At 39.4% G+C, this 288,358-nt stretch overlaps 1 protein-coding gene across 13 annotated transcripts; it reads left to right on the top strand.

Moving 5' to 3' along the window:
* The first annotated feature begins 101,367 nt into the window (after positions 1–101,367).
* Positions 101,368–269,206, top strand: THRB (thyroid hormone receptor beta). Of its 13 annotated transcripts, none has more exons than XM_083867804.1 (10): positions 101,382–101,398; positions 144,321–144,350; positions 183,135–183,205; positions 218,630–218,694; positions 249,491–249,591; positions 253,370–253,517; positions 254,930–255,135; positions 257,832–257,978; positions 262,080–262,338; positions 263,778–269,206. In XM_083867804.1, exons 4-10 carry the CDS (start codon positions 218,688–218,690, stop codon positions 264,017–264,019), a joined length of 1,110 nt encoding a protein of 369 aa, XP_083723930.1. In that variant the 5' UTR covers positions 101,382–101,398; positions 144,321–144,350; positions 183,135–183,205; positions 218,630–218,687; the 3' UTR covers positions 264,020–269,206. The 13 variants fall into 13 exon arrangements, with proteins under 13 accessions (XP_083723932.1, XP_083723930.1, XP_083723922.1 ...); XM_083867796.1 differs by lacking the exon at positions 101,382–101,398 and adding an exon at positions 113,958–114,026; XM_083867803.1 differs by lacking the exon at positions 101,382–101,398 and adding an exon at positions 114,233–114,250.
* Positions 269,207–288,358: the final 19,152 nt, after the last annotated feature.

The following is a 288,358-nucleotide window of genomic DNA, read 5'->3' as shown; positions in this document are numbered from 1 at the left end:
ATTACCAAGTCTAACAGAGGCACAATTTTATTTAGGCTAAATCATGCCTTATGGGACACACTTAGGAGGAGGAAAGGAGGACATGGACATGCAACTGGCACTTGAGACATATTGCCAGTGCAAAGCTGCCAAAAGCACACAGCAGGGAGCATGTTTTGGCTATCCATGAGCAGAATAAGCATGCACTCCTTAACCACTGCCAGCTGGCATTTGTTTCCAAATACAGAATGCTCACTAGGCAGTTTGGAGACTGGACATACTCCTAACCTTAACTATGCTCCCATAAAAGCATGATGCTGAGATACCTCATTAACCATGCCTGTCCCTTAGCTGACTGCCAAATGAGAAAGACTGAATGACAAACAAAAAGGGTACATTTCTCCCTACGCATAAAGAAGTACTTAAAGTGTATCCTAACATACTCTAGTGCTTACAGCAAAAGAGCGATTTTAAGAGTGTTGGAAGAAAATTCTGCCAGAATCTCAAAAAGCAGAAACACTGCCACTCTCTATTGTACATAGATAGAAAAAGTGAAATCCAGAGACACAGAGTACCAAGAAAACGTGGCAATGTATAGGAAGAGTGGCTGGCACTGTGATAATAAACTGTACTATGATGTTTAATACAACCTCTAGCACTCCTCACAACAGACGCTCCCTGCTTTATGTGCTGGGGCAGATTTGTGGGTAGAAGATTAATGTCCCCCTCCATCTGTTAATGACTATATAGGTCCCCTGGGCTTTGCACCAAGGGTACTTTGCCCTTAGGATGGAACAAGAAATGGGAATTTTTGTTTGTTAGAACATGTGCTTACTATTTCCAGCAACACTAGCAATTGCTAGATGTGTATTATTTCAACTTTATCTACCAAAAACATATTTTATCACGGTAGTTCAACTGTGATTCCAAGTAGATTTTCAAAGAGATCAGTTAAAAGGAGAACAAAGCAACAGGGGGGCACTTTTCACTTTCAAAGTGCTTTCCTGACACACACAACCTGCATTGGTATTTCCCTGTAAGTGCTCTATTCATTAACTTTTCACTACAGTTTCAAAGTGACTCCACTTTTTGGATTTCTGGATTTCTTTTTCTCTGTCACTGACAGCCTGCTGTCATGGACCAAGCAACTCAGAAGGAAGAAATGTACCAGAGACTGCCATGCAAAGGAAAGGGCACTAATTAAAGTCTTCATTTCCTTCAGGGGGTTCTGTGAGTGGATTTTAACTTACCCCTGTTAACTGTACCTTTGCTCCCGAGACCCGGAGGCAAGTCAGAAGGAGCTTCACACCATCATAGTCTTCATGGACCTAAGCCAGTTCGATATCCTGGAAGAATATAGGGAAAGAATAGTTACAAAATGAAGTTCTGAAGGAATGAGGCAAGCATGGTCATCACCAGAACAATGATACTCAGAGAAAAATCGAGAAGATCTTAAAAGTATCTCCAATATCTACAAATGAGAAATCAAAACCAGAGCACTGCTTCACTAAATTCTCCAAATGTGGTGTCTCAGGTTTGTTTCGTGCTTCCTTTCTTCCTTTTCCCACCCCTATCAATTGCAACATTGACCTCAATTCCATCTCAAGGAAGAAATAATTCTCCCTGCCAAAATTCCCTGTGAGCACCAAAGGGAATTCCAGGGGCAGTCAACCATGTTTACATTAACACCAAGCAGATTTAATTAACTTCCTCCAGTTTACTCAGCTTAACTTTAGAAAAGGCTGAAACACCTTTGCAGCTGAACCATCAACACAAGAAAATTCTACCCTCTTTTTAAAAAAGGGAAACATGATTTCAGTATATATGACCTCTACCAATCCTTTTGATCCAGCTGGGCACTGTTTCTCTCAAACCATTCCTGCCCAACAAGAAAACCAGGACAAGACCATAGTCAAGAGGAGAAAAGAAAGAAAAATGGAAAAGGAACTGCTCTGTACCATCCTTCGTCTTCAGCAAAGAATTTCCTGGTCTCAAATGCTACCAGAGTAAAGAAATGGCATCTACAAAAGACAATTTTCCCCTCTGTATCAGCAGCTGTTCAAAACAATGAGTGTTGAACTAATAAAGTGTTCTGCCTGTCTAAGCCTTAGTACTCATAATATTACTCTGAAAACCATTCTCTACTGGCTTCCCAAATAAGAAAATACACTAAATCAAAGATATACATTCAATGTTGTTAAAATTAACTGTAAAACACAACCAAAAAAACCGCAGCCTGATTTGTATATATTTTTTTTCATAACAAAATCTTGTAAGAATCAACAGAGCTGCTCCCAGATTTGTCATCTGAATCTAGTGATATTTGGCCTTTTTCTTATGCTTTCTCAACAAGGCATGCATTTCACCTTTCATTTGAAAATTAAAGGAATCATCTTTCACTTTAATCTATGTACAATACAAGAAAACATTCTGAGTATGATTTAAATACACAGAGCAGGTAAAAGGGATTCAATGCTAATACTTCCCGATAAAGTCATTCTCGGGTCCTTTTGGAAGTCTGACTTTGAGTTGAAAAGGTTGAAACTCAATGCAAAAAAATAATAAAAAATATGCACTTTAGAATATTAAAGGCAAAAGCACAAGGAAGGCGAGGGACAGACCAAAGAGCTCCAGTTTCTCTTCCCTGTAGGGAGTACAAGATAGCGTATCTCTCCTGACTGATGCTTCTTTGAGCAACAGCTTGCTTTCCTTAATGTGCCTCCTCAATTGCCATCCTGTGACCTGCACAGGTAGGCAGCCCCTGGAGAGAAAAGCCACTGAAGTCTGTGCATCCTACACTGACAGCAATCATCCAAGCTTTTATACAAGCCCCGTGTACCTCTGCAGAAAGGCTGCTCTCAATCTGGCCTCCAGAGAAAATACAGCAGCCCAGACTGATAACATCTACTTACACTGCTGCTGATTAGACATAGACTTTCTGAAAAGCTGAACAGGATGAATCTTAAGCCTGAGCCACAGCTAGAATTTCTAACTCAAGTACTGGTAAAATACATTTAATGTCAATTGCAAAAAAAACCCCAAGTATATCTGTCTGGGGGAAGAGCAGGGGAGTTACTGTTGCTTATTTGTGGAGAAGGGAGGAATGTATCATGTCTGCACGCATACATAGACAGATGTATGTCTCACACATGGGCACAGGACAACAAACACAACTTGTTCTCCACTACAGAATTTTCCACTTTGAACATATAGGCATCAATATATAAAGTTCATGTTATTTCAGTGAAATACTTTTTGAATTAATAACACTGGCAGGATTGCAATTCACATAACACAGATTACTTGGTCATCACTTACTAAAGGACAAATTGAAGTCGGAAGGCCAAATCCATGGGGGTTTCTGGTGACATCACTAAGACCTCACACAGATACCCTAGACAAGTAGTGCTGTTATTTTGCCCACCTTCGCACCACATTAGTTATGAGAAATTACTCAAAAAAACAAAGTCAAACATGATGCCACAACTAACAACAGTGAGCAACTCCATCAGTGGAGATGATGGATGTGATGATCATCACATCAGGAACAAAGGACATGTGAACAATCAATCTTAGAGAGCTTGAGTAGCCGTTCCATCAGAAAAACCAACATTTTTTACCAAAGAGTAAGAGTCATTTCAAATTTCCAGGCTTGTGAAGAACTCACCAAGAGTACCCACAGCCAAGTCCAGCAAAGACTACCACTTGACATGTGTCACATTTATTTATCAGAGCTGTTCTCAACACTCAGCAGCAAGGCTTTGATTAGTAAAGGCAGCAGCGCTTTGCCCGACAGTTTAAACTTGTTCCTTTGCACGTGCTCTTTATTCATTTTTATTCTAAATTATCTTGGCCATGAGTACTATGCAAAGGGCTCTTCTGATCCCACAGACAAACAGTTCTTTCACCCTAAGAATGTAATTTAAAATACTATTTAGCATAACTTTTACAATACTTTTTTTCTCTGCAGGAAATCTTCTTACAGAATCAGAATAATTTAGGCTGAAAAGGACCCCTAGAGGCCACGTCCTCCAATTCCCAGTCAAAGCAGTGCTGATTTCAAAGTTAGAACAAGTTGTTCAGTCTTGTCCAGTCACATTTCTAAATCTCCAAGGTCAAATCTTGCAACCTCCACAGACATCAGGTCAGAGTTTAATCATTCTGATTGCTAATTCTTTTTTCCTTATGCCCAGTCAGAATTGCTCCATTTCTATATGTGACAATTGCACCTCATCCTTGCTCTGTACACCTCAAAGCAGAGCACTGCTCTCTGTTCCAAAACAGCTTATTAGGAAATGGAAGGCAACAATTCATCTTCACCTTCTAATCTCCAGGCTGGGCAAACCCAGATCCCTCAGGATATCTCAGTGTGCCGTGTACTCCACACACCAACTGAAACAAGGCGGCTGCTCCAGGTTAAAACTCTTCAAATGATTTATGAAAATGTAACTAAGCCTTTCACATACCTCACCTTGATCATACAAAACTACTTTACAGGTCCTGTGACACAGACAGGACCATTGATACCTTACTTCTTGATCCCAAAGAAAGTTTGGACGACAACCTCAGTGGAGCAGCAAGCATAAAGGATTTGACAAGATGATGCACTGAGTAGCATCTCAGACCACCTAAACATTCTGGAACAGCACTTTTTTAAGGGTACAAAGAAAAAAAAAATCAACATTTTAAAAAAGTTTAATGTAGCTATACAGTTTCCTGCAGTTGACTCCAGAAAAATAAAAGACATGTGATGTGTAACTTCCTTTGACTTTTCTTTGAACTCTAGATAGAAGCTCCTGCTTTAAAAAAGCAGGATTTTTTTAATTACTTTTACAATTTTTTAATATTTCCAAATAGCACCTAATGCTAAAATATTTGCATGTTCCAATTCCATGAGTTAGAACACCCTCTCAAAGAAAAATAGTTTCTAATCATTATTTCAAGATAAGGTGCACTGCATAACTTTGATGAAATGAGCAGCATCCACCCCTTAGCTGACCACGTTAATTCCGAAGCATTTGCAGAGAATCTAGACATAGGTCAAAACAGATACAAGAAAAAGAATATGTAAGAAAAAATCTGTTACCCTCACTGAACTACCGAGAGCACACTTCCTTGCATGGAAAGCATGCCCTCACAGGGTGTGAATCAGGTTTCATTCAGAGACCCAAGGAAGTCAGCTTTCTTTACAACTTCATAGGATGTTCCCCATATGCAAGAATGGGTTTAATAAAAATTTATTATTTATTTAGAGCTTGGCTTTGCTACATATTGCTGCCACGGGGAGAAACCTTTCATATCTGCCTAGATAAGACCTAAAACCTCTGGAATCATGACTGCCAAATACTCTAACAATCAGCAGCCCCAGACCCTAAGATTAAGCTGTGCGAGTTCAACACTTAGACACAGCAGTTCCACCCAAGAACACAACACATATTAACACTGAAAAATAGGCATGGAACTATTTATATTCAAAAACACACCTGTATACTCATTTATGCATACTGTTGGCAGAATTGTGCATGTTACACCCATACCTCATACTACACACATAACCTTCAGCAATTTAAGAACAGTAGTGAACATCAGTGTCTGCAATATTCTGCTTTCATGAGAGGAGAGCCATGGCAAACACTCCAGAGCATCACACAGTAATGGCACCTCAGTCGTGAGCCTGTTGCAACTCTGGGACAGCATGAGCACCCAGCCCCACAGTGCCCTCCTCCAATTCCCACACCAGCCTAGACACAGGGGACAAGTTGTATGAAGAAGCAAAAGAGAAACTAGTGCCCCTCTGGAGTGAGGGAGGCCCATCTCTTCCACCCAGCACAAACACACACATCAGCACAGGACTCAACTCAGCTCTCAAGTTTTACACATGACCTGGAAAGGTTTTGCCATCACTTGTCCAACAAAAAGAACAAAACCCACTCTATGTGCAAAGCTTTTTAATGTCTCCAAAACTGGCACTTTCACATCTCCAGGTTGGGGGTTTTTTCCCCCCTTCATCCTATCCTCTCCATTTAGCTTACATAGAGACCACCTCCAGACTGCCATGCTAATTAGCAACAGCTTGCACTCTGTATTAAAACTAAAAATAACCCCAAAAAATCTAGTGAAAAGAAAAACTGAATGAGCTCATATGCATTTCATAATTTTAGTAATATTGGTGTATTTTAATTATATTTAAATAATTTTAATTCTGATCTGAGTGGCAGACTAACTATAATTGCTGAAAAATAAAGCTGTAAATTAAATGTGAGATATGGTAGTCTATTGCCCTACAGACTTGCTATAAAGTGCTACAAAAATATATATGTCTGTAACCAAAACTAACAATAAGCTCACTGTGTGGGGATAAAATAAAGAGGTGAACAGTAGAGAAATGTTCAGCTGGTGTAGAAAATAAATCCAAAAGCTACAAAGTATAACTTCAACAAACTAAACAAATATTTAATAAAATTAAGGTTTTTTCACTTTCACTAACATGAGTAGCTCCTAAAAATAAGAAAAAACACATGCCTTATAGGTAAGTGTCTATTCCATAATTTTTCTATATTTCCTGTACTTTGTTTGGCTTTTTCACAATGGGCCTCATTCTGTTTCCTTATGTCTGTACTTCCTATATGTTCAGCATTCACCAATCTACCTACCTTGAACACAAACTAAACTACAGATTACAGAAAATGAGAAGTTCAATGACTCTTCCAGGCTTAAAGATTTCCCAGTACTGTAGCAAACAGAATACTGCACATTGCTTTGTGGGAGGGAAATATGATTTAACTGACATTTCATCAGTGTCTCCGGAGTCAAAGACCATCACCTATAATATTGAATACTTAATTAGAATACAACCTACAAATAAGAAAATATTGGACATAATTTTTCCCCGGTATCTTGCCTAAGCTGTAACAATAGTTTGCACTTGCAATATTCACTGCAGTAGACTCCATTATTATAATTAAGATCAGCTAAGCTGTTTTAGGGAATTTCAATAGCTACTGTCTGGTCCTAATAGATAAACAAGAGAGAGTCAATGATATTGAAAGACAACAGATTCAATGCAGATAACTTACAGAGTTCAATACCATAAAATATTACTGAAACAACAGGTTATTAAACCAGGCAAGATATTAAAGCCTTGTGCATAAAGTAACTGCTACCTGAGAAAGGTTAGAAAAACCTGCACCACAACAAAAAGCACTCTGTAATTGCTCATAACAGCTGGATGACCATAGCTGGACTTTGTACTGTATCCCACTGAGGAGTGGCAGCTTTTTTAATCGTTGTTTGTATCACCTACCAGGAGAATCCCACGCTAGGGTGCAAAGTAATGGAAAACTAATCTTTTTCTTGAAAATATCTGTACCTCTTGTGTGAAACACCAGTATTTGCACAGATCTGGTTGAACCTGCTAGCAGCTTTAATTTTACACGTTTAAATCCACACAAGTCAACAGGAACTTAGTTTATGCTACCTACCAACCACATCCATACCAACAAAAGTGTGAAAATGCATGATCCCTTTCAGGCACACCTGGCTCAAACTCCTACTGTACACACCTACAGACACTCATAGTTAGGAATTTGCTGCAATAATTCATTTACTTCTACAGAAATGCAGATATGTGAGAACACTGAGCCTTCTACACCTCGCCCACACTAGAGACCCACTACCCCCAAAACAAGCTCTATCAATAAATCCCTTTTACTACTGACAGAGACAAAATTACCTCAGCAGAAAAGGAAAAAGCAGTCCTTGGTGCTGCCACTCTTTCTACCTAGAGAGAACCCAATTTTCATGTGTAACAGAGACACTTTACCATAATGCTATTAGGGTGAATTAGCCTGAAAATGCAAAAGGACTGCAAGACCTCTGCAAGAAGATGCAAAAGAGATGCAAAGTACCCCAAAGTGCAACCATCCGCAGTGGAGCCACTTCGCATTCTTCCCAAGCAAACTTAGTCACAACATAATGACAACCCAGGTTGAGACACTCTCGTTTACTAACACTGTGACACTACTACACAAGGACAAATCCTGCAACCCTTCATCTGGCAAAGTATGTGTCGCTGGAAGCTGACCCACATAAAAAGCTGAGGATCAAACTTCTCTGATCATTAAAACAGACAGACAGATGCTGACACAACAAGCTCTTACCCAGAGCTCGGTTCATAAAGGAATGATTTAATTAATATTTTAAATCAAAACAAACCTTCTTGGTTAAAAAACAAAGCACACACTAACTCCTGATGCTCTTATTTTAAGAGCAATGGATTTTTATTCAGTTTTGCTTCCAACTCTTCCCAAATGACATAACCAGAACTACAAACAAGTGATGTCCACATAGCAACTTCTACCACAATGACACAACTGATCTAAATTTACACTGACACCACTTTACCTTAAATCAGCTTCTCCCACATGCACAGGCTTTTGCACTAGGTATCCAATTCCTTCAGTCAGCCTTAGCACAATATATAACTAACCTATGCTTGCTAAACTTCCTTATGAGAACTCTTCCAAGAAAAAGAGACTAAGAGAGTCTCAGTGAATTTCCTTTCCTTGGACTGTTGCTGTAGTGTCCTGGTGGGCATCTTTGGGATCTAGCACAGTCCTTGGACAATAATATTTTGTGTTGCTCCATTAACTACTTTGTTTTCAGAATCCACGCTATTGTTCCCCTCTCTCTTCAAAGCATAAAGTTAGACCGCGTTTATTGCCAGTAATTCAGCCCTTCATATTTTGCTACACACAGCTTGCTACTAAAAGCACATCTCAGCCAAAGACAAAATATCAACAATATCCAAACCAGCCAAATTCTGCCACAGATTCAAATGACCAAACTGTCACTCTACATCCAAACAGCAGCGTGCCACTAGAAAACACCAGAAATGCATAAAGAGCATCCTTATTCCCTTCTTGCACCAACGCCTGTGATAGGCACACACACTGCCGAGCCTTCTGGATTTGCCAACCATGGATCAGCCCTGGCGGGCGGCACAAGGGATCCAGCAGAGCCCCACACCGCCAGCCTCACTCACCCACAAGCAATCCCTGCTCCAGCCGCACAGCCACCGCGTCCCGACCACATCCTCCGGCGAGGAGAGGAGCCGCAAAACAGAAGTTTCACTGCCAAAAGGCGCGGGAGAGCGCCCTGCACGCCTGCCCGGCCGCTGCCCGAGTTGCCGGGGCACAGAAGTAGCGGGAGGCGAGGCTGGGGCACCGCGCTCTCCCTGCGCAGGAATCCCGCTCACAGGGCGCGCATCGCGGCCGCTCTGCTCTCGCACACCGAGCCCCCGGCACAGCCAGCGCCGCCCAGACACATCGCCTTGCTTTAACCACATCTGTAAACATCAAGTTTGGGGCGGGGGGGAGCTGGTGGGTTGTTTGGGGTTTTTTTCTGATTTCCCGTCAAAGCAGCCGTTCATTCAGGCCAGCGGCGCCCCGCAGGAGAGCAGCCGCACAGCGGAGGGGTGCCGGGCTGGCGGGGTCCCGAGCACAGCCCGGCGCTCCGTGCTCCCAAACCGGCCCCCGACGCGCCGCGGGCGCGCTTTTGTCTGCGGAAGAGAAGGCACGGAGCGCCCGGGCGCTGCCGCCACATCACCGCGCTCAGGGGCTGCAGCCCGAAATAGCGCCCGCGCCCCGCATCCTGCATCCCGCATCCCGCCGGGCAGCCAGCGGGAGGACGCGCCCGGTGCCTGCCCCGAGCTGACCCCGCCGAGTTGGTGCGGGGACAGCGCGGCCCCGCGCGGGGGGCACGGGCAGGCGGGGGGAGCCGCGCCAGGCGGGCACAGCCGCGAGGGCACCGCCGGCAGCCAGCGCGCCCCGCTCCCCTCCTCGCCGCTCCCCAGGCCGGACGCGGCGCGGCGGGCGAAGAACCGACCTCCCGCCACCTTCCCCTCCAGCCGCCGGCGGCCCCGCTTTACCTCGGCAGCCTCCCGCTCCCGCCGCCGCCCCGCCAGTGCCGCCGACAGCGGCGGCCCCGGACCCCCCGCCCCGCCCCGCCCCGTCCCGCCCCCTGGCGGGGCCGCGGGGGCCGGCGCGCCCCTTTGCCGCGCGGGGCCCGGGGGCGCGGGGCCGTTCCCGCCCGGGCGGGCCGGGAGCCGGGGGGCGGGGGGCGGGACACGGGACACGGGACACGGGAGCCCCGGGCGCGCTTCCCCTCGGGAGCTCCGCGGGGGCAGGTGCGGGACGGGGCACGGAGGCGCCCCAGGACTCGCCCTCCCGGTCTCCGGGCGCTGTCAGGCGCTTCCCGCCTCCAGCGCGGTCCCGCCCGGGCGGGGCAGCCGTACGCGCGTCCCCCTTTCCCCCAGCGCCGGGGACCGGGGCACGGGACGGCCTTACCCCCTCCCGCCAGCCCCTCACCCCACGAGTGCTCTGCGCTTTGACTGCTCTGCCCGCAGCCTCTGGATATAGGTTTTCTTCCATCAAACTCCCAGCGCGGTCCCCGCTTGTCACGATGTGTCTCCTCTTGCCTTCTGCAGGAGTGTTGGTCCCACGGGGAGCAGAGCATGCGGTGAGAAATCTTAAGAATTCCTGCTAGGGAAGAAATCCCGAAAGAGGGAGAAAAAGTGCGATGATGCTCAGATGGGCAATGGGCTCCAAGCCTTCCATCCCAGCAGTACAGGAACTGACTGGGCCTTCAGCATCCTCCCAGCTGCTGCTCATCCCAGCTTAGAGACTGCAAAGTCTTCAAGAGTTAAAACAGGCAAAAACACCCTCTATTCAGATTTTTGACAGCTGTAATGAGCACAGGGAAGAATTATGTAAACATTATTAAGTGTTAATAAACACATGTCAGCATTAGGCACTCTTGTGTAGAAATGTTGGTAAAAGTCACGGTGAAAGCTTTATTCATAATGTCTTTTTAACTTTATGTAGCTGGTGTAATAGGCCCTGTGCATTGCTGTTGCCTCGACGGAAAATCATTACCCCGTAATGGATGAGCCAGTTCGGAAGGAGTGCCACTGGGATACTGCACACTTTCATTCAAAGATGCTATGTATTAGAGGAAGTAGCAGGAGACCTGCCAACTTTCCCAATTTAATTATTAAACTGTCAGTTCCTGACTCGTTGTTTCAACTTCCTGAGGCAACATCTGGCCGTAATAACAAAAATAAATAAATAAAATAAAATTTGATCATTCGCTCAGCAGCATTCTCTTTGCAATGTCCTTTTTGCAGCAACTTTTATGAAAAGCTCAATATGGGGGATCCAGACCCGGCATCTCTCTGAACTACCCGAAAGCAAAGACAAGAACAGTTTCAGCTGTGATCCTCAAGGCAAAGCAGTGCAGAAGGCTATATCATATACTTGAGCCTTTTTTCAGTCAGTCTGGTGGTGTTCGTTTTAATCTTCCTAATCCTTCTTTTATTCATAAGAACATCAGCGGGCTTTTTTCGCTGCATGAATCTGCATGATATGACTTTGGGAGATAAAAAAAAATCTTTTGCTAGCCAAGAATTTTTGCATTTTCATCAAACATTGCTTCAAAAGGGTGAAGTTGGTTTCAAGAAAAAAAAAACATAAAGGATATCAGATTTAAATGCTACCAAATGTGAGCAAAACACTGAAGAGAAGTTTTAAAATATCTGAGACTGTGTCTTCACGTGTTCTCTGGATCTGTTTCATATGATGTGACAGCTTCAGCTCGTGATTCGTTGTTGCAGTGGCTTTTGGAACTGAATGCCTCTTTTTTTCATATCCTCACTCAAACACACACACGCTTACAAAAATATGTATCTATATATGTACACATGCACACGGAGAGACAAATACAGAGTGACTCAGCTCTGCATTCTACTTGCTTAATCAATTTCAAATCTTCAGTACTGTACTGTTCCCTTGCCTTATTTAAAATGCCTAAGGCCACCTTTCCCACATTGCTTGTTTCAGTGCTGGGGTACAGAGCCTTTGAAAAAGCTGGGCCAGCTACACTCCCTTCTGTGGGTCAACCTCTCCTAAAAGCTTTTTCTGTAGGTCAGGAGGTCAGCCCTTCCATTAATCACACGGCTGCTTGGGATTCAGCACTCATCCTGCACACTAGTCCTAGGGAATCCTCAGAGATCTTTTTCCTGGTGGTCACTTGGAGCCAAGGAAGGAAATCAAGATCTGGAGGCAGGGGTTGTGCAAGCCCAAACCACAGCAGGATGGTATCAGGAATGCTGTGCGGTGACCACCATTGCCCACGCACTGCACAGTGGTTTGGTCTGCCCCATGCTGTGAACAGATAGGAATTGTACAATTCTGCTGGCAAGTACTAGTCAGGCAAGTATGGCAGCAGTGCCTAATTCAGTATCTCCAAGTATAACTCTTTCCCTAGTGCTCCCAGAGAAAGCACTCCTGATTTTCTCCCTTCCATCAAGAAGTCAAGTAGACAGATGAGAAGAGTCTGAAGTCAATCTTACTGTCTTTTGGGTTTCTGTCAGACATTTAACAGTAGGTCCTTGGTTTTCTTCCTCAGATGTTTCCTTCTTATAGCTTGGAGGAACTTCTGGAACATTTTATTGATTTCTTAGCTGGTCTCCACTGGAGCTCCTCATAATTCCTTGCTTCCTAAGTCTTCCTTGGGTACTTTTTCTTTTTTATCCTCCAGTTCAAGCAGCAGAAAATCTAACTATCCTGTTAAGTAGGGCAGCCTTTCTTAAATTGTCGAAAGCATTCTGGATAATCCTTTCATACCTGTCTCCCATCTTCAAGTGAAATGACTATGCCTCTTAAGTTGTCATAGGATGGAATTGAATACTTTGTATAAATTCTATTCAAGATTCTCCTGTTTTCCCTACAGTTCATGACAGATCAGTCAGACTCTTTCTTTAGACCATAAAGAAGAAAGAAAATAGAGAGAGGGGAGAGTGTTCAAAGTGGATTTTCTGATCAAATTCTATTGAACATTTTTTCTACTGTTTGCCACTTCCCAGGCCTATGGCTCAGAATTATTTTTAGAAAAACCACCTGGGGTTAAAAAAAAAAAAAAAAAAAAAAAAAAAAAAAAAAAAAAAAACACGGAAACAAATCCTCAAAACAAAACGTTTCAAAATGCTCTGGACCAAAGCAATGTTCCCAAGACAGCAAAGACTATCCTGTGACCATATACAGCTTTGAAAACTTCTGTAGGAAGAAGAATTTCTACTATAGGAAGGAAAATTTGTACCTCTTCACGTTAAGGAGTCTATCATCAATTTCCCTACTTTTTGCTCAGGAGACCCTGTGACAACTTCTGTACTGAATATTAATTCAGAAGTAAGAGGAAACTATGCAAAAAATGGGCAAACTCTTCATGAAATGAAGGTCAAAGAACAGTTTAACACAGACAATTTCACAATCTGCTGGAGAAGGTCAATAGCATGATGGATAAGACTACAGCAGATGTATTTGTATATTTACAAATGTGAAAGCAGAAATTAGGGTCTTATTAAAAGTAGCAGCTGTTAATTGCCAGCCTCACATATAGACACATGCTTGGAGAGACTGTTAATTAACTGACTGAAAAACTGGAGGAGTTTCAGCTCTGAGTTACTGCCGTGGCCTTAAGAAGTTTGGTGAGACACTCTGATTCCCAGGTGGATCCCAAGCTGGATAAAATTTGTTGGCTGTATGGAGGCAATGATGTCTATCTGAAACAGAATTGCCTATGCATAAGGATGTGCTGATCCGCTAGGGTCAGTATCATCAACTATTAAAACAAGCTGACATAAAGAGCTCCCGGATATCTGTTTTCATATAGTCTGGAGACATCAGCTCATATAAAACTGCAAAATACTTGAGACTCAGAATCTAAAATTGCTTTCCTTAATGAAAAGCTTCCTTTACTGAAAGGAAGAAAAAATACCCTGCAGGATTTGAAACATCAGCCAGCAGACAAGAAATCCAAAATCCTACTAAGCTTGGGACACACTTACATGAACATTTGTTGCAACAGCCAGCACTTACCTGAGGACATGGTAAAAATCCCAAGGTGTTAATAATAATAACAACTCAGTCCCTAGCAATATTGTTGTTTGTTGGGGTCTTTTTTTCTGCAAGATACTGGCAGGAAGGAACATGGATTCTGTGCACAGAATTTAGGGCATTAATTTTGTGTCTGCCATGCTTACTAGGTAAGAGAGATGATACTTTACCTTTAGAGATGAAAAATAAAGCTGTGGTGCACTCAGACCATCATGCAATAATAACTGATGGTGGCAGCTGAGATTATAGGAGCATCTGCAGCTACAAATACTCAGCTGGGACTACTTTAGGCTTCTGTGTATCATCTGGTCTTCTATTATCTCCTTGGGAATTAAGCTAAGCAACACATGGGTGCCATGATTTCTGAATGCTTGATAAAGGAAGTAAAAAATAAAGCTAATGAAAAATCCAACCAGTAAAACTGATACTATAAAACCTTCTTTACTGAGCTCAGTAATGACTTAACAAGGGCATGCATAAAAGACAAAGAGCAAAGGCGTTAGAACAGCTAACCCATTTGTTACCTGAGAGTTCTCTTCAATGGTAATGAGAAGGTTGGGAGAGATAATGTGGGGCATTGTGTTTAAAGAACAGCTCTTCCAGGCTGTCCCGGGAATGGATTGGCAGGGAGTATCAGATTGCAAGTGTACTGATAAAACAATATGAAGAACATGGGAGGAGCATTTGGTGGTATTAAAAAAAAGGTTGTAAAGGTCTCTAAGGAATTAGGGTGTAAAGTTGCAGAAAGCAATGTCAATTTGTAAGAAATCATGTCACCTTGGCACATAATCAGTGACAATAAGCTGGAACCCTGATTACAGGGAAAAAGTATAGGGCAGAAAAATTGTTACAAATAGTGAGGTAAATTTGGAGATCTGGCTAAAGTGGACTTAGCTAATAAGGAAAAACTCAACTTGGATGGAGAAAGAACAAAATGTAAGTTATGGAAAGACAGAGGTCTCAAGCCATGTTTGTATTTCTGGATTTGTCCCATATACTTATGATAACGTGTAATCTCTCCAAGATTTCTGCTAGATTTTCTCTTCAGGGAAATTATGTATCTGGTAGCAGATCAGTGTTATTTGATGGTCTGAAATTAACAGTGAACCCAAGTATTGGACTGTAGAAGTGAAGTATTTCAGTCTTGCAGAGGTCCTTACGGCTCATCATGGTTGGTACAGAATTCACAGGGCACATGGATTGCTCTGCCTGCTATTCTACAAAGCACTATCAGAAAGATGTTACCAGAAGTAATGAGTAGAAATGAGTGTTGCTGCTAGTATGTAACAGCACAGTGAGCTTCAGGAGAGGATTTGGAGCCCAGCCACCAAGGGATGGAGGAGCGGGGACAGTTGCACGTATGCTGGTGAAACATCGCATCGCAGTTCGGTCCTGCAGGCTCCGTGTTCCGGCAGAGGAATCCAAATGGCTGCCATAAGTCAAAGCCTTAGACATCTTCAGACAACTATGAGCTAGTGTCTGTCCTGCAAGTAATGGAGGGGATGTACTCTGTAAATCACATCAGTGATCCAAGCTTAGAGTTCTGATCAGAGAAGAACAACAAATCTGTGTTACAAAGGTCCCTGTGTCATCTTTTTAAGTAATACCACTCAGCCCTCAACAATCCAATACTGTTCTGATAAAATTATTTTTGGATTCATGCTTCCTGAGATACTTTCCTATTTATCAAAAACTAGCAAAGACTTCTGCCCCTGCACAGGTGCCAGACGCAAAAGAATTTTATGTCAGGGACCTGGGGTAATATTTCAAAAAACAGACCAGTATACAAGTCAAATGCATTCAATAATAATAATAGTTACAATAGTGCAACCAAATAGTGGAAGACTGAATCTAGAGGAGAACATTAAAAAATTGAAGTTTTCAGCATAGCACATGCTCAACTACTGGGCCTGGCCTATAATTTACATACTCTCTATTGCTCTGTAACTGTAGTCCATCTACACTGAGAGTAACTACAATATTCATAATCTTGGTAGATGATGGGCTTCCTGGTTTTCTAGGAGTTTTTACAATATTTAAATTTGTGTTGCTCGTTAGAAATCTTGTAAAATTCAAGAGATAAACAGCTGTAATAATCACTGCAAGCCGTCACAGGGAGGTACGTATGTCAATAAATAAATATATATGTAATAATAATAATAATATTTATTTCTAGCAGCACATGTAGAAGTTCGTGTTTGCAGTGTCTTAACATATTTCTCCCTGGCCCTATATTCTGAATTTGGCCTCTAGGGCAGATATTCTGTCCTACAATTACTTCTGAAACGATATTTGTGTAGTCTAAAGTCCCAAGTAAATAGTGTGGAGTACAGTACGGAAGGGTAGTTTTAGGTGACTCATTCTAATAGTTGCTTTTTACAGTCTTTTACAAATTGGTTGCTTCATGGATGCATATATTGCACCTACCTTCCCCAGGACCTTACATGTCAGCAACAAATATCTCGTAGGAGGGAATCGAGAGAGTGGTGATTGAACCCCCATTCTATTGTTCTCCAATGTTGTCTTGGACACGTTGCAAGTGGGTAACATGGCTGAAGGAAAGATTTACAGGTGCTCAACTGATAAAGATACCACAGGTCCATTGCTGCTGCAAGTTCATTACAGGACCTGCTCCAGGTTTGTAAGCAGACACTGCTGAGCCACGGGGCACGATTCATGGACTGAAACCTAGGATTCTGATCTCCTTCTGGAGAGGTGTCTGAGGATTAGGAAAGATACCCTAGAGCATCGCATATTGTCACTCAACACCTACAGCACACCAAGTCTTTAGAGTCTCCAACTTAGAGTCAATTTTTACACAAAATATGCATTCCATCCTTTTTTTTCCAGAGGGTCACATTGAATCCTAAGTATTTCATTCTTTTCTGCTTATCTGGAAATAATTATCTCCAAAACAATGCAAACAAGTTAGCAAACAAACAAGAATACCACTAGAGTGTTTGTAATTGAGACCTTAGGCATAGTTGTTTATCTGTGGAGGATAAACCACAGCTATTTATCTACGTTAACCTTTGACTACTTTCTTAGTCACATGGAACAGCTTATTAAACAAGAAAGGGTGATGTATAGAGGTAACAGCTACTCTGAGGAGGTTTGCAAAATCATGCTGTCACTGTTTCATTCAGCCCAATGAGGTCAGAGCCTTCTAATTAAATTCAGTGAGTTCAGCCTTCAGTCTGCGCTCTCAGTTGTCATAAACACGGTTGATATTTGTTATTGTTTATGCTGTAGTACTTTTCCCAGAGCGTTTGGGTTTTGTGCATATACAGGAAGAAACAGACTTATTGCTATGGGGATAATATGTGCCTTCCTAACTCCAGAAAATATCCATCTGACCACTAGACTTGGTAAGTGCTACTGAGTTTCATCCATTGCTCATATCTGACTGTAATTTGCTGTGGAGCGTTCTGCTATAGCTTTCTATAAGGACTAATATGAAAATTGCATTGAATCATATTCAGAAATGAAAATAAAGGGGGAATGAATGAGTACCACCAGCTCCACAGGCTCAGCTGGAAGAAGCACCCCACCTCTCCCGGTTGGCAGGGCCAGTGCAGTGAGAGCTCCCTCTTCCGTTGCAGATAATTTCCATCATCGGGCATGCTGTCATTTTAACCCCAACACCTGGTTACCTGCTAGATTTTGTCACTGCCCTACTTGACTTACTTTTCCATTTTAAATTAACATTACTCTGTTCTGTTCTTTTACTGCTTGTTACTGTTTTCCTCTGTGCCATTGCTTGGGCTTTCTGTTGACTAACACAAAAATCAATACCTCTTCTACAGAAAAAAGTCTGAATAAGCTGGCTACAATAATGCAATCATCAGAGCACAATTTTAAGTGAAAAAAACCCCCAACCCAACCAAAACGAACCAAACCAAACCAAGAATGTATAATATACTCAGAAAAGCCTTCTCTATATCCAGTTATAACAAGACATCTTTGGCATTTATGGTCTTGGTGAAAGTTAGTTTAAGATGTCATCAGTTTTTGTAAACATGGAATATACTTCTTGGAATAATTAATAATACACAAGATTGGTTTTAGTTAAGGAATTTATTTACTTCTTTTATCTCAATATACTTACAAGGTGAATGTGAAACTTGTTAATATGACAAGGTTTATGCACAAGAATGAATTTTTAACACTTGGCTTTCAAATGCAATAAAAAATAATTTTAATAAGAACTATTTATATTGGACATTGTGTTACTATCTCCCAATAATCTGCCTCCTTCTGTGATGTTATGTCCTCCTCCTTTTCTCCCAGCTGATTGGTTCATCAACTTAAGTCTTTAGGGAAAGAAGACTCATTTGCTAAATGCTTTCACAGCCCATAGCACAGAAGGGTCCTGACCTGACTGGTCTTTGGCCTTAGAATATTTTACAGGAATTTGTTACTTATTATTCTTGTTTATAATATATCATGGGAGATTTACATTGTTCTCATGTTGTATTTCAGGTTATTTTTTATTCCAGTTAAATATGTCTTGGTTGCTCTCAGAATGCCAGGTTTATGATATGTCAGATTCTGCAATACAGTCGTGACGTAGATTACACAGTACAATGGTTGTGTTACATTAACCATTAAGATGTGAGGAAATAGTGCAATACTTAGAGTCTTACAATGACAGCACAAAAGACACACCATGATTTTGCTTTTGTTTGGACTTTTCTGGGTAGCAAATGTCTGAAACAAAAATCTTGGGCTTGTCTACAAGCAGTTACAGTACTACCATCAGTGCATGCCCCTGTGTGTTTGCCTTCCTTCAACTCTGACCAAGGATGAGTGAGCACCATTTTGAATACAAAGGCACTTCAATTTTCATGCTTATTCAATCCTGGGCCTCTGCTGAGACTATGCTAGTAAAAATGCCACATATAAAAATGGTTTTATGATACATGTTTGTCCTCAAAAATCCAGCTGCAATAGTAACCAATGCGGCTGATGGTAGAGCATACTTGTGTTGAGGGTGAGAGAGTTCTGTATTTTCAGGGAGATTCAAACAAAATAACGGGGACAGACACATTCTTTGAATATTTGTCCTTTTCTGTTTGAAAATTCTGGACTGTGCAACCAGCAATTTCTCTGCCTTGCCACCATGTGTTTTAAGTCTAAGCGGCCACAAAATTCTCTGACCACTCAGATGACCAAATTCCTTCCTGAGTGTAGGAGTTCAAGTCAGTGCACTGTCTTGTATTTTTACAACCATCAATTAATGAAAAATGCTGTATTTTTCTTATAATAGTATTGCCTTCTCGATTTTTGTTCTACACCAGTGAAAATATCTTCAGAGTTTCTTACATGTGATGTGCTGAGAAAAACAGTGGTAAGATTTCAGAAGTTTATATCCTTATATCCTAAATTTCCAGGCAGGGAGGCAGGCAACATGATAGTCAGGAGTCTTTCAGGAAAAAGATCTTGACTATACTAGATATTTAATGTTTCATTGCATCTAAAAAAACAAAGGACTATAAAGAACCCCTCCTCCTTTTCAAGTTTCACATTTTACAACTATTAAAGTCAAATTTAGTTCCGTTTTCTCTGCATATAAAGCTGGCACGGCTGCATTATCCTTTTTGCTGGTTCTCCTTTGCACATGAACTTTTTAATCCAGTGACTCTCTTCAATTAAACTTGTGAAAAGTCTCAAATATGTAAAGTTGTTACAAGTTCTGTGAATTTCATGACTAGATGGAGGACAGAGACTTTGCTGTTGCTGCTGCTGAGCGAAGGAAAGTCTGTTCATGTGGGATTTGGTGTTTGGTAGCACACAGACCCACCACCTCACTAACCACTCAGCAACTGCCAGCCAGTCCTTACAGACTTTTCTTCACCTGGAGGAAAAAATAAAGTGTAGAAGGGTGATGACACAGGAGAGAGCTGATGGTCTGGTGGATACCTCAGGGAGGTTTTGCAGGAGGAGAGTTAACGATCTGAAAAGAATAAGGGCAGTAAGATAAGGGAGGGGCAACTACAGATACAAAAGCAGAGGGATTTATGAAAGAGGAAAACCAGTTAGCAGAGGTGATTTTGGAGAAGATGTAGGACACTAGTTTATAGGAAGCAAAGCTGCCTTAGTACTGTTGTTACAACCTGCTTTACTGTAAATGTAATTGCTTGCAGACAATAGCAGACAATAATTGTAAATTACAAAATGTGGTGCATAAACTGTAATTTATATATAATATGAGACAATATCCTCCCTGTTAACAGGCTTGAAGTTTAATGTCTTACTAGATTATCATGCCAATAACGAAGTTTCGTTATTTAAAAGAGATACATTATGGGAAAAACAATCATAGCAGCAGTATTCAAGTACTTATCCACTCTGCAGTTTTCCCATGTTTCCAAGCTGTTAGTTGTTTTAAAAGGAACTATAATTACATTAAATACTTCCCTGTGATCAAAAACTGAAATAGCTGGCCTTTCCGTAAGGTTATTACCCTGCAGTAAACATGGGTGAGGTGTTCAGTGTAAACACCATTGAAAAAGAATACAGCCTAGTCAACATTATCTCATTAAAATGATGATTGCACAGCACAAAATACTGAATGATATTTCTCTGTTGTATAAACTATTGAAGAATAATCATTTACCCATAGGTCTACACCAGTGGTATAAATTTAGTTAGAGTACCTTGATTTTCCTTTCTCTAACTCAAGATAAATACTTTATCTCCTCAAAACTAACTAATTTTACCAATGGGACTAGATCCCTTTACCAGTAATGTGCTGGCAGCTTTAAAGAACAATACACTACATTCAGACCTAATGGACCCTGTGTATATATAGTGCTGTCACAGAAGAATACCTGACTCTAAGTTTCCTCCACCCCATCTTGCTTGTTCATTTTTTATCTAAGCAACATCATATTTAAGCTTGATTTTAGAGAAAGATTCTTGATCCAGAGGGTGGTCGGGGTCTGGAACAGGCTCACACAGGGAAGGGGTCACAGCACCAAGCCTGACAGAGTTCAAGAAATGTTTGGACAACACTCCTGGGCACATGGGGTGACTCTTGGGGTTGTCCTGTGCAGGGCCAGGAGCTAGACTTTGATGATACTTGTGGGTCCCTTCTAACTCAGGATATTCTGTGATTCTGTGATATTTGCTAAAGGAACCCAGAAGAAGAATGTATCCTTAAATGTAGGAGAGCTATGGTCAACAGCAACTAAATTTAACATCCACTGGAAATCCAAGATGCATGGGTCCTGAATAAAATAAAGAACTTCCACTCCAATGTAATTTCCAAGGCAATGTGGTCCAGCCAATGATGGTCATTTAACAGAATGTTAGAAAGAAAAGTTAGATGGGTGGGTGAGGACTTGACAAGGAGTCTAAATACATGACAGTTTTCCCCATCAAGAGGGATCCAAGAAGTTACCACAAAGCAGACAATTTTTTTCTTATTCAGAAGACAGTGGTGAATATTCATGGATATTCTTGCTGAATGCCAGCCCACAGATTCCCTCTGGAAACCAGCAGCTGTAAGAAAATAAAGGTATTCATAAAAATAGCTAAGGAAAGAACAGGAAGTTGGGCAGTTGATGGGCAGTTAATCTCAATAACAGACAGAAACAGAAATAAATCTCATGGAGGAATGGAAAGTACTTTTCCTCCCTGAACAATGGTACTAGCAATAGAAAAGATATGCAAATGAATAATAAATGTAAGACAGTGGTAAAACCAAAGATATTTGGAAGAAAGAAACACTTTCTTTAAACCTTGTGCTCATTTTTTTCTTAAGTATTTTTCATATGAGAACAATAAAAATTACATTGCTCAGACAATGCAGGTAACATTTTCCTAGAATACGGTAGTGTAGAATTTGTGTTCATATCCGTATAAGTGATTATAAACCTTTCTTTCCTCTGTCTTAAAGAAAGGCTGTTTTAAGTAAAGGAACTTGCTGTATAATAAAGAAATTTACTTTATGGTTAGACAGAAAATATATTTTATACAGGGACATCTTATGCTACGTATACCATTTTAGTTCTCAGAATAAAGTCTTGCACTGGACCTCATGCAAAATAAATTCAGAGCATTTTCTTGTCACTACAATAAGGAAGTATTTAAAATTTAGGAATAAATTCATGCATTTTGATGTATGTCTGTGGAGCTAAAGTGAGGTAGGCTTACAGCAGTCTTCAGTTAAGCTCACGTTAAATGTCCCTTTTTATCAGTGACCTTTCCTTTAGAATTTCTGTGATAACACTTGGGGATATCACATTAAGTTTCTTAGTACAAAATTGAGCACTGAACAGACTTTTAGAAAGATTATGGTGCTAGAGGGATATTTAATGGTGAAATCACTTACTGTACTACTCATTTCTGAGAGCAAAGGTCTGAAGTGAAATGAATTTGGTGATCTTTGATTAGTCCTCATTGGGCAGAGGTCCATGTCTGAAGTCAGCTATGTGTATAATTAGGTATAATTTTTACATTTGTTCAATAGAGGTTAATTGAACTATCATAATAATTGAATTCCAGTACTTCTGATTTTTTTCTGTTCCAAGTGTTCCTGTGAGATCAAAGCCAAGTATTCATCATCCAACACATTTGTAGGAAATTCCTGCTGCATTCAGTATTTGGTTTGTGGGTTAATGCAGGGCATTGGCATTTTTCAAACGTCTAAGCACAAATACAAGCATCCAAAGATTCAAGCTTCCAAAAAAAACAAGCAAAAGAAAGAACAAAATGCATGCTATGCATACATTGATTCTATACTGAAACTTCCTCATAACTTAAAGAAACAGCCAGAAGCAGATAGGTTAGCAACTGGCAAAACTGGAAAGATCTAATAATCCTACCCCTGTATTTTGCAACAATTTAACTCTACTTGTGGTAGTATTTTAGGTTCAGTTTGTATTACACATATTCAGTAAGTAAACACTTTGCATTAACATTGAGCCTGAAATAATACAGCTTTATTTTTTTTCCTACAGTCACAGGTGTGCAAACACATGACAAAAGCATATGCATGAATGCTGTGTGTATCTACTTTTCTGTGTATGCAAGCAGTTACACACATTTTACAAGGTTACTGTTCACTCATTCAGAAAACTAACAGGGGTTTTTTTTTACCGCTTCCTTATGAGAAAAAAAAATAGGAGCAGTGAAAAACAGCATCCAATTATACATTCATCTGGGATCCAACATTATTGGATTATTTTTGGCTCACTACACTTGTCAGACCTACTCTTTAATTTTTTAAGGAAACATTTTCTTTTCATTTACTGACTTTAGCATTTATGAAGAATACAGACTTTTGATATTGAAGTTCTCTGTCCAGTCAAATAGACAAGGTACTGAATAAGTTCTCTTTCACAGAACAGGAAGGAAAGGTATTGTCCATACCTATTTTACTATAAGCTTCTCAGTGAGGACTGTCCACAGAGGTGTCAGAGATAGTCAAGGAGTGCAAATTCACCAGAACTACTTCAGAAATTTAGACAGCTTATGAAAAATCATAAAAAATGAAAAAATATTCCATCGGAAAGTAAATTTTTTAAAAATTGGAAATACTGCCATATTGTCTTGGGCTTTATAAACGATAGGGTTGAATGACCCTGATCTGTCAGCTCAGTGGACTACTTCTCTCATGGTACACAGGTTTGATATTAGCAGTGTCTCACTTTGACGTAGCATGGGAGTTATGGGATTTACTGTCTCTCTGGGGAGTCCAACTGTAGTGGAAACTAGAGGTGAGGCACAAATATATCACAGTTACTATATTAAAAATTCAATTTTTTATTTCATCAATCCCCTCAAACTACTGAACTTTTTCCTGATAAATTATTTCTTTTTTTAACTAAAAGTATAAGTTTCTGAAGGAGGTTTGGCTATCAATCCATTTTACTTTTAACTACCAAATAAATTTCTGAATAAAGTTTCATTAATGACCTGTTCGACAAAGGACTGGTGTTACTACCCAAATTAATTCAAGTCTGTAAGTAATTGTCTCATAAACTTTTGGACTCAGTCAGGTTGGTGGACTGATTGCAGTGGTGTTTCTGTTTGAACAACTGAGTCAAGAACAGTGCAGAGTTTCAACAGTGCAGAAAATGTAGGACTGATCCCTATGAACACACTTAACCTTTTTTGCAACTAAATCCTATAAACCAACTTTAGTGGTGCAATGAAGTTCATTGTCTGCTAAGTCATTGTGAATCATAAAGTCCCCATTTGTGTGGTATAAATCAACATAACTATTCAACAATTAAATCTACAATGAATATATTTTTTTAAATTGCCAAGCATTATGTTTCATTTTACAAGCTTGCACATGCATTCTTTACAGCCTACTGTCGTGTAATGCTTTATAAATGATACTTGATAAACAACAGCTGTATAATCTTAGAAATATTCATCAAGAGGCACATATATCCATGGTAAATCACTTTTGACTTGTACAATGCTGGTGGCTGGCATATATTCTCCTAACTGCTTGCATGTGGAACATAATACGACATGGCACTACGCTTCTGTGAGACAAAAATACATTCAGAAAACATACTAGGGTATCAATTGCAAGCAAGAATGAAAAACGTTTGTCAAGTGCACAGTTGCAAAGTGTAAATCTCATAGTAGATGCTACATTTATGCAACACCACTATGCACGTTTTGCATAATAATGCAAAATAATGTTTATTTTTAAATCGGACTTCATTGCACTAATTTTCACAGTTTATTGGCACTGAAAAATAAAGCTTAGAGAAGATTCAGTATCAGGGATTGGCTTTGCTCTCCCATAAATTAAACCAAGCTGCAGCTCCTGTATTTCTCTCAGTTGTTAGAGTTCTACTAATTCCTTATATTATGTCATCTGTTATACACATTTCAACTTTCAGAAAAGTCCTTGCGAGGCAGAATATAAAATAAAAGAGTTCAGGTATTCTTTCAGATGCTTCTCTGTGACTTCTGCAGAGCCAGATACAGCAGTTCATGTGTCACAGTGAGTTTTAGGGAAGAAGAGATAATGACAGCAGAACATCATTCACATGCTGATGGCAACTCGGTACTGATGCTGTTACACAGCAGTGGGACTAAAGAATTGAAGTGCTCTGTGATTGCTACCTTTGGGCTCTGTGCTGAATTGAATTGCTCGTTACAGCAGCCTCTGGCTTTATTGAGACCGTGCAGTTTCTATTTAACATTTACACTATAAGGTTACAACTATTGTTCAAGAAGCACCATTTATCTTTTGTTTAGTATCTTCTGAGAAGGCCAAAGTCTGAAGTACAAGCTGTACCTACTTCACTCACGCAGAAATTTCCATGACACAAGTAATGCTTGATTTTTAAAAATCGTGGATAGGATTCTCCTCACCCAATCAAGCCAAACATACCCGAAGTAAACCCCTCAGCTATGCTTCCTCTAATACCCAATGGAGAAAACCAGACCAATTAATCCCGTCCTAAATACTACCTGAGAAAAGAGTATGAACCTCCCTGTGGAGGGTGTGCAGACTCTAGAGGCAGCCTAAAAGGCTTCCTTAGAGTAGAAATACTTTTTTTTAATAGGGTAGTGTGAAGTGAGATGAGTGCAGCCAGCTGTGCCCCTTTTAGTCTCTGTGCAGCAGCCATCCCCCCAGCACAGCTGCCTTTATCTACAGAGCACATGGGGGCTGTGTGCATGTGGCACAATTTACCCCAGCTGTGCAAGTGAGATTTCATTCAGGGAAGTAGCTTCGTTTACCTGATCTGTTGTGTCTGCCTTAAATTAAGAACTTGATCCATGAGTGATAAAATAGCTTTCATATGAGTAACATGAAGTGGTTGAAAAATCTTTTTCCAGCATAACCCTACAGGATCTGGAGCTGTTTGAGGAAGATTTTGCTTGAACAGGCTTTCTACTAGTTGTTTGTATACATGATACACACTTAGAGGAATTTACTGTCTCTGCAGTTCTGCATTTGGGTCAGTGTTAAGCCAAAACATCTCAGGTTCTTGACAGAAGTTAACAGATTCTCTTTATATCCTCTTATCTCTGCTATGTATGCAAGAAAAGGTGAAGCATATCTTTTATTTACTTATAGAGGCAGAACTTAGCAGGAGCTCTCAAGAAAGGAGGTGCTGCACTGGAGGTCTCCTGGCAGTCTAATTAAAGGATGAGCATTGGGTTGAGGGGAAAATTGCATACTTCTGAGGCAAATGGTGGAAAACTAAGGATTTTTTCTCCTTTCTCAAGTCTGAATTTTGAAATATGACTCACATAAGACAACAAATTTCTCAGCTTCATTTCTTGCTCATTAGAAGTTTTTTATTAGGAAGTGTAGAAGGTACATTTTCTTTGCCCTTTTTTTTTTTTTTTTTTTTTTTTTTTTTTTTTTTTTTTTTGCAGACTTGAGGAACTTCAACAATTTAATTTGGACTCTTATCTGTTCTGTTGGCATCTCTGGTTTTATCTGTGCATTGTGTCTATGTCTGTCTGTGAACAGATACAGGTCCTGCCATGTATTTACCCCTCCAACCTGTTTTAGGCCTTTTAAAACCTTTTTAAACAATGTGCTCATCAATAGTTTTTCTTTTTTTAAACGTTTCTGTAGAAACAAAGACTGGATCTATTAAACCAAATCCAAGAGTAGAAGAGATCTTACTGGTCTACATGTCTGCATAAATGACAGTAAGTAGTAAAAAAAGCTTAAAAGTTTCTTCAGTTAGGCACAGGCTAAATTTACATTTTGTACTTCAGCTCCCTATTAAATATCACCCTACCAACATAGGACAGAAAAGCTCTACAGTGTATACTACTACTGATTAATTCTTAACTACAGAAGACCTTGCCTTCCTGGTGACATGAAGGTTTCCAACAGAAGGCAAAGAGAGATATTTAAGAAACAAAGCATGTAGAGGCATCTTTTCCCCTTCTATTCTATTCCAGCTTTTGTTCGTTGTTTGGATTTCCTGAAACAGAGGCAACATCTGTAGAATTGTGTTTAAATTCATTAATGAACCTCTTCCCCAGGGACTCATCTAATCATTTTCTTGATTCATTTTAATTTTGGTCTCCACCCTGAAGCAACGAGTTTCACAGTTATATGATGTATAAAAAGCATTTTCTTTTGTTTGCTTTAAAACTGCTGTGATCTGAATGTGCTCCATTTCTCAACATGATGAAAAACAGTGAATAACAATTCACTACCTACACTCTTGAAATAATTTTTTGCTTCATAAATGTCTGTGATGTTTTTAACCTAAGATGTGCTGTATGTTTTTTTTCCCAAGATTGTTGCCATCTTTAACTCTGTTTAGTTCTGCTGAAAGGTTTTTGAAACAGGATAGCTGGAGTTGTATGCAGCATTGAATGTGTTACACATAAGAGTTTTATTAAGTTGTTTTCTGTTTTGCTCTCAGTTCCTTTCCTGAGAAATCCTAACACTGTACCTGGCACCAGTTATGCCATCAACTTGCAGATTATCTTATGGAATGAACCCCAGTAACCCTGGATTCTCTGTCCAGGACAGAAATACTTAATTCAGAGCCCATTCTTTTAGTAATCAAGACTGATTTACTCCAAATGCATTGTCTTGCACTTACTGATAATGGGCTTTATTTGGCGTTTTACTTCACTGTCCTTTCCAGGTAGCTCTGGAAGTCCCTGCTGTCTTACATCTCAGAAAGTCCCTCTGTCAGGTAGCACAGGAGAATGATGAACCATACAGATCCAACTACAGATATTTAGGGAACTTGCTGGTTGAGAAAGTTGACCACTTACAGCTATTCTTTGTCATCTGCCTTTGTCGTTACTAATCCATGGCAAGAGCTTCCTGTTAGTCCCATGGTAATTTATTTTGTAGAAACCTTTAATGAAGAAATATATCAAAAGCCTTTTAAAAATGCAAGTTCTCTATAGCATGTAATCCACATGCTTGTTGAGAGCTTTAAAAAATTCAAATACACTTGTAAGAAATATCTTCCCCCACTAGAACAGTGTATTATGCAATATACTTTGTTTGTCCAGATGTCTATTAATCTCAACCTATATTACAGTTTTACCATTTGCCTGTACAGAAAGCAGAGTTGCAATCTATGGATCCAAGATCTCTCTGGAGTCCTTCATAAAGATTGGTGTCACATTTCCCACCTTCTGTTCCTCTGGCAATAGGTTAGGCACCACTGTTAGTAGTTTAGTGATTTTATATTTGGGCTCTGTTATAAATCTTCAGTGAATACCATCTGTTCCTGGAGATTTCTTACTGCTCAGTGTGTCAATTTGCTCTAAAGCCTTTTCTATTGACACTTGAATTTGAGCCAGTTCCTCAGCCTTATCTCCCATAAGGAATGACTGATATCAGGACCTCATTCTCTTCTGTAATGAACACTGATGCAATAAATTAATATAGCTTTCCAGCAATAGCCTCATCTTCCTTGAATGTTCCTTTCATACCTTGATTGCCTATTGGTCCCATCTGAATCTCTGTCAGGCTTTCTGGTAATGGTATGTTTGAAAAAAGTTTTATTAATAGGTTACCTGTCTTTACTGTTACTACTTCAAATCCCTTCTGGCCTGTCATACAGCATCTCTATATTCAGCTTTCTGCCATTTGTACTCCTTTCTCTTCTTTTTGTTTGGATGCAGCTCCCAATCTTCACTTCTGACAGCTTTCTCTGCTTTAGCCTTTAACATAGGCCAGGTGATTTTTTGTTTCTAATTTACATTTTAATGATTGCATGTATTTTTTCTGTCTTTATAATTCAGAATCTCTAAATAGTCTTCCTGAAAATGTTTTACTCTGCTGATGGCTGCTTTTCATTTTTGTTTCACCATTTTTATTTCACTGTTTCACTTTTACAGATTTTGGTATTGTGGCACATTTGGGACCTTTCCCTTTCCAATAATGAGGATAATTAATGTGGTCACTATTAGGGTACTCTGTATGGGCAGATAGCTATTCCCTGGATAGCTGCTCCATAAACCAGTCATCTCTGATATCTAATAATGTTCTCTCAGAAACAAGTGTGCCTAGAAATAAATTTTTTTAGATAAATTAATTTCTTTTCAGGAAGCCTACTTTCATTTACAATAGAAAAACTGTGGGGAAAAAAAGAAGCCACCTAGATTTAGACCTTTTCTACCTAAAATTGCAATAAATTTATATGATGTGGATCATACTATCTGCTATGTAAGTATAACATCACAATTCTTATCTTGATTTTACTCTGCAATTTTTTGTTTTTCCTTAACCCAAAGTAAGTCTGATCATTTCAATGGATCTACTTTACTGATTTATACTGAGGTAGAAGTAAGATCACATCTTAAATCTGCAGATACACCTAAAAGGGATACTACAATTTGTAATAGTTGCAGAGATACACACTGTGTGGTCATTTTCAATCAAGATTTTATTCCATCTGCTTTCTTTCTTCATAATTGATTTAAATTTATGGCTTACATAATGTATTTTCCAGTGAAATTACCAGTGACACTCAAGAACTCTACAAATCTTCTGAGTAGATAACTTTCACCTTCCCTGCTAATCTGTGTACTTATGAAGGAATTTAGCCATAAATCAGCAATAACACAGCTCTTTTAGCAAAACCAAATGTCATCCATTCATTTGACTTCTGGTCCCCTCACAGCTAAAATGCCATGGGGTGATCAGGAGACCAGTGTAAGTGCTACACAACAGTGCATTTAGTTTTTCCATTTGTCATATCATGTCAACTCATATTCTTCAACTTCTTGCCACTTAAGATGTAAGCAGGAATAGCTGTCAATACAATCTGCAGAACATCTACAAACAAATTTAATCAGCTGAACACAAGGGTGACTAACAAATTCCAAAGAGAATCAAAAGTCTTCTCTGGAAGCAGAAGAGATCTCAGTGCTTTGCTTTGGAGTTTATCTGTGTCACTGCCCTGCAGTCTTGTACTAAGTGCTTTCTTCTGATATTTTGCACCAGTGGACGTGAACCTCCACCTGCATGTTTTACCAGGAACCCCATTCAGTCATAACAGGTATCAGAGTACCATGAATTTTGCGCAAGAGAAGTTTTAAACCTCATGGAATTACCAGAAAAAAATCAAATTAAAACAGTTTTAAGGAGTGCTTATAAATAATAAGAAGAAATAATTTTTAGAAAAATAGGTTCTGTGGAGTAAATAGCTGTGAATGGTAGCAACAAACGGAACTTTTCTCCAAATTAAATGGATATTTAATTCTGGTACTGTTCCTGTCATTTAGATTCTTGTGTAAGGTTGTCCTGGGTTTCAGTGTAGGATGTACACAAAGTATTCATTCTATCACCATCTTCATGAACTGTTGAAACCAGGTGGGCTAGTGTTTTCCCAGGCCTCCTGCCTTTGGGGTGTCTTCTGCTAATGGCCCATCAACGCCTGGCCCATGACTCACAGGTAACTCCCTACAGGTGTTATCTCTGTTTAATGGGCCATCAAGGACCCACTCCACAACTCATCATCTCATTGTGAGATGCTCTGTCCAGGGGGAGGAGCCAAGCATTCTCACCTGGATATAAGCTGGTATTTGGGACAGTACAAGCAGCCCTGACCCACTGGATTCCCAGACCTTTCTACAGGATCACTGCTTCAGGAAGACCATCTTGTCTGGACTGTTTCCACCATCCTGCTCAGGTTGTATTCTGACTCTGTCAGTGGTCCTTTGTGTTACTGCATTTATTTTATTTTATTTTTTACCTTTTTACCTTTTTTCTTATTAAATTATATTTCTGACTTGGAGCCTCTCACTAGTTTTGCTTTCAAATCACGACAAATGTGAAAGTTATTTTCTTATAGACCTAAGAATATTTAGTTAGCCAATGTCTAAAAACCTAAGAAGAGGTTGCTGTGGAACCTGCTTCCTGCACTAGAATTGATGTTGTTCAGAGTCATGGAGCAACTCTTATGTTTCTATGCCAAGTCAGCTCCTCTCTTTACACCAGTCTTAAATGTTCAGGAGTTGGAAGGCAAGAAGATGTTTTTCTTACTGAATATTTTGTTGCAGTAGAAAGAAATTCTTTCTGATTTGTGACAGGTACTGGCACAAAGTTCTGGCAACCCAAAGCTGATAAAAGCCAGCTCTGATTATGCCTGTTTCTTGCCATCAAATGTTGTGTGCTTCTGTCATTCCAAGTAAATCCATCCAACTCATGAATCATAATCTATCAGAGGTTGCTTTTATCTTTCAGATTCCACTGATATCTAGTCTGTACTTCTGGTTCCTGCTCTTACACCTAGTATAATGTGTGCAATTATTACTTAACTATTCAACCGCTTGCTTGGTTTTTGCATGTGTAATTCAAATTAAATTACTAAGAAATAAAAATGCTCCTGAAATTTTATTTTCACTTCTGCAAAGAAGAGTTAATTACTTTTTTATCTCTACCAAAAGTTTTGTCCAATGTCAGAAAAAGCTACAACTATTTTTACTTCTTTCTTGAATGAGGGTGTATTTCTTGGACTGTATGGTGTCTTTTTTCTTGTTTTTCTAATGAAGAGGGGGTTTGTGTTCAATTTAGATCATTACATGACATTACATTAGTGTAATTTAGCCCTGGCAGCTGGTAAAATAAGATAAAGGAAAGACAAAAATATCATATTGGTTCTTTTTAATCTTCCATAGATTCTATTGTTGCTGTTTCTTTTTTCAAGAGAGGGGAGTTGAAGACTTTGGCTCCATTTAGTTCTTATTCATTTGTTTATGCACCTTATCAAGAAGAGCTGTTTCCTAAGAAAAGTGTGACATCTTTCCTTACAGATGTTATTGACAAGAAAATGTTGAATTTCATACCTTTATTACAGCCATCCTTTACTTGACCCTCTAGGAGTGACACAGTTTCTCTCCAGTGATGCAGTCTCCTCTAGTTCTAGAATCTTAGGTTTGTGCACAGCAGTTTTGACAATATGTACAAGTGTTATGACTACTGTATTTTATCAGAGGTAGGATATTATGAGAGGAAGGGACTGCTTGTAAAAGAAATTATAGTGCACAGTGCTTTGGCTCTATATCCTGCAGGTAAACTGACTGATATTTTAATTTCCTTGGACTCTTTTGAAAGCTCTCTAAATGAAGGTTCTGAAGAAAATACATAACTTTGGTTATCATATTTTATGGTTATTACTGTGTACACATTAAATGTGAATTAATGCAATAAAACAGTACATTTCACATAAAAAATACTATGAATTTCACTGCTGTTGCTGACATGGCACATGTATCAATGTAATTATGAGTTACAAATCGTTGGTAAGAGAGGCAGTGTTACAGTTTTTGAAATTTCCCCATTTTATGAACTCAGAAAAAATGCTGCAGCTTGTATTTAATTTATCTTGTCTGGTAGGCCTTTCAAAAAAGCAATATTGATGTCAGATTTATCTTTAATTTGATGACAGTCAGAGTAAATAAGCATGTGGAATGTACTGGTGCCAATGAAAATGTTGGGGCTTGCTCCTCCCTGGATTAGTTTGATGGTGTGAAACCGTCACAGACAAGTGAACAGAAGAGCTCTGAGGCTTTTTGCCTCTGCAGGGCACTTACAGGCCTGACACATCAGGGAGTTCTCTGTTTAGGACTCATTACATTTGCTTCATCTCCTTCATCTGGGAATGTCTGGACTATGTTTGTTTTTCAGTAAATCACTGATCAAAACTGTCTTTTTAAGCATTTATGCAGAACAGTGAATCTGCAAACTCTCCTATTCTGAAGATTGCAAATAACAAAATTTGGTGTGCCCATACCTGCATATTTAAGAACTCAAATGAACAACTGAGTTATGATGGCTTAAACTACTCCCAAATACCCATACCAGAACCATCTCCTGAGCCTGCTGAAAATCTCTAGTAGAGGTTGAAGCCTGCACATTTCACTTCATGCTTCCCCTAGTGAAAACTTTGTGGATAGTCAGTTACTATGGCTCAACTGAGATATAATGTCCCAAATAGCTGGGGTAATTCAGCTGTACATCTGAGCCCATGAACAGGATATTTATTTTGTTACCATATTATTTGTCCTACCATGTCATTCGTTCATTCATTCATTCATTCATTGCCAGTTGAGAATCAATATCATTTTCCTACCTTTATGCATCACAGATCTGTCTGAATACCACTTTTATACTCTTTTACATCCTCCACAATCATATTTTATTTGTCTTGCTGATACATATAGGTGTGGAATTTCCTTCTTGTTCTAATCCTCTGGTCTTTGAAATCCCTCCCTCAGTACCCACTCTTCCAAAAAGCTTACCTATGTTAATCCATTAAAATAAGGAATGTTGTCATGACCCTAGTGTTCAGAAAAATACAGGCACCCTAGTACCTGAGGAGTACCCTAAATGAGGAGGAGGTCAGTAAATTTATTGAATGTACCTCTAGTTTCCAATAAATGAAGAGCAGCTCCTCTACATATCGTTGCTAGAGGTGAGTTACAGCACAGCAACAATAAAAATCCTGACCAAGCAGATGAGTGGCTGGTTGAAAGGGACTGTGGGAAAGGAGCAGGATTGGAAGGGAAGGCAACTCAGATTAGTAGATCTCAGCTAAAAGAAGCAAGCTGGACTGAAGTTGTTAAAACTGTGGGGAGTTGGGTTTAGACATTAGGTACCTCATTCCTTTGAATCATAGAATCATTTAGGTTGGAACAGTTCTCCAAAATTATCAACTCAAATCATTAAACTAACACTGCCAAGCCCACCACTAAACCATGTCTCAAAGTGCCAAGTCTGCATGTCTTTTAAATACCTCCAGGCAGGAATGGTGACTCAACTACTTCCCTGAGCAACCTTTTCCTATGCTTGACAACTCTGTCACTCAAGAAATTTTTCCTTATATCCAAACTAATAATTGCCCCTGGTGCAACTTGAGGCCCTTCTGTGTTGTCCTATCACTTATTACCTGAGAGAAGAGACCAACCCAAGAGACCACCTTGCTGCAACCTTCCTTCAGGCAGCTGTAGGGAGTGATAAACCCCAGCTTCTTCAGCCACTCCTCATCACTCCTCATTGTGCTGCAGACCATTTACCAGCTCCATTGCCCTCCTCTGGACACATTCTGGCACCTCAGTGTCTATATTTTAGTGAAGGGCCCAGAACTTAATAGGATTCAGGCTGAGTTCAGGAGGATGATCTTGACCTAGTCATGTAAATCTCAGTGTCCCATTTATTAATACAGCTATTATTTGTTGCGTCTTTGTAAGAATAAAATATTAGAAAGCGTTCAAACTTTAAAACAATTAGGTATTATAACAATATAAGTATTTCAAGATATTAAACATCTTCTATGAGTGTATGAGCATTTTCCTTTCCAGCTTAGAGTCCCTTGTCAACACTTTCAGTACCCACCAAAGAAACATGATGCAGATGGTCAGCCCCTGCTTGCTTCAGGCATTGGTTTGGCTGTATGTAGTCCTAAGTGCACTGTCACTGCTTAACAAATAGATCATAAACAATTACTGTAATTAATACTGAAGCTACTTCTTTGGGCTACTGATGCTTTCTGTGTCAGTTCTGCTGCATGTAATAGTGTTAATCTTTTAGGCTAAGTAGCTATTAAATTCTTTGAGTTTGGTGAGTTGTTTCCAGCAGCAGAAAAAATTAAATATCATTAGAAATTTACTTCATATTTCTATTTATCCTCAGAGAATTCATCATCAGTTCTTGCTTGTCTGAACACATTAGGAATCAGTCAAAAGGAGACTGCTCATAATCCCTAATCACCATTTCAAATTTTTCTACCCACTACCTAGTCCTGAAACGCTGTCCCTTAGCCACACTACCATGATTCCTTTGCTATCTTCTGAGCTTTCCTGCTGCCTTTGCAGTGGCACCTGACCCCAATATACTCAGTCTCTGTATTTCCACTCAGACTCCAGGGAAACTCATAAGTGCATAATTCTACAGACATTTTCTCCAGCAACAAATATAGTTTTAAAGAATCCTTCCACTATCTGCGTTTTTTCACTTGTTTTTATCCTGTTTTAGCCCCTCTACACTGTATTAAGTCCTCTCTGAATTACCAGTGCAAATGTTTATGGGATTATAGAGTATGCTTGATCACTGACATGCTCCAAGGTAATCATTCCTTTCCTTATATTTGCAAACCTTTAAAAAAATTTAAAAGCACCACAAGTGGATATTTTAATGGATTTGCCTTAGCACACAACCTTACTGCCTGACCTGGGATGGTAGAAGACAAGGAAGAGCAGAAACAAACACAAACAAAGGGTTATTTTGTCTGCTGCTGAAAAGAAAGAAAAAAAAAGCAATACCAGAACACACCCACAGCCCTCATAGCTCAGTGTTTATCTCAACCTTCTCTACTGGTTTGTGATTGGGACACAGTCTGGTCTTGTTCCAAAGTAAAGAGGAATGTGACTGTTACCTGATTTAACCTGGCTTGAAAGTAGTAATTATACTTACAGGTTCCACAAGGTTTGTGGTGGCCAAAGGATCACAGATGTTCTCTGAGAACCAGCCCACCTTTAAGAGAGCTGCATCTCGCTGCATTGGGCTGTGTTTCAGTTTTTGCTTGCACCTAAAACTAGTCGCTATCAATTAGCTATCCTGTCTTTCTTCCTAGTTTCTGTGGGAAATCTGTAAATATCATGGTGGAGGCTCAAGAAATGAAAGGGGACAATTGACTTTGATGATACACTATGTATTTTGTTACTTTCAGAACTCTTCTTTGCTGGCACACAGCCTTAGGGATGTTTTGTTATTATCGCTGTTGTCAGTTCTCAACACTAAAATTTACTGTACTTGATGTTAAAATCTCAACTCAAGGTTGTAATATCTATAAAGAAAATATTGCTTTAAAGATTAAACTCTGAAAGGGTTGTTCACATCCATGAGCAGACAGTAGAATAAATACTGAAAATCTTATCTTTTTCTATTTCTCTGAGAAGCAGGAAACAATATGAAAAACATTTATTTCTATTTGAGAGAAAATACTTTAAACAATACATAATCATTATCAGCCAATACTCAGATGGTGATAGTAGTTGTTTAGAAGATGCTTTTCATTATAACCTTTAAATGCCACAGTCCTAAGTGATGATGTACAAAGAATATTCCTTCATTTCAATATCTACCAGGAAAAAATTAAATTGCTTTTCAATATAAGCAATCTGTATGGTAGAGGGACATAGCTATACACTGGCTCACCCTGCACAGTGAGAAATAAACAGGATAACATTCTGAGTTTGAAATCATCACCTTTGGGTATGGCATTTCTTGCTGCAAACAGCCCTCAATTCATTAGTCTTTAAGTACAATGTCAATGCTTTTTCTATGATCCATCTCACTTTTTTCTCACTAGTACATCAAACATACTTTACAAAAATATTTTCCCAAATGCAGTCCTAACATATTAGTGTTCTCTTGATAGTCAGCAGCAAGATTTTGCATGAATTTTACGATTATATCCAGATATGCAACCAATAGAATTATTCAGAATCGTGTTAATAATATATTTTCTCAATTTCGGAGCTGCAAAATTCTTACGTTGTGCCACAGTAGAAGGAGCTGAGATGAAACTTTTTTTACGGGAAAGGTATTCAGTAATTGCCTTTTTAGAGTTTTGTGCATCTCCTTTTGAATTATTTCAAATTACATGTTCAATATTTGATATTGGCCATAATTCATTGAAGAGAATACTGTAGAGTCAATAAGTTTTACTACTGTTGAGACTATCCTGTATGAATTGGCCAAATCTTGTATGCAAGTGCTGATTTTTTTCATTCAAATACCTAGCAGGTAATTGCTGTAATTGATTAAATTTAAAATAAAGAGTAAATGCGAACTTAGACAAATACAATCTCCATATTTAGTCTTGTTGAGGTACTTAGATTTGTTGAAATATGGTATTTCTGCAGCAGAAATACTGCTTAGGAAGCAGGTCATTACTCTTATAAATCAGATAGTCTTCAGAATAAAATGACATATTCACAAATGAGAAGAGTGTCCCCAAACTCTGGCTGCTTACCAAAAGAAAAAGGAAATATCTGTAATATTTTATATTGCAGAATGGAGCACATGAGGAGTGGGAAAAACTAATTTCGTGAAAGTGGGTGGAAGTGACACAGGGTTTTTTTTTTTCCTTTTTTCCTTTCAAATATCTCCTTTGCATTTAACTTCCCTTTTATGCTCCTTTACACCCAGTAATCTCCAAGCTCTTTTAAATCATTAATGAATGAACCAGGCTGAACCAGGCTGAACCAGGCCTCCCACTGATTTTATAAAGCAGGAACATATAATTAGGCTAATTTACAGGAGAAAGAGATGATGTACTGTAAGGGTAAGTGACAAATCCAAGATCCCAAAGGACACCCAAACCAGAATCAGTTATAAAACCTATGCCTTTTAACAGCAAATCTGTTTTTTCACTCCATCCACTTTTGCAGAAGTTGTACGGGAATGGGTGCTAATGTAAAACACCCTCTCCTCCTACAAAGGGAGTTGTGCTCAAGCACTGGCCAACTAAAAGCACTTGTCAAATTAATAGGGTGATCAAGTTTATTCCTTCATCCCTCACCAGAAACTCAGGCATGCAGGATCCAGGCCTCAGGTCTGCATCCACAGCTGGCAGAGGGAGATGCCCCAGTGACTCTGCAAATCTAGGCCTGTTTAATATGACCCAAAAAAATCAGCTGCCAGGACTTTTAAAAAAAGATTTTACTTAATGGACATTAAGGAAAAGGAAACAAACTAACCTAAGTACAACTTAACACTTATCTTTAAGTCCACTGTGAAACCTGCCTTGAAGCGTTAAAGTGGTTTCTGTGACATAGTAAAGACCTCAGTTTTCGTCAATCCTTTATTTAAAGCTCCACTGACCTGACCACATAAAGGAAAATAATCTTCAACCTATTTTTGTGAGATGATTAAGTCTGCATGAGCTCCAAAAGCAGCCACGACTGACAGTGGAGAAGAGGGTCCTGGGATAATCAGCTGTGATGTGTTGCTTCTGTGAAGGTCATCTCTTCTTTCAATCACAGTGAATGATTGACTCAACATGAAGTTCATATTGCACGACATACTTTCAGAAATGATTCATGTTAATGGTGTATCTCAAGGGATTGATGTGCAACAGAAGCTACATCTCAAGCTTAAAAAATGATTTAGCAATATGAAAGCCTACAAACCAAAGCTCACGTAAAGACATTTGATGGTAAACATCAGAGCATAAATACAACTAAGAGTCATAAAATTGGATAGACAATAAATCTGACTGTTTAAGACCTTTTGGGGCTCAAATCATAGAATCCAACATCATTTACACAGCCATTCCTCGATTCAGCTGTGCATCTTTTCCTGAGATGAAAACAGAAGACATTTTCAGCATTCTGACAGGTTGGAGCCGCTCGATGAAGTAGCTATGTCAAAAAAGATAACAAAGTTCAATTCTGAGGAAATACAACTCCCCCAACACTAACCTCTCTCCCCACCTCAGTGTTCATGGGACACACCTTCAGCAGAGTGGCACTGGAAACCTTTATCTGGATTTGGAAGTGTGGCAATGCCACACTCTGGCTGTGGCTGGGAGGAGAGGTGACACACCTGCCTTTCTCCCCAGGAGCCACAACTCCTTGGCCTCCTTCAAGGAGGCTTTTGCATACATGGAAGTGTTTATTAGTTAATGCTGGGCACATGACACCCCATTACAGGTAAAACCAGATTATTCCAAGGTTTCTCCATCACTCTTTCTCTCTGACTCAGCTGTAAGTCAGGTGGCTGGCAGCCTGCTGGAACTATTGGTGAATGCTTAAGGAGGAGGTTATGAGGCTGGGGATCATGCAAATATCTACTCATATCAGGACAAGGTTATGCAGGAGTATTTTTTTTTATTACTATTCCAAAGCACTTTTTTTGTATTTTGTCAAATGTTGACATTGATGGGGAAAAGGATTGTCCTTGACCAAATATAAATATAGAAAACATGAAATAAGAAAAGAAAACATGACATGTCTTAGTTTTCAACTGAACTGACATTTGAGAGGGATTTCTGCTGAGGAAAGGTGGTGTTCTGTTTACAATTGTCTGAGTTTAGACAGGCATAAGCAAATAAGTTGATTTTTAAAGATCAGGTCAGTAATTTTGAAGATTATCTTAGTACATATTTGTTGTCTTTATTAATATGTTATGGTAGGTCTATATTATTTCTGTACTGGGCTCAGAAATGTAAGTTATCTTCTTCTACTGTCCAAATAATACATCTAGCACCCTGAGCTTCAGAGGAAGTTATACAAACCTCACAGCCACTGACTGCTACATGATAGCTATTACCATTTTTAAAAATCATTACTTACTACAGGTCTATATAGTCTTGATATCTATATGATTGTTCAGTCCTTTTTTATCTTACTAAATTCTTAGTCTCAAGGATTTCTAATGGTAGTGAATTTCATACCTGGAATACTGAAAAAGTGCTGAGCTTTCTCCTGCTTGCTTGCACCAAATGGCTCCTTCACTTTACAAACAATCTCAAGCTGTGGGTCCCTGAGTGCCTGCTCCAGAACACACAGTATTGCACAGACTCATGTAGAGTAAGCAGCCTCTATCATCTCCAGGGAGATCCTTTCTTTCCCCCTCAGCATCCACGTGGAGGCTGGGTGACACACAGCCCTCTGTGTCACATCTCTGTCCTTGTAGTGCCACTCCACTGCTCTCCACATTCCCCATTGCCACAACCCATTGCACAGTCCTGTGGCTGATTTGCTTTTCCAACTGCAGTTGCACATTGATTTGTGTAGACTGTCCAGGCCTCCTTTAGGTGATATAATCAGCTTAGAGCTTTCCAGGTTGAACAGATTATTTTTCTTTGCAGCTGGATTTTTATGCTCTTTGTCATCACTCTGACTTTTCACCTCTCTTATTTAAGTTTCTTTAATATTCTCTACAGTCACTCAGGTCCTGTACAGGTATACAACTTAGTCCCCTCAACAGACTTTGTTGAAATGCTATCCTTTCACCTTTCCAAGTTATTAATGAACTCATTAAACATCATGGCACATCATAAGGAACACCTGGGGCAATTAATCCACCACTGTGATGGGATCTGGTCATTTAATCTTACTTGTTTTTCATCTCTAATCAGGTCTAGACTGCAGCAATCTTTAAATCTTGTATTTAAAAGGTTCAAACTGTGTCATGACCTATCTGTTAATATATATTTATTTCATATTTATAAGTAATTCCCCTAGGACTAAGTATAATTGAAAGCCAAAATTCAAAAATCTGTCTAAAATTCTGAAGCCTACTTTGAAAAGGACCCTACCAAATGGTCAGCCTGCTGTGTTATTACCTGGTTAAGCCTTTTACACTAGTGCAGTAGGAATTGTAAGAAAAGTATTTTCTGCCGCTTAAAATATTACAGAGTTCTTATGCTGCCTTGTCCATCTACTGTTCTAATTTCTGCCTTTTTTTTTTTTTTTTTTAATATCTTAGCATTTCATTTGTTCTAACTAACTAAATGGACTGCTTCAAATCTACTGTAGAACTGAAAGGTGGATAACATGAGAACATAAATAATTCGTGGAGCAGAGACAGAAATACAGGATTCTCCTATCTCTAGAGATCAACAACACCTATATCTCTTGATTAATGATCAGAGGAACAAGAAATTTATCATAATTCCCCAGTGATCTCTGCCCTGATGTTTATCTGTCATTTTCTAATTACTTTCTTCATGTGAATATACCCAGTTCTATGAAGACAATCTTAGATTTCTAAGACTCTTACGTATAGTCAGATTGTCTTGTACTGTAGTTTTTCATACAATTTTCCCATCTAATTTTTTTGTTGTTGTACAATATAGAATACAAATGAAACTGCTGGTTTCATCTACTTTGTGAACAATGATTTTTTCCAATTTTCTATATTTTTAAATATAAACTGATACAAATTTTTCAAGTATGGGTGGACAAAAGGCAAAACAGCATCTCAGCATGGATGCATATTCTAGTTATTCTTCTACCTCCTGAGAAACTGCCCTCAGGGACAAAGGGAAGACAGGCTGAGGGAGCTGGGGTTGTTCAGCCTGGAGAAGAGAAGGCTCCAGGCAGACCTCATTGCAGCCTTTCAGTGCCTAAAGGGGACCTATGAGAAAGGTGGGTGAAAAGCTTTTTATAAGGGTCTGTTGCAATAGAACAAGAGAAATGGTTTTGAACTAAAAGAGGGTGTGTTTAGGTGGGGCATAAGGAAGGAGTTTTTTACAAAGTGTGTGGTCAAACACTGGAACAGGTTGCCCAGTGAGGTGTGGAAACCATCAGGGTTTGTTTGGATGTGGCTCTGAGCAACCTGATCTAGTTGAGGATGATCCCATTCAGTGGAGGAGGGCTGGACTAGATGACCTCTGGAAGATCCCTTCCAATCCAAATTGTTCTATGATTTTATGAATATCAGAAAATGAAACAATAAAAAAAGGAAAGGAAGGAAAATAAGAATAATAATCTTCCTAGACATCTTTATATTACCTTCTTTTAATCAGTTCTTCACCAGAATACTTTAAATTTTCTAGTTTATTGCTAACATGAAGATTCAGGGTTTTTTCCTAACTTGACCACAAAAGCCCCTGCTTGGCCTCTCTGAAATCAGAAACTTTACTTCATCTACTAGAACCTGCTTTTTTAGCAAAGAATAATATGATTTTAGTTGTATCAATCACCTCTGCTGAGCTTCAGCAGCTCTAGCAAGGTTAGCAAATATGTAGATGTAATGGGCCTGCAAAACATTTCATTTCTTTAAGACTTGGTGATTATTTTTCTTTGTCTGCTGAATTAACCAAGTTTTGATTAATGTTGGCCTGATAAGTCTTATATAATAAAAGTGAGACATTAATTTATCTTTATCATCATAAGGCTGTCTAATGTCATAAATGGCTGCAAGAGGTCTGAAAAGATTAAATAATTTTGAGAGAACCCTAACCTTTCTGATCTAAAAAAAAAAAAAAAAAAAAAAAAAGTCAGGACTACAGGACTATTTTAATTATTTCCTCTTCTTCTAGCAGATACATGAACTGCAGCTGAAATTTATGTAGTTTACTTTTTTTTTTCTGAGTTGAAATGTCCCAAAGGGGGCTTCTTTTCTTCTTGAATAGTTAAAGCGTAGTTTTCATCAATCTTTTTTCTCTTTCTGCCATTCCAGGGTACCTCTGCATGTTGTCCAATTTATACATTTCAAGGTGGAGCAGGGGAAATATGTACCAGGAAACCCCTTGCTTTGAGAGTACTCCTGAAATACCATTTGTCTCCACTGTTTACCTGGGCAGCCTAAGAACACCCCATGATCACAGCCTCTCTCAGATGAAGTCACTTTCTTTGGGTGAGTGTTTTATAAGCACAGTAATACCCACATTGTGCTACTGGTTAATTTAGTAGAAGAGTGACCCATATTTCAAATATTATTCACAGGCAACTATTCAAACCCACAGTGGGAATCTTCAAAAGCACAAATAGAGGGTAAGTCTCAAATTCTTTTTGACTTCCAGCAGGACTAAGACTCCTTGTGGCTCAGAACATCTCCCATAACCAATAAAATGCCAAGCTGAAAACATTGCACTGCAGTGAGGTTGACTTATGCTGAAGATAAGACAATGTCTCTGAGTTTATTGAAGCTATTGTTTTGGGTAGTTTTATAGCTTAACCTTCAGTAAGTGTTATGAACACCATATCCTTTAAGATTACAGGGAGAAGAAATTTATCTAAAAGATAAAATGCCTGATAAGTAATGAAAAGAAAATGCTGCTTTTGTATCAAGCTCAAGATTTAATGCATACAAATGTGAACTGCCTTGATATGCTTATTGTAGTGTCTGCACATGTTCCCAGAGGAGAAGGTGCAAAGGCAGAGGAGGTTGCCCCCTGAGCCATGCCCTGTGAGGTACCTGACCCAGGCACATGGTGGGGGTCTGGCTGTGTAGTTCCCCTTGTTTCTAAGTACACTGAAGCTGCAGCCTGTCTTAGTATCCTTTCACACATCCTTAATCGTGGTATTTCAGTTTATTGTACACTAATTAGATAGACCTGTTGGTTGAAGGAGAAGAATCAACACCCCATAATTACTTCATTGTAAAATGTAATGAGCTTTGGAACCTGACTTACTATAAAAATTGCAGCATAATAAATAGAACACAGTTTTCCAACTATAAACCAGCAGTGAATTCTGTTAGTGTATTTCTTCATGAAACATGTTTATGTGATAGTCTTCCAATTTTATGGCTGAAGTTTATCACCATAAGGTGCATTTCATGACAGCCAAATAACTACATTCAGTTAGACTTGTCACCATGTGCCTTCAGTATCAAGACACATGCTGATTGTATCAAACAGTGTTGACTGTCTTTGGCTGCAAATAGAAAAGATGATTACACTGTTCTCTTTAGATGTGATGTAATATTATTCACCTCACTAAAAACTGAAGGTCAAGGTTGTCTAAGAACATGAGAAAGATCATCAATTGAAAGCTTCATAATGTGATGATAATGCACTAAGAGAGACAGCAGTAGTTTTACATTAATATTTCTGTGATTTCTTATGCACAAGGCACTACGCAGCCTACAAACTAAGCAAGTGACTACTGGCACATTTATACAGAAATCAGAACAATTCCAGGAATTCTGATGCTACCATATTTTGCAGTCACTTATTTATCTCACAAAGGTCAGTAAAAACAGTTTACACTCTTATGTGAAATTCCAGCAAAGGATTAGTACATTATCAAAGTATTTATGTCAGAATGTCATTATCATCTCCCTGAGCCTGTGAGAAAGCTTGAGTAAAATAAGGGCCAGTGAGTGAAGGAATCTAGTGAACTAGTTTTAAGTAAAAAGAGTTTGCTCAGGATCATAGCCAAGCCTTGTAAAACCACTGGCAGCAAAATTTGTGTTGAATGTGGGTGATGGAAATGCTTGAACCTCATTCCAGTATTAAATACCTAATGCATTGCACACCATGGTACACACCGTGGAATTGGAATGGAAGTGAAAGGCTCACAGTAGCTCTAAGGGGAGACTGGTTTCTGTCAATTGCACCTCAAGCAAGCAGTGCATCACTGGAGGAGAGGCAATGGAAGGCAGCGAGTGTGGAATCACGGTGTGCCCTTCACCAGAGCCTGGTGTGGGGATGGCTGTGGCTGCCATGGCAACCCCGAGAGGAGCTCCCGCTCTTTGCCCTCAGCTGGAGACACTTGGCCCCCCGCTGCCTTGTCGCCCGTGGCCCTGTGACAGCCAGACACTCACCCCACCTCTCTGAAAACTGCGGAGATCCGGGAGAGAGAAACTGATCTGTGCTGGGTTTTCAGCTCCCCCCACCAGCATGTGAGAACAGGAAAATTCAGAAGATAAACCCAGCTTCTATATTGACATAATAGTCGTAAAGAATTAGAGCATAATCTGCTTGGAAAGGACAGTTTAGTCTAATTTAGGACTGCACACAAAAGTATTTTTATGGTAGACATTGAATGGCACTGTGAAAGCAAAGGAGGACAGGCATTTTCATCCTAAAAATGTGTCATTGTAATGCTTAACCTTAATTTCTCTCATTTAGGACCCCCAGTACAACATAACATACAATCTACCTAAATAATCTTAATCTAATAATACTGATCTGCATTCTTAACATCAACCACACCTTAGTGTATTTTAGTTTAGGGAAACATATAGAGCCTGGAATAATGACAAAAGTTGAAATGATCTTATCTAGAAAATGTTGTATTCAGGGATTAATTTTAATGAAGTTTTAATATATATTTTATTGCTTTATTTTTAATTTTTGTGTTTTGTTAAATGAGAGTTGTCCCCTTAAGAACACATTTAGAAAGAGAAACAAATCATCTTACTAAATAATTTTGATGAAATGTCACCCATGACAGTGCTGAAATTTTGGTAGATGTTTGAAAAGATCAAATAAGACACCGGCACGATCGTCCCAGGTTTTACTTTCAATAAGCAAAGGGAAGTAAAAGGAGACATCACAGAAGTTTTGAAAGAGGGAGAGGGAAAGAGAGAGAGAAAGCAAATGATACAGCAAGAAAGGTGAAATTGAAGTCATTGACAGAAGAGAAGTAAGAAGTAGAGGGATTGCCAGGTGAGTAATGAGCTAGAGCCACAAAGACATGGGTGGGTGGCTCTCAGCTAGCAGCTATTGATGCTACTCAGAGCACCTCTTGCCCCATCCCCATGCCAGGGGATCTCCACTGGGTGCCTGTTGTTTCTCACCCTTAAATTCTTAACCAAGAGGTATTCAGAAAGAGATCCCGTCTTCAGATCAGCCAACACCAAGATCTGCATGCTGACATCAGTTTCCCTGACATAGTGGTTTGAGAAATGTGAGCTCATGCAATGGCAGCTGAAGTCAGTGACTGCTGCAGTGGCTCAGCTGTCTCACCCTGTATCGTTCTCTTTTTCCCCACACCTGCCCCAGCAAGGTGCTCTGAGAGTTCAGTCTGAAGGAAAGAAGAGAACTGGAAAGCTCCAAACACATAGTGGCTTCCATATCTCCTGTCCTGCTGCATTCCTGTGTCTGGAATGGTGTTTGTCCTGTGTGTGACAAGGAGATTGTGCTGTACCTGTCTCTGTCTGGGCACTGGGACATGGTCTGTCCTTGGCAGCCCTTCAGAGAGATGCAAGCTGGATCCTTGTGTGGAGAGAGTGGCAATATCAGTCCTTTAAATAGTTACATGAGAGAGTTTGAGTTTCTCATATATGTAAACCATTATATTTAAATATAAACCATCTCTTTTTCTTATAGCAAAAGTGTTCCATGCAGGCTTTGTTTGTTCCCACAAAGGGGCCAGAGTTCAATTTTGTGTAAAATATCTGGTGATCAGATAGTGTTTGTTTCGTCTTTTTTAACTGAAAACAAAAGAAGACTGCAAGGAAATTAAAAAAAAAAAAAAAAAAAAAAAAAAAAAAAAAAAAAAAACACTACTATAAGGCTTTACTGCTAATAACCCTATGCACAATAATCAGTATTTTGTCCTTCTGATTGTCTTTTTCTATCATTTAATTTTTCAAAAGGCCTAGGTCAGACTATGCAGTCCTTATTACTGAACATGCATAACGTTGTCTTCTAAATTCCCTGTAACTATTCAAATAGCAGCTCGAAAAGACACATTGTCTATCACTCCAAAGTCTTAAAACAAAACAAAAGGCACCATATTGCCACTTTAGGGACACATTTGTTGCCTGCTGTTGCTATTATATATGTCATTTCAGTCCTGCAGTTAGCCATAAACTACATCTTTTCTTTTTCCAGAGAGAAATAAGAGATGCCTGAAGGGAAGCAAGAATGGAAAGCATCCTTAAAATGACTGATTTACAATTGGTAAGGAGATACAATATGAAAATTATAGCTTTCTGAGTGTGTCACATGCCAAGCTTGCACAATGCTCTTGCTGTAAAAGCTGCCCCACAGGCCAGTGTGATGGCTCAGAGGACAGCACAGCACATATGGGAGAGACCCCAGGTCACGGTCCCAGGACAGGCAGGAAGTTCCTCTCAGGGGATGAGCTCATGGGACACCTCTACTGCAGATGCTGCTGCAGACAACCCCCTGTACAAAAAGAGCATGCAGCCATCCACCTTTCTGCAGTACATCTGAGGGTGGAATGGAAACAATAATGAAGGCCCCAAAAAACATCAAATGAGAGGAAAAGAAAAAGGCCCCTGTGATTCAAACCAGAGGCTGTTTCAGGAAGTAAGCAGCCTCTTAGCATAAAATCCTGCCCAAGTTCTAGTGAATAAATGAAAACCAATGTGTGTTTTATGCAACTGTGAAAAGCAAACGTACAGAATGTTATTTTTAGGCTCCTAGGATTTAGGAGTCTGATGTGAGTTAATCTGCTTTAGCTCCTGTGCAGCTTGGTCTCTAACTTAGGATGTTAAATAGGATCTGTGGCTGCAGCCTCTACATTGCAGAGTGGTGTTCTAGAGTGCCTCCCTTCGCTTTATCTGCATAAAGTATAAGAGGAATATGGGCATTTTGGGGTGTAGGAGATGCATGGATATTCTTTGCCTTTTTACACTCTAAGGTGATAATGACTAGGAGAAGTGCTGATTCATTTTGTATTTTAAGCAAAAGCATGCCCATTTTGTGATTTTGAGGAGAATTTGGCCCGGTCACAGAGTAGGTATGGTGCCTGGCTCGAACACCTTCAGCAAAGTAGAGATGGATACATTGAGTCTGTATCCGAAGCTTACTCAGTTTATTTCATAATCTAGTATTTCATAAAAATCCTGCTACTTCCTACAAGCATAAACAATTCAGGATTGTGTTGGACCATCACATCTATTATTTACTAGTGCTTATCCTCTGTAATTTAAAAAACTCCTCCTCAACACCATTTGTATTTTTGCTGTCTGGATTTTAATGTCACATGGGATTCCATATTTTTCTTTCATCCTTTGTGAAAGCACTTTACTTCTTTTCTGTTTGTTACCTGATAATTTCATTCCATGCCTACTCATTCTGATCTTATCAAAACCAGAAATGATTCTTTGGCAGTGTTTTTCTCCAGTCACCCAGGACTGCAAAATCTTTACTGTAACTTTCATGCTCACCTTTAGGATTAGGTACTTTGAATGAAGCAGAATCAGCTGCATCTTTATTCATTCCAGATTTAAAATGGTTTGCAAATAATTTATGTATAGTACAGATCTCATATGTAGACTTCTTCCACTGGGCATCTGCAATTTATTCCTGGTACTTTTTAGATATTAATATTTTATTTGACATTAATCCATGAGAGGATCTTCCCTCTTACCAAGTAATAAACTCTGGTGCTCCAAATATATATAGATTTTCTTTATTTAAAAATCTGTTATTCTATAGGGAATTCCTGAACTATGGAGCTTGTTGCACCAGTGTCTTCAAGAAGCAAATTTGGTTTATTATAGCTATAAGTGAGCTACTCCACAGAGCTTTACTAATAAGTTGCACAGTGATTATCACTCTGGTGTTCTTATTTCCCCATCACATGCTGGGATGGTTGTTTAAAAGTCTTGTGAACTTGTTTTGAAAAACGATCCTTGATGCAGTAACCCGAGAATATAAAACAGGGTGACATTACAGTTCGTGTGTCTCTGGCTTTAATTTGTATTTAATAACCTAGTTTTTGTTAAGTATATTAAATTTAGTTGACTTTTAAAAGATCACCCACTGAGTTTTATGCACATGCAAATTGTATGTCTGTTTGCTATAGAATTAAGCCCTCAATTATAATGACAATAAAGATGTAGTTATAGTTTTAATAATCAATTATCAAATAAGTATCTTGATTAGTACTTGAGATTAAGTTACTGATTAAATACTCCCTTATATGGGAGCTTTGGGAACTGGTTTCCTTAAGCTGATCCTCAAATCCAAAGAAAGAATACAGAATGGATGCAGATTTATACTTTAAAAAAGAGGTACAGGAATTTGCTCTAATATTTGCAATTGTTGCCACAATAGAAAATTGCAGGTCTATATCCTGCACAGATTCCTCCCTGTATCAATGATAATTTAATCTGCACCTGATAGTCAACTGTAAATGGGGATTCAGTGTTACTTTCTGAACTGTTTGTGAGCAGTTCTATTGTTTGAGAAATTTCTTCAATTTCTCCATGGGCAAAGTGGAAATAACAGACAGGTACTACCCATAGATACTGCAAAAATGCTTGAGGGCATGAAATTTGGAACAGATAAACACAAAATACCACTGGGCTGAGACATAACTGTGATTGAAAAAAAAGCTTGGGGGATAGGAAATTAAAATAGCTGAACTATTTTTTTGGTCTTACTGCTAATTAGCTGGTGATCTTGGGTAGTGTCAGGTAGGAATTGCATATGAGACCTTCTTAATAGAGTATTAAACTGCACATCTCAGTGCTCTGTACTCTTCTCATCCCATATCTAAGCCTATAGCATGTTTTAGTGAAGTGCTTGAGAGTGAAGTTTGTTCACCATTTGACATTTTGAGCTAGTTTATTTTCAGTACGTTGTCAGAATTAAACCTCCAATGTTTTCTCATTTTTGTGTGTTGTTCAGAGCATCAATGTTTGCCTTGTTGTTTTCCCCCTAGGAAGACTGCCTTGTCTACTAATTTGAATGTTTTAGCCTTTTAATCTACATGGATTTTAATGAAAACTCTTTTGACTGTTAGTTCACAGATTTTCCTTGCATTAAAAAGAGCCTGAGGTTTTTTCCATTGAAGTCATTTTCCTAATATGGTGAGAAAATGCCAGCATCTAGAAGTAGTGACTTAAAAGGAATGAATTACAATTCAAATGAAAATAAGTCAGGATACTAATTCTGATTTTACAGAACTTTTTAAAACAGTAATGCAAAACCCCAGCAAATTGAAGAAGTCACATCAAATCTTAGACTATAGACTATATAGAAATCAAGAATACATGTAGAGATTTCAGATTCATGGAGAGAGCAGTAATTTAGAGGGCAAAACCTAGCATTTGGATTTGAGAGAGCAATGGTTTGGAAGTGGGGAGATGGAGTTACTGATTTTGGAGAGCAACAGCAGGAAGCAGTGAACAAGCGTTTCTTGTAGGTTCCTCTCATTTTAAAAAAGGCACGTCTGGCAAAGAGAGTTTGCCTTGCCTTTATTCTGAAGCTTTCAGTTTAACAGGTCCTTCCATACCTTGAACATCTTGGCACATAATTTAAATTGTACTGTCCAAAGAGGTCCCTGAAAGTCTTTCTTTCTCCCCACTAGTAGTTTGTTATCTTTCTCTGAATATAACAGTGTATGAAACACTTATATTGAGAAAATAATTGGTTAAAAATATTAGAAGTGGACAGCATCTACTTCCCAGAAAGGCATGGACTTAGTCATTCAAGCATTTGAATCTCTGTAAGAAAAACCTCACAGGTCTTAAGATACTCCCAAAGGACTGACTTATGGTTCTTCTTCTTCTCCTGATAGCACTTAGCAAGAATTATATTTTCCAAAGCCTTCTGACCTGCCCATGGCCCTCTGTTTTACTGAAAGCTCTTGCCAGTATACAGGACATATACAAGTGAACAGGGACATCACTAATTACCATTGCTTCACTTCAGGTTTCATAGATGCTGATGTCCTGGAACTTCTGCCACACTGCTGACTCAGACTTGTCCTGACAGAGGAAATCTGTCCTACTTTACTATGAAAACTTCTGCCAAAGTTTAAGGATATCCTGAATATTTGTAAAAAATGGGTGGTAAGGTGGGAATGTTTTTATGAAGGTCCACAATCACCACCAGCCTGTGGAAACAATTGAGTCTATAATAAGAGAAAGATCCATTCTAGACAATTCTCCACTTCTTTTTTATACATTTTTTATGTACATTTTATGACATTTTTTATAATTTCCATCCCCTTTTGCCACTATGATTGCTATGAAGCAATATTTCAAAATGCTACAGAGAAGGGAAAAACTAAAGATTTTCTGTCCTAAAAAAAAGGGCAGAAAGAAAACAAAATTATAATTTTGTAATACACACTTATTGTGCAAAAAAGTGTTTTTTTTCTTGTGATTGTATTTAAGATTGAGGCTACATTCTGCTTTTTTTGAAGTAACTAAGTGTCATGATATAATGAATATATCCCCCAATGTCTAGACCTCGGAACACAGAGTGGGTGCTCTCTGCTCTCTTTTAGAGCAGCCTGTACATCTTTGTTGTTTCTGCAGCATCAAATATGTATAGCAGATGCCATCTCCTGGCAATAACATTTTTGGAAAGTAGTACTAATCTTACACAGCTTACGTGCAGGAACTGATTTTTAACTATTTCTGACATAAGTTTAATGTGAAAGAAAGCTGTTATATCCTTGGAGTTTCCTAGAAAGTAGTAACAGTTCAGAGACAGTAGTTAAATATCCTGATTTTCACTTGTCAGTTCCTAACAGTCTTGTAGGAAAGAGCTCTGTTAAAAGTTTAAACACATATAATATACATTTAAATACATATTTAAAATATTTTAGAATTCTTAACATAAGAGAGGTAGGGGTTATTTTTTCTTGGACTACTTGGTACAGTTGGAAAGCACAAGCTTTGGGACTCAAGAAATGGTTTATAAACTTATCTTCAAATTTTTGTCTAATTTTATACAGAAGAAACAGGAATCAAAGTGTAATGATTTTCAAGAGACACATGTCGTGACTAGCAGAGAAATCTACTACAGTAACATGGAAAAAATAACAGAATTCAAGTGGATAAAATGCAAACCAGTCTGATTTGACTTGGACGTACTTAGAATATTTTATCACATTTCATGAATAATTATTGAATTTCAGAAGCATCTCTAAGTGGCAAACAAGTATGATAAGGCCACAGAACAAGCTCATGGAAATGAGGTTCTGGCATGCAGTGATCTGCTTTATTACACCAACAGATTGCCTGGCGCTCAGCAGAGCATCTCCACGGGGTCTGTGGCCCTGCTGCTTTCACAAAGCTGAAGCAAAAACAATAGTGGTGAATCTTACAGCTAACTGTAATCTGTGTTCATTTTGTTTTTCCAAGTCCTTTTGGACTTACTGATGTTTAAGTAAGGAACTAAGAGTAGGTGTCTCTTTGCTCTCTCTCTCAAAATAGTACGTTTGTACCATCCTGTGTTTTGTGATTTCTAATACAGACAGATTCACACAAGACACCAAGCTGGTAAAAGTGAGGAGGTCAGAAATAGGCTGCAAAGTGGTCTAAAGATGTCAGGGCCACTAGAGTTTGAGGAAAAAAAGGAACTGGTAAAAAAAGCTGACATTTTGCACCAGATCAACATTAGTACAGTTTAGGCAAGGAGAAAACTAAAAGCCATGCACATTTTAGAACAGTGAGTTTAACCTTGCTGAAGCTTCTCTCATGTATTTAATGCAACACATTGCCATTGTTTCTTCTATTGAAGGATAAGAAAGTAGGTTATTAAAAAGTGTTGATGCTCAAAGAGTGTCCTACATAATTTGCAGCCAATAAATTCCATGGCCTAGAAAATGAGCATTTTGCTGTTGTCAGACATGGAAGTTGCAGTCAAATACTGAAGAAGCAATGGTTAAAAGGCTACCTTTGACTAGACCCAGGAGTTGGGTGCCTTTCTGTATAGCAAAACTGGATGGGAAAAAAAAAAAACAACTTCTGACATCTGGGCAGTCCTACCCCTACATGTGCTTTGTTACAGGGCAGCATAAAACCCTGGTGATCCATACTTGAAGCAGGGTGAGTTTTTCCCTTTGAGAATTGTAGTAACAATCGCAACTGGCCCAAATCATGGCATGAAAACACTTGGGGTCTTTGGAGCAGACCCATCCATTTGGAATATCATATTCATGTAGAGTAAATATATCTGTGAGGTACTTCTAGACTCAGGTAATCCTGTGCATTCATGTTTATGGCAAGGAGAAAACCATGGCTCAGCTGCTGCAGATGGAATTGCTTATACTATATTTTAGTAATAAAGCCAATGAAGTGCTGCTTACCAAAATCATAACATTGGCAGTGGTTTTAGAAATTCTCAAAAATTTAGAGTGGTTTTTTTGTTGTGCTTTATTTTGCTTGATTTTTATATCATTCTGCTCAGACATTTTTTGGCAATGTTTTGCTGATGTAGCTGTGCAGGGAATAGTCTCTTAGTCAGGGGCTGGTTTTGCCATTGTCGCCTATCTGGGAGCTGAGAGCCCGTCTCTCTGGAGCATCCCAGCTTAGCTGAGCGCTTCCCACCTCTCACAGAGCTTGTGATCTTGGTAGGGCAGAGACTGTTTCCATAGCCCTAATTGCTCCCTTTGCAAGGCTCCTTGTTACAAGTGTTTTTGCGCTTACTGAGGCATGTGAATCAAACTTGTCTGTGTTTGCTTCAGCCCCATAAACAGTGCTTGTTACAATATGGGCTGTTTGCCTGATTATTCAGAAGTCTAATCATTGTAGGCTTCATTCTAGCAGCACTCACACTGAGCTTGTTTTGCAAAGCCCTCTCACGACTTCCATTATTGTTTTAGTACTGTGCAATTCTTTCACATCATACTGTTTTCAGAAAAGGAGTGTGGGGCGGGGGGAGAGGATCAGAAAAAGCCGACACCACAGAAACAGCTTCTTTGCACAGTACAGTACAGTACTGTTTTCCAAGTCATGCCCAGCCCTACTACTACTTATTTTGCTCTATGGGAAAAAGGACTATTTCCCTTTGGTAATTCTCATCTGCCCAGTCCTAAGCCTCATTATAATCTCTTTTTCCCTGCTTAAGTAATTATTCCCTGGCTCTTCATTCCAAAAGTAGAATCAAATAATAAAACCTGGAAATTGCTGTCATTGATGTAGGGAAAATATAAACCAGCCATGTTTTCCTCCTGGAGGTTTTAACTTGAAAAACTGGAGCGTAACTGTTGTCATTGTCTGAAACTTCTGTAGCGGCTGGTAATTTACATTAATTAAGTATGCAAATAGATGACATAAACAACAAATTGGCCTCAGCTTTAACAGTTTTCCTCCCACATTTTGAGACAAGCAAAGTGGTATAATGGTATGGAAGGGATCTAATTCATCCTAATTCTTATCTTCCTCTGGGAGCAGAAGGAATCCAGCTGGGCTGCTGCTGCTGGTGCTAGTAATTTTGACACATGGAGGATTTTGGTTTTAATGTAATTTCAGATAAAGGCTGCTTGACTTTTTTCTTTTCTTTTTTTTTTTTAGCAACATTTACAGCAAAACAAAATGTGATGAGTATTAGGGTGTTGCTGGTTAATCACATTACCTTAAACATGCATAATTCCTGTTTTGTAAATGGAAACAGAACTTTATCATTTTTAGGAGGCATCAAACTAGTGAAAATTATTTCTAGATAGTGTTCAAGAATTTTGGTTGCAGTTTTTACTGCTCTGAAAGGACTGTCTCGTTGGAGCTCCGGAAATTAGTATTTAAGGTTATTGATCCGTTTTCTCTCTGGCTGTGGTAGAGAATGTGTGTCAAAAAAAATTTATAACAACAATAGTCATTTATCTTTAGACATACTCTTCTTTTACAGCTAAACAAAATGAATAAAGAATGTATTCATATTCAGATATCTATGTGCATTCACCACAGTTCCACTATAGATCACTCCTTCCTTTTTGTTTCATCCATTTTTCCCTCCCAGAAGGAGGGATGCCACAACCTGCCTCAGCCCCAAAGTCCTGGCTTACTTCCCCAGCTGCCCCATATTGTCCCACAGGCCATTTGTTCTGGTCTCACGCGTTGCTCATCTTTCAGTCATGTCATGCATGCTATTTGCTAATTGCATGGTGGCTAACTAATCTGGGTCTCTCACTCATTTGGGGTGGGGGGGGCACTTCTGCTCTGCTCACAGGCCTCTGCAATATCCCTGGCAGTGTAACTCTGGGTAAAGGCCTGAGCTGTGTTTCATCAGAAGCTTAGCTTTTTTGACTAATGCATTTTCTTTGCAGATTTGTTTCGACAACTGTACAATGCTGAACACTGCTCTTGTCTTCATACTCATATGCTTTTGCTGCATATAAATAAATGGTTGTAGAACAGAACCATGCACTGGTGCTTCCATTGCTTCCTCATCTGCAGATCACTGCAAGTTTAACATATTTGAGGTGATATTTGCTTATTTTGACTGCCAGCATCATTCATGTGGTTTTGTATGGCCTCTTCTAAGTGGAAGTGAGGCACAGTTGCAATTTCTACATTCCGAGGTGAAAATGCTCCTCTGTGCTTTGCCAGTACCTTTATTCATCAGGGCACTGGCAGAAGCCAGTAGAAAGCAAACTCAGATAAAAGCATATTCAGTAGTTAAAAAATCTTCTCAGGTGTTAGCTTGGCTCCATTCACAGCCTTTTAACTTCAACTATAAGACAGAAAAGTATCATATTTCATAGAGAATGAAAAACAAAAATAAACACAGCTGTAATCCATGTTCTTTATTTGATCAAAGTATTTACACAGTTGCAAATATTCTAAGCCTTTTATTATTAAACTTTGCTATTTTGGAGGTTGATAATTTTCCTTACATAGATTTCTGCTCAACAAAATCATAATAGAATTATTTGATCCCATATGCTATCAGGACAAAATAAAGACTTCTTCAATAATTCAAGAGTTCTTCAGAGTTTTCAGGTTTCAAGATGTGAAGACAAATGCAAGTAAGTTATTTTAACACTGCTTTGGTTGTGTGAATTTTTGTAAGTTACATATGAACTTTGCAGACTCCAGCAATCCTGACACAGATTAGGGTTTTAAAAGATCAGTCCTAGAAAATTTCTCTGTGACAATTGCACAAAAATAAAGAAAGTATTCTTAAATAATCAGCTATGTTATAATTTCATGTCAAAACTGCAGACACGGTGAATTTGGCATGATTGCACTGCAGCAAGAACTACCAGAAGAGTCAGGCAGCAGCCTGGATTTCAAGAAATTAAATTTAAGCAGAGTGTCATACTCGCATTTTCTTACTCTAATCTAGGCCTGTTTGAAGTGATGACATCTGGAGAGAAAGGCCTTAACTTCTGATACTGATGAAAAATCAGTGTCAGTGAAGTGCAGACTCAAGTGATAGGGCAGGCATGAGCTTCTTCAGGGAGGCAATAGCCAAGGAGTGCCTGAATTGGGGACAGACAATTCCTAAGGCTTGCAGGCTGATCTATTTGTGGTTGTCTAGTAGGGTATAAAGGTAGGGAAGCTCTGTGAAAGATGAAAGGAACATGACCATGGACTTTTTCTTAGGTTAGATTAGGAAAATAATTGTGCATAAACCCGAAAGGTTCTATACATATGGAGATGCCATTTCTGCTTAACCTCAGACTCCTACTGCCTGGCTCTTAGTTGCATCATGGTCTATCTGGATCATCTCTCCAAGCAGTGTCCATGGGGAGCACTGCTGGAACATACATTATTGTTTGCACAGAAGGTAATGAAATACAAGTTTTGATCCAAAGTGATCTGCCCCAAATCCTACCCCTTCCAAATTCTGTGTGGTGGTGACCACAGGGCTTTGAATCATCTAGTTCTCCTAAAGGGAAACTGGCTCTGTGCCCAGTGAACCACAATGACCTCCCAAATAAGTGATGCAGTAGAAAACTCAATGTTGAACTGTACCATGCATGCTGGCCTTGCAGGCTTTACGCCATGCTAGGTCACTTCTTAAAAATAATAGATTGTGTTTTAAAAAAAAAGAAATGGAATGCATGTACATTGACAGCCATCTTCACAGGAAATATTACATCTCAATATTAAAAAAGAAAAGAAAAAGAAAAGAAAAAAAAAAAAAAAAAGGAAAAAAATTCTTTAAAGAGATCCTGTGCTTTAACCCTTCTTGTGCTTTAACTCCTTGTGAAATCTTTAAGATTGCAGTGGATTATCTGAAGTCTTTGGTGAGGTGTAATGAAATCTTTACGCTGAGGTAACTTTTTTTCCTTAATAGCATGGTGGGAGAGAATCCATTACATTTTAAATCTGTCTTTGTCTCTGTGGAGACATTTATTTTAAAGTAACATTTTAATCATGGCTACAGCCTGCAGGGAAAAAAAGAAGATACCCAGAGCTGAATAATGCATGTCCAACTACCAAAGGGGATGCTCTATTAACTCTGATTTACATATGACTGATAGTTTAAATTTGTAATATCACCATTCATATGGCATTTTGGAAAGGTGAAGACCTGGTTTAAGGCAACCATAATTCAAGGAGTAAATGAACATAGTTTAATAAACATTATTTGAAAGCATACATTGTCAAAATAAGGCTGACCTCCACCACAATCACTTTCATAATAAATCAGCTTCCAGGGTCCTTTTCCTATCACTTGGGCTCAAACATTTGCTTGGGTGTTTTTTACTGTGCCTATTTTTATGGACCCTCAGCAATCATAGGGTCAGACATAACATATATCAGCAGAGAATGTGAATTTAACAAACATCATTATAGGCGCCCATTTCTCATACCCATTTCCTTTCCAGCATCAAATAGTTCTGTTTAGTTCAGTTGGGCCACTTGTGTTCAGTTAATGGGTCTAGGAAGGGTGTTCCTCAATTTATTTTTCAGTGGTTTCTCCTGGATTTTCAGGGCTGTGTGCATCAGAGTTTGTGTATCAGTAGTGGGGTGTGCTGTAGCTGGGGAATGCCTGGTTAAAGGCTTCCCACCCCCTGGACTGGCACTGCCCCTCAGCTCCAAGCCCTGACCTGCCCACTCCTGCCTTTGAGAGTAATTGTGCCATCCAGTGCCACTTGTGCTGAGCAGAGGCACTAACAGTGCCACAGACACATATAACCTAATATCTTATTCAGAATGCTTGCACAGTAATCTCAATGAGAATACTTCCAGGATTTTTTTTATGAGGTAGAAGCAGTGAACACTGTTATAAATGCTAGCATATAACACTCTGAGACGAATAATTGCAGCACGTAGTTACTTATGTTAATACTATCACATTATCTTGTGATAGCTGTGCAATTAAATGAGTCACCACTACGCCAAAATCTCATTTGTCTCCAAGCACTCCACAAATATGCTGCATTCACTGTCTGTGATTCGGTCTGATAGCTTTTTAGTCACTGCATTCTCTTTGTGTTTGGAAAACAACAGAGTGTGGAGCCTTTGAAAAGATGAAGCATACTGTTTGAAATTTAGTAATAGAGGGATATTAATCTAATGAGTGGTTTTCCCAAAATGTATTTAAGAAGATACTTTTCTGAGTGATATTTATACAGCAATGTCTGAACCTTAAAAGAGTGTTTTAAGAACAAAAACAATGTTGTGACACAGCACTCTGCTTCCTATTTACCCTCCACTCTGACTACAGCCTGTACTCCATATTCCACTGAAGCAAATCCCATTGGCACTGTTTTAATTTTCAGATATTCCCAATAATATATGCAGAACTTTTCAGCTGAGCAATACTGGAACATACCAAGAGTGAGCTAATATTCCACTTGAAGAGTGGTCAGCTCTTGGTTTCTGGTAGGAAAAGGAACCTAGCAAACAGATAGGAAAAACTCATTGATGTTCAGGGGAGAACATTTTAGACAATAAATATGATTTGTCCCTTTTGTGTTACAGCGTTGCAGATTTTTGCTGAAGAAATTATATTGTGAATGGGGAAGAAAACTGATAGAAAAGCATTCCTTTTCCATGCACAGAGTCTCTTCTGTTTCTTCTCCTTATTAAAATTTGCAGTCTAATTTTTGTGCACTTGAAGACTCCTCTCTGGCCTGGAAACACGGCTAGGTCTAGGTGGGTAGAAATTACTCAGCTTCCACCTAAATCATTGTGGAACTAGAACATTGCCTCAATGCAAGCAAAAGCTAAGCACAGGAACAACAGCTCCTCTCCTGGTGGCTGCAGGCAGCTCAGAAACGAACTGAGGAAAAACAAAGAAAAACAGTTAAGCAGCTCTTGAGAAAATGTTCCCTGTAGCCTCAGGACACCGTTCTGTTATGGTCAGATGCTGTTAAGGTTTAAGAAAACAGAAATTGGGAGTGGTACATTTATACCCCAGAGTTTAATTGTGACCTTTTGTATTTAGGCAATATCTTTTCCCAGTCCAGGCATTAAATATAGTACAGAGAGACACTCCTCAATGTGACATCAAGTATCGTTCTTCCCCTGAAGAAATAAATGTGAATGATGAAAGCAGGAATGTGGAAATAAAAGTGTTACTTCCACACTTATAATGCCAGCTAACACTTGTTACCAAACTTGTGAAAATAACACGATTTACTGTAATAGTTTACACTTGACTAGTGAGGTATAAAATATCTTTATCTTATAGTCATATAAACTATGGTTAAATTAGGCTGAAGAGACACACAGAGCAGTGCCCACAAAAGGATTAGGAGTACAAAAGCATTAGAAATACAAGAAGCAGAACATCCTGTTCAAAATATATGTTGAATGGAATGGAAATGAAAGGAATTAAACGAAAAAGAGGATGAAGCAGGTCACCTCTTGGGCAATTCTTAATCTGAAAGAGAAGTTGATTTAGGCTGAGGCTATAAAAACCCCTTACTTCCCTGCAGCATTTTGCCTGATAGTAAAACAAGGACTCTAAATGTGAGAATGGTAAGAGATAACGTGATTTGTCTGATCACTCAGATTTTTACCAAAACAACAAAAGCTTTGATTTAAGTACTATCATTGTATTTGTATGCTCTCACCTACCTAATTATTTACATTAAATACCTGAAATTTTCAAGGCTTGTTTTGCTTTATTTTCACATCAGGATTACTCAGAAATCTGAGATGAGTGTATTCTCTATTCTTGTGTTTGAGGGAGATCCAACTTTCCTTTCCAGGTATGGGGATTAGTGGTTCAAAAATAAAAGGAACAAACCAAACAGCTGAAAACAGCCTGAGCTGAAAAAACACCTCAACTGCTTTACACTTTTCCCATTTCCCTGATGTGATAAACCTTACACTGTTAAAAGATCTGTCTTTTAAATGGAAAACCAAACAGAAAACCACAGTGCTTTGGGTTTTTTTATACGTCATGAAATATTGAACAAAAAAGAGGTCATAAGCCATTTTGTTGACTTTATAGGTCTCGTGAGACTTTTTCAGGCTCTCTTCTTGTTTGCTGCTGTACATCTGGAGTGAGAGTCACGCAGAGACAAGATGGCAGGTGTAAGTTGCTCTTGGAGATGTAATACATTTTTCTCCACAGCATGCAAGACAAACACTTCCTTTCCTGTTTCCACCAGAAGGATAAAAAAACTTTGAGCCATTCTCTCGCCCCAAAAACCAATTTTTTTTTTTTCCAGAAGTTCCAGCATGACTGGGATTTCCTCCTATAAATTGAAATGTGCAGCTTCCTTTTGTTGAATATATATATTTAAAAAAAAAAAAAAGTTACTACCATGGGAAAAAATAATTCTCATATTCTCCTAAAATATTTCTTAATGCTGTAATTGAGCATCTAAAGAAAGACTAAGACATGGGAAAATGAATGTGAGTAAGACCTAGCGTGCACTAAAATTAAAAACGTCTATGTTTATAGCAACAGCAACCAAATGACTCAGGAAACGTGGCCACGGTGAGTTTGTGAGAGGCAGAGAAGAGTTACAATCCTCTGTGACGTGAGAGCGGCTCCCACGGCCATGGCCAGCCCCGGCTCTTCCCAATTCTTGCCACCGGGTGCCGCTGCAGGAGAGAAAAAGGAAACGTTTTCCCGGCCCTTGGACAAGGAAGAGGAACTTTAATTTTCGTGATTCCGCACTCGCACCTAGCTGAAATAGTGTTTTTCCTCCTAGTACACATGCAGCCTTCTTGTATTGAACTTCTATAACATGAGTTATTAATTTTGCTGCTCTTGAAAGTTATTGGGGAGAGAAAGTAATGGTGTAAAATCTGTGTGTGACTCACATTCAGCAGAAGGGCAATGCAAGAGTTGATGGACTGAAATTATTTCATTTTGCTTAGGAAACCCCCAAGACTTCACTGTCCAATTCTGTCACGGATGAATGTGACAGTTCTGATTTCGTATTCTTTTAATTTGTTTTCAAAAGAAACCTCTCTAAATCGCAGCTGTCAGCACTGCTGATTCTCCTAAATTTTTTGCATTTTTTGCAAATATTCACCATAGTTTTCAGATAAAATCAGGGAGGGGAACTCACCAGTCCTAGCACAGCTGAACTACTCAGTGGCATTCAGGCCAGCTGGAGAGAGATTCACTCACTCTCTGCTGTCTTACCTGAGGTCTGATTGATTCTCATTTCATTGACAAGTTGGTCAAATTCCCCAAGAAACAAAGCAGGATTCTGGCAGAAACTAACAATGTGCAGATGTTATTAGAAATTGTAATTAAAAAGAAATTCCTGTGTTATGAGGATTTGCCTAGGAACCAAAAGCCAGTATCAAAGAATATGTTTCTGCTGTATACTATTAAAGTACAATGTATTATTGAAATATGCAAATCATGGCTATTAAAGAGAAATTCAAAGAAGCAGCCCAAGGAGTAGAAAGTTTGCAGGTGGCATGCCGATTGTTTAAAGATGCTGTACCAGAGACTAACAGCAAACATTTACTGCTTATCAAAAAAGACTTTAAAAGGACCACACGCACGCAGAAAGCTGGCATGACAAAACAGAAATGTGAAAGTAGTTGTTAGAAGTAACAGTCAATCTTCAAAAAGTGGAAATTGTGTTGAAATGAGGAAAACAGAAAAGAACATAAACTTTTATACTTTTAATATAAAGCTTTTATAAAGTGGTCCAAAAATATTTTGAGGAATAATTTGTGATAAGCACAAGAGTGAATAATAAAACTTGCTCTAAACACATCAGAAGCATGAATTGTGCCAGACAGTTTATAGGCATTCTATAATGTTTGGGCTATAAAAGAAGTACTTAAAGGAGAGATAAGCCCAGAGCTGAAATGCTAAATGAATTTTTCACATTAACGTTCTCCATGGACAAGCTTAGGCTGGTTTCAACAGCAAAACCTATTTTTGGGTCCAAGTCAAAGAAATTATCTCAATTTGAAGTGTCAGAGAAGAAATTTTAGATTAGACAGAACCAAATGGTAACAAATCAAGTAGATTATATCAGGTTTTCAAAACACTTCTAAAGGAAGTCTGATATATGTGACAAATTATTAATGCGATGTAACTTGACATGTAGACTGGCCTCTTTTCCAAAGGAATGTGGCAAATGTGATGTTCATTTTGTTCTTAAATTCAGTGGGACCTCAGGAATTACAGCCCTATAAGCCTGATCTCCTGTAGCAAGTTGATACAGCTTTTTCAAAAGAAGGGTATAAGGGACAAATGATTAGTTTATTGAACAATTCAGCATGCAAGAGAATCAGAATGATTTGGATGACACATTACGAATGTGTCATAGATCACATAGATCATAGATGGATTTCCTACCTTTGAGCAAAGATCCTTCATTAAAGCATGATGAAGAAAGCAAGCATGAGATAAAGTAGGTTTCCTCAGGTGTCCATTTGCAATTGAAAGAAAATCTTCAGAAATCAGGATAGGAAATTCATGGGTAGCTTTCCATTTTCACAATGGCAAGGGTTCACTCGTAGATGTTCTCCAAGATTTGGTGCTCACTCCTGGCCTACTTTATATGTTGAATGTTTTAGAAAAGAAGTAAATAGTGAGGTCATAAGATCACCAGATGATGCAAACCAAGGCTGACTTGTGATGCAGGATGTCCTCTCAAGACAGAGCAATTTGGCAATAAATGTGGAAGAAATTCAGTGTTAAATACAGAATAATACCCACAGGGAGAAAAAGAACTCCTTATACTTGTGCAAATATAGCTTTAAATAGATTATAGCAACTACAGAAGGAGGTGTCTGAGTTCTTCAGGAGATACAGTACACAAATACCACATTAATATTCAGCAATGCCAAACAAACAAACCCCCAAAGTATTAGCAGAAGAAAATGGTGAATAAAACAGAAATCAGGATGCAATTATAAGCATGATACAATTTGCAGGTCCAGAGTTATAAATCTGACCCATATTTTGAAGACTGTGCATTGTTCTAGTTGGGCTTATTTTAAAAAAATTATTGTAGAACTAAAAAATATACTAATGATGGCAATAAGTGTGAACAAAGATAAGGTATGGCTACCAAAAAATGGAACTTAATAGAGAAAGCATACTTTAACTTGGATGAGAAACATCTACTTGGGATATGAAATAACAGAGGTTATGAAATCATTAGTGGTATAGAAAAAAATGAATAGGGAGGGATTCTCCTCTTACTGTCACAGTGTAAGAACTGGGCTTCATGAAATGCCTCTTGCAGATAGTAGGTTCAAAATCAAAAGAAGGGAGTGTTTTTTTATTTTTAGTTGCCATGGAACAGTAGCCGCTGTCTCAGCAGCAGCTCCTACTCTACAGAGATTTGAAAAAGCCCACAGAGACAAAGGAACATTAGATAAAGAGATTAACTGTACCTCAGTCAAGTATAAACAAATGTGGTTGTCAAGCATGAGAGATAGACACTAGCTCAGGGAGCTCTGTTGTGAGAGGGAACTGAAATCTGTAGGCTTGAGGAGATGGTGTGTTGGGTTCGTCTAAGAAAGGAGTCTATTAGTTGTCCTGATCAGATGTACCCCTCTCATTTACAGCAGTCAAATCAGGAGTCAAAGGCTATGGTTATCCTAAGAAAATATGGAGAATTTTTTCACTAACATCTTGACCATTACTTCTGAATGGGATATGTCCCAGCTAGGTTTTGTGATTTGCCAGTCAGTGGATCTGCCCTAAGGTAGCTTCAAAACCGAATAGACAGAACAGCATGCCTTCTACATGCAAGAGCCACAAATAGGCCCTGCCACAGGATTTCTCCCATCCCGAACTACAAGTCAGATGTGTGACTTATCAACTTCCAATGGTACTGTCTCCTTTAATAGAAGTCTCACGAGAGACAGGGAGCGTTCAGGTCTCTTCGGCACTGCAGTCCTGTTGTCTTTGCTACAGAGCTAACTTGAGCTAAAGTGATATGTCTGTGCATGTTTTGTGCAGATGTTTTTGTTCAAGACAGCACAAGAGGAGTTAATGTAGATTACCCTTTAACTCTTCAGTGAAAACAGTTCCTACAACCTAAGTATCAGTGTTTTCCCAATGTGTATTTTTGCATGGCATTTCCTCTTTTGCAGAGTAAACCTCTACTGTGGATAAAAGTACTAGGCACTATGAGGTACAGGTTGCAATGACTAATAAAGATAAATGTGTGCTCAATCAGTGCAGGTGACCATGAAGTTCCAGGCAATCCAGAAACCATTTTAGATACAGTAGTTCAGAACTACGTCCAAGCTAAGTTCTGGGGGTTACTTATATTTTTACAGACTTTTAGGAATTTGTAAGGATTAGTAAGTTATTGCTGAGACTTCTAGCTAATTAAGTACTTAGTTATGATAGCAGAGTAAGAGTAGGATGGTATATGAAATGGCTTACCTCTGACACAGAGAGGTCATCTGGTTTTGTTAATGACATAGTAAAGCCATAAACCTTATTACATACGAATCTATTAAACTCTAGTGTGTGTAGAATGGGAAATAGAAGTGCAATATCATCAAAATCTCTGAAAAGACTTCTATAAGGTCATGATGTGCTGACACAAAGCATTTTAATTTAAGGTTAACATCTAATAATAATGTATTTGATAGCTATAATGAGACTTTCAATGTAAAATTTATTTAACTGTGATATTTAACTTTAAAAATTATAAACCCCAAATGTACTGTGGCATATATTACCACTATAAATTAGAATTGATGTATACATTACAGAGTTACTGAGAAAAAGGGGCATCTTTAGATTAATGGAATGGTAGTAGTTATGTCTCCTTTTACTTGTTTCTGCAGAGTGAAAGATGCTATGAATATGAAAGAGAAACAAACCATTAAGAGGTTTAGCTTCTTAACTTCTCCTTTAATTCTGTCATTCAAGCATAATATATTCTGTACTAGTTTTCTGGGAACTTCAGAAAGTTGAACATGAAAAAGTAAAAAAAAAGATTGTCTTTCTAAGCAGCCTTTGTCTAGAAACCAACATTCGTATTAAAGGCTGAACTGTGTTATTTCAAGCTTTAGCATATATACCTGACCAAATAAGGGACCAGCCAACTTATGTAAAAGAATAACCTGCCTCTGAGCAGAACCTATTAGCTTGGGCACGGTTCCACAACAGCGTGTCCAAACAGCTTTTGGATTGAATGTATCTTCCATTTTGCACCTTAGAAAATGAGCTAAGCTATTCCACAACTGTCTCCACTTGACTACAGAGACATGCCTTCATAATACAGCTTGGACCAAGGCCCTTCCCCAGCTTGCTGACACAAGTTGTCTGTCAACTGGTCTTACTTCCCAGCTGATGTGAGGCAGTTGCAGCACGATGAGTTCAATATCTATATTTACGGGGAAGTCATTAGATGGGCATTAAGTGAGCACTAAAAAACACATAGCTTAGTTTCTGAATTTTGTAGGTTCCTTAAAAAGTGTTGTGGGAAAGTAAACAGCTCTCTCTGGTTCCTTACTGCCTTGAAATAAGGATTGTCTGGAAAACAACAGCAGTTCAAACTGAAGCTACAAAAGAGGCAGAAGGTCCTGTCATTAGCCCTACAGATCAGTCAATCTCCAGTAAAACATAAACTGTCCTTGAATAAAAATTAGGAACTCTTCCCTGAAAAGCGTATCTTTGTCTGAGGAGCACCTATAGCTCAGAGCAGAAGGCCCATCCAGCAGGAACTCTGCTCTGGTGAGTGGCTGTGTTGGCCTCAGTTAAAGTATTGTGTTACTGGAAGGCATTACAGGGAATGTTCACCTTCCCAAATCCCCAGTACTTGAGTGCAAACACTTCAGTCTGTTCTGCTCCTCCCCAATCTCTCTTCTCAAAACCCAGCACATTTTGGATTTGACATCTGGCGTGTATGTAACAATTTCAGCATTATGGAAACATTGTATAACTATGTGATTGCATGCTACAGAGGAACTTGACGAAAGCCCAAAGCAAAGAAGGCCACATAAACAGAATATTAGAAAGAAAAGTAAAGATAGGGTTCAGGAGCCAGAAAGAAAAGAAAAACTATACCCCTCAAAAACACAGGAGAAGAGAAGGTGCGAGGAGGACAAAGAAACAGTAAATAGTTTAAATATGACATTGATTACAAAGTTGCTTCATTGTTCATGTTTGGCAGTGGAAGAGGAAGGGGAAAATAGCTTTTTGGATTGCTGCATGAACATTAATATTGATGGCGTCATAAAAGTAAATTTGGGTTTCTCAAGGGAGACGAGTGCAGACACTCCTTTGCCATTTAAAGCTGAAGTTCATGTGGAGGAGAGTCACAAAAGTCTTCAGTCTGTGCACCACGAGTATTCAATAGACCAAATATTTTTGGCTATGTGCCTGCTTAGATGAGTGTGTTAGTGCTGCCTGCTGGGTTATGTAAGGGGGGATACTGCAGCAGAGACAGTGAAGCAGGAAGCCTGAAATGTTCCAGAAGACCAACTGGGATTTCCCCTGCTGCTATTGTCACAGCAGAGCCACTATTTTTAATTTAACTAGTAAAAATTAATTTACTTGTCTTATTCTAAACTTAGTCTGCTACAAAAAAAAAAAAAAAAAAAAAAAAAAAAAAAAAAAAAAAATTCATGCAATGCTAGTGGGAATTTAAACATGCTAGAGTTTAAACACACTAATTTCCTGACTGGAGGGGAGAAAGCTGGAAGACCAAGCAGCACAGACACACTGTGTCTGCCTCATGCAGTACTGTGATGCTTGGTGATGGGGGGAAATAGTTGGCAGTGGTGCAAAGGTGATAGAAAGCCAAGTGAAGCTGGCAACTCTGCTAACATAAACCATGCTAGCATAAACCAGAAAATAGCCAAAACTCTTGAGGGGGATGCATCGTAAAAAAAAAAAAAAAATGGAGAGGGCAATATGATGTAATTAGTTATTAAAGCAGAGGGATGTGAACCAGAATGCCTTGATTTCCAGTGTTGTCCAAGTTACACACTGAGAACATAGTCCTGCCAGGTACTAAATTTCTTCTCACTTAGGCTCTTGTCTATTCAGGATATTGTTGTGTAGCCTTCCCATATTCACCTACTTTAGCCAAACATTTGGATTACAAATACAGTTCAAAATGCTCCTCTCTTGCAAGCTAGAGGCAGACACTTTGTTGTGTCCTTGTTTCTAGAATAAAAGCATTATATACACATACAAAAAGTTTTAAGAGTAATTATTTGAGAATCTGGTTCCAATAAGATGCATTTTTGATACTGTCTTTTTTGATCGGTAATATATGTTTCAGTAATATAAATCCTGTGACACATCTCTGCAGGGTGTATTTGCGCATGATAGATATACAAAACAATGTTAGCTCTACCATGGCTGAGTTGCTGATGAAAAGACACAATGACAAAGACAGTGAAGTGTAAAAAGTCATGCATCAGTCACTTATGAAGCTAGAACTAACAGTTCCTGGACTCTGACCCAGTGTACTTTTCCGTTGGCCAAAGGGTAAATTTGAGTGTAAAAGAGAAATAAAAAGTTTAAATGTGTCCATGGTTACTTGAATTTTGGAGTTGAATACATGATCTAGGAGAGACATGACTTCAGAGATGCAGAGGAATGTGGGAGAATGTGATGAGTATTGATACATTCTGAAAAGTTAGGAAGTGACTAACAAGTACTGCAATGCACTTACAAGTAATTGCTTTCCAGAGATTTATAATCTGTTGAGTGATTTCCATGGCACATCCCATCACAATCCCTGGCTCGAGTCCTGATATTCCCACTAAGTTCCTCGTCTAGTCATTCCATCTTCCCTCTCTCCTCCCTGACCTCTAAATCCTATAGTTTGCCCACTATAAATTCTTGACCCAGTTTTTATCTCTTTTCACAAGCTTACAGTTTCTTTTTCTATCAGGTTTTCTCATCAGTTACCTTACGCTTTAACTTCTCACCCATTTGTACCTTACACTTCTGTCAGGCAGCTTTGTCCTCTATCAGTAACAAAAAGAAAGAAAAAAAGGAAAAAGAAAAAGAAAAAGGAAAAAAAAAAAAAAACAGAGAGAGAGAGAGAGAGAGAGAAGATAAAACCCCAGGTAAAACACTCTCTTGGTCCTGATAGGTAAAATCCCAAAGCATCAACTCCAGCTAGGAAAAGCTGAGGATATTGTTGCACCCTTTGGAATTTCAAGTGAAAAGTGCAAGTGAGTCCCTTCTGATCACTGATTAAGAGATTTTCCAAAGACTTGGACCCTTGTCAAACTTAGTGTGCTTTTCACTGAACATGGGAACGGACATATTCATTGCATAGAAATTGCCCCCTTAAAATGTCACATTTTCCAAGATGTGAAGTGCTGCAGCTGTTCAGAGAAAAGGTTGTGAACAGACACAAACCCGCAGTAATGGTAAAAGAGCAAACTGTTAAAGCACTTGAAGTTATAGCAAGATGATATAGGGTATTATCCCAGAAAGTGCCAGACAAACTTACTCATAGCTGATGCTATCAGCACCACCTCTATACTGCAATTCACACATAGTAAACTCGTAATTTTTCTGTCATAGTTAGATTTTATGTTTCTGAAACACATCGTAGAGTGATATTTTTCTTGAATGCTGATGGCCAAAAAAAATCCTGCCGTTGATCCTTGTGATTTACGTATCAGTTTACCATTTTAAAATAAGTGCTGTGTAAACAAGGCAGAGATTAATATAATACTGTGGGAAATTGTAACCCATTCAAGGCTTTATCAGATTGCTAAAGGCAGGAGCTTCAGCTACATCTTTAAAATAACTGACACTTCTTTCTCTGTAGCCCTGAGTCTGCATAGTATCAATTGCCCTATATGAAGCCCCCAAATCTGTCAAAAACATTTTGATCAGGTACTCAGCTCCTGGAACACTGAACTTCAATATACCAATTTTATCTGGATGCTGTGTTTAGTCTCTTAAAACTCCTGTCTGCTGTCATTATTATTTACACTCTTGTTTATTCAGCTTGCAGACACCATTTCTGTTGACCAGCTAAAACTTTGGCATGACTCCGAATAAAACATGCAGCATTTCATCCTGTGTACTAGATGTGGATTAACTAAATGATGCTTGTGTTCCTAGAAATCAAAATCCAAAAATGTACTTGTGCTTCATCATTAAATATCTATTTAATCACCAATTAAACTATGGGATGTATTTAATCAACCATTTTTCAGACCAGAGAAACATGGTTTTTATATGGTAAATCAGTCTGTATGAGATAATCCGTATTTTTCAGATTTCCCAAGGTGCTTATTTTAAATGGCATAAGGTTTTGCTTTTTTTTTCCTTCATCTGGAGTATCACAAAGTGTTAGACAAACTATAGCATTGAGCATATTTCTGTGAGGAAATATGGCAAATAGTGACAAACAGGAAATCTGCGTGCCATTTAAAGACAGATTTAAAAAACAACAAAAATCCTCCACACTCCAACCCAGGATCAGGGTGAAACTGTTAGGATGGTTATCTCCCTGGATGTGAATCTTTGAGTCACCTTGTACCATTCTAATATTTTAACTGAAGAATTAAGTTTGATTACAAAAAGGACATGTTTGCACTGGGGAGTCCAGGTTTCGTACAAGCTCTGCTTGTGTCCCTTGTTCCTGACTTTATTTAAGGTAGAGGCTGAGCTCACTTCTGGGTAGTTTTACAATAAGCACAATCACCCTGCAGAAAACAGAATTATTATTCCCTCTGATTAGTAATTATTATTGTTTTAATGGAGCTTTACAAAATACAAATTGAAATAAATTAATTGCCATATAGGCTCTCAAAATCAAATGTGATGAAGACAAAGCCTGTCCCTTTATGGGCCTGTCACCTGTCTGTCGTCTGCTTTGAGGAAGGTTTTCAGAGAGGAAAGAGTGGTGCTATGGACAAGACACTGGAATGGCTCCTAACACAGCAGTGCAGCAGGTCTATCACATTTCTGGTGGCACTGGGCAGTTCTGCTGCAGACAACCTTGGTGCATATCTCTACTTCTGAACTAAGAGCCTGCGTAGGTGAGCTCCCAGGAGACAATGCTGATGCCAATCTCTTTGATTCCTGACCAAGACTCCTGAGCTTCCCATTCCTTCTGAATCCCACTGCCAAAGCCTGCAAATACTACATAACCCTTTGCTCCTTTCATCCAAATGTTTTAACACCTAGCTCTATTTTCTACTGGAAAGCCTCCCATCCCTTCTTGCTTCCCAACGCTCATCCTGCAGCCCTGCAACAACCACAGGGCCCCCAGTGAGGAGAACCCTGCTCTGTTTAGTCTTTGACCTGTCCCTTGCTAATTCCCCTGCTAGAACTCCTGCCCTAGCCTGCCACTCCTCCTGCTCTGCCCATCCAGCTGCTGCTAGTCTCCCACCTCCTACACTCCCCAGCCCTCTTCTTGTTTGCCATGGCCACCTAAGGGTGATGCCTTCCTACTGCCATGACCACCTATTCCCTCCTTCCTGCCCACCAGGCCAGGCTTAGCCCTTCTTCTGATAGCAATTCACAAGAGCAGGCTTCGGATGTCCTTCCTGGGTGTCCTCTCTGAGAGCAGTATTAGAAGATGTATTCTGGAAACAAAAATGGCATATGAGTAATCCCACTGCAACGCTAAAGAAGGCAGGAAGAACTGAAAAAGAACAGAGGAGGAAAAAAAAAACAAACCAAAACAAAGAACACGGGTCTAGTCAGCGTGGCAAGGGGAGAGATGGAGCTTCAGGACCTGAGAGAAGATAGTGGTGGTATCAAAGACTGAGAATTCAGGTGATTTTGATGTGGGGAGAGTTGAAAGGAAGGAATGGAGGAAAGGAAACAAACATGTACATCAGGAAGGTTGTTTCATTCTTGGAATTGTGGAAAACAGTGAGGAAAGGGTAGTAGGAGTCATGTTTTATTTGCTTTCACCAAAAATAAACCAAACAGCATTATCCTGTGCTGATAGGAGAATGCTCAGCCATGGACAAAGACTTCAGTCTGTGGCATCCAGCAGATCTTGTGTCAGATCCCACCACAGGATGTGGATGTGATGCCACTGCCTTTCAAACAAAAAAACCATTTGCTTTTCAAAATTGTCATTGAGAGCCACTGACAAGCCCGGGCCAAGAGGTTTGACAGGCACTTTGAGGAGTGTCACAGCCGCTTGTGCTTGGCAACAGCACAGCCACGTTGTGGCCCAGCTGCACAAAAGCTCCCAGCCACGTCCCTGCGCCCTCGCTGGGGACAGATTATTATCTCCTGCTAATCCGCACCAACAGCTGACTGCGGGCTCTTTGTGTGCACCGTGCAATCGCATGACTGCGCTCGCTGCACCCATTGTCTGTACCCTGGCTGTTTCTGCAACCCTTGGCCTGTATGGAGAGCTCTCGGATGCTCCATAGGGCTGTAATTTGCCTTTTTTGCTTATGGCTTCCATTGTCATGACACTAGAGGGTGACAAAGATTCAAACGAGAGCCACAATGAAGCCATTAAAAGTGGAAACTTGAAGTTCAGATGAATTTTTTAAAACTGACAAGTCTTCCAGTAGAACAGGCATGAAGATTCAGCGCTGCTAATGGCATTTTAATGGAAGCTGGTGCCACTTAATGGAAGCTTGTTTGATTTGGATCAACCCTGAAACAAATTGTTTGTAATTAAGAAAGTTATAACAAATTTTTTTTAAATGGGACTTTTTCAGAACAGAGTTGGAAAAAAAATGAGCTTTTATGGGGAGTTTTTTTGAGCGGTCCAAAACGTGGTGCAAAATAAAGCAAATTTGAAATAGTGACAGGAAATCTGTGTTTGTGGAAAGTGTGAATAAAGAGAAGACAAAAAACACATAATCAAATTCAGGCACAAAAAACTACTACTGCTAATATGAAAAGCAGTTTTCAGTTATAGAATTATATAGAAAAAGAACACTTATCTGTATGTAATACTGTTTCCAAATCTGAATACATTGGCTAAGAAGTTGTCCTGGGTTGACAGTGCTCTCTATCCCATAATCCCATATCGTGGACACCCTTGTTATGTCTAAGAGAGGTGTTCCGTCCCCTTTAGGGGGGGCGGGCACTGGCCTGCTGGGCTGGCTCCACTTTGGCTTTTGGCTTCCCTGCTTCTAGTCGCTTCTAGTCGCTCGCTGTATCGCAAATTTTTCTGCTAGTTTCTTGCCCTTTCGTTCTTTTGTTTTTTCTTCCTTTCCTTCTGCCGCCTCTGTGCTCTGTTTGTTTTTTTTTTTTTTCCCTTTTCCTCTTCTCCTTTCCCCCCCCCCCCCCCCCCCCCTTTAAGATTTAGGACCGGCACCCGGAGCTGATCTGGCTGGAGGAGTCCGAGGAGGATCGCCGGGGCTTGTAAAGGAAGCGGCGCGCCCTCCCCCTCACAGTAACCTGAGCTTTTTCTGTTCTTTTTTTTTTTTCCCTTGTGTCGGGGGGTGTTTATTCATTTGTTAATAAACCGGTTTTTTCCACTTTGTGTTCAAGAGATTCCTTCCCAAACCCAGGGTTGGGGGGAGGGGTGGTAGAGGTTTTGTTATTAGGGGATTCCTTGGAGGGTTTCCCCTAATTCAACCTAAACCAGAACAGAAGTGAAAAAGGTCCAGTTGCTTTTCAGCACAGAGGAAACCAACCTCATGATTTGCTACTGCATTTTTATGGGCATACAATTTATGTTTCACATGAAAACAGGGTTTGGATATGTATTAGCCACTTGATAACACACACATAGCAAGAGATCCAGGATCAAATCAACCATGTTTTCGCTTTCAGACGCTGCAGCAATCATGTTAAGCCTTGCATCACTTAAAACATGGTCTATTATGTATGTAAAATATTTAAATTATTTAAAAATAATAAGAAATGCTCTGCTGAGTTAATTACCTTAGCTCTATTTGCCAACTCCAAGTAATTTTTGAGTGAAATTTTGCATTATGTTACCAGCTCCCAGAGCCTTATCGTGAAATTTGGTAGAAATTGCAATGCACTGGCACTAAGAAGAGTGTAAATCTCAGCTTTCGTGTCTACAAAATATTTCCAGGCTGTAAGACAGTGGAAAAGGAGTGGGAAAAAAATGAATCTAAATTTCCAGCATCTGAACTGCAATGAAAAGAGTGTCCCTTTGTTATTTTAAACTGTTATTTTAAATTTTATTGTTATTTTAAAAATGCTCAGGCGGTTTTGTGATGTTTGGGCTCTTATTCATCACTCTCAGGGCTTGCTGTTGGCAATACAGCATCAAATGGCACCAGCCAATGCTAGCGGGATCGCCGACTGCAGTGAGGAATTTACCCCACCCTTTGAAATGAGCAAAAGACGTGTAAACCCCTTTCATGGAAACTTTGGAAAGAAATAAGAGATTTGGTTAAAGATTCTGGCTGCTTTAAGCACTTGGCCAAGAGCAATGACGTTTAGTGGTCAGAATAAGACACAGACTGTAATACCTGCTGTTGCCAGAGGGAAGCCAGCCCGTCTCCCAACAGAACAAAAGTACCTTTGCCCTCCTCTATCCCCCTGCACAGATGCCCTCCTGGATGATGTAGCATTTGCTGGCAGATAGATTGGGATGCCATTTTTGTGGGATCTGTGCACAAGACAAAGTAAAGATCAAAGAGAAGGTGCATTTTTCCCAAGGGAGGATGAAAGCACCACATGGACTCTGGTGTGTGTGCGTTCTCTACTTTGGATAACCACATGGGAGAGGGAAGGTCACCTCCTTTGGGGCTCCCTGTACTTCTTGAGTGAAGCAAAGAGGGCCAGACACTGGTGTAGTACAGGAGACTGGGAGAGAGACCCTTCACATGCTTTAATAGTCCACCTTTTCCTCCCGTTTTCTCTCTTTAATTGTATTCCTACTATAAAAATTCTGTAATGTGTTTTGAGATCTCTATGGTCCAACAGAAACACTGGTAAAAGCTTGAGATGAAGTTGTTGTAGACATGTGTAGGCTGAGCAATGAGGCCTGAAGTCATTCAGTCTAACTGCAGGTGCTCAGCCACCATGGGTGTGTTGGGGCTGTAGCCGCCTTTGGTCCCCAGATAAGCAGTGACTGGAGAGTTACTGGACTTTTTGGGCTTGAACTGGCCCTTCTGTCCAAGCCTGTCATTTGCCTTAGTGCCATGTTTTCCACTTAAAGAGACACCAGAAAACATTCCAAAGAAAATGTGTTTTATAACAGTTGCTTTATGCAATCTTTTCAGTGTTCCAGCAGCCCTGAATGATCTTCAGTGGTAAAAAATGAGGGTTGTAGCCACCCAGCAGTTAGTTGGTCTAAGAGGAAGAGAGGGAGCTGCTTTCACACAATGCAAGGACTCAGCCCCAGCAGAAGCATGCAACAGCAATTAGATCACCACATAGATGGTTCACATAGCCACTGGTGGTTTTGGTGCAAAGAAAAAGAATAACACTAATGCGCTCAAGATGCTGTCCAGAGAGAACAATCTACACTGGTGTTTCAAAGATTGTGTCCAAAGAAATATAAATGGAAGTCACTGAAAAGGGAAGTAACTCAAAGCAAAGGTGGAGAGCACCTGATTTTGCTGTGAGATCTGGGGCTCTACTTGTACATGCAGGACACTTAAAGGAACTGTAGGTGGGAGATACAAAAAGCCCCCATGGTTAAAATAATGCTGTTGAGCATAACAGAAAGGCATTTGTGTTTGTTTTGCTTGCAACCTTTTTGTACCCAAGTTGTTTGTTTTATTAAGCCACTCAGGCTACAGGCAGGTATGTGGACAGCCCTGCAGTGTCCGAGGTATCTGCAGGCTGGGAAGTGATGCCTGTGAGGCTGCAATGCCCACTGCTGATAGAAGGAGCACAGAGTCCTCCCTCCCAGATGGCAGAGGAACCTCCACAGGAGCTGGCTGTGGTCCAGATCATCGCCCTCATGTAGAAGCTGCTGTCTGCTGCTCTAGTCGATGTAATGAAGCAGTAGACCACCAGATTTTTCAATATGTGCTGTGGAAATCTGTTTGTACTCATACAAATGGTCCCTGGAAAAGGGCCTCCAGTGGAAGGCATGAACACAACATCTTGCCAGTTTGTTTTATTCAACAAACTGATTTGCCATTTAAAGGAAAATGCCTTCTTCCTCTCAGACACTTCTTGTCTGTGGCTATTTAATTTCTCAAGAGAAAGATGGAGGGCTTTTTTCCCTGCCTTTTTCCCCTGACATTTGCGTTTTTCTTTCTCTCTCCTAATTCTTCAGTATTTTCCTGCCAAAAAGTAACTGCTGGCATATTTTTTCTGTAAACACTCTTTGTGGGAGATTAAAAATAATTATCTGTATCTTGGAAAGAAAAAGTCTAGACTATTCTGCACCTTTCTCTAAGTGACATTATGCTTTGGCATGGATTGGAAATTGTTTATAGCATTATTAATGTCAGTACGTAAAAAATCATGTGCTTTGTACAGAAACTATGCAAACACAGCATATTCCTCCAGAACTATATGGTTCTGAAGATACTTAATAAAGATATAAAAAATACATAATGCAGAAAATCAATAAGTACCTTGTAAATGCTGATTAATTTGCATTTTAGAATTTAAAATTATACACTTATTGTTTTTTATTCCTGCAATTCTCTTAAGGTTCCATCTATTTTTTAAATTATCTGAGTAAGTGTTGTGCTGAACTATACACAATCTCACTGTGATAAATTTCTTGAATCCATCATTGTCATCCAGTCCTGTGCTACTAGCTTGAGGACTTTGTTGTTGAGCTTGTAAGTCAGCAATAAAGTCACTAAGAAGAAGTTATTTCATAAATATCTTGTGAACTGATGGCTGGAGTCATGCTTGTTTGCTGACATTTACAATTTGTCACCTCTGTAGCCTTTGTGAGTTGGATCTTCTGTGGTCCAGATTACATTATTTCAGAAGGAGAGAGCTTATGAGCAATGGCGATGAGGACTTTACTGGTTTTCAGAGAGATCCATAGAGGAAGAGAGCAGCTTAATGGGTTTGTGGCATCTCTTCTACCTCCTTGCTTCAGAACATGGGGTGAACAGATCAGGCTGGAGCATTACTGGGCTCTAGATATGCTTTGGCTGCATGAGAGATCTGCTGGGAATTGCTGCAGTCAAAACACATTGGAAGTCTGTAATAGTTCTGGCTTTGGGGAGGGAGCCTTCAACAGGGTTAAAGAAAAAAGAAAAGGAACAAAGTTGCCGCACATCTGTTTTCTCCCTTCTCTTCTGCATAAGTATGAAGTGTGGGTTGTTAAGAGTGGAGGATACTCTTCCACAAAGTTGTCTGTTGATGCTCTGCATGATTCTTAAGTTCACAATACTATTAGATCTACTGGTAATGTCCCTAGCTTATTACAGATCCTTTTCTCAAGTAAAGCCAAAGGAGCAAGCAAATTCAAACAGGCTAGAAGAAGCCAATTGTGGAGACCTCATGGATTGACAGAAACATTTGGGGAAGTTTCAGAAAATTGATGACAAGTAATGTACAAAATTCCATGAGCCAAATCCTCATCTGGTTAATATAACTTTTTTCCTATGAAACTGAAACCCCTAGATTCATTAACACCAGATGAAGATCTGGTCCTTGTCTGAATTTTTCCAGGCAGACAGCTATTACTTTTGCCCTCAAATACTAGCCCTATTCCTTCAATAAAACTAAGCAGCCAAAAATTCAAAAATTAAGAGGAGGGATATAGGGGGAAATTCAAATTCAAGCCAATAATGAAAATTTTCTTCAATCTAGTCTAGAGTAATAACTTCTGCTCCTCCATAATGCTCACATTGAGATAGTAGATTAATTCAATCCTGAATGTATTTGATAGCAATCAATATGATAGACTGCTGTCAATACCCAGATTTTGTTCGATGTCTCATGTTTTCAAAAGAATATAAAGTCTTCCTTGCAGATATACAAAATAGTTAACAATAATAATGATAAAATGCAATTTCTTGTTTGCACCTTGTGGGAAAGCAATGAAAAAATCCTTCTGGATTTCCAAAAATAATTCAACTGAATTCTGATAAATATGGTTAGGATCTGAAAAGTCTTTTTTTCATGAAAATGAAATGAACACAGGGAAAAATCAATTTAATTTTTTTCCCTTTTTTTTACTGTGCTGAGACTCTCTGAGGAAAACTAAAACATTACTGTGGTAACTGTACCAGCTCCAAGGCATCATTCTCCAGAAAATGACCTTCTTACCATTCAATGGACATTTCTAAAGCCTATATGCCAACATCTTCCTTTTTGTAACATATACCCTGTGGCTTTTAAAATGGACATTTTATGATTGTTCTTAATGCAGATCTAAATCCATGTGTTTCTTCTAGTTCATATAAGCCTGACACTGTTACACAGTCTTTTTCCTTTGTCTGGGTGTCTGGGTGAGAAATATTGTCTATATTGAATTTTATCACTAAGCGACACCCACTGTGTTTCCTGTGTTATGTGCTAACACATATTCATCAGTATTTACATTTGTTTAGATTAATATATGTATTTACAAGTGGATAACAAACTTCTTTAACATAATGAGTTCCTTCAGAAAGTCCAACTACACTCAGGTATCTGGGCTGAATTAGGTAAGACCCAATACCTCAGAGTCAGAATAGAAACTTTGAGCCCTGGATCATCCAAATGCACAGAAATGTGTGAGAAACCAAGTGTCTCATGAGTCTTCACTGTAGCATGTAGAGCCAAGTAAGGTCACAATTTTTTTCTCTCAACTTCAGTGGTACCAAGTAAAAGAGATGACAGACAGAATCCTTGTATTTTATAGCCCTGGAATTACTCAAGGAATAAGCTTCTCAGAAGAAATTTAACTGTTGAATGTCATCAGACACACTGATATTCTTATCTCAAGCCCACAATATATACAACTTTGTCAGATACCGGATTTTCACAATTTTTAAAAAATAATCAAATAAAGGGACTTTGTCTGGGATTTTGAGTCTGTTAGCAGACAGTCTTAGAGTGCAGCAGCTGCTTGGAGGGGTTTCCTGAAAGTCTTTGTTCAAAGAGAATTACAGCCAAACAAAACATTACTAAGATGGAATTAGTACTAGCTACAAAAGAGGATGTTAAAAAAACCACACATACATATCAGACACTTGAGAACTGATCGTGGGCAAGATAAAAGACATGCAAAAGCAACCAGCTTGTGTGAAATACTCCTACCCTCCTTGCTTGCCTGCTTTCCCAGGGTAATATCACCCAGGCTACCCATGTTATGGAGCAATATGAGTCTCAGTGATGAGTAATGGTGGGCAGAACCTCTGGGCAGAACCACTCTTTGGTCACCTCTCATCCAAGCCTCCATTTCCTCATTCAAGTAGTAGAAACTCTGACTGAATTCTCTCACAGTTAAGTCTTTGCCCTTCTTTGATGTCCATAGAAAAAAAATTAATCTACAAGAATTATTTTATTTCTGGGGCTTTTTTTGGTTTGGTTGGTTTTTTTTCCTCTGATTTCTGTCTCAAAAAGCCTGAGTGTGGTTTCAGTGTTGTCCTCTTAAAATAAGTGCGTTCTTAGGCCAAAACAAATGAAATTCCATCTGACACCCAACTTATTTTTTTCTCCATCACAGAAATCAAACTCCATATTAAAATAAAACCCCAAGAAATTGTCATGTGCATAAAGAACTTAAATATTATTTCATAACTAGTAAGATCAAAAAGCCTTTTGAATATGTTCAGTTGGTAATTTATTGCTAGCAAATGATAGGATATCGATAGCAGCTAGTAAGACATCAATAGTTTTTCAAGGCCAGCTTAGGAGTAGAATCAAATAACTAAGCATGAAAGATAGGGGGTTCTTCATGGCCTTAAAGGATCAACAGCTCAGAAGTAAAATTTTAAAACAAACAAAAAACCAAGACCAGAGTCTTCCAATTTAATGAGGTCTTCTGCAATTTCTGCAAGTGAACTATGATACCACTTTTGTTTTCTGCTGCTATTGTTATTGCCATTGTGCTTAATGAAGATGTTTTTGCTAAGAACCAATCTTATTTCTAAATCAGTAAATACCAGTTAAGGTATATTGGATGTACCTTAAGATAGAAGTGATAGAAGATTGATGGAAGTGATAAATGGGATGTCATAGTTCCCAAACAGAGTTCCTTTGGCTTTGTTTCATGCAATGAACTCTTGCAATTGTCAGGGAATGTCAATTAAAAAATAAGAGGCTGCAAGTGAAAGTACATGTCAGGTTCTTTTGAGTGTTAAGTGCAGAATTTGGAATTGCTAGCATGTTCCTTACAAATAATATCTGCATATGATTAATAGAATTACTCACTGTTGCCACAGATCTCTCTAGAACTCATGCAAAAGTGCCTCCAGATGAACTACATAATTAATGGCACCATAAAATCTTATTCTCTAATATCAGAAAATGATTTATTACCACAGATATATGCATTCATTCAGAAAAAAAAAATCTTGAATTGGATGCACACTGTACTGGATGAAGTCATGTGGCAAAATTATCCTTGATACTCTTTAGATATGTATCAGAGAACCCTAATGAAAGTTACATGAAATCAGCTTTCAGTGCAGTTGCTTTTTTATAGCATTTTTATAATGGGGACATTAAATGCAAAGAAAAGAAAACTAAAAATGCGCAAACTGCAAAATTACTGTCCATTTGAAAAAAGCTATGTCTAGACTTTAAAAGACTTGAACTGATAATCAAATATATAGGCCAGTTACATTACTGATTTCATCATTATGGAAAAATACTGTAAAATGTCCATTATATTCTGTGTTTTTTCCTAAAAATACTTAATAATTTGTCATTGCCAATAGTTTCAGTGTGGAAACAGATGTATTTCTCCATGTCCCTATGGTATATTTGAGTTCTCCATGAAGGAAAATCACTACCAGAAGATAAGCAGTTCTGCATGGCAGTTCTGCAAAGCAATGAAAATTCACTTTGCCTTTTCTCATAAAAAAAGTAACTGAAAAAGAAAAATCTTGATTTTTAAGTCTGTCTCAGTTTCTTCCCAAACAGAAAGTTTAGGTCTCTGAATATCATGTGCAATAGTCTGTGCTGGAGTTTAAAATAGTTCAGACATAATTACAAAATGTCATGTACTTACTGTCTGAAAACATGAAATATCAGCCTACTACTTCTTGTGATATTCTCTTTTCCAAAATTCACTGAAGTAAGTGGAAATGTTTCCACTGATTACAGGAGTTTTGGAACAGATTGTGTTCAAGCCGGTTAAGGTTCTGCCTAAGGAAAGATTACAGGAATATGATTCTATTCTGAGAATTTAAGAAAATGTCTATTTTAAGAGATTTCCATTTAACATTTTTTTGCTGGACAAACAGAGTGCTTAAATAAAACTGAAAAAAAAATGGAGCTAAAGGGAGAGTAATCTGCTTCCTGGATGGCAATCTCTTCTTCTTTATCTTCTTATTATTTTATTATAAATGACACTTTTCTTCATAAATATTTAACATCTAAAAATATTCAAATTTCAAGGAAGAAAAGGGATGGAATTATTTGACTAATATTTCAATATTGCTGATATTTTGCAATTTATTAATTTAATTAAAGATACTCAGGAAAGTTTAATTAAGTATAAGTAAATTTTGGTATTTGCATTGCAAGATTTAATTGACTTCTTTGACTAATATATACTTCCCTTTTCTCACATACAATAGATTAGAAAACTGCTGGAGGTAAACTTTTGAAGTATGGAGAACTGTCTGAGCTTCATGACATCAATTATAGGCTAATTATTCTCAGCTGTTTAGTATTGCAATGTCCATGTTTTGAAATTATATCAATAAATACACCAATGCAAAAGCATTAAATTTATGGTAGGTCCCTTCCAATGAAATAGATAGAAATGAAATAAACTTCTTGTCTTATGACAAGTAAGATATTATATAAAATGAATTTTTTCATTAGAAAATAACACATTTTTCTGGTGTCATGTAAATAGCAAGGTTACAATACAGAAATTCCACATATGGAGAGCAATCTGTCAGTATGATCTTTTTCACTAATGAGTACATATGGTTTATCCTCATGTTTTCTCTGAACACTTGTACCTAACCCACAGTATTCCAGAGCAATCAGATATTGTGGCAACAAGCCCACACACAAAAAATAGAACTTTGCTTATGCAGGGAAATCAAAACTTTGTTATCATATGCATATATATCTCTATGAAGAGTTTTTTTTCCTAGGAGGAAAAGAGACAAAAACATCAAACTATTTTCAACAATGAAGACTGACTGGCCCTGCCAAATAGAGTTGCCTGTCATAACAGAGAATTGGACTAGATGACTTAGTCCTGTATTCCTGTTTAGGACAAATCTGATTTGGTCTATAGAAAATACTGTAGGAAATCTCTAGGAGGCAGCTAAAAAGGAATTGAATAAAGGTAACTATATTTTATGCATTATCTATACGTAGGCAGAAACTAGTATGTTTGGCATATGTTATAACTTGTATTTAATTTCTTCTCATGAATCTCAATAAAGTATGGCTTTATAATCACTTATGCTGAGTTAGCAAGTCCTGAACCTCCTAAAGAGGAAGGTTGGTTTTTTTTGTTGTTGTTGTTTTTTGGTTTTTTTTTTTCTTTCTTTTTTTTTTTTTAATGCTTATGCAAACTGTAGGGTGTGAACGAAGCCTTGGTTTTTGCACTTTTGCTTTGGCTGCTTCCATAGCTGTGGCATTTCTTTGAAACTTGGTGATGCCACCAGCACACAGAGTACCAAGGTCTGCTTTAGAGATCAGCTCTGTGCTACAGAGCTCACCTCCTGGTGAGGCTGGGTAGGCATGAAGAAAGTCTCCCTGGGCTTACCTAAACCTACAGCCCTGATCAGTTAGACTGACTCTACTCTTGGCACTCCTTGTAACACAGGAGAAGTTTGTGAAGCCCTGCTGTGTTTCAGCCTCTTTCTTCAGGGTTACCAAGGAACGTAATACTGAGTGAAACCCGAAAAGGAACATCTTTTCTTCCAGCCAGGAAGGTTATGGCTAGCCCATCTGGCATTGATCCATCAGCTGACTGTGTTTTGGTAGTAGACATCTGTAGAGACTTTATACCAAAGGTCTGGGATGAAAGGAAAGGGATGAAAGAGGAGGTTAGCAATCTTGCTGAAATGTTAACTGGAAGTGAGAGATCTGGGACACGGATGAGAATTGCTGCTTCAGTGGACACACTTCTGGGTAGCACCTAGAAAATATATTGCTCAGCTCTGAAGATGAGCTCAGGTAAGGAAAAAGAAATGCAGCATGGTTCCATACTCATGTCCCTGTATTATGCAGGAAGATGATCTTGAGGGAATATACTGTCACCATTAGGGGGAAGAAATGATAATGCACCTGTATCACTGTTTCCTGTTGCTTTTATGTAGTTACAAGATTTTGATAATGTTAAAAGCTTTGCATGCAATTTTATTACTCTTCACTCTTTCTCATGAATTTACAAGGAATACATAGCACAGTCAAAACCAAGTACTAACAAACATGAGTCCAAACTGAGCACTTTTAAAAGCCATTGCAGACCTTATCTGCCAGCTGAAGAGCAAATCAAGGCATAGAGAAGGCTGCTAATGCAACATGAAATCAGCCTCTGCTGACTGGCTCTATTATACCTGGTCTATTTTGTGTAAAGCTACCTTGGGTATCTCAACTGAACTTTCCAATCTGCAGGACAGATCATTACAAATCACAGCATTCAGCAGAGCTGGGCTTGGAGCAAGGTGTTTTCCAGCTCATTCCTTGAGGTGGCTGTGTTAAAATCAAAGTGCTGTTTGTAAAAAAGGTTCTTTCCAAGTATTTTTAATCTGAACAAGAACAACAACAAAATTATTTTTCCCTGGATTGATGAATTTGTGGGGATAAAGGATAGATTTTGCCTTGTTCCCATTTTTTCATGGGTGGTAGCATATATAACAGACCAAGGCATCCTTTCCCTAAAGTCTGAGCTCTTCTTTAATTTTGCAGCACGGCCACTATGGAGAAGGAGTTCAGATTCCCCACTCATGCCACAAGCACATGGACTGGAATGAAACTGCAAGAAAATGGGCTGGTTTTCATGGGTCATAATAGTAATTTTTTCTAAGCTGTGGCAGCACTGTTCTGAAACTACCAAAAGACTTCATGATAAAGTACTTCGCAAGTAACTTAAGCAAACTTGACTGCAATATTAGTCCATACAATCTCAGAGACTAAATAAATGCTGCAAAGATTGTATTCAGTTGTTATGTCTTATTTGAAGTCATATCTAGAAACTGAATTGAATGTGACAGACATTCAATAGAAAGTACAGACTACCAAAGCTTTTTCCTCATCAACTTTTGTCTGAAAGTTTGTTACCGGGGATCCAGGCTTTAGTCTTGGGTGATAGCTGTTTTTATCATCACTGGGGGAAAAGCCAAAGTGGAAAAAAATTATGAGGCTTGTGTCTGTCACATTTTATGGATTGATGTAAGGTTTATTATTGTTTAGCAATATTAGATTGATGTAGAAAGAGAGATTTATTGGAACTTTTCTAATATCAAGATGCTTCTGCAAACACAAAAATAGATTTAAGACCCAAAGGGTATCCAGGCTCGTTTCAATGTCATGTACAAATTTGGCAGCCCTCTTTGCTTTGATTTATCTGCTCTGTTGCTGAGTTCATTGTCTTGAAGACTGGGTCCTTTCTGATTATCGTAGCATTATGGATTTCCCTTGCTGTAAATGGGAGAACTATTTATATAATACTTTCACAAAATATTATTTTATTATTAAATTATATTTTATATAATAAAATTATAGCAGTCATTATTAATAATTCTTTCCTTTTAACGGCATATTTTTTTTTAGATTACCTTTTCTTAACCGCACCGGTGACAGAAAAACAAAACAAAATAATGAAAATACAAATAAATCTCATCTGACAAAACAACATATAACTTAGAGTATTATTTTCCCTTCCTCTAAATATAAAACAGATTTCACATACCTTTCCTGTGTTTGTCTAGACTTATCGACCATAAAGCTTATGAATGCAAGGACTTGCAGACCTCCTGCAAGAATCATTTTTGATCAAAAATTTCACAAACATCCAGTGATTATTTTGTTAGCTGTGTGGAGACAGTGAAATCAATAGCCATTTTTGAAAATTGTTGCCTGTCAGACATAATGTTTATCTAGCACAGTTCTGGTATTATCTGCTTTTCACTGTTTTCCCACTATCTGTTTTTCACTTCCACTTGAAATATTTTTGAATGCTATCTTCCTACTGTTGTTGTGCATTGTCTTCAATGAAACTGTTCCTAAAGAGAAAATAAACATTCTTCAGCTTTGTGCTCTGATCATTTGGCAGCACCTTCTCACTAGCTTCATTGTCTCAGTATAAAGCCCAGTTTCTATCCCCTTGTACACAGCAGCATGGAGAAGCAAAACACCTTTTGAAACCTAAATACATGTTTGAAATGGCAAGAATGGAAGGGGAAGCAGGAAGTGTGGGAATACATACTTGATATATTTAATCTCTGATCTATCGACCAAGATAGAACATTCCCATTTCATGACTTGTTTCTTGTGCTGATGATCTAAGTGAATTTATTGTCCATAAATCCTTCCTTAAAACTCACTTCCGCCCCGATGTATACCCTGACCTTTGCAAGGCAGCTGGGCTGGGTTCTCTTACCTAATTTAGTCATCTAAAAGGCATTTGAGCACTAAATATAGACCAGTTACCTAGGTGTCTACTGCAGTCAATGGACACAGCCACATGCAGAAAGTGATTCATCACATCCTAAAATATGTTGGATGAATGGCCCATTTCATGGATATGTCACTCTCCACGGACTGTGGCAACAGCCCAGGTGTCTAAGACCGAATGCCTTACTTTTATACAGTTAAATTTAGGTGAGCTAAATCCCACTTCTAGTGTCGCCACTGGATTTCCTGTCTTGATTGAAACAGTCCTATTGTTTCTTTGTCTATCTTGTCTGTGGTAACTATACATAATCTTATTTATTGTAGACATATGTTCTGGTTTCAGTTGTTTGTTCTCCTACACAGAGGTTTCAAGTTCTTTAGAGAAGGGACATGAAGAAGTCCCTCCCACCCCAGTCTCCCCCTCTCCCCCGCCCCCTAAAAGAACAATAAGAAATAATTCTGATGCCAACAAAAAAATCATTTGACACATACCCTTTAAACAATCTGTAACTGCTAATTTAGTCAGTAGAATTTATTACATCTGTTCATGAAAAACCCCCACAAATAATTTAAAAACTAGTACTGGAAACTCTTACTCTCCCAGTAAGTACTACTGAGGGAAATGGAAAGATTTCTATAAATAAGGGTTTGAAATTAGTGAAAAGACATGCAAAAATAAGAATCACTTGGATCAGTAAGATTTGTTGAATGCAGCCTTTAATTTATCATCTGCAAATGTGGCCCAGTGAAGATGTAGTAAGATTTGCTCTTTTGTGAAAGAGTTACAGCTCCAGATTGTGTTATGTGATAGCCCATGATTAAATAAATGCATGGTATTTCTGAAGGGATATAGGAAGATTACTTTCTTTACCACTCTTCTAGTGAAATTTCATGTATTTGGACAGTGTATAATTGCAAGCCGCATTCTTTTCTATTTCCCTTTTTTGAATAAAACTTATGAAGGTGGAAGCCAGAAACAATATCTCTGGGATCATTATGCGGCATGTAATAGGATTAAACCTTCAAAATTAAAAATTAATGTCATTTTCAGAATCATTAAGGCTTTCATAGCTTTTGAAGCTGATTTAAACAATCTACAATGACACTGTCTTGCACTAAACTCACTGGATTCTAACAGTTCCCACTCCAGACTATTAAATTTATACATTTTGTGCCAATTCTTGAGAAGATCCTTCTAATACCATTATAGCTAGCTTAGTCTTTTCTCAGGGTTTCTCATTATAATTTAGAACTCCATCATTTCAGCTGGTTGTAGAAAATGCTTTGGACAGCTGGAATAAAAAGAGGCTTTCATAAAATCATTTAGGTAGTTTCATATGTTTGAAAGAGAGTTGTGCTGGAAGGAGTTTGAAGCAGACTGAGAAATTGCAGCTCATTCCACCCCGTTGTATGTGAAGAAACAACCCAGAGAGAATTCCCTTTGCTGAGCAAGAGGCCAGACTTTGTGGAGTACTGAATCATTGCCAGTTCTCAGAATTTCTCAGCAGTTACTGTTCATCTTCACCTTTAAACACGTAGCTGCAAGTGTAGTTCTGTAGAGTAAGTTCTACCAGTTTCTATGGGGGCTAGATATTACCCATAATCAAATAGAAATAATAATCCCCTTGACTATTTATGTAGGAAGTATTTTAAATAGCATATTTTTCAGCTTTGCAAGAAGGGTTTATAAATACTGAAGTGGTAGGTTGCTGTCTGTGTGATGGAACCATCTACTAATCCATGTGTCTGTGTATTCAAAATCCCTGAATCAAACTGGTATTCTCTCACAAGAAAGAGACTTTGTGCTTGCCTCCACAGGAACCTCTGAAATGAAATCTCACAAATTTCATGCTGATGGTGGTTTGATGCTGGCTTTTATAAAGCAATCTAAGACTACATTATTGGGGAAATCCCTTAGAACAGAATCATAGAATGATAGAATTACTTAGGTCGAAGAAGACTCTTAAGATCATCAAGTCCATATGAGTCCAACAGTGGACATCAAGTCTGAATTTGTCTGTTTTTCTAGAGTGTAATTTTACTTTTTCCATTATGTGGAGAGATGAATCAGGCATTGACATCCATGGAGGGTGATTCACAGTAGTCAGTGAATAAAAAAAGAATTTTGAGATCCTCTCCTCCTTGACTATGTACTGGTTGAAAGTTTTCAGTCTCCTGGGATCAGGTAGATAAATCCATGACCAGTTTTCAGAAAAGTTGCCAATGTGCAGCCACATGGTTCCTGCCTCAGGTCCCAGGTTTCTGTAGAAAAAGAATGGAGGTTCACCAAATGGAAAAGTGCTACTATGCTCTTGAGTCCCAGCTCTGATTTGGGTGACTGGAGAATCCAAACTCTGGGTTTCAGGCACAGTGTTGTGTGAGAAATGCATCTCTCTCCTTTCCCCAGCTTCTTTAAATTCTCATGCTGCTGCCAAGTCACATTGTATGAAATATGTTCTTTGGTGCTCAAGTATTCCTTGCAGGATTGTCTTATGTAATAATTTGATTGCCTTATATTTACTTTTGCATTTATAAATGATCCATCTATTTTTAATTTAGGTAATGAGTTCCTTCTACACTGAAACATCTCATTTTATTCGTAGGTACACATTTCAGCAGACATCTTAAAATATTCATAAGATTCTGTACTTGTTTTTTTTCTAGGCTGCGAATCAGTCCCTGATAAAAAGGACCTGATCCTGCTTCTGTTTAAATCAAACAAGTAACTTTTAATTCCCTATGGACAAAGATGAGCTTATCATGATACTGAGGAAAGTTTGTTTTACTTTTCTTCCCTACGAAAGTATGTTTTGCTATCCTTCTGTAAGACTGAAGTACTTGCCAATATTTAAACTTTATTTAGGCAAAGCTCCCATAAATATGAGTGTCAGGATAAGACCTACTGGCTCTTTTAATAAAAGAGAGGGAAAAGCCACAATGAAACAAAGCCCTGACATATTTTTCTTTTCTATTAGAGAAAAGAAATAAGCATTTTTCCTCAGCTCCTCATACCTTAGTGTCCTGGGGTTATCCCTCAGGGCAGTAGAATGGTGTGAAGAGGCCCAAGATGCTGCCTCTGAGATTTTGGTTAGGGCTGGCTGCAATCCAGCTGTGGAGGCTGGTCCCTCTGTAAACAATCCAAGATGGATTTTTGTGTGAGGCAGTACAAAGAAGGCTATAAAACCCCTAACAAATGCACCATGATCTTCCTTGGTTAGCGCTTTGATCTGTGTTTTTTTTCTTAAAACTTTTTTATTTCTTCTCTGTCATATTAGGATTTAATTTTTAAAGTGGAATAACCAATACACTCCAAATTCAGTACATGAGGCTTCCCTGCCAAGTCCCACAAACAAAATTACAAGGTCTGGTGAAATCTTACACTTCTTGATTACTAGTTCTGTCAAATGAATCATGCTTCTGATCAGATGTTCTTAGGATTTAAACACTTATAACTGTAAATGCAGAAAAATATCAGAATAAAAGTTTGATATTTAATGAATTTCTGCACATGATTTCTGCAACTTGTCCTGTTACAAAATGTAGGAATAACACAAATGTAGCATGACATATATAGTAACTATCATAGCCCCTGCTAAGTCATTGTATGAGAAATGAAATTTATAATTAATAGTGACCCATCTCTTGTGTTATGAGGTCCTGTTTTGGATAGTTTCCAAGTCATTCTCTGTGTCCCTAGGCACAGACTCACTGTGGAGTGTCACAAAAATTTCTTGCTTCAGAAGCAGGAAGGATAAAATAGTGTAAAAAACAATTTTAAAGCACTTTTTAAAGATGCCTAAGTTTAGGACAGATTCATTTTGTAAAATTCACAAAGGAAAAAAGCATGTATTGAAATATTTTCCTGCAATTCTTTTGATTGTTGATTCATTCATGGGTTTTCTTTTCATCTGCTCTGATGTGTAAAACATAAATAAATATATGAATGAGCAAATATAAACAATGTAACCAAATTAAAAGAATTGTCAGCAATTACCACTGTATTTCTCTTAATTTGCAGACTTAGTACTTGCTCTGAAGAAGACAGAGGCAGATCCTATTTGTACAATTTTTTAGGAGAGAAAGCCCATTGCAAGACTCCCTTGTAGAGCAAAGCTTCATATGGAAGTGAGGAACACAGCCTGACTTTAATCCAATTTTGACACCTTGTCCCATGAATAATTGAGAAGTTCTCGAAGTTTTCAGCCCTTTGGTGGTACCTAGTGTCTAATTCTACAGCCACAATGCAATTCAAGTGTGTGAGAGCTCTCATTTCTTATAGTATGTCATACAGAATATGCTGGCCAAATCTGCCCTAGATTTTTGAAGGAAGGGACAAAAGTCCATAATCTGCTGCTTTTGCTAAGTTTAAGTGGTACCTTATTTTAGAACCATCTCTCTGGAGCCAATGCACATCCCTGCTGGAAGCTGTGTGCCCATACTGTCTCAGTGTAGACCAGACAGGTCTGTGTTCCAAGGATAAGCATGGAACTGCGCACAGTCCTGATGCAATGGCACCATGCCAGTTAATCAGCTAAAGAGATGACATCAAGCTAACAAGGAATCTTTCATCCCTCCCCTGTGCTGTCTGAAACACACAGGAACAGAATTTAGTAGCTGCCCTGGCTATCAGCCTGTTGAAATCACTACAGGTTACGGTCTTTGTGAGCAGCCATCAGCCCAGCCCCAAACTTTCCAAAGCTTTTAAAGAAAAAGAAAAAAACCTCAAAATCCTCTACAAATGAAAAAGTAAAACAATGAAAAACCCTCCTAAGACATTTAACAGGCAACTGAACTATTTTTTCCAAGATGCCCAGTACTGGGTGAGCAAAAGCTTTGAAGGAGGACATGCAATACATTGTAGAATTTCTTCTCTTTAATCGTATTCCCATAAAGGAACAGAAACTGACTTGGATTTTGTGTGGGGGTTTTTTCGAGCTTGACTGACTAGAAAACATCTTTCTGCTACAAAATGTCCTCTGATGTTTCCTATTGTAGTAACTAGCCTTATATGGTCTGTTCTGAGTCTGTTACGTTTTAAAATTCATTAAAGAGAATGACCCTCTTTCTTCACTGTTAAATTCATTTAACCCAAGAGACTTAATCTCGGTAGGAAATACTAGTTTCAAAAAATTTTAAAGTTCTGAAGTTTCAATTTACTTTTTGTTTGTCTTCTATCTGATATCATTCTGATATCTTCTCATTGGAAAATTAGTGTCAGGAGATTTTGATGGTGTAGTTTGTCTTTCCATTAATTCATTCTTTCCAGATAAATTATTGCCAGAACTTCTCAGTCACTGTCTTTATTAACTCAGTTAAATTTCTCCTTTGGGTCATTGTCCAGTAGTTTGTCCAGCTCACTGATCTGCTGGCAGACTGAAGTATCCAGTGTCCGGAAGAGCACTCTAGCAGGGAAGATGATGAAATCATAACATTTTTCTTATATTGGAATTACACTTTTAATTTTATTGAGAAACAGTTTTATGAAAACCAGTCACCGTGGATCCATTTCCCTCAGAATACGAAGGACAAAACCACCTTGTTTAGTAAAATAATTTGTTTGGGTCTGACTAGTTGGTTTTAAAGACAGTTTTTCTTTGCACACAAAGCTTCTATTCACGAGAACAACCATAGCCTGTGCTGTTATTGAGGGGTGGTGCAGCATCCCTCCCGCCCAGCAGGGCCCATTGAGAGGCTTAATGTTATCTTCTTATTTGTATTTACTATACAGATAAAAGCTTCCTCCTCATCTAAATCTTCTCCCACCATGTTCTCACAAGTCTGGATAATGAGATTAATAAATAAAGCTTCAAAAGGTAACCCGATCAACAAGACTTTGTGTTCCTCAGCTTCGGGTTTTGGTGAAGTAACCTGATGGTGAACTATGGTGAACTGGCAAGCTCCTGGTGCTCCCAGACTCTACAAAGCACCTTAAATTACAAATCTATTTTCCAAAAAGTGATGCTAGAAAAATGATACAACCAAGTCATATTATTATGTTGTTCTAATTTTTCCAGACAAAACATATCAAATTTACAAGTGGAAAGGAAAGCTATCTCCCTTTTCAGTCCTAATGTATTAACTTGCCAATACTTGGCTCTATCAACTTACTAAGAGGCTGAATGTCATTTTGGATTCTTTCTCTTGTTTTTCCAGTGTGTTGCAATGAGCAGGCCAGTTCCGCCACCAGAAACACTTGGCAGTCAGACTGTCTTCAGTAGCTTTGCACACATACAATGGATTCTGACACTGTACAAGAGAAATAACAGAAACCATTTCACTTCCTCTGGTCTACACAGAGCTAGCAGGAGTCAAAATAAACTGCCAGGCCTCCAGGCAAACAAATAACATGAACACACATGGACCGAGGCTGCAGTAACAATGGCCAAACTTTTGCAGGATCCTATAGGAAGCAGCCCTGCCTAAGAAAGCAATGGGAAGCTCTGCCTAAGGCACGGGCAGTCTCCCCCTCACCCCCTTGCAGCTCCTCAAATTGCACTGCTGAATGTCTGGTCCACTCAGGGAGGTTGGAGCAGACTTTTCCTGGAGAACTGGCCCATATTATACATCCATTCTGGCACTCATTCAGCCTACAATCTTTCTTCCCCGGTTGCCAAGAAGAATGCTAGTAATTCAGATACACTGGTGGGTCTGGGATATGAATAGCTGGCCAGTGGGAACAGTATGAAAACTTTATTGTTATCCATAGGCCATCATAAACCAAAAATGATTTGCCACATGTAACTGAGTTGGTTTTGGATTTTAAATCCTAAGACATCAAGCCTTCCAATTTATTTCAATTACTTTTTTTCTTTCCATTGCTTTGGGAGAGAAAGGAAAAAAAAAAAAGCTTCAGTGCAATAAAAAAATCCAGAGGTTATCAAGAGGCAGTTCAGGGATTGTTTGTGGTTTGTCAGGCAAATTTATGCAGTCCTTAAGTATACAGTTGGCACACCACTGAAAATGGGTCATTTCTGTATGTCTTTTGGGACAAGGAATTTAGCAGGTTAGTCAGATGGAGAGTTATGCAAACATGGTTTAAAAAGCCATGCTTTTGTAGACAGTTTCAAAAAAGGTTCAAAATTTGCAATTCATCAAAAGCTGACCAGAGAGAGATGGGGAAATAACACAGCTAAAAATTAAAACATTGGAGGATAGATGGGATTTTCTTCAACAGTGTGATGAAGAGTTGACAGTGAGAGTTGACTCTTTGTGGATTTTGCTGTATTATGCTCTCAAAGCCATTAAAAGAACTGTTAAAAAATTAACCAGCATACAGGAGCTCAAGAAATCTTTCAACCATGTGTTTATTTTTCCGTCATGACACAGCTTTATGCATGCAAGGGAAAGTAGCAATCTACCATTTGTTTAAAATAACAGAGTCCCAAGAAGCCCTGGCTCTTATATAATCTAAAACCAGCAATATTAAAAATCTATCTACCCATTTCTCTAACTGGACTTCTTATAGCATATTTGTGTGTCTTACAAGTCTGCAGAAGAAGAAGAAACTGCTCCTCTCATAACTGTCAAACCTGTGGGCAGGTTTAGTGATAATGCCATTGCTGCCGTGGGCAGATACAGCAACACGGAAATCAGCTGAGGTTTGTCATTCTGAGTTTATCTCATTCCAGGCAGGAACCTCGCTGGTTTCCTCCACCTCAGCTTCTTATGGTCTCTCACAGCCTTCAGTACATGCTGGAGTATCCTTCAACTGCTCCAACTCCTTATTCTCTTGACATGTTGGCAGATAGTAATTGCTAGCTCTGTTAAACACAAGCCACTGCTTTAGGTTGAAGAAGGAACAGCTCTTCCAGTCCATCAGAAAATTACAATGGAAACCTGTGTGGACAAGGTTGGGTGCTGCCCACCCACTCTGCTTTCAGTCAGTGACAGCATTTCCTCTGTTCCTCCTTATTTTCTTCTGTTCCTAATTCAGCCATATGTTTGTGTTTTGTACATGTAAGCGAAGCTAGCAGGAGGCTTGCTGCTAACTTCAGTGGGGTTGAAATTTAACCCGCTATCTACATTTCTGCTCGTAAGATTAAATGAAGGAACTGAAATTTCAGCAGTGCTTTTACAGACAGGGAGATGCACACTTGGGTTAAGATCACTCGGGTGAAATTCAAGCCTGTTGCAGTCAACGTGGGAGCTATTTTTTTCACTACGCCTCTGTTTAGCCCACACTTGAGAAGAAAACACACAGAGACACCGAAGAATTATTTATTTAGAATAAGCATCAGTTGAGGGAATTGAATGGTGGAAACTGCTAAATTGTTTGTATCCTTAGTCACAATCATAAAAGATGCCTCCAAAAGGGCATAGCATAGAAATAATATTATTCCTTTGGTTTTTTCTCTTTTTTTTTTCTATAGCAGTCTTCTCAATAATACTCTGAATAATTTGGAAATGCAGCAAAATGTATTGTAATACTAATTTGAGTATGGAGGAAAAGCATTTGCCATCAGTATTAACCTTTATTACTGTGAAAAAACCACAGTAGCATGTCATGCAGATCTAATTTGAGAATTATGTGTTGAAATTATTACGTAATTCTTTTGTTTCCAGCCTGTTCAGATGTTCTATGTCTATTTTTGTGTGTTTTGTTTTAAAGTGTTTATAAGATTGTTTACAAGGCTTTGTTTGTTTATTGTCTAGTAAGGTAATAGATGCCAGAGCTGACTTTACCTTGGTTCCTCACCATTATGTTGTATTATAAGTAGGGTTAACTTCCAAAAATTCAAATTGTTTCAGCTGTCTTTGCTGTGCAAATAATGTGGTCCATTTGGTTGCTCTTTTAATTCACTGATTAATCTGCATACTAGATTCTGGCACCAGACTAAAAATGCACCCAAATTTATTAAATTCATAGTATTTATTGGGTTTTCTATGTTGTTTTTACATGCCTTCCCTTTCTTTCTCAGGGAAAACAAGAAACAGAGTGAATTAAAGGCCTGTGAAGGGAGAGGAAGCTGGTGGCAGTCCTAGTAATACTACTGCAGTCCCTTGGTGCTCAGTTTCATGCCACTGCCCTTCACTGTGTTGCCATTTGGCATCACCTCAAGAAAGCTACAGGTACCTCCTAATACAAACAGGGCTGGAAGTGATGCAGGTTTGAGGACTTATCTTTCAAGGCAAACTTTCCAGTTAGAACATGGGAGGATGCTGAACAGTAGATATACAGTTTTGCTTTAACATGCTGGTAGAGGGCTAATATCCTGCTCCACAGTAAATTTCCTACAACATCCATGCATTTCTATTTCTAGAACACTAGGTTCCTCTCAATATAGAGGTCCACCTGTAAACTATGTAAACTGCTCCAGGAAGAAGATAGACCACATTAGCTTTCCATGAAAAACACAAGTGTGTGTGTATATATATATATATATATATATACCTGCATATGTTTACTATATTTTAGGGAGTTTTACATGCATTTCCAAAGGAATATAAATATATATACACACGTATATAAAGACTTAGTCCTAATAATCAGCTCTTAGTAAAGAAACAAACTGGTCTAAGAAGCCAAGCAGCCTGTGCAACCAAATTTAAGACTCCTCAGTTTTTTGCTGGAAAGGTTCTGGTAGGTGCTAGTGATTGCACAGCAGTCTGTGCACTGCAGCAGTTCCTATAAGAAGAAGTGGTTTCACCAGTTTTAAAACCTTAATAAAAAGTCGTTCTATCACAGAGAAAAAAAAATCCTATTTTTAAAAAGTGTAGTATGATTCATCTGTGTTTAAGTCACTTTTAAGAATAAACAAAATATGTGTTTTTAGAGCACCAGTCTCTGCCATGTTGCTGCTGGTAAGATGCAGCAAACTGCTGTGCTTCAGCTTCCCTGAACAGCAAACACTGGGGCCTATGGAACCAGTATGAACTGATCTTACATAAAGGTTTAACTCACCCATGACGTGGGAGACAAAATAACTTCCCTGTATGTTTGCAGAGCCTGCTGAATCGTAAAAAATGCAGTACTTCTGGAAAACACGCCATACCACGAGTTCAGAAATAATTTATGTTTCCCTTCTGAGTATATGCTGAATATTGGCAGGGCAGTCAAGGAGGACTATTTATAATATGTAGTAGTTTCAAAAAGTTATCTCTTATTTACACGAAATGAAAAAAAGGAAGCTAAGTTAATAAGATTGTTAGAAAGGTAGACATAGACATTTTAGACATAGTCAAGTAATTTATGAATATGATTAACACTTCAGTAAAAATTCTGAGTTTGAGATGGCTTATTATGGTTAGGCAGTCAGAATTTCACTTTGCAATGAGTGTCAGCAATTTGTCCTTTTCTCCTCCTTACAAAGGGATGCTCTTATCGAGTGACTTTCCTGTGGAGGAGGGATGTCCAGGCGTTTTATTTTTGATACTTGTTAAGTAACCTGACATGCTTTTCCTTTGTTTGTTTGTTTCTGCGGTTCTCATTTCCAAGACATAGCCTGTGGACTGCTCAAGAGCACTTCGAAAGTGAGAACAAAGTATATCTGCACAGTGTCTCACTGCATCTTGTCTGTATGAAAGGAAATGAATAAATGAGATGACTGACTCTTACACTAATTGTGTCCATCCATAACTGTACCAGGGTTCACACTGTTAGTCCTCTTTGAAGCTCTAAAATTTAACCCTATTTTGGAGGGCAGAGGTGCAGTTTTTGCCACATCCCAGATGTCTATCCTAGTAGAGCACTGATCTTGGCAGAGACAAAAAATTCTACCTGTGAAGCATTAGTTTTTCTTGTCAGACCAGTGTCAGCCTTCCTATCCTAGAATATGAACAGTTCAAGGATTTCTCTGGAACAACTAAGCTCATTAAATGTATAGCTTCACAGTATCTCTGACCCTAAGATAATTTGCTGGTGCACTTCTGCCCCCTTACTAGGTTACTTTGTCATAGGTTTTATTTGGTTCCAGGAGACGTCAGGGGCCAGTGAGAATTGGGTGCTCTACAAAGGCAGAGGAGCCTCGACTTTATTCTGGTTGCAGCTTCAATTGAGGAAAGAAGAACATAAGACATTTCCCTCTCTACAGCAGAAACCCCAGTGATTTGCATACACTCTGATCTCATCTGAATGTGGTTTTAGCATGGCTGCTTAAGATATTAATAGACTACTTTTAACTTGGACCTCCCTAAATATCCTCACAGCAGTATTGTTACGGTAACAGAGCACACTCCTACATGATCCTCTTTGGTTAGCCTTAAAAATACTTTAAAACCAGAAAGGAAGAATGGAGTCTTTGTCTATGAATGCTAAAATCTGTCTTCATCCATAAGAAGCTGTCGATGATTGCCATGGAAACATTTACTAATTGTCCGTGGAGCCTGCAAAAATAGTAACAAAAAAAGGTAAGTTTTGTCAAGAAATAACACTTCGTGGGATGTGACCTGAACCAGAAGATTCTGAAAAGACAGAAAGACATGGTGGGGTATAGCAAAGCCTTTTCTTCTCCTGATCCTATTTTGCACACAGACCACCTTGGTGTCCTACCTAAAGAGATCACATTTGAATAAGAGTAATGTCATCATGTCCCTTCATGTCTGCTTACAAGACATCTTTCAAAATACAGGGGCTGCTGGACTGTGACTGCAATCAGAAGTCAGAACAGCCATCCATTCTGTATAATAGTTTGAAAGATTTGATAAGTCACATTTCTCACTTTTTTTTAATAATTATTTTTCACTCTGTAAAAATGCCATTTTCCAGGTCTAACTGTATGCTTCTGGGCTAGGTGTGGTGCAAACCCTGTCGTAGCTCTCACCCTCTGGAATCTGCAAGGTAATTTAAAAGCTCACAGCAAATCAGTGCAGTAAGTAGGAGAGGCAGGACAAAAGAATACACTTATGTATAACTAGGTTGGTCAAAAGTACATCTCAAGAAGCCTCAGTAGTTGGTTGTTGATATTTGTTTCTGTTTTTTAAAAAATAATCTTGAAGTAGTACTGCTGAAATCTTTTATTTGCTGTCAGCTCTCCCGTTGGCCAACCCAAGAGGCATCTGGGCTCTTAAAAACACACTAAGGCTCTCTGGATCTTTAAAGTGTTAATCATCAGGTAGCAAAGGAATTTATCTGTTCTAGGAAGTACTTTTGTGGCTGCAGTAGTTTTAAAAGTGTTATGAAATGACAGCCCCAATTTTATTCATCACCAGTTCAGCCTGCCAGCTATCAGCAGTTATTGACCTAACCTGCTTGTGTACTACTCGATTTAAACTATTCTTTACTCATCACATGGGTCATTTAACATGGGCAGAAAATAGAATCAAACACAAGGAGTGGCTGTGCTTTACCTCTGTCTTCCCATTACAGAGGACTCTGTTCCCTACTGGGTCCCAGTGTGAGTGAACAAACAATGCCTTCTCTTAAGGGAAACGGATTCTTTACCTCCCAGCAAAATGGTGGAGCTTAGAACTAGTTTCTGGTGAAAGGCTTTCCTCCTTACTGTTCCGTCAGGGTTTTATAAGAAGAAACATACCTATATATAATTTGCTTAAAAGGGGATGGACTTCTGTCACGTGGGCACTCAGAACATGCATGACAGCATATTACTACAGAAGAATTCTTGAATAAAAGTGCCATTTCAACCACCACATGCCTAATACTGATTTTAAACCAACGAGGCCCCCTAACAGAAGGAAAGCAATGGAAATTTTCAGTGTGCTTTGGATCAGAAAGAAGTAATGAAATTGCTTTATACATTCCTACTGGAAATGTCACAAACCCACATTTCTTTACTATCTGAAGTCCATATTTTGATACATGAACAGCCGTGCTTTCCTGCAGGTGCAAAAACCAGATCACTTAGGGGTTTAGTTAGACTCTTAACATTACCTCTTGCAGGTTTCATTGGGGATCACATGAAGAGAAAGAGGTAACTAGAAAGGTGAGAGGGAGGCTTATTAGGCTGAAGACAGAAGCAATGGCCAAGGCAGAGCTGTGTGAGGACAGGAGCTGTCCAGGGATCCCACATTTACTGGATGAGAGCCACTGCACGGCTGAGGACTTTTCCCTTTCCAAATTTTTTTCAGCTCTTAAGCCTCTGCTCTTTCAGTAACAATACCAGAAAAATCCATTAAGTGACCTGCACAAAAATTGTCTGCTCCTTTATTTCTTATTGGTGGATAAATCTTTCCATATGGTGAGCTGGCTGAGGCAAAGCTCATGGCAGAAACTTTGGTCCAGATGAACTTTATTAGATATTTCCCTCACAGGATCACTTCTGGCTTAGAGGTAACTAGTTTAATCCTAGCTCCAGTATACACTGTGTGATGATCTCACCTGTGACTGGTCAGCACATGGCCTTAGCAAGCTAGAGTGCATCTTTTTCCATATAAACACTGGCTTTTTTTTTTTTTTTTGCTAGAGTAGAAAAGGGCACTTGCCCTTGTTAATGCATATTTTTTTCTGTCATGCATAATTTTTCTATTATTTGTTGTTACTTAAACTTTCCAGAATGTGTATCAACACTCTTTAAAAACAATCATCAGAGGAAAACTGAATAGCAGAAACTGATATAAACCACACACGTTTCACAGAAGCATTTGATATTTTCTACTCTGATATATTTTGTTGTATCTTGATGAAATGTTTTTTATCAAGGAAAGAAATTAATATCAACACAGCTTTATATCCAGGTGCAGCATGCACAGATAAAGCATACGTGAAATGAGATAAAATATTCTGCTTGATGATTAACACTGAACAAGGTTGTACTGAACAAAGAGATGCCAGAGTTTTTTATATGAATGTGCATCAACAAAAATGACAGTGCAAAGTATTAAATGTTTTGGGGTTGCTACTGATTCACTATCAGAAAAGTTTAGGCAGCCAGACTTGCTAGACATTAAATCGTTCAAGAGCAATATCCTGAAATTTTATTCAACTAGAGACTTAGATCTTCAGTATCCACTCAGACATGTAAACCATCTGGAAAAGTGAGCTTAAAGACTACTGAGCATGACAGTAAACACAGACTTAACAGCAATAATATTAAAAAAAAAAAAAAAAAAAAAAAAAAAAAAAAAATCCAACAAGAAACCTAAAATTCAAGCATTGCTTTAGAACTCAAAAGAGTGCAAGAGATGAGTCAGTCTCCACACCTTGGCAGTAATATGCAAGCTAGTGGGGATATCCAGAATGAAATCATGTCACAAATTGGCAAGGCAGCAGCTGCATTTATCTGCTTAAAGAAGATTCAGTCCTTGAAAATCTACAACTTAAAGAACAAGCTGAATATTCAATTCATGTTATTTTCAACTGAACAGATGGATGGGAAAGCTGGAAATCTACCAGAAGTATAGGCAGTCATCTAAGAAGCCTGATAAAACACTCAGAGAACTTAAACTTGGAAAAATAGTAATTTTAAAATAAGTGAATTTCTAACAATTTTCCCAAAAATTAACAGTATGTATTATTAGATATTTACAAAAAAAAAAAAAAAAAAGAAAAAAAAAAAAGGAAAAGGAAAAAAAGATAGCTGTATCTGTGATACATGTTGGTAATAAACATGAAGAATGCACTGGGTAAAAGTACATACGGAAGTTCACAGTAAGAAAAAAAGGGAGAGCTAAAAGAACACCTTCTGCTGAACACTCTGAAGGACTCCCCACCACAAAGATCATAAAAGTTGCTGTGTGTGGAGCCCACCTGGCTGCTGCCAGGAGGGTCCTGGTGGTCCCCAGCTGTGGCCAACCTCCCCTTGCCCCCCTCCCACAGCAAGAGCTCCCAGAACAGGAGGAAACCATGAGTGGCTGCTTCCAAACTGAGGAACAACCACCATCTCAGAAAGTATCTGTCTTTTACATGGGCTTCTACGAAATTCAGGTCATGAAAACTGAGGGTGTTTGTGAATTCCTTTGAGTTTGTATGACACAGCAAAGCAGGTGCTGCTATGTGCTGGATGGAAGGGTAAAAGCACTTCAATGGCTCAAATAAACTCAAACAATGCCTGCCTGCATTAAGCAGCTGCTTCATCTGGTTGCATTGTCTGCTTGGGGGTTTTTCCAGTAAATTCATCCTACACAAAATTTTAAGGGCAAAATCTGCAGGAGGAGATAACCCTTTTTTGTAAGCAAATACAGAAAGACAATTCTAGTAAATTTTATTTGCATACTTCAGAAAAGAATCATCATTATAGAAAATAGTGTGACAGTCTAGTAGGAAGCATGAATAGCAAAATTGCAGACCCTGCTCCAGATACTGTTTTTCATTACACTGGGCCTTGTCTACTGTAACATGCTTCCTAATTCTTCTCAGTCTCAGCCAGTTGTGTCTTCCTATCTGGTCCTTTAGCAAAGAGAAAAGTAAAACCATATAAATAGTAAAATCCTGTATAGTTTAGATCCATTCTTTTGCTGCTGGATGGAACTAAAGAGATTGCATATTTAAAAAAAAAACCCAGGAACTTAAAATGTATCTCAGGAACAGGTCTTGAAGACACTGTTCTTTCCTGATGGTCCCTCGTTGTGCTCCTGTCTACAACACCCCTATCAAACATCCAGCTTGCTTCTCTTGACCTGCTGTGTTAAGGTGAAGTTTATGTCCTTTCTTGCCTTCACCTTGCTCCTTTGTCATTGATTTTTTGATTTTATTGTCATCACTCCCCTCACATTCTCTCATTAACAAAGCATGGAACAGCATCTTTTGTTGGCTTATTACAGTCCTAGCCTACAGACCTCCTTCTATACAGAGGAACTGGACTTATATGACACCATATGTATCCTTGCTAGCTGAAAATCTCTAAGTTTGCATTAAAACGAATAAAGGTAATTCAGTTCATCAGCCCTAGATATTTTAAAGTACTTTTTTTTTTTTTTTTTTTTTTTTCTCTAGAATAAGAATGCTCCTTTTTTAGGTCTCATTCACAAACATGATATGGATAGACCCTCTAGCAGTGCCCTGCTAGGACTCAGGACCAGATTTATGTTTAAATTTGTTTAAATACGTAACACGTTTCACCTGGATTATGAAGACTTCTGCTTTTTTTGAGTAAAAATACACTTCTTCTTTAGTGAAGACACTAAACTCTGTATAGAAGTTACATTTTAATGTATTTCAGCACACTGAACTTAAATAGTTGCCCTATTACTTCAAAGGAAAATTCCAACTGGCTTTGCAGGATTGTAATTCACTGGTAACATCTACAGATAAGCTGAGCAGAAAAGTGATGTAGAAAGTACTGAGACAGTCAGCAAGTGCTATCCCATTTTCAGAGCAGAATCACGTTATAGAGTAACTGTGTTCTAGAAGCTTAAATACTAACTGGGATGGAGCTGTAATCCATTTACTGCTTTTGAGCTGCTCTCCTCTCTCAGCTGTGATATTATGAGGCTGTCTAGTCAAATTATTTGCATCCCCTAGTAGGAGTCATGTAGTGCTTCTGTTATTTCTACATTTCTAATGCAGCCAGTTACATCCTTATGACTTTTTCTTTCCTTATATACCATATCACATGTAAAAATTGCCGGTAGAGAAGTGAAATACTGAAAGAAGCAAGATATTGAAAACCTGTAAGGGAAATAGACGTTTATTTTGGCAGCTTTGTAGGTCAGTCTCCACACCTGGGCACTGGTGAACAGTGGTGCGCAGGGGAAAAAAAAATTTAAACAAATATATAAAATAAATAAATAAATAAATAAATAAACCCACCAAAAAAACCCCAAAAAACCAAACTAAACCAACACACACACACACACACACACACAAAAAAAAAAAAAAAAAAAAAAAAAAAAAAAAAAAAAAAAACCAAACAAAAAACCCACTCAACTTCTTTGCAATCTGTAAGACAGACTGTGCCCAGTGTCCAGGAGGTGTTTGTAAAACCACATCCGAGGAGCCGGGGCGCAGCGGCCGCTCTTACGCAACGCGGCGCTGCCCTGCCGGGCGGCCCTGCGGAGCGGGGCTGGGCCACGGCCGGGCGGCGATAGATAGACAGACAGCCCCGAGCGCTGCAGCGGCGCTCGGCTGCCAACCACACAAGCACAGCCCCGCTCCGGCCCGCCGGCATTCACACATTAACGCGGCCCGTCCGCCGGCCGCTCTGGGGCGCGGAAAGGCTGCGTGTCCGCGGGGAGCTGGCGCGGGGCGCCGGGGCCTCTCTCCGCCAGGCCACAGGGACGCTGCAGGTCCCGTCCCCGGCCAAGCCGGCAGAAGCGCTCAGGAGAGGCGTGAGGAGCCCCGGGACCCCGCACTGCCCCCGCGCCATCTCGGCGCGCAGCTCTGAGCGCTCCCCGCCCGGCCCCGGCACTGCCCGCCCCGCTCCTCTCCTCTGCTCTCCTCTCCCCTCCCGGCCGCCTCCCTCCGCAGGGAGAGCCGCCCGCCCGCCTGCCCGGCCCCCCCCGGCCCCGCAGCCGCCCCCCCTCCCCGCGGGGTCACCCGGGGACAGCGCCCGCCTCCCGCCGCAGGAAGCGCCGCAGCCGCCCCGGCGCCTCCCGCCCGGCGCTCGCCTGTGGCAGGTGAGACTCGCCGCGTCCCTCCCGCTCCCCCGGGGCCGCCCCGCACGCTCTCCCCGCCGGCCGACGGGACGGGGGCGAGGGGAGCTCCCCGGGCCGCCGTGTGGGGCGGGAATCCCGAGCGGGCTCGGCAGGCGGGCCGGGCGGGGGACGGGCCGCGCTCCGGGGCCGGCGCTGGGCTGCGGCGGCCGCACCGGCGGGGATGGAGCGGCACCGGCGGGGATGGAGCGGCACCGGCGGGGATGAGGAGGCGCCGGGCGGGAGCGGCGCCGCCGGGGCGGGGGCGGGGAGGCCCCGGTGTGCCGCCGCCCGGGCAGTGCCTCTCCCTCCCCTTCCCAGACCTGCCGGGGCTCCCCGCGCCGGCCAGGACCGGGCTGGGGCCGCAAGGGCAGCGTCAGCTGCTGAGTGCCCCCCGACCCGGCATTTTTACTGGCTACACGGGAAGAAAATAGGTTCTAGGAAGGGCTACGTCGCATTTGCTGCTTCTGCAGAGTTCATTCCCCCCCGGGAACTGCTCGGACCTCGCAGGAGGGGCCGGGCTCCTCCGTAGGGAATTCAGGCGCTTTCCCTGCGCGGCGCGTGTGGGAGCGCTGAGCTCGGCTGGGATGGCAGGATGGGAGATGGCCGGGAAACCCCGGGGAGTTCGGGTCACAGATGGCAGCGTTACCATTCCAGGCTGCGCTCTGCGACCCGCTGACAAATTGAAACAAGTTGTAAGAACCTCTCTGCGAATGTAGTAAGACTGTTTGTTAATCGTACATGTGACTGCAAAGGATCATGAACTAGTTATTTTATTTTAATGGGTGCTATTGGCTTCCTGCTCGAATGAAGTCAAAACCCCTCATGGAAAAAAAAAAAACTAGAGTTGCATAGGGTGCTCTGTGGGATGCTTCTGTGGGAGTGATGTAAACAAACTAACAGAGAATATTATGTGGAAAATGAAATATGAAGTTACTTTAGGTCCTACAGCAACAGGTGGCAGAGCTGAGAAGAGAGTGCACGTCCTGGCTCTCTGTCTTGCATCTCTGTCATAGCACAGCCTCAGTCCTTTAGGGGTGGAGCTTTGTCTCACCAAAACAGCGGCAAAACACGTGGCCAAGTGAGCACGGCCGTCGCGGGACACTCTGCTGGGTCATGGAGCAGGGCGCAGCTCTGCCCGGGGGCAATCAGGAGGCAGGGAAAAGCAGAAAGAGAAAAAAAAAAAAAAAAAAAAAAAAAAAAAAAAAAAAAAAGGCACTTGCAGAACATCTACGATAACCAAATCACAGTTCTTTCCCAGGTTAAAGATTTTTCTTTCCCCGCAGAAAGTATACCTGAAAGAAAATACTTTCAGGGTACTGAGACACTAAACCAGTGGCAAACAGAGAGATACTGTGTATCATGAAAAAAGAAAAGCTCATAGAGTCAATCTATGCAGGCACTGTTGCCAAAAGGGGTAAGACTTGCTCAAGAATTTAAAGCACAACAGCATGCTTGGCTACAAAAGTTTAAAGTCTTGGCCTTTCTCATTGAATCAATAAACATAAACTGAAAATAGAGAGATTCTAATATAAATTTATACTGAGCAGTTGAGATAAAACTTGAACAGAGTAAATGAGAAGGCATTGTTAGGAAAAAAGGCTTGGGAAATGGTATCAGGATTTATTAGGGAAATGAAGAAAGACATATTGTCTCAGATTTAGAAAGGAAATCTCTTTAAAAATGAGGCCTAGCAGAAAGAAAGAAAGGGAACCTGCTAATACAACAATACTTTGTTTTCATGGAAAAAGCAGCAATGAAAATGTTTCAAGAAAAAAAGGGCCAGGAAGAAAAAGTTAAAAGAAATGTCTTTGATAATGATGGAAACATCCTATTGAAAAGAAATGGAAGTGCTCCAGGTAACACAAATATTTTCAGAAAGTAATATTGAAGTAAGTTGAGTAGCTTAAGAGAAACAAACAAAAAGGACATGGAATAGTATTACTCAGAAAAAAGCTGAAATGCAGGAAATAAATTGCATTAATTTTCATCACACAAATTGCCACAGTCTGGAGATCAACCCGAGTAAGACACAAAGAGAGAGGTAGCTTGCAGAAAAATTGTGGAAAAGGATTAGGAATAGAGAGTGGAAAACAGAGCATAAGTAGACAGCTGAACTGCTACAGGTGTTTCTGGAGGGTTTTATATGGGAGGGAAGGATGCCACACTGCTGTTCTAGGGAATTTTGAACTCCTTTTGCTATGTGGATGACAGACAAAGCTAGAACCCCAGATCCTGAGACTTTACTGGTTTATTTTCTTGCCACATGAAGATACTCCAGAGAAACCCGAGAAATTATTGAATATACTATGGGCTGCACTTCCAGAAAAAGCACTAAGCAGGAAAAGAGCTGATACAGGATGATGTATCTGCCATTACACAGGCATGTCAGAAGCAAGGCCAAGAAAGTTAAGGAGAAAGACCTGAAACTCCCTTATGAGGCATTGGAAACCAAAGGTACCTACAGAAAATACAAATTTTATATACCCCTGAAAGAAAGATAAAAGATTCTGAGGTGATTTCCTGGAAACTATTAGCAACTAGAAGGGGCAACTGTGATAAGGGCTGAGGTTCAGCCACTCTTGTACAGCAGCACGTACACAGCTATGAGGTATGTTGTGTTACAGGATGTCCTGCAGACCAGGAACAGCCTAATAGCTATCCTGTACCAAGCTGGGCTTTCTAGGCCATGACAGACCAGCATTTTATCTAAAGAAAGGGGGAAACTAATTTCTTCATCCACCCAAAGGAAATGTAGCATTTTTAATGGGCTGTTTGACACTGTAATAGGATAAAAACCCCAAACCAAACCATGAATAAAAAGGAAGGAAAGCCTTTGTAGAAGGACGAATGTAACAATGTGGTTCAGTTAAGAGAATATAGACAGCTAAAGAAAAGGCATTACATAAATAAAATCAGAGAAAAAACAGGGTACAATTCCTGACCTTTCCAGGTCAACAAAGCAATTCAGCCCCATTTGCAATTAGTCATAAATAATGGCAGTCATTTTAACAAAAGATTACATTAGGATACATCCTGACATAAACTTTACACTTAGCTGTGACCTTGGCTTCCTGAATATGGACCAGTTTGTTTTTACAGTTTTTATGAAGTTCTTAATACTTCCATTACAATTATTCCATTTGCATTTCAAAAAAATATGTTGTGGAGGGGGAAACAATAATATCATTCCTAATCGGTTCTGTCACTACAAGTTTAGCAAAATGTAAGGGAAAACACATGGAACCTACGAAACCTGAGGTACCTATGGAACTTAGGCTGAAAGACAGATAGAGATATACAGGATCTCCCAAATATTTCCTGGGTTTGTCTTAATGGATTAATAAACCAATAATGGGAGGAAGAAAAGGGTCCACACAAAGTTTTCAACATATTAGGTAAAATGTTACACTTGTCTGACATATAGTGGCTATGATTCAAATGAGATACTTGGGCTGCATTATATAAATGCTACTATGAGTTCTGTCCTCTTCCTTAGTGAATTAAGGTTTTAGCCATAGTTACTATATGTGAAGAGGTTTGGTCTAGTTGTTTTTGGAAAACAACAGAACACAAAAGCCACATGGTTACTTCAGAGAGGTGTTTTCCTTTAGGTTTTTAGAGACAGACACAAGAAAAGCCCTTGACTCTTTTCTGTATGACTAGGTCCTGCTGATTAACCTTGATCAAAAACATGGTAAAGTAAAACTGCAGGAACTGTACCTGTCCTCCTGGTGAAGGTAAGGAGATTTTTGTTAAGAGATTTGATTTCTGAATGACAGGTAACTGCGTCAGGCACGAGTCGAGGGAATGTAATACTTGGTGTTGAGATAAACTGCTGAGATCCTGTTTGTAAACTAGCCAGCTGAAGATCAAATGATAAAGAAAACTGTGTAACTAAAATACATACTTTTAGAGGGCTCTGAGTCTCAACATTGTAATTAAAGAGCATTGGAGTGGAAAATGTTGCAAATAACTTTTATGACTTTGGCAAAAATATGTCATATAACACCACCCTCCTAATTTTATTGGGATAATGACAGGCTAATAAAAAAGTAAAAGGAGACTATAAATAAGTAAATAAATAAATAAATAAAAAGTGAACCAACTAAATAACTAAGTATGGTAAAGTAGGGACCACCGTGTTATGAAATGGCAGAACAGGTAAACAACTGGAACTGGAAACTCAGACTCTGCTTACTCTATGTGTGCACATTTTGTTCTCCTTTAGTCTGGCCAGGTTATATGGATTGAAGCTCATTTACAGTGATTTTTTTTTTTTAAAATTTAAGTACTGATCTTCATAGTAAGGGGGAATGAGTTATTTACTGTTTCAAGATACTATAGGAGATGTACTTAGGGTCTGAGATCTGTCCAGTCCTCTGGGTTTTAGATGGATGATCTCATTAGGTTCAGAATCACTGCAGTAAGTCCAGAAATATACAGATGCTAAACATAATGCAAAATCTTAATTATTGTTTGTGGTTAATTAAAGTGCTATTTTTGTTTGGTGTGCCTCCCTCTGGCATCCTCAAGTCCTAATTAATTCTTAACTGTGGGTGGTGGGATTAGGATTGGCAGCAAAACACACCTCAAACAGCCCACCAGCACCATAGGGCTGTACGTGCAGAAGTTCTGCCGAAGCAAAGATCACATTCTTGAGAAGTTAGATAAAGGTCGCTATTGTTCTTGCCGCCAAGATTATATTTATCACATTGTCAACATAGTTGTTAATGTACAAACACGCAGGTGAGATACAGAACACATGAAACCCATAAAAAAGGTGGAGACGTTGTGTGCACGTGCAATTAGAGCACTGGAGATGAGATGTACATAAAAACACTGAAGGGGAGCAAGGGTTCACTTGACAGATTAAGGAGCTGGCTGGCACTGTTCCTTGTGGGCGAACTGCTCAGTGACATTTATGGCACTAATAAATAAAATTTGTGAGCAAATATCATTAATTGATGTAGTTCAAGGAGTGGCTGTTTGGCACATTTCTATGGTGGTAATTCAGGTGCATAACCAGAGTAACAGTGAGGGGTTTTGGTTCTTCTTTCTTTTTTTATATAGTGTTGCAGTTTTTTCAGAGTACAATGAGATTTTTTGGCTTAGAAGTGCTGCTGTAATTGGTTTCTGGGACTTTCTTGATTTGACCTAATTGGACATTTTGAAAGGTTGCCAAAGTATGGGGTAGGATTTTGCCAGTTTTCCATCAATGATTAATAAAGCTCATTTGGAGGATCAATTAGAGTTTCAAAAAGAAGATTTTGCACCAGAATTGTTATAAACCCAATGAATTCTATTTTATTAATGGACATTTTCAATGTTGAATAATGAAAAACAGTGCTACAGTACACAGTAAATGCACTTTTTTTTGGAGAGAATTTCCACCTTCAGGTTATTATTATGTTATTTCAGGAATTCTATAATCAGGGTGGGGAAGCACTTTAATTCTGCTTTGTAGTGATATTTTTGGCAAAATACAAATTTTTGTTTTTAAAAAATTATTAGACTATTAAAAAGTTGTTTAAACACGTAATATTTCCTGAAATGTTTATTTCCTTTTCACAGTGCTTGAAGTTTAAGTAGCAGCTTTCTAAAAGTCATTGGAAAAAATAAGTAACTGCTCTTAGTGTGTCTATAGACCTAGTGAATTTAAAGAAATGAAGTGATATGTTTGGAAGAAGGAGAAGCCGGTAGTGTATGCCATCATCAGTTTCTAATCATCCCAGCTCCTCCCCAAGTTCTCGTTTTCATAAAGATAATTTAAAAACAACACGCAAGTGGTTCAGCCTGTCTCTGTGCATTTATAATTTGTTTATTTCCCTGGTACACAAGTACAGATTTGGTGGATTGTTTTTTCTACAGTCAGAGGACTGACAAGAGTGGATAAGTTAACAAGCAGGAGGTTCCAGCATGTTAGAATTAGCAACTTATCTGTCTCATCCATTGCTTGTTTGTTCATGTTTTGCTCATTCAGATGTATCCTAAAGAAATGAGATACCCAGCTATTACGGTAGCGCCAGTTTCTAATTTGTTCCAGGAGTTCATAGCCGTGGGTCTGAGCGCATCAGGAAGGGCCTGTAGGTGTTTCCATACTACTACTTATTGCATTTGGGTCATAAGTAAGTTTTTAATCTTAGTGTTATTGGGTTTCAGCTGACTGGCTATCTAAAAAAAAGTGTAACTATGCTATGCTATGCATAGCTATGCCATGAGTTACTATACTTGCTTTTCATAAGTCAAGCAGGAGCTTTTACTGAGGCACTTCTCTCTGCAAAGCTTTATGCACACCAGGTAACACTGCCACTCTGCTGCAGTGCTTGAAGGTCACTTGAAAACCCAGAGTTTTGACTAAAGTAGGACTCTTCCTTCCTTTTTCTTCCTTCCTACAGAGAGGATTTTTTTCAAGCTGGCCTTCAAAGTACCTTCTGGGATTCCTGACAGATCAGTTCTTCTAGGGGAAGAAACTGCTTCTTTTGCAGACACTATTAGCAACTAAATTAGACACTAAATATCACAACATGAAGCCCATAATCACACTCGGAGGATGCTTTCCTCTTGTATGTCAGGCAAATTGAGTCTAATTTGGCATTTACTGAAATATGACTGCTGAAAACCTACTAGCACTACATATTACACTGAGCAGGTATATATACTACACTATGTGCTACACTTGGGGCAAAAAATGGCAAACCATTCTTAACTAATAAAATTATAGCGCTACCCATTACAGCATTTCTGCTAGCACCAGGGTAATATTTCTGTTCCAGTTCTCTCAAGAGATTTTAGGAACCAAAATACTTCCATGAAAACTCTGTGCCTATCTCCAAAATCTTCCAGAAATTCAGCTACGAATGGATTCAGGATTAAGATGGTAAAGTGTTCTCATTTGTTGCATATGTTGGGCCTGCTAAAATAAAGCTTAGCAAAATACTGCTAAAGCAAGAGTGGAGAGTGAATGGGAAGATTATAGAGCATTATTTTACATGTTTTTACTTACTGAAATGAGTAGATGATCTCATCTTCTCTAGAGTAGAGATAGCAGGCTTCTGCCTTCTGTTCTGAACTTAGTAGAAAGGTGGAAGAATCTCAGTTCCTAGATTTTGTTATTTTTACTCTAAGGTGGAGGTTGTTTCCCAGCATGTCTATGTTTCTTGCTCTCTTTTCCATAGAAATGATCAGTTATGAAGAACAAGTTGATTTAGAATAGGACGAGCTGCTTGATCCCTCAATTAATGCACCCACCCACCTGGTAGTTGAGCTCCATATGGTCTTGGATTAGGAATGAGAGAACTTGCAAAGCTCTCCCTTCTGTCAGGCTTCCAAAATCAAGACTCTCCCCAGTGTGTTTTAACTTTGCCTCATAGTAACCCAGTTAAAATTATTCCAACTGAAGGAGCCTTTCCAAGCCCTAATCTTTTAACTGAAACCACTGCAGTTTGGGACAAGGGATCTGGTTTCAATAGGACCTCTACACATCTTCCCATTCCACCTTCTCTCCCAGCTGTGTTCACTCTTCATTTGAATCTTCTCAAAAGAGGTGTTCCTTGTCCACTGCTGAAAAGGAACTGTGTGGCAAGCCTTTGGTGCTGCCACAACCACTTCAAACTGGAGGCTTTTCTGCAGGCCAGTTAAATGTTGTTTCTTCTTGCCTGATGGGCTGTCCTTACTAGTGTGCTCCTTGACCATCTCATTTGGCATGAAGGAAAAGCTACAGATATGAGCTACTGAAGCCTGTCATTTGTCATCTACTTTTTGCATTAATATTAATTTACTAATGTGAAGTTGCTTCTGATATGTGTTTTTGGAAAATCCAAACTAGGTCCACTAGCATGAAATTTGGAGCCATGACTCATTAAAAAAAAAAAAAAAAAAAAAGTCCTCACAAATGGCACTAGGACAAGAATGGTCTTGATGATCTGTTTAGAGATTAAGAAGAAGGAACTACTGGTTTTGTTTACCCCAGTAGCCCATCTAGCCCATTTGCCCTTGTCTGATGAGTAGAAGATGCTTGCAGAAAGACTGGAAGAAATAGAGCAAGTGTAGGATTTCATAACTTCTGGCAGTCAGAGGATATGGGAATTTCCTAAACCAGAAATTTCACTGGATTGCACCATCATGTTTATTGGCCATTGATGGACTTGTCGGCCATAAATCGTGTGATCTGTTTTGAACTTCCTTGAACCTCCACATCATCCTTTGATAACAGTCCAAATACCCTTTTTTAGTAAAATAGCTTTTGGAATAAAAAGGAGAGCGTACACAAATTCCTGTTTAGTCTGGAAGCTGTCTTCTGTCTCAGAGAGCTGAGACCTGTTTTCCCCAATACTTTCTTGCTGCAATTTAGAAACACAGATCTTAAAATTATTTTTTTTAATAAGAATTTAATCTTACATTTTTCTTTCAGTTCAGATTTTTTTTGCCTGTGTTCATTGGTTTTGTGGACTGAGCACTAATTTCCTGTGTCATGTGCAACCCTGCATAACTTGAAAAAAACTCCCTGCTGTGTTTTTTTCATGACAGATCAAAAATGGATATGAACTGTGCATTGGAGGTTAGAGTGTGCCTCCAGATTTGTTTCTCTCTCTTTTGCTTTCCTTCTTGTTATTTATTTTTCTTTCCTATTTGTCTCAATTTTCATTGATTTCTCTTCTGTTCTCACACATCCGCTCTGGTTCCCCTTGAATTCTGGTGGTAGGATAGAATTGGATCTATGTACAAAAGCAAAGTATTATTGGATTAGGTTATTTTTATATTCCCCAGAAATCTTGAAACAGACATATATTATACTGTATTGGAAAATAAAAAATGAAGAGGAAAAGAAACTGGCTTATTTTCCATCTTTTTTTTTTTTTCAGGAAATGGATATTTGCCCCAGACAAAGACTAGAGGATGTTGGCCAAATACCTTCAGTTAACACCAAAATGTTTTGAAGTGTTTCATGGCATTTAGAGAAGATTTGCCTCAGCTAGCATTAATAATGAATGGAAATTAATCTAAAGTCACGTACTGTCCATCAGTTTTGTTGTGTATGTAAGCACTGCTTATCCATCATTTAAAGAGGGACTTGCACAGGATGCTTTCCTGCTGTGCTGACTCACTCCTGGTAGTCTAAAAATGAAAAGAGGCATGTATGCTTCTTGATTTTCACATTCCTTTTAACACTTTTGAAACAAAATGTTTTGGATTCTCTTTGTCTGCCAAAAGGTGAAGTTTTCATCTAATCAGCAGACTGGAGTAATTTTTAAACTGCTGCTTTTTACCATGATTGTTTTCATCTTTAATCACCGTGTCTTCATGCACTGTAGTACTCAGGAAGTAAGAGGCCTGGGAAATTGCAAATAAACCCCAAATGTCTTGTAGGACCCTCCTTCAGAAAGTGGTTAGAGGGTCCCGTGTCCACCAGATAATGTGTGCTAGGTGGTCAAGTGATTCAGCTTAGCTCATGTTTCATTGTGCTCTCTGCCTGCTTGTGTACTAACAAACTAAAAATGGAACAGGTGAAGTGTGTAGTACTTTTGAGAAAATCACAAAGTCATTTGTATCAGAGCTGATGTGCCAAACTGTTGAAATCCTAGAAACCTTTACACCAACCACCCTAAAATCAAAAATCTGTAGAGCAAAACAAACCAACCAGTAACAAGGAAACCTGGTAGCTGATGTAAGATGCACAATGTCCATTACCATTAGAGAGCCCAAAGAAACTGAAGCTCTCCCCTGCCTGCCCAACCCTGAGGTGTGAAAGCCAGACAAAAATTACTGAGGAGGAAAAGTAAATTGAGAGCAATAAAGTATAAAAAGCTGAAATGCACCAAGGTATCAAGTTAAGTTGATGTGTTAAAATGCAAAAGAAAATACGGTTTCATTGACAAGAGCCTTATGCCCTGAAAGGTATACAGATTCTCTTCCAGCTCACCTCAGAGCTGGATTACATCCTAGGCACTCCTAGTCCAGCTATCAGGCATTTGATGAGGTCAGTGTTAGGTTGCTTTTTGATTGAAGGGAAGTTTCTGACTCCTGCATTTGGGAACAAACTCATGGGCATAACTGATGCAGTGGGAAATTGTGCCTGTACATGACCTGAACTTTGCTTCTCAGAGAGGAGGGAAATGCTGTCATTACTGTCCTGGTAAAAAGTATGTGCTGCCTCCCTCTGCTCCTCCCTTCCTCTTTAGTGCCTGCTCCAGGTCAGGCAGCACAGATATTGCAGGGTTTCAGAGGCTCTGTGTCCTGCAGTTGTACTGAACTCTCATTTCATACCTGCTAAGAAAAGCATTTATGTGAATGCATATGCATGGTAGTCACAGCACATCTCTGAAACTTGAAGAGAGCAACAGGACCTTTCTTTTTGCCAAACAGGAGTGGTGTTTCAGGCACTGGGGGCCGGGGGGGGCATTGAAAGTGAAAGTCACAGAAGGTTTAGGGTCTTGGATTTCCCAAATCTGGGGACTTACAGTTCTATGCAAGTATCATCCTCTGCCTAAGCAGATGGAAGGGAATCTGTGGTCATGTGAGGAGCCAGGAGCATCTGTCCTCATGCAAAGTAGGTGGCTAGAGAAACACTTTGAGATACTTTGACATACCTATTCCAGAAGATATAGGGGATTGGCATCAGAATATAGGAAGAAGCCGTACCTCTCTAATATCCACAAATATTTCCTGTTGCCATCAGTGAATGGCATTCTGTGTTGGTTTCATTCGATGGGGATGATGACACACTGTAAGGCTCCCATTCTCACCATCACATGGCTTTGTGTCCCTGCATTTTAGTCATTTCAGAGCAGTGCATCACCACCCCACTGGCTCATGCTGTGATCTGTGTTTAGCAGCACATATTTATGACATGGGGAGTGAAGAATGAGGTCTAACTCAAGTCCTTAACTAACCCTTAAGTGAGGGATTAACTGCCTACTGCAATCTTTTACTAAGTATTAATCACTTAACATTATTTTCATTTTTTCAAAAAGTCTTTCGCTGCCTTAGTATGTCAACATTCAAACTGGGTTTGAAATCACGGCGTTTGAGGGACTGCTGGTACATTAGATGGCCATTGCTGTCATTAACCTGACAAAGGACCTGTTGTGTTACTTCCTGGGTGAAGGAAAAAGTACATGTGGATGGGCCACAGCTATCAAGGTTTGCTCTCGCTTTACAAACCTGTCTTCCTGGCTGTGGTAGAGTTAAAAAAATAATTACAAGTTTTTCAAAGGATCACCCACATACACATGGTATGAGAGCTCTTTTCTTTGTTGGTTTCATTTTATTTGTACATGACTCACTCTTGGCAAAATGAGTGAGCCTCATGAGCCTGTAAAAATTCTGTTTGGATTAAATGATTTGCATTAAATGATTTATAACTGCAAGAAGGCTTTAATATTCCTGTAATTCCTTAAGGAAAAACAAACTGATCTTATTCTTTCAAGTAGCTATTGCTTTCACGCCTTTTACTTCAGACGCCATCTTACCCGCTCAAGCTGATAGCTGTTAATGAGACTCTGGGTGCCCTTCCTTGCTTTCCCTACCTCACAAATTAGAGATGGGTGGTGGGGATGTACTGTCATCTTTTTCTGAGAACATTCTTCTCAACATGACTGAAGGCCAGGAAACCTACAGCCTCCCAGACCTGCTTGCCTTGCTAAGAGCAAGGAGCAGCATTTGTGCTGGCCTGAGGTGGGGTGATCGTGTTTCTGAGACTCAATTTACCTCGGTTTTGTAGCCCAGAGGCCCATCAGTCTTCATTTTCCTGTCAGAGCCGGTGTGCTGGTTACAGCCACCTCATTGCTGCTGACTGCTGCATCCATCAGCTGCCAGCGGGGCAGCCGGGCTGTCCAGCTGCCCTCACACCCTGCTGACCCCTTGGTTCCCCAAGCTCAGAGATGTGGGAGCGAGGGGAGAGCCCTCACCGGGCATCCTTGCCGAGAGAGAGGACATTGCAGCCGGCAGCAGCCGCCGAGCTGCCCGCACCCTTGGGACAGAGGCCTCCCGGCAGGGTGTGCCTGTCAAAGCCCATGGGAGAAGCATGCGAGTCAACAGCGGGACAGCCCAGCCGGATGCAGGACGTGCCATCAACAAGCCCTTTAACTCTGTGTTTGCGCAGAGCCGCGGCGGCCCTGGCTGCTCGCTCCGGGGGCTGAGGCGCGGCACGGTTGTTGGCGGGGGCCGCTGCCTTCGGCCCCAGACCACGGGGAATCCTCCTCCTTTCCCGCGCCCGCGTCCCTGTGGCAGGAGGACCCGCGGGCACGGGATTTTCCCATCCGCAACAGAGAAGCGCCGCGGTCCCGCCGCCCGCAGCCGCACCTCGGCCCGAGCCCCCGGGCGAAGCGGTCACTGGCGGCGCCCCGGGGCCCGCCCTGCCGGCACCGCCCGCGGCCGGGGGATCCCGGCTCCGGCCGCGCTACAAGTGGCCGCCGGGGGCGGTTTTGGCCCCGGCTCCGCCGCGGATTCCCCCCGCCCCGCGCCCGCCTCCCGGCGACCCTCTCCGCGCGCGGAGGGCCCGCGGGGCGCGTTGCGTAACACGGCGCTGGGCTCCGCTCCGCCGCGCGTCGCTCGGGGCGGTGAGGAGGAGCGGCGCGGCGGGTCGGGTCGGGTCGGGCGGCCGCGGCCGGAGGTGAGCGGTGGTGGCGGTGGCGGGGCGGGCGGGGCCGGGCCGGGGGGGCGCAGCGCAGCGCGGCGTGTGCGCGGCCCCGCGGGAGGCGGCGGCGCGGGCGGGGGGAATCCAGGTCACGTCCGCAGCCAGACGGCGGCTGGCGGGAGGGACGCGGCGAGAGGCTCCGCACCGCGCCCGGGCGGGCGGAGAGCGGCGCGGGGCAGACGCGGCTCTGCGCTCCGCCGGTAAGTCCGTCCCGCGGGGCACCCACCGCGGGCGTGGGCGGGCGAGCAGGGGCTGCCGGCTCCGCAGGTTGTGGCGTCCCGGAGCGGCCGCGGGGAACGGCGGGGGAGCCGAGCCGCGCTCCCCGGCCGCTCACTATATTTAGCCGACACCGGTGGGGAGAGCGGCGCGCAAACGCTGTCGGGGACGGAGCTCCCGCGGCCCGTCGGGGCACCGCCCGCAGCAGCAGCAGCAGCAGCATCCGGGGGCGGCGGGGGGCGAGCGGCGGCGCGGCCCCCGGGCAGGGCAGGGCAGGGCAGGGCAGGGAGGGCAGGGAGCGGGCCGGGGCACCGCCGGGATCCATCACCGCGGGGGGCGGCGGCTGCCGGCGCTTCCTGATTTATTTACGTTTGCGGCATAGGTGGTATTTCCCCGGTAAGAGTTTATCCATTGAAGTTTTCTATTTGACTTTCTAAAGCGGCGGCGGCGACAACAATAACAACAACAACAACAACAGAAATCCGCGAAGTTAAAAAGCCAAATGTGTTAATTGTTAACTAAATATAGACGGGGAAGGCTTGGGAGCTGTAGTGGGTGGATTGATCAGGCAGCGTACGGGTAACAAGGAAAAGGCAGAATTGTCAGCCCCGTGGAGCCGGGGGCCGGTAGGAAGGAAGGATCGCACCTGCTCTGGGTGAGTGATAGGAGCCCCATAGCCCCGTGGTCCCCCAAACCTTGTTTCCCCTCCGGTGATCTGGGTGAAAGACTGGTTAAAAATGCTGTAATAAATACCTGGTCTGACCAGGAAGGCAAACGGGACATTTTTTTTCTACAGTACAAGCCGTGTTCCATTTAGAATTTTACCTTAACACAGAATTCGTGCATTCGAACTGAGCCATCTGCTAGTTATAGTAACATATTTAGTGTTTATTTACAAAACTTAGTCTGTCGTAAATACATGTTTGCATAATTGATAGACTGGATATTTTTATAAAAAATGGTTTGTTTTCCTTTTACAGTTCAGTACTACTTGTGTGTTGATACAGTTTTCTAGGTTTTCTGGTTCCTGTTTTCCCTTCTGAATAAACATTTGAGAAGAAAAATCAAAACAACAGAGCAAAGGGTTTGCTTTTTTATAAGAAATTTCCATAATAACAATTTAGTTTTCAGGAGACTAATCAATGCAGTTGCACTGGTTAGTTCCATTGCCTCACAGAGAATCTTGAGTTTTCTCCCTTAATTTGAACACAAAATAACAGAGCTATGTGAATATATAGCCATTTTTAAAGAGAAGAAGCTGGAATAAATCACTGAAAAGTATAGCCCTTCACTTTCTCATAGAACAGCTGTTTAAGACACAGTAACAACAAAAGTTTTGTGAAACTGTGTATTCCTACTTCCTTCCTGACAAGGCTTTTTTTTTTCTTTTCTACTAACTGGCATGAAATCACCCTTCATATTAGTCCCAGGACCCTTAAATTAGTCTCAGCCTTCTTCCAGTTTGTTTGAATTGGTGACCTTTGGATGAGCTGGTGTGTTCCATTGTTACTTGCTAATGATGGAATAATCTGGTCCTGACGTACCAGTTGTGAAACCGAGGGCGCTTTTGCTGGATGGAAATTCAAATGTCTTATGGCTCCATGTGGGAAAAGGCAGGATTTAGCTGTGGTTTTTATCTGCTTTTAACTCCGTGGACTCTGATTTCCAGAACTGAAAGGGCTCAAACCAAAGTCTGTTAGAGTTGATGGAAAATCTGCCCTTGATTTTTACTGGTTTTGGATAAAGTCTTGTATGAGCTGGTGCTCAGCACATCATGGCTACTCCAAATTGTTCAGTCCTTTTGAAATTCTTTGCATATCCAAGTCATTATGTAAAGTAATTTTTTTTTTTTGTGTACTGTCTCTTTGTGAGGATGTTCTTTTGCTTAGTAGAAAGTGGTGGTGTTTTTATTTGCTCCCTTATATGCTACTGCATTAATTTTATTATCTGATAATTTCCTATTATGTGAGGATGACATGAGTGATTTTGGGCAAAGTGAAAGTGCTGAAGGCTTCTTACACTGAAGACAGGTTTCTTCAGGTATTTTTCAAAGAGCTTGCAGTAGTGTGACATCTGAAGTCATAAGACCTGCTTTCTCTGATGTCTGTGTTGTACTTCCCTTGTCCAGTATATGGTTGTTTGCTGCCTTTTGTTGTTTGTTTTTTTCTTATGAATGTGAAGAGGAGAAAGTTGTTAGTGATAACAGATACTGGTGTTCTGTGAAGAAACTTGCAGAATAACACATACCTGTGGCAGGCATACATCCTCTCCTGGCTTCCCTGTTGATGATGAGCAAGATTTTTCCTCTTGGCTATATGTGAAAATCCAGCCAAGAGAAAGTAGGGAGGAGAAGAATTGCTAAACTTAAATCATGAAAGTTTGTCACAGTTTATTGTCTAGTGTAGCGTGTCTTGAAATTTGATTCCATTTGGAATGGAGTCAAGGGATGAAACCTCAAAAAAACCCACCTGATTTGAGGCAGGGCGTCCTCCAGCAAGAATCTCATTTGCCACCGGAAGGGTGAGACCAGGAATTTTGGCTCCTTGGAAAAGGAAATTCTGGAGTTCATTATCTCTCCACCATCATATTCTGATTTACTGATTCAGGGTTTGCTTGTTACTAAAAGTTGAAGAACACAAGAGGCATGCATGCAAAAGAAGCCCAGGTAAATAGGCTGAGATCAGGGAAGGCAGGAGAAGCACAATTACTATGAGCCCTCATGCCTTGGATTTCCAAGTGCTAATTTTCCCAGCCAAACGAATTTGCTCTTAAATGAGAGGTGGCTGTCATGGCAGAAAGCAGAGCTGCAATGCAAGGTGGAGGGTAGCAGTGCAGAGCTGCATCTTGTCTCCATCTTGTCCTTTTTCCTGTGAGATTTCCAAAACACATGAGAATCTGGCCTCAGGAGGAGAGGTGGAGATAGTGCTGGGGCACTCGCCACCCACCTGCAGAGACTGAGGCAGCACATCCATGCCATGGGTTTGCAGAGATTATGGCCAGGATCTATGTGTGAACTCTCTGTCAGAAAGGGTCAGATGATCAATCAGGAAGGATTTTCCTAATATTTCCACAGTTTGTTTTTGTTACCTTCTTTCCAAATATCAGAAATGGCTATGTATGTAGTCCTAGATTATCTCCTGCATGGCCCCATTTAAGTAAATAAATAAATAAGAGCTGCTTGGTAGATCTTCAGGTGTATGACAGCAGAATTCTGCCAAGTCACCAAGGTGCTTTCCTTCTGTCTGCTTAACTGAAGGAATGCCTCTAGGTGGGTGAGGAAGTCTTAGTCCAGGGAACTCCTTGGCTTAATTTATCCCATCAAAAAAGTTAGCAGAATAATTCACATGGTGAGTGTGGCAGTACTGCTGCTGGCATTTTTTAAACTTTTCATTAATGATGCAGTGGAGAAATAATTTCTCTTCTTACTGATGAGCTAGGATTTTGTGTATTGTACAGGGATAGCTAAACAAACAATGCATGTGTTATGAGAACCTTCATCATGAAAATCAAGAGCAGACTATAAATTTCTGTGTAAAGATTAAAGAATTGTATTCCTTTAATTCTGTGTTATTCCATCAGTTGTATGTGGTTCAAGAGGACATTTTGAATAAAATAATTGAGTCTTGCATAAGTTGTTTCTCTCATTTAATTCACAACACGTGAATGAGATTGTTTTCATTATTCATCACAACTACTTAATTTAAATGTGGTCATGGTAGGGGGACAATGCAAGTAAAAAGACTGGTTGAAAAAGTTGCTTCTGTTTTTAACCTTTTCAGTGTGTGGTCACACTGCCAAAGTGCATGCAAGCCTGCAACTAGAGAAGAGTAAATTGAAAGCAAATAAAATGGTTTTTTTTGAAACACAGAAGTTAACTTGAATATTCCATTTTGAATGATTTTGGTCATAAAAATTCTCATTTTACTCTAACCCATTTTAGCTTACTAGAAATTAAATATCCTGTGAAGCTAGTGAACTAAGGAGAGGATAAAGGATGAAACCACACTTTAAAAAAATTTATATACTCAAGTGTCTTAAATATAGAGAAGTTATAATAATTTTTACTGATGAACTAAAAGGGCAAATACTCTTATGTTATAATTAGATTATACGCATGAAAGCAGTGTGATCATTCTAGACTACAGAACTGTTCTGTGTCCTCTGGTGAACCTAACCCAATAAATTAGGGTTCTGTTTTTCCATTGGAAGAGATAAAAGGACTGATTGTCAAGCTGCCTAACAGTAAGGTAGAGAGCAGCAAGAAAATCAATGTCTCATCAAGTGAGTTTAGAGTGAAACCAAATGTAAGTCTTTCTTCTGCTGGGTGGAGTGAAGTTGATACATGTAGAACCAAATCACTTTTATGTTTGCATGCACAATGATTACTGTTTTATCTTGGGCAGAAATTCATTCTGCTCACCTGCTAAATTTTTTTTGCCTATTTTGATGCTGATTTTTGAGTGTCTTGAATACTTCATGGGAGTTGGTTGTCATGAGCTGCATGCCACAGGTACAGCATCAATGTTACTTGACAGTAAGATGTGCTTTGTAACAGCTATGATGTAGGAAAATAAAGGAGCTCTATGAAGAAAATTAGAAGTAGCTGTCAACTGCATAAGTAGTTGGATCCTTGAACAATTGCTCACTAACTGATATCTTAGTGACATGCATATGGATTAACCATTTTCAAAACATCCACAAGAAAAATATACTTCTGTGGGCAAGAAGAGCTGTTTTCATCACCATTGCAAGTTGACTTCCTTGAGTAATGTGTCACACTTGCTGTCATTGTACGTCTTGTACATCCGTACAAGATTCTTGAACTATGGGGCTTTTCCTTTCTTATGTTTTCAATTGTAGAGGTTCACATCTTTCTTCCACTGGCTTGGTCTTGCACCTTGTCCCCCTTTAGTATCCTGTTATCTCCACACCTCCCACTCATGACTTTGCATTGTTTCTCTAGATTCTGCTATGCCAGTTCCTTGCCATGTACTCCAGCCCAGCTTGTACTTCAGCAGGTATGGAGTGCTGCTTCTGCTTAGTTTCCTACAGTGGAAAGAATAAGCACTAATAAATTGAAGCTATTTCTTCTTTAGCATTGTTTTTTTTTCCTCTGACTTTTAGCACAAAATCATTCCTGGGCCATTTGCCTACCTTCTTGCAATTTTTGACAGGTAGGATTGCCTTCATGTGACTCCATACTGTTTTCTAGCTTTACATTAAAATAGTTATATTTCCATGATTTGTTAACTTGTTCCTGGCTCTGTTTTATTTTAAATATTTCATACATCTTTTTTTAAAAATGTGCATGTTTGTGTGCAAGATGCTTCAAAGTATAATTATGAGCTATAGCATTTTTGTATAAGGCTTAAATAACTGTGTTCCTCCCTTCAGGAAATTGAAGGGTTTGGCTTGAGCCTTCTTTTGTAAGTTAGGTGTCTTACTTTCCGTAGTGCATTTTTTTCTCACTAAAAAAAATAAGGCGAAATGCATTATCCAGTTAGATAAACTGTTAGGGAAAGACTCTGTACAGTGTTGTATCCATGTAATTCCAGAATATACATGAACATGCACATATACACTAAAAGAATATTCCCCTGCGGAGTATTTGTGACAAATTTAATTCTTAAAGCAAAATAATTATTTCAATTAATTATTAAAGTGTAATTTTATTTCTAAAAATACCGAGAAAATTGTGTCTGGAACACAGAGTACTTCCTATGCAGTGCTGAACTGCAAGTATTTTGTTTTGTGCCCAATTCACTGATGTGACTTACTGAAGTGATTTAGTTTATTGAAATTCTCTATGTGACCAGAATAAAACAGCTTGGGCCAGAGGACTTGGATCAACTATTTAACTGCAGGTGTTGCTGATTATTAAGGTTAAAGAAAGGAGAAGAAATACCAGAATTAGGGTTTCATATGCAACCTTAATTCAGGTATCTTTGAATATATGCAGGTAAACTAAGGTTTAGAGTTCATGGATGGTATTGCTTCACTTTTCAGGGTGTTAAGCCCTACGTAATAATTGTCATCCTTGAAAACTACACTTCCTCTTTATTTGAAACCAGGAAACATGGGATCAGATCACAGGGAATGCAGTTGGTTATGTAGAATATTGTGAGCATGTGGTCCTTGCCTGTGTGTTATAGATGTAGAACAGTAATTTTTCACTGGTTGTGAATTTTGAGTTGAAGATCACCTCTGTACCATGAAGGTTTCTAACCTGATTCTAACCAGCTTTGTATTTAATTATTGGAAACTCTTTAGCTCTCTTTATTTCTCTTGTTTGTCCTTTTTCCCCTGCCCCCAGTCCCGTGCCTTGAACGCTTCACACTCTTCTCCTTTGCCAAAAGTGGGAGAGGGATGCTAGAGACATTTCATTTTTCTGAAGAGTCTTATGCATGGAGATAGCATTCTTGACCTTCTTTCCCTTTAGAACATCCTGTCAGTTGCTCCAGTTCTGAATCTAGCTGCCATGCACCTGGTTCTTTCTTTTGGGATCTTCTTGCCACCAGAAGGGATAAGCCAAAGACAGGAGTCCCACTTGCCATTGTGTTGGCCAGAATCTGTGCTTTTGCCTTCTTGACTTTTTGTGTTACTAGCTATAGAGTTCTTTAGGGTTTTTCTTGTCTCCAGTACCACTGCTGTTTGGGGTCTCCCTCCCTGCACCCCAACCCTACCCCAGCAGTTCTGCTGGCTGTGTATGTAACCACTGACATATGCTGTGAGACATGGACAAAAATTATGAAGTCTCTGCAGCCTCCAAAACGCATGAAGCCTTCTTTCCTGCCGGGTAGGTTGCTGCACAAGATACCATCTTGATGGCAGCTGTCTTCATTTGCATTGAACTCTGGGAGAACCCAGAGACTGCTCTGGTAGTCAGGCTGCCTAGGAAGGCTGTTTGCTTTCATCCTCTGCCCAGGGAAGATGAATCTCACCTGCTGCCACTCTCACGGTAGGATGAGGGGAATCCGCTTGCAGCCATTCTGGCCATGGCTTTCCTGTGGGTGGATGGTGGGAGTGTGTTTTGCAAGGCAGAAGGATCTTCTACTGTTATCTCTTTGAGAGACCTCATATCAAAGCACTCCCTTAGATTTGGGAAGTACTTTCTGTGTTTGGAGGTTAGGCACAAGTAGGAATAGCATGACCTGGGGAAAGGAAAGTACTGGATTCTATAATTCCCAAGGGAGGAAGGGCCCGGGTCATAGAGTGTGCTCCCTTCTGTTTTCAGATGTCTTCACATCTTCTGAAATACCTGATAGCTTGTAAATTCAAGAAACTGGATGAAACATGTTTTTTTTTTTTTTTTCCAAATACTACAAGAAATGCTTGTGAAGCAGAAATAAACTTAGGCAAGCCCCTCTCCCCATTTCCCTTTTTGACTAGATTTCTATTTTCACAGGGACAGCAGGATTCATCCTTGTCATAAGGTCCTTTCTTGCCAAGTTACAGGTTCTCTTTCAAGGAATAAGATTCAAGCAGTTGAAAGAAAAAGAATTTTAAAATTTGTATATAGAAAAAAGCCCAACTCCAAACATTTCCTTTGCTACTTCTGCAGAAATAGCAAGACTCTATGTACAAGTTGCCCAGAGACATTGTGACATCACCATCCCTGGAGATACTAAAAGAACAGGTGGACATGGTCCAGGGCAACCTGCTCCAGGTGACCCTGCTTGATTGATCAGGGTGGTAGACTGGACAGTCTGCAGAGGTCCTCTCCAGCCTCAGACATTCCTTGAGTGAAACTTTCTGAAAAGCTTTTGAAAGAGAATTGCAGTTCACTTTGATAGACCAAGTGAAATACAAAATAATTTAAGGTAGGTAGTAGTTCACTTTGATAAAGCCGAGTGAAATACAAAATAATTTAAGGTAGGTTCATTCAGTGGGAAATGTAGAGCACACTTTCAAATTAAGCTGGTATGCCAAACTTGCCCATAATGAATTCAGGAGAGTAAAAAAAAAAATCATGAATTTATACCAGATTAACAGAGCAAATCATATTGCTTCTGTCTACACAAACAACTGAAGTGTCTCTGTAACTTTAAAAGGTGCTCTAAATGCATTTTCCATGCACAGATCAGAGTTAGGAGCTTACTTAAAACTTAGAGAATTCATGCTCTCACCTTTGCACATAAGAGGCCAGTTCTCAGGATCATTGCCTTTGATCCCATAGAAAGAATCATAGGCTTAAAAAGGAGCCAGGACTTGCCTGCTGTTTAGTAGTAATTTTCTGATTATACTTTGCTTGTAGGAATGTAAATGTGAAGAGCCAAATTTACATAAGTAGACTACTCTGTGAACCTTTGCCCTCCTCTCTCCCTCAATCTTTGCTGTCCAGTTTGGCTCCCAGTGCATTTTCAGAAGTCTCTTTCTAGGGTTACTTGTCTCTCTAGCATGAAGCCCAAGTTCTGAAAGCAAGAAAGTGGTGGAATTGCAGCCACAAAACCCAAGCTCAAGCAAGCTTCCCTCTCCCATTACTGCTACACCTACTCATGAGGCAGCCCTGTGGGGACCAGTGTGGACACTGGCTGGCAGCCAGGTGTGTACCAGACATCTCCTTACCTTTGCTCATCGATAGAGCTCCTCCACAAATGGCAGCTAGAAATTCATGCCTATAATATTAGTTCAGAGTAGTTTGACCCATGTTTTACAGCAACAGTGCAGGCTGCATTTTTCCTGAAAAAAATGCATTTCTTGATGTTTTTAACATACTTTATTTCCTCAGCTTAGGACTAGCAGGAAGGTTTATCAGCAATTTATGGTGGAGATAGAAGGAAAAGAGGAACTGGATTGCTGACAGGATATTGCTTGCTGGCTGCACAAATGTAGTGTGCAATAAGACAAAAAGCTTGGACTCTTCTTTGGAAGTTCAACTCCAAGCCAAATTAACTTGACCTCAGCCTCTTCAAAACGTGTCTGTATAAATATAGCTGTAGTCTGTTTTGATGATCACAAGTCTGCAGCTGAATTAATTATTTGATGGTGCAAGAAAGATATGTAAAGGGAGACCTTTACCACTGAAGCTCAGATCTACAAGATCCAATCTACAGTGTGATTTTCTTTTCTTGCTAAGTGTTTCCTTATACATCATGCCTAATCTTGTCAACATTTCTTTTGGTCTTGCTCCTTTAAATAGCTTCGGATGAGTGGAACATCCCATACTTTTTCAAAGATCTCCTGGAGTCAGTGAAAGCCATTTGTGTGAACATGGGCACCTGAAAGAAGCAAAGGCATTGTGAGCCCTACACAGTCTTTAGATGGTCTGTGTTTGGGGCGTGAGAGTAATATGGCATTACTCTGTTTGCTTTGGAAGGTAATCTAACAGTTTGCTTGAATCTAACAACGAGCAAATTAGGATTGTGGAAACCTCAATGTCAGGTTTTTGTCTTCTTTAAGAGAAGAAATATTTAAACCCAGAAAGAGCATTCGGGAGGAAGAATTTGAGAGACTCAACTTGGCAGATGTTGCAAGGCATGTGATAGAATAGGACTGAGCTTTACCTATTGCTGTGTGAAGTTAAGATCTGCAATCTCTGTTAGGAGCTCCAGATTTCTCAACACTTGGGTGATGGTGTAACAGGAAGAAGGGTGTGGGCAAAACTACAGAGCTACATATGAGTAATTCAAGACCTCACCTGTTTTCCCATATGGAGAGCAGGACAAAGTGGGGAAAGCAGATGGACAGATGAGAAGTTAGAGTTTAATCGCTTAACTTTTGCTGAGCTTATCTGTACTGAGGATAATCTTCAGGATTTGTGTTTGCTGCATGCTTTTTGCATTTTTTAGTGGATGCATTTTGAGTCAGAAAAAATGATGTCTGGTGTCACACCTTTTATATTCTGTCTCAGCATAGCAAATCTGAGCTACTAAGTTATAGCCAGTAGATGCCAGCAGTCTTTGTCATACTATAGTGTACTATTACTTGGATTTTCTGTGTTTTCTGCAATGATGTTCCTGGTGGTGAACAAACTACCTTTTTAATAGTATCAAAGGGTGGAATTACTGTCTCATTTCTGTGTGAAAAAGTCTCAGTGAATATTACAGGCAGATTATGACCTTAAACAGTGCTATGTCAGAAAGAAAAATCTGTGATCCCAACAATGATTTTTGAAATTTGGTCAACATTATGTATGTTTAATAAATGCATGTTTTCCTGCAATGCTTGAAATTGAGGTCAGGACTCCAAAATGAAACTTAAGGAGATCGTATTCACTGGCTGTTATGGCTGGAGAATCAAGAAAGGCAAGAATAAAGGTAGGTGATACAAGCTTCTGTTTTCCGAAGCTCAACAGTTTTGTGAGCAAAATTATCTGCTTACAGGGTGTTTTTAAGATGGAAGTAATTTTATCTACGGTGCTAAATTTGGAATCAGTTTACCCAGCCATCTGCATCTGTGTACATGGCAAGTCTAATATCTTGATTTGGGGATTAAATTTATACTGCACTCTTATGTATTTTTCTTCAGACCTTTACCTTAGGTTTTGTTTTTGTTTCTTTTTTTGTGTTTTTTGGGGGATTTTTTTTTTTGTGTGTGTGTGTGTGAGATTTTTTCTGTTACAATGTGGAATCTCATTGTTGAATATTGTTGCATTTCTTGTTTATTTATAGATCTATGAAAAGCTTGTTGAAAGTTTGTGAAAACTCAAGGCTCCTTATGTTCCTGTATGTCACTTAGTCGGTGGTATTGATACTGAATGCAATTAATGCTCTTCCCTTTGTAATCCAAGCTAATGTCCTCTAATCAACATTATGTAATTCAACAAATAGAGCAAAACCTACCGAATTAAGATACTGTCCTGTTCTATTATCTCTGGATGTGCAGCATAGCACGTATTTTTGTATCTTCTCAACATTTTGTAGATCAGTAGCTGAATTTATGGGAGTAAATGCATTATATTTTTGAGTTAATGAATTTCACTTTCTTTCAGCACTTATGTTCAAGTTATGTTTCTGCTGAATTACACACTGTTAATTAAGGATAATTTTATCTCTTTGGTTAACAGAAGAAATTGGGGCATTATTAGGGTGTTGGCTTTACTGTTTCCATAACAGGTTGGCTGCTTTGATCTGGCCGTGTTGACAGTAAAATTGGGTCTTCTGCTTGGACGTGTAGAAGTATGTGTTTGGTTAGACCGTTATCAAATTGGAAGAAGTAACCAGAATCAGTAAAGTGAAGACAGGCGCAGTACTGATAAAAAAGAGAGAGAAAATTAAGCAATGCAGGGTCATGCAGAACACTGTCACTTTGCTCAGGTAATTTGTGGCTATAAACAGAGGTCATGGCATCACGCTACAGCTATCCCAGCTCTTCTCAGTTCTGTACCACTTTCCTGTAGTTCATACAAGCCCAGCCCTAGAACACTGCATTCCCTTTTGTGTACTGCTCCTTTTTTTTTTTTTTTTTTTTTTTTTCCTAACCAGAAGAGATTAAACAGTAAAGAATTCAGGCAGGATTTGGAAAAATAACAGAGAGTGTGAAACAAGAATTAAACTAAAAAAGACTGCAAAGTGTCTGTATACATCTGTTAGTGACCTTGTCTGTATTGACTGAAAGTTTTGGTAAAAGATTACTGTGAAAAGTGAAGGGTTTTTAAAATTTTAACAAGGGGATTTACTTACTAGACTTTGGTCCGTGTGTGATGATATTACCACCCTGAAGTGGTCGATAGGAATTAAGTTGTGTAAAGCACCAGGGGCTGTGTATTATAGAACAATAAAACTTTGGTAGAATGAGGGGTAGGCAGCTACTGAAGTCCCCTCTTGTATGATCATTTTTGGTGACATTAGTGACATGTCCTGGTTTTGAACACTAAATGCCTTTGACCTAATTTAACTCCAGTGTAACAACATTGAGAGTATGAGGCATTTACATCATGGAGAGAAGAAAGGAAAATATATTGAAGTATTTTCTTATTTAAGTGTAATATTTTTCCTCAGTTAAACATATGCAATAATATAAAGCAAGATAGAGCAGAAATAGGCTTCAGTGGTATTTGCCTGAAGTAAGCATATGCAATCTTGTAAGTGCTGTGTGACATTTCAGATTTTATTTAATTTTCCCTTTAAGCTTCAGACTGGAAGTTAAAGTGCCCTAAAGGAGTCTTTATTCTAGTTGAAGTGCTCTGACTGCACTGATCTTTTCTTTCTTTTCCTTTTCTTTTTTGTAGTATTTAAGGAGTTGTGGATTGTCAGAGAAGAAGTGCCATCTCTCTTGTTAGGAGCATTGGCAGCTAAACTCGGTGCCTTTTCAGTGATCTTAACAGTCACCAGTCTGCCAGAAAAGGAGCAGGACCTTGCCGAATTGCAGGTTATAGGCGACCCTAATTCAGAAGTGTCTCTATAATTTAGAAAACTTGCAGGGCAGGTTGTGAGATCCATGCTTTGGTTGGCCATCTCACTAGCTATCTGGTTCTTCTCAAAAAAAAAAGAAGAAAAAAAAAGGCCATTTAAAATGTTACAGTAGCTTTTGTGAAACTTGTGATTTAAAATCACATAATCTCAAAAAATCCGGACTGTGACTAAGTATATGAAGATTGTAGGTTGGTCAAAGCACAAGAGATTACATTTCAAGACCAGTGCTAGGAGAAGTACACAGGGAAGAAAGGGGAAAAAGCACCCCTGTCTCCATATCAGAATTACCAGCTGTTGTTCCTCTAGTTGCTTGGTACTCCAGCTGGACAGGACTCCCCAAAATGGGCTGGTCATGCCTGGATTTGAACAGAGGTGTCACGGTAGAACTTCAGTGCTTTTCAGTGCAAAGAAATCTAATGGGGCTCTTACATCCCCATGAAATTTTCAAATGTATCCTGACATCCTTAATTTCAGAGTGTAGCTCATCAGGTAAAGAGCATTAGTCCTAACATTTGGACAACACTCATTTCAACTCTATCTTTTTGTAATACAGCGATGCTCACAAAGAAAACAAGCCAGGTGCTATGTTTTTCCTATGTTCACATAATTTCTTATTGCTCCTAATTATTTTTTTAAGAATCCAGCTTGTTCTAGTGTAGTCCTTGCAAGGAAACATTTCAGAAGATTAAATGAAAAGTCACAGTTCCAGTAGAGTATGTTTATGGTCTTTAACTACTGTAGTTACTCCAGAGCCACCACTCTCAACTGCTGCAAAGTTGTAAGGATCACTAAATTCTATTTAGTTTGTCTTCTAAAACTGTTGATGAGCTTCACAGGTGTCTGGATGGCTGTACAGAATGGTTGGGAGCAAACTATTTTAGGCAGAGTCCTTACAGGTGAATAGTGGACGTAAGCCTATTTTTCATAACCTTCATTCTGTCATCGTACTCCCCTGAGGAACTTTTGGAGCCTAGTGATGGTTTTAGAAATGTATAAGATAGTATTAGAAATAAGATGCATATGGAAGTAGTAATAATGAAGGAGAGACTATTTCACCACTGTTGGTGGTTCTCTGGAGATGAATTTCCTGACATTAAATTCCCAAAGTGCTAGGAAGACATCTGATAACATATAATAAAAGTGAACAGTTTGCATCCCTACAGTAATTCTGGTGTTAAATTTGTGCTGCTTTCTTGCCTGAATTCCAATATGTTTGTTGTGAATTGTTTGTAAGGATAGAGTAGTAATCCATGAAGAATGACAAAATTACCTTGGTTTGTTTGTGTTGTGTTGTCCAAATAAAAATCCCTTTTCTGTTTGTACCTGCATATATTTAATACTGCATTTACCTATTTGTGTATTACCCATTTGTAAATGGTGCTTTACAGTCGTATGAAAAGAGATAGTGTCTTTTTAAGAGCTTCCAAAATATTTTTATGTAATTATGGCTATTTTCTATAGCTTTTCTGGTTTTTAACACTTAATTAGGACAAATGCACCTGAGTGATTCAATTTTCTGTGCTGTTTCGTTACCCATGTTAGAAATTATTCTTTAACTCTGTATGTTTGCTTTTTGGAGGATATCATGACTCATTATTTACTCGTGGGTAATCATCTTTAGTAAACAGTACGTCTTGTGAGAGCTAATACAGAGCTCTGTGTGTATCAGTTGGAATGAGACCCTTTGATTCAAAAAGTTCCTGCCAGCTGTCACCTCCTCAGCTAATATCACCTCATAATATAGAACTAGTCACAAAATACAGAAGTAATGTTTGTGTTTCGAGAAACAGGAAAGCTTGCAAATAAACTAGAACTCAGTAACATGTATGACTTCAGGGCTGCAGCAAAATATATTTGGGCATATAATAGTACAGATTTCTATTTCGTGCATGGTATCTTACTGCTATGTTTAGTTAGTATTGTATACATTTTCAATTAATGGAAGCAACAAAAAAATGGCATAAAATAGAAAAACTTAATCTTGTCCTTTTTCCTGCTGTGGGAAGAAAATACACTTTGTATCTATTACCAGTTCCTTTCCTTAACATGATATCCTAGGTTTAGATTTTGAATCATTCCCTGGCTGACTAAGTGATGACTCGCTCGTTTTGTCTCCTATTTATAAAAGAAGTGAAAAGATTTAGCTCATGAATTTTTCATACAGACTACAGATGTACTGGTTGGGGCCAAATGCTGTCCTCAGTTACAAGTCAGTGTCGCCAGCGAGCTGTCAGTGGCAGTGTTGTGAATGTATTTCAGCGTAGTACTGAGATTTAAATGTTTTGTTTCTAGTGTGCATATGGGGGTAAGAATTAAGGAGATGGTAGATAAACTGATTATAAAAATAGATAGGAAATAGAGGTTCATTTTCCAGTCTAACATGCTGCTGCCAGTACCGAAGCAAGAGTAAAACCATTACTCACTGCCCTGCGGGTGCTGCACCCTGCAATGAATGAGTACCATATTTTAGAATATCTAGTAACATTATGAAAAGCTGAAGTTGAAGCAGAAGTTCAGATCTTAATTAGTGAAACTGCCTTTCCACCTTTGGTGCTGCCAGCCAGAAAAATCTGATTATATTTTCAGCCTTCCCAAACGGACTTTGCCTTTTCCCTTCTGAGGAACTGCCTGTGAAGCCAAGAGCAAGGAAAGGTGTAGCACAGAAGGCAGCTTCACATGCCTTCATAGCCTGGTTTCAGGTTGGTAATATCCCTCTGAAGTTTTATTGTAATTCTTTCAACCTCTCTGTTTTTCTGTACTTTGAAGTTAAAAACCAAGTTAACCTTTGCCCAAGAATTTCAAAATCACCTGGTAGAAAGCCCTTCCCTTTCTACTGCCTGATAAATGACAAACTCTCCTCTGCATATAGGACTCAGAAAACCTCTGTAGAAAATATGTGAGGCTTTATTAATTCTGAATTGCAGTTTTTCTGGATAATTCTCTTCAGGAGGAGATACCTCCTCCAAGTGTTTGAAGCTCTTCCTTCCTTTTGGACCTTGGTGAATAGAATACTGAGCAAAAATAATTCTAGGGAAAACATTAGCAGTACTGTTGTGATGTGAGGACCTTACCTGCAGCTGGGGTCTGCTGGGTAAATGAAGGTGGCTGTCAGCTTGGCCAGCTCGATGCCTGATATAAAAGAGGAACCAACAAAAGAAAGCTAAATGGAAATATGCCCTTGCCATATGGTTTTTGTGCTGTAATGATGAAAAAAAAATCCCTTTGTGCTGAGGTTAAGGTTGTTTTTTCCTATTGCTTGTCTCATTCAGCATGTATTTTCTGAAAAAGGGCAGAGTGTGGGCCATTGTTGGTTTCACAGCCCTCTCCAGCTAGTGGGCATAGGAAGTCTTCTCAGCCCCTGTACTAAATTTCAGTAGAAAACAAAGAGCATTGTCTGGTACAGGTAAATGGTGTATTCCATATTTGAAATTCCAGTGCATGAATATCTTGATGTTTCTGCATGGCTCTGTTATCAGTTTCATAGATTTCTGTCCTCTTGTAAGGCTTTTTCAAACTTTTTTCCTGATCCTGTGTCTGGATGGTTCACAGGGGCGCTCGCAGGGGCTCTGCTCTGTCTGTGGGAGGATTTTGTGTCAGGGAAGGGCTGGGTATTGGCACCTCCTGGTCCTGGCACCCCCAGGTGCTCTGTGAGCCAGCGCTGTGCCTGATGCTGCCTTACATCCCCCTCAGTGCTCCTGGCAAAAGGCTTCACATGGAGGAGGCTTTCTGTCAGATGCACAGGGTAGCATCAGTGGCATGGCTCAGCAGACCTGCAGTTCTGAGTGAGAGGGGGAGGTTTACAGACTGCATCGTGGTCTATAGAGCTGGGTGAGTGGTCAGCACCTCTCTTGAACCCATAGGTAGTCCAACAAGCTGTTGTCTGTGCATATGTGCTGAATGCTCCTGCTTCAGGTTGGGAAAGTCAGAGATTCCTGCTTGTGATGCAGCTCTGAAAGCATCGCAGTAGGACATTTTTGGTACCTTTTTAGGAGGTGATATTTACCTGGAAGGGACATTCTTCTGAAGGAGGCAGTGTATTTTATTGTGGGATACACAGGGAAGGCAGGTGGGACATGAACTCCTGAAGTATTACCAGGATAATGCAAGATAGGTCTTTTAAGAGAAATCATAAGCATGCTTGGCACATATACACAGTAAAGTGTCTCCTGTAAGACTCATTCTTCCAGTGTTGCCTAATCAATTTGGTACGCTGTTTTTGAAGGTTTGATTTCTTTTATGCCTTGTGTCTCCTTCTGGTATTCAGATGTCTGGCTGGTGAGGCCTTTTCATGTTATGTGTTGTATTTATAGCCCTTATGAACTTGTCTTGCAAAATCACTAGATTTTAATCACTTACTTCTTTGAGAACTGAATCTTAAATATGCAGACTCCTTGGCACTTAGACAGCTTTATTTGTCTATCAAAATACATTAAAGGCAAGTCAGTTTTTCAGAGCTATCTTGAAAGGGTTACTGATTAAGTTATCAGCTTTATCCACAGGCAGCACAGAGGTGAGTAGCAGTAGATAGATGGACAAAAAGATTGGAAAAGAATTATTAATGTAAATATCTTGGAGTCATAAACTCCTGTTTTAGGAGAGCAAGTCATTATCTGTTTTGCTCTTTCTGCTGGAAGTTCTGATCTCTCTAAGGCTGCTGCTGAGTGCCATTTTGAAAATCTTGTCAAGGATAATTGCAGCTGTGAAGGTAGATATTCACACATTCTGGAAGATGCCTGGGATATAAAAATGGTGATGTCTTTAACTGCCCATTTCCTTGCTTTTTCTTTTCTTTTCCTGAAATTTTGAAAAAGAGATGTTAGGGAATGATGCTGGTAAAATGGATTGACTGCCCTTGAGTTTTTAAATTCCGTCTTTTCTTTGTTTCCTCTTTTGATTTCTTCTTTTCTTTGAATTTCCTGGATTTTTCTTTACCTTTTAAATTATTTTCTGTGGAGAGTTAAAATTCTCAGAGAGATTTTTAGACACAGAATATGAACCGTGCTGGCTGAGCAAAGAACACTTCCTATCGAAGCCTGTCTGTGTGGCAACATGAACACAGAATGGAAGAAAACAGGATATTAAGAAGGAATCTCAAAGATGTGATAAGTCCTCCCTTCTTTGCTACTAAAATACCTTAAAAATTGAGAGAAAGCTGATAAGGCAGTGTGTTGAAGATAGGCAATATGCTGTATAAAAGCACAAGTTTAGCTTTCAGCTTACATAATAGACAGGGGAAAATGTCACTTCAGATTATACTAGTTGCACTAAATGCCTGTCTATTAAAAGCAATTGAGTTTTTTTTCCTGCTGTGCTGGCATATAGAGCTGCTGTCTGCCATGCTGTAGCATTCAATCAACACAATTTCAGCTATGTTGATTTTTTTTCCCCCTGAAACTCTAGTCTGTCAGTCACTTTGCAGAACTTGCTTGAAATTATGGATATAAAAGTTGTGTGGCAAGGAAACAGGTTGCTGTTTCATCCATCTCTGCTTTTCAGTGTCTTTTCTTTGGACAAAGCAGAATTTTGGAATTAAGAGTTTTGGAATGTCAGTTCTTCAAATGTTGTGCAGGCGAACTGCTACTTATGCTAATTTTAATAGGTAAATTTTGGGGAATTTTGAACCTTAGCATTTATATTCAGTGGTGGAAATATGATATGTTTAGTTTAAACTTTTAGAGGCACAGTGCTTGAAATGGGCTGATGTAGCATTATGTACCATGTCAAAAAAGGAGAGAAACTTTGGTTGTTGCTATTATGATTTTTCTTCTGAAACACAACAGAAATAGTTTAATTTGTGAGCAATCTAAAGTATTTTTTTCTCCATTTAAGAAAGAGGCTTATTTTGGTGTTTATTTATTTGTTAGTTTTTAACTAGCCTAGCCAGTTGAAAACCTTGGGTGTTGTGTTTTGTTTTGCTTTAGGAAAGAAATTAGCCAAAGTCTAGTTTCTAGATCTTTCATTTTTTCCAAATTACGGTGCTACTCTGATAATAGTTAAGGAATTATTTTTTTTGGTTGGGTTTTGATACTAGATACAGGTCTTAAATTTTCAAAAGTGACTCATGATTTGGCAAAAGGCCATTTTAGAGTGTGTAACCTAAAACATCTGAAAGATGGTATTCAGTTCTTCCTGGAAACAAGATTCCATTAAAGATGTTTCAGTTGGTCAGAGTAGTGCCCAGGCATCCAAAATCACCACTTGTATGTGCAAACTGAACTTACTAGATTTCCTTCCAGACTGTGTTTGAAAGCTTTAAATAGTTTGAAAAAGTTAGAAGATCAAAATCAAACAGATTTTTACATCTATCTGTAATTACATAATACAATGTGATGATAGTATAATTTGTGATATAATGTCATTTATTATAAAACAATTGTGTTATTATTGCTTGTATTAATGCAAGTGGAAGGTAAGCAGCATAACTGATGGCTAGACAGCGTGTTAGGTTCTGCTATTTTTGTATGCTGCAACATAGCATCCCCTGTAATTTTCTCTTTACAGCTGTTACAACACTGATTTTGTGGCTATTTGATGGAATCACAGAATCATAGAATGGTTTGGGTTGGAAGAGGCCTGCCAAGGGTGAAGATGCTTTCCAGTTGATCAGGTTGCTCAAAGCCTTATCCAGCCTTGCCTTGAATGTGTCCAGGTTGGAGTATCCAGAACTTCTCTGGAAAACCCATTCCAGTGCCTCACCATCCTCATAGTAAAGAATTTCTTCCAAATATCTTATCTAAGCCTACTCTATTGCAGTTTAAAGCCATTCTGCTGTATCCTATGTGTGCATGTCCTTGTAAAAAGTGCCTCTCCAGCTCTCTTATAGGCACCCTTTAGGTGCTAGAAGATGCTCCTAGGTCACTCCAGAGCCTTTTCTTCTTCAGACTGAACAACCTCAACTCTCTCAGCCTGTCTTCATCAGAGATGTTCTCCAACCCTCTTACCATCTTCATGGCCTCCTCTGGACTCACTCCAACAGAAGGCTGCTAAGCAACCTGACATAAAAGAAAAAACTAAATCTTAAGGAGCAAAATGTAAAACCTGGCAAAGGTTCTTGAAACAGCTGCACCAAAATCAAAAGTTTCATCGAATGACAATTTATGTATTGGTAGATAAAAGTGGTGTGCTGTGTTTATTTCTGCCAAAGAAACATTGTTCAGATTTTTGTCACCAGTAACTACCTGTGAGGATGATCTGAACCAGTACATTGTCCCCAAAATACATCTATGAAGACAGTCCATAAGCATGAGCTTGTTGGTGTGTTTCATTCCCAAACACTGGCTATTTCTCTTAACTGCTAAAACAGTTGGGAAAATAATTTGAACATTATAGATAAAAAGATCTGATTTCAAATAGATGAGACTGTCACAGTCATATTTTGTGTTTACAGCATCATTTTCAGCACAGTATAAAATGGAAATTTAAAAAAATCATTTAAGAGTTCACCGTGGATATGTCCTATGGATCAGGTTTTCAGTTCATTACCGTTCTCAGTAAAAAAAGCAGGTACAAAACAGAAGGAAATCTAAAATAATTCAATGAAACAACGAGCTGCTCAGCAAATAATCTGATAATAAGTTGTCAGCATCCAGTGGAAGACATGTTCATAGTTAATAATTTTGATTCTTCATCGGTGAGGAAACCACAGGGTGTTCTGTCCAAGTTTTTAAAGATGCCATCCAAAATGCAGTCCAAGATTTTGATTAAAACAGAGTATGCCTTTTGCACAATGAGTTGTTGTGGCTGGATCTAATTAACAATGAACAATTGGAACTACAAGAGAACAAAATAAAATAATGATTCAGATAAATTATAGAGGTTTTCCATTACGTAGTCTGTATGACTGATCCCAAATAGAAAAATTGCAGATTGTTTTGGTTTTTTTTTTTAATTTCAGGATCAAACACCAGAGTTGAAATATTAGCTTTTCTGGTTTGTAAAATTAAAAATGTGGCTTTCTAATCCATTGTATCTTAGCTGTTAAATTCACTTGCTTTGTCATAGAATCACAGAATATCCTGAGCTGGAAGGGATCCACAAGGATCATGGAGTCCAGCTCCTTGCCCTGTACAGGACGACCCTAAGAATCATACGATGTGTCTGAAACCATTGTTCAAGCACTTCTCGAACTCTTTCCTTTTAATCAGGAAACTAAACAATTATGAAAATGTTTTCTGAATGAATTGGAAAAGAGAGAAAGTAGACTATTGTGTGTCTTAATATTGCCTATGGATATAGAATCATGCATCAGAGGGATTAGGCTGGAAGACTATGAACCTCTGCCTCTGTCCCCTATTTTCCCTGTCTGTCTCCTCTGTAGCAGGCTTTGAGCACCTCCTGTTACCACCAGCCCTATGCTGATGTGGAACGATAGTAGAGGTGATGCTGCCCATTCCTACCTCCAGTCAAATTGGGACCACTCAGCCCCCTTGTGCCTTGGGTTTGCTCCAAGTGCCTCCTTCCACTTTATTCCTCTCTGTGCATTCCTGTTGCACTGCCTTCGTGCAGCCCTGACTGGTTCAGGGATCCATGCCAGAAGGCAAAACATTGTAATTAGTATATTTAAAAAAAAACTTGGGAAATATCTTGCTAGTGCAACTGATGTCTTTTGCAAGGATCTGGAATTCCCTTGACCATCTGATTAATTATAGTGCCTGTCTCCAGAAAAGCAATTAATAATAAAGTAGTGTGTTTTTTTTTTTTTTTGATCATACATTGCACTAGCAACTGTTCCAATGTGTTCAAGTGTAACCTTCAAAATCCAATACAGAATTGCATGGAACTGATACCAATAATCAGTTATTTAAAAAATCTAAACTAGGAAAATGAATCACTGATCTTAGAGAAGAGGTTTGGGAAAGTAATTCCAATTTTATTTATTGTATTTTTTTGAATAACTGTCAGATTTTCCCGTTTTAGTTTACCAATAAGCTAGTAAGGTTAAAACCATCTTAGAATAAATTTATACAAAGTGTTTTGAATTTGTGATTCCCAGCTCCATGTTTTACTGTGAGGAGATGTAGAAATCATTGTGACTTAACAAGAGTAGAAACTGTGGTGACTGTTCCTGAATAAAATAATGTGCGTCATATAGTAAAATAACTTCTCAGCTACATTCTGAAGTAGAAACCTCACATTGAAACCTAACATCATCTTTAATTCAGAAAGTGGGATGCTTGAAGTCATCTTTGCTTTTGTGTTTTCTCACTGTTGGGAGAAGCTGGCTGCCAGCCAGCTTCAAAGCATCCTCAGGGCACGGCTGTAACTGGAGTGGGTCTCCTGGGGAATGCTGTGCAACCAGCCACAGGTCTCTGGTGCACTGGGAACAGCTGTTCTTGGGAAGCTGCTGGTGAAACAGGAGGTCCAAAATAGTGGCTGCATCCCCTGTGATTTAGGGCATCCCACTCCTGTGTGTCCTGTGCCTTTCATCACCAGATGGACCAGTGCAAAGGCAAGAATATGGTCTTTGTCCTTGGTGGTGTTGTCACTGGTGCTGGAGCCTGATGTGTAACTGGGGGTGCTGTTCACTCCATGGTTCTGCTCGTGCCTGTTGTGCGGCTGCTGGGCACGGCACCCTCCACCTCTTGGGCCCTGCTCCCCACTCACTGCCAGGGCCTGCAGCAGCTGACATGCTTTGGCTGGTTGCTGGAGTGCATCATCTGCCTTTAGTATGGTTTGTTTTGGGCTCAAGGTTTGCCCTGCTCGTTCATCATCATTTGCTAACCATAAAACAGGTATCTGCTACCAACTTCAGCCTGTGTAGGGGAGCTTGGCAGAGTCTGCGGGCATCCTTTAGCATGACACACATTTGAAATCCCTTTTATGGTAAAAGAGCCCTTACTATAAGCAGTGATAATGCTCAGAGGATTTCTTTTTTAAAAAGTTATTTTGCGTATAGTATTTCTTTTAATACATCCTTACGCATAAACCCTCTCAGTATAATTACAGCTTTGTAAATCCCCATTATTTGTTCTCTCTTTATAATAAAGGATTTGTCTGTTGAGTTACAATTGCAAGTACCTCATAAACCCAGCAGCTGAGTATTATCTGTGATATACTGGAAGAAACAAGCAAATACCACTATCTTTCTAAAAATAGAGAAGTGTAGATGAAGTCTTTTTTATGGAGCATCCGAAGTGAGGTAAATATCACTTTCCCCTTGCCTGCTAGTTGTGCATTCAAAGTTTTTAGTGTGCATGAATACAGTTTTGAATTTGAATACCTTGATAGATTTTTTTGTTGTTGTTCTGTTTTCCTTTGGTAGAAATAAACACAAAAAGCAATTCCAATGGATTGGCTTTGATACATTACTACATAGTTCCTAAACAAGTATCTTAGTCAGTTCATCTCTTAATTGGAGTTTAGCCCTATTCCACCTTTCAAAAAAAGGAAAAAAAAAAAAAAAAGCCCCGAACCTACAGTATACTTGACCTTAGCTCCAGAAAATAAAGCAAATATAGTTTCTTAAGGCTTTTGTCCTGTTACCTTAGCCAGAAAACCTTTATTCAATAAGATTTTGAATTTATTCATAGTTGATTATCACTAGCAAATGATGCCATTGTCACTAACAATGTTTTCCACCACCTCTCCATGGAAGATGAAGAGAAGTTAGGCAGCTGTAGACACTAATGAAATATAAGTCAGTTCAAGTGAAGATTTATATTTGCTCTATATACTGGGCACAGGGAGGCATTTTGCAAAGCCCTTTTTTAGAAATACCTGTTTCTGTTTCATTGTCTTTTTCTTATATTGGCAACCAAAACTGCCATTTGAAAAACACTTCTCAGCAGAATTGTGGGCCTGATGATTATACAGTGTTGTACAATACACCTTAAAATCTTGAGAGTGCCATAAATAAGAAGATATAACTCTTCTCTTTAAGCTTGCTCTCAGTGACTTTCAAATGTCAGATTTCCATTTTATTTATTCTTTGAGTGGTTTTCATAGCTCTCAATATGCAGTATGCAGAGCGTAAGGCCATTTCTAGCTCAAATCATGCAGTCTGTGCCACAGTTCTGAACTGCATTGGGGCAGTCTACTGGGACACATGCTATACATAGGACTTAAATAAGGGCGTGGGTCATGCAGGTAGAAAAAAGTAGAAGAAAGAAATGTAACCGAAAAAAAACATCCTAAACTCAAAGCAGTTAGGATGCTACAGACCAGTTCACCATATTTTTCCCCCATTAGATGCATGTATTAAACCTTTACTTTCACGGAACTTGGCTTAATTTGGGATGGAATTACCCTGACAACTGCATTCCAGTGTGCAGGTGTGATGGTTGTCGTCCACCATCCCAAAAAGAACAGAACAGCAGCAGTTATTAGAAAAAGCAGTTCAAGAAAAAAAGTGTGTTCTGGATGTATCATGAGTTGGAGGCTGCCAAGCTTTATTAAGTTCTAGGATGTGTTGGGTTGGTAGTGACACCCTGGAAAAGATAACATAACAAAGTCTGTCATGTTTTATTCTAGGACTCAATAATGAACTTTACTGGCTGGGGATATTATGCAGCAATACTTACTGTACATTTATTTGTCCTTCAAGATGCTAGCCTTTTTAATTCAGCCATCTCACAGGAGATAAACCAGGGACAATTAGGAAAATCATAATAATTTACTTGTCAGTGGGATGGTTATAAACAGAAAAGTATATCCTTTCTGAGAAAAAGTATGAAGGTTCAAGTCTTGTCTCTGCAGTACATTCTTTATGCTTACTCAGACATATGGACAATGATTAAAATCAGGCATCTGGTGTAAAGCAGTCTGAATCTAAGGATGATTGAATGGCTGAAGAAACCTCGTTTTGGCTGTCTCAGCTTGTCTCCTCCCTGGGTTCCTCTTCAGTAAGTTGGTGGAGGAGGGGAGAAAATTCCAGGGTGCTGTTTGTACCATCAATCTCAGAAGTGCTGACGTCCACCCATAGTTGCAGTATATGGTTAAACACATGTGGGATGAATACCCCTGGATTCCCAAAACTTCCCATATGACCATTGTCATACTTTGCATATAAAGCTTGAAGGTTCCCCTTAGATTTTGACTATTAGCTGATTGGGGTTTTTTAAGTTTTGATGAATATCGATAATTTAAAAATATGTGTGATGGCTTGTTTTTTACATTCTGATGCTTGAGTCTTTGGTCCTACACAAGGTTTTCAAACCTGAGGGGAATGCAAGGTTTCTCATCAGCTACAATGTGCATCATTGTGCTTTCTACGGCCCTGGGCCAGGCCCTATGGAGATGACATCCTTAAATACTTTTCAGAGGAGGAAGATAATTGGATTTAGGGCATATGATTATGTTATGTACAGAGAGAATAGCTGCCCTTTTCTGGGATCTGCTTGGTTTTCTTGAATTCAATTTATTCTTACATTACAAAACCTGCATTAGCTTTTCTTTTTAATGGCATAAACAATGTGCTTTTTCTATAAAGAGCAGTAGAATAAGTTTGAAGATTTTAAACAATTATTTTGGTACATTTTTTATATTAAAGGTAAATTAATTTATCATTGTACTTTTCAAAGTCAAGAAGAATTGTGACATTAACATTTCTAATGTAAATACAATGTACTGTAACATAACTTGAAGGTCTACTAGCCAAAGTGTATTTAATCTTGTTAATTCTTCATTAAAGCAGAGAACTGTTATGGAAATGCTGGCAAAACAGGATTGCAGACATTACTGTCTGTGGACTCATCATTTACTGAGGAGGATAATAGCTTCTGGACAGTGTTTTTGTAGCATTTTCTGTAAAGCAGCTTTGAGCTCTTTAGTATGGTCTCAACAAGCATACAGCAGTAGCAATGGGGATTTTTGTTTCCACCTTATTCCATCTCGGAACAGTTGGGTCAATCTACCTGGCTGATGTTTAAGTCTTCTTAGACCCAGGAGGAAGACTAGCTTCCAAAAAAATCATTGAAGTCCCTACAATTTCTATGACAGCCAGTCATCAAGAGCAATAATAAATGATGACTCTTTCTTGGTCACTTTCTTGGGGAGCAGGACAGGTGTGAGATGTGGCTGTTGGCTGGTCATGTTGGTGAGACAGCAGAGCACATATTCCACTTGCATTTTGCAGTCCCTACATAGGCAGGTATAGCCGTGGGTAGGGTTACGTGCAGTTTTTTGGTAACAGTGGTTAATTTTTAATGCTTTAAATGGAGCTATTTTATGAGTTACCTGCCTCCCAGCTATGATCTTGTTCTTGCTGTCCAATTTCAACACAGGCTTTTTTCTGTCCTTTTATCCTGCAGAGAGCCTATACCTGCATGCTGACTGTGATTAGCATTGTTCTGGTAGTGAACATTCTCAGGATGCATCCCTAGGTCCCAGAGTTCAGACTGTGCACACAGGCCTATCTGCTGCCTTGCAGCACTGAGCAATCCAAGGCACGCTGTGTAGAGTTCCAGAGCTGGGAATGCCTGTCACCGATTAGACTTTGGCATGCTGCAGTCATGGCTTTTCACTCTGCAGAGTGCATGGCACGACTTGCTAACTTACTGCAGATACTGGAACTGTGAAATCAAATGGCCTTGAGTCAAGACTGGTGGGGCAGGAAGATTTAAATTAACTTTCTGTGCCGGCAGAGTTCCTTGCATCTTGAGGAAGAGCTTTGCTGAGGGAGGTCAGTGAGATTTTTCCCTGCTGTCTTTTTCCTTCCCCTATTTTGTTTTGTTTTGTTTTGTTTTTTACTCCACCTCCATTGACATGCTTTTAATTCTGACTAGGAGCTTCTAAACAGAAGAACTGAAAGCCAAACTTACTGGAGCAGCTTTAAGAACAAATTTATCTCCTGGTCAGGACTGCTCATCCCCCACCCCTTTCTTTTTCCTTCCTTGGCTCTGATGGAATGAGAACTCTCTTGCTTTGTCAGGCCTGGTTGGCTTTCTGGGATCTTTTGTGAAAAAGGAAGTTGTAGTTACTTTGTTCAATCAGTCTCTTTGTGGATCTCTGAACACCAGAGCATCCTGCAGGGACTAAAAAAGTAAACTGAAAAAAATTCTGGGGTGAATCTATCTAGAGGACTGAATAGATTTCCATCTTTTGGTAACTTTGTTCTTTTCTAAATGAAGGTGTCTGTGATGGGTGTGAGGAGCTTGAAAGTAAGTTTTAATAGGATGAATGGGATTTGATGGATAAGAAGAAAAGTATAAGAAGAAAAGTACTGCTCTCATCCCTAATCTGATATCTGTTCAAAGACTTAGGCTGAATATGTACTTTATATCTAAATTTTCTGAAGAGCACCTGGATGTCTTTTCTCCTACTGTGTACTGGATAGGTGTTGGATCATATGGGCATGAGTTATTTTAGCTAATTGAGTGTATTCCTTTTAGGGATCAAACCCATATTTTAGTTAACAACGAGTTATCTTCAGGTTTTCAGTTTCTGCTTAGCAGCATACAATAAAAAGGTGAAATAATAATGACTGAAACAAAAAGGAACATTTTTATTTGTACAACTCCATGCAGTCAGAAAATTTCTGTGTCTTAAAGTAGGAAATTTTTGTCTGTGTCTATTCTGCTGTCTGATCATTTTAGCAATATTGATTTCCTGTGGTTCAACAAGTCAGTTGAGTCTTCCTTAAAAAAAGTCATGAACAGCTTCAGTAGCAAAATACATAGTTTTAACAATCTCTATCAGTAGGGGGTTTTTTAGTGTTAATTATGGTGTTTATAAAACTGAAGAGGTTCATAAGTTGTTCTGAAAAAGATGGAATGTGAAAAAAAAGATTTATGGGGGTTTTTTTCTTTTTTTTTTTTGGTACCTGGATTGAAAGGATAATTGTAAATACCCTGTTGAATTTACAGAGCTTCTTGTCACTGAGTGAGGACAGTTGTCTACTTAGCTTAACTTAATGGTACTGATGTGCCTTTGAGGCAGTCTGGTAGAATCCTCTTAGAGTCTGTCCAAAGTTAACATGTTTGGTGATTGGTAACAAGTATAGTTTTTACTGCAAAGGGGCATATGCTTAGCAAAATGACACATCTGAATATTGCAATGTAAATGTCCTCACTTTTTTGCTTTCTTGGTTTTTTTTCTGTAGTGCTCTCCCTCTCCATCTAAGCAGTAGGCATTAAGCAGGAAGGCAGTGCAAGCAGTTAACAGGAGATATATTTTAATTTTAAATTCCTTGCCAAGATGTCCGAGGTGAATAAGGAAGGAAACTTGATAGGTCTTCTGCAGGGACCATTGAATGCTTGAACTTCACTTATGCAGGGCACACTGGAGTGGAGGTTATCTCCACTTGGATAAAAGCCAGATCATCTGAGGCTAGAAGCTTCCTGCTACCTGATGGAGATAGGAATGGGTCCTCTTGAACAAATATCTACTGAGACCATCGGGCTAGACAGGCAGCAGGGCCCGTGAGAACCTGTGATAGGAGGTGCTCATGGCCCTCACTATAGCTTGTCCTGTTATCAACAGCTAGATGAGATTAGGAAAATTTATGCAAATTGGTTTTTTAAGCATGCAAGGGTGGTGGTTTTTTTTTTTTTTTTTTTTTTCTGGGAGTCATAAAGCCTGCCAAAGTAAGCTTTCATTCTTCTTTTAAAAATATGTAGGATGCGTTAAATATGCTTCAAAGCAGCTTGTGATGTGAGTGTTTCTAGCAGAGAAGTACTTTGCTTTAAAACTGTGGATCTTGTCACAAGTCCAGGTTGACTTTTAGTCTTCTTCAGACTTGCTCCTGTACCTGCTTTATGATGAAAGCAGGCTAACCTGTAAGATACTGCTATCCCTTGCCAGAAAGAACCATTCTGGTGCCAGAAACTTTGTGCTGTGGACTGCAGTTGTATTGTGACAGGTGAGTAGTAGAGAATCAGGGATCCAGTATGTCCTCAGTTGCACTCTGGCTAGCTTCAATGGGTGTTTTGCATGAGAAAAGTAAGAAGGATTTGGCTCGTGCTGTAATAAATCCCACTCAATCCTATTGAAACCCTGCATAGCATCCAGTGATAAAATACTTACTGGTTCTGTCCCTTGATTCCTGCATGCAGAATCTTAAATTACCTTTTGTGGGTGACCCACGCCTGAAGCCAGACAGGTAAATGTGAACTAATCTGGTACTGATGCATGTTTTAATACCTCATTACCAGGGGGAGCTGTAGAAAAATTAAACCTGTGAGGATTTTATGTTTGACTAAGTAATTAAATGACCTTATAGTTACTCTTCTTCCTTTAAAGGTACACATGTGCAGGTACTCTGTTATGGGAAATCAGACTTGGTAAATGTCAGCTCTCAAGAGCTGACTCATAAAAGTGGGATCTCATGGCTTTTCTGAAAATGGGTGGTTAATCCAATGATTTACTGCACTCCAGGAATGTCTCTCTTTAAAGTTTACCTGTTCCATTTGTGAAACAGTCTCATTTATAGGTCTCTCAAAAATATCAAGTGACTGAACCCTAAATGAAGGGAAGAGGCACTTCTACTATGCTCCTAAGCTTTGTTTCCCTCAGATTGACAGATCCATTCCTAGAAGACTCTGTTTTAACCCTGCTGTCCCCCAAACCAGTGTTTTCACTGTAGAGCAAAGAATTCATCTCTTCAACCATTGCATTGATTGCATGCTCTGAGGCCAAGCTTCGAATTTGTCCTTGGCAAAGATGAACAAGGTCTCTCCTTGTTTTCTCTTCATCTGTAAATCTCTAACCATACTGACTGACGGCTAATGAAGTGTACAGAAAGTGCTAGAGGTTGAGATGCTTTACTTGTGACTCAGCATGATTTTCTCTGCTTTTCAACAAATACTGCTAATAATTGTCATATTTTATTAGACTTGGCTTTTTGTTTTCTGGTTCATGCGGTATTTTATGCTAATTTAGAAAATGAAATAAGAAAAAGTGTGATTTTGCTCTTGCATGCATTGGTGACAAAAGATACCAATTTACTTCAGCGTTACCAGAATTCAATTCCCAGTTATAATGCTGATGCTTACAGATAGTTCTCCCCAGTTCTAAAGCACTGACAAAACCTCACAAAGAAATGAAAGGTTAATTAATATTTTTGCAGGCTTCAACATTCACTGATTGTTCTGAGTTATGCCTGAACTTCCCCAGAACACTCTTAAAGCTTTTTTTTGTTTGTTTGTTTGTGTTGTGTGTTGGTTTATTTATGACAATTGTGTTATACAGAGCGGCTGAGTTGAAGTAGGTGTTTATTGAAATGGTTTGATGATTTCATTCTTCTAAACTGCCATTGACCCTACCTGTACCTGTTTGTGGGTTGAGCAGAAAATAGCTACTTTTAAAAATTCCATCCAGGCTGAGAAACTCTTTGAATGGGCATACTGCAATGCAAACCCACCTTATAATAGAAAATATCAAATGTCTAATAAAAGTAATGGCAATACAAACACAAATACTGTTCATGAGATTTCAACTTCAGCCTGAAGTTGAAAATAGACCTACTGAACGTGTCTAATCAGCCTGTAGTTTAGGTGGCAAATTGATGAGATCAGTTGTTTATATTGATATTTCCAAAGCATTTGAAATGTTTGTTCAGAACAGCTAATTAAGATGGCAAATAAATAAAGGCCTCCACTCCAGAATGTTGAGAATGATTAACCCTGCAAAATAACAGAGACTTACTGCGGTTATGTAAAAAGAACCTTTTACTTTTGGTGGTAATTGGAGTGAAACTAAAATAGTTACTTCAGAAGGTTCTTTTTAGCAAATGGATCTTTAATGCAAATTTCTTTACTCTTTTCAGTGAAAGAACAGAAAATGAAGCTCTAATAAGGTAAGGTAATTTTTTTTTTATTGCACATTAGTAAGATACTCAATTTAAGATAATTTTAACAAATATACTCAGCATTTTAGGCTAGGTCCTGCACCAGTAGATTTCAGCGTTTCACTAATAGATCCCAGTTTGGGTCAGTATGTCAAAGCAGAAAAAAGAAGGAGTACAGTATTGCAAAATGAGTTTTGTTGTTGTTACTGAACTGCTATTTGGTCTTTAATCAAAATAAGATGCCTTCATAGATTTCGAAACCTCTTTTTGCCTGTAAGAATTAGAATTTAAAGGTAATCATTTTTCAGCAGATGCTATAGTTTTCCCTATGCAGTCAATGAAAATCTTAATTTTCTTCCAGTTTGAAAATGGAATACCTAGAGGATATGCTGATAAAAAAAGCAGCTTGGTCACAGATTTTTGGTTTTTGAGTTGTGGTGGTGGAAGTTTATGTTACGTAGTTAAATGAATAAAGGAGGGCTGAACTCTTCTAAGTGTGAATATTTCCCATTATATCTAACATAATTCAGCTGCATTCTGAAAATGGATTGTGTGTCATCTGCTAGATGGGTAAAAGGCAGAGGAAGGTTTTTCAATACACTACCAACTGCAAGGGATGTTAAAAAAGTGGTTTTATCTTTACATTTCTTCCATTGCTAGTGAGGATGCTGACATTCATGTGGTATGTCACCTAGAAAATGAAGCATCTTTGTCAAATAACAAAGCCAGGTGTACAACATCAAGTTGTTCTGACAGGCAGCTGAAGTATGAACCTGTTCAGAGCATTACAAAAATATATAATTACTTTTCTGTCACAGTTAATATTTGAATTATAATAGTCATTCTCAGGTTTCCAAGGAAGGGAAGTGTTGTTGGTTGTTTTTTTCTCCCTCTCATATTTGCCTGGTTTAGTTTTCTGTATCAGTGGTTAAAGTAAAATTTTGCAGAATTATTAGCTGGATATTGTACACCTATTTCAAGTCAAATGGTTTCCAAATGGAAGAGTGTTCAAAAGAAATTTTTTTAAAAGTTGTTGACATCAGTAAAAGTTGATATGTCTGCATAAACTGTGTTCCCAGTTTGCAGAGGGGCATTGGAATAGGGAACAGGGAAGAGGGAGGCTTTAAAAAAAAAAGGCATTTAAGCTATGCAAAATGTAAACTGCTAGAAACCACAATTGAGAAGAAATGTGAAGTACTAATGGAAAAAACAGTAGTGTTGTGAAAAAGTAATGAGGTGTCGTAACAAATGGTGGTGTAAATAGACTACCTTTGCAATTCTTACTTTGTATTGGTACATGGAGAGGATGTGCATCTATTTGCAGCTACAAAAGTGTGTGCTTATATAATACATCTCTGACAAGATGCTGCTGGTTTTCACCCAGTCGGTGAGAAGGACTGAAAACCCTTCTGGAATAGGGCTAATGAAGCTAAGGAACTTTATAATGTGTTGAGAACCACATGGGTAGTGCAGGGATTTAGTAAATGCCAGGAGAAATTCTAGCTCTGAGCAGTCTTTGTACACTGATCTCATCAGCATCCATGATCCAGGAAGAACACAAGTCCTCCTGTCTCTTTACCAGGATTCAGCCATACAAGCACTGGACAAACGTTGAAAAGACGAATTAAACTTGATGTGTCTGTAGTTGATCACCTAACACAAGGGAGCCTTATGTGGAGCCTCTGAATGCTACTCTAATACAAATACCTAAGTAATATGCCTAAGTAATATAGCATGACAGCAGTAAGGGGAAATTTACTTATTTTGTTTACCAGAGTCACAGCTGGAAGTATTTTAGGGTATACATTGCTCACTCCTGGATTTCTGCCTTGGCAATGCCTGCTGAAGTACCAGGTCATTTTTATGTGTTTTGACATATGGGCAGTAGAAAACCACCTGCCATCAGCCATCTTTTTCTTTCTAAGTTAACTGTAGTGTTTAGTAACTACTGATCCAGTTTGAGCTGGAATTTTTCAGTTAGGTTGAAAATGAAGCTATGCAGGTTGCAGTGCTGTTCATCCCAAATTTCCAGGTCATATGAAAGGTGCTACAGAAGCTGGAAAAGCTTGCTAAAGAAGATGTTTGGTGCCTTCCCCTGGCATTTGAACTGACTTTTCTCTTTTAGTCCCTTTAGTCAGAAGCTATGTCTAATGCAGCACTGCAGAGGCTGTGTGATTGACTCAGGAATCCCTGTTTCAGTTTGCCAAGCAGGCAAACTATTTATCTCAAGTAAGAGAATTTTGAGGTGTGATGTGGTTAGTATCTAAAAATATCAGTGTAGGGAAATGGGATAGGGCTCCAACAGACAAAAACATGGCAAGATAAGGAAGAGGAGTTCACATTGGAATTACGATACAGTGGGTGTAATTAACCATTGGAAATGCTTAGAGAGGAATGTGGTAGATCACTTGGAGTAATTAAATCAAGATTAGATCTGCTTCTGAAATATCTTCTAGGAGAGTTACAAGTTCTTGTGCTTTGTAAAGAAATTGCTGCATGAGGTATTACAGGCTGTGCCAGGCAGGAAGTCAAACCAGATTACCATAAGAGTTCCTCCAGGCCTTTTAAATCCACATCTCCACCAACAAAGGCTCTTATGTGGTACAGGCTGCCACAGAATTTCCAAAATCTGAGGTGGAGCAGGTCACTCTCGTTTCAGTGGTGAAAGGTTGAAAAGTCTTTGGGCAGGTCCTTGCAGAGAGGCGGTGGTGGGTTCTCAGAGCCGCTGAGCTTGTACATTTTGTGTGCTTCAGTCCCATGGACCAATACTGAGCTGGTTCCTGCCCTTGCCTGATCAACACAGAAACACATCCTTCTGCATAATCTTCTAATATTTTACCTGATTTATTTAGTGGTTTGCATTTTTTATTGAATTGAGTGAAAACTAATAATTATTATATGGTGCTTATTGCATCCCTTCTATGATACAAGTAAAGTCCTGCCTGAGTTCAGAATTTTCTTCAGTTACTCAGTGAACATAATTCCATTGTCTTTAACACAGGATCTTCTATAGCCACTCTTAATATCACTATGAGTAGAAGGGGCAGGAAACATTTTTTGCAGATTATGTAGGATTCCTAGGATAAAATAATATGCTTTCTCCAAAACTGAAAAAGTAGTAACTTGTATGTTTGCTCTGGGACCTCCATGGAAAACTGAGAATGGAGGACATTTGTCTTTCAGTTCTCTTCAGCTACCGGGAAGCATATTCTTGTCTTCCTGGGTAAGAGGCAGCAGATCCTTTTAATAGAGAAGAGATTAAAATAGATTAAAAAAGAATTTTATACTAGAAGAAACACAAAACACCGTGGTGAACAAGAATAGCCCTGGCTCCTTCTTGTTAGTTTGATAAGCTCATTAATTTCAACATTCAGAATTAATCAGGAATTACTGTGCAAAATCTTGCGAATGGAAAAATCCATCAACTTGAGCTCAGAATTATGTCACCCTACTGTACTTAGGTTGCATAGCTTTTGTTACAGGAATGTTCAGTGTAATTCCACAACAGCATGACAGGAAGAACAGCTAAGAGTTGTCCTGGCCGTATGTGGGAATAAAATCTTTTTCAGGAAAGTTTTATGTAATTCTGGCTCTGTAGAAAGATCTATGAAAAAGCTTTTCTGTAAAATTATCCAGGTTAAATTCAAGAGTGAGCCCAGGAATATTAGAAGATTTATTTTTTTTCCAGAATACCTGATACCCAGCCTGAAAGCAGGTAATTTACACTTGGTACCTGACCGTCCCTACTGCTCTCCCTCCCTGGACCAATGTGTATTTGTGTTTACACATAGCAGCCTTGACCTGAATTGGAAAAAAATATTGGACTAAAACAATAATAGAACTAAAGTAGAGAAGAGAGATACCATTGTGTTTGATAAACCAAAGTAAGATGGTTGAGGTAAGTAAGTTGATGTCCCTCCATGTGGAGGCTCTAACTGCTTTCACAGACATCCAAGAAAGAAAGGAGAAAGAGGACAAGATGCTGGAAAAAGATAAAAAAGTGTACCCTTGCTAGTAGGTTAGGGATTCATGGCTGTGGTGAAAGGAGAGAAGACTTTGGTTAGTCAGGAATCAGACATGTTTGCTTGGTTGCTATGCAATAATAGTTGTGATTTTTTAGCATGAGGTTCCTTCTGCACCACATCTCCTGAAAATATATTACATGCCTAGGGTTTTCACAAATTCCTGATAGCCGTCATAATGACTGTGGAGAGTATTTACAAACAAACTTCAGGATGTCTCTTTTTCACATGTTTTTGCAACCAGTGAGTCACTTCAGTTCTGAAAAGGAGTAGAGGAAGCAGTGCCATGGAAGAAAATTGCCCTCCCCATTAGTAATGTATTTGAGACCTCATATTGCTGCTATTTCCTTCCATGTGAAAGCTTATGGCTAAGTCATTTAATGTAAAGGAAAACAGTCTTTTCTACCTCAGCAGAAGTGCCTCTACTGGACAGTGGCACACAAGCCTGCAAAATTGACTTTGGTTATCACTGAGGGTTTCCTTGGCATTTCTTTCTGTTCAGGCAATTAATGCTCATAAAGCATTCCAGATGACAGAAAAGAGCAGTTGTGTTGAAGTCTGGGGAGTTCCTTTGGCGCATCTCCAGTGCACTGCTAGTCCCAAATTCATTGTTTGTATCTAAGAACTGCACTTGCTTTAAAAGCTCAGTTTTACTGCATCTGAAAGCTATTCAGTCTTGTTTCCTGTACTTTGTTTACTTCATAACCCCTGTACAAGAATCCATGATTTTGCCTGGGTGGCTTGCTGCTCTCTTCCAAGAGAGAAATATACTGTTTGTTAAATTTTTTAAATCCCCATGCTAGGTCAGAGCACAAGTCAGTGTAAAGAAGTACCTGGTGCTTACACTGTGCTCGCAATGTCTGCTCAGATGAGAATCAAGAGTGCTGTGCTCACTGTTACAGAACTCTGCAAAAAGTGTTGATTCAGGGAAATTCTGCTGCCGTGAGAGAACGGGAGCATCAGGAATGTTCTCTCCCGATTAATGGAAATGTGGCTTTTGGTGGCTAGTACATTGAAAAAAAAAAAAAATCAGATTGCGTGTATGCGCTCACTGACAGAGTCCAACTTGGACATCACAGTGATGTTCAGGACAGCAGATTCTGCTGTTTGCTGCAGCCCTGGGAGACTGGATGAGGCTCTGGTAGCAGCAGGTTGGTAGAGCATATGCTGGGCTGCTACCAGAAGGGATTTGCAGCTATACAATTTTTGGTTTTGAGTAACCTTTAGAAGAGTGCATCTGAAAAATTGCCAGGATGGCCAAACAGATTATTAATTCCCATCAGCAGGAGAGACAGCTGTTTATTTGACTACATCTGCTTCATTTGACTGTATGGATGGAATGGGCTTCAGAGAGACCTGCCTGTGGAGAGGAAAGGCAGGTAGGACAGTGTGCACTGTGTCAGAAATTCTCTTTGTTTTTGACATTACAGAAATGGCCTTGCCTTATGGATGTGGTGGAGGGGTAGGCTGCTTGTCTAATTGTTTGACCTTTGCCCTTTTGCACATAGCCCCTCTATTTTAGACCTGAGGGATCTTACATCTACAGAATAGATGGGTTAACTATGGAATATTTCAGATGGCTGCACCCTGCTGATAGCACTAGTCAAAGCCTCCCCACCCCCCTGATATATTACTGTGAAAATATGGACAAGAAAATAAAGGTTGGAAAAGTCAATGTTGCCTGAATATTATTAGTCCTAATCTCTCTAAGCAATATGTATTCTCGGCCTTTTTGCTCACTTTAAGGGTCAAAAGCCTGTCTAGAAGTTGCTAGAGATCTAGATGGTGTTAGCTAAATTTGCTTCTAGGTAATTCTAATTCAGCACCACCCTCAGAGCAAGCTTTGGTTCTATTGTTTCAGTTTCCCCATCTGTGGCTTTTATCCAGTTCTCTTTCTTTAATCACATCCTATATAGAATTGTCCCACAGCTCTTCTCCACTCCAACTTTAAGGTCTCAGTTTTTGTGCAGGAGACTCTGTGATTTTATTTTGTCAGCTGAGGTCAACAGACAGTAAAAACATACAGCAAGGCACAAAATGTTCTCTAATCAGTTATTTGACAAGCACATTTAATTATTTAGCATAGCTTGTAAAAGTAATGAAGTCCTTGTAACATGAGATTTAACACTCCCATATTAATTTTTTCCCTAAGAGGTGGGAAAAGGCTGCTATATTTTTGTGTGCAAACTGAGAGCATGAAACTAATGAGATTTGACTGAGAATACGTAAAAGAGGCTGGAACCTTTCAGTGCTTCTTAAAAGTTTTGCTAATAAGTAGTAAATCCAAGCACTTCCCACAGTTAGATAAGATTCTGCCTCTGCTGGCAAATCAGAAGGTGCTGTCTGATGCTTTGCCAAAGCAAAACAGTTTTCTTGGACCAGCTGTATTTTTTTTCTGAATGTTTAGTTTATAAAAAGAAAAGCTGTAAGTCGTAGTCTTGCTCAAGAGGTATCATTCAAAACAATTTTTTATAGCATGATAGATTTCATGTTGCTACAAAATAAATATTTAATCAGCATTAATATTTTTGGTTCCCTCAGGCAGGGAGAGAAGTTCTAACTTTTTACTCAAGTAAGTGCAAATGGAATCTAGCAGGAAATACAAAGTAAAATGCATGTATATCCTAGAGATTTTTTTAAAATGGATTTTAGGTCCAGCTAGCCAGCATTGATGGCTGATTTTGTTCCTGACAGAGAACACTTTATCTCAAAATTAAAAAGCCCCTATCCTCAAAAAAGGAAAAAGAGCCCAAAAAGAATCTGTGTTTGATTGGTTTGAGTTGTATGGTGAACTAGATCAGTTACAATTACATTGAAAAAAAAATAAAAAAAGGCAGCCTGAAAGACTTTGTGTACAGTCACAAAGCTGCCTCAACCATGCCAGCCCAACTCAATGACTGAAGGGAACAGTCTGGTGACTCCATGGAGTTGCACTTACTGGTTAGTTTCTAATTCCTTGATCTTATGTCATCTACTGGGCCCTTTATTCAGAGGCTTCACTTTGTAGTACAAAAAAATAGTATGTGCAGGGAATATTTCTTATCTTGACAACTGTTCTGTCAAGTGAGGTAGCAGAGTTTGGCCCTTGGAGGACATGAGCTCTCTGTGGGCTCCCTGGAAAAGCTCTAGCTCCCATGATCCTCACCAGACAGGAGGATGGGAGACAAACACTTGAATTTTGTGCTTCTCCTGTGTCTGCAGAGGGAGCAAGGACTAAATGGAGCCCACTTTATTTTTTCTTCAAATGTAACCACTGGGTGAGGCACCTTCTGCTGTTTTCTCTTTCTGCTCAAGGGTCAGTAAGAGCTCTTCCCTGGTACCATGATGGGCAGACCTCTGTTTATAATGAATCTGTCTTGAGACAGTCATCATGCTTGCATTTAAGAAAATCTTTCAGGGCACGTCTGCTCATTAGTGCTCTCTCTCTTTTGATCTGTTAGAAACTCATTCCCATCCTTCTAGCCATCAGCATCTTTCATTGTCCTTTCACAAATTAATTTAAAACCCAATCATCCTTTTTTGATTTAATAAAAGAACAAACAGAGGTAAAGGTAAAATAATACAATTTAAGGAGGGAAATTGCATGTTGTGAACTGAAATTTGAATGTGTGTGTACCTCACAGAAAGGCAGCAGGTTTCTCAAATGTTCACCCAGAAATTAGGGAAAGTATTCCCTGCCATGTCTGACTGTCACCAAGGAAAAGTAGTATTGAGTTTTTGCTGACTCTGAGGATGTCAGGTTAAAATTTGTCACAATGCTTTAGTTGTCGTAGATATATAGTACAGAGAGAGAATACTATTGAGCAATTATGACAAGTTTTGACATTTCTGATTTCCTTTATATTAAGATACTAACCACAGACACTGTTAGTCTCACCCCCTGATTGGGGCTGATTCAGAGAGCCTTAAGTTTTCAGATACAGAGTGGGTTTGTAAAATGTTAAGACATACAAGGTAGTAGAACTTGCAGTGTAGAGCTACTTTAAAATGCAGTGATAGTACTAACCTATCAAGATTTCCAGGTAAGTAGCCAGAGCACAGATGTTCACCAGTTCTGATTATCTTGAGATACAAGATGTTGTGCTTTTTCTGACCTGAAATTCTGAAATTCTGTTTCTGAAAACAAATGGATTGGAAAATACTTAGATTTATAGGAGGAACTCCTGCTTTGCAGGAGCGGCAAAAGCTAAGTGAAAATTACAGGGAGTGCTCACTTCTTTCTACAAGTTCTGTCTTCAGTGGGAAAATGGCAGGCTGACCCTGGTGTGTTCCAGCTTTGTGTGGGAGGATTTGATGTACTTTGTTTCCGAAAGTTGGTTGTAGTTGCAGCTTTCACATATGGGAAGAGACAGAGGTTAAACACTAGACTGCTGTAAAAATGTACTAGCATTCATAATTATGTTTAAATTCTATTATTCCTTGCTTCCTTGAAATAAGATAATTAAAGGAACATAAAATAATAACAGAAGAGAAAAAAGTAATTTCTTGTTCTTATAGGATTATAAAATCATGGAATGGCTTGGGTTGGAAGAGACCTTAGAAGTTATCTAATTCCAACCCCCCTGGCTAAGATATGGACATCTTCCACTTGACCAGGTGGCTCAAGGCCCCATCCAACCTGGCCTTGAACACTTCCAGGGTTTGGACATCCATGGCTTCTCTGGGCAACCCATTCCAGTGCCCCACTACCCTCACAGAAAAGAATCCTAACCAGGTTCCTAAATCCTGGTTGTGATAATATAGCAGTTCTTGTATCAAAACCTTTTAGATCCTCTGAACTTCTTCTGCCTTCCTTAAATTGCCAGTACAGTTGTTCCAAATAATTCTTAAATGGAGTGGAAATTACACAAATAGAGTTATTTGAAGCTGCAGAATGATTTTACACTCATTCTTATGTAATGAGCTAGAACTGTGCAGCTGACCGAAAAACAGTCCTTAGTTCAGAATTCCAGCCTGTTTTTCACTTTGTGGCTTTGTAAACTTCCCTCTAGTCTTTATGCACCATTTTATGTGGTTTAACTGAAATTCTGAGAAAATAAAGGAAAATGAACCGTGGACATGGAGAAATGTGGAAGGACAGATGAAGTGAGAGATTTCACATTGGAATGGGGCATAGAGAAAGCAGTTCTGTAAGAATGGTTTGATCAAAGTGTTTTGGATGGTAAAGTGACACAGAGAAAAAAATTGATTAATTGAGAGAGAATGCATGACAGGAAAGATGTGATGTATTGGAAAAGTCTTCCTCGACGACAGGATGTGGCACAGTCTTGCAGGGAAAGTGTCTCTCTTATTTGGGAACTGAAACTTGGTTTGTATAAAGACTAGAAAATACCAGTGTAGAACCTGTGCTTCTGTAGGTGAGCATTCTTCAAGGAAAAAACCTCTTCTACATCCATATTCTGACTTGCTTGAGAGAGCTCCATGAATCTGGTTAAGGCTTGGGATAAAACCATAAGGTATGTTTTCTCTGCTTGCTCCCTTTTCCCCCTAAATGTTGTTATACTGCAGCTTGGCTCTGTCCACGCAGTCTGGAGCAGACTGTGTTGTAACTTGCTTTAGCCGCCGCTGAGTTTAACAGCTTTTGGCTTTGTAAGTAATGCCTTAGGAGAACTCTTGCTCATATGTTTCCTGAGCCAAAGGAAAACTCCTCCAGTAGCTTTCCCAGTGTTTTCTCTGGCTGGAACACATAGTTACCGATTGCTAGGTGAAGATACACTATCTTTAATCTTATTTTTGTATTTTCAGTTTGTCCAGCTGACATATTCTAAGATAACCACTTTGACTAAAGCAGTGAAAGAGGACTTTCACAATGGATTTTCTTTTCTTTTCCCTGCACTCCGTGTAATTAAATTCGTCCACTGGTGGGAAAAATGCTTTTCCTTGATGTAAATGTGTGGCAAGTAGTTGAATACTGAGCCAGTCAGACACATTTCCCTGCTAAGCATACTATTTCCAGTATTTTTCATAACAGAATGACTTTTCTTTCTGATCCTATTGTCATTTAGTCTGTTGCAAGAAATGCATCCACTGGGAAATTGTTAAATAGGATCTCAGTAAACATTTGGATTATATTTAGCAAGTACAAATCACTGGGAGATATTTGCATATTTATTTGTTGAATCTCAGCTTCCACTTCAGGTTAGATGAGACATAAACAATTATACAGCACCTCTGGCAAAGAATTAGTCTTCAAAGCAAGTCAAAGTAACGCTGGGAATACAGGAAGATTTCTGAAGTTTTAGAAGGAACTGTGAAAGCTTTGTGCTTTGTTTTAGCTCCACACATTTTATATCAAGTATGGAATTAATGTTGTAGACTTTTACTGTGATACATCTTGTTTGTTTTACTCTAATATATCTTTCTAAAATATATTTATGGCAGCACTGGTCAGAGACTGCACCTTTGCCTGCATCATTAATGTAAAAATTACCCTAATTTAAAGTGAGCTAAAATTATTAGGGGTGGTGGTTTGTTTGTTTGGTTGGTTTGGGGTGGGTTTTTTTCTGGTTATTTTTATGGTTAGTTTTGTATTTTCCCAGTGTCTAGGGATCTGACTCTGCATTGGACTTTGCAACAGAGGCCACGGATAACTGTGGTCTGCCAAAAAGGTTTTAATAGGTTTTATGCAAGATCCAGGATCAGGAGGCTAGGTACCACAGCATGCTTTTGTGCCCTAGCAAAGGAAATACCTCTTTGGATGTGTTCTTGGCCTGCTTCATTTTAGGAGAATCTCTGTGTAAATTATAAGTGAAAATTAATGTAATTAATTGTAATTAGTATAGTGTTTATAGTGGATACATGTTCCAAAATCTTTAACAACAGTGCAGGAGACTTCATAGTTTTAAGGAATGCTGTAGATTTACAGCAGCAATTAGATAATTTAGGCCAACCCCAAATACCTTTTGAACTCTGCATTTACTGTCCATTTGCATCTTTGAAAATCCTCCCATTATTGACAATTAAATTTGATGCCTTTTACTTGTTTACATGAAAACACTTGGCATACTCTCTCTGTTTGTGTCTCAGTGTGCCTTATTTATTTAGTAGCATTGCTGGATTTTAAGTTCTGGAGATAAACCAAAGCATTAAGGGCACAATGCTGTTCATTGCTTGTCCTTTCTTGCATGCCTGGATATGCAGGAAAGGTTTGCACTGAAAGTGAGACTGATAAGCTTCCAGTTCTCAAAACAAAGTGCTATTTTTATTATATAGTAAAAGGCTTGTGATGGTACTTTGGTTGGTACTCTGTTCCTACACATCCACATGTGCTTTGAAGCTCTGTCTTTAATATTTGTCCTATAAAATCTGTATTGTTTTAAGAGGGGAAAACAATAAGGTGCATTTAAGAATGTGTGATCCGTTAATGTCATTTCATACTTTGAGGGGAATAATTGAGGGTTGGAGTCTGTACTTTGATTAGCAGAAAGCTATTCTTGTTAAATCCTTGAACTGTATTTTCTTTTTAGCCACATGCTTCTGCAATTATTTCGAGTTTTGCAGAATATTATGTTCAAAATACTGTGTTCTGTATGAGGTTCATGTAAACTTAATTTTCCTATTTCACAAGCACGAGGAGTCATTTGTTAGTACCTAGCCTCGTCTCTGAAAATGGAGATTACTCAGACTGGATTTGTGATCTCTGACATGAAATTCCTTCCACTACTTCTTTCATTTTCTTCCACGTAGGTAGGCATCCATTTTTCAAGTTCTAGTAAAGCTTCGTGTACAAGAATCTCTGCCCTACACTGTAATTATTTTTTCCCTTTTCTTTTTTTTTTTTTTTCCCTCGTGTTTGCAAGACCAATTTGCAGGTTTTTTTGCAGTGGATTAAACTTGTAGCTGAAGAAGATGGGGGAGTTTTTTTGTCTTTGATCACAATTGAAACTTTCCACCTAAGAGAGCTTAGTTCAGGCAGATAACTGCCTTTCAGTCAGTGGCCAGAGGAAGTCAGCATTTAATGAAAATTTAAAGTCTGGATGCGTTTTGTCTGGGCTATTTATTTTTCCTTGAAGGCAGAGATAAGGAAGGATGTGCAATGATGCAGCACTGAATGAAGGATAGCAGAGGAGACACCAAGACTGGATGCAGGAACAGAAGGAAATTTACTTTCTTCAGTGTTACCTGATAGGATCTATTTTTATATAGAAATGTCACTTGACAGAAATCAGGAGAGAGAATATCCAAGTAGTTTAGATGCAGCTAGAGGCAGGGAGCTAAAGCCACGAGGGAATAGAAGAGGCAGTTGAGGTGATCTGAATGCACAGCTGTATATAAAAATAGTAGTTGGAAGGGAGAGGTCTTTGAGGAAGCTGACCACGTACTGCGTGTGGCTACAGTCACAGCATAGAAGCTGGCACTAATTGGTAGTGGAGGAATCAGCTGAAAGACTGATGTGTTATGATGGAGAACTCAGGAGGAAAAAGTGAGAAATAGATGACTGAAAGAAGAGTGGAAAAAAAAGGAGGATAAGATGGAGGTAAGTAGAGATTTGAGGCTCAGAAGGAAGAAGGATGTGATTAAAGAACTGAGGAAAGCAAATATGAGGCAGTTGGGCAGCACCAGGGGAAAAGAGAAAAAAAACCCAAATCCAATGAAAATCTGGGTTTCCTAGTGGCATGAGAAAGACACAAGTGTGTCAGTCTGAAGGCTCATTTTCTTTAGGTGGAAAGGCACATCTGTCAGCAGAGTTTTTCTGGAGAAGGAGTAGTGTTTTGTTCTCCAAGACCAAAGAAACACTATGGAAAGATAAAAATAAAAGAAGTCCTGTAGGAGAAACTTGAGGCAAAGATCTCAGAATCCCTTTTGGAACAAAACAAAGATTAATATATACAGCCAGAGAAAACTCTCCTAGAATCTGTGCTGGTGTGGTTTTAGTCGGATTCCTTGGTCTCTGAGAAAGAATTTGGGTGAATGAAAGCTAATGAAAATGTACCAAGAGGCATGAAGAACTCAGGGTCATGCAGGCAGGAAGGGGTCTTCATGCAATGGGCACATCTGTAGTAAATTAAATAGAGCCTAAAAGCAGTCCCTGGCCCTGGAAATTAAATATATCTACTGTTGACTGTTCCTGGCCTGGTTTTGGTGTATGCTTACGGGAACTCACCTGAACTGTTCCCAGGTAAGGTTTGAAAGTTATCTTGGGATTGTTCCCGGTAGGCAGTTTGAAAGCAACCACCCTGTTTTGGAGGGTGATAGACTTTATTAGCCTGGCAGCTTTCTGTGCCAGTTGGCCTCAACATTCTTGGACATGTTTATTTTGCTTGTAGAAATAGAGGTGTAAATGGCTTGGTACATGCAATCCCTTAGAAACTTAGGACATCGACAGTCTTTGATGCAAGCTGTGACAGGCAGCGAATATGATTTCTTCTTTAAAATGTTACTGAGCTGAGATATTGATATGCTCTCAGATTTTGTTTTCATGGAGCATGATGACACTGTAGAAGGGTTGGTTATACAAAGTAAATTTGTATGAAGCATGCATTTACTTATTTCCATTTAAATGTTATACATAAGCAAACATGGGTCATAAATAACACTCCATCTTATAGAAGGACAGACTGTGAAATTAAAGAAACAAGTTTGTGAGGTTGGTAGGTAATTCAGTTGGCTGGACTAAAAAGCCCAAACATTTAAAAGTCGAGAAAATATTTTTAGAAGTTCTTGAAATTTGTGTAAAAACAAGGCAAATCTCCAGACCTAAACAGATAAGATAAATATGAATCTAGAATGGAGTAGGTGTAATGTGGAGAGGATAGAGGCATTGAAACACTTACACATTGAAAATGTGTAAAGTGAAATTTCATGTGTTGTTCTGGATTTTGAATTCAGGAAAGATTCAAACTAAAACAGCACAAAGGAACAGCACAAAGAGCGTCACTGAGAGCCTTTATCTTAGCAGAACAGGCTAGCAAAGTGAAACCCAGTGCATAAGATAGTTCCTTGATAAATACAACAAGGAAGGGGCTGGTACAGAGGAATGCTGGATAATTAACCTAAACAGTGTTGACACATGAACAAAGTTAGCACCAGATGTCAATTTTAGCAGAAAGCAGTGAATTGACTCTGAAACTAAAGTTAGATCATCCATGTTACTAGAAGCAGCCTGCATCTCAGCTCACATTCTCTAAATGAGTTCAAGAACGCGATCTGTTCTTAACCAGGCACAACGTCAGTTTTGTAAGGAACTTCAGAGATGAGCAGGAGGATTTGCACTTTCCTTTCAAATGCCTGAGCTTCTGAAGAACCAAATGCAACATTTTTGGAAAGGACTTTGCAAGGTATTTGACAGTCCTCCTCCAGCATATCATCAGTCTTTCAGCAATCGTCCTATACTCATGGATCCTTTCCTCTTCAGTTACAGAATTAGAGAATCATAGAATGGTTTGGGTTGGGTCTTTCACTAGACTAGGTTGCTCAAAACTTCATCCAACCTGCCCTTGAACAGTTCCAGGGATGAGGCATCCATAGCTTCTCTGGGCAACATGTTCCAGTGTCTCAGCACCCTCATACTAAAGAATTTCTTCCTAATCTAAACCTATCTTTTTAAAGCCATTGCTTGTCCTTACACTGCATGTCACTGTAAAAAGTCCCTCTCCAGATCTATTGTAGGCCCCCTCTAAGTGCTGGAAAGGGCTCTTAGGTGTCCCCAGAGCCTTCTCCAGTTCTGCCCTTTAGATTTTCTCTGTTGAGAGTTGATGTTATATATGTTCTCCATGGTCCTGCCATCACTGATGCTGTGCTGCTTTCCTGGTTCAGCTGTATGGGAAATCAAGCCCACACAGCAAGTTCATCTGAAGGAACTTGTCTCCAGGGACTGTTGTGTCAGACTGTGTCAAACGGTTGCACTATTTTTTTTTTCTCAGCTTGCCCTGTTGCTGGAGCAGGATTTCATGGAGAGCATCCAAAATGCATGTCAGTGTAATATTGGTAAATTTTTTGTTTATGTGTGACTGAATGTGAATGTGAATTGATAACCCCATATTGTGACAGAAGGTAATTTTAATGCCGTTCTTACTATTTTTGTTGGCCTTTACATATTTCTATAAATACTGTGTAATTGAATGAATACCAGACCAATGAATGTGGAAGCCTTCTGTGTCTCTAAATGAAAACTTTCAGATATAAATAGCTTCAAAACTATAAATAGAAAAATCTCTATACTATATTTATCACTGACCACATTTTTCCCCTTTCATTGCATCTCCCATTTTATTTTTAGTGATGCTTACTTAAAATAGTTTCCCTGCTTTCCTGTTGGCCATTTTATGGCCACTGTGGAATCCAAGTGATCTCTAAGCCAGATGGTAAGGAAAGTGTTCCTTACTTGAGCAGTATGAGCCTGAAGTCTTGTCTGTTCAGACCTTCTTCACTGATGGCATCAGCTTTGTCTGTTTGGTTGATTTCATGTATATATTCCTTAACTGGTTTCAAAATGTGATTCCAGCCTTGTTCAGGACCTCCTGTTCTTCTTACATTGATGTTATTCTATATTATGTGATATCATGGACTAGAACGGTTTTCCTGTCCTTATCAGGTGGGAATATTTTTTCCTACTGGTAGGCCATCATGATGATTCCTTAACTTTATATCCAAGCAGATTGCTGATGCATCCAGCCAATGACAGGTAAAATGGTGTGTGTTCACATGGCTCTGAGACTCTGGGGAATCATGGACTCATTTAACCATCAGTCTTTATGCTTTGAGGTATGCCAGCATCTGCAAGCTTCTTGTTAATTTTAAATGCAATCGATGTAGTTTTATTTTTATGCAGCACCTTGGGATGCCTACTGAGAAGGGCTCTTAAAATAGGTGTAACTTAATGTGCTGTTCAGACTTCTCATTAATCTGCTTGTCTTTACTCTTACCCAGAGGTAAAATACAAAAGCTTCAGAGGGAGGAGTTTGGAATAAAATGATAGAAAAGGGGGCTCTGAAATAAAGACATTTAGTACTAAGGACTAAGACTAGCAGTGGAGGAAACAGAACAGGATGTTCAGAAAGTCCAGGCCCTTTGGCATGAGTTAAGGAGCTTGGACAATAAGCATGGCTACAGTGAATTTGTGAAACAATGTTTGTCTTCTTAAGCTGAATACTGGAAAGGATCCATTTCACACTTTGCCTTTGCCAGCACCCTGATATCTATTGTAGCACTCATCTTCTGGTCTCTTTATTTTCAGAGAAAAGTTTGACTTTGTGTTTAGAAGTTATTTGTGCTTCCTGCTTTCTTATGGCACTAACATGATCATTTTGTGGCTACAGGGCTAAACTTGAGAGTCTTAATCTTTGTTCCAGCTGTGCCGCCCTGCTTCTGATGTTTGTATTTTAACTGCAGCCATGGGCTTAAAAGACTACACTTCCACTTTGCTTCACCACTGCTTTGTCTGCATGGGTAAATTAGTCAGGGCCAGGACTCGTATGTTATGATTGTCCATATTGTTTAATTCCTAGCACATTCCATGACATGATTTTGGTCCGTGCCAACTAGCACACTCCCAGATGACAGCTGTGGCAGGATGGCGTGGGAGAGAGGCTGTTCTCTACAGGCATTATTGAAGAGGTAACCATGTTTTGCAGGTGAAAACAGTGTAAAGATGTGGATTGGAACTGGCTTTGCCTTTCTCCCCAAGCCTCTGGATTCTGCTATATTTTATACACTAGGACCAGTCTCTCCTGATCTTAGCATTTGTGAAAGATACCGAAATACAAACTTTTGCTTCCTCATTACATCACTAGGTGCTGTTATCCACAAGAACATCAAGCCACCTCCTCCTTCTCCCTGTGGGCCATCTGCTCAAGCTTACAACAACACTTCCATAGTGATAAGATCTTTTATCTTTGAATAAGAGTCAGGTTAGGGGCACAACTCAAGTTTTAAGTCAAGCTAGTTCACAATAAAACTAATCCCTCTGAACCTGAATGAGCCTTCCAGAGAGTGGTCTTCCATCAGGCAGCATTTTTGCACTTAGTGCAAAGTAGTAGCTTGCAAAGCCAGTGTTGTCACAAGCCCACAACAGCAAGTTAGATAAGTAATTGCTGTTCTGGTATGTATGTGTTTGCCTGTCACACAGGGTCATGATGTTTGCACATAGGGATTGTACATTTGCTTTCATACAAGGATTTTTTTGAATTTCATACTTATAATTCACTCTTCAGGCTTTGTTTGTTGCACTTTACATGAAAATAGGGAATGTTTACTTTCGCCTCTGGGATTTCTAGTTTGTGAAGCCCTCTGCAGTTCTTTGTTATGTAAGGGATTATTGAATTCCAGAGCATTTCTGATGCATTGGCTGAATGTGTTTTTCCAAAAATTGTTTGTATAAGGTGCACATTTGTATGAAATATTCTTTATAAACCGTGATTGCTCTCTGTCTGACTTCATTTTTAGTATCTGAGTTTTTAGTTGCAGATGGAGATATTATTAAGACCATAGTCTTCCCCACTCACTGTTGCAAATATTTTTTCATTTAGGTAGTACATGGTGTGATGTTTGTGGCCTGTACATCAACAGTAGCTACAGGCTGCACAGACCTGGGGTTTTGTCTTGAAAATGGCAGGATTAGCTGCACAGTGAGCCTGTTATCTACCATCAAGATTTAAGCTCTTGAGCCTGTTCTTGGTGCCACTGGAGCAGCAAAGGAAGAAACCACTGCTGAGTCATTGGACTAACCAGTATAGGTTTCTTCATCATGACAATCTGTCTACAGCACTGTTATCGAGGGGGTTAGAACACTGAGCAAAAGGGATTTTGTTGTGTTAGTGCTAGATGAAATGGTGCTTTTACAGACTGATGTGGTGGGCAGGTTTGAGGCTAATGAGAGCCATGACTGTAACAGTCACACAGAAATTGTTAGGAAAAAGAAAGGCTGTGAGAGGTGCAGGGTCTCCTGTATAAACTCTGTTTACAGTGGTTGCCAGTCTATGCACTCCTCTCCATATTCCATATATGAAGAGACTGAAAAGTCAGTCTGGAAGAGATTGTGCTGACTACAAGTTTCTGTAGCCTTTGGTGGTGCCAGCTGCAAAAGTAGGCAAATCCGGCTGCAGTGGAAGGGCGTGATGGGGCAGCTCCAGCCCAACTGCTACCCTGGAGGCGTTTTGGAGGCTTTGGCTGGAAGCCGTGAAATGTGTCTCCCAGGGGAGGACTGCATTGCAAACAGACCTTGCCCTTCCCTGTCGGTGGATTCCTTTGGCAGTAAGCTGGCATCAGAACGCCTAAACATATTTATGATAAGCTGCAGTGATTTTTTTTTTTGCCCCTCTTTGAGATGGATGTGAGATTTGCATTGTGTTCATTAATTCATCGCACATATGACCCTTTCAAAAGGTCTCGTTATAGCAGCCATTCATTAGTGGTGGCATTGTGCCTGGCTGAAGGCCAGGTGAAAACATGTTTCTCAATTTCTCACTCTTACCTGGCCTAAACCAAATATTACCAGCTCCCCATTGATTTAAGTGGCTCTTGATTGGATCAAGCCTGCTCTGTTGTAGGAAACAAAGGACTGGAGGAGTAGTTCCTATGTTTCCTTGGAGTTCAGCCTTTTTAAAGAGGAGAACTGAGAGGTCCTCTGCACCCCAACCTGAAGGCATACCTTTGAAATAGGATGCTTGTTTACGTGAATAAAGAGATTAGCATTAGAAAATGAAATAAACTTTTATGCGTGCTTGAGAGGACTTTTTCTTTTCCCACAGAATTGTGGTCCTTGATTACTTGGTCAACTCTGTGTAGGAGAAACCTTTCTGGGGAGGGGTTAATGTACAGGGAGAAAAGCCCACTGAACAAAGCAAGCTTTCTGCTGAAAATTATGAGTTTAAAAAAACATAAAACAGCTTTATCTGTTCTAATTTTATGCTTTTTTTTCAGGGAATAATTAATTTTTCTTGTTCATCTTACTTACTTACTTTTCATAGGAAAAGGAGAATGTGGGATCACTCAGTAAACAAGAAGTCTCAATAAGAGCCACTCTTTGCTTCAGGCAGCAATTGGACCACAGCAAATGTAGGCAGACTTGTGTTAGCTCTCATGAACTGTAATGACACTTAGATTGTTGCTGAACTAAGTATGCAGGTCAATGGGCAGGTCTCTGCATCCCATACTGGAGTTCTTACTGCTGTATGATTCACTGCTTTTAGGACCTGCATTAGTAAGATTAAAGTCAGCGCTGCTCTGCCTACCTAGCTCCTTCCTGCAGGGAATGCGGGGGAAAAATTCTTGTGAAATCCTGGGCACACTGAAAACAGGGAGAGATCCACACTTACCTTGTTGCAGTGATTTTGAGGCTTTTCTACACTTTCCTGTGGGACAGATTGCTGTGCTGCCTGATTTTCGTTGGTGTGGTTCAAACATCAGTTATTGTGTTCCTACCCTTGTGCCAAAAATCACAGATGTGGAAATCTTGGACACTGTGATTTTTCACAGCATTCATGACAAAAAGACAGTTGGCTTCGGAGATCAGAGGCATCTTTGAATATGAAAAAAGCTCTTTTGAGTGTATTCTTCCTTTGTAAATGCAGTTGCTCATTCAGACCGAAGTCAAGTGTGAGTACCCTCAGCTGGAACCCTCTGCTGCAGTGTGGTCTTGCTCCTGTTTACAGTCAACGGGGGTGTTTGGGCCACTGCAGCTCGTTACCCAGGCTTTTCATCAGCTGCTGAACTTCATTTGTTTTCTGGAGTTTACTCCCTTAAAAATATGGTAGCCATCAGTAGAAAAACAACTGAAACAAGAAGTGTCGGACTTGTTTTCTATTTCAGGTATTACATGGTTCTATAGCAAATAAGAGGTATAGATTATTTCATTTTATTCAAACAAATAATTTGCAACAGCTGGTAAGGAAGGAGAACAGCCATGAGCTGAAAATAAAATTTACAGCACAGTTCTGTGTATGTTGTCAGGGAATCATTCCCATGCAACCCAGTAATGGCGCAGAGATTTCAGGGATTATGTTCAGATTAAATGTCATCAAGAGCTGAGCCTTGGCAGTATGCCAGGAAGGTCATATGAGGAAAGTCCCAAAATTTTACACTCAAATAAAATTGTGTTCTGCTTAATAATCATAATACACAGTGTATTTTAGCACAAATAATGACTTAGGAAATCTCATCATGATTTTATTTTCAGAAAAATTATTATTTAGTTTAGGTTCAAGGATTTTTCACTGCTTTTTGGGATTTAAGACTACGTCAGCAGTTTTGTTTGGGGGTACAGGTTTTTTCTTGGTTGCATGACATTAAGAAACTTTAGACCGAAGTTTTACAAGTTTTAAAATTCGAAATTTTTCATTTTCAAGATAAACATGAATGGAACAGTAGCCTGCTAATGCTTCCACTAGTAGTATTATTTCCCAGAAACACCCCTGTTATTTTTAAAAAGTCTAAAATGCTGTAATTCCATGTCAATTATGGAAGATTATTATTGGGAGGGAATGTGAAAATAGTTACAAATGCATAGTTGAGAATTGCTTTTTCTTTTATTTATCTTTGGTTGGTCTGTACCATTCCAAGGAAGGAATATGCTGACTGTCTAATAGTGCATTGAGAATGTCTCATTTTGGTTTAATCTGATCTGTTTACAGTAGATTGGTTTCAACTATGGAAGGGAATTCTTTCCCTAGGGGATATCTGTACATGGAATTGTAGAGCCTTAGCTATACCACTTGAAATAAACACTCTTTTAATCTACTTGCCATCTCTGAAAAAAAAAAAAAAACCTGAAACCATTTTAAAAGTGATTTCTTAAATCTCTTAAGTGCTCTCGAATGTGATCCTACTATGCACATGCCTAAGGGTATATAATGATTTTTTCTGTGTTGTTTCATTTGTTGCCTGGCACTGACCCCAGCAGTGGTGTGGGCACACTCTTTCCTGCCGCCCTTGGTGGCATCAGGTGCTGTGGAGAGAATTGTCACAAGACTTTCTTTTGGGTGTGACTAACCTCCAGAATCAAACCATGGCTCTTGGATTTGATTTGCCAGTGAGCTTGAACAAAACGGAGCAAAACTTGGAGTCATTAGCCAAAGCAGTGATGAGTCCGTGGATTCAGGGCTCCACCTTTATTTTCTAGTTATATATGCATCCCATATATGTAAACCTTCTATTAGGTATACTCTATATACTTTAGTATGTGTTTATATACCCAAGTATGCATGTGTGTGCGTAAGCATATGTGCATGCTGAAGTTTATTTTTCCTTTTCTCTGCCTCTCCTTTTTGCTCACCTTGCCTGCTGCAGCGAGGCACAAGACAGGAAAGGAAATTGTTTTAGCTGAGGAAGGCCAGCATTGCAATGGGAGGGTCTACAAACTCCTCTTCAGTTCATTAAAGTGTAGAGGTTGGGAGATAATGATCAGAGTTGTCAGATTCTTGAAAGGGTCACAGTGATAATAGTGGGATCAAAAGTCAAGCTGAAAAGCACCAGGAGCTGTGGCTGGGTGCAGCAGCAGGACCCCAGGCTGGGTGCCCAGGCTCCTGAGGCAGAGGTGCTGCCAAGTTTTGCAGAACAACAGATTCAATTGGTTTGTTATTTATGAAGGGTACGGTATGCAGCCCTCAACATGTCAACAGTCCTTTAAAGTGCAGATTAGAAATTCCTTTAAGAAATTCCAGTTAGAAGTCAGTTCTTTAAATACTATGAATAAACAAGGTAAATTCATTAATTCTTTTGATAAAGACTTGGTGTTGTACGATTAATTTGTCCTGAATTATTGATAGGATTTTTTCCATTACTTTTCTAGACCTTTATTTAAACTGCAGTCAGTAGAATTTTACCATCCTACATCCCCAGACAAACAGTAATAAATCAACCCTTATTTCCTTATTTGCTCGAAGCTAATGTGACAACAAATAGTCTGTTCACATACATTATTTCTTTGTACTACATCATATGCAAATATTTCAATTATTATCCTTTTATCTCTATAATATTTTAACAACATGATACAACATGTTTCTCTGATAAACTGAGGTACATAAAAGCAGCTTCACATCTACATAATGCTTTAAGAAAACATTCCCTCTATTTCAAGTTAAAATATGTGTTCGGCTTGGGAATATGCTCATAAAGAAACTTAATTTGCCTTATTAAGAAGCACTTGTGTATTCTCATAAGTTTCAATTTTTATATTTTTTTTAAATAATAATTTTATCACATTTTGGACTCCTGCCTGCCCAAGCTGCCTGGGGCTGGCAAAGGTTTGGTAAGTTGAGTTCTGCAGTTAAATTGAGTTGGTTTCTTGTTTATAAAGGACGTAGCTTGACTTCCTTGCCGCTTTTTTTTTTCCCCCTTCTATGAATATTTATGTAACTGGATGTTTATTTTCTAGTATTAATCCTTGAGAACGATGGCTTTCCCTCTAAAGCTGGTAGAACCCTGAAGACTGATGTTACCCCAGCAGGGTTCATCCAGCTTCATACCCGCACAGTGCTGTGTCACCAGCATTGTTTTTAGGCAGGATTGCTTTGAGGGCCTGTGAGAATCCCTTGGCATGGTGCAGCCTCACCCTGTGTGAGTGGCTGTGTCCTGGCCTGTTTCAGTGCCTGTGCTGTCACAGGGATGGCCATGGCAGGTGCCGTGCTGGGTGACGGAGGTGACCCGTGTGTGTTGTCCACCCGTCGTGGCTTCCTCAGTGCCAGGTGAGTGTGGGGTGCTGAGGGCTGTGTGAGGTTGCACTGGTTGTATCCTGAAGTATTTGAGTGTTTTATCCTAATGTGTAAAGCAAAATAAGCGAGGGAGGAGTAGGTATGTCTCCCCTTTCCCAAAGATTGGAAGAGAAACAGATAATGATAGAAGAATTAATTTCCTCTTATCTCTGGCTGTACAGTGTCAAGGGTTTTCATAAAACCAAATAACATTCCTAAACATCTATTTCCTGGAGGGGTGTGAAATAGCCAGGTGTGCTTTGTGTAAAAGCAAGTGATTGTAGCCTGAAACATTGCTGCAGACGCTTCATGAGTCAGATCATTCATGACTGCAATAACGAGATTATTCATGGCAGCCTCCTCATTGTGACAATGGTCCTTTGTTTGAAGTCTGCATTGTATGTGTGCTATACTTCCGATTTGAAGATTCCTTCTCTGCTAGAAAACAGCATTGCAGCAGGGAACCAGAAGTGAAGATCAGTGCTGCTAAGTTCAGGATGTTACTCAGTGCTGGAAATAATTGGGAAAGTTCATAGTTGGGTTAAAAGCTGTCACCTTGAACTTCAGTGGGATGGTACTACTTCCTGTTGGTCCCGAGGTAGGTTTTTAATTTGATTTTTAGTGAGTTGTCTTTTGGTTTTGTGGGTTTTTTTAAACTCTTATCATCTGATTAGAACTGATTAAATACTGCCAAGCGAGTTTTGTTGCTCATGATCATACAAGAGGTGTTTTGTCTTGATAGCGACTGTCTTTTATGTACACAGCCATTTTGTTTAAGGAAAGGAAGAACAAAATCACAGCATTTCTTTACTGTTCAGAGTCAAGTTAATTTTAAGTTCACTCATATTCTTAATTTTTAAAAGAAATTATTCTTGTCTCTATTATATAACTTTTATGAGGTCCCTATGTTAAGAGGCGATTATCTCCCACAGCAAGGTGATGGCACTTTGTGGTGGAACCATGACCAGGGTGTTTTAGACTTAGGTGCTAAAATATGGCTTGGATTTGTACACCTGGGTGGTCAGGCTGAAGCCAAGGCATGTTGTGTTCTTGATCTTTCCCCCAAGTGGAGCATCCTTGTGTGATCTTCCTGTGCCTGGTGCACAGAGCAGCTGGGAAGTTCATCCCTGGTGAGGCAGGCTGGGGAGCAGGGGGTACAGGAATCCCCTGCTCCTGAGGAGTCCCACAAAGCTTGAAGGCAGCTCTGGTGGCAGCACTGAGAGGGGACCACCTCTGCCGCCACTGGGAGGAGGACAATGGTGAGTCAGGGGTGACTTTTGGGAAATGGAGAGACTATCCCAGTGTGGCAGCAGCACTTCAGAGGGAGTCACCAGAGCTGTTTGCTGCAGCAGTAGAGTTGAAAATAACTGTTTCCCATGGTCAGCAGCTTGTAAGTAAAACACAGAGCAAACTCGGTTCTTGAAAAGCACATCTGAACTGAAAATACTGCTTTTGTTTTTACTTTTGATTCCAGCTTTTGTCCTTGAAGCTCAGAGGTTTCCTGGTGTTTTCTTTTGAAACTGTGCTGTTTCATGCAAGGCAAACAAGACTAAAATAAATCCAGTGGAAGCGTTACAGAGACTCTGTCCTTTATACGGGCATGTGGTTTTTATTTTTTTACCCCCAGTTAACTATTATATTCTACAGCAGAAGATTTTTTGGATTGTTATGGATGTTAGCTATGAATTTTGAGCTCCAGTATCAATTTGAATTCCAGGTCATTTTGGTGCATAATATTTATATGCTCACTTTCAGAAATAATAAAGAAGGATTTAATTGTTTGACAGGAAGAATAAAGCATTTGACTATTCTGTATTGTGTGGGGTTGTTATGACAGACTTCTTTTGGTTGCACAGCATTCATATTATACATCAGTGGGGTAATGTTACATTATCTTATCTGTTGGTACTTCTACAAGCAATTTCATCACTTCATTAAAAATTTTCAGTAATCTGAAAGGTACTTTGTGGTAGATACAGTAATAATACATATGTGATTTTGTACAGTGTTATGTAGGTCTACATTTTCTGCATCCTATAGCAAGAAATAGACTACTGTTGCTCTTGAGGTACTTCCAGGTAATTGAATATAAAACCTGAATTCTGTAGTGAAGTATCTTGTATTTGGATTTTGGCCATTTCATTTGCAGCTGACAAAATTGCTTTCACTGTTTTTGGGAAGATAATCTAATTGACTTTGCTGAAACAGGGATAAAATTTTTGAGGCCAATTTATTTACAAATGAGATTAAATGGGAATGCAATAATACTTTTTGCCCTAAGCAGTTAGTAAAAGGGAGCAGTGTTTACTTATTACCTTTAACACACATCTAGATCAGGGATGTTTAAATTGCAAGTTTTCATTTAGGCTTGAACCATGAGTTTATTTGACCTTGCTATGATTGCATTAACTTTCCCTGATGGTGTTGGAAATGTGGCACATCTTGCTGTTTTTCCACTGTCTTGGAGAGTGGATTCACTAGGTGTCAAAATTATGCATGACTCTTGGAGAGCCATGAAGATGCATATTGATCTCACAACAAATAGCTGAAGTGTAGTTACTGCATGTACACAACAGAGGAAATATCTTGACAAGAAAATCCTTCAATTTCCACAAAACTCTTAAAAGGAAGAGTCACATGAAAATATTTTCTCTAAATTGTTTGACAGTGCCATTCAAAAATGAGGTGGTTTGTACTCCTACTTGTTAGATCAAGCACAACCAGATAATGATAATGCTTAGACCTGTGATTATTCATTGCTAAATTTATTAATAATGGTATTCTTTCATTCTTGTATAGTAGCTTTCCAAATCAATCTCTGTAGTGAAAGGCAGCCTGCTCATATTTTCTCTTTTACCACCATAGCAATCTCCTTTTTCTTTTTCTTTTTCTTTTTCTTTTTCTTTTTCTTTTTCTTTTTCTTTTTCTTTTTCGTTAAATATTGTATAAAAAGGATGTGAAATTTTAATATATAGCCTTGCTAGGGAAGAGAGTGGAGGGAAATAAGATAAATTAGCCTAAAAGCAAATTGAAGTCTAAAACTGAAATAAAGCTCTTAATTGAACTGAACTTTGAAATATTTATCTAGATCAGTAATGATTTCCTCTGTGAGCACTGTTTAAAAAAAAAAAAGGAAATCTGCTCTTATTTGCCTAAGGTTGAAACATATCATTATTAAATATATGTCACTGCTATCAGTGGATTATTCAGTGGTTAATATGTAACAATCCTTCTTTATAGTGGTCAGTTTATTTGTATTAAAGTTTGCTCTTTAAGACCTTCACAAATGTTTAGGAAAGAGGAGGAGGAGAGATTTATTTTCTTAATGTGGTGGAATTAAAAATAAAATAGTACCACTAAACCTATTTTAGGACTGTTTAGAGGAGATTTCTTACACGTGCTTTCATCAATACTTTATCCATAAGCATCATTTCCACTTCTCTCATTTTTTGTCAGTCTGCAGTAACTATACCTCAAAGGTATCTTCACTTCATTCTGAACTTCACCTGGGCTTGGGGTTATTCCATCCATACACAGAGGCCTCAAAATACTTGTCTACTGAAGTGTTTTTTCTCAAGACCTCTGGAAATCAGTCTTGCTCTGAGACTGAGTTGGTCCATTGTTCAGCTCAGCACTAAGTAAACAAAGCATCTTCGTATTTAATAGGAATGGAAATGCATTTCCATGCTCATGAACTTCTACAGAGAAATCCATTTGCTCAGTCTTCAGCATAACAACATCGTTGACACAATTTCTGGATGCTTAGCATCTTTTTTTGACATTACTGGAAGAATTTGGAATATGTAGTAAAGGCCAATGCACCGCACCATAATAAGCCTGTTTTTCCCTGTATTCCTCTATCTGAACAATTCTTACTTGGAACAAGTGATGGTACCATGTGATTGAAATATTTAAAGTTACAAATGTGTAGAGGGGCTGTTTTAACATTGTCCAGGAGACAATGCTATTAACTCTTCTGCATGTACACACCCTTCTTAATCACTGAAAATTTCTTAAGGAATTTCTGGGTTAGTGTGAGAGTTTGGCTGTAGAGCTGGAGTAACTGAACTTCAAAGCTGGAGGAGACCTGAAATTTATCTGGTGAATTGTCATCTGTACACCACAGAGATGACCTGGATCAAAACTTTACCTCTTGGAAGGGTTTCAGAACAAGTAAAAGCAAACTGAATGCAGTTTTTGAACTTCAATTAATTTTATTGGACTGTTGCACTTGGAAGGATCCTGGCCAGCCCATATACAACAGCACCAAAGTAGGCAATGATCAAGACAAATATCTTAGTAGGCAGAGTCACAGAAACTTTTTGGAAGCATCCTTTAATCTGGTGGTGTGGCATGTGTGGAATCCCCCAGGGGTTACTGTCATTAACTACTCCCATGAGACTCCTGACCGAGGAGGTTTTTCAACAGCAAATGTGAATCATGAAGCGTGCCTTTGATTGATTGCAGCCTCTTGTTTGGGAATGTAATTAATGCCTGGGTTCAGCTGCCAACACACTGATGCCTAGTGATACTTGAGATGTCACAGAGGGTGTCCCCCTTGGCCTCGAGCAGTGGCCCTGGAAGGAAGGGTACCTCTGTGGGAGATACCCCATAGTGTTGAGGTGGTACTTGGAAATAGGCAGTTGGAAAAAAAAAAAATCCCTTCCATCAGGAGAGCCTAGTGTTGTTTGAGTTTGTATGAGAATTTGGGATTTTTTTTTCATTTTCATCCTTTTGCCTTTCAGTTTTTCCTCTGTTATAAATACAACTTAAATGTTTCTGTAGAAGAGGACTAGATTGACAGCAAAGATACTAGCCACTTCTCACAAGGAAAGAATTATTAGTCTAGGTCTTCATGATGTGTCATAATGGCCAATGATAAAAATACAGCATTTTTTCTTTAGTCTTTTTGATGTGGAGATTAGCAAATTGTAAATTAGTTTCTACTTTGGCTGCCGATATCCTGATTATCAAACTGGAGGGTTCTTAGGGCAGTTCAGCAATGCTTTCAAAGCATTTCCTCTTGGATGAGATCCAGAGGATTCCAGCATGGTCGTTTTGGCACAGTAGGTTGGTTTTATAAAACAGGTGTCTACATGTGTGCAATAAATCCAGTTATGCTGATAAATCTGAACAGATAATTGAAAAGTGTGCATTACAGTGAACAAGGCTGGTAATTTACCATGTCAGTAAAGCAAAATATAAGCAACATTTCTGTAATATGTGTAATGTTCAGTAATTCTGTAATTTAATGGCTCCATTGTGTGAGCCATTTTTAAATTCCTGTTCAAGATGTTCTTGATCCAGATGTTCATATATTTTATTTTATTTCTAGCTGGCTTTCAGTTAAAATCTGCAAAACTGATTCTCTTCTTGCTTTACAGTGGTACCAGCCAGTCCATGACAAAGGATATAAAATTAATGAGGAAGTGGACAACTGAAACATACACATTAAAAATATATGTAGTAAATGAAAATCATCAGTAGGCTTGTATTACCAAAGAGTCACTTTTCCAGGTGATGTTCCAGTCTATTCTTTGAAACAAAAAAGCTTTTTAATCCTGCTTGTATCACTTACATCAGACTGTTGCTAGTTAAGTTGCTAAGATTCAGCAGTATCTCAGACGGTCTGGAAATCTTAGTCCTGGATTCTGCAGTGATTTAGGATGTGTGCTGAAGCTGAGGATCAGTCAGTCAGGATCAGTAGATGAGTGTCTATGTGGTGTAACTGTACCTATAAAGTAGATCTATATGGTATCTTTACATTCAGGATCTATGTATGAGTTGATTATTTAAGAGATGTGGTCTCCATAACTCATCCAATGATAGTCCAATCCCTCATTCCTTTAAGTGCTCTGTAAAAGTCCAGCATTCTTAAGATGCCACCTGAGTAAGAGCTGATAAATGGGATTGTAACAGACTCTTTTCCCCTCCTTAAGGTGAGTTTTCCTTGCACAGGCTCTAAGAATATTGTCTGATCCTGAGGAGACTTATCCTAAATGCCTTTGCTCAGGGAAGTGCATATATTGTTCCTGTTGCCTCCCTTCCTCCTGCTCAGGATATCCACCTAGAGCTAAGGGTAGCTTGGTGAATTAACAACGTTTGCACTTTATTTGAGGCTATTTTCATCGTCATGGGTTTAGGAGCACAAATTCCCTTTAGGATCTCTCTGAGCTGTGAGATACGAGTGAGGGAGCTATTCAGTACATTGTCTGAAAAAACAGGTATATGAATCCTCTTCAAACTGGGAATGTAATTTGAAGTAAATAACTTCTTTTATGTCCTCTGATGCAATGATAGCCAGTTAATCTAGTTCTCTTAGCTGAGTATTATGGGGGGTCTTCGTACCTAAATTCAAATATCTAAGGATATTTGAATTTAGGATCTGTAGATGAAAGGTTTGATGTCCATGCAAAACACTATGAGAACAATTTGTGTGTTGTGCTTAGATTCACCTATAATTATGTTTTGTGACCAAGAGGAGAAGGAAGTGTGATCTACAGTGTTGAGATTTGTGATGTTTTCCATTAGTTTTGACACTGGAAACAGAGTTGGAGCTCTTGTATTGTGTGTTGCAAGTCTCCCATAGATGAAAATAATACGGAGAGAGCAGGAAAAGCACAATAGTGACAAACCATGCTTATAAGAGTGTTGTGTGATAATTCATTTTAAGTCAAATAGTGATGTACAAGTTTTTGTCTATGTTCTTGGTTTGGGTTCTTTTTTTTTTTTTTTTTTTTTTTTTTTTTTTTTTGTGTGTGTGTGTGTGTGTGTGTGTGAAGTCTAAAGTTCCAAGATATGCAACTATTGATTTTTTTTAAAGAATTAATGTTAAAACTCTATACTTACTGCCAAGTCAACACATAATACAAAAATAAATGAAACATTCACACAAACATTCGGCGTATCATTTCTGTGCCCAGAAAGATTGGAGTTTTTATTGCCTCACTCAGCCATTGTGTAATGACCCAGCATTTCTGCTGGTGAACAAGATTGATTTGTTGTGCAAAACTGATGATACTAATTACTCTACTTGAGCTTTTTTCTTATGTCTCTGCCCAGTCCTTTGGTGGTGATGTGAGGGTAGGCTTCCAAGGCTGAGGTGCTTGCAGTAAATCTCACAAAATCACAGAATGTGCTGAGTTGGAAGAGATCCACAAGGTCCAACTCTTAGCCCTGTGCAGGACCATCCCCAAGAGTCATCTATATGCCTGAGAGCATTGTACAGATGCTTCTTGAACTCTGTCAGGCTGGTGCTGTGACCACTTCCCTGGGGAGCTGTTCCAGTGCCCAGCCACCCTCTATGTGAGGAATCATTTCCTAACATCCAACCTAAACCTCCCCTGGCACAACTTCAGGCCATTCCCTTGGATCCTGTCACTGGTAACCACAGAGAAGATATCAGTGCCTGCCCCTCCTCTTCCCCTCATGAGCCTCTTCATCTCAAGAGCATGCACATCTTCAGAACATGAGTATATGGTATGGGTGTTATACTTGTAGTGTCTTGGACCTTATCTGTGTAAGAATATTGGAGGGTTTATGCCCTACAGGTTGAATATGAGTGGAATGAATGAAGAATTGGATGGGAGTTGAGTTTCTTATTCCAACACCAGCTTTCAGGTGTAACTGGATTGAAATTACTCTGCTTCTGGTTTAGAACTAGAAAAGTTTTTAGAAACCCTTACTAAACAGAGACAGGGTCTAGATTTATCATCTGGTAAATGGAGAACAGTCCTATGCTTTCGGCTCATCCACTGCATATATTCTCCGTAGTAATATGACAAATGCAAAAGTAGTTTGTATCACATACTAATGTCTTGTTCTTGCATGGATACAGCCTCAAAATTACATATTATTTTTAAAACAGTGAATGGAGATGGACAGGAAATCTGAGACAGACCAGACTAAGGAAAGACAATGCAGGCTTTATTGATGATACCTCCAGTACTCAGAAAGAATTGCACTGGTTTTTGTCAATGTAAAGTACATACAATACGAGCAAGACCATTCATGCCAGCCTTGCCTTGTGATTTTTTTCAATGATGATGCACACCCTTTTGTACCAGAAGGGAAAGAAGTTAATTAAGTCCTTTACAAATATATGTGAAATACGCAATAAATAAAACGTTGTAAGAGTGCTGCTTAAGGGTATAGTGTTCATATGTCAAGCTCAGAAGAAAAGTCCAATTACAGTCCCCACACAATGAGTGGTTTATGTTATGTGCAGTGCAGGTATCAAAATAGTTTTCTTCTCTTGATATATTGGTAATTTACTGTATAGTGGCATAAGGTAGTGATTTGTTTTATGGCTAAGATCATGGTTTAGTGTTAATGCTTTGTATTCTTCAGACTGAAATGGTTTTGATGCCTTCTCTATTTTATTGAGGTGTAGTGCTATACATGAATGTATTTTACCTTACTGATTCATCAGCTTTTCATAACTGCATCTGAATTGTCTCAAATACCCTCCTATCCCAAATCATTCAGCTTGTGTTACAGTCACTCAGACACCTTCCTCACAGCTGCCTGTCTTGTCTGATCATCTTTGCTTTTATTCTCTGACAGAAAGTGTAATCAGAGGACAATGACTTAGTTTTTGGTTTGTTATACACTAAAAACTTTCTACAGTATTTTTATCTACTGCTGTTGTCTCATCCAAGTGTTATAAGTATCTCTTGTTTTTCTCCAGTTAACTCCCCAGCTCTCTCAGAGGTGAAGTGATCTGTCCATTAGCCATATAAAACATTGTTGTCTAGGCAAGGAAGAGTTATTTCTCTTAGTCAGCCTAGTGTGGGAATTTGAAGAGACAGAATGTAATTAATTATCAAGTTTGAATTTTGGCCAAGGCTCTATTAGAGATGAGAGTTACAGTTTATGAATTTCTTTTATTCTTGTGATGATAGGATGAGCAGGAGGGAGACGAGAGTGGGGTTTTATGCAAACATAGAAGTTTGGACTCTTGCTGTGGCAGCGTGTTTCAGTTGTCATCATGTTAAACTGGACTGTTTTATGGGGCTGTGGCAGGAGAATGGGGGGTAAAAATGATAGCACAGCTTCAAATGAAATTGTTTGCAGGGGAAAAAATGGTTAATTATACATAAATCAAGCTCACAAAAACCAACCAGAGCATGAAAGAGCTACAGTGCATGCCCTCTGCCTTTCACAGACTCTTTCCAATTCACTTGGTGCTTTGTGTTGCTTTTCTGAGGCAATTCTTTTCTCTTTATGTGCACCAACACACATTTTGTTATAGTTTGTTGATGGTAATTTTGGGACCACATCTAGCAAGTCTCTAGTAGGCTGTTTAGCAATTAGATCAAATATAAATCAAGCAGTTGATGTATAAATTATATTTTAATTCCTCTACCATGTCTAGAGTTAATTTTGTAGGGAAGGAGTAATCACAGAGACAAGTATTAAGACTGAACTGAATGGGAGGAGAAGCTATTTGTCCACCAAGGCCATTTTTCTGCTGGGTTATTGGGAGCATATGCCACATCAGCCAGCACTAAAGGAAATAGTCTTATGCAATAGAGAAACAGGACTGGAGAGTAGATGATCTGTCTTTGACAAATACCTCTCCTGTGAATTTTCAGTCATGCTCCTTTTTACCATTAAAATTCTTCAAATGTTATCTAATAGTTTATATTAAAATGATGGAAGAAAGTAATTCAAGGTTTTAACTTTTCAGAATCTCTTGCTTTTATGAATTTGTCTTCTTAAATGCATGGTGTGCCAAGTCCCAATATGTTTCGGTTCTTAAATAATAAGAAAATAATAATTCACAGAGAATGACATCTGTGTTTCTTCTAAGGAAATGCTTGGATTCTGAAAAGGTTTTAGTGGTGTGCTGTGTAATGGTTCCACCTTCCTTGTAAAATAAGATGTACTTTGTTCTGTTAAAATTAGAACTACTTAAGAGATGCCACCCTTACTATGAAATTGCAAATCGTCTCTCCTGGGAGAAGGTGATTTTCCTTGCTGAAGGAAAGTTGACATTGATAAGCATATAATCCATGAAAATAGTGTTGTCATAAATGGATATTGAAGTTTCTATCAGTGGGAATAAATAATACTGTAGGAGGTAGGAAGAAAAGGAGGGTGCAACTGCAAAGCCAGAATTCCTCTCCATCTTCTGCCTTTAGGACTAATTCATCACATAACCAACTAGTTGTGTGAAGTGGAATCCACTGCTGAAAGGACAACAGGTGAATGAGATAGAGAGTGAGCCAAAAATTGAAAGAAAAAAAATCTGTGTATCTTTCAAAGACTGATCGCTGGCTACAACCTTGAACCCCCAGTCACAAGAAGTTTTCTGCCTTACTTTGTTCCATTGCAGCTCTGGACTGTGGTGTAGTTGCACATGCAATGCCCTCTCTCTGTTGAGCAACCAACACAAGAAAGTTCAATAATTAACCAACACTTGGCTACTGATCAAAAATCACAGCAGAAATCAGTGAAGACCATCACAAGCTCTCCCATGCTGAGGCAGATTACCCATCCCACTCTGTGCCCACAGAGCACAGCAGTTCAGGGATGTCCTGTCATTGCCTTCTGACCCTGGGTGTGCTGACATGGTGCAGCTGTGGTGGAGCAAACTCACCAGGGCAGGGTCCCACCTGTGGCTGCTCTGCAGGCAGAGGCACGGGGGTATTTGCCCACTCGGATTCTGCTGCTGCTGCTATGGCTGGATAAAAGGTGGTGTGTGTGCCAGGCTACACAGTAGCTACAAAATAAACAGTTTGACTTTCTGAAGGGTTTTGTTTAATATTTTGTTCTCACTCATGATGAGTAGCTCCTGCCTGCTCTCCACAGGACTAATGAAATGAAGTTCTACATAGCTGGATTTGTAAGGAAACAGGGAAGATTTTCAAAGGCATATTTCCTTAAAAAACTCTGTAAAACTATCTACCTGATTGCTGTAAGAGGTACCTCAGACCACATTTCTCATTTTTTATATGTACGTTTCTAATCGTGGAAACAGGGAGTGTAGTTTTATATAAGTGTTAAAAGGTTTCAAAAAAGTGTTAAAAGTGTTTTTCGTGATTAAACAGAGGTTTATTTCTGACTGCAGTTTTGGGGATGTTTCCAGTCTCAATAACAGGATACCTCTGGGGAGTGGCCTAAATATTTAGGAGCAGCATGTTTTAGTCAGTATCTGAGAACATTAGCTTTGAGTTGTATGTTTCTGACTTAAAAAGTTATTATATCCTTTTAAGTACATTTTATTCTTGCTTAAGGGCTGCACATATACAACAGAGTTTGCAAAGTCAAGTGCTGCACCCCACCCATGACCCTGTCTATTTCCTTTCATCATAAACTCATTATCAGTCAGCTAAATCCTCTTCTTTTAAATCTCTTCTTCAGGGGATCCTACTCTCTTCTTCTGCATAAGTTGTCTGTATGGGCCAGATATACCTTATTTCTCCTCTTTCCAGTAGTTTTTCCCTGCTGGAGTCAGCACGGTCAGCCTGGTCCCACTCTCTGTGCTGCCTGACCTCCATCCTGGGCTGTGGAACAAAGGCAGCAAAGACATCTCACCTTCCTCTCCTCACATGAGGATAATGCTCATCAGTGGAACCCAGCATTAAACCCAGTATCTAGCACCTCTCACAGATTTGCAGACATTTGGAGTGCCATCACATTTGAACTGATTTTAACTGGCCTGGCAAGAGCAACTTCCCTGGCTAAAATGTACTCTCTGCTATTTAAAACAAGAGGGATATTTGAATTCTTGAAGATAATATTTCCTCATTGCAAAACAGTGCCTTTTTTTTTTTCTTTCCTGGCTTCTGTCTTGGAAATAATTGAGCCATTTTGGTTAATGTAAGAAAAAAATAGCCCGAACCACACATCTAATGTGGAAAGTTTCAGCCCAAACAATCAGTCTGGCAAAATTATAAGCAAGTAGAAATCAGATTTATAGGAAGCATTGGATAATCCTTAGTCACTGTCTGTGTCACAGCTCCCACCTGTGTGTATTGAATTCACAAGACTGCTTTCTTTTTGACATGCACGCACTCTCATCCTGTGTATTCTGCTGAAATGCCTATCACTTAAATAAATAATCCACTTAACCTGCCTAAGAATCACTATCTAAATATGACTGCAGCTAATCGCACGTGTTGTTAAACCTGTTAATTGCTTATCATCTGTTTGCGTAGATTGCGTTTTATAACAGCAAATGGAGGACCAAATGCTCGGTTATCCTTTATAATTTTTTCTCTTAGACATGTTTTAATAATTACAAAAATTTTGTGCATTCTCAAAAACATACAGTAAATTTATAATATAAAAGCTCAGTAATTGAAATGCTATTGTGACACAGAAAGCTGTGTAGCAATTAATGGTTCAGGAAAACAATAAGTTAGTGCAAAGCCTTGAGTCTTCATTCTCCTAATACATCATTTTGTTTATTTCCATACTATGTTCGCAGTGGGAGTCAGAGGAAGCCTTTGGCTGAATATTCTCTACCCCTAGCTAAGAGACTCTGTTGTGTTTTCATTACATTTGCCTCACATAATCACTCACTGTTAATTTCAAAAAGCCTTTGATATTTCTGCATGTGTGTGTCCTAAACAATAAGCTGGTCCATAATGCAGCATGATTTATTGCCTTCTGACCTTACATACAGCTTCTCCTTGTGGAAAACAGCTTATGAATCTGGGTGTTAACTGCAGCTTGAGTAGCACAGAAAACTTTCTTCCTGTGTGCAGTACCTGCATTCCTAGGCAAGGTCAGTGATCTGGTCAAGTGAGGCTTTTTTGTTTGGATGGCCTGTCTTGCCCACATTCCTTATAATAATTTTTTTCTTATATTCAAGTATGCTTCCCAAACCAACTCTGCATGTGTGGAGAAGTTTCAGTATTTACTGTGACTGCAGGCTGGTGTTGCAGTGCATCTAGACTCAGTACTCCTAGGACGATATGGAAAAGGCCAGTGTGCTATGGAAAAACAGCAGCAAGCATGAACATCTTTCCTTCAGCTTGTTTGTTTTGATGGGTTCACATTGTGCCACCAGAACAAGTCTGATGTAAGGGATGCTGGGGCAGGAAGGCTGAAACTTGCCAGAGACACCTGGAGAAGGAAGGTGGTGTGCAGAGAACATTGCCTTAAAGCTTATAATTTTCAGAGGAGCTGTCTGCAGGAATGCTGTAGGCGTGGAAGAATGATTATCTCAGGAGGTTGCACTGGCTGTACCCTGGGATATACACCCATTTGTGGGATGTTGTCACAGTGTTGTAGGTAGAACTGTGTAAGTTTAAGTGGCCTAACTGAACCCAGAAAATCATTGCCCAGCATTAAAAAGCTGGAGTTAGGAATTTGAGCCAGGAATCTCTGCTACTTTGTTCTCTGGTAGATAGATACTTGTTGCATAAGGCACACGGGAAAAAGTTAGAAGAAAAAAAGTAAGCAAAGAATTTGGAAATCCAGTATCTTTGCACGGGATATATGATCAAAGCCTGCTAGAAACCTTTTGTGAGAGAAAGAATGTGCGGTTAAAATAGTAATTTGTGGTTCAAGCAGCTTCTTTTGGAAGAAGGTGGCTGACTGAGTCTCCAGGTGCTAATGGTAAGAGTGGTAGTGGTTACTTTTCTGTTTCTGCTCACTGTCATGGCTTGGCCAGTTTTCCCTCCTCTGTCAGTCTTTTCAAGGTGGGCAGAGCCGAGGAGGATTTTATAATGGCACCATGCCTTGCAGTCAGTTCCAGAGTAAGTGGAAATAATGGAAAAAGTAATAAGAAGGCAGCATTAGTGAGGCAGGGGGACAAAAAAAAAGGAGAGTACAGTGGTACTGCCCTGTTCTGTGGGAATGAAGGATCACACATCAGGGGAAAAGCTGGCTGTCATAATATGGAGATCTGCCACACACATGCTCATGTGCTGATCATGGTCAGTGACCTCATCCATATGCAGGCCTGGATATCACAGTGGTTAGGATTTGCCAGCCAAGGACTGACTCTGGAGGAAAGTGAAAACTGGCTGGTTTTGGCAGAGAATCCCCACTCTTTGCAGAGTCATTTGGAATATTGTGAAGGCTATGAATCTTAGAGGCTTTTCTTTGCAGGGCTTTAAAGGTGGATGGCAGATGAAATAAGTTCATTTACTGTTATTTAATTCCTCAACTAAATCTGCTGTCTATTTGTACCTGCAGGAGCTCACTGGTTTGCATTCCTGTAATGTGCTCTTTCTCTTTTTTTTTTTTGGGGGGGGCTATCTTACTGTAGAGTCCCCAAAATCTGATACCCCACTAAGTCCATTGAGACACAGAGGAATGGTGATTCCTATTCCATGTGCAGGCTGATGAGAATCACCTTGGAAGAGGTCATGACAATCTGGAGCAGCGATACAAGTCTAGGCTGAAGCCTCTATCCCTGCAGGTGCTCTCAGATGCATGTGGGGTCGTCAAACTGTTTTATGTGAGCTGGGGCTTGTTCTGTAACTCAGCATTTCCAGGCAGGGAAAGGCATGCTAACAGGACTGCTCTTTCCCAGCAGTGAGCAGTGCTGCTCAGCTCTGTCCAGGACCTGCCAAGTCCTCATTAACATCTTTTGCCTACTCTTGACAGAGTTCTGGGATGGCAGTGGTTGGTATTTCCATTTAGAGGGACTGATTTTTAGTTTCCTTTCATAGTTCTGCATCTAGCAGTCCTTGCTAAAGCATACAGTAAGTATATATGAAACTCTCCTGTGGTCCCCACAGCTCTGCTGTAAAGGCAGAACTGTGTAAATATCCCAAGAGACAGAGCATTTTCCCATAAATTCTTTGCCCTGTTTTCAAATTAACTGGTGATGGATGAGAGGGAAGAGGAAGAAAAAGAATAGCATAATAAAACTCCCCCATTGCATCACTTGAAATTCTCAAGGAATGTTCGTAAAAATTGATGTTGCTTCTCCTCAAGCTGCTGGGGGGCACAAGTCTTTAATCAATTAAATTCTCATTTTTAGATTCTTTTTTTTTTTAGCAAGGTTTCTTAAATGTCTTTGTGCCATTATGTGTGCCTGGTGTTACTTTTCTAGCTAAAATAATCGGATAAATTTTGCATATTTTAAGTATATACTAGATAAGCAAATAGTAATGGGAAACATGAAAGTATGGTTCACATTAGGAATTTAAAGTTGATGTAATATGAATGGGAGCCATATGAGTTTGAATTGTTTGGCTAGTTTAGTTCATGCAGTTGGGAAAATAATGGAAAGGAAATCTAAGTATGTGTGGTACATTTGGTTATTGTGGATAAAGCAGAATATCGTCTAAAATTACATATTTCTTTTTGTAATAATCCTTTCCAGTCTTAGAGGGCAATCAAGATAAAATAAGATCTGTGAACTGCCATTTTCCCTGTAAGCTGTAAAAAACTTATTCTGGTAATTTGTTCATGAGTAGGTGAACGTGGCTGTTCTTATTGTAGTCCTAATTTTCATTTTGAATAAGGATATTAATCTGGCAGACTGTACTTGATTTGTGTTTCAAAAAAAAAAAACCCAAACACTGGTGGGATATGTGTAGGCCAGATAGGAATAATTTTATCTGAAGATACTTGCTTCTTTAATAACAAGACATCCCTTCTTCTCAGTGTGGTTTATCCCACTACTTTTTTCACCCATTTCAACTCCACCAAGGGCTGGTATCCTGAGAAGACCTTCATTCCTTGCGTTTTGTGTCTGACCTCCCAACAGTAGTACTTGTTTACCTAGGGAGATAATTGTTTTCTGGAGAGCATCCAGCTGATAACTTACTTTTTCATTAGACCCCTTTTTCCTATTAGTTATCTCCTGTTAGTTGATCTGTGTCATTTGATAAAACTAATTAGGTAATAAAAGACTGTTTCTGAGCTCCTCCCTTTAATTTTGGCATGGTGAAATGTGCTTCTTGGCACCTTGCTCTTTCCACATAAAGACAGCCTTCAGTTGACAAACAACATTAATCCAAAGGAAAACAAGCCAGTTCACGCATCCTCTCTTGATATATCCTTGTGCCAGAACAAAATAGTTCCTAACAAATTATTTGTACCAAAGATAGTGACATAACCCTGGCTCTGTTTTAGAGTTTTGCAAATGTTTGCAGAGCTTCTGAAGAGGCCAGGCTAAAAATACTCAATGAAACCATTCAGAATTCTACTAAAAGCATTTTGTTTCCTAGGACTTTCCTCCCTTCTGAAAATGCCCTCCCACAGCTGCATGGCATTTATTAGAAGGTGATGAAGGTATAAGGTAGGAAATGATACTTTATATTTTATTTTAAAATTTAGGCTAATTTTCAGGCTTCCTTTTAAGATTACATAAATTTTTGTAAAGAAAGGGATATTTCAACGGAAAGTATGCTTATTACTAGCTTCAAATTGAAGTATAGTTATCCAATGAAAAAGGCTGATCAGATTGTCCTTTATGAAAATGTTCAGTGTGAAGGTTTGAGGTGTCATGATATGCAGCATTTCAAAGACAAATAGCCAAGAATTGCCACTTCTTTATGGACAGTGGCCTCTGCTGCACCCTAATGATGTAGGAATTTCCTGAGGATGCTGGTGGGATTTTTTTCTTGATTGCTGCACCCCAGAATAAAATTCTTCTTCAGAGTTTACTTGGGGAAAAGTATAGTGTCACCCCTCACTTAGAGGGGTCACACATTGCGACGTGGGTGTGGACCCTCACAGAGGACAGCAGGCAGCAGCAGGGTCAAATATGGAAAGCTTCTTTATTTTTCTGACTCCATCACTTATATACACTTTTTACAGAAGGCCACGATTGGCCCAAGGAGGTTACAACCTCCTGACTCCATTGGTCACTGTGACCATCAGTCAAGTTCTCCTCTCAGAGAACAACTATGCAAAACACATAGATAAATTCTAAAAATGCATATAGTTTGCATCAAGCAGTGTGAGAATCAGGCTGCAAAGATTCAAACACTTGAAAGCAAGAAAATGCAGGGCGACAGTATAGAACATGCTCTACTCAGATATGAGACTTGAAGAAATCACTGCAGTCATTTTCTATTCAGCCCAGAGAAAATCTATCAGAGCCAGTGAAATTAGACTAACAAAAGGATCTCTACAGTAGCTGTTATGTGTTTTGCACTGAGAAGTGTCATCTCTCTTAAAAGAATGGCTTCTACCTGTTTGGTGTTAAATACAAGCAGTGCTTTGGTCATGTCTGAAGAACTGTTTTGGTATTAGTTGCATGTTTACTGTGTGTTGTATTTACTTCCATCTCAGAAAGATCTACCATGGGGATGTTCATATTGTGCTTGCAGAAATTTGCAGTATTACATCTTCTGGGATGCAAGAGCCTCAGAATAGCAGTGTATGAAATTTTTGAAGTAGTGGTATGATAAACCTGAATAGTACCAGTGTGTGTTTGTGAGTCATGGGATAAATAAATGATAGAAGTGATAGTGAGAGTCAGTTACAGCAACAAGAAGTTGACTTGACTTGACTTCTGACTGTTTTAAAAACTAAGGGGAAAGTTCATACTTTCATTTCTCCTAATTAGATTCAGAAAAGGTTTTTACTTGCTTTTTGCCCCTGAACATTTTTTATCATCTTCTCTAGATAGTCAATAGTGACTCATGGGCATTCAGCTAAGATACCTGAGATGGTTAATATCCTCTGGAGCTGCTGCTTTTCCTAACAGGAACTGTCCTGAGAATACTGCAGCTTACAGTCTACCATAATATTAACTACAACGTATTTTGTCTATTTTGACAATCATACCTAGTGTCCCAAGCAGAGTTGATTTTGCATTTTTAGCATTAAACATAAGAGCTTTCCAGGCAAATGGCAGTTACCATGCAAGGGAATCGAAAGCATGGGCTAGCCTGCCATTATGTCAAATCTGATAACTGGTTTTCACACATAAGCAGCTCTGGAAATCCAAACTACCAAGCCCGTTTGTCCTGTGTGCTCTCCTTTAATGTACTGCTCATTTTCACTTCAGCAAGTTTCTTAGCCCTCCTGGCTGAAATTCAGTGCCACAAGAAGCCCCTATCAAAGCCTTGCTTAAATTGTGTCAGTGCTGTGCTTAGTGGCATGTCAGTGAATTGTATCCTGCGTGGTGTGATCTTCAGCTTACCACGAACAAGTTCTCCAGGATTACAGATTTGCTAAGAGGTAGCATTGGGGCTCTCTGTATTTATAGGCAGCCCTGTGGTGCCCAGCACCATGACACTCATTTTCCCTTCAGGATCCTTTCTCTGTCTGGGCTCTGTGTTGTCTGCCCCTATTGTAAGTGAAGATGTGGAGCAGTGCCAGAGGTGCTCTTGCCAGCAGGGTTACGGGCTCATTTTGGCTTGACCCCAGAAGAAGGGCAACAGATAAGGAAGAGAGGAAGCTATAGCCCACTTTTGAATGGAATTGTTCTTGGTTTCTCTGCCTCGGCTCAATATTTAGCCATGGTTTCTGCACAGCTGTCAAGATCCAACCCATGGGAAGGGAGATAGACTGCTTGGCTCACGCTGCTGCAGTGCTGTCCTAGGCACTGCAGAAATAAATGAGGAAGTGCTGTTGAGCAGAAGCACTGCTCTGGGTGTCCTGGCAGGAGACAGCATTGCACCTCTACTGCTTTCTTGGCTGGACAGGTTGAGAGAACTCACCTGCCTGCTGCTCATTTGTGCTGCTGACAGATGCTCCTTGTAGAACTGGTGGGAGAAGCAAACCTTTCCCTCTCCACCCTCGCCCATGAAGACAATGCAATTTAATATAAACATGTCATTTTCACTGCTTATTAAAGCAAAGCTGTTAACATATTGTGGATTAAACCATTAATATTCGCATTTTTCATTTGTATTGGGTCCACAAATACTATCTAATGGAATTAAGAGTGCATAGCTATAGGAGAACTGTATCTTTACTAGCTAACTACTGTGCATCATTTTCTGAATTCATGAGAAATCCTTTTACAATTCAGGATTGTTTTTTCTAGTAGGGATTGCTGTTGTAGCAGTAGATTCTTTTCAGGTTTGACCACATTGTGCTTTGATGAGACAATTATTGTTATGTTGGAATTTTTTTGAATGAACACATAGGAGAAATGCCTAAACTCATGTGAAAATTAGAAGAGGAAAAACACACCCTATTTTACTGCCATGCTAGAGTGAGCTCCACTGACAGATCAACAGTCAATGATGTTTTGCTTTTGTTTGGTGCTAAAAAAAAGATTTTTGGATTTATGCCTAAGTTACATGGAATACATATAAGAGCTAAAACTGAGTATATGTCTTGCAAAGGAGAATTAAAATTGGGAGGAAAATACAGTAAATTGTGGTGTGAGTGGGTTGTGGCAGTGACTTTCTTCTATGCAAAATTTAAGATAAAAGATGAAAACTGCTAAAAGTTAAGTAACAGCTGGTGCTGATAAACAGTATTTGTCTTCAAAGAGCCATAGGGATTTTAATGAATTTCAAGAGATCCCTAAGTGAAAAAGATGGTTTAGTCTGACTTGCAGATACTGCTGCCGAAGCAAAGAACTTAAGTAAGTGTCCATAGCAGAGCCAAAATGAAATCTGACTCGGGTATTCCTGATCTCTCACCTTGTTCTCCAACTGCTTGACTGTCAAGACAGACTGACACAAAATTGTCAGCAGGTTGTCCCTGATTTTTTTTTTCTTTTAGCAGTTAGAAACTTTGGTTCTCTGTGACAGCATTTGTACTACAAATGCATGGAAGGGGTTTGAGCATGTCTGCTTGTGAATATATTTTATTTTTAGAAACTGCAGAATTTTCCCCTGTTCTTACCATTTCCTGTGGTTTTACTCTTGGAGCATGATGGATGAAGAAGGCTATTTGTGTGATTAAGGTATGAGAATAGCAACTGTAGGTCTTGAGTTTACAGTTGCAAGTCAGATGTGACGGTTAGTCCCTTCAGTGTAGTAGCAACAAGTGAACTTCTTCACCCTATAAAAGAGTATTTGTCCTATTAGAAGTGTGTAGGAGAAGTGAGGCTGCATTAATATTTTAAAAGCCCTGTGGGATCTGTGTAGGAAAGTGTCCATAGAAGTGATATTAAATCAATGAGAGTGTAGAAACAGTGCATTCACCTGTAGTAAGCAGTGAGAGAATTAAGCTAAACAGGAACACGACGCACTGAAATAAGTGTTGACACATGGAGTTAATTGAGAACAATTAGGTCTGCACAGACAAGATCTACATAGCCCGTTTGATGCATGGCATTATGTGAGTAAAGGGTGCAGGATTAGACCTTTTGTTTACAGATTTACCTAATGCTTTGAACTGTTTGGATGAATGGTGTTACACAAATGTTAGTCATAATTATTATTTAATTATGACCGCATGTTTACTTTGAACACAGTCCTATGTTTAATATGTAGGAAAGCCAGGATAATATTGCAGCTTCAGTGTGTGAGCTACTGTTTGCCAAGCAGCGTTTCCCTAATGGCTTCTCCTTCCACGGGATGAAAATGCCTCCCTGGACGGTGGAGTTACACCAGTTGTGGTATGTAATAGGCAAATAGCTTGCATAAGAATACCATCAGCTAGAACATTTTGGAATATGCATCTGAGAGAGAATGGTAACTTATTAAAATTGATGCTATTAGCTGTACTGCTTGTATGTAATTTCAAAATCCCTGAGATGCCAGTATTTCATTCTGTTTCCATTGAGAGTGCAGAAAGCAAATTTCATAGTATGATTCATAATATAGGAGTGCTACAGAATTTCTGTAATTCATGTGTTGCTACTTTAATTTGCATTTAAATGTTTAAACTGTTATAATATTGAAGATTCTTTAAACTTTTTTTTTTCACTTTTAAGTAGAATGAAATTGTGCCTTGTCTAACTCTATTTTGAGGTTTTTCTTTGCTCAGATCTTCCATTTCAGATACTGGGGAGATCTTAAGGCAATTTTATGAGTGGCTATGCATATAAGCAAGAAAGAGCTTAGTAGGGGTTTTTTGGTTGGTTTGGGGGTTTTTTGGGGGGGGAGTTGGTTGGGGGTTTTTTGGTGGGTTTTTTTTGTTTGTTTGTTTTTTGGTGTTTTTTTTTTTTTTTTTTTTATGTTGTTGTTTTTTGGTTTGTATATTTTTTTAGCTCTTCTTTTTTTTCTTTTTTTTAAAGACCCTTATAAGAAATTTAATTCTGAGGGATATATGGTATATCCTGGGCTGTGAGAGATGAGATGCTTTCTGTCCTATCCTTCTCACTAAGTTAATGTGGGTGTTTTTTAAATTGACCAAAGGTAATGGAGAATATGAACCTTTTCCTTAGAAAGCTCTTACTGCTTTGAATGGAGATACTTCAGTCCCTCCATGCCTGGCATTTTACAATGATTGTTGGTGCTACTGAGAGGGAGGGAAAAGGCCTCTCTTGAGCACAGGCTGTGCACGTGGACTTGTGTGCAGGATCAACCTCATTAATTCAACAAATATTAGGCTTTTCTTAAACCCAATTTGGGAATCTTCTGATTCCTGACTGAGTTACTGAATAAGTTGCAGCTTGTATTATTCTCATTGTTGAAGGCATTTGATTTTCCCTGTGGGCCTCCCCTGACATGCTTGCCCCTGCTCATCAGTCTGTAGAAGAAGATTTGTGAATCTCCTGGTGGTGATAGGCTTAAGGTGCCATGACACTTCCCACGTGCACCAAAAAAGAATGCATTTCTCTTCTTCAGTTTTCCTGAGCACCTGTTTGCTTTGGTGAGAAATGACTTATGCAGTACATTTAAAAAAGCAAATTAAAATAGTCAATCATTTAGAATAAGTGCATATTTTCTAAAGGGAAAAGAGGAGACATGCTGATTCCTGCAGGAGAGAAGAAACTTTTTTTAAAGTCTAGGTGTTCAAAGTTTAAGTAAACTTTCTTTCACATGAAAGACATTCTGTTCTACATGACTGTGTCTACCTGGAAACAAAGTATTTTGGTAGAAGTAGTTTATGTTTGATTTGAAAAGATTTCTGAAAGGAAGTTTGGTTTAAAAAAATTATTTCAACCCTTCAATTTATTATTTTGGTGTAGAAATGAAGGTAAAAATAATTTGTGAATGCAGTTTCCTTGAGAGGGCTTGAGTTTCTGCATTCCTTTGCTTTTCTCTGTGTTTTTCCAGCCCAGCCATACGATTGAATCTTTGAATATTGTAGTGTCAACAGCTCCTTGTATTTTCACTTGATACAGTTGAGCAAAAATTTTGACATTCAGCTGAAATGTTTGAGGAGCCATTACCAGCATAATTCTGCTTCTTAAGTAAATCTCATCTCAGTGCTTGAAATCTAAATGGATTAATATTTTTAATGTCTTGTTTACAATGCTGCCTATGAAAGCCTGTATTTGTCTACTTGCCAACCCTCCTTCTTGGCCAGGAACCACTCTGGCGTGAATCTCAACGCTGGGCTCCCATCCATTTTCCTTGAGTCTTTCTCTGGTTCCCTCCCTTTTCCTCAGGGGCTCTCTGGAAGATTGTCAGAAGGGCTTTAATTTCTTGAGCAAGTCAGCTTTTTTTGACTCCTAAATATTTCTGCCCCAGCCCTGAATTTCAGTGTTTGCCAGCCAACCACAGATGGCTTGCCCCAGTGGTGTTACAAAAAAATACATACATTCTCAGGTTTTGCTGAAAACAAACCTAAAAACAAACCAGTGTTAGCTTTGTAATTGAGCAGAAAAAGATGCTTAAGAAAAAAGAATCATGCAGGGGGAGTGTGTGTGTGACTTGACAGGGTGCCCAGCAGTCATGGTGGAGTAAAGGTGAGCTAGTAGGTAATTCCTAATGTAGATTGTGTCCATTATAGCATCCTATACCATTTATACGTTTTACCAGCAGAGGCATACTAGCTAGGAATGCCCCCAAAATTATTAAAATTAGAAAAAAACCCACATATGACCAGTATGGTGGTACTGGTTTAGCTGTGATTGTTGAGTGTCTTCAGGGATAGGGGGGCTCTTAGAGGAGAGTCTGGGGACTTGGTGAGTGTGGCATAAGCCCAAGTTGCTAAAGCAGCAAGCAGGTTATTAGAGAGTAGAAACCAAGGGTGTATGATATCAGACTACATTACACTAAAATTCTGCAGCTGTAGGCATGGTGAGCCCTCTCCTCTGGGCAGGCCAGCAAATCCTCACTAGTGGTTATTTTGATATGTGATACTCTGATGCTAATCTAAGGAGTTGAATGCGAAACCAAAGAAACCCCAGCAACAATGAGAGCCCTTAGCTGAGCAAGGAACACTTGGCAGTTTCCTCTGCCTTCTTAGAAACAGAAAGTGAGCAGGAGCTCACTCAGTGACAGGGTGCAGTGACAGTGGCAAGGCTCCCAGGGAAGCATGGCTGGGTGGGTCCCTGCATGCTCCCCTGGGTCAGGTACATGTGGAAGGAACAGGTGGTGTCCCCACATCGCAATACTGGGACTGGTAATCAAACAGCAACAACAATTTCTGCATTGTCTGGCTTGAGGTGGGGGTTTTCTGCTTGGTCTGATGTTAGAGGGGAGTGCAGTGGGGTGGCAGCCCTGGAGCAGAGCCTGGCCAGAGAACATTTTGCCAGCCTGTCCTTGGAAAAGTGGGAACCACTATGACCCCGTGATGGAGTAGAATCCACATTGCCCCCTGCCTTCAGTACAGAGCTGGTCTGCCTCTTGCCTGTGCTCCCCCTCAGGAATGGGCTCCAGCTTCTTGGGGAAGGTCCCCTGCGGTGGAGGTGAAGATGAAGGCGTGAGTGAGAGGAGACAGCCAAAGCCCTGCGTGCTTGCCCGTGAGACACAGGCAGGGGCCAGCTGCACCCCAGGAATGAGTGAGTGAGTGAGTGAGTGAGTGAATGCATGCATGTGCGTGTAAAATGCTGACTTCCAAGGTGATTTTAATTTCTGGTTCTCAACGTGCCATTTATTTTTGAAAACACGGTCTCACTCAAAATGAGATAGGTTGATGAGACACAATAATCTTGACAATCTTTCATTACAGGTATCCAAAGGAATATGAGCATTCTTAGTGTTTTATAGACTAGTGTGTCTGGCTCTGAGAAATTATAAAAGAGGTATAAATAGCAGGGATAAAGAAAAGGGAAACATGGATTTAATATGTGAAGCAGCCAAGTATTTGGCTACCCTTTATCATTTATTGATCATTCTCTCTGTTGTTCAGAAATTATTTGGAGTCAAGAATTCTTAGATTTTTTTTTAAATCGCCTTGTCTGTCTCAGACACCAGGCTTACAAGATGAACGTACAAACATGAGTGTGTGAGTCAGGAAACATGTCAGTGGAGGTGGCTATGTGAGCAAGGCTGTAGGTAAACAGAAATAAAGTTAATTGGCAGTTTTCTTGTATGCACGGGCAGCTGAAGTCCTTTTTGCTGGAAGAAATTTTCTTTTCCCATTATCCTTCAACATTCTCTTGGAGGAATTGTCTCAAGGGAAGTGAGTGAGTCAGAAAATATGCCAAGTTCATGTCATGGCTGTTTCGGCATTTCTTTCTCTTGCTGGCCTCCAGGAGCTTTATTGGCAAGTGTTTTTAAAGGAAATATTGGCACAGGAAGGCCTTATTGTTTATGTCATGAAAGTCTCTTGGCTTCTTCTGCCTTGTTATTTTCTCCCTTAAATGGGGAAATTAGGAGTGGGGGGCACTGAGAAAGGAAAAGAGGAGAGAAGCAGAAACTATTGACGGTTGCTACCAAAACTCTTCCCCCTACATCAGGATGTATCTTGGTGAGTCTTCTCTTTGCTTTTTCTCTGTTGCTGCTTTTCAGCCTCTGCTACAGCTGGTAAATGGGTTTCTAAATGCATAAGTTTTCTTTTTGTGCTTTTCAAGATGTGGTACTTAAAGACTTTTTTGAAAGAAGCCAGCAGATTTCTGCTGGGCTTTCCTCTGCCAGAACAGGGCAGGGAGAGGCAAACACAGAGCCCAGACAGGGTCAGGTCACTGCCACCGTCTCACATGTGAATCAGAGCTCTGTGATGGGCTGTGGAGGACATTTCGTTAAATTCTTTTCAGTTCTGTGTAAGGTTTGCATACAAAATACAATGTGATTTACAGGGAAAAAATAAAATTGGGAAGTTCTGCAGAGCAGATGCAGCGAGTACAAATAGAAACAATAGTGAGATGGTGCATGGTCAGAAATGTTGTTTGTTAAAAACCAAAGCAGAAAGCAAAAGCATTCCTTCAAATATGTACACGTTCTAAAAAAAAACCAAACCAGCCCCCTCCTTCTACCTAAACCTACTCATATGCATTCAGGCAATTTTGGCATAACATAAAAGCACACAGAAAAAGAATTATGTCCAGTGCAGCAATAAAAATTGCTGTAACCTATTACCCTCAAATTAGGTGAGAGTTGGAAAGTCTCTGAGGATGCTATTAAAGAATTAAATATTAACATTTCAAAGAATGTTTCGGTATTTAATTTTTTTATTTGGAAAGTAAAACGTTAACTCTCCTTGTGATACGTCATGGCAGAAATTCTGTTTCTAAACCAGGTTCATTTTTATCTATGATATTTGCCTCTCTTATACTTGTGTATGCAGCTCAAAGATCTAGGATAAAAAATTCTTTCAGGTTAATGTAACAAAGGTATGCATTGATGGACAAAAAAAGCATAACCTTATTTCATCTGGATTTGTTACCACAGAAAAAGAAATTTAAAACAAATGCTTATTTTTGTGAGCTAAACAGAGAAAATGACATCTAAACCACTTTTCTTTGTACCCATTTAAACTAAGGATTTTCTGTGGCATTAAATATCTATTTCAAGGCTGTGATGCAGTTTTTGTGATGTTTCTTCAAACACTAAGTATTTGTTGGTACATAATAATTTTTTTTATTGTGGCATCATACTTGCATTTGGCGATGCTTTTTTAGAATGCTCTTTTTCAAAGGAAAGAGAGATGATTAATCTTGGCTCTTTAAACCTATATTGTTTCACTTTTCAACTCTTTCATGTTCTTTTGTTTTCTAACCTACCTATTTGCGGCGTCTGTGCAAAATTCTGTAGTACCTAACAGTTTAATTTGTGGAAGCTTTTCCCATCCCCCTCTACTTCAAATTTTGTACTTTGATTTGCTCAGACCTTGCTTTTACTTTCTTAAAACATGTATATACAATCAAAGGTTAGTTTGAAGTTCTTGTGGAGCATGCATTTCTAGACCTGAATATTCTTAGAGCTTGTTATTTTTTCAGATTTGGGATCTTGCTCAGCCTGTTACAGGAAAAGTAGTTGCCTGCCAACATTAGAATCCGGGGAACAGGAACCTGGATTTTGCTTGGAGAACATCTTTAGAGAAGGTGGCCGTGGCTTTTATATACCTGCCTTCAAGTGTTTTTACCAAAACTGAGCCATAAGAATTATATTGTAAAATGATAGTTACAGAACCTGGAAAAAAACCCAAAACTCTTCTAGCAGCACTAGCAGAGTTGTTTATAATTTATTTGTATTAATATGAAACTGTAACAAAGTAATCACTTAAAAGGATATCACAGTTCCATGATGTTGCAAGTGAGCCATTTTCACTATGTTGTAATTGTTATCTAGAGTGAAACATAAGCTTTTTCTGTTGTTTTTTTTTTTTTTTTCTGTGTGTACATATACCTATATCTATAAATATATATGAGTAGTTATATCCAAAGGTAAGCACTGTAATAGTTATGGTAATATCACCATGGATTTTTCTTCTATTAGGAATCCTACATTTGTCAGTTCAAGCGGACAGAAAGCTTTGTGCTGTTTTCTTCGTGTCTCGTGTCATACCATGAGAAAAAACAAACTATAAAACTGGGTGTGAATAACTGTACTTTGGTCTGTGTCTGTTATCCACTTTACCAGACAGCCAAACTTCTTTAGACATGGCAGTAAAAGCTCAATATTAAATCATCGGCCCATACCTACTGCTCCAGTGTCAGGTATACTCTGACAATATTGCTTTATCACTATGATGGAGCACCAAGTGAAATCACCTGTTTCCTTAAGGATTTTCAGTGGAGATGTCTTTCTCCTCTGCCCCTGAAACTTTGAGGTCTCTTCTGAGCTAGGAAGGCCTGAATTTGGGCTACTGTATTGGTATTAGGCTTGTTGTTTTCCTTAGCAATAATCTCTAGGAAAGCTAGCTTCTCCTTTTCAAGAGCTTTCTCCTCTCTCCCACAGCTCCATTCATTTTTGTTACATTGGAGAAATAAAAGAAAATGAAATTTGGATATGGTTAATAATAGATTTGTAAAAAAAAAAAAAAATCCATAATTCAGAACTTTTAATTTTCTGACAGCCGGACTGTCACATGTGCATAGAGAGCTGATCAGGATGAGTGCTCACAAACCACAGCTGCAGTTTAGTGCTTCAGCATGAAATGGATGGGAAGAGGGAGTCAATTATAATTTAGGATTGTGTTGTTCATCATGCAGGCTAAACAGCCTGGCTTAACAGGAAGAGCTCAGAATTCACAGGTCTACCCAATTCTTCAGGGGAGGCAATGATTTGGGTAAAAAATATGATCCAGTTATAATCTACTTGAATTTCCAGAAGTTATTTATAGGGTTCTTACCTGAAGGCTTATGAAAAATTAAAGCTGCTGTGCACTGAAAAGGGAACTTGTTGTGAATTAACAGCAGGTTAAAAGTTTGGAAGCAGTAGGGAGTAAATCATGGAGTTTTACAACAGGGGAATCCTGTAAGGAATCAATCCAACATAAGGAAAAAGGGGTTATTATTGAAGTAATAAAGCATGATGGTGGATTTGACAGTATTGAGCATGGCTGAGCAATTCAATGGCAGAAGAAATTCAGTCACAATAAATATTATTATTTTTAAAAGGAGAAGAATTACAATCATAGTGGACTTATGGCCACTTAGGAAAAAAGTACTTGTGTCTAACAGATTTTTTATAAAGGTTAGAGCTGAATGTCCATCATATGCCAAAAGCCAACAGTGGGAATTTTTCGGAAGAGGACAGAGAAAAATGTCATGTTCTCCATGTTTCACTCTACATCAACTGCATCCAAGTAACCTGGTCTTTGTTCTGACCTATCAGATTTTTCATGTCTGTAGTGTTAAAGCATGTATAACAGGACAGTATTTTTCATCCTCAGATGAATCTTTTTCTGACATGATCTAAAAACCCTATAATAGAAAGAACAAGTGAAGATAGACTAATGCCTGCCAATGTTGTAACATTTTGATAGAAGCATCTAGCAGTTTCTTACTGGTAATTACAAAAGGAAAACATTGAGAACATATCTGAAAAATAAAAGGAGTGAAGCCTGTATGAAATTTCAAACTGGGAAAAATTATAAATGTGAACAGCTTTATGTAGAACAGAAGTCCTCCTTAATAAATATTGATAGTTCATCTGGGGACTTGGATGTAACAAGCCTGTCTTCCATAATATTTTATTCCAGAATGGGTTAGTCCCAAAGGACTTTCTGAATGTGTGAATTCAGATGTATGTATACAGATATAACTGCTGTACCTATCAAATCCTCTATTTTTTCCAGAGCAATTTTACCCAGCAAAACTTACGCCTGTTAGGTACTAAGCACCATTATTGTGGCCATAAATATGCAGAATTAACCCGTTTGCCAGGTACTTTCCAGGTACAATAACTGCTCCATATTTTGTATATATTTCAATTGTTCTCTTAGTTACAAAGTTGTACATGAAGTGTGGGACACATACTACACGTAATGATTTCTACTTTTCCCTTCCCATCTATCTGAAAATCTCAGATATTAAAGAGAAGAAAAATAATCTAATCATGCAGTTATGGAAGTAATTGGTCTTTGGATCATTTTACTTATGGTTTTATATGATGTTAAAATTTCACAATTTCTGACAAAAAAAATTACAAAATTCTTTGTCACCTTCAAAAGACTTGATATCACACTGACCAGATGGCTCTTCAGAATTATATAGGTGTATTCAAACAGCTTAAAAGATTGTTATCATTGATTCCCTGATTAAAAAAAAAAGAAAAAAAAATGCTAATGTTGTTCTAAGGCTCATCTAATATATATACAGAAGTAATAAGTAATTTTAAAATTTACACAAATTTAAATAGAAAAATATTAAAATTAAAAGCAGAAAACCCGATGGATAATCAAATGTGTTTTTTCACAGAAAAAGTAATGCAAAGATTTCTACTGTATAAATAGATTCTGTATAATGACAGAAAATGTTATTTCTACATTGCTTAATTTCTCATTTTTTTCCCTGACATTTTGAATCTCGCATTAGTCTGTAGAACAGATTCAAAATATCAGAGGTAAAACAAAAAGCCAAACTTTGTCTTCAGGATGTAGTTTCACTAACTTGATTGGGCATTACTCAGAGCAGATCCATTTTTAGCATATTGCAATTTGCATATTGACCTTTTCTGCACCATGGATGAAAGTTGATGCTATGATGTGTTGATTACTCCCATAAAATAACATTTAAGATATCATTTAAATATATTTTTTGGTGAACAATAATGACATCTACTCTATTACAATAATAAAAATGTCCATTACAATAATAAAATAAATGTAGATTGCTTCCAGATAGCTGAAAAAGATGTTCTTACAAAGCTAAGTTTTATTTTCAGAAATGTTCACTGACATTTTCTGTCTTTGGTAGCTCTCAGTAAAGTGCAGAACTGTTGAAAGTTTAAGTATCCTGTGCAGGATGGATGTAGACATCAGGTCTGAAATGGGGGAATGTGTACATTTGATGTGTGCATATGCTGATGATAATAGTTTGGAAAAATGTCACCTCAAAACTTGAGACAGGGCAGCTACTCCAGGTGAGCTACATAAATGGATGCTTTTATTTCTCTTCCAGTGTGATTGCTGCATAGTTTAATATAAACTGAAAGCAGACTTACTTCAGGAAGAATAATCTGGAGTAGTTAATATGTAGATTGCCCTAAGTAATGACTGCAAAAGGTGTGCATGATTACTTTGACCTGCTGAGGTCCCAGGTGGAGCACCTGCTCCAGTTTAGTATCATAGGAGACAGGGTCAGCAACAAGAGACAGTCTAGACAGGAGTATCAAGAAATACCAAAGGCATGGGAAGCTTGAGTTCTAAGTAAGGTTTTAGCGAAGCACAGCTGCTTAGTTTAGTGAAAAGGTGATTAGGAAGAAGACCATGATAACACTTCCTATGAAATGGGTATAAGTTAGCTACAAAGAAGAGTCAGCATTGCTTATCGATCTAGCAGGACACTGACAGTTGTGTCTACAGTGAGAGAACCGTGTACTGGGAAAAACACTTGAAAGAAAGGTAGAGATGAGCAGTATAAGGTGTTGCCTAGAGTACAGTGTGGTGTTTGTAGCTGGCATAAATCAGACTGAGTTTGCAGGAGAGATACACCAACTGGCAGATCTCCTGTAGTCACAACTGGTGAGGTACTCACTTTGTCTCAGGTGAGACATGCTATAGTAGTCTCCATATACCAGAATTTATATAAATCCCTATAAGATTAAACCCCTTTTGATCATTGCTATCCTTCACTACTTCACCCTGCACTTGTGCAAATCCTGCTCACAAATTACAGCAGTGAGTCTGAATGAACAGATGAAGTAAATCTACTGCTGGACTGGAGCTGATCCTGCATTGAAAGAACAAACTTTCAACTTGTTGAAATGCTAAAAGCCTGTTGAACACTGCAGTCAATTTCTTAATGCATGGCTTAAGGATGTTTCATTACAGAAATTGGGAAAATCGATGCAGATTGTATTGTTTCAAGAGAGGTCATTCAGTGTTTAACTTTCAGCTATGTGTCTTGAAAAAAGGAATCAAGCTTTTTCCGTCCTTCACACTCCAGTGTTCATTCTGAATGACATTTAATGTACAGCCTACTGTGGCACCTCCTTTAATTAGCACCTGCTGCTTTTCTTCTTCTGAAGACAATCGTGATAGTGGCAGACTTCATGTCTTTATTAGCAGCAAGATGGGAAAGGCTCCTGTAACTTCTGTAATGATGGGCTGAAGCAGTCTGGGTGCCTGTAGCTCCTAATGAGCAGCGCATGACACAGTGCAGAGTATTGGCAGGATTAACGAGCCCGGATTTCCTTACCAGCACACTGCCTTGTCACAGCAGCACAGAGAAGGAGGGAGAGCATTAGCACACAGTCTGCAAGGTACCTTTGTACTGATAGGAAAATCCTGTGCAACCAGCCACAGGAATAGATGTGAAAAAACCTTCAAGTTTCTGCTTGCAAGTCAGGACTCGTGCAGATGGTTGGGGACTGATCATTGTTATCAGACTGAAGCCCTAAAGGGGGAATCTGCCACTGACTTTGTTTTGGGAAAATATTCCCATATAAGAAAATAGATCAGAATATGCTCCCCTCCAAAACTGCTCCCAGTTCTCTCAGCAACATCAAAGGGTATTTTTTTTCTTTGTTGAAGTCTCTGTCAGTAATTTTCTAACATCTTTAACAACCTACCTAAAAAAACAAGAAAACATTATCACGTAAACCCCCTGAACTAAATAATACTAATTCTAGTGTTTTTTAATCAGTAGATTCCGCCTAAGTTTTTCTCTGTAGTGGTGAAATTGCTTTTTAAATGCTTTAGTTTGGAAAGCTAGTGACACTAGCATTAGTTTCTGACTAAGACTTTGCTAATACCTGATTTCCATCTGAAGTTTCTGATTTTGTGATACAGACAGCTCTAAGGAAGTGTAATCTGTTGGGTAATCTTGAGTGTGAGGACACAGAGAGACTATTTGAATTGAATCACATATTATAACCATTCAACTCATCATTTGGCATCTAAAGTGCTTAAAAACACCCACTGATTTCTTATATTTCCTGACTCTTAAGGAAGACCAGAAAAATGAAATGTTAGGAGGTTGTATGAATTGGGATGAAAGAAGACTAACAAACAGAGTGTGTGCTTTAACCTAACTTTCCTCAACAAGATGAGCGCCTGCACATTGGAGAGACCAGAGACTTCATTTGAGATCAAAAAGCTAAGTGCAGCACAGGACTCCTATGTAGGCAAATACATGAAGGTTTTGCTTTGTGACACTTGTTTCTCAGAGTCTGAAAGTTATTTCAGGCTTAATTCTTGTTATTCCTTACTGCACTTACACACGAACCTTCCAGCTGCCCATAAGGAGAGATGCCTTGGAGAGGAATGGAAGCAAAGTCTTACCCCTAAGCTGGTGAGTTGGGGCTGACAGTGCTCAGTTATGGAGCCAGGCAAGTTGCATCCCTGCCTGTCTCCCAAAACTAGGAGGAAATGCCTGATACACAATAGAGCAGGTTGGCAGTACTGAGGCTTTCCTATTTCTGTCTCTCATCTTGTCTGATTTGTTCTCTGACTGTGAGCTTTCTTGGTAGGTAGATAGAATTACCCAGTGTGGGTCTCTTGGCATCCTTGCTGAAGCTGTTTCTCTTTTTATATAAAATATTTAAACATTCCCTGAAAACACAGGAAGAAAATTATCAGTCTTTTCTGGGAGAAATCTGTGCAGCATGGAACTGAAATCAGTCTGGAGTTGTTTTACATGGATTCAGAAAACAAAACAAGACAAAACAAAATATCCACCAGCTGTGAAAAAGTACTGAGAGAAGCAAGCATTGCCCAGCATCAAGTGAGGGTTCATTTGGTGAGTATGTAAAAAATATAGATTTCTTCAAATTATTTACATAGTACTACTGATTTTGTAAGACAGAAGAATATTTCAGAAATCGTCTGTCCAGCTCCAGAGCAGCTGATACTTATAAACAATGGGTACTCATACACTGGTGAAATTTCATCTGAAAGCCTTGATTTCAGGCAGTGCATCTGAGCTGTGAGACAGTGCACCAGTGAGGGCTGTGGAATTGCAAATGAGCACTGTGCTCCTCTTCTCCTCTTCTCCAGGGTGGTGTAGGCAGCTTTCTGCTCCAGGCTGCTGCCTACCTTGCCTGCTGCCTTGAGCTATCTCTGCTTTTCCATGAAAGAATATAAGCAGTGGGTAGAGAAAAATTCTCTCAAGTGAAATGGGAACAGGATCAGGATCAGACTGCTTGTTGTTTTTTTTGGGTTTGCAAAATCAAAGTATTTCAGGTGAATGTCAGCTTTATTCAACCACCTGAAACAGGGAACTGACGATCATTGTAAAGACGGTTTCACTTGAGATCATTCTTGTATACAGCTGCCAAATGTTATATCTGGGCCTCAAATAAAATCTTGAGTGTTATATCAAAGACCAGGAGAACTGTGATTACCACTGCCTAAGAATTATGAAAAGTCATCCACCCATATATCCATCGTGATTTTTTAAGATTAAAATTAGTGCAAGTTCTTTCCATCTGATTTAATTATTTTAAAATTAGTTGGGAATTTCAGTAGCTTGTAATTAAGGAAAAAAAAAAAAAGTTTTACCTGCATGTCAGAAGTTTTCCCCACTGAGCAGTAACAACAAAAAAGGCATACAGGTTATTTTGTTACTTACCTTGTAAATGTGATTTTTAACACTGCATGTAGGTTGATCTATTTCCAATCTCTTGGCTATTTCCGTGATGAATAAATCCTAACAAATTGAACTTTTGGTTTAGCAGCTTAAAATCTTCCTCTTAACAAACACACTATGTATAAAATACCAGTCTTTAATAAAGAATGTATGGTACTGTTAAATATTCCAGTAGCTAAACCAAGCAAGAAATATGCTGGCAATGACTAACATCCCAAATCTCAGATTCCTCCTAGGAGTGCCTGGATTCTCCAGTATTACACTGCTCTTCGTGCAATTGTTTGCATTTTGTACCATTGAACAGTGCTTTTGCTTAGTTGTAAATGTGCTCTGAATGCAAGTGGACATTTTTCAGTGGTTATTCAGTAGACATTCAGTCACTGTCTCCGAAAAATGGAACAGATTTTAATTTTAAAAACCTTGTCATTAATAAGAGTTAATATATTTAATGATGTTTCTGGGTTTCTATCTACTCTAGACGTCTTGGTGTGGAGGCAACCAGATTTCTTTCTGTAGTCTGGTCTCTGAATTTTATTAAGTCTTCTCCTTAATGAACAAGCCCCTTTTTCTTCTTTTTGTCTAGCTCTCTTTGAGAGTTGTAGAGCTCCCTTTTGTTTTTGAGGATAATGACTCTCATATATGATTTCTTCTTTCTCTGTGGCATCTCAGTTCAAAATTTGAACTAAACTTCAGAAGCACAGCTGGCACCCAAAGACAGAACATCCGTCTGCTGGAAAATGAAGCCTTAGTTATTTCAACATCAGTTGTTTACACTCTGAGTGGGGGTACTTGGATTTGATATCTGTGAGGATAATGCACTATATACTCCTTTTAAGCATAATTTGTGCAGTATCTAAAGCCAGTAATACTTATAGGAAAATTTTGTCTGTATGAAACAAACTGCAAAAAGATCTAAGGGTTATTTTAGAAAAGCACCAGGGAAAAAAACAATTTGGAAGGAAGAGACTTTTGCCTAGTTTTCTAGCTAAGTCCCTATTGTCTCCAAAATAAGAATGTAAGAATGCAATAATTTCATGTAGCATTTTTGCGAAGAAATGGGCAATTCAGTTTCATTACCTGCTCTTCCACTTACTGAATTTGATCACATTAACTCCTTCTTTGGGACTAGGCAAGCAGTGAAATGACTTCAGATGATTTTTCCAGCATGCATATGTTGTGTAGAGACATCTAAAAATAATCATCCCCTCCTAGCTGGTGAAATTATCCTGGCAAAGCCCCTAATACATACAAAGCTATGCCAATGGAAAAGTGCTGCCGCCTTTATCAATTTAGCTGATGCCATTTCGGGGAGATGACGCAGCGTTGGTGGGAGAGGGTTTCCTTCTGCTGGTGTGCATGTGAGGAGAAGGTCAGGAAGAGGCTGATGCAGTCAGGCTTGGTACATGCACCACCACGACAACACCGAATGCTGGATCCATCCGCCTTGGATGTTCCTCTGTGCCTATCCCACTCAGTCCTCCCGAGTGCGCCAGCAGGTCAGCACACAGGATGTGCTCAGAACAACAGGCTCAGGTGGTTGTTCCAATTTGGGACCACAGGCTGCAGTACTCAAGTTCACCCCCACCTCATCATTACCCCCAAGCAGCCCTGGTTAACATCATTGGCATCTGCTGTTACTACTTCTGCCATTTCTTGACCCTCCTTTTTGCTGCCCTTGTACCTCTTTTCTCCACTCCAGTCTCCTCCCCAATAAACAACCCAGCCTTAATTGCTTTTTCCCCACCTTCATTCCCATCCATCTCAACCTTGTAAACCTGGCCTCTGGTGACAGGATTGGTCCTGATGGCCATGTGTGGCTGTACACCCCAGCAGGTCCTTTGCCCTTCCCTTTCCCTGTCTTTCCCTGCCACCTCTTGCCAAGCTTCCCTTCACCCATCAGAGAAATCATTGAAACCTGTACAAAGGGTGCAGGAGTGACAGTCCCAGTAGACTTTATTGAGCCTGCTCAATGGAAATGAGTGCAAATGAAGAAGTACAGAATTTGGCATGAGAAGCTCTTCTTTGTGTCTTAATCCCTTGCTAGAGGAACATAGTACAAAATAGCTGACGTCAGTACCTCCCTTGGCTTCCTGGGCCTTCCAGCAAACCCTTGTATTTTCTCTTACTATCTTAATGCTGGCAGGATGACTAATACAGGCAGATATCTTAAAGCTGACAATGACATCTTAAATCTGTTCATAAAGGCTCAAACAGAATACTTATTTCTACAGCTGAGCAGATTTTTCATGAATTATAGCCCATTACTCTACAAAAAAGTATAAGGATGAATAAAATCAAAATAAGGAAATACTTGTAAAATGTACCAAAAGGATATATGATTGAATATACAATAACTAGAAGAGAGACACATATGACACATATTTTGGCTATATATAGCTATTGACCACAATACCTGAGAAATAAAGCCTCGTGTGGTTATGAAATTCCAGTAAATTGATGGATTGTAGCGATATCAGTTTGTTCAGGAGAGATGTCTGTGTTACTAAGGCATTTCTAATGATCCAGTACTGTCAAACTGCAGTACTCAGGAACTGTGAATCAGGTCATTACTGCCAACTCTGCTATTTCATTCTGAATTTTTAAGACTTTTTTTTTTCATTTTATTGTCGGTGTGTAATCAAGGACAGCGCTTTATAGTCCGCTATTCCCTGTAGCTTCTGTAGCAGTTCAGAAAATGCTGATTGTATGCGAGTCTCCTTTTTGAGAGACCTACAAAGATGGGTTTTTTTAAAAAAGCCTGGTTTAAAAACACATCTCATCCTGTTTCTGAGGTCTTTTTTTTCTATAATTTGGATAGGATACCTCAAAGAAAATTCTATTTTTAAGTCATTATAAATAACTTCTTATGTAAGAGTCTCCAACAACTTCACAGATACTAAAAAATAAGCCCTCTCTAGAAGCTAGTACATTTTGTGCTTCCCATATAAGCAAACTGCTTTGTCATTTAGACCAAAGTCTCTTAGTGGATGGCAGAGCATGAAAATAAATCTGGGGATCCTGTTCTGATAAAATTTTCCCACAGCTGGTTGCAGATACCTTCCACGAACAATACAAGGTGTTCTCTCATTCTGTCAATATCTTCGGGGTTTTTTTCTAATTAATCTGTTTTTCATAGTAGAGATACTCCGTTTGGAATTGCACAAAGTAACAGAATTCTCCATGCTGTATTTTTTCCACAGAAATTTCCCTATGAGCTTTTGCAATCTCCGCATATTGTATCTTGGCACAAAACACTAGCTCTGCTTATGGTTTGCATCATTAACTATCAGATTGGCTGCTCACTGTGTTTATAGGATACAACAAGAAATAGCCTGTTAAATCTGGCTGGTTGGTAAAACTGATGTTAGTTGAATCATTCCGCTCCTGTGTTCTCACATCGTACAGAGAACAGAATCCCATAAAACTAATAAGCTGTAAAATAGAATTAAAGTCAGTGGCAAAGAATATGCCCAAGTATTGTAAATAAATTGAGAATAACTTTCCTGAAGTCTAAAAAAGTAAACACTGAGAGAAGACTAGAAATGCATCCTATAAAACTGTTTTGAAGTAAAAAAATGCATGCCAAGCATATATGATATTAATAATAGCAGTTCTGATGGCTTATCTGTAGATCTTACTGGCATACTGTTGGAACTGAGACGAGTATTATCATCTCCACCTTAAAGATGAGGAAGCTGGGTTACCGTAAGAATAATTTTTCAACACAGAACATGAGGCAGTGCTGACTCCAATTCCCGTTGCAACTCCCCAACTTTAATTATTTTTCTGTGAGCTTCGTTTGTTTCTCTTCATTATACAGAACTTGTCCTTTCAGCACAAGGTAATTTGGATAACATGGAATGTAGATTAGATCCATCTATTAATACTTGTGAAACTTATTAATTCTAAAATTGCTGTGATAGATTGGCTCCTTCCCATCACTGGATGGGAAAATGCCCACAATCCTTAATTTAGTCTGGTGTGTTGCTTTTCACACTTAATATTTTTCTGCTTGAGACACTATGAAAAGCAACAGGAAAAGAATGTCTCTGATGCTTATTTGAGCATGTTTCCAGATAAGCCTGGTGGGAAGTATGTGGAATATCACTTCTAAGATCATATATTTTCACTGTCCTTTTTAATATCCATATGATGCTGCTGAGATAAATCATGGGAAGCCTCAGTATCAGCAATACATGGATGATTTCCCATTCTGCTTCTCCTGATTGATGTGAGTGGCATAAAAACTGTCTCTGAGTGTCTGGCTAAAATAAAAGTACATATTAGTTAAATAGAAATGGTGATAAATGGAGGACTGAATTCTACTGAACAAGTAGTGATTTCCATCTTGTCTTGTGTTAGGGACTTGTTTTTCTTGTGGCCTCTCCCTTGACTCTTTGGCTTCCTTATTGTCTTTATTTTCAGGGCAGTCTTTCCTGAGATAAGCAGCGAAAATTAATCTGTTAACTTGACTTGGGTAATCCTCACATTTATATCTTCCATCCCTTACCACTGCAGTGTGTTTATGTACAGCTTTAACCAGAAAAATCTTCAGTTCCTTGGAACTGTTCAGTGTGTAGCACCTCTGGGAGCACTCCCTGCTTTATCACTGTCTTGCCCCTGGCGCTCCATACCAGGTGGGATTCAGCATCTTCCTTCTAACCTTTTAAGTCATCTCTGCTGGGTATCTTAAAACAAAGTTTTCCTTGAATGGTGATTGCCCCTGCTTGAAGCTATGCTCTTCAAGGATCTGTTTGTTTGTCAGGCAGCAGATGCACAGGAGCAGAACACAGAGATGGAGCCCTCAGGGCCATGGCTTTGGCATTTGGTAATGGAGCCCATCAGGAATGAAATGCAACATCCAGTTTTCCTGTTGCAGAGTTACACAAAGGAGATGTGAAATTAGAACAGAAGGAGAGATTAACTGGAAAATTTGAAAGGAGGAGAAAGGAGACAATTATGTATTCAAAGAAAAGCCTGGCTCATCCCGCTGACTCAGGAGAGCAAAGAAACTCGGATTGATTCCTTGGTGTTACCTCAGTCACATAGACATTATGAAACACTAGTATTGAGAGTTTAATGACCTTAATAAAAGAGGTGAATAAGATTTTTTTTGGTGTGCTTTCTGAGGAAAATGTATCTGCTCATATGAGAGTTCTGCTTCAGACACTGGGAGGATGCTGCTTCTATACTGACCTCCCTCTGCCCTTTCAAGACCCCTAATTTTATTGCTTTGATAAATATGTGCTCCAGATCTTAAACAGGGGTTGAATGCAGGCGGTAGTGAAACTGGAAAGATCTGACCCAACTACTGACTAACCAGGGAAAGCAAATCAGCTTCAGATGTGCAACTCACAATCCAGGGGAAACAGGTGATACTGAACATGGCCTTACAATTTAATTTCCCCAGCTTGATTTTTCCGTGCTTTCCTTCCAGAGGCTTGGACTCCTTGTGTGTTGTCTCTAGCATCTCTCCTATGCCTCTGTGCACCTACGAGCAGCCCACCCTTAGAGCTGTAATTTCTTTCAGTGGTTTGACTTTCTCTGTCAGTCTAAGCTTCTAGAACACCTGCCCAAAGCCTCATCATCTCAGGACAGGTCAATATGGATAATTTTATGATGGGTCGTATAATATTAAAGCATGTTCAAAATCAGCTGTTGGAAATATCTTTGTGAGTCTTACTGCACTTCTATTGCTGCATCCTTGATTCTTTACCTTTTATAAGCAAACGTGAGCTTTCTGATTATATCCTCGCTCTCTGTACTGCAGATACATCTATTTGTGGAGCTTTTCATGGAATCTGTCTGACAGGCTTTGCTGTCCCTGAAGGCCATCCAAAAGCTCCTTGTTGAAAAATTAAAAGTCTCCCGTTCCAGTTTACATCATTCTGCAGCCCCTCATGTTCCTCCTCTGCGCCTGTGAGCTGTGTCACAGTGGAAGTGCTATCACAGCAAGTGCAGGGATGGGGTGTTCTGCCGAGGAGTGGCACAAAGACTGGGGGGTGGTGAGATGAGCTTCCCAGGCATGCTGCCTGTGGAGGTGGGGAGCTACCGAGATCAGCAAGGAGGTCGCCAGGGTGAATGCAGTAGTTGAAATCTGGCAGCAACAAAATGCTGCACCAGAATCTTCCAGCCATGTCTTGGTAGCCTGTAGCCAGAGGTTGCATAGATGACAGCAAGCTGAAGAGGCCAATTGCAGCTTCCGCACTGCTCAGAAAGATTGTCTTTTGGATGGGTTACTGTAGGTCTTATTCAGGTGTCCTCCATAACCTACTTTATTTCTCTATTTTTTTTTAATTCATTTTACTCCTGATTTCATACACATACTTTTTTTCTGGTAGAAACAGGGAAGAAAACATTTAACATCTAGGCTGGGCTTGGGATTTAGGGTTGTTCACGGATTTTCAGAACAAAGTTTGCGTGACAAGTTCAGCTAGCTAACTCTGTCAGCTAAGTCTTTCCTGTGCGTGGTCTTTATTATTTCTTTGACCCATTGTTACATTTAGGTAACTTAGCAATGATGTGGGCTTGGGTTCTTGCTGGGAATTTATTCTCATGTCTCAGTAGTACTAGATGCATGGCTTTACTTAGTGCTAGAGGGAAGACTCACCTTTTCATACTGTCATTCTCCAGAACATAGAACTAGCACTTTTTAGTGCCTTTCTTCAGTGTATAGGGATCTAAACACAAAAAGAGTTAAAATTAATTGCATTGTCTTTAGGGTTTTTTTTCACAGTGCAAGACTTAACAATCTTCAAAGGCGTTTCAGAAAGCTTCAGAAATAATTTAACAATTAAAAAGTAATTTCAATGCACAGAGTAATAAATACCCTAGTTTATGACAGAAGACATCAACCCATCCTGTGTTCCTCTGGTGTGCCATTTTATAAGACAGGGTGAACGTCATCTCCCACCCCTTGCCTCCGAGCAGCTGCTGTCTCCTGCCACTTGGTGCCACCTGTGGTGGTCACCAGCCACCTCACAGGGATCATTCAACTCACTAACCCAGCAGAAAACCCAGCAAAAAAGTGGGTATTTTCTGCAGGGTCAGTGAAGCGAGTCAGGTCATGCAAGGGGTAGAAGGGGGCTGTGCTACAGAGAACAAAATCTTTTATGTCTGTCCTCATTAGACATTATGTCCATCCTTAAAGCTATCACCAATTTTTTTAGTGTTTTGCTGGAAGATTTTTAATGGGTTGACTGTTAGCCTCACACTTAAAACTCCCTGGGTCCCATGTGTTAGGCCTTCTTTATTCTCTTTATTTTGAAATTCGACTATTAATATATATAGTTGTGTTGCATTTCAAAAAATTGTGCTATACAGCAAAGTAAGCACTGTGATACTGGCATTTTCTAGAGCTATTAGCATAATTATTCCTTTATTAAAAATTATTTCAATCAACAAAATAATGCCTGATGTGATGTACATACTAGAAATAAAAAATGCCCTCCTGTAATTGCAGTAAACTTTCATCCATTAGAAATATGCCACTAGACATTAAAATCAAATCACCTATGGAAAGCAGCTTAACTCCTCTTTATCTTCAGCAACTTCAGCAGTTTTGCAGAGCCACCTGTAACTCAGAGTGGTTCAACAGCTCCTCACTCATGACCCCATACAGCCATACCAGGAACTAAATAAACCCTACTTACTAGCAATTAAAGTGATTTAATTTAAAACACACTGACAGATGCATAATGGGTTAATTAGAAAATAAGTAATTAGCAAATAGGATGGAAAAGGTTAAAAGGTTGTGGACTTTTGTTGTTTGCTTGGGAGAGATAGCGAAATCATCAGTGATTAAACTTTTTCTTTTAATTTCTGGGCTTAATTCTATTATTGTTAGCTGTAAATGAGGCAGCAAACAAGAAGAGAGGGCTAAAAAAATAAGAAGAAATCGCTGTTCTATCAGACATACTGAAAGGCCATTGTTAACACTTAGGCTATGTGATTTATTTCCAGTCTGCACACAAAAGCAGGCACATATCTGTGATGTTTGCACTTAAAATCAGTGTATATACATCTTCTGAGTAGTAGTTGTCCTCTCCTCTCTGCACTGGGCCCCCAGTGAGATCAGGAAAAAGGGTATAAGATGTGGTAGAGATTAGGAACACCTCTTAGGAAACTCTGCCTGCCTTAAAGATTAAATCAGTGAATTGTTTAGTTGGGAATATACCATGATTTCTTTGCTCTCAATAAAAAAAAAAATTAAAAAAAGTTTAAAAGGAATAGGACTTTGAATATGGTAACTTTTCAGCTGTGAAAATCCTCAGCTGAAATCCAGTTTACTAAATGCAGTGCTGGTTATACAGACAAAGCCATTACAGAGGGTACAAGCAATTTTCTGTTTAAAAAAAGAAAATGCAAAATAAGAGCTTTGACTTCATTTTCAGAAGTATTATTCCTTCTCTCCATGACTTTTGTCTGCCCAAAACCAGAAGCAAATGGGCATTTAGATAGTTTTAATAGAGTCATATTTTATGACCACCAGCTTATTGCCAGGTAACTTGAAACTCTTTATTTATTTATAATAATTATAAATGTATTTATGTATCTATGAAACATGTGGTTCGTATTTTGAAATTTCAGAGAGAATGTTTGCAGAAAGCTTTTTCCAATCTGAGCCTAATTTTTACTGAAGTCATTGAATTTTTTCTTTTGAAAAACAAGCTTTTGGGTGAACCTCAGAAATAGCAATATGAGGTTTTCCATTTCAAAATATCAATTAAAACCAGGCATGATTTTTTTCTTTTTAAATATAGCTGCCTGCTAACCTAATTACATGTCCACCAGTAACCATTATCATAATTTGACCAAACTTCCCTTAGCAGTCACATTCTTCCATCATTCCTTGTTCTCTTTTGAGCATGGCTATCCCTGTGTTCACTTCCTCGTCACTTCACCAAGCCACAGTTAATTCTCAACAGATATCTGTCAGTCCAGCCCCATAATCATTTAACTTTACATGTTTGTCCCTCCCTTTCTGTTAGTCATACTTTTTTGTGTCTCTGGTGTGCTTTCAATGTGCCTTCAGGGATGTTTTCTGCTTTACTGCTCGATAAAAAGCCTGAACCTACGCATCCAGAGATGCACTGTCCTCTTTTGGTGTGTGTCACACTGTCATCAACCCTCTGATGCCCTTTTCCCTTGAGCCACTTCTGCAGTGGCAGGCAAAGGCTCCAGGTCTGCCAGTTTGGCTTGTGGAAAGGAGCTTGCACAGATTCTAGCTAGACTTCATTCACCCACCATAGTTCTTGCTGGCTAGGGATATGGATTTCAGAAAACAACTAACTTCTTGTTCTGGTCTGTTACTTTGATTTTGTTGAAAATCAACTCCTTCAAAACTTGATTTTCCCAATTATAATTGAGTTTAAGCCATGTATTTCAGGTCTGGATCTGTGTCGAACGTTTCAGAATTCAGTGGTTTGGCAATTCAGCTATCAGTTTTTAAGAAAAATAGAATCAAATTTGGAAACTCATCAAGTCACACAATAGACAAAACCCATGAGGCTAAATCCATAGCAGTAAAAGCATCTCTTGTTTTGTTTTCCAAGGTTTTCTGCAAAGTTCTATATATTCGCACACTGTAACTCAAAGCCTGCAATACAGACAACAATTTTTCATTTAGAATTTTTTTTTTTCATTTTAGAATTTTTTTTTTCAACTACGTGATGACTTTCTGAAGCTCTGGTTAAGAAAAGCAGAAAGCCTAAAGCTGAATTAACTCTGCTGTTCATATCTGAATCCCTGAAAATAGCTCAAACAAATGCCAGTACCAATCTTTAGGGTAATACTTATCCCTATTCAGAGTGACATTTGTAGATTAGAACATACTCATTTCTGCTTCACTGATTTTTTAGGCACAGCATATATAAGAAGGATTGACAAAATGCATTCGTGTTAACAAGATTCATCCAGGTACCTCCCCTCTTGACCTTTAGAAAATATTCTTTTTCCTTATCTATTCCATCATAAGGGGGTAAATTCACCAGTTTCAAGGAAAGTCTTAGAAATTTATTATCTTTGGGATTAATTAACATCAGTCAGTTGCAGAGTAGGTAGGTAATTCAAGACAGCCTTCATCTAATATATGCTTCTAAGTGAGTAATAAGAGAAATTAGCATGGAAGATAAACTGTCCCTTGTTGAAATTTCAGGGAGAGCTAGTGTTTCCTGAGTCGACAGAACGCAACAGACAAACAAGGAAAGTTTTATGTCAAAGCTGATGTCTGAATGGAACACCCGTGTGCTGGAGAAAGAACACAAAAGCCATGAAGTATCTCGCAAAACCACAAAATTATCACTCAATTTAGAGATCTTTTGTATACTCCTCCTCGCCTCCCCCAGCCTTTGCTTTTCTATCATTTTCGGCCCTGCAGGATCCTTGCTCAACTGCATATGTATTCAAGTTGGTAGAAGTTTTTGTGAATAAAGGTTTAAATCTTTAATGATATAAACATCACTTAATTCACAGTTACAGATCAGCTACTCTTTGGCAAAGCTGGCTAGCTCACACAGTAACACTTCACGTTAAGAAAATCCCTCCCAGGCAATAGAACCCTGGTTTATCGGAATAGTGGCTAAACAGGGCTGTCTCCAGTTCTGTGCTCCTCTCATGCCCTCCTGTGTACACATGTAGTAGGTCAGAGCAAAAGGCTGGAGAGCTGACATTTCTGCCAGGGGATGAAGTAAAGCGAAGAGAAGGCTGCAGCCCATTATGCTGACCTAGTGTTAAGCTGAATGTAAGTAGATTTCTTAGAGCCTTTACATCTTAGGGGCAGTCAGCAGCTCCAGATTGTGATAATAAGTGATTTGAGATACTCTGGAAATGAGATAAAATTACACATTTCTGTAAGTACAGGGCAAGAGGAGAATTACTTATTCCATTTTCTTTTTGATGCCTAGGTGGTTTAAAAGTAATATTACAGTCTCCCTCTGTGTTCTTTCAATGATACTTACAAAACTGCCTTTCTAATCTGTTCAGGCTGCTGGGAGACCAACAGACACACTAAAATTCTGTTTCTTTTTGCTGATGAAGAAATGCATTATTATATTTTTCATGCATAATAATGCATTATTATGTTTTCCACTTATAAGAAGATATATTTACCCCAGTACAGTAAGCCATTAAGTTTTGATGAAATCATAAAAACAATTTCTGTCTTGCTTCTGTCCTGCATTACTTTATTTTGCGGTGCTGGGTCTTTTTTTTTTTTTTTTTTTTTTTTTTTTTTTTTTTTTTTGTAGCAATGTTTGAATCAAAAGCTTTATCATTCAGGCTGTCCTGCAAACAATATGCCAGATCCAAAGCCTTACTATAATGAGACTATAGGAAGAATAAGTTTTTCTGTCTAATTCAGTAGTGTTTATCCTGCAGATCTGGTTATTGAAACACAAGAGCTTTCAAAAACCTGTTAAATAGTGAAGTTACCGTTGTCTTTTGTGAGACTTATTGTCTGCATGTAATAATTTTCTGGCTTTTGTGCTGTAAAAAAATCTGCTGATGCCTGCACAGAGCTGAGCATGAGTTGAGTCTGTGTGAGGGGGATATTACACAGAATTTCTGGACGTTCCTATTAAAAAGCTCAATCGCTCTTTGCCTTTTTGTTCTTATGTTTTGGGATAGACTGCAAATGTTTATACAGATAAACTGTGCACTGTAGGTTTTGATTTTATGCTTTATTGCATGTTTTTGTGTCCTTGTGAGCTGAGCTATACTAGCAATAAAAAGTATGAGTCAAATCCCACTTCTAAACTTGTGCCTAAAAGCTAGTTCTTATGGGTGCTTTTCCACATATAAACAAATATGGAAAACTAGATAGATTTTTATTTCTCATGCAATGCACAGTTGTTCATTATGTTTTGCAGGGGAGGAAATACTGCTGGCTCATGATAAATGCATCATGTACCATAGCCCATGGTCTAGTACATTTTATACTGAATATGTAAAATTTGCAAAATCCTCTGTATAACTTGCTCCAAAATACTAACTTTGCTTTGCTATTAAATATTGAAATATTAAATATTGAAACAAATTTTAAAATTCAGTTAGGCATCAATACAGCCTATGGGCTACCATGTAATTTTTCCTGATGCAGAATTGCTACTCTGGATTTTTCACTAAAGATGAGTTTAAAAGTGAGAGCAACTTCCACAGAGGGTGTTTACAGAACAAAATATTCAGATGATACATCCCATAATTTGTTACCCCCAAGGAAAAAAAAAAAAAAAAAGAAGTGTCATAACTTGTGGAATGGCAGGACATGAGGGGCTGGTGTCCTGGAGCTCTCGCTCTGACTGTGATGGAGCTTCCCCCCTGTGCCCAGTTCCAAAACCCACATGCTCTTCTGTCCTGCTCAGTGCCCTCATCAGCTCCCAGGACCTGGGCAGGGGACATCCCCCCGTCCCCGGGTCTGCCAGCAGCCCTCCCCTCTTCTCAGCCTCCCTGGAGGCAACCCAGCTCCTGGCAAGCATTGTGTAAGAGTGTTGTGTAAGAGTGCCAGGGATAAGCCAGAGACATCAGGAATTGCAGGTAAGGTTACAAGAGGGATTTGTGCAAATGAGCCAGGTTGCCTCATGGCCCTTCCTCTGGCTTTTAAAAGGGGATGTCAAAGAGCAGTCCAGCAAGGAGCTGGGCAGCTTGTCAGTGCTTCTGAAAGGTGCAAAATCGCTTTTCCCACCTGCCTTGAGAAGAGACAGGAGGCAGCAGTGCTTGTCCACCCAGTGTAGCTGCTTGATGAGTGGGAAGGGAAGCCTGAGGCCTTCCAGAAGGTGTGCAGTTCATGGTATGGACAGGAACCAGGATTCAAACCACAGAATTACCCTGGCCCTGGCCTAGAGGAGACTGGCAGCCACCATTTGAATCCGAAGCATCGGAATACCATCAAAAGCACCCTCTTCCCCTGGGCAGCAAACTCCCGTTAGATAGTTATTGGTTAATCTGATGCATTCATGTGAAGGAGGGGGCACTTGGTGAAAGTGGGAAAACACCTAACTGCACTCATTAATGCTAATTGGTTAAGCGCCTTTCATTATGGAAGAAGTAAGGAAGTGCAGTAACTGGCAATATGGCTAGACAGTGCTTCTGTATTGGAGACCAGAGCCTGAGAATTAATTCCAAACATCACCTATTCAGGCCAGAGGAGCTGAAGATTCCAAAGATGTCTCTTTTTTAAAATGTCTTTAGGGGCAGTAAAAGAATATTATTTTCCTGGTGCAGGGCTGTAGATCGGAAACAATACTCCGTGTCAGGATGCAGTATGCATTTTAGCTGCTTTCATTGGAGGAATCCAATATGATCATGAGGACTACCTTGTTTTAAAAAAATAAAAGAAGAAAAAAGTAGGGTATAACGCCAGTGATGTAGAAGGAGCACAGTGCCCAGTCTGCTGCTGCAACTTTCTAGCAGGGAGGTCATGTGGGATGTGAGATAGCAGTCTCTGAATTGATGCTGCCTGTTCAGGGACTGTGACTCAGAGCCATGAGACCTTGGGTAGCTCTTTTGTGGGCAAGTTAAGTGCTCAACACACAAAAGATAATCTAACAAAGCCTGCTCGCTGCTCCCTATGACGTTAGCAAAGCTTAGCCATAAAAATTGTGTCACTTCTGGCAAGAAAGAAACTTACTCTGCAGTGTCTGTAAAGACCCCCAGACATTACTGGCCTGATGTAGTGGAGCCTCATCTGTGACTCATCTGCATCCTTCCCATTTGTGCCTGCTCAAGTACTTTTAGCTCTAGACTCTTAAAAAGAACCTGATTTCCTCCAACATCTTACACAACTATGCCTTCAAGAGGAACTGGTTACAATTAATGTAGACACCACTTAATATTCTTGCTCGTGTGAAACAGAAGGTGTGTTGTGCCTTCAGAAGACTGTGCAATGTATGTGCCAGAATGGATAAATAGTTCTGTATTTCCACCATGTTTCCATCTGTAGGCCACATTCCTTGGAAAGAAAAATAGGAAATTACTTCTGGCACATAAAATGCAGTATAAAAGCACCCTTTAGAAAAGATCCCAAGACATTTGGGAACATTATTACAATCATAAAATATTTTAATTAACACTATTATTTTAATTATTTATCATTATTTAATTAATGGTTTAAATAGTCATCATAATGATGATTAAAATCATCATCACAAAGCAGGTATTACAAATGGTCCCAGTTCCTGTGTATCTTTTGGCGGTTCCTAAATTGACCTAGTGGAGATGCCAGATGGGCAAGATGCTGTACATTTTCAGCAACATTAAGACTCGCTCCAAGAAACTTTAGGCAGGTATGAGGAGAAAAAGAGGATGCACAGTCCCCATTTTAAACTGTGGCACACAAAAAGACCACTAAAGCCAAATATGTTAGTATAATCTTCAAAACAAAAGACCCGTTTTTCTTACAGTTATTTTGTAATTAGTTTTTTTACACAAGTGACAGCTGCTTTTATGCCAAATCCTAGTCTCATCAGGGAAAATGGCAAAACTCCCAGGATAACTAGAATTTTTCTCTTTATACAGAATTCATTGCAGAACATTGTATTTATCCTTTTTTATCGTCCTTTTTAATAGATTGGTACAAACTCAATAATTTTATGTTTAGTAAGTAATTATTTACAGGAAGGGCAGAATTTTTGTTTAGAACACTCAAGTGTTTGCTTCAAGTATGCTTGTGTGTCACTGAGTCACCAAACCACAATTAAATTCTGGGAAATGGCTTATTGTTGAGGTTCACAACATCTCATGATGTGGTGGGGTGGGTCAGTGTCTGATTTTAATTGGAGGCCTGATCTAAATTTGTATACTCCCAAATCTGAATTGATAAACTGTGAAGGATTTTGAAGTTCCACAAGATTTAAGCAGCAAAAAGAAAGACCTTGCATTGTCACCTCTGGCTGTGTGGTTTGTACATGGCAAATATCAAGCAGAGTATTTGCTCTTCCCTTAAAAGATTGAGGGGGTTCTGACTTTTCTAAGAGCCCAGATGAAGTCTTGGGTGCCTTGCTTGGGAGAAAAGATGAAGTAAAAACACATTGTCACACATATGCTGGAGGATATTTTACCAGTTCACAGGCTAGTTAGGGTTGGAAGGGACTTCTGGAAATCATCCAGTCCAACCCCCCTGCCAAGGCAGGGTCACCTAGAGCAGGTTACAGGTGACACAGGAACATGTCCAGGTGTGTTTTAGATGACTCCAGAGAGGGAGACTCCATGACTTCCCAGGACAGCATGTTCCAGTGCTCTGCATCCCTCATGTAAAGAAGTTTCTTCTGTAAAACTTCAGTAAGCTTTGCTTGCTTTGCAAATAGGATGAACATTATATCCTGAAATCAGTACTTTCCATTCGGTATGATATACTACAGGGAGAAATAATTTCAGTTTACTAGGAAATAAAAAAGGACAAAATAAATTGCTTCCCCAGGGAAGTGGTGACGGTCCCAAGCCCGTCAGAGCTCCAGGAGCCTGAGATACCCTCTCAGGCTCCTGGTGCCATCCGCAGAATCACAGAACCATAAAATCTGCTGAGGTGGAAGGGACCCATCAGGATCACAGTCCTGGAGTTGTTCTGTGCAGGGCCAGGAGCTGGACTTCGACGAGCCTTGTGGGTCCCTTCCAGCTCTGGATAGTATATGGTTATGGGTTTGTTTGGGGTTTTTTCCTACTTTTTTTATTTGGGGGAGTGGGGGTGTGTGTGTTTGTGTCTTGTGGGGGTGTTTTGTGTGTTTTCGTTGGCTGGGGTTTCTTTGGTTCCATATTGTTTGGGTTTGGGTTTTTTTGGGGGAGGGGGGGGGGTTTGGTTGGTGGGGTTGTTTTTTTTTTTGGTTTTGGTTTTTTTTTTTTTTTTTTTCCACTCATGAACAATTCCGACATTTTGGACAAGCAGTTAATTTAATTTAAAGCTATATGCAGACATGCCCGGTCAAGGCAAGGGAGGCGCGGAGCGGCGGGAAAACCCGGGAAAGGCGCTCGGGGCCGCGCCGCGGGGCCGCCAGAGGGCGCTGCCGCGCCGCGCCTCGGGCGGGTTTTGCCTGCGGGGGGGCGGGAGGGCGGCTGCTCCCGGCGCCGCTTCGTGCGGCTGGTCCTGCTGCCCCTTCCCTGCCGCGCTTCCCGGTGTCCTTTCCCTGCGGCCCTTCCCGGCGCCCCTTCCCTGCGGCTCCCGGGCCATGGCCATGGCCCTGCCTCACAGCCCGTCCCGAGTAGCGGGCTCGGGCTCGGGGGTGCGGCCCGCCCCGCGTGTGCCCGGGCACAGCCTGAGCTGTGGGGGCGCCCCGGGAGCCATGGGCTGAGGGGAAGCGGCGGGGCCCCGTCCCGGGTACATGGATTAACCCGCTGCTCCGGCTCACCTGCTCTCTGGTTCTGACCCCCGCCCAAACACAGCAGATCGCTCCGTGGTCAGCCCGCTGCCAGGGGAGGATATTTATTTCAAGGAGAAGGCTCCCTGCGTGAGGAAACGGTGACCACGAGGAAACAGGGACAGGGCTCTGGCACTGAATGGATGGAGAGTAATAAAATCCAGAACTTTGTTAACAAAGGCCAGTTTCTTACCATAATATGATGACCAGGACAATTTAAGAGAGGTTCTGCTTCCTCTCTAAAATGTCACTTCCACACTAACATTAAAAGAGAGGTATTTTCTGATCACAGAATCAGCAAGGCTCGAGGAGGCCTTTAAGATCAGCCAGTCCAAACATCAACCCTGAACTACCACAGTAACCACTAAACCACATCATCCAGCACCAGATCCAGATGCCTCTTAAACCCCTCCAGGGATGGTGACTCCACAACCTCTCTGGGCAACCTATTCCAATGTCCAATCACCATAACATTGAAAAAAATTATGTAATATCTAATCTGAGTCTCCCCTGTCTCAGCTGAAGGCCATTTCCTCTGGTCCTCTCCCTGCAGTCACACCTCACTACATTCTTCTTTTGCGGACTTGTAAAGAGGGATGAGGTTCCCCCTGAGCCTCCTCCAGGCTAAACAACCACAGCTACCTCAGCCCTTCCTCACAGGACATGTTTTCTTCATAAACCTTGTTGCTCTTCTCTGGACATGCTGCAGCACCTCAATGTTCTTTTGAAGTGAAGTAAAACTCACCCAAACCAGTGTTTGAGGTGTAGCTTCACCAGTGCTGAACACAGGGGGATGCTCCAGAGAGCATGACTCTGTTCCCAGGCTACTTTCCCCCAGGCATTATTGGGGTCACTTGTAGGGCCGGGATTTCTTACTTAAAAGTTCTAATGAGATCTTGTCGCTATTCTGGAGTAATGCCTTTAGGATTGCCTCTGCTTGGGTTGGATTGTTGGCGCTTAAATTAGGGAGCAAGCTGGGATCATCCAGCTGGGCACTGTGTTTTGGGCAGGGATGGCTGAACAAGGGCATGCTTGCTGCCTGTGATGCCTCCATGTGAAAAATGTGAGGGCTGGTATAAATACCTACACGGCCAAAGGATGTTGTCGTAACTAACTGGTATCCATGACTTTCTCTCCTGGCACTAAATTAGTTTGCAGGGCTTTGATCTTCGCTACCAAACAGAAAAAAATATAGTTAGTAGGTCAGTGTGTGTGTGTGTGTGTGTGTGTGTGTGTGTGTGTGTGTGTACATATGAAGGGGGGACACAATCTAGATATCAAAATCAAGACTTTAAAATGGCAGATTCAGTTCTTCACAGCTGCAGATGTCTTGTTAATAAAATACAAGTTATCATTGTTCAAAAGTTAAGTGTTAAGTACATGTAAATTAGTTTTCTACCATATGAGTAAAATTACTATTCACATCTCAGAACTTTGTAAAAGTCAGTAGACTTTTGGGTTTCAAAAGACTGAGTAAGAATTGGTGTAAATGTGACAGAGAATTCCTAACTCTTTGAATCCTCCTTTTACTGGACCTGAGAGTAATGGGCATATATCATTAGGAACTGTAAAGCAGAAACCAATTAACTCCTAAAGTTATGAGACTTAGAGAAACTTCTGCAAAATAAATAATGGAAAATATTCCATGAAGTGGGCAGAAACTTTTTTCAGCATCAGTAGGCATAAGCTTTTAGACATTGCTTCCAAATCCCTGCTAACCACAGCTCCTCCAGTCCACCATGTTTTGGATCTGGTTTACATTTGTTTCCTCGTGCAGCTAATCAAAGTGCTTTGATTTTAATGTGTTAAGCCATCAGGCATGGACCATGCTATTCAAGGTCCAGAAGGTTCCATCTTGGTTAAATGTTAGTGGTATTCTGCAGATGAGTATTTATGAACATATTACATGGAGTTTTTTCCATTTTTTTGGCAGGTGACACTGGTGACAGAAGAAGGACAAGAATGATTACATATCCATAACTCCCAGCAGTATGTCAGGTAATCATATTTAATAAGAACATCTGTGCAATATTTCTTGCTTTTCTGGAGTGATTATTGCTAACTGTTTATTAAAAAATGCATCTTTAACAATTTCTGAATTCATTGGTGCTAGGAATCAAAGTCTTTCCTCCGTCCAGAGCATAGAGATGTGGGACACATAGTAATCTTCCCCAACAGTTTTGAAACTTTCATCATCCTTGGTTTGCCTTCCCGAACCTAGTTGTTTTTTGTTCTAATTACACATCCCAACTTCAGCATTCCTGCTGAAGCTGCCAGCGCAGGAACAGTTTCTGATGAGTGTCCTAGCCTAAGTTATTTTGTAACTGGACATATCCCCTGAGCTTCAAAGTGAGGCAGTCAAACGTATTTTACATAGATTGCCAAGTGCACTTAAGAGAATTATTGACTAGGTCTGCAAGTGGGATGAAGATCCAGAGTTGACATGACCATTAACCATTTTAAGCCTGCTTAACCATCTTATCCTGGCCAGTTTGCAAAGCATCTGAAGGTTGCACATAAATTAGCTGTGTCAGAACTGCCATGTACCTAATCCCAGAACAGGGTGTCTAGAAGGATGGACTTATTATGTGGAGATCATATAGAAGACCAGATAATTTCAGACTTCCAGAATTTGTTCTAGTATTCATCAATGTGCCTAAGAAAATGCTCTACTGATACTGTTTGTCAATGTATATTTCAAGAGCCAAGTGCATAAATGGGACCTTTTAAAACCCTGCAAAATACAGCATGTGCTGCATAGGTAAAATCATCACTAACAAGACTTTATTCCCGGTGTTCTGCCCAAGGGTCAGGGTTTTTTTTACTTGACTATGAAGATCAATTTTCTTTTCCTTTTCTCTAGAAGGCTCCATTTGTACTGGCCAGCAAGGGGTGACAGCTGCGTTCACCAGCAAAGATGGTCTTCTAACTTTAGGTTTCTAGATAAGAGGTAGAGGATAAAATTCATTGGAAGAAACAGAGTATTATGTAAATACATGCATTCATAATAAGACGTATTATTTGAGAATATGAAAAGGTGTGGGTTTTTATGGTTTCTTTGCTGCCCATTAAAGCAGAGACAAATATAGGAAAGAAGCAGAGAGCATTGAGGAGGCATTTTGTGGAATGAAGTGGAATACTGACCCTTGGTTGGTGTGTCAGGCTGTGACTTAGCATCACTGCCACATGAGGATTGGAGAGGAGTTAGTGTCCTTAGGCTGCATTGGCAGGCCAGGCTAGAGTGGTTTTGCATTGTCCTGCAGGCATTCTGGGCATGGTGATCTCATTTGGCAAATACCTGTTTTGGAAGAATTTAAAGCACTGGCATGTAACTTGGTCTTTTCCAGCTCTCTGTTGTGCACTTCCTTGTCTCATGCTAAACTGTGTTTTATGGCATTTTACTACAGGGCTTGACGTCACTGTGGTTTTGGAGGGTTAATAGCTTCTGCTGTGTGATGGCAAGAGATGAGGAAGGAAACGCAGTACCCACTTTATCCTCACCTTATCTGTTGGGTCTGTGGCTTCCTGTGGAGGGTGGGTTTGTGGAGATTTTCCACTAGCACTCTAATCAGTCCTGTCTCTCTGGACTTGACCCTGGCAGGGCAGCTCTGCTAAGCTCAGAGAAATATGAAGCCTAATTGGAGGGATCTATATTTCTTTTGACAGAAGTCAGCAGAACAAATGTGTGCGAAGAAAATTATCATCAAGAAAAAAAAAATTAAAAGGTTGAGATGGAGATGACTGTTTGTACAGCTGCAGATATCCAACACTTTTCATTATGAGCAGTTCATATTTTCTCTTTCTGGTTATAGGAATGACATTTCCTACATGAGTGTGAATGTGAAGAGAAGCATGGATGAAATTAAAGTTTTTCATACTGTATAAAAACTTCATAAATACCATGATCCAGAGCCAGAAAAGAGTCCTTTTCTAATGAATGATAATGAAAGTTCAGATTCTGTTACTGAGTCACTGGAAAATGGGAGCAGAATCTAATATGAAACTGAACCAGCTGGCTAAAATAACATGCTGTATTATTCTGTATTTTTGATAGATAATTTTTCTCCCCATATGTTTCTACTGTGGTATGTATTTTCCACTTGTAGGCACTGCCTGAAAGCCATCAGGTTCTAGTGCAATCTAGAGAAGTTTTTCTGACAGGAGATTGTAGAATTTGACCTTGACAGTAAAACCAGGCTTTAGTACATTTTCAGTTTCCATAAGAAAAATATTTTGAATATTTTGACATCTCATCTTTGAAAATACATACTGGTGTGATTATTTTATGTGCTTATAGCTTTTAATAGAGTTTTAATGGAGACGGTTCTAGTTTGCCAAAATTATTTTGGGAATTTCAGAGTTATGGGTATCATGGAAGGATTTCAGAAATATAGAAGCTCTTACTTAAAAGTTAATAAAATAAAAAATAAAAAGCAGAGTGAATGTATGAGGTAAAATATTTGCACACAAAAAGCTAAACTGAAACACAAATATTGAATTAATGAAGTCAAAGCTACTCTTTCTTTTCCTTAGAATGCAGTCAGAGTTCACCCAGTAATACAGATAGAGTTAATGAACAACCTAATATTGAGTGTTTGATGTCATAAGAAGCAGACAAGTGAAAAGCTGGACCTACAGGTTTCGTAGACACAAAAAAAAACTTCATAAAAACTTCATAAATACTTCATAATTCAGGTTTTGTCAGTTTGTTTTTGCAACTCTGCCAGTTCTAGATGTCAAGGTTTGCCTAAATCAGGTTTTTTAACACCTAGCACAGATGCTGAGCAAACATTGAGATAAAGGGATGCTTCAGGAGAAGTGGACATAGTATGTCTTTGAGTATTAGGAACCTTTGAGATGGGTGCATTCTGTTCTCATAAACTGAAGCTTGGTAAAGTAAATTGTTTTCAGATGAGCCATCACACACTTAAATGCAGCAAAGCAAATATGAAACTTTAGCTTTTCTGTTCTGAAACACAGTTTTTAGTAAACATGGTCTGTCTTTTGTAGAATCACAGAATAGCTTGGGTTGGAAAGGACCTTTAAAAGGGGTCTTGTCTGGCCCCCCTGCAATGAACAGGGACATCTTCAACTAGGTCAGGTTTCTCAGATGCCTATCCAACCTGATAGTGAATGTTACTAGGGCTGGGGTGCCCCTTCTCTGGGCAACTTGTTGCAGTGTTTCAGCACCTTCATTATAAAGACCTTCTGCCTTATATCTTATCTAAATCCACCCTCTTCCAGCTTAAAACAATTACCCCTTGTCCTGTTGCAAAAGGTTAAAAAATTTGTCCCCATCTTTCTTATAAGCGTCCTTCAGGTATTAAGAAACCACAATAAAGTCTCCCCAGAGCTTTCCCTCTTCAAGGCTGAACAGTTCCAACTTTTTCAAGCTTTTGTTATAGGAGAGGTGTTTGATTCCTGTGATCATCTTGGTGGTCCTCCTCTGGACTCACAGGTCCATGTCCTTCCTGTAGTGAGGACCGCAGAGCTGGATGCAGTGCTCCAGGTGGGGTCTCATGAGAGGGGAATAGAGGGACAGAATCTCCTTCCTTGCTCTGGTGGCTACACTACTTTGGGTGCAGCCCATGGTATGATTGGTTTTCTGGGCTGTAAAAACAGTGTTCATCAGCAGTTTTACAGTTGACACCAACAATTGCTGCCCACAGAGTAATGTCTGAGAAAAAAACTTTATCAGCATTATAAAATTAGTACTATCTTAGCAATAAGAGCAGATTCTTTGTGTGCATTCATTTGCACAGTAGAATACTAAAAAGGTTGGGAAGTGTTATTTTGTCATTGAGAGAAATGAGAGTACTTTCAAATAAATAAGTATGTAAAATAATTTTAAAAATTTCTTTCTATTTTAACACTGTAATGAAGCTTCTGGTTTAGCATCACTATTCACTGGCCACAGATATCACTGAAGGGTCCCTTCCGTATATTTTCTCCCAAAATGCAGGACAAGCCTTGAGACATATTTCCATCTTTATTTATTAGAGAGAAAACTGAACAAGAAATTCAAGAATGGGTTCTAAAACCTAGAAAATAATATGTATCGAATACAGTAAATCTCATAATTTTTACCTTCATGGCAGATGAGGAAAGACTGTAAAGAATGTAATAGTGGTTCCAGTAAAAACTGCAGCAGTTCTTTCACTGGTTTCAGTAAGGCTGAGGTTTTACTCTGCTTTTACTTAGGAGCTTCAAAATCAACTCAGTCATTGCGTGTCTACTCAAATATGCACACTGTTCTATTTGATAATGACTGTGAAGTTAGATCAAGATAGGAATTATAATAAAATTAAGTGCTTACATTGGGGAATATAATTTAAATGTCATAAATGCATATTTTCAGTAAGTAGAATTTAATATGCAACATTTCTTGAAACAGGTCCCTCATTTGGAGAAGAAAATTAATCCGCTTTTGTGCAACAAATCCATTTGAAAACCAATGTCTCCAAGGGTGTTGCACGTAGTTTCCAAGAACTGGCAAAAATAATAGAATAGGAAAGGTACCACATTTTCTTCATGAGTCTTTTCACTGTAATGCTCTGTAAACTTGACATTAATTCAGGCAGAGAACAGTTTATTGTTTAACATCAGCTGAGAAATTATTTCTCCTGGATTTCTATAATGATTTTCCTAGGATAATTTAATTTGACATACATCACTGTCTGACACTTCTCTGTCTGCCAGACCATGATAAAATCCAGCTAGCTCAAGTGTATTATTTCTTTTAAGTAATGGACTTTCTAGGAGGACAGTAAATACTTTAATATAAGGTTTTGTTACACCAGGATTCAGCAGCTTTGTAATGAGCTTTTGGGGATTTTCAAAAGGTTAACAAGATTTATATTGTGGGATGTTTTTGCATGAAGCTATGAATCACTCCATGATGGCTCTTATTACTTAGAAGCGAATTTCTGAATATGCAGTTAAAAATATCACACTTGCTAAGTTCTAGGTTACAGACACGGTGGGTTAATTTTACCTCTTTTTTTGGTTCAAAATTTAATATTTTTAAAAGTGGTATAAAATACAAAAGCCAAGTAGTCTGGGAAACATTTTGTAATGTTTCAAATTTTCTGCAGTTCTTTAATATGTTGTGTTTTCTCTCCAACTTATGAATACCTTCTCTTTTTTTCCACAGAAGCTCACACATTTAAAATAAAATTTAAAAAAAAGGGGGTAGAGGATCTGATTAGATTTCACAAAGAACAGAGAGAGCAAACTTTTTTTTTGTAGTAATAGTATTTTTTGTAGTTTTGTAATATTTGCTAGCAATTTTAAGTACATTTCATTATGTTAATGGTGATTTTTTTCTTTTTTGTTTTTAATGATCTGTCAGTACATTTAGTCCCTTTCTGTAGTAGTTTTATTTAAGCCAGAGCAGTTTTTTCTTTTGTTAACTCATTTTTCTGAAAGTTGTTTCTGATGGGAGTAGACTATTGTGTTTGAAATTTTGAGTGTAATTCCTAGACTGTGTAGCTGTGTTTAACTAGTGGTGTCAGATTAGGAGGACTGCAAAGTGTCTCAGTATAAAATGTACTTGTTCATTTTGCAGGCAAGAAATTTTTAGAGTAGTTATTTAAAAGGAGTAAAATGTCCCTCAGTTTTTTCTAAGTTTTCTCCAACAGCCTATAAAATAAAGCACTTTGCTCTCTTGCCACGGGAGTTGCAGCCTGTCAATTTATGATCTTCAAAAGCCTGACCACAGCTGCTGTTTAGTTCTTCAGATGACTGTATGTCAGAGCAATGAACTTACAACACCTGTCTTTGGTATTGATGCCTATATGTAGAGAGGACTGTTATTTTTTTCTTGTAGTGATTGTAAAGCTGTTGGTAAACTGTAGAATCAATCCAAACAGGCATTTTTCAGTTATTTCCATATAAAAATACCTTTTACATTCACTAAATCCACTTCTCATTATGTTCTTTAAAAGCATCAGATTTGCTACAGTGCTTATCATAAAATAAAACAAATGTTTAAAGAATTGTGTAAATGTTGCCATACACAAAGGCCTTTCACTATTGCTTTGTTGTGTTTCTGAAAATGGTTTAGACCTATACCAAGCAAGTTAAAAGAATTCTCTCCTCACATCCAAGTTTGTCTTTCTTACTGCAGAAGCTTTGACTGCATTGTTTGGGCAAATTTTATTTATTTACCTTTTTTGTCTTTAACAAATGATATATTTGTCAAGACTGCTGGTTTTAGTACCTGTGTTTGTTTTACCTGGCCATTCCTCAAACCCTAGTCCTGCAATGGGAGGTGTTATTTCAAGATACTGGGTATCTCTTAAAGCAGTTTTAGAACCAAAATAACTTGAACTGTTTCACCTTGAAAAAAAAAATGGGCTGCAATGTTGTGCATGTATCCCCAGGATTTTGTTAACAAGCTGCAGCCAAATATAGTGTCCACTCCCCAGTGGGGAGAAGTGGAAGGTCTAATGAGAGATTATGGAAGGACCATGTGAATTGATTTGAAAGCTCATGAGGAAAGTAAAACTCAGAATCAGGATTTTAGAAAAAGATGACAGTGATCTGAAGTGATTTGTGGAAGTGATTTGAGTGATTTCCTAAATCGTTTCACTGTAACTTACTTGTTTTTAAAGATCTGGTTTATGTATTTTGAGCCATATTCTGAAAATGGTGTTTTGTCTTCTCACTTTTATTTTAATAGGTTCCCAGGCACTACAAGAATTATTTAACACAACACGAAGAGAGTAAACATCCATTAACATTCCTGTATTCACACAAACAGTAGTCTGCAAAATGAGTCCTGGAGAGGTGGATTGGTGTCTGTGGGGAATTAAATCAATGTTGTTTTAAAACAAACAGAGGGAGGTGGTTCTGCACATGAAGAGACAGACATTGGGATTCCTTGCTGGAGATGTACAGGAGGGTAGACTGGAGCTGTAGTTCAAAGTGGGATCCATTGCGTTACAGAAAGGCCACAAAGGCTCAGGCAGTCCCTTGGGCTGAGGAGTAGCTGGGGATTGAGAGACTCTTGGTGGAACTCTCATATGTGCTTGCTTTGTTCTTACTCTTCCTTATGACTCCTGTTGGAGTCAACATTCCAACTTATGACTCCTGTTGGAGAACAGCAGCCAGGTGAGCCCTGTGGTTCAGGTATAGCTTCTCAGAAAAACTCCCTCCCATGTGTCATGCAGAACTATGAGAGCAAAGAATGCATTTAGCATCTATGTAGCTGTATTGGTTAGCACCACTGTTCTAGTTCCATGGTGTGTCCTGGTATTTTGCTGCTTTTCCCCATATAGCTAGCTTTGGTCATTCATTTCTTTTGGTAAATTTGTTTTATCTGTAGCTGCTATAAGATTCCATATTGGTCTATACAATTCCTGTTCATTTCTCAAAGGACAGGTTTTCAAAGAGGTCTTTACATATCAAAATCCTGAACCTGGAATTGTTTGCTTCTCTGTGCTCAGAACCTGCCTCTGGTCAGCTTACAGATGAACTGTCATGTTCTTCTGGGTATTCTTTTTCTCTGATTAATTTTTTTCTCATGTTTAGAAATTTGAGCATAATGTCAACCCCAGCTCTTGATGAGATAAGTATATGTGTAATATTACTTTAAAAGTTAATGGAAATTTAGCATGTTTTTAAAAAGATTCACAGAGGAGCTTATTAAGATATATTAAGAACAAGGATAGAGATATTACACTGTTTATTACAAGTTTCCTAATATTGTATTTTCTTACACATTAGAAACTGTTTACAAAGTTTATTGTAATTATCTGTGTGCTGTTCTTTCATTGTGATTTAATACTTGTCCAAAAGATTGGAAATACTGAAATTTAATCTTGAAATCCATATTCTAAAATGTAATATTTAAATATTTTATAACATTGCCACTGCTAAAGCAAGTAGCAGGACAACAGTCCTGGATTAAATAACCCTGGCTGTTTACTTCCACAAGCATACACATGCGCACTTGTTTCTGAAATATTGAAAACCACCTAATGGTTTCAGTAGACATTGCTAGTTCTGCCTGCTACAGTTCCTCTCACTCTACAATTTTTTTTCATATAGGCACTGTAATTTTTGTATTTTAAAAATTTAGGAAAGAAATCACATGTTTTCAAAGGTTTTATTTAGCACAAGTTACAGAGGCAGAATTTGCATATTTAAGAAGAAGAGTCTGGCTAGTCTGTGTGAGCTGGGCTCCATCCTTCTGCTTATTCAATGATCATATGAGCCTGGTTTAAAAGTTGTGAAACTCAATTGTGAAGTGTTTCCCTCTTTTATAAGGAAGCATAAAGAGAAAATGCTGTCCTTTTTTGGGGGAGAAAATGGAAGGATGGGAGAGAAAAGAGGAAGGGGAGAGAAGAAGCAAAATAAATGAGAGAAGATAAAATGCTGTGAACTGACAGCAAGATTAACGAGAAGAAATGAAACCTTAGCCTTGTCTGGCACAGATGGTTTTGTCTTTCCCAGTGAAAACACACATGAAAACTTTATGTGCTTTTACTTATAGATACTTTGTGGGGTTTAAAATGCTGGAACAAAGTATGAATCAGGTATTAACTTTACTGGGGACATGTCCTTTAGTTGTAGCTTGGTTGCTTTTTTCTTTTTTTCTCTCAAGTCATCATGTAAAAATCCTCTAGTGTTATTTGACTGGGTCCATACAAAGCTAGGCTGCTTCATCAACCTACTGTGCATCCCTCAGTCCTAATCCTGATTACGTTTGCCTTGGTTGATCTCTCTGAAGCCAACCCACTTCAGTGTCCTTATGTGCTTGCATACTTCAATGGCAAAAAAAACCCAAAAAACCAACAAATCTGTTAAGTGCTTGTTGTCTTTGCTGCTCTTTTTCCAGTAAACCTCAAATATCCAAAAAGGCAAAACCTTATTACGTACGTTTTACAATCAAGTAAGTTAATGACAATTCGGAGATCTGTAAGTTGCTTTCCTACTTGCCACTATTTTGATCAGCTGCAAGTTGAAATTCTGTATAGAGAGAATTTTCATTGGAAATTCTGCTGTGAGCAGTTTTGAAATGTAAAATAACTTTCTGTTGTTAGAAGTGTCTTTGTAACTGGGAAAACAGCAATCCTCTGACATCCCAGAACTGTTAATTTACCTTTTGCCTAAGTGACAGCCTGTTGGTGAGGGTGAAAAATAAATGTTTGCACTCCTCCAAAAAGTGTGAGCAATGTAGTCAGTCTCTGAGGAGCAGGGCCTGATTGCCTGTGTGGTCACAGCAGCTTTCATCACCAATGGATGTAGCTGTTAACTGGAGCTATTGTGGTATAAAGCAGTAATAGTAATAATGGTAATGCAAATCCAGCCTTGATTACAACAGATACTGCCTTGCTTGGCAGCTCCCAAGCAAGGAAAATTAGTGTATCTCTCAGGGCACAGCAGGGGGAATTTAATGCAGTGCCTCTAAGGTTGTTGTGAGCATGGGGAACAGGCACTCTTTCAGTGTGATTTTTGGTCCTATTTTGTGCACTCTGAGTTTTTGTCAGGATCAAAGTTCAGGGTTGGTATACAGCTCATTCCAGCAGGAAACACTGTCCTCCTGGCTGGCTGGCTACCACCTTCCATCTTTCTGGAGAAACAACTTAATGCCTCTCTTCACTTGAGTTGTACTAAAAGTGGGAGAGTTTTTTGTGTATTGCTTCTTTGACCACTGTTGGCAGATACTAGTAGAGAATTGGGGGGAAAAAAAATCCACATCACTGAGATGAAAACAAGTGAATTGTTCTTTTTTTTTTTTTTTTTTTTTTTTTTTTTTTTTTTTTTTTTTTTTTTTTTTTTTTTTTTTTTTGGTAGTCTTTTATATACTGACATTCAGGTAACACTGCATGTCTGAGAACAGGCCAACCTTTACAATTATCCATTAAGGAGAATTTGCTTTGGCCTATAATAAAAGAATTCTGAGGGGTTCCCCTTGCCTATCCTTTTAGTTAAGCTTAATAGGCAGTTTGTCTGCTAGAACTTCTCTTTTATAAAAACAAACTTCTCTTTAAAAAACCTTCTGATGGAAATTTGAGGAAGACTTTTGATCTGTTGACTGCTGAGATGCCTGCTATTGCTACAATGTGCATTTTGAAGTTTCTTGATGATTCCTTGATGTGCTCTGACCCTGCTTGTTAGTCCCTATTAACTCTCAAACAGGGCCTGTGGTTTTAGTAATGGTTCATCCCAATAGGCTGTACTGCTTCCTGCCTTGATTATAGCCATTTTAACTGTAGGTAGAGAGAGAGAGATGCTTCTCTTACAACTAAAGGCTTGAGACAAAATTACATTATCATCCTTTTTCAAATATTCTGGGTTGACAAGACCAAGAGAAGAAACAGGAGATTTCATAGGTTTTTGTTAAAAACAAAACAAAACAAAACAAAAAAACCCAAAAACCAAGCCCTTGAGAAATTCAGGCAGTATGTTCGAACCAAGGGAGTAGAATAAATAATGTTGTCCTCTCATGAAACTAATTTAACATTATAATAAAATGAATGGTAATTTAAGACATAAACATCCTCTGTGCTACAGTATATGAAGTACAAGAAAAGGATACAAAATATAAGAGAGAGCCCTCAGTGGTAGTTCCTTGCAACTTAATCTTTGACTAGCAAAACTTGAATATGAAATGTCCCTGGTGACTGAGGAGAATTTGTGAAATAAAATGGAAACTTGTAAAATTAAATGAACTGTGGCTAACATGGCAGACAAAATAGTGAGACAAATTTCAGAGGGAACTAAAAGGAAAAGAGAGGATATAGCTTCTTGATGTTTGGCTAGCCTTGGTTAACTCTGCCTGGATAAATTCCAAATGATGGAAAATATAATAGAATAATTTTCTCCTCGTAGTTTAAATATGTCTATAATCATATTTCAAAGTCCCACAGATGCTTTGCAAACAAAGAAATTGGAAAATATGTTTTGATTTTATTTTTTAAGTTATGAATTTTGGATTACCTATTAAAGGTAAAAATTTAAAAGGTAAAAAAAGCCTTGTATGACACCTTCTCTGAATATTTGGGGAGCAGAATTTTTACCATAGTCATGAATGTATGGGTTTTAATTAAAATCAAAGTTAAGACAGATCCTCATAGGCTAAAAGACAGCAAAGACAGTGTTTAATAGCAAAGATAAATTTGGGGAAAAAATATAGAAATTTTTGGAAAACGAACAGCCTTGATTATGAATCAGTGATCTTGAAGACTAAGAGCAAGACCTGAGTAACTGAGCATATAACTGACTTTTCTAAACAAGGTCAAGAATTGTGTTGCATCACTGGCCTGCTCAAGGAGCTGACAAAGCATGGATCTATTTATGAGTGTATTATAGAAATGCTTATATTTTTAACATATATATTGCATATGGCTGACTCTAAAATTTTGTGAAAATGGAGTATCATCCATGCAGGGAGATAATTAGGATGTGAAGGAACTCAAGGGAGAGTAGACTTGTACTGAAGCAGGTACACTTTTTGAGGTTATGCAAGGTCTAGAGGAAGGGTGGGTTGTAGTGCACAGTTCCTCTTTGTGCCACAGAAAACAAAGTGTCTAAGTTCAGATCTTAGAGGGAAGTTCTCAGCTCCCAGAGGGTCTTATCAAAGAAATCCTATCTCTCCCTCTGAGCTTAAATTTATGAAGTCAAGAGAATATCAAAGTGTTCAAATTATGAAAAAAGTTTTATATTCTGTTCTTTTATATTTTTTTAAATTGGCTAGTATTTCTGGGTTACTTTCACTATTCTATTTTAAACTGATTATCCTCCTACAAGTGATATTCTCTTGCCATATTACCTGCATTTAGAATTAGTTTCTACTTTTACTTAGAAAATCAAGTCTGAAGTAAGAGCAGCTCTGTAAAGCTAGAAGTAGGTAAGGGCAAATTATGTAGGTAACTTACCTACCCTTTGTGTTGAAGTCTGTGATGCCAGGTACTTTCTCAAATTTATGTTACTAATGTCCAGCTGAGATAAAGTGAGTAGAAGAAATAGACTTGTAGCTGCAAATGTCAGGTGAACTTGTATTCCTAACAGAAAAAAGGTGTTTACATCTGAAATTAAGTAACGTATTGAGGAAAGCTGTATGTAACGTACAGGAATTAACACAGGATAACAGTATTTAAAGCCAACCATGATTAAGTTTTCTGAATTTGTTCTCTGCGAGCAGTATTCCACTTAAGAGAAGTCCTAAGACAAAGGATTCAGAAACAGCAATATTATGATAGATAGGTAACTGAAATCCCAATTTAGTTTGAATCATTTTTTTCTGGAAATTAATGACTTGGCATGCTCTTACTTACCAATATTTTACTTTACTGAGTGAAATGCATGTAAAATTAACTCTTAGCTTGATTAGGACATCAGAATCTTCCTATGATTAAAGCTACTGTGGATATCAGTCATCAAGTGTCTGGAATTTGCTGTTTTCTTTATGTTAGTTAAACAGCTATTTTGTATTTGAATTTTGTTACATATAATATAAAATAAAATAAAATAATTTCTTTAAATACAGAATACGATCTTTGATGGGTCATTTCACCCAATTTAGTTTTGCTGTCCAGAAATAGAAATTGGGTTATATTTAGTTTTGCAAATTTTGTCAGCTAGTGGTATCTCAGTTTCTTCTATACCAAAGAATAAGCAATGACCAATTAGATAAAATCATGCAGCTTTGGTATTGTTCGTTATCCACAGTGGAGCCAAGTGTCCATGCTCCTGTGATAAAATTAGCATCTCTGATACTCCACTGTGACCGCAGGCGGAGAAAGGCAGTAGGTAGCAAAAGCGGAACTGCTAAGCATGCCCGCATAAGAATGTCACACTTAGGTAACAGAGTGTCCCTCAGGTCAGCCTACGATAAGAGCAAAGTCAAACAAGGCTGAATCCTTGATGTTTTGTGTTTTAAGTATCTGAAAATTGTTCACGACCAGCCTCGACCTACAAGACCTCAAATGATCATATGAGCAAGGCAATAAATCGGTGGTAACTTGCCCTGGGGCCCATGTTGTAGTTGTGATGTTGTGAAAGTTACATCTAGTGTTAGCCTGTCCACACAGATCTGCCTGCTTTTTCAGGATTCTCAGACAGGAAAATTTTATATTCAGTTTTACTGAAGGGGAACTATGGTGGCTGAATGGGCATGGCTGAAGGGTTCTGCATCGTATCAGTGCAGTCCAGTGGAGATGCACGGGAATACCACAGCATCAGGAGAGCGGGGGAACCACTTGCTTTCCAAAACTCCACACCTGAGCAAGATTTTGGCAAAGCCAACAGTTTGTAGCCCTGCAATATTTGCCAAACATCCAGGACGTGGCCTCCTATTGTGGGACAGACTGATTCACCTTCCTGACAGAAATCAGAAATGGAATGTAGTGGGCATAACAGAAAATCGTTTCTGTAGGAAAAGACACTTCAAAAATGATGATATCCAGAGGAATGGACACCAGCTTCCGCAATGCCTACATGCTTCTACTTGGACTAGTACAATTTTACAGCCAGACCATACAAAAGCAGACTTTCAAATCATGTCAAGTGCCCAGGAATACCAAAAAGAAGAAAAAAAGTGTAAAGGTAACTGATGTCATGAAGAGCACAGCAAATGCTGTGTTTAGGAAAAAAAAACAAAACAAAGCAAAACCAGGTTATGTCTTTGTTTACTGTCAGGGGGTTGGCCATTGGTAAAAGCTTATTATGTGGGGATGTTTTCTTGCTACCAACCTTTTTAAATTTTTTTTTTTCATCAGTAGCAATTGTGGTTTTTAGTTTCCTATAAATTTAGTAGCTTTGTGAAGAGCCCTTTTGACAATGTGATGAGTACATACTGGGCTTTTCTGCGTGATGCCTAATACAAAATAATATCTCTTATTTTAGAGCTTTTAAAAAGTGTTTGTCTCTCTCTTTATGATCTTTATACGCTGATCAAGATCTTTTCTGAACCTGGCTTTTTAAAATAAAGCATATCTTTGTACATTAAAAATGAAAAGACAAAAGAAGGCTTTCTTTTCTACTTTCAGGGTGTTCAGCTCTCACCTGCGACTGTGTTGTTTGTCTTCTTTCTTGTTATTAACCATACCCAAACCTCAGTAAGTGCATGTACAGAGCTCAAATGGTACTTGTTAGGAATAGCCTCTGCCTCACTAGTCAGGAGAATAGACCATTTTCTCTGAGGTAGGTTGTTTTGTTCACATCAGCACAGCATTGAAGGAATTCCTTTTAGTAATCACAGTTGCTAAGGTATTAGCACAAATGTAATGCTTAAGTTATTCTTATTCCTCTTTAAACTTGGATAAATAGTTCTTCATTGCTCTTTGCCTAAAAAATAATTACTGTATATTGGGAAGAGGGGGATTACAAGTTGTTTTCTTTTACTTAAGTCTTGCGTCACTCCAGGAAGAAAGATTACAGTGTCAGGCAGGATATCACCTCATGAAAAAGTTAAACTGGTCTAAGTACCTGATTTCTTTAGATTTAGTTGTGCTTTACCTCAGAATGCCTCTTTGCTAACAGATGTCAGGTGTTGATCGCTTTAACGTCTTACTAAGGACTGTCAGGAGGCTACCAAACCCAGACAGTCCCATCCAGGAGCCTGCTAATTATGTTATGTCAAGCTAAATTAGGCTGTTTTCTGCTTGGTTTTATTTTTGAACAAATGAAACTTCCTACCTTGATGTTTTCATGTGAAGTTGAGGCAGGGAATGACTCAAAAAAGGTACATGTTTTAAGTATTGGCCATTACTTTCTCAGGAGATAAGCTCTGTAATTAACTGATGTCTGCTAACAGGGTCTTCCAATTATGATATATGGGGAGGCTTAACCAACTGGGTTGTCTGGGTCACAGGTCTATAATTACACTTAGTAATATTTGTTATGGGGCCATCTTAAAAGTTGTCAAAACTATTCAGGAAATTTTTTTGCCCGTTTGTTGGCCAACATCTCAAGTAGCAAACAGTCTTGTTCTGACAAGACTGCATGCTACCTATCTGTGTCATGAATAGTGTGAGAAGAAGCAAGCACAAACCCTGGAGGAGTCCTGATCAGAAAAGAGCAAGCTCCGTTCTCTTTTTACCAAATTTATTCAAGGTGTCAAAAATATTTTGAGGGATAACTGGAATTGTAGTGAATCTGAATGTTTAAATATAAATGATGACATTCTTTGTTATTCAAGCAGACTAATGAGTCTGAAGTATTTCAATAAAAGACACATCACACTGGTATTTTATGAGTCACAGACTAATTTAGTGTCATGTCATAACCAGTGAGGGTTTTGTGAGAGGAGCAGTTTTAGAGAAATAACTAACTTGGTATACATGGAGAAAAGAGTTGTGCTGTTGTCTAAATAAGATTTTCCTCTGGTTTGTACTGCAGGGTAGCTAGTTTGAATCTCCCTGCATCTGTTGCAAATCCAAGGAAATCATTTTATGTCAGAAAGATTTGGCTTTTTTTCCTTCAGCTGCTATTATAAATGTAGCATAGACAAAATGATGGTTTTTTTGATGTCTTATCTTCCACTGAGACATACTTCAGAAACTGTCAAATGCTGTTGTGACTTTTCAGCACTAGAATTCCGTAATCCTACCTACCTTATGACTTAGTCACATAAGTCACAAAATAAGATAAACACCATGAAGAGTTAATTTTCTGGTCTTGGAAGTGCTTGTTGTTATTTTGGATTCTGATGTTTGAGGTTTTCTTAGCTTAATCTCTAACAGTAAGTTTACATAGTCAAACTTTTGAGGCACCATTTTGAGTCTTTGGTCATAGTGCGTAAAGTGAATTAGGTGGTGCAAATACATACGTTAAAGAGAGATGGTAACTCATTGTGTGGGCACTGAGATAGTTGTATTTGACAACTTATGTGTATTGTAAAGCCACATTAGTAGTTTTGCTCAGAAACTGTTGCAGTTTTCAGTGTGTTTTCCTTACGATATGAGAAGATCTGTCTGGGATGTAGCCCGAGTTATGAAAGTGCATTGTGTCTGCTCAGGAAAGCAGCGATCTAATTTCTTTTTTTTTTTTTTCCCAAAACCATCAGAGGTGGCTGAGACAATTCAGGCAACAATAAAACCTATAAATAGGAAATGCAACAGTTATTTTGTAATGCGTAATAATTTGCTTTATTAAACTAGGAACTGATAATACAAGCATACAAAACTGTGAGGAGTTCAGAACAATATATTTAATCTTTGCAACTACATGTTTAAATGTGCAAATTTTTTTTACTAAATCCTGGATTTTTATTCAGCTTTATGCATGAAGGCTCTGAACAGCAACCAACATAAGACCCTTCCATTTGGTCCTTCAGAAGTGGCACTTTGCTCTGACTGATTTGAATGTTCTGCAATACCTCCCACGTCCCGACACTGCCGAATCTTTTAGAACAGCATGCAGGGGCCCTAACCACAGCATTGCGATACCCAGGACTCTAGACCAGGGGTGCACAGTATGGAAAAAGTCAGGAGAATAGGACTCTTGCAGGTAATGTGCCACAGCAGATTAAATTGCACTCCATGATACTTCTCTTTTTTGTGTCAGGGATCTTTGTTGGTTGGGCTGTAGCATCCAGAGGGTCATCCACCAGATTTTTGTCTTTCCTTAACATTTCTGTGGGTTCATTTTGGTGAGTTTTGTAACTGAGCTAAGTCAGAAGAGAAGTAAATGCATCTTAATGAATGGGGATGTTTAATTGTTTGTAATTAAAAGTCTTAGTCATAATTTGTAAAACAGGACTTAATGAAGAGCTGAATGGTGTAGTGTAAGGCAGTCTCTTCTGCAGACTCCCCTTTTCAGGCATTCTCAGCCTGATTTCTGCCTACCTAGTTAGTATCACTGACTGCACTAAACTTACTTCTGATTTACACCAGGGTGAGTATATAAAATCTTCGGGGCATTCCAGACACCTGTTCAACAAATAATTCCTGCCTTTTTTAGAACAATGGACTAACACCTTAGGCTATGAGAGGTTCAAGCTTTGGATCCTCTGCCATTTCAGTATCAAAATTTCTGGTTTTTTCCCCTGACCTGTTTGCTTGAATTGAAGGGCTTGTTCTGATGGTGATTAACTTCCATGTGTTTACATAATTAGACACGTGTGAACTAATAAAATTCCAAGTGTGATATTACATTACTGAAGGCAACAAAAGCTCAACATACATGATGTAAAGACATGAATAGTCAAATCGGAATACAAAACAAAAACTGTTAATATTATTCTACTCCACTTTCAGACTTTTGATAAAGACACTGTCTGACTGTCTAGTATCAGATAATTTAATTCAAAGGCATACATGAAACTAACAGGATTGGGCCCTAAAAGATTAAAATGAAAATATTTTAGGAATATTTTAGTTTTTAAAATCTTTGCAATGTTCTTTGAACTGATTTGTTTCCAAGGGAACAACAATTTGCAAAGCTACAAACCTCTTTAATATTAGCATATCACAGGTAAGGAACCCACATTCCCTGGCAGTGTTCATCTTTTTTTGTTTGTTTGTTTGTTGGAAAAGTCTTCTATTAATTTTTCATTTTTTCCTCATCCTTTGCAGTTTCTTGTAATTTAATTTCCTTGCAGTATTAACAGAACTCTTGACAAAAATAGTATGTCACACATGTCTAAGCATTATTGATATGGCAATAGAAAATAAGAAATATTTGAAGGTTTTATTTTGGAATAGAAGGTAAGTCACAGGCTGTGCCATGTTGAAATACCATTTCCTCAGATGGCATCCTGGCTGGAACAGGTTTGTTACTGAAAAACGAAACAGAATTGAATTAAAATTCAAATTAAAAATTTAAATGGAATTAAAAAAACTAAACATGAATTTAAAAACTGACCAGTCAGAGGGGGAAAAAACAAGAAAAGAAAAGATTTGTGGGAATTCTGACTTTGCTGGCAAAGCAAATCCGCATGGGAAAAAATCTCACTAAGAATTTAAAGCCTAGCTCTCCAAAGTTTTTCTGGGTGGTGTAAAAGTATCTAGGTATTGTGCTCTGCTAAGTGTAAAACACAGCAACACAGCCCTATCCTCTGTGGGAGCTCTGCATAAATTTCTGTTGGCAGTACAGGGGATCTTTTTGTGGTAAATGTACTCAGGTACTGTACTTGGGAAAGTTTTATTGGGAGTGTGGAGAAGTAAACTCAACAAGCTGTATGTGTAGAATACACTGCAGTATTACCAACCCATCACCTCAGTGGGAATGGTTTGGGGATTTCGGTATAAACAACTATTGCATAATTTCTTGAATGAAACACAGGCATTGTTTATGAAGTGCTGAACACCCATTATTGAAAAATCAGATCCTTCATGAGACATGCTTTTTATCACAGACAAACTCACTGTAAAATCTAGATGATGGGCCTGAATTAAAATGAAAATTAACTTTTATTGTGTGCTTCTTCACACTCTATTTTACAGTGGTATTTGTTGAGTTAGACCATGGTAAAAGAATGAGGGTTCATTAGGGTTTTTACTTGTTGGATTTCAGTAACTGTGATCTTGCAGAACTAAAACATTTAAATTATTAGAGTTTTAGCAGAACAAGTTCATTTTGGAGGCAACTTCATTGACTTCAGTAGCACTGATCTCAGTAGAGTTTGGTTTTTATTTATCAAATGTATTATTATTTTTTGAGCAAGTTAATAAGAAATGCATGTTAAATTAAGATGCTTCTTTTGTAGTTAGAGGAGGAAGAAGAACTCCAAATATGAATTTTAACTTCTCTATAATTGGAAGGACTTGTCCTGGATTTGGTAGTTAATTAGACATTAACTGGAAATGCTGCTTATTTAGATAGGTTAGTTACAGTTGTATGTTGGGAGGGAAAATGTTTTTCTGTTGGCTGTTTTTATTAGTCTGAAATATTCAGCAATATCGGATAGGGAATATTGTGGTTATGTCATGCCCAGTTCTTATCTATTGCACTGAACTTTTGAGGACTATTTAAGAGTATGTTCACCAAGATTGTTAGATATATGCTTAAGATCCTAGAAGTTAAAGGGCCAAGTTACACAGTAATTTTGGAGTCCTTTATTTTAAAATGAGTGAAATAAGAAAGCTCTCATTGTCAAATCAGTAATAATTCAGCTCCCTAATAGTAGATATTAGAAAGGGATACCAGTTTGTTACTGACTTCACAAGTTTCACTGTATCTTAGCTGTGCTGTAAAGAAAAAATACGTTTTCCTAGTAAAAAAAAATAGCAGCTAATATAAGTTAATTTTTTTTTAATCAAAAAAGAATGGATTATTAAAGAAGGTGTAGTAACCATACTGAAATTTGGGGTGCATTAGGCAATTAAAATATCATACAGTTTTTGTTGTAGTGGCATTGCCATGTTCATAGTTCATAGGTGAGCCAAAACAAGCAAGAAGACATTCCTTCCTTTCCTTGCTCTGTTGTCAGAAACAAAGCTCTTCTAAAAGTACTTCATTACTGACGCAGAAAAAATAACAAGGCAGAATAGCAAAGCAATTAGCTTCTTGATAATATTTAAGCAGTGTTCTTTTTGCTGATTATATTATTTTAAAGTTTCCCACCTGTTGAACTCAATAGAAATTACTTCTTGAAATCACTGAAGTTTAGAAAAGCCGCTTTCCCGTAAATTCATTACCAGGCAGTGGGGAGGATTGTGTATGTGTGGAGGCTGGGGAGATTCATGCATGTAATTCTGTAAAACAAAATCAATAAAGCTGATGACAGATTAAGTTGCTAAATTTTGTAAAACTAGACTACTGTTTGGGTCATCAGCACAGCACTATTGGATTTTCTATGGTTTAATGCTGAAAAACAGGATTATTGATTTTAGGATTTTCAGCGTATCCCCTCTGGGAGTTCTTAAGCAGTCTTTATAATTCTTCACACTTAAGTTGACAACTACAGTGACATAACTGTGTCCTCGCCTTAGTAATCGTTTTCTAATCATATTGGAAAAGGCTGGAAATGGTTTATAAAATGATTATTCCAGACAAGCGGTGGAACAGGAGGGTTGTCAGGATGTCGCTTCTTTGTCTGGTGGTCATTGCTACCTGACTGCCATCTTCCCTTGGAATTAACTTACAGTCACAGATTAAGACCTTTGACTGTCATAAATCTGCTTCCCAATATGTTTGACTGGCAGGGGAGTTCACAAGCCGTCCCAATATAAATAGGATTTTAGCACATCAGGTGCTGCTCCGAAGTAAAACGGGCTGTTTTGCAGTCGACTTTGTTGGTGTATATTCATTGCTCCTCTCCCGATCCATGTGTATGCATGCCTGCGTGTGTATGCATGTGTGTGTGTACGTAAAGTAGAAGCTGAGATAGGCTAACAAAATGAACTACTGTATGCAAGAGATATATGAAGTGCACCCAGCTGCTGGTAGCAATTGCTACATGCAGTCCACTGATTATTGCACATATATCGAAGATAATCAGGGTTACAGCAGTTGTGATGCTCAGGTCCTGCACAGTAACAACATATATATGGAACAGGCCTGGGCGGTGAATCAGCCTTATACCTGTAGTTACCCTGGAAACGTGTTTAAAAGCGAGTACTCTGACATGGACATGGCCCTGAATCAGTACAACCAACCTGAATTTTTCACAGAAGAAAAACCTACTTTTTCTCAAGTGCAGTCGCCATCGTACTCTCAGAAGAAAGGTAGGGGCATTTTATTTAAATAACAACAAAAAAAAATAATCTCTGCTTTTGTTTTTGTTTTGCTTTAAACTTACAGTCGCATCAGTTGGCTCAGATGCATCTTTGAATGTGAAGGCTGCCTGTTCAAAATTGAAAGCAGCAGTAACATAGGTTGCTAGGTGATTGTAAGGTTTTCGGTGAGCAATGAGGATTTCCAAGCACTTTTTCTTAATCTATAAGAGACATTTGCAAGTATATTGTGGTTTTTTCTGCTTTCCTGGGCTATTAAGTTCCTTTGCTATTCACCTGTGAGCCCGATAAGAAAGTTTCTCTCCTGAAATGTCGTCATTCTATATTGTGCATCTTAAAGCTATGTTTCTGGTTACATACAAACTGTGTGAGTCCGTGTTTTCAGTAAATGTGAACTCTATTTGCTCAGCAACTGGGGCAAAAGAATTTGAAAATAGGACTGTAAATATGTATGGGAAAATGATTGTGTTTGAGTTACTGTCTTCTCAGTGAAAACCACAAATTTCTGATTATGCAGAGCAAAAAAGACTGAAAATTCAGGAATATATCTGTGCAAGAAAGATGACTTTGCATCCAAAAGATTGGTCTAATCAATATGTTTGTGAGACAAGTGCTGTGTCTGCTCCCTAGGGGTTAAAACATTGCTGGTTTTTAGAATTTATTCTTTTGCTTTCATGTAAGCAAAGGAGATTTAAAAAGAGCCCAAAACACTAACAAACGCTTGGAAATGTTTTCAGTGTTGTTTCTTTTGAACTCGGTAACCAGACTGACGCATACAGAGTATACATTCTCTGTTTCTTTAAAATCACATTATTAAATAAGAAAAATAAACTGTGTGTTATACCAAAACTAATGTCCTATTCTGATCAGACCAGATTTTCTGTATGCAGTTTTCCAAAATCCAGATGAATCCGATGTAACTAGTGAGATAAGGAAAACACCATTTACTACTTTTGAAGTATATTTGTAGTGAAAAGTAGACTTTATTTTTATTAACTACATGGAAAACTGAAATATTTTCCTTTGGACAGAAAATATTCGTTAACCCTTGATGTAATAAATTTCTATGATTGACAGAAAAAAATAATTTTATACATTGAACAGCATCGTACTTCATAATAAAGAAAATTATTTTTAAAATCATTCTTGGAAGCTGTAACAATATGATCAAATTGTAGGCTAAATGTAGTTGTGGGTAATGTATGTTTTTGTATTGTCCAACATTTTAAATGTCTTTTAAGGATGTCTGTCTGGATTTGGGCTTTAATTAATGAATTTGTAGCCTTCACAGACTTTCCCTGTATCTTGAATTTTTGGTTAAAGAAAACATTTACATCAGGATTAACTTCGAAAAAATAAAGACTTGCTGTTGCAAAGTCACTGAAGGAATACATTTTTCATAATGTTGAAGGTTATAAATAATAGTTGGTACACCGAGGTCAGAGCTTTAAGTTATTTCAGTACTCAGACACCCAACATCTGCCCTGTGTAAAGTTTTTGAACTTGTTTGTTTGAAAGAATACAGAGTTGTTTTTAAAAACGGCTTGAATGCCCTTATTTTCTACTACCTCAGTCTCACTAAGAAATGGCGGTGAATTTCCATGGAAGCCGACTCTCAAGCAGGCTTTTAATTGATCATTCACAGAGACTAAGCAATGTGTTTTGGGATTCTTTAGAGCCTTATTACTGTGATAATCAATAAAAAGTGGCCTCCCTTCTGTCAAACCTTTGCAAATGTTGAATTTGTTAAGTAGAAGAGATCTAAACTGTGTGGAACATGTGCATCTTCTCTTTTTTTTTTTTTTTTTAATTTCCATCTTTTAAGCAAGCTATCCTAAAACTAACGAATCTTTTAATCCTGTCCTAAGAACAGAAGGCTTTTCACAGGGCATGTGTGTCTGTATTGATCCAGAATTGATTGGGGGAGTGAGTGAGTTTGTTAGAGAAGCCTTGGTAATAGCCCATTAAAGCAAAATTAAGTCCCTAAACAGGTGTTCATGAGGAGTCTTGATTGTTGCAGTTGGTATTTTTGTTAGTCCCCTGAAATTTGTCATAATCTCAATAATGTGCTGTTCAAGTCAGATTGTACTTTACAGTAGCACATGGACTCATTTCTTATCAGAACTTTTGCTAGTTACTAAATGGTTAAAGTCTTGTTTTCCCCCTGAGAAGAAAAAAAATCAACATTTTATATGTTGAAAAGTTTATACTTTGTGAAAGGGTATTTAATTACTTTTCTATTTTTATGTCACTTTAAAAGAATTCAGAAAATAACTTGGAAAAACAACAACCAAAGACCCCAGCAATGTGTCACTAAGGGGGGGAAAAAAAGCATTTGTAAAGCATAGCCAGTTATACTAAATATCAGAAAGCTGCTTCAGTTATTACAGCACATTAAAAACTATTGTTTCCTGACTGTCTGTCAGAAATTCTGATGAAAGAATTAACTTTTAAAGAAAAGAGTTGTAGTCCAAAAAATCAAGAGGTGGATATGTGGGTTAAGCTTTGCATCTACTTGTTGCTCCATTACCTTTTGTGCTCTGCTGTTAAAAGGTGACAGCATAACATTTATACAAGAGCTTATTGTTTTATTAAGGAAGCCTTTTCGGACCTGATCTTGCCCTAGGAAACAGGCAACCAGATACACTTTGTTTTCTGCATAATGCTGTGAAATCTGATAAGCAGAACAGGGCTCATCGTTGTGAGAATGAGGTGCTATTCTCAGTTTTGTCCCAGAGAGCTTAAACTGGAATATTTTTTCCCTCATACAGTGCTGCCAGCTGTGGTGAGCTTGCAGCAGTGCCTGCTGGATGGATGATGTTCAAGGGGAGCCTGTGCCCCCTTGGCGCTGTGCAGAGGCTGAGCAGACAGGCAGAAATGTCCCTGGATCTCCTCACACCACCTATGCTGTGAGGGGTACCCAGTGACAGGAAGAAGATAATGCAGTTGGGAAAGCACAAAAGAAATATGTACAGAAGTCCAGAAGCTTTAGTCTCCCCACACTTGGTGTCTGCACAGTGTTTTGGACATTTGGACAAAACAGGAGAAATGTCTGCACAGTTAAAACCGGGATGAAAGTTGGCTTTCATTTTCCTTTACGTGGTAATTTCTTGGACAATGTTAATGAAAGATTACCACAGGTGTCTGTGAAGTTAGACTTCAACTTCAGATACTGTGGGTCAGAGATCAGTAAGGAGAGGCTGCCCCTCAAAACAAGGGTTTGCAGCAGGAAATTCTTGAGTTTAGGTTGTAGCAGAGCCAGCTTCTCATCCCTGCAGCTCATCTTGCTTCCCAGTTACCAGTGAGAAACTGGTGAGGTTAAGAGCCATTTTGAAAAGCTCTTGGTATGGTGGGAGAATGGGGCTTTGAAAGTTGTTATTATTGTTGTTATTTTTGCGTTTGTATTTGCCATAATTATTTCTCTTTATATTTTCTCAGGCAATTAACACGCAGCTGAGAATACATAGTATGCGAATGCTGGAGTATGCGACTGAATTAGCCCAAACTGAGTTCTCAGCAGTGTGAGAACATTAGGTTACTTTCTAAATAGCTGAGAAAAGTAACATGAAGCTTACGCCAAACCATAGTGTATGTGGATATAATCAATTTGCAGAAACACTGAGAATTTGTCATCCTGGCCTTTGCAGCAGAGCAGCTCCCAGTATGTTAACGATTATTCAAGGCTTAAAAATATTAATTTTGCTCTTGACCACCCATCTAAGGAAATAGCACTAAGAAAAATTGAATAATGCATTGCATAAATCATTATGCATTTGGACTTCTGTTTCTTTCATAACAGAAGTCAATGGAAATAATGTGTTTTCATCTCCTTTACTGTAACCTTTCCACAACTAGATGAAGGATGAGAAAGTGAAGTAAGTTATACTTTGTTTTGTTCAGTGAGGCTTAGATTGCTAAACAAATAACTTTCTTGCAGTACTAAGATATGTGTCTCTAAAAACATTTAAATAATTTGAGGGGTGGGGAATTTGCATGATCTGTATGATCCCTTAAAGTGATGCAGTTTGTACTTGTAGTCGGTAATGGCTACAGGTACAGTACTGATCGCAGAAGTTTAAGTGACAGTGCAGTTCAGGCTAAAATGTTTTCAGCACGTTCTCTGCAAAAGCACTGTTGTTGATAAGGTTTCTGACTCAGCCTAAGGAACAGAGCTAATGCACTGAAAAGTCATTGAGAGAAAAGGGACTGTAAAATATTTCAGATTTGATCTTTGCAGAATCTTTTGCCAAATTTTAGTAATTTCATAAATCAGAGAATGTCAACAAAAATCAAAATTGAGGACATGCAAGCCAGTTAGCTAACAAGAAAAGTGTGAATCTGCTCAGCAACGTTCTCGGTGCTTCCAAGCTCGAAGAAGAAATAAGCCATTTTTCTCAGTGGGAGTAATTTAAAGAAAGTGGGAAAGAAGGATCAGTGTATCTGCCCAGCCTTTCAGATCAATGTTGATAATAGCACAAATAAGAACCGAGTATGCTTTTTCTCTGTCGCTTTGTGCTTTCACCAACACTCCATTTAAGCTTTTTCTGCACAAGTATGTCAAGGATGATGTATGGCTGGTCCTTGTAATTTTTTATAATTTGTCAAGAGTTCAAGGTGACTATGAAAGCAGTAGAACAGCAGTACAAATTTACATTTCAGTTTTAATACAATTGAGGATTCTCAAGGTAGTAATTAATTTCATCTTTTTCATTTTCATACTGCAGTGTCTAGTAAGTGAATACCAGCTTACTGGTAAGTCCTAACTCCTCATTTTAGTGAGAGGTCTCTACTCATGCAAATCATACCAGATGGGGGAAAGAAAGATTTCAGGGAATATATTTAATATATGCCAGTGTACAGTGAAAATTAAAATACTGAATAAATAATGGTCTTGAAATGTAACTGTCCTTCTGCAATAGCAAAAAATGGCATTTTCTGCCTGCAAGCTATAAATCTATGGTGGATTAGGAACAAGATAATAATGAACATCTGGAAGACAGGTGTAATTTGTTTACATCGGTGTTACTCATATCCCTTTTTGGTAGTCAAATACCGTTTGGTTCTACAGGTTTTTTTAAGGTGTGGATTAATTCCCTAGGTGAATATCAAATTATCTGTACAGACCTGGAGATAGAAAGTATGTGCAACGATACTTTAACAAAACTGAAATAGGTCTTTACTTTTCCCAAAACATGTTTGTTGTTGTTGTTGTTGTTGCTAATGTGTACAAGGTATAGAGGAAAAAGAAACACTAATTTTTCAGGGTTTGTTATACTTGAAATAGAGGAATAGCCACTGAATGTCTCATTTGGGTCTCTCCAGCCTATTACACCGTGCCGGGTTGTATATGGTGCTTTAAGGCATCATTCCTGCAAATGGTAATTCAAGAGTGCATGCATACAGTATTAATGGAGGAGTACCTCAGATGACTGCATAGGTTAGCAGATCTCCTTCTGTCCTTATGGCTGCTTGGGGCAGACACATCATGCATCTTCCTGTTGAAGGGAATTGTTTCCTGCTGTGCCTCTACAAAGCTACAGTTGTGATTTAAATTGCTCTCAAAATTGGCTATAATGGATTATATGACATATTCTTCTAGAGAGGGGCAACTGCTCCTGTGGTGTGCTTAGCCTTGCCAAGATAGTAAGATTAGGCAGACTGGCAGGTGGGAGTCTAGGGACCATAGGTGTTACTTTAGGCTACAGGGGAAACACCAGACATAACAGATGAAGGTCATTCACTATTATTCTCCACACAAAACAAAGATCCAAGGTGGATATTGAATAAACAATGTCAGGTCATACTTGACAGATAATTAACTTGCAGGATCATACAGGATGCAACAAATGACAGTACATGAGGATTCTGAATACAGCAGACAGACTTGAAACGACAAGAAATAGTACTGGTTATTTTTGTACAAGTCAATGAGGTTGGTGTTGTTCTTGAACACTTCCTCTTAGCTCTTTACTTTAAAGGTTTTGACCAAGAAATAAATTATGACCACCTGGAATAGGAACCTACTTGACCTTTCCATGAGATTTATCAGACATTCTTCTTTAGTAAGAGAGCACCAGATAACTCTGTCCAGGCAGCATCTGCTTTTCCACATAGGCATTTTTATCTTGGCTTCAGTGTTATTGCACAAAAGCAGAAGTTGATATGTTGATATGAGAGACAAGTTACGAATAGTGGTGCAAGGAATGAAACAAGTCTGTTGCTCTTCCCCTTCCTCAAAACATCCAACAAACAACTCCACTGCCATCCATGGCTTCCCCAAGAATCTCCACTGCACTATTCATTTCTTCCATGTTGGTGCCATGTCTAGAAAAACTGTTGGATTTCTTCCTGCTAATGCTGTTTCTAACTGAGAAGCAGAAAAAATGTACTGAGTCTGTTTATCTGCACGTCTTTCAAATTAAATTGTATTGAATTTATACAGAGGTCATACAGGATATTTGCAACCACGAGAAATTACTTAGAATGTACATTAGTGTTTATAAGAACTGAATGTAATTCCGCTTACTGTTTTTTGTAGTCTGTCTGAATTATATCTTTTAAAAATACTACTGAAGGTCCAGTCTTCCCAGTCGAGCTGTTTCTGACCCCATTAGCTGTTGGAAGAAGTGTTAAAAATACAGAAAACTATATAATAGAAATAATAGAAAGTAATAGAAAGAAAAGGTGTGTGTATTGAACATTTTTGTTGCCAGTGATTTCTTGGAATAAGATTTTTCTATTCGTGCTTCCTGTTGAATCACTAGAAGAGTTCCGGGTATGTACTTCCTTGTGACATGGACTCAATCTGCGGAAGTACTGAACATAATATTTAGGTAGCTTAAGTAGGTGACGCTTAATGCTTCTGATGCAAGAAAATTGGCAATGTGGTTGCATGTAAGGATGCCATTTTAATTTCTGACTGGGATTGCCCCTAGGAAGTTGTGTGTTATGCCATGTTGGAAACTGTTTTTTATGTTGGATAAAGTCACAAAACTCCAGGAAGGAGATGGACAGCAATGGTCACATGCATGACCTACTGTATATATTTAAGGAAGCAGTTTAGACAAGTGATATCCTACTCTTCCAGTAGAACAAGTTACCATCAGATGAGCAGCACTATCCAGCTTGTATAATTAATGAAATATCAAGGCATTTAATTCAGAAGCAATTCTTGAGGAAGCTAACCAGGGATACTGAATTTTCAAGGATGTAGTTTATGCTGTGCAAAGAGTATATTTTAGGAATAGCAGTAACCAGCAATAACAAGAAGCCATTGATCTTCATGATAAATTTAGGGGAGAATTCTGCATCCCTTTGCTGCATCTTCTGCCCACTTTGTCAGCTCTGTGTTGTCTGTGTGTTGCATGTGCAGAGGCAGGTGTGAGCAGAGTGGGGGCAGGATGGAGATAATAGCCTCTGCTAATCCCCCACTGGCATAGTGTCTATTAGGAGTCAGTGATGTAATTAGAGTTGAAACCCTGCTGTCTCTCATCTCTCAATGTCACATGGCCACCAAGCACAACTTGTTCATCATGGAGAAATGTACCCTGAATATAAATCTGGTCTTTTGCTGTCCTGTAGACTGGTTTGATACAACGTTAAAATCTCAGCTCATTCCCCCATTCTCCTTTCGTATATCAGTAGGAATATTGGCAGAGCTGAGATGCCTGTATCCAGGAATGGCTTCCGAGTACTACTGCTTCCTTGTTTTAGAGAAGAAGGGTATCTGTTCCTCTATAATTTAGGTTCTCATAATTATACTCAAACTAGGCCATATAAATACTTTTTGCCTTCTTTACTTTCTCCTGATTTACTCACCAGCCTCCATAAAGTTTAAGCATTTTAAGCTCAGTTAATTTTAAGTGTTTTGTCTAATTTGGGCTTTCCTTGCTAGAGAACGTCTGGGAGCATAGCCTTAGGAAGGCACTTGAATTTAAACTGTCTTTTACTGAGCTGACCCTCTGGCATGTTAGTTACAGGAAGATGATGGCCACCCCTCTGCAGCATCCTGCAACAGCCTTCTGCTGCCCTGAGTCTTGCTGCTGGTTGCCCTCCAAGTGACTGGTGTCCCAAGTCCCCAAGCTGTACCAACCCATACTGCTGTGAGGGCTGCATAGAGACAGCAAGCTGCATGTCTGCCCTTATATGTGGTGCTACAGATGGACTGAGCAAGCCAGTGATAAGGGATAGTGTTACAGGCAGCTGCATCCAAAGGGCACTCCTTCATTGCACTCAAAATTCCACTCAGACAGCTGGCAGTTGATACAAAACTGGGAAGAGCGGCTGGAACACCAGATGGGTGTGCTGCCATTTAGAGCAACCTAGGCAGGCTAGAAAAATGGGATGAGAGGAATCTCTTGAAGTTCATCAAAGGGAAAGGCCAAATTCTGCGCAAGGGGAGGAATAATAAATGCAGTAGTGCAGGCCCAACTGGCAGGAAACTGCTTTGCTCTGAAGTACTTGGGGGTTCCTTGGGGCAGCAGGTTGCATATAGGCAAGTGGTGTCCTTGAAGCAAGGGAGGTAAATGGCATCTGGTCTGCTTTAGGAAAATCATCACCGGCAGCTTGAGGGATGTGATCCTTCCATTCTCTTCAGCTCTAGTGAAACACATTTACATTGTTGAGTCCAGTTCTGGGCTTCCCCAATAGAAGAAAGACAGACATCCTGGAGTAAGCCCAGCAAAGGGCCACAGAGATGATGAACTGGAGCGTCTCTTCTATGAGGAGTAACTGAGAAAGCTGGGACTCTTCAGCAGAGAAGGCTCAAGGGGTCATATCAGTGTGCATGTAGAAGACAGGGTCAGACTCCTCTCAGTTCTCAGTGACAGAACAAGAGGCAGTGAGCACAAACAGAAGTACAGGGAATTCCTTCTAAGAATAATAGAATAGTATTTTCCTTTCACTGTGAAGGTGACAGAGCAGAGCACTTGCACAGATTGACCAGAAAGGTTGTGGAGTCTCCATCCCTGGAGAAACTCAAAAGGTGTCTAGGCATAGGCCTGGATAGCTGGCTCTAGGTGCCCCTGTGTTGAGCAGGGATGTTGGAGCAGTTGACCTCCAGAAGTGGCTTCCAACCTCAGCCATTGTGGGATTCTGTGAAATGTTTACTACACTCCACAAATCTTACACATATAGGTGCACTTTCCTCTCTCCCCTCAAAGGGAGTCTGAGATCTTTATGTAATATCTTCACGGTGAGATTTTTCAGAAGGTAAAGTTAGAAGCCATAACTCCATTAGTTATGAGTCATGGAAACATTGATTTTGAAAGGTTTGTATTTTACCCTGTTTAAAAGTTGTCTGTGGTTACGATTACGTTTTGCTTGCCATCAGAATTGTTTTGGTTTTTTGCTCAAATTGAAAGTATGTTTGTGCTTTCAAAACAAATGTTATTGTGGGAAAAGACCAAGCATTGCCAGTTTTTTTTCACAGCAGGAATATTTTCATTGGCCGGATCTGGTAAACCACTTCAGAAGAGAAAATTTCATTCTAACACATACATGTACACAGACACACACATATTTGAATGTGTATTCATGTATAGTTTCATAGTTTTAAAAAGATTTTGACTTAAGCATATTGAAATGTGCTTTAAATTCAGGCTATGTTAAGTATTCCTGTGGCACATGTGCAGGTCAGGCATGATCAATACAGCTTGGGCTATATGTTGCTAGTACCTCTCTGCTTTGAAACAAAGCATCTGTCAGTAAATATTTCTTACTACCAAGTCCCCCAGTTGCACTGAAACCTGGGGTCTCATCTGCAGTATGCAAGTATATTGAAGTTTTTTCTGATATATAGAACAGAAATATATTGCATGCCTTCATCGCTGTTTTACTATTTCACATCAAATCTTTTGAACTAATGAATATTTTCTGATGTAGTATTCTGTAGTATTCCAATGAGTATACTCACTCTCGGGAGAGAGAAATCATGCTCCAACCTTTCCCTCTTGGCCACTAGACACTGATCAGTCTGAAGAATAGAAAATCTTATAGACTGTGTTTAATTAAGCCTGTAACATATTTTATTCAGGAAATTAAGTGAGTTCAGAAGTATGGCACTGGTAGATGAGATCTGTAGTAGACTTTAATACAATATTTTTATATCAAATATATCATATAATTTTGTGTGGAGTTTACATGCCACATCCTCTTTTTCTTTGCAGGGTATATACCCAGCTACTTAGACAAGGATGAGCTATGTGTAGTATGCGGGGACAAAGCCACCGGATATCATTATCGCTGCATCACTTGCGAAGGTTGTAAGGTAAACGGCACGGTGGGAAAGTGGGAATCAGAAATAGCTCTCCAGCTCCTCCATTATACAGATTTCCTGAACTGTGCTGTCAAATCAAATAAAGACAGATTAGAAGCTAATAAGAACATCCAGTACTGATGATAAGCCGTATCTGGCCATGCTGCTGCTCTTCATATGCATGAGGAATGTAGTTGGTTTTTGCTGTGTTTGCTTCTGAAAAGAAAACAAGAAATTTAGATTGTTGTTGTTGCTGTTTAACAGTTAGCTTTTGAATTTCCATTTTTTAATGTTTCTTTAGCCATGTTCTCAGCCAGAATATATCAGCATGTTCCCAGCTATTCCACTGAAGCTGTTTATGCAATAGCTGAGGTTCTGCTTATGGCTGTGAAGAGTCTGTAGTGATTAGCAGCGTTCCAGTGCCTCTCACCATCCTTGAGAAGAAGCAAAAATCAAAATCCTTTCCACATGTTCATACTACAGTAACATCCATCAATTTGGGAAGCATTGGCACCCAATTAAAATAGTTTCCAAAAGATTTTGACTTCTTTAACTTAAGCATATTGAAATGTGTTTTCAGCCCTAAAATGCATCTCCAAGACTACATACAAAAATAAATTTAAAAAGAGATTGCTTTGGGCAAGTAAATTTAAAAAATTGAGTAACAGAATCAGGCACAACTTATGTGATTTCACCACCATGAATTTGCCTGAATAGCTTGAGATGCTGTAAGAAAGCTATTCTTTCCTGCAGAAAATAAAAAAAAATATTGTTTTTCTAAACAAATGGGACCACACATGTCTTGGACTAGTGTCATGAGACTAAGCCACAAAAGTCTCATTCTGTTCATCCACAAAGTCTGGAACATTTGGATCTGAGATTTTGGGTTTGGATTGGCTTTACTCCTCATCAGAATAACTCTTGTGCTGAAGTAGTTCCTTTGGTTGTGCATCATTGCCCTAAGTTACATTTATGAAATGCAGAGAGACCTAAATATCTTATGTATAGCAGATTCATGGTAATATTCATAATGGTTTTATACATATACTTACATACAATGTATGGAAAAAGTACTTATATCTTTAAAAAGAGCTGTGGAGCTGCACAAGGGATTCTTAAACATTTGCAACCTGAATACCAGATGATAACAATGCATAGCATGTATGGATGCAACTTAATTCAGATATAATGGGAAGTAAGCAGCACTGTGGCATTATGAAGTATACTTAGCTCCCAGCTGAACAGCTGTATCTCTTGCCAGCTTTCCTGCTAAGGTTTTTTGTTATTTCAACTCAAGTAGTTCTTTTTATGCCTACCAGCTATTTTAGAGACATAGCATACAAATCTGCTTTTATCTTCACATACAGTTTTTCTGTCTGATGTACAATTTAAAATAATTCTTATGTGGACAAGGAAATGAGATAAGAATTTGCAAAAAGTAATAATTTCTTGGAAAAGCTGCATACACATTTCAAGTTGTATGATATGTCAACAAAGTTATATGTTTTATCAATACACAATATATATAGTCAATTTTCAATTAATTTGATGTTTACTAGTTGCTTCCACTCAAAGTCACTTTAATTTTTTAGCAAGCATAATCAGGGCTGACAGCCAAAGATTTGCTTTGGCAAGTGTTTTCTTGAGCAAAGCATCTTTACACCTGATTTCTGAAGAGTAAATTGTGAGGAACTTAAACCCAAATAAATGAACAGTGAGTTCTGACGTCACTCTCTACAATACATTGTGCTTTCTTTTACTAATGAGTAACACTTCTTTGGTGAAGTGTTTGGACAGATATAGAGAGCAGCTTCCTTAACATGTTCATCTAGAGATGAATGAAGAAGATTCTTTGCAATTTTTTTCTGAGAAATGCTAAGAAATAAGAAGGTGAAATGGGCTGTCCCAACAGAGGTGATGGAGACTCTTGCCATCACAAAGCTACAGCTACATTGAAATCCCATGCAAGGTTTGCAAAACAGAAGCTCACTCACTGAGATTCATGAGAGATTTTTCCATCTCTTGCTGTAACTACTGATAACCCTGTGACCCTGGTTGTCCACAGCTATCTTAGGTCTTCAGGAAGGGGAGGAGCAGATCCTGTCTCTGGGAATTCATCACAGGGTTGACAACAGAACCAAAACCAGGTGTTCAGTAGATGAGAGTTTGAGACTTATTACAAACCCCACATAAGGATATCTTCTTGCCTGTGATTTCCTGGATTTTATCTCAACACAACTGGTCCCAGTCTTGCAAAGGCTCACACACAAGCTTTATGCCAGTCAGTTTAATTAACATTTCAGATCTTAACGTAATTAAGGAAGAAAGAGTTGTACTCTTAGCTCAAGCTGAACCTCATAAGATAGAACTCTAATGAGGACAAGGCTCTTCATTGTCTTCACAGGAGTTAGGAGTACAAGCTGAAATACAGACTTTATCTGTACATATTAATTCAACATTCTGTGTTAGAAGAAATTGCGCACTGCTGTAAGATTTTACTGGGTGTTATTTAACATGATTTAAAAACAGATCTTTTGCCTACTGGAGTGAAGAGACTATTCATTAGACAAAATCCCAGCTGAAGAGACTATTCATATGGTAAAATCTCACTTGAATTTTGCCATTGTTTTGACTGAAACCAAAGCCATTTTGAGCAGCCTCAGTCAAACAGGACCAGGGTGTCAGTGTGTTCTCTGTGTCAAGATAATCCTGAGCTGCATTGCTGAATGTAGACAATCTTGCATAATGGTGAAACTTGAAATTAAAGTCTGAATTTGCTGCTTTTCAACCTATCTTGTTCATATCTTGCTGTCTTGGAGAGTTTATCCAGCCCTTGCAAAAGTCAGTGAGAATAGTCATGTTGAAATTAATACCAGGATTTTGTCCATAATGTTCAGAAATAAATTTTATCTGATTTCATTACCTACAGCAAGGTTTTTTGGTGTGTTTAAATGAGTGAATTCAGTGGATTGCATTAGTTCATATGGTCTTAGGATCTGTTTAAATTTGCAATATAGATCTGTATTAGGATGAGATAGATTAGATAGGTAGAGATAGATAGATACATAGATAGATAGATAGATAGATAGATAGATAGATAGATAGATGGATGGATGGATGGATGGATAGATGAGTCTTTGGTGGTGATGGGGCTTTTGAAACTCTGTGGTAAATACAAATTTAATCTACTTCTCAGAAACACAAATAATTTATAAATTGGAGAACCAAACTCAAAGATTGTGTAGACTGTATTTGCAAAATCTTTGTCTTGCTCAGATTTACTTGGTGTGTTGGTTGGTTATTTGGCTTTTATGGAAAGAAAAGAGTGGAGCTGTTTGTCCTCAATCCTTTAATAGCACAAACACACCACCATTCTTACTATTTGCAGAAGCTGCTTTTTAATTAAAACTATGTGTATGCCTTTTAATATCCTTCAAAATGATTACAGAGTTTGAAAAGGGGCTCAAAATAAAATACTTCATATACAAAAAAAAAAAAATTAACACAGTTAAACAAAAAACTACAAGAAGATGTGCACAGTATTTGTGCCTCAAGACAGCATTACTTGCACCTTTACTTATCTAAGATGACTGTATGTTTTTAATTGTTAAGGAAAATCCAGAGAAATGCCATACACTATAAAACTGTTTTGAGAGCTTTGAGAATTTCAGGGAATGAAGTATGTTACTTTGCATACTTAGGTACATGCAGGTAACAAACCAAGCAGCTCCCAAATTTTAAAAATTTCTTGGTGCTAATACTTTCCAATATGTTTATTTCTTGTACCTAGGGTTTTTTTAGAAGAACCATTCAGAAGAACCTCCATCCAACCTATTCCTGTAAATATGAAGGAAAATGTGTGATAGACAAAGTAACAAGAAATCAGTGCCAGGAATGTCGCTTCAAAAAATGTATCTTTGTTGGCATGGCAACAGATTGTAAGTATATTTTCCTGGTTTTCTTTATTTTATTTTTTTTCAGTGTCTGTGTTTGCTTAAAGTATGTTGATTGATGAAGCTTGTTCAAGTAAAGTAGAACTGCCAGCCTTTTTCTGGTTTAATAACTTGTACCAGGGAATTGCACTCATTGCATTAAGCCACTTTCACAGGGCTGTAATTCTTTGTTTATCCTTCATCAGGCTGCACCTTCTCCTGGCCTTACCAAGCTGAGTAACAGTAGGAATGTTCACTCTTTAGAGGAGAGGAGGGAGAAATGCATCTGGATGGACACTTTGCTTGAGATAAAAACATCTTGTTTAGAAAATTCTGGAGGATGTGAAATTGAATGTCATTGTATGAGTCATCCTGCAGTTGTTTGTTTTATTTTTAGCCCTGAAGAAGTTATCTGCTGCAAAGATTTCGACTCTCATTCTAAAGAACTAGAAAACATGGCTGTAAGATTAACCCTTAGGGGTCTTCTTTTCCTGCTGCTGCACAGGGACTTACACCAATAACTTCAATTACTACAAATGGGAGGAAGTCACATAAAACCCCCAGAAGCCATATAAATCCCCTTGTGCCTTCATGGTTGTTGCCAGTATAATCCTTTGCAGAAGAACTAACAGGAAAACAGGCCCAGTAAACAACAGAAAAATAGTCTAACTTAGTATTTTCATTGGTAATGTAATGTATAACAGTGCCCTCTGTCTAGAGGGAAATAGAATAAAGGAGGTAGTTTCATTGTGGCCAGGTAGATCTTCAGGAGAGGGGCTGGATACCAGTGAAGTGGTGAGCAGAGCAGCCCTGGGACCTGGAGTATCTGGAGTATACTTCCAGTGTATCTGGAGTCACTGAAAGTAATGAAGGAAGTTGTAGGGATTAGTGAAAGAGCCAAAGGCATGTTGATCTGATTGTGTCATGCTTCAGGCAGATGAGCCTTCTGCGAATAAGTGCTCCCACTTTCTTCAATCCATGTTACCTTCTGCTGGCATCCAAGAACATATTTTGCACTTCAGAGCAGTGAGTGTGAGCATGCTCATATGACTAAAGAAAACAGAAGTGCATCTTTCTCAGTATGGGTTACTCCAAGTCCGTTATAGGAGCACTTGGACACCTCACAAGGCTTTTGCATATTAGTTTTATTGGTGGAATAATCCCTTGAGGGCAGTGGCAGTATACAAAGCATTACCAGGAGGGTAAGTCGTTCTTTGCTATCCAGGCTTCTGAGAAAATGAAGTTTGAAGGGAGAAGTAAGAGAACTGTCTCAATTGTGGGTCTTGCCCAGAGTACTTCCTTACTGATTAGTTAAGGTGTTTATAAGCACCTGGTACCTCAGGCACAGAAAAGACCTGACAAAGTTCTAACAGTCTTAAGAGCTTCCTGTAATTTTTGTATGGTTTTTTCCCTGCTAGTGGTGTTGGATGACAGCAAGAGGTTGGCAAAGAGAAAGCTAATAGAAGAAAATCGAGAGAAGAGACGTCGGGAAGAGCTGCAGAAAACCATTGGGCACAAACCAGAGCCAACAGATGAGGAATGGGAGCTCATCAAAATTGTTACTGAAGCACATGTGGCCACCAATGCACAAGGAAGCCACTGGAAGCAGAAAAGGAAATTTCTGGTAAGGGCTTGTAGCCTTCTTAGAGCCAGGTTCTGTTCTTTCTTCTGTGGTGCCTTCCCAGCATTGCAACCCCAAAGAGATTTTGTTGCCAGTGTACTGATGTTTGTGGAAAAGGGATGATTTTGTGTAGTTATTACTTCATTTTTCATGCCTGAACCTCAGTGTTTGATCAGACCATGTATTTCAAAAGCTAAACAGTGTGTTGTTATGTTAAGGCGTACTCAGCTGGATACTTTTATTGTGCTATGATAAGAAAAAGTAGAAAAATTGTTTCACTCCTGATTGAGAACAGAAGCAGTCTAAAATGCATATTGTATTTTTAAATTATATTCTGTCTAGGGATAGTTGTCTTTGTTAGAGACTATCATAAAACATATTGAAAGCATTAAAACAATATAAAATTCTAGGTGAAAGCTGGTATTTTTTGTTAATAACTCAAGACTTTTTCCTCTTTCGGTAAATGGTGGATACATTACATTAATGAAAATAAATTAGGCAAAGAAAATTAATTTCAGTGAGAACAGAATGATACATACACTATACCATTTGGATTTCAGCCTACAAAACAATTTAGATTTTCATCCTATAACTAAGGGTAAGAAAATAAATGGTGATTTGTGATGCTTAACCTGAAAAAAGGATTTATTTGATTTTTCTAAATCGATTTTTAAGGGAAATAAGTGCAGAATGCAAAACGCTTGTACAGCACAAAAGAGGGATTAGAGTCTGCATTTCAGACTGCATTTCAGGGGTCTTTAACAGTCAGTGTATACCGACTCAGACAGAGCACACTCATCTTTTTGCAAGCCTGGGCTCCTACTGTGTAATTCACCATGGGAATTTCAACTAACTGTTGAATTGCTAGGAGAAATTATGTATTCAAAGCAGCTGATCTCTTTTATAATGGCTTTTTTTTTATTCCAGTTACACCATCTAAATTTCTATATGAATGGCTCGTGTTCATAGTACTCTACAGACAGGAAGCAAGAGAGCACTTTCCCGGGGTGTTGCAGAGCAAGGTGTGAGCAGATCAAAAAGCATTTGCAGTAGTACTTTTGGTTGCTTAGACAGGAGTCTGTTCTTTGGGTATCAGCTGGTTTAGGATAAAACCTAGGGAGCTGGCAGTCTGCCCCAGGAGCTATGGATTTGTCCTTACGTGTCTGAGGCTGGTTCTTTGGTAACAGGGACTTCGCTGGGGTCTGCACCTCGTCTGCTGTTGAGTTAGATGGAAAGGGCTCTCCTCCAGTGTGATAGCTTTAGCTGGCTCTCCTGAGAGCCAGCTCTCCTGGCTTCGCCTTTCCTGACAAAATGCTGTGCTCTTTCTTTTTCTCCATAACAATGGTTCACATGGATTTAAGCATTTGGTCTTTTTGCTTGGAAGTGGTGAAGGTTGTTTATCATAAGCACACAGACAATGTGGTTTAGTTGCCCAAGATTCAGGCAGGGAGAGAGCCTAGAAATGAGTTCATTTGAATTTTTTAGTAGAAACCATCAGATAATTGAGCCCAGTCTTCTTCATTGTTCCTTTACAATTGGTGCTTGCTTTATTAACACATTGCTGAGTTTTTTCTTGTATGAAGTTAGATTTGGATTGGTTACAGAGCTTTGGAAGGATCTTTTATGATGTGTTTCTTTAAAAAAGCAGTTGAACACAAGTTTTTATTGCAGACACTACTTTGAGCACCTTCCCTGTTTAAGTGTCTTATATAAATGTCATGGAGCCCATCAGTCCTAAAGGTCTACTTCTCTGGATTTTATCTAGTTTTTGACCTTAATGTGAACAGAATGAAACCTCTGCATGTTGTTTGGTAGGTGTTCTGTAATTGCAAAGCCACACTTAACAAACAAAACAGCTTTGATGTGCCTGTTTTTAAAATACATGGTAACATTGACCAGGTGCATAAAAACCAGGTGAACAAGTTCGAGTGCAGTTGGAATAAAAAAACACTCATTACAGATTCTCCTTGAAACTATTTCATTGTATATCCCTATTGAAATCCTCACAATATGATTTGTTTCTCATTTGGAGAAGCCTTGAGCTGAAATCATGCAACAGGCAATTTTGAACCAAAATTTTACCCAGATGAGTTAAAATTCTATTTACATTATCCAGGGCACCTTTAGGCTATCCTGTTCTTGCTTGTAAGTTGTTTTAGCTTTGTGCATTAGTTGTTTTAGCCTTTTGGAAACTGGCCTTGGCAATTTCCTGGGGGGGCCCTGTGATACCTGGCAATCTCTTCTGGGAAGACTTTCCGAGCTTTGAGTAGGTGAAAGAGTCTAATTCTACAAAGCTTGCAGCATCTTTAAGGGGTAACGTGTCTCCCTCAATTCTCTTTGCTTTTAGAGAAACTTTAGGAAAAACATGCCTGCCTATGTTTTTAAGCAAAAGGTGCATGCGCTGCACCTATAAAATACATAGATACAGACACAAGGAAGACTCTGTGCACAACAGTCCAGCTATCCACAAAGAATGGGTAGGACGATACCAGTCACCCATTTCTCTATGCAGTCACCTCTTTCACAAATGCCTTACAAATAAATTCACATTTTGTGATATAAAGGGACTTCACTTATAAAGCAAATAATGTTGCTTTTTATTTTAGTGTATCTTCCATCACCAAGCAGGACTTTTTAGAGTATAAAACAGTTGCTCTAAGGCAGACTGCTCCTTTAAATATCTTTGTTTATATCCTTAGCCAGAAGACATTGGGCAGGCACCAATAGTTAATGCCCCAGAAGGTGGGAAAGTGGATTTAGAAGCCTTCAGCCAGTTTACAAAAATTATCACACCAGCGATTACAAGAGTGGTGGATTTTGCCAAAAAGTTGCCTATGTTTTGTGAGGTAAGAAGACTTTCTTGCACTCCTCATTTATATGCCTGTTGTTAAAAACTACTCAAAGTACTCTGGCAAGGAACTTAAAAATCCAATGTGTCTAAAATTAAAAAATTAAAGGCACTCAAAATTGATGGGACTAGAATCATCTGGATTTTCATGACTTTTCTTTTTACTGTGATTACTGAAATCCTGAGTTTATCAATCTGGAAGTCATTGTGGTTGATTAGAGGCTCAGATATGTCTTTAAAGGTGACCTTGAACAAAGCAAATGAACAAAAAGATACTGTCTAGAAGCATCGCTGATGTTTTTAATAAAATCTTCCAGCAAATGGTTCCCTGTGTATCTTCTGGTTCCTTGGCAGGTACAGTATTGTCAAGCTGGGTCTACGCAGTAAAAAATACTTCAAATTCAGGGAAGCAACCCTGTCTAGGAGTGGCACTTGGCTCATTGGGTTCCATGGGCTTGGTTTTCCTGAATGGGGAGGTTGTGCATAAAAGAATCTGTGGAAGTAATGGATTGTCAATCCAGGTAGATAGTCACACGTAAATATACAGTAAATAGACTCAAAGGCTTGGTTGCACATTAGGAATACAGAGGCCTTACACTGATCTCATTTGTACCAAGGTCTTGTTTTTATTGAAGGACCAGGTGCAATGACTGATTTTTTTCCTCCAATTTAATAAATGGTATCAGAACTGCAGCCTGAAATAATGTTTCAGTCTTAATAATGTAAATAATTTTCATAGAATCATAGAATGGATTGGGTTGGAATGGCATTAAAGATCATCTGGTTCCAGCTCCCCTGACATCAGCAGGAACATCCTCGATCACTCCCTTTGACGTCAACACCCTACCAGGAAGGAAGGATAAGGCAGCCATAACATTTTACTCTACTGTGGCTGGCAGCTTTTCATTAAACTCAGTCAGGGAAAGCTATATATGTCCTCTGGCAAGTACAGAACAAGAAGAGGTAAATATCAATAGTTGTCATAGTGTAAATATCTCACCCTGGCCAGGCTCTGCATTGTTGCCATCAGTCAAGGAAACATGAAATAGTAGCCAAGCATGAAGATTTTAAAATATGAGGAATGTGTCCATAGATCATGAGGGCCCTGCAGCATTTAGCATCTGAGGGAATCTGTCTCCTCTGATCTGGCGTTTGTTGGTGGGAAACTGCAGTGACGTACCAAGGTAGTCTTTTTAATTTAGAAAACTCTGCCAGTCACACACAGACTTCAGTGCCCATCTGACATCTCCTACCCCTCCTGGCTACCATGGACCCACTTGTGTCAGAGCTAGGCAGGAATCATGGATGAAGAAGTCAAGGCATCATTGAGCATGACCCCTCTATGTTATGTGGCTCAGCTGGACAGGCTTTGTTTACAGCTGAGCCACTGATACCTGCCCATATACAGCAAGATCGGATGGCAGGGTGAGGGACAACTCCTCATGAACACAAAGGGGTAGGACAGCTGTCCTCCAAGTTGTCATAGAGCACTTACTGTAGCATTAAGAAAATTACAAATATTTGCTCCTTTTTGAAGGGGCGCCCTCCTGTTCTCCTTTGTTTCCAGTATGATTTTTAACCCATATATTTTTCTTAGAAGCAACGCTGTGTGGGCTGTAGATTTTTTACAAGAAAAATCACTCCTTTTTTTCCATAGGACCTGCAGAGCATTTAAACATTAAATCAGTTTATAATTCCAGAAGCTGTCTAAGAATGTAGTAAATGTCTATGAAAGAGGGACGTGACAGGGAACATCCATGGCCACTTATATTTTTATGGCCACTTTTCCTTATTTTTCACATCTTTAGACACATATAGAAGCCAGCAAAGCACAGTGAGTGCCCAGCTTAGTTTGCGTGCATCCATTGGCCCCTGCCTCAAAACAAGTATCCAATCCCAGAGTATACAAAGTATAAGGAAAACTTCATTTGCTTTTCAGCATTTCTCCTGTTGTTTCCTTCCTGCTTTTCTTTCTGCTTAGAAGATGGAGGAGAATAAAATAAGTTTGATGTGAGTTTTAAATGTCAAGGCATCAGTGATTCCACAGTGGGTGAAGCTGTGTAAATACTCTTTGAGGTCACTCAGTTCAGCTCAATTCCATGGTGCTGCATTGCACATGTGTCCTGCAGAGGTGAGCACCTCAAGTTCCTGCCTTGTTCTTTTCCTCCCTGCACAGAGAGAGGAAAGGCCAACACATGGCAGAGTTTCAGTCACATTTGTTGATCCAGCTACTTGAAGATGCTCTGGTAGCAACACTCAAGTGATGAGTGTAGGTAGCATTAAAATCTGAACAGTTGGGAGTAGAACTGATGTTTAAGCCTCCTATCTCTGGTAACTCCTGCTACTGGAAGGTAAGACCTGAGGCTTGGCATCTGTGAAACAGGTGTCCCATATATCCTTCAGAATTAAGAAAGCTGGTGGAGGACAGGTAGGGTCAGACCACTACTAAAGGAAGTTTTAAGAAGGATCAAGTAGAAAGAGAAATCCTCATTAGTTTAATGGCTCACTAATAAAACAGCTGAAGCATCACAAAATAACTTCTCCACTATTTCTACTATTCTTCCTTCTATTTAGAGACTTGTTGTTTCTACTATTCTTCCTTCTATTTAGAGACTTGGGTTTTTTTTCATTTCTCTTTTCTTGTACCTTCTCTCTTCCTTTCTTTCATGTCCTTTTTTTTCACTGCCATTGCTTATTCCAGCATCTCTTCATGGTTCCTCTCACACCTCTATTCTTGTTTTAATTTTTTTTAACTCTGTTTCTTTCCCTACTTCAGTCTCTGCTGCCAAACAGTAGAACTGTCATTGGGTAGCAAGACTACTGCTGTGTCTGTGCAGTCTTCCCCACACTACTGCTGAGCTGAGGGTCATCTGTAAGGAAACTGATTTGCCCTGAACAGGATGAGTCAATTTTCTTGTGTATTAAACACTTCACACCCGAAGCTGGTATTGCTGGAAAAGTAGCTGCATGACTCAACTCATTTTCCTGACCATGGCTAGCTTTGTGCTTAAAACTCCTTTCTAACAGGGAACTGCTTTCCACTTGCATTAGGTAGCTCTGCATCATTTCCCACCAAATCAACACACTTACTTTACAAGTACACTGTTGCCATGTAAACCTATAGTTCATGGGGATTTAATTTTGAATTGCAAAACTGCCAAATATAATAACTTTATGTAAATCAAAAATAAATGGCTTTTTGCCTCCTTTCAAGCCAAGTAGAAGTGTGTTGCTCTTTCATATGTGGGACTCTTGCTGTTCATGTATGTGAACAGTCTCAAAATTGTCTTGGTGGGTTTTGTTATCATTGAATAACCTATGAAAACATAAAGACATGCTGTATAGAACATGTTCTGCTCATGTGTCATCATCCTGGTTATACTCTGTAAATACAAAACCTAGCAATTTGGACAGCTTGCCTTTGTTAATGGCATGGAAAAGACACGTGCCCTGAAGATCACAGCTTATGCACCAGCATAAAAGCTGTAGCTATACCATAGATTTTCTGTCTGTCCAGCAATAATGTAGGGAGCTCAGGAAAAGCAGCCTTGCTAGATAAGGTATAGATTAAGTATAGATTAGTGTTCTCTGTTGTTAAAATGGGAAGTGAGAATTACTGCTCCACTGATTGAGGTATATCCTCTAGATATAAACACTTATTTAATTCATTTTATTTAAAACACAGTCCACTCTTACAGACCCTCCCAAATGTCTTTCTTTTCCTCTAGTCAGGAAAGAAATAAGTGTGGCTGGTAGTGAATTTAACTGGGATGGCTGAGGTCTGCACCAGCCCCAATTACTGTTTATTCTGCTGTGGTAAGTTGTGAGCTGAGGGAGCCAACAGCTGTGTTATTGCTAAATTCCCTAAGGGTGTGTGGGGATACTAACCAGGGAATGTTAACCTCCTGACAGTTCCTGAAGGCAGGAACGCAGATCCTGGGGGTTTGTGCAGAGACTGTGTTTGGAGAGAAGCTGCACTATGTGAGGCATTGTCCTGGGCTGTGAACTGCAACTTCGTGCTCATGGATTTATTGTAGTTGTAAAAGCCACTCAGTTTGACAAACATGAATTTTTTCTTTGCCATTTATAATTTCTGCAGCTGCCATGTGAAGACCAGATCATCCTTCTGAAAGGCTGCTGTATGGAGATCATGTCCCTCCGAGCAGCAGTTCGCTATGACCCCGAGAGTGAGACATTAACACTAAATGGAGAGATAGCGGTGACAAGGGGCCAGCTGAAAAATGGGGGTCTTGGCGTAGTGTCTGATGCCATTTTTGACCTGGGCATGTCTCTTTCTTCATTTAACCTGGATGACACCGAGGTTGCCCTTCTTCAGGCTGTTCTGCTCATGTCATCAGGTGAGAACAAAAATATGCTGAGATTCAAACAATTTTGAAACTCTTTAGTCTTTGTAGCCTCTTTGTAAAGGAAATAAGATAGGTTAGATCTTGTAGTGCTGACTACATAATGTGGGAGAAATTTTCTCTCAAATCCCCAGTGACTTATTTTGTGAGCACTAGGAAAGAAATTCAGGGTTTTCAGGAGATGGACGTAAAAGTGGTTTTGGTAACACACCTTGCTCAATTTGGTACTTAGGAATGAGCTAGGGATGATCATCAAGAAGAAATCAGTTCTGATTCTGAGCTAGTTTGCCTTAAATGAAAAATGGATAATTTAGCAGCACTGGTCCTTATGATAAGTTCCCTCTCCCCCTGACTACTGCCATGCATTGGGCATTCATACACATTTCCAGCAGTCTCATATGTTTAGTTTGACTTGCCCTCTTGTTTTCCTAATTAGCAGCACCACTGTTTTCCTAATGGGCATTTACAAGCTGTGCTGTTTTTACACTGGGACCATTTGCAACTGGTCATGGTACAAAAGCAGCACAGACAATTTCCTATGTTTTCAAAGAGTTTCTAACCGTCTCAATTTGAGTATGTTTTCAAATATGCTTCCAGTGATTGTGCCAGCCCAAAGAGGAAATTCCATTCTTGGGCAGTGGCAGATTTGGCAAGATTTTATTTTAAGATGGCTTTGAAGATTGGGCACTGAATAACAATACACAATCAGTGATTTACAAGCATTAACTGCATCTGAGATAAAAAGGTTTCCACATTAATCACAACACAACACTTCATCTTCCCAAAATCAAAACATTTTGATTTCTTTTTAGGTCCTTACACAGTGATACAGGAGCAGGGCTTACAGAAGGCAATTCAAAAAGAACCCGCTTTCCCAGAAGTGTCTCCTGAGGAGTGACTTGTGAAAGGGGCTTTCCTAGTCCTTATCTGGGTGCCATTGAGACAGCCAGATTTTTTGCCTTTGTTGTTCCTTGATGCTTCATAACAGCTCACCTGGGATAAAAGCATGATCAAACCATTGGTCAGATTGTAGAAAAACAGAGAGAAAGGAACTGTAATTTAGATATCTGACAAGGAAATTTTTTTTGGTTTCTTTATTAATTTTACAGAAAAATTCAGATAGAAGCCTTAGCTGAAATCAGGGATCTAATGCTCTAGTCACTGTAAGGAAACACTTCCCAAACAGCCACACTCTAAGTGAGCAAAGCAGGCAAAGGATGAGGAAAGGAAGGATTATCTTCTTCTTTTATCAGAGATAATACTAACAAATGAGTTGGCTGGAGTGAAAGAAGTTTGTGACAGAGCCACAAATGCCCCCAGTCTCTCTCCTTTCTTTCCTAGCATCAGAATCATCCTATTTTTCCTGATTTATGATCAGGCATTTGTTAAAGCAAATAAATAAGAATGGTAAATCTGCTGCTTTGTATCCACAGATCGCCCAGGCCTTGTCTGTGTCGAGAGAATAGAAAAGTGTCAAGAGGGTTTCCTTCTGGCATTCGAACACTACATTAATTACAGAAAACACCATGTTGCACACTTTTGGCCAAAACTGCTGATGAAAGTGACAGACCTGCGAATGATCGGAGCTTGCCATGCCAGCCGCTTCCTGCACATGAAGGTGGAGTGCCCCACAGAACTGTTCCCTCCATTGTTCCTGGAAGTGTTTGAGGATTAAAGAGACTGAAGTGGTTCTCTGCACCCCATCGCACTACTGGCTGTCATTTCATCCCGTTGCCCAGCTCTTCTCACCTGTTTGTTCTTCTTCTTTTGTGGTCTTCTGTTTCTTGAGATGGGGCTGGGGTTTTGTTTGGGTTTTCTTTTGGGGTTGCTGGGGGGCAGTTGTATACACATGGATGAAAACATCCCTTTAAATGCGGGTACTTGTGACTATTGCAATTTGTTCTTCAGTCCTTTGATGTGAGTGCTTTGACAGCTTAACAGTGAAAATACGAACAGACCAATCTCATTCACCAGCATTTGCGTGGTCACCAGCTCACACCCATCATTGCCTGGAAAATAGGGGAGAGAGATTGAAGTGGCAGAAAAATAAATTTGCCTTCGAGTTAAAACAGCAACTGTTAATTTGACCCTGATAATTCTGTCTTGTATTACCTCCTTTTGTAGGGTAGAACTGATGAATTCATAATACGAAATTTCTGGGTTTTGTGATTGTTTCTGTTGTAACAATTACCACTATGATCTAGGATCTTCATAATCATCATGATCCCATCATTCTCTGAGGTTTTTTCCAGCAGATGCAGTTTAACTGTGCCCCATAAATCAAGTACTTAAATAATACAGAGTGTTAGAACGGACTGAGTCTTTTTTTTTTTTTCCATGTGTATAAGATATTAAGATCTTCAGTTACTAAATTTGGACTCCAGGTAACTTCACTGGAAGGTTTGTTGGAGTGAGGAGGGAAATTTGATCGTCTGAGGTGCTTTTCCTGATAGTGGAGGGGTCTGCTTTTTCTAAAGTGTGTGGAAAATCCATCACTCTGAGGGAGAAAGCTCTCTGTCAGGATCGCAGGCAATGTCTCAGAATTATTCAGGGATATGAATACCTTTGTCCTCACAGAATGAGGACAAAGAGAATGAAATATACGGGGTGACCTTCAGATGGGACAGAAACCAACTGTGTTATTAACAACACTCAAGACTGTAGAGCTTTATCCCAGTAATACAAATAGTGTTGCTCGGCAGTAATCCTTTGTTTTATATATATATATATATATATAAAGTTTATATGCACGTATATATATAATTTTATATATATATAATTACAAATCTTCAGCAGATGTCTTAAACATATTTCCATATTTTTTATCTTCTCTCTCTCTCTCTTTCTCTGACTCTGTCCTGTGTGTATGTGCGTGTGGATCAGCTGAGTTCTCCCTCCCTACAGGTTTGTCTGTGTGTGTTTCATTAGACTAGATGCTCTCTTGATTCTTTTAATTTATTTCCACTAACTGCACTAGCAGGAACCAAACTAAGCAATGACAAAATGTCCTGCTGCCGAAGTCTGCAAGCCAGTACTCACAGTCCTGGAATATCTGGAGGCCAGCGATGAGGACATTGTAGGTAGAGGTTCCTCTCTGTCACCATCTCCATTCAGGAATACTGTCCCTGGGTTTTATAAACTTGATACTAAACCATCCTCTGAATTTATATGACACATCTAAAACATCTTTCTGTTCTTCCTGGGAACCAGAGACTTAGTTCATATTTTTTGCGCTGCTTCATACCCTACATTCTTTCATGTTGTGCATTGATTCATACCAGTTTCTTTCTCTGCTATTTATTGACCCATTTGCCCAGCAAGTTGTGGACATTGTTAGAGTGGATGTGTTGACTTGCAAAGCTCATGGCCCATATCTGGACCCATATGTTATGTGCTTATCCCCTCATAAAAACAGGATACTCAGGAAAACTTATAGATGGAACACGATATATGTGTGTCAGGAGTTAAATTGTTTCTACTCTTCCTTCCCTACATCATTGATAAAGCATTCAGAGTGCTATTGGGCATGTTTTTAGGGATGTGGAATCTTTTCCTCCCTGCTGTTTGATACCATATGCACCTGTGATGAGCTATGAGCACTAATCACTTAGGGGGTTTTTTTGTCAGAACATGAAACACATTAGGGTGTTTAGAAGTTGTTTTGCAGGTAGCAGTGAAGACACACCATTGCAGATTAATTCTTAAATATTTGGTGTAGAACCTCTTTTGTTGGCTGTGTTGGCTCCATCTTGAAGAATGTGTCTAAACAACATCTCTATCCAAATTCCTTGTAGAACGTTGTCCTGGGGACAAAGAGTCAGAAACTGGCTCTTTGGATAGATAATTTGGGGTGACTTGATGGAGGACTTACAGCATGTAATAGGGAACTCAGAAAAGCAGCCAATCCCTTATTACACTGATGCCTTCACAATATAGAAACAAAACAACACAGTTTCGAGACTATATTAATATAGCCAGGAATATAAAATAATTGGAGGCCTCCAGGTGCAAATATGGCAAAATGCACATGTGATACAAATCTGCAATTTTATAAGTTTAACAAATTAGCATATTTAACAATAGTGTTCAATTACAAGAGCATTTAGTTAAGTAATCTCCCCTTTTGGTTCTGCCTATTTGGAGCCCCTCTTGAGTTTCTAGCCCCATATTTATTATGTCAAGGATACATGGTAAAAGGAAATAAGATGTCCTTGGCTAAAGAGGCAAGACTAAATAATATTTCAGGAATGTATCATAATGTGTTGTAGAAGGTTATCTTACTGGTCTAAAATGTAGGGGGAAAAGGGCTGGAAAAGTATTGGGAGCTACAGCCATGTATTAGGAATCTACAAAGCTACAAATATATGACAAATATATGAAAATCTTAGGCATCAGTGCTTATGCCCACAGTGGCTTGCAGAAATAAAGAGAAATGTGCATGTCTTTTGAAGCCCTGTTCTGCCATGGATCTGAGCATGGAATTCCTCCTGAAGCCAGTGCAAGTACCTCTCAGCTCTTCGTTTAATGTGAGCTTGAGTAGGCATTCAAGCTTTTGACTGTGCTGCAGGTGAGACCCAGGAGAGGAAGCATCACATCTCTTCTTGTTCCAAAACACCAATGCACTTTGGAGCTGTGCTTAGTCAGGGTTCAGAAAATCAGGTCTCCTTCCTTAGGTGATTGCAGATGGACTGAAGTGCCTAAAATCAGGCATCCAACTGAGAGAGTTCTGGCAGTGCTCTAAGCAGAAAGGACATAGATCAACATGTTTTTCTAGCTTTTCAGGTTAAGTCGGAATCTGGCACTAATTAACAGACTGAGTTAGTAGTATTCATTAACTGAAAACTAAGGCCAAGCTCGTAGTTGGACAGATTTGATGTACTGACATCTAATGGCCTCTCATCTCCTACCAGTCTTACTTCGTGTCCCTTCCTTTACTTCCTCAGTATCACTGCTGATTTATGTGATCATGACAGCAAAACTAACTGACCTTAGCTCTGCAAAGACATATTTCTAAATATTAGTGGTCTCAAGCCATTGTGGGATTGAGCCCCTGGATTGACCATCTCAGTGGCAGACACCAGTGCCACAGTCAGCCCCCTTTGTAGTAACTGGCCTTCTGAGTGAAATAACAAACTTGTGCTTTCCAGTACAGTCCAGAGTCTTGTTTCTGCTGGTGCCACATGGCTCTTGTGTTTGCTTTGTGGTCCACATGTGGGTCTTACACAGAAGGTTTTTCCTGTCAAACCTGATTGTCACCATTTATGGTATTGCCCTGAGTAACGTGCATTTAGATACTCATTTCATGTGTAATCTCAGTTAAGTTGTGATATTTATTGTAACATGTATAGTGTGTGCTAATGATTTTTGTTTACATTCTGCCAAAATGTAGACGTTAGAGTTAGACTTCCCAGGTCCAAAATCATCTTTGAGCAGACTGCTTGCTTCTTCAGAGGCAGGTATCAGAAAGAGGAAAAAAACTGTCCAGAAAGACCATTTATACCAGAAATCTGCCAAGAGAGGGCTGTTAATCACAAGCAGAGCATGTCATTGCTAGTGATGTATTTTTATGCTATGGAACTCTAATCTGTATGTGTCATATTGACTTCTTGCTGCATGAATCATAAATTTTAAAAATCAGTCTTATGGTTTTGAGATGTAGCCAGCATTCCTAAGGCTAAACCTTTTTCATTGACAGAATCAAAATCCACAACCAAGGAACGTTTTCCTCTCACTGTGAGAGCAATTGAAAGTGTTCAACATTTATCTTTTCACAAAGGAAGAGGCAACAGAACCTCTTAATGTGTCTTGTTATTGTGATCATCTGGAAATGATTGCCAGACGTTTCCTTTTGATATAGTAATGAAGTGATCTGTATTTGAATTTTATAGAGAGAATTTTATTCTAGCGTGATAGAGATATATTTTCCACTTAAAGACTTAAAACGGTGTGAGCACGTTTTTGTTTGGTTTTTTGGTTTGTTTTTTTTTTACTATGGTATATTTTTGCTTTAAAATTAAAAACAACAACAAAAAAAAAAAGGTTTGGCCTTATCACAAAGTTTTAGTATAGATGTTAGCAAATGCAAAGAGTATGCATTATTTGTGTGTATCCACATTGACTGATGTCGCCTTCAAAAAGCAATATTGTGCAGGTAATAAGTTGTTTGTGACTGTCCATTGCACAGTTTACCTTCTTTAAAAGCTAACCTTGTTTATGCACAAGACAATCAAATGTAAATCTACATCAGCACCCAGGTGTGGATTAAATTTATGTAAATTACTGAGCACAATGTAAAACATTAAAAGACACTTTATTTAATTACACATTTAATGTTGGTAAAGATAGTATCAGGGCATGAACTAGCTGACATACTGTAATTTCTTTTTCTCTTTTCCTACTTCCTTAGCACTCTACAGTTTCAGTTTGCTCATAAATACATCAAATTAGTCATTCATATTTTTGTTAAAGAGGAGGGTGGTTTAGGTTGTTATTTGTTTTTATGAAGTTGGTTGGGAGGACTTACTACTTTGTCTATGAGGTTTGTGGGTTTTGCTTATTTGTTTTATTTTTTTATATCAGTTTCATGCCCTGAGGGTAAGGCAAACATTACACCGTACAGTAAAAAACAAAGTACCTTGGATGATGTATTTTTTTGCAAACAGTGTTAAGAGTTATGCTAGATTGGTAATATTTTTTCAGCCTAAAATATATTAAAAAAAAAATCTGTGATCACAAATGTTTTAAACTATCTACAGAGAAAATTTGTATATTTGGGGAAGAAAATAATTTTTACATAGCTTTTGTATGCAGATATTAAAATGTAATTATGAATATAGTGGGCATAGATAACTGTGTAAGCTTGAATTCTAAAAAAGAAAAAGCTTATAACTAAAAAGTGGTCCTGGTGTCTCTGTCTCTTTGTTACAGGCTCTTCTGTCAGCTTTTGTCTCACACTTCCAAGCCACTGGAATGGGAAAAGTAGGACCTAGAGCACAATGTTTTATCAGCTCTAACCTATTCACATTTCTGTGCTTCTGCCTCCCTTTCATCACCTACCTCATATCTTATCTCCTCTCCTCCCTTCCCTTGGGCAGCCAACCAAAGGTTTTCACTTCCTCACTCTTCACATCAGCCAACCTTAATTTACTCCAGTGAACTGACTCTTGATTTATGTCTCACTCAATTACATTTTTAAGGGAACGCCCTTTCTTACCTTCTCCACTCCCAGTCTAAACAGGGATGGTGTGACAGGAGCAATAAGCTTCCCTATCTTTTCATACTTTCCATACCTTGGTCTCCTACCTATTGGAAGTCTTCTCATTCAGATATTTTCTCTAGTCCTACTTTCCTTTGCAGTTCTTTTTTCTCCTCCAGTTCTTTCACTCTTGCCTGCATTAAGATAGACCTATTGCCTGGATCCAAAGTCATTTCTTGGCCTGTCCCAGATGGCAAATCTGTTTTGGGCTCTTGTTTCATAGTGATTTCCACAGACACTGACTGGCTGGCTGCCAGCTCCTGCTCCTGGTGCCCTTCCACAGGAGGTGCTGGGAGCCTTCTGAGGGATGCTGAGCTCCCTGAGCTCCCTCTGTCTGGCACCCCTGGGAGCACATTCCTGACCCCGGGCTTAATGTCCCTGGGGAGTGCTGTGGCAGCACCTCGAGGGTTTGTTCCCACTGTGGCCTGTGGGAAGAGGGGCTGCCTTCAAAAGCAGGAGCTGTATGTGAGGAGCCCGAGGGAAAGCATGAAATCTCTGCTGTGCCTTAAATGGAATCCCTTCAAGCCCTGCAGTTCAGGCACCCAAGTGGGGAAGCCTTGCCAAAGCCTCTGCTGGGTTTGCACTGAGCGAGCAGCAACGTGGGTTGCTTTGGCCCCCCAGAACCAGCTCTGGAGCAAGGAATTAATTTGCTGTGTAAAAACTTGTTTACTCAATATGAAGAAATGATTCTGCTTCCACAGATGCCAGTGTTCTGGGTATATAGCATCTTCAGGTTTCATTTATAGTGGTGAAATCTGTTTTTCAAAAAGTAGTGTGATATCTACGGATTCTGAGAGCCATGTGAATTTCCTTCAGTGTTTATTTATCACTACAGAGAAGGACGTAAGAGATGGTAGCTCTTCCCCTGGAACTCTGGCACTAAAGCAGGAGTAAGTTCTTGACCTGCTGTGGGCTGCCTCTTGCACACTGAGCCAGTTGGTGAATACAGGTGCGGTTTGTTTGTCCACTTTGTGACAATGCCTAAGGGTTTTCTGTCCTTGAAGAGCCACGTCTGAAGGATTTTCTCTGTGAACTTGGGAGTCTAACAACAAACAAATGTGTGTCATACCACGGTCACATGTGCTGTGTGGTATTCCCCACAGCATCAGTAGTTCCAAAATGAAAACTTGATGATGAAAATGAAAAGTGACTGCAGACATCACCCTTGAAATAAGAAAAGGCTGTGTACCAAAGTCCCTCTGTTCTGTTTATCATATTTGCAGCCCTCCTTCCGTTTACCAGGTAGAGAAGACTCCTTTCCAGACTGAACCACAGAGCATCTTTCTCTCCTCTCATGCCTATGCGTGGTGGAAGCACTGACCCTGCAGGTACTGCCACAAGCTGCCTTGGTATGCACAATGATATGCCTGAAGTCCCTTAGAAAAATTAGAAAAAAAACCTGAGGAAGATCCTTTGCACCACTTGGAGAGCTTTGAGACTTCTAAGGTCAATGAATTCTGAAAGGTTTGTGGGATCTCTGAGTCAGAGAGGTCCCCAAAGGGAGAAATAAAATGTATCCTAGGTCATCCTGACCTTGTGGTGCCTTGAAAAATTACAGACTTGGAAAAGTGGTCCAACTTCTGTACCCTGCTCTGCAGAACTGGAGTGGAACTGACAGGGAAAACAAGACAATCCTTCCTGGATTGTATTCGGAAAACATGGTGTGAAAAATAGAGAAGGACATCAGCAAATTAAAAGCAAAACCTAGAATGAATCCTTTTCTGAATTTCATTGGAATTTGAATTTGCAAGAGGCTATCTGAGTGGGTACGGGGGTAGCTTCAAGCAGTGTTTCTCTGAACAGAAAGGTTCTAGTTACAAGAAGTAAAAACAGTTTTGCAAAATTAAAAAAGAGCTGTTTTTTAAGGGGAAAAAACATATGTTATATGTGGCTGCAAAGTCTTTGGTATCTCCTTGCTCAGAGATAGGTGAAATCTCAAAGACATATTCTCTAATCTAAGGGGAAGGAAGGAAGGAAGGAAGGAAGGAAGGAAGGAAGGAAGGAAGGAAGGAAGGAAGGAAGGAAGGAAGGAAGGAAGGAAGGAAGGAAGGAAGGAAGGAAGGAAGGAAGGAAGGAAGGAAGGAAGGAAGGAAGGAAGGAAGGAAGGAAGGAAGGAAGGAAGTCTGTGCCCCCTGAAGTCAGAGCTGTAGATAATGACAAAAGGTGAGATCCAGGCTATGGTTTGGTGAAGTTGTTCCTTGCTCCAGTGAAGTGTAGGAGAGGTCACAGGGATTGTCAGTTGCTTTCACAAAAGGCACAAGAAAATGTTTGGCAACTGAGACACAGAAACATGACCCACACTTTAAAACCAGCACGTCTTGGTGAAGTGGGTCAGAATCCATGACTCTGAGGAGCAGAGCCTGCAAGATGCATAACCCAGAACATCCCAAAGGACTGAGCCAGAGAGGGGTAGAAAACATCTAGCTCAATGTGATCGTGGGTGAGGAGTTCCTTTACTTCTTCTAGGCAGGAAATCCAGAAGAAGGCCTCTTCAAAGACCCAGAGGGATGTGACAGACATTAGCTGCCAGTGCCTTTAAGCCTCCATGGCCATGTGGGACAACCTGGATGTCCTCTTGCCCTCCCACTGCTGTGCTCCACCCCTGCCTCGGGAGCAGGTGTGGTAGCTTTGCCTGGCTGCTCTGTGACCATAGTGGGTAATTTTTCAGAGACTTCCAAAAAAGTGGTGAGGCGAGCAGAGTAGGTTTTTCTCCTGAATGCCAGAGCACGCACCAAAGCTGCTGACCTCTCCCTTGCTCTCTTTGCCCACAGTCCCTGAATTCCCGTGTGGAATGAAACAGCTGAGCATGCTCTCTGCTGGCTCAGCTGGGTCCCTTGGAGGTGAAGCCCATCTTTGTGGCTGGCTGAGCAGTGAACAAGGCACTTTTCCATTCAGTCAGTGCCTGCTTTGTCTATCATGTGTTAATCACCTCCGCCTAGAAGTTGTTCTCTTCCAGAGAGAACAGAGAGCTCTTCCAGAGCTCCCACTGATGGCCTGTGGAGGCAGGTCCTGACATCCAGCTAGCATTCCAGAGCAGCATGTGTGGAGAAGGAATGTATCCCAGGGGCGTAAGCCTCCTGAAGTCCTGCTGACACCAGAGATGGGATGAAGGGCACCAGAACAGACTTCTACTCACCAGATCAGGAACTGTAGTTGTAGAGATGAATGCAGTTGCAGGTGTAATTGTAGCTGTAGTTGTGGAGATGGAGTGATGGTCACAAAGGTTGGCTTGGAAGGCATGGGTGACAACAGGGACAGGACTGTGGCCTCCAAAGGCAGTTGCAAAGTTCAGGAGCAAAGTATTCTTCGTCAGAACTCTGTAGTGATAAAACAGGCATCTGTTGGCTCTAAAATCCCGACATTCACTTGTTTGTTCTTCTCAGAAGTATCCCGTCCACTGGAGTTTCTAAGTTTGTATTGCTGCCAAGGCCCAAGGGAGAACTGAGAGATTATGCGGGAAGGGAAAGAAACTGTTCCATCCAGAAAGAGAGGGGGTTGAGCTCCCTGCAGGCTCTGTGCATATGCACAACTTTGCACTTAACACATGGCTGAAAAACAAAACTGAGCCAAGCCATTTATTTCCAGGCTATATCCCTAAAGCCCTGTGTTGAAAAGAAGGTGCTGATTGCCCTTTAAATCAAAAGTCATCTGGGGCAGTTCATTTTGGGAGACAAGGACAGCTTCAAGTCCCAGGCTGCCCTGTGCTGACAGCAAGGGAACACCTGGGGCTGGCAATATCCATGGTGAAATCACCACATGCCTTGAGCAGCTGACAGGCACACAGCCCTGGGAGCCTGGAGCTGCTGGAGATGCACTCCAGCTCCAGCTCCAGCACCTGGGCTTGGCTCCTGGTCTGAGCTCAGGGCAGAAAGGACACAGAGAGTCCACTTGGGGTGTGAGGTGTGGGAGTCTTCTTAATTTCATTTTTATTGCACGTTCTGTTAAAGAAATCAGTAGTAAAACTAGGCAATCCCCTACTGTTAATGAGAGCTTGTCACATTTCTAGCAGTGCTGATCTGATCAGATTTGCCTCTAGCCTTGGCTTCAGACAGCTGAAGGCACCTACACTCTATTATTACCACACATGTTTTTTCTTGAACTGGGCAGGATGACAGTATTTCAACTTCAAAACAAACTTCACAATATCTATTCCTTTTTTATGGTGGAAAATAAGGTGTTCATAAGGATTTTGGCCAGGACATGTCAAGACGAGATAGGTGTCTAGGCCAGGAGAAGAGGCTGGACTAATAATACATGTTTCAAAACCATTTTTTTAACCTGCTTTGCTGCAAGGTTTATCCATCCACAGCTCCAGGAGATTGACCCCAGTAATATTTTCATTTTCATCAAAGAGGAAGATTTTTTTCCTTTCTTCTGGGCTTCCTAAGAGACTTAGGAGATGTTTGCCTTCCTCAGAGCCAAGATGCTTGACTTCTTCAAAGTCCCTCTCAGCTGTTGACGTTTGTCTCTGCTTCAGATGAAGTTCTCCTGCTATTCAAAGTATGTTTTAAGCAGAGAGGTTGATCAAGAAGAGGGAATACTTGTCTGCACTGGTCATTTCACCTTTGTTCCTACATATCGCCCATATGCACACGCTGACTTCTGGGCATTTTCCTTTCCAGTGTGATGTAGTAGCTGCTGCCCTTGGATCAGAGGTCAGGTGCCAAGGGCTTGTAAGAAGGAGAGTTGTTCTGGGTGGTTGCCAGTGCTACCCATAAACTAGAAATGCCATTAGTCTAAAAGTACTGTAAAAACTTACATTATTTGTAAGAAGGTGCAGATTTTCCTGTTGTGTGAGTTAAGAGTCAATTATGAAAACCTTGCTGTTCTTTCCTTTTATAAGATGTGAGATAGCTCAGGGCTGCATCATTCTTGGACCAGATTTGGAGTAGTCTAGTGCTGACCATAAGAACATATTCTGAGCTTCAATTCACTTGGCACTTATTTTAGAAGTTGACCTAATATTGTATTAAGAAATCTGTTGCCTTCCCTCTAAGCATCCATCATGTTCCTGAAGTCAGTGCTATCTAGTCTCTACTGAGTTTTCCCTTTATTTTTTTACTCTGTCCCTTCAGACCCATTGAATGGAATAATTTTTGCACACTGCAAACAAACTGATGACTTAAACTAAGACCCAAGACTTGAAGCTGCTTTTGAAATTCCACTTCTTGAAACAGGCATTGAAAGAAACCCCTTCATTTCTCTTCTCTCTATAAATCTCTGCATAAAATGCCTTATCTAATACAGAAATATTTCCTACTGCTCCTGTATTGGAGCATCAGTATTTTAATGATTTTTAAGTGCTAACGGGGAAACCAACAGATGACAACTATAACCTACTACAAGTAAGCAGAGAGAGAAGGGATACCTTAAGGTTTTTTTTATTTAAAGAGCTGATCTAACTGATGATGATGTGTTTGGGTTCAGGCCTAAAAGCTGTTAAAGCTGTTCAGAAATCGATTGGATATAGGAAAAAAAATCTTACTTGCGTGTGATCCCCAAAATACATTTTAGCAGGAATCTTTCTGAATAAGACATCTATTTTTTTTCCTAAAGTGGAAATGTCAGGCAATATCATACCACTGAGAAGTGGTATACTTATCTAACAAAAAGCGAGAGAGCTCTGGCATTTTTCACAAGTTTTACTCGGCACTTTTGCAAAGCCCAGTTCCACTGGGGCTTTTCCACTGTGTAAGGGGGAAAAGCCCCAAAGGAACTGGGCTTTGCAAAATATCTCATTTGCTTGGAAAGTCAACATTCTAGCTAACCCAGTTTGAAACTCCATGTTTCAACCATAGGTTCAATGTACAACACAAATGAAGCTACAAAATAAAGTGGTTTTTACTGAGCCCTGATTTTGTGACAGCAGCCTAGCACACTGAGTGCCTGGTCAAACCCTGGCAGCTGTAAAGCAGGGCAGAGTGTTGGCACCTCTGTTGTTTAAAATGTCAAGACTTTTTCCTCAGAGAAGGTGGTGCATTATGCTGTCAATGTTGATTTTGCAGCCAGACAATAAGTGGTAGCCTGTGTGACAGATACGCTGATGGATCGATTCAGGGAGCCATTTATCATCTAAAATGTCTCTGATGAGAAATATCCCCTGGCTGACAGTCTGGAGGGACCAGGATTACTGTCAGAGCCTTTGTAAGCACCAGGGTGGTTTTGGTCTGATTCTGCACAATCTCCTTTGAACTGCTCCATGGTTCTTACAGCACACAGCTGGTGAGGACATGCCTGAGGGAGGGAGGAAATTTTGCTGCCTGAAAATCATGTCCTATTCACAACACCAGCATCAGTTACACTCTTTGCAACTGGGCTGTGAAAACAGGCTGAGCCTGTCCCTTTGAGGAGTCTGGGCAGAGAAGTGCTTTGAAAGCACAGGTAGTGGTTTTCTTTGGATCTTCACTTGTGAATGCACACTGGGCTGTTTGGAAGACTGCACTTGAAACTGTTTTAGAGATAAAGCTGGTTTTCCAACTAAATTAGATGTTTTGTAAAAGCATTCTTCTTTCCATCAACTCCCTTGATTCTGCAGTTCAGGTATTCTTTTTCAGATGCAGCATTGCAGTTTATCCAGGGACTGCAGCGCAGGTGTGAAACCCTAGAAACTAACATCTTCAGCTGGAACAAAGCAAAACTGACTTTGGAAATTTAACCATAGAGTACTCTGAAGCTTATCCCCCTAGACAGGCTGCCTCTCTCATTCCTCGTCACCTGGCCTCTGTGCACAATGCCAGAAACTGTGTAATGAGCTCCAAACTCCGAAGACCCCTCCCCTGCAGCAGAATGGAGACACACAAAATCCACACCATGTGCTGTTAGAAAGCATCTCTGCCACTCCTGATTAACTTTGGGATAGCAAATGAAACCTTCTCTTTCAACTGTATTCTTTCCCAAAGTACTTTGCCAAAACTGCAAAAGTCAGAGAGAGAAGAAAAATCCAGTCAAGGAGCTTGCCAGAATGATGAACAGGTTACACAAATTGCAGACTTATATTTACCCTTCTGCCTCTTCCCCTCAGTCATTTGATTTCACAAGTTTTGCTAGGGAGATTGTAGATTAAATAGACGAGCTTTGCCCAAACCAGTAGCAAAAAGTACCAGAGAGCCTACAGTGAAAAACAGGAAGCTTCTACACCACAGGAATCCTGAATGTTCAGTTTAAAGAGGATTCACTGATAGGAAAATGCTAAATATTGACTTGAGGGCAATAAGAATGATGAATGTTCAGAAAGGAGGATGTGAGATCCATTTAGAGAAAGAAAAAAAAAAAAAAAAAAGAAAAGAGAAGTAGACCAGCTAAAAATCTTATTTTGCACTTTGGGATGGCAAATCTAAAATTATATAATATGTAAAAACCCTAGGAAAAAATGTTAAAGGCTTCACAAGCTAAGGAACTCCACTGAATACTGAGTTTAATATGGCTTCTAAAGCTTGAAAAGGAATGGTAAAGTTGTTCCCAAACGACCAGAAAATGTCCATTTACTTTCTTTTGAATATTAAACAGACCCTCTAGACATGGGGATAGACTTCAAGTACCTGTCACAGCCTCGGTCTTTGCTGCCTCCTCCATGGTCATCCATCAGGCCAAGCCGAGGGCTGGAGTTTGTGCTGGGCAGCCCTGAGTCTTCACCCAGCCCCAAACAGTGCCCACCTAGCTGCTTAGCAGGAGCTGGCTACAACTCAGGTTGTGGGCTCTGGTTTCCAGGAACTAAGTTCTACTAAGTTCTTGCACAGCCTGGAGGCAAGGATCTGGCATTGCACTGGCTAAGAGCAACACCTTTGTTCCCTTCCTGTGGCCAAGAATGTTTGCAGTTGGCTGGTCTGGTCAAGACAACCAAAATAGGCAGGAGTAGCAGGAGCAGCAGGAGAGTTAGGAAAAGAGTGAGAGCCACACTTCATTGTTTCCTGGGTTTTAGAAACCTTCCAAAGTCAGGTTGAAGGCTGGGACACACAACCATTTCTAGGTCTCCAGCTCTTTGATTTTAGAATTATTAAGGTTACCAAAGACCTCTAAGACCATCAAATCCAGCTGCACTGCCAAGACCATAATTGAATCACATCCCAAAATGCCATATCTACATGTCTTTTGGTCACAAGAATGGTGATTCTACTGCTTTCCTGGGCAGCTTGTTCCAGTGCCTGATCACCCCTTCAGTGAAGACATTTTACCTTATGTCCAGTCCAAGGCTTCCCTGGTGCAACTCAAAGCCATCTCCTGCTGTCCTATTGCTTGTTAGCTGGGAGAAGAGATTGACATGGAATCACCGAATCCTGAGGTTGGAAAAGGCCTCCAAGATCATCCAGTCCAACAGAGGAGCCCACCTGAAGCCCAAACTCAACATGCTGCATGACCTGACACCACCAACCGCATTCCATCCCTGCACCTCAGAGACAGAGACAGAGACAGCCTGGAGTTCCTGCACCAGCTCCTGGCCTGTTCAGCTCCATAGAATCACACAGGAATACTGTTCATCAATTCCCCCTTCAACAAACTTAATTCTGAAACTGCCACCAAGACATTCCCCAAATTGTGGGGGAGCTCAAACAGGCTGAGCACAAATAGGAGACCTCTCCAGCCTGAACAGCAGCTCTGTGAGCCTCCCTGGCCTCCTTGGACAATTATGGGACTGTTCCTCCCATCCGGGCCACAGATCCCAAACCTGTTTTCAGCTCCAGCCACACATGATGGGAGAGTAAAACCATCAACTCGCTGGTTGAAAATACTAATTCCTACCTAGCTTGTGCCATCACAGGGCACCTTTCCAGCTATTCCAGGTATGCAGAACCAATGATCTGTTTTCATCTTGCCTCTACTCTGACATCCAGCATTAAGAGAGACAATGATGTCCTTCTGAACATGGAAAAGTCACTCCTTTATTTCACATATTTTCTGTTTGATTTTTGCTGATTTTCATCTCTAACATAATTCTGCTTTTCTATAAGATGTGGTGTGCTGTTTAACTTTCACTTGTTTTATTTGCTTTCCTCGACAAAGATAACACAGTAATTTTAAATTCTTCATAAAAGTCCTGTTGCTGCCCATAGTAATAAATTAAATTGTTCATCACATATAATTAGGTTTTATGATCATGTACTCATCCACCTTGAAAGAGTGGGACTTATGCAGAAATAGTGGAGTAAAATAACTACCTAGGAAAGCAAAGGTAGAACTTAATAGTGTCCAATATGCTTGTGTATTTGATCTTTTTATCTAAAATCTGTAACACAAGCAGTTCTTGTTCTTTCTCAGCTTTTTGTAGGATAGAATGGCACCTGTTACAACCAGACTGTGTGCCAGGCTTGCCAATGTCTTGAGAATCTGTAAATCATGACCATCATCTCCTCCAGTGTGTCATGGAAGCAGGTGGCTTTCCAAGTCAGCACTAAACTGCAGCTCCCGGTGCTCTGATGGGGGACTCCGACCTCTCTTCTCTGTCCTGCTTGTAATATAAACACCCTTAGACAGAGAGCAGACTGAGCCAGCCTTTTCTGGCAGGTAAGGTCACTTACCAAGAGCTCTCTTATTCTTTCAATATATTTTGAAAAAAACTCAGCCGGCTGGAGCCAATTGATAGTCTGTTCCCAGTGTGTGGGATCTGACAGGTCTGAAAAAGGTATGGAAAAACAGGTAAGACTTTGTTTATAGGCCAGTCAGGACAAGTCCACAAAAGCAGACCTGTCATCTATCCTTATCTCACTGGTTTAGAGAAATTCAGTGCAGAGAAAAATTATGTAATGAGAAGATATGAACATGCTGGAGAAAACATATACTCTGGAACTGTTTGCCCAAAGAAATTATGGCTGCCCCACCCTTGGAAGTGTTCAGGTCCAGGTTGGATGGAGCTCTGAGGAATCTGGTCTAGTGAAAGGTGTCCCTGCCCACAGCAAGGGGGCTGAGGGTTTGGATCTTTGAGGACTCATTCAACCCAGGCCATTCTGTGATTTTTTGATCTTGGTAATAACTCCTGATCATTGAAAAGCCAGATGACAGAGAGTAATGCAAGTTCCCTGAGCTCTGTTACAGAAATTATAATAAATATAACATGAAATCAGAAGCCAGGGAAGCTTTTACTTAATCACACTTCTTTAATTAAAATGTCCCATTCATGTGGTCAGGAAAAGAAACACGCTAACGTGAGCACAGTGGTGTTTGCGGTTTAGCATCCTCTCATTTTTTCCACTTAGGATATTCTGTCTGTTATACTATAAATACCTTCTGTCTTTTCTTACTTGTAAGATAAATTCTGTCCTTTCTTGCTTAGGAGAAATTAAGAGAGAAATGGGGGAAAATGGCAGATATATTTTAAAAACCTATCATCAGTAGCAGGATTTCATCAGTTTAGCATCAGTTTAGCAACAGTTTAGCATCAACATTCTGAACTTGTTTAAACTGTGCAAAACCAAAAAGTGACAGCTTTTGGTTGCATCTTGCATGTTTGCACATAAATTCCCAAATGTATCTCAGCTTCATTTCTGTCCTATTTCAATGTGTGGTAGTGACTGTTTCCTCAGCTGGCAAGGCTATGACAGAGTAACTAAGAGCAAAATTGTAAAAATTTTGACTTCTCAAAACATTTAAGTCCTCTGATTCCCGTCTTTTTTTTCTCCAATCTGTTGCTTAAAAATCCTGACTTGGAGAGCTTTTCCACTCCTAAGGCGTTTTCCATTTGCAGAGAAATCTGGCTCCACCAAGTGACAATTGTTGTGATTGCTGGTCTGCACCTGCAGCTAAAATAATACGAATCTGACACTAGGTCCCACAGCCAGCCAGTGCATCAAATTGTCGTTGGAGAAATTTCAACTCCAGCAATTTTAGACTGTAGGATTTCCTTTAATTCATATGATGCCAATGTGGACACGGAGCATTGTCACTGATATTCTTGGTCCTTGTTGCACTGCACTGTGCCACCAACATCCTGGTTTTGGTGTGCATCCATAGTGGATAATTTAAAGATATATATTCCATGGAGGAGTTCATAAAATGTGAAGCAAATACACATTTCATTGTCTATGTTTCTCTCTTCACTACATATATATATGTATCTATAAAAAAATAACATTATTCATGTTACCATTGATTGATACTAACAGTATCAAAATTGTTAATTGGTGTTTGTATATATATATATATATATATATTAAAAAAAAAAAAAAACAGTGCCATGTGAGGAGGATATGTCTGTGGCCTTCTAGCTTTTTTCTGAACTTAGAGCACTGTATGTTAAAGCATTATATTAATAATAAATTTTGCCTGTAGTAGAAGAAACAACAGTTTCTGATCTATATAATAACCCCTACATGTATTTTCTTATTTTGGATTTCCTGTGTAAATAGATAAGAAGGTTTATTCACCTTTTACTTATCTATTTACACTAAACTGGTGAATAACCAAAAATAGTAAAAATGTTTACATCTTTTTCTACAAAAGACTGTATTACCAGTTTCTGTTACAAAGACCCAACAGAAACTATATAATTCCAATTATAATCTGAATAATTTGATCATGGGAGCAACAAAACCAACTAATTAACATTGGGCAGGACATTTCAGATCCAGCTTGTTGTTCAGCTGGGAAAAGAAACTTTCTGACTTAAAAGCACCACATACGTGCCATGGAGGTGCTGTATGTTGACCTCTACACCACATGTCACACAACAGCGTGTAGCTTGAGTCCCAAACTCTGATGGGAGGTGTCTGGAATGCTGCCAGAACCACAGCTCTGATTCCTTTAGTTTAATGTAACTCTATGATGTAATTCTACTCACATGACTTAGTAGAGTGAGATCAAACCTGACTTGAGGTTTTATCTTTGAATCCTCCACCGACTCCAGTCACTGCAACAACTATTTTGCCATATGAATACACTTACCTGCAATAAACTAATATTAACAGATACAATATGGCATCATCTTCATAGAGAATAACATCAGCTTACAGTAGAGAGTCACTTGAGCTAGAAGTATTGACTATTTGGGAGGATATGCCCAACTGCTGGGGTAAGAAACAGTGGAAAGTTTGGGGGCTGTTAGGATGAAGACAATTTTACAGTATCATAAAACCATTACTATGTTGGGCACTTGTTCTGTAATATCCAGTAATACCCCTCTTTTCCCCAAGCTTGTGGGGCTTTTTGTGTTTAGGAAGAGGTTGGTAGATGTTTGGAGGAGTTAGGAAAAATGAACAGGGGGGCAGAAAGGAGAGTGGGGGAAAGAAGAAGAAAAACTGATATGCAGTTTGGCTTTCTTTGACATTAGGAACTAAAGCAGAGGCTTTAATTAACTAATTTGCTCATCATTTTTCATATTGAAGACTGAGAGACTGCCGTTCTTTATGGTATCATCATATATTTAAAAGGAGGATCTTTACGTTTGATTAATGAAATATATCTTCCCACAGAAAATTAGTTGACAGAGGGAAAATGAATCCCAACTTTTGATGTAAATCAAGAATAAATTAAGCAAAATAAATGACTTTACACCATTATAAAAACTATGCAGACAAAGCCAGTGATTTTGAGCTGAAGAACCAAAAAATACAGAACCTTCCAAGGACTGGGTACACAGAAATGACTGCTGTTTCCATTCCCAATGCATGAGAGGCTTCTCTAGTTTGAAATATGTCCCTTCTCATGGCAGAGAGTAGGACTAGGTGATCTTTAAAGGTCCCTTGCAACCAAAACCATTCTGTGATTCTGTCTTCCTATGTTCTGTGTAAGTACATTTTATAAACCTGTATTTATATTTGAAAAATCTACATAGTACACTTACCCTTCTGATTGCAATACAACTTGTTTGCTACCCTAAATATATTCTTTTTTATTGAATTCTGCCTTTTTTCCTTGGCGAATTTCCACTATGTGCTGCTGAAGATGGTGAAACATTTAGATGTGAAATCCAAGGTTGATAGTTACAGAAATGAGCCTTCTCATTTTATTTCAGAGGTCTGCCAGGAGTCTGACAATGCTGTTTCCATAACAAAAATGGCTCCAGACAAAAGTAAACAAATCTAAGTAGAAATTAGGCATTGTTTCTACAACATAATTGCTGCTTTTGAAGTAATCGTGAAGCAATTTTCACTTATTATCATAAAAAGGGTGCATTAATGTCAGTAGAGGATAGACCTCTTAGATTGAGATGCCTAGCAGAACAGAAGAATTTGAAGATGGGCTTTCTTATATCTGCATTCTATTCTCATTATCTACTGAGCAGTTCAATAGAGACAACTACTGTTCAGTGGTGCAATTAGTATTTATGTAATCAACAGCTGTTACAAAGTAAAAGATTTAGAAAACCTATTTAGAAAAACAGATGTGGCCTGCAGCTAAAATTCCCAAACTGCAGTAGTTTAGAGGAATTCTCAATCGGTAGTACATTTGTGAGCTCCTTTCTGGAGGATGGCTTAAACAGAGATTATTTGGTAACTATATGTTGGCCCATCCAAGTCTTTCTAGAAAGCTCCTAACACTCTAGTTGTTTACAGGTTATGAATATGATCAAAACTTTTTTTTTTTTTTTTTTCCTGGCTTGTTCTCATTTATAACGGTGTGCAGCAGGTTTCTTGTCAGGACAAAATAGTGTCAGAGCCAGGAGATACCTTTTTTGAGTGAAAAGAGGCCCTTTTACAGTATGTTACCAAAAACCATGTCCACTGAGCATCACAGTTCAAAGGATCACTGAACTAAGGATGGACTTGGTGCGTGTGGTCATTAAGAGGCAGCAGATTCGATGGGAGAGTTGTGGAAATGGGAAGCAATGACACTTGAAAGGCTCAAGAAGTGCACTGTAGGAAATATAATTCCAGTATTTTCTCAGGATACATCCAGGATGAAGCAACTGGAAGGACAGATTAATAGATCTTTAGAGTGTCAGTATGAATGTTTATTTAATCTTAATTGAAAGTTGCCTCAGTGACATGCAACTGGGGGTTCCTGACTGGCACCTTCACAGACATAGTTTTTTAAGATCCTTGTCAGCCTGAATCATCCTAAGTGCGTAATGATCCATCATACCTTACCTTTTTTAATAGAAGAAACTTCTGAGCCACATTCTGGTGTTGTCAAAAGTGCTTCATCATTGCAGCATGGTGAATGCACAAAATTGTCCCAGAAAGTGAAGACCCAGCAGCTCCAAAAGGCATGTGAATTGTGCACTTGCCATCTCTCAAGAGGCAAGTATTGAAGGAAAGCTACTTAGTGAAATTAAGCTGAAAATTAAGTGCATCAGGCTATCTTTAAATGCAGTCTTGGAAGAAGAGGTATTTATATATGAAAAATATATTCTTAATTAAAACCTTTACAGAATGATTGGGTAAGGGCAATACAAAAGAGTTCAAGAGGAAAAAGACTTCCTGCATTGCCAAAGTGTTTCATGGTGTACCACTTATTGAAAAAGGTTTCCTCATCCAGATGTTATCTCTGTCCCATATTCCTTTGCACTTTTGAATTATTCTCCAGTCCTTTCATTCCCGTCAGGAAGAAAAGCCAGGCCTATTGCCTGGATCCAAAGTCATTTCTTGGCCTGTCCCAGATGGCAAATCTGTTTTGGGCTCTTATTTCATGGTGATTTCCACAGGCGTTGACTGGCTGGCTGCCAGCTCCTGCTCCTGGTGCCCTTCCACAGGAGGTGCTGGGAGCCTTCTGAGGGATGCTGAGCTCCCTGAGCTGCCTCTGTCTGGCACCCCTGGGAGCACATTCCTGACCCCGGGCTTAATGTCCCTGGGGAGTGCTGTGGCAGCACCTCGAGGGTTTGTTCCCACTGTGGCCTGTGGGAAGAGGGGCTGCCTTCAAGAGCAGGAGCTGTATGTGAGGAGCCCGAGGGAAAGCATGAAATCTCTGCTGTGCCTTAAATGGAATCCCTTCAAGCCCCTGCAGTTCAGGCACCCGAGTGGGGAAGCCTTGCCAAAGCCTCTGCTGGGTTTGCACTGAGCGAGCAGTTCTGGGACAAGGAATTAGTCTGGTGTGTAAAAACTTGTTTACTGGATGTGAAGAAATGATTCTGCTCCCACAAATGCCAGTGCTCTGGCTGGGATATTTTCAGCTTTCATTTGTAACAGTGAAGTCTGTGTTTTTTAAAAACAGCATAAGGATGTCTGCAGGGGCTTCCAGAATGTGTCAGAGCAAGCCTGCCAGACCACTGTGCAGCAAAAAGGCACTTGAAATGGATGGCAAAAGTGAGGGGAGGAACTACACCCTACATCCTATGCACTTAGATTGTGTATATCAGGTTTTATAGCAGTTTGTCCCATCCCAGACTTAATTCTGCTGACCTTGAGGGTAAACTGGGACACCAGCAAGTGTTATGAGGCTTGGGACATTTTGAAGGGAAGACAGGAAAGGGGCAGAGTAGGCAGCTAATGACCCACTGGTGGTTTGACCAAAAGTATCTGGCATTCCCCAGGCTTTCCTCATTGCCCTTTAAATTAAAAGTCATCTGGGGCAGTTCATTTTGGGAGACAAGGACAGCTTCAAGTCCCAGGCTGCCCTGTGCTGACAGCAAGGGAACACCTGGGGCTGGCAATATCCATGGTGAAATCACCACATGCCTTGAGCAGCTGACAGGCACACAGCCCTGGGAGCCTGGAGCTGCTGGAGATGCACTCCAGCTCCAGCTCCAGCACCTGGGCTTGGCTCCTGGTCTGAGCTCAGGGCAGAAAGGACACAGACAGTCCACTTGGGGTGTGAAGTGTGGGAGTCTTCTTAATTTCATTTTTATTGCACATTCTGTTAAAGAAATCAGTAGTAAAACTAGGCAATCCCCTACTGTTAATGAGAGCTTGTCACATTTTTAGCAGTGCTGATCTGATCAGATTTGCCTCTAGCCTTGGCTTCAGACAGCTGAAGGCACCTACAATCCACACGAGTGTGCTTCTTCCCCAACTGGGCATGATGACAGTGTTTTCAGCTTTAGAACATACTAACAATACTCCTCATGTTTTCTTTTTTCATGGGAAAGAAGTCATTAATATGGATGTTGACCAGGAGATGTCAAGATGAGATAGGTGTCTAGGCCAGGAGAAGAGGCTGGACTAATAATACAGGTTTCAGTATTGTTTTTATAAGCCAGCAACTGCAGTGCTGCATTTTTAAAGGGCTATTACAGGACCAGCTTTGCAATTCCCCTGATTTTACTGATAAAGTAAAGAAGACTTCTTTTTTCTTTTTGTGAGCTTCAAAAGAGACTTAGATGATGCTCACAGCAGAGGTGCTCCACCCCTAAAATCACTTTGGTGACCCTCCTGTGGACTTGCTCCAACAGTTTGACGTCATCCTATGTGACAGACAATACATTGATGGGAGGAATTTAATATCTAAAGTCTCCCTGCTTTGAAATACTGCCTGGTTATGAGTCCTAATATATCTGGTCTCCCGTCAGAAATTCTGTGGGTCCAGGGTGATATCAGTCCAATTCTGTCCAGATTTTTTCATACTGGTCCATGTTTCTTGGAGCACATGGCTGGTGTGGACATCATGGGCTGCCTGAAAATCATGAAGTATTTTTTAAATCTGCAGGCAGATGATTGTGCCCTTACCTGCCTTTGAAGTGACTGAGCAGGTCACTAGAAACCACTGGGCCTGACATGAGCAATGGCCAGACATGACAGGCCACCAGGGAGTGCAGAGATCTGTACTTGCCCCTCCGCTCCCCCTCATGAAGATGCCAAAAACCACCGTTGAGGTCTCCCCTCGTTCTCCTCTTCTCCAGACTGACCAAACCAAGTGGCCTCAGCCACTCCTCATAAGACCTCCTCCCCAGGCCCTTCAGCATCTTTGGCCCTGCTTTGTATGTCCTCTGATACCTCAATATCTTTTTTATGTTGTAGTGCCCAAAACTGCACACACAACTCAAGGTGAAACATACAAGGTTAAGGCTATCTATATATCATTATCAGAAGTACATAATTTGGATATGGATCCAGCCAGATTATGATTGAAAAGGAAAAGGTAATTAGGGTTTTCTTGTTTATTTGAGAGGAGACTAGGGTGGAGAAATGAGGATTGAAACATGGGAAAAGGCCTAATAGATGATAATAAGGTAAGCACAGCTGTCCATGGGTACCTGCCCTTTATGACTACAGCCTGAAGCAGGACAATTAGCCAAGCCTGTTGTTGGGATCATACCACTCATGTCTAACTTGTTTCCAGAGCTAGGAGGCCCAGTGTGCATTCAGTTGCCAGTAAGAGAACACCCAGGATGGACAAACTGAGCATCCCATCATCACCATGTTGGTATCTGTTCCAGGACTGATGATATCAACTTCTCCCTGTCAGCCTAACATCAGTATTCATGACACAAATGTTGGTTACATTCCTCTTAACAGATTGATTGCCCTGCTTCAAAATGCTGTGTGTATTTTACTGACTCATCTTGGAAAATTCCTTGTTACTCAGCCAAGATGTAATAGGGGGAAAAATTACAGTATCCAGACAGGGGCTGTAGGATGAAGCCTGCAGTTGTCCCTTTGAGGACCCCAGAAATGCTCTGAGAAGCTCATACAGCTTTTATGCAGTTTTCTTTGGATCTTCAGGGCTCAAGCTAATCTAAATTACACCAAACCCCAGGATAAGGAACTTGCCAGACTATATGGTGAACAGGTTTCAGAAATTACTTCTTCATATTTATCCCTCTGATTTTAGGTTTGCTAAATTAAATAGAGAATTTTTTTCCCATGCCATTTTTTATATCTCTCTAGTACTTTTTAGTAGCAGAGAGTTCTGAAAATTCAGAGTCCTACACCACAAAGATTTTGAACATTAGCTGAGCACTTGGGTCTTACAGGACATTGTGTGCTTAGTACATTACTGCATCCTGTATCAGGTATTCTCCTCACAGCACTGCATTTCCAGAGCTGACCTCGCTCATTGCCCAGCTTACCTGCTTGTCACAAAATGACCACTGAAGGGGAAGGACAGGGATATTTGTTTTGTCTCAAATAAATAGTTTGTAATTGGGAATCTAGGAGTGTAGCTCAGTGGGAGGGTCCTTGAATAGGGCTTTCCTCATGTGCTTTTCTTTCAGTTCCTGCGACTCAATCAGCCCAAGTGAATTCTGTTCCCAGAGCTCCAGCTTCTCTGCCTGCAGTTCTGGAGGCACACTCAGGGCTAAAGCCTGTGTCACCTCTTGCCCACTTGTCCCTCATCTTGTTTTGACTTCTGGCTTGGGTTATGTGGTGCACCACAGTTTCCATTTCAGTATAAAACCTGTTCACCATTGAGAATGAGACAAGAAAGGGGTTGATGAAGATGGAACTGAAACTCAGGAGGTCCAAAGTACATTAGGACCTTAGCCCAGGACCCTCTGTGTGATCTCACACATGAGTCTTAAGTTAACTCTCTACAAAAATGAAATAACATAACTCTGCCTTCCTAGAGCACTGATTATATAGAAATAGCACAAAAATGCACCTTTTAGAGCAGTGTAGGACAGCCTGATCTCTTCATGTCACATTGAATGTCACCCTTTGTATACAACACTGTTGGCAATTGCCTGAGTCAGCTCTGATTCTTTGAATGAATACCTCTGGATGGTGGATTTAATGCAATTCATTTTATCAAGCCTTCCAAGGCTTTCTGACAGGGTAATTAATAGTAACACATGCACAGCACTCGTAGGTTTTGCGTGGCTCTTGTTGTGAAACACTTGTAATGATGAAACATTTTCAACTGAAGTCCTGAGGACTGAGTCTATAGGGTGTTAATAAAATTAATTGAACAGAGTGAAAAGAATCCCAGGGAGGGCAAGACCTTTCCTTCTGGCAAGTA

The sequence above is a fragment of the Zosterops lateralis genome, assembly GCF_965231275.1.
Source record: "Zosterops lateralis genome assembly, chromosome: 1".
NCBI classification, from domain to species: Eukaryota; Metazoa; Chordata; class Aves; order Passeriformes; family Zosteropidae; genus Zosterops; species Zosterops lateralis.
Note: the sequence above shows the minus strand (reverse complement) of the source record. Positions and strands in the feature narration are given on the sequence as shown.

Coding starts and splice junctions, on each gene's coding strand:
- THRB (XM_083867806.1), top strand. Junction 253,518..254,929: donor TGTTGGCATGGCAACAGATT/GTAAGTATATTT, acceptor TTTCCCTGCTAG/TGGTGTTGGATGACAGCAAG. Junction 257,979..262,079: donor AGTTGCCTATGTTTTGTGAG/GTAAGAAGACTT, acceptor TAATTTCTGCAG/CTGCCATGTGAAGACCAGAT.